The 287,833-nt window shown below is 38.2% G+C and overlaps 11 protein-coding genes and 1 long non-coding RNA gene across 36 annotated transcripts; 6 read left to right on the top strand and 6 right to left on the bottom strand.

Annotated features, from left to right (window-relative positions):
• Positions 1 to 6,575: 6,575 nt before the first annotated feature.
• Positions 6,576 to 11,020, top strand: LOC311073573 (uncharacterized protein). The gene is made up of 6 exons (XM_084099431.1): positions 6,576 to 6,692; positions 6,906 to 6,923; positions 8,312 to 8,462; positions 9,032 to 9,159; positions 9,261 to 9,405; positions 10,045 to 11,020. The coding sequence occupies exons 2-6, from the start codon at positions 6,906 to 6,908 to the stop codon at positions 10,341 to 10,343; spliced, it is 741 nt and encodes a 246-aa protein (XP_083955557.1). The 5' UTR covers positions 6,576 to 6,692; the 3' UTR covers positions 10,344 to 11,020.
• Positions 11,021 to 15,860: 4,840 nt separating this feature from the next.
• LOC311073447 (adenosine receptor A1) lies at positions 15,861 to 20,654 on the top strand (the record flags this gene model as incomplete). Its single annotated transcript, XM_084099223.1, has 2 exons — positions 15,861 to 16,183; positions 19,633 to 20,654. The coding sequence occupies 2 exons, from the start codon at positions 15,861 to 15,863 to the stop codon at positions 20,345 to 20,347; spliced, it is 1,038 nt and encodes a 345-aa protein (XP_083955349.1). The 3' UTR covers positions 20,348 to 20,654.
• A 2,780-nt stretch (positions 20,655 to 23,434) lies between these two features.
• On the bottom strand, positions 23,435 to 34,904 carry LOC311073448. Of its 3 annotated transcripts, none has more exons than XR_014604145.1 (4): positions 33,793 to 34,904; positions 33,226 to 33,697; positions 29,429 to 29,532; positions 23,435 to 24,274 (listed from the first exon to the last, which is right to left on the bottom strand). It is a non-coding gene; the product is annotated as an uncharacterized lncRNA (long non-coding RNA). The 3 variants fall into 3 exon arrangements; XR_014604146.1 differs by having other exon boundaries at positions 23,435 to 24,137; positions 24,212 to 24,274; positions 33,226 to 34,904; XR_014604147.1 differs by having other exon boundaries at positions 33,226 to 34,904.
• Positions 34,905 to 55,875: 20,971 nt separating this feature from the next.
• On the top strand, positions 55,876 to 79,252 carry LOC311073837 (tubby-related protein 1). 6 transcript variants are annotated; one of them, XM_084099853.1, is made up of 14 exons: positions 55,876 to 56,003; positions 56,083 to 56,116; positions 61,144 to 61,270; positions 63,577 to 63,678; positions 65,220 to 65,339; positions 66,594 to 66,704; positions 67,314 to 67,490; positions 67,705 to 67,784; positions 67,858 to 68,028; positions 69,174 to 69,286; positions 69,373 to 69,481; positions 69,572 to 69,670; positions 78,459 to 78,630; positions 78,855 to 79,119. In XM_084099853.1, the coding sequence occupies exons 1-14, from the start codon at positions 55,957 to 55,959 to the stop codon at positions 78,986 to 78,988; spliced, it is 1,596 nt and encodes a 531-aa protein (XP_083955979.1). In that variant the 5' UTR covers positions 55,876 to 55,956; the 3' UTR covers positions 78,989 to 79,119. The 6 variants fall into 6 exon arrangements, with proteins under 6 accessions (XP_083955979.1, XP_083955978.1, XP_083955980.1 ...); XM_084099852.1 differs by having other exon boundaries at positions 55,879 to 56,003; positions 63,574 to 63,678; XM_084099854.1 differs by lacking the exons at positions 55,876 to 56,003; positions 56,083 to 56,116 and adding an exon at positions 57,848 to 57,968 and having other exon boundaries at positions 63,574 to 63,678; positions 78,855 to 79,252.
• Positions 79,253 to 81,536: 2,284 nt separating this feature from the next.
• tead3a (TEA domain family member 3 a) lies at positions 81,537 to 126,900 on the top strand. Of its 9 annotated transcripts, XM_084099877.1 has the most exons (14): positions 81,574 to 81,718; positions 93,919 to 94,169; positions 112,727 to 112,791; positions 113,656 to 113,718; positions 113,836 to 113,898; positions 115,406 to 115,417; positions 116,822 to 116,950; positions 117,057 to 117,100; positions 117,185 to 117,249; positions 117,325 to 117,461; positions 118,592 to 118,765; positions 118,895 to 119,038; positions 119,154 to 119,306; positions 123,994 to 126,900. In XM_084099877.1, the coding sequence occupies exons 2-14, from the start codon at positions 94,031 to 94,033 to the stop codon at positions 124,105 to 124,107; spliced, it is 1,302 nt and encodes a 433-aa protein (XP_083956003.1). In that variant the 5' UTR covers positions 81,574 to 81,718; positions 93,919 to 94,030; the 3' UTR covers positions 124,108 to 126,900. The 9 variants fall into 9 exon arrangements, with proteins under 9 accessions (XP_083956009.1, XP_083956008.1, XP_083956010.1 ...); XM_084099878.1 differs by lacking the exon at positions 115,406 to 115,417 and having other exon boundaries at positions 113,836 to 113,904; XM_084099879.1 differs by lacking the exon at positions 115,406 to 115,417.
• A 1,760-nt stretch (positions 126,901 to 128,660) lies between these two features.
• smpd2a (sphingomyelin phosphodiesterase 2a) lies at positions 128,661 to 144,900 on the top strand. Its single transcript, XM_084099988.1, has 11 exons — positions 128,661 to 128,879; positions 129,138 to 129,217; positions 130,717 to 130,813; positions 130,998 to 131,074; positions 132,909 to 133,002; positions 135,750 to 135,839; positions 135,941 to 136,023; positions 136,098 to 136,230; positions 136,318 to 136,422; positions 139,354 to 139,492; positions 142,177 to 144,900. The coding sequence occupies exons 1-11, from the start codon at positions 128,874 to 128,876 to the stop codon at positions 142,572 to 142,574; spliced, it is 1,302 nt and encodes a 433-aa protein (XP_083956114.1). The 5' UTR covers positions 128,661 to 128,873; the 3' UTR covers positions 142,575 to 144,900.
• Positions 144,901 to 147,669: 2,769 nt separating this feature from the next.
• Positions 147,670 to 183,617, top strand: pkp1a (plakophilin 1a). 2 transcript variants are annotated; one of them, XM_084097953.1, is made up of 14 exons: positions 147,670 to 147,992; positions 150,454 to 150,566; positions 160,683 to 160,975; positions 161,425 to 161,569; positions 163,443 to 163,650; positions 165,455 to 165,623; positions 168,074 to 168,191; positions 169,313 to 169,471; positions 170,161 to 170,328; positions 171,774 to 171,927; positions 177,711 to 177,897; positions 178,095 to 178,179; positions 181,521 to 181,612; positions 181,699 to 183,617. In XM_084097953.1, exons 1-13 carry the CDS (start codon positions 147,815 to 147,817, stop codon positions 181,599 to 181,601), a joined length of 2,058 nt encoding a protein of 685 aa, XP_083954079.1. In that variant the 5' UTR covers positions 147,670 to 147,814; the 3' UTR covers positions 181,602 to 181,612; positions 181,699 to 183,617. The 2 variants fall into 2 exon arrangements, with proteins under 2 accessions (XP_083954079.1, XP_083954080.1); XM_084097954.1 differs by lacking the exons at positions 147,670 to 147,992; positions 150,454 to 150,566 and adding an exon at positions 156,828 to 157,528.
• A 1,299-nt stretch (positions 183,618 to 184,916) lies between these two features.
• Positions 184,917 to 202,248, bottom strand: tnnt2a (troponin T type 2a (cardiac)). 6 transcript variants are annotated; one of them, XM_084097967.1, is made up of 15 exons: positions 202,149 to 202,248; positions 199,736 to 200,293; positions 199,486 to 199,530; positions 198,626 to 198,679; positions 196,367 to 196,420; positions 194,637 to 194,666; positions 194,263 to 194,287; positions 194,105 to 194,168; positions 192,745 to 192,861; positions 192,340 to 192,417; positions 192,143 to 192,250; positions 191,926 to 192,035; positions 190,628 to 190,718; positions 190,380 to 190,420; positions 184,941 to 185,981 (listed from the first exon to the last, which is right to left on the bottom strand). In XM_084097967.1, exons 8-15 carry the CDS (start codon positions 194,159 to 194,161, stop codon positions 185,948 to 185,950), a joined length of 636 nt encoding a protein of 211 aa, XP_083954093.1. In that variant the 5' UTR covers positions 194,162 to 194,168; positions 194,263 to 194,287; positions 194,637 to 194,666; positions 196,367 to 196,420; positions 198,626 to 198,679; positions 199,486 to 199,530; positions 199,736 to 200,293; positions 202,149 to 202,248; the 3' UTR covers positions 184,941 to 185,947. The 6 variants fall into 6 exon arrangements, with proteins under 6 accessions (XP_083954094.1, XP_083954093.1, XP_083954096.1 ...); XM_084097970.1 differs by lacking the exon at positions 202,149 to 202,248 and having other exon boundaries at positions 199,219 to 199,530; positions 199,736 to 199,941; XM_084097969.1 differs by lacking the exon at positions 202,149 to 202,248 and having other exon boundaries at positions 199,486 to 199,551; positions 199,736 to 199,821.
• A 20,584-nt stretch (positions 202,249 to 222,832) lies between these two features.
• lad1 (ladinin) lies at positions 222,833 to 241,684 on the bottom strand. Of its 2 annotated transcripts, none has more exons than XM_084099126.1 (14): positions 241,518 to 241,684; positions 240,309 to 240,434; positions 239,360 to 239,651; positions 232,775 to 232,854; positions 232,425 to 232,593; positions 231,244 to 231,330; positions 230,887 to 230,930; positions 229,390 to 229,432; positions 229,222 to 229,265; positions 229,059 to 229,125; positions 228,442 to 228,570; positions 228,252 to 228,344; positions 223,658 to 223,743; positions 222,833 to 223,574 (listed from the first exon to the last, which is right to left on the bottom strand). In XM_084099126.1, the coding sequence occupies exons 1-13, from the start codon at positions 241,553 to 241,555 to the stop codon at positions 223,675 to 223,677; spliced, it is 1,281 nt and encodes a 426-aa protein (XP_083955252.1). In that variant the 5' UTR covers positions 241,556 to 241,684; the 3' UTR covers positions 222,833 to 223,574; positions 223,658 to 223,674. The 2 variants fall into 2 exon arrangements, with proteins under 2 accessions (XP_083955252.1, XP_083955253.1); XM_084099127.1 differs by having other exon boundaries at positions 240,313 to 240,434; positions 241,518 to 241,565.
• A 1,508-nt stretch (positions 241,685 to 243,192) lies between these two features.
• On the bottom strand, positions 243,193 to 251,333 carry tnni1a (troponin I type 1a (skeletal, slow)). Of its 3 annotated transcripts, none has more exons than XM_084099418.1 (8): positions 251,052 to 251,146; positions 250,153 to 250,181; positions 249,734 to 249,845; positions 249,605 to 249,646; positions 248,286 to 248,417; positions 247,780 to 247,869; positions 245,950 to 246,126; positions 243,199 to 244,785 (listed from the first exon to the last, which is right to left on the bottom strand). In XM_084099418.1, the coding sequence occupies exons 3-8, from the start codon at positions 249,764 to 249,766 to the stop codon at positions 244,681 to 244,683; spliced, it is 579 nt and encodes a 192-aa protein (XP_083955544.1). In that variant the 5' UTR covers positions 249,767 to 249,845; positions 250,153 to 250,181; positions 251,052 to 251,146; the 3' UTR covers positions 243,199 to 244,680. The 3 variants fall into 3 exon arrangements, with proteins under 3 accessions (XP_083955545.1, XP_083955544.1, XP_083955546.1); XM_084099420.1 differs by lacking the exon at positions 249,734 to 249,845 and adding an exon at positions 246,950 to 247,024 and having other exon boundaries at positions 244,348 to 244,785; positions 247,848 to 247,869; positions 250,145 to 250,181; positions 251,052 to 251,097; XM_084099419.1 differs by lacking the exon at positions 249,734 to 249,845 and having other exon boundaries at positions 243,193 to 244,785; positions 250,145 to 250,181; positions 251,052 to 251,333.
• Positions 251,334 to 260,108: 8,775 nt separating this feature from the next.
• phlda3 (pleckstrin homology-like domain, family A, member 3) lies at positions 260,109 to 262,771 on the bottom strand. The gene is made up of 2 exons (XM_084098531.1): positions 262,003 to 262,771; positions 260,109 to 260,859 (listed from the first exon to the last, which is right to left on the bottom strand). The coding sequence occupies exon 1, from the start codon at positions 262,386 to 262,388 to the stop codon at positions 262,005 to 262,007; it is 384 nt and encodes a 127-aa protein (XP_083954657.1). The 5' UTR covers positions 262,389 to 262,771; the 3' UTR covers positions 260,109 to 260,859; positions 262,003 to 262,004.
• Positions 262,772 to 267,697: 4,926 nt separating this feature from the next.
• csrp1a (cysteine and glycine-rich protein 1a) lies at positions 267,698 to 277,927 on the bottom strand. The gene is made up of 6 exons (XM_084099128.1): positions 277,673 to 277,927; positions 272,961 to 273,070; positions 270,640 to 270,808; positions 269,920 to 270,049; positions 269,694 to 269,787; positions 267,698 to 268,392 (listed from the first exon to the last, which is right to left on the bottom strand). The coding sequence occupies exons 2-6, from the start codon at positions 273,067 to 273,069 to the stop codon at positions 268,316 to 268,318; spliced, it is 579 nt and encodes a 192-aa protein (XP_083955254.1). The 5' UTR covers position 273,070; positions 277,673 to 277,927; the 3' UTR covers positions 267,698 to 268,315.
• Positions 277,928 to 287,833: the final 9,906 nt, after the last annotated feature.

A 287,833-nucleotide genomic window follows, 5' to 3' on the forward strand; every position in this document is an offset into this window, starting at 1 on the left:
AGCCTTTTATGTTCAAACCGGAGTCAGAAAGATGGAGAGACTCGAGAAGAAGTGACAACATGTAGACAACATTTCTGAATGGTTAGTTGGTGAATTTATGTAGCTTATGTGTAGTTATCTTCTAGTCATTGATTAGCATATTCTGTCTTGATAAATCTATAAATCGTGTTCTGGGGGCAGGGCTTATGTAAATTTTAGGGTTTGTGATGTCACTTACCCAGGAGGAATGTCCTGTAGTCCCTACCAGCCGTTTGTTGTAGTCCTTAAAAAGCAATTTCTTTAAAAGAAAATATCTCCCTTTGTTTTGAACTTCGAGTGTCGTAACTTTGCAGATGTTGTTTATACAGCAACATTACACACTAACTAAAGTTAGAAAAGTGAAATCATATTCAACCACCCCTTTAATATCTGCTAACACTTTATTGTGATGCTCCTCCAACCAGTGCTGGGTATTAACTGATTACATGTAATCTGGATTACGTAATCAGATTCCACAAATTAAGTTCTTGATATTACATTTTTAAAATATTTATAATCAGACAACAGTTATTGTATAATTGATAACATGTTATTCTCAGAATGGCAGTAAGTTTCTCAAAATGAATTGATTCTACTACTTCCTTTTGACTTTTAAAATTTCCTTACAAAAAAAAAAAAATCCTTTGTCACGGTTTGGGGTTTGAGTCAAGGACTCAAACGCAGAAGAATAAGGCTTTTATTAATCAAACAATAAAACAAAAACTACCCCGAGGGGAAAACTTGACAAGCCATGTGACAAGCCTAGACTTGACATGACAAGCCATGTGCTCACAACAAACATGACCAAAAAGCACAAGCACATGGCCAGTAAAACAATTCACAAGCCATGTGCTCACACAAAAGGAGACATGAGAAGACTCATAAACAATGTGTTCACACAAAACATGACAACATGAAAGCACACAGCTAGTGAAAAACACAAGCTACACAGCACAAGACAAAACATGACATGAAAGTACACGGCCGATGTAAACACGAACTGCGTGCTACACAGGACACAACACGCGCAGATGGAAGAGCGTACGGCTCGAGAGAACTCGAAAAAGCATGCTCACGTGACAAGACAGAGCGCACGAGAACGAGCGAAAGCTCATCCTGTGCACTCACAACAGAATACAAACACGTGGAGCATGGATGTCTGAATCCCGACACAGAACTGAAACCAAACTAGACCGACGTGCCGGGATCCAAACACCATGCCCCACACATGTAACAAGGCACGTAGACAAGTGAGTGCAGACAAAGACAAAACCACAAAACCAAGAAATGAACTAGACCGAAGTGACAGAACCCTGACATCCTTAGCTTTTATCCATTCAGAAGGTCTTCCAGGTTAGTGGAATAATTGCACAGACAGACCAGCACTGTAAAATAATAGATGTTTCAACTTATGTAAGTTTTGTGCTGCTTTAAAATTTGAAGTTTAGTCAACTTGAAATGTGTACTTAGTGACAGCTGGGATATTTGAGTTGACTGAACTTAAAATGTTAAGAAAGCATGAAAACCTTTTTAGTTGAAACAATTTTTCTTTTAGTTTCTTTTACATTGCATGAGATGATCACTGAAAACTGAGAGGCACACAGCATTTGATCACTGCATTTCTCAACATTGCAACAATCAACTCCTGATAAACACATTCATTATTATTTGAATTATCACCAGTGAGTCATTTAACAATCTATAACTGTCTTTGGAAGGCTTTTGTCTTTCAGACACATTAAAATGCACAAATTCACATCATTTCATATTTACATGCAATGCAAACTTTTTGTGCCAGCCCAACTTCTTTGACCTAATATATTTACTTGAATTACCCCCTGAGAATTTAAGATAAGTTAAGTCAATAATAAAATTAAGTGAATAATAATAAAACATTTACAGTCAAAGTATCCTCATTATTGTTATATCACTATAGCAATAATGTGTAAATACACAACAAACCAACTAAGATTTATGATCTATTTATGAACAGATTTTATGATCTAACCCCCCCCCCCCCCCCCCCCCCCCCCAAATGCATAAATAAAACATAAATTGTTCAAGAGACCCTCTATGTGCCACCCTGTTTGTTGTTGACTATTCTCAATATCAAGCCTGTCACATTTTCCCTTAATTATGCATGAGTAAAATTCTGAAAAATGAATAAGATAAGAATCTGCTTTCTCATATTTCTGAAAACTACACCTGCAGCTATCTCTCTTTTTTTGTCTTTTACCATCGCTAATTATCAGCAACAGGTGCAGGTAAACACAACGGCCAGATATTTCTTGAGCCAGGGGTTTTCCAAACGAGTTCGCCTGGTTTACAGCTCTCCCTTGTAGAACTAGTTGTGTCATTGTTGGTATTATTGTTTACGTCTTGTTTTTTTTTTTTTTTTCTCTTGGCTCGTCTCTAAGAGGAAGTGCATTGCATCAGGGGTTAAAAAGGCGCCTTGGTTTTAAAGTCCATTTCAACACATCAACATTCCAAAAATCCAGTTTCACACCTCAGTGGTTGCTATAGACTCAAAACAAAGCAAAAATTTGGCAAACACGTAAAAACAATTACGTGCAAATTATGCAATCCAAACGTTGCTAGTAACCTGAGGCCATACTTCATTTGACAGCTACTGTATCAGAGTCTTCAAGTATTCGCTGCATAGTGAACATTTCTTTGAATAACAAAAATGAAACAACTTTCTGGCTGGCAAAATCTGGAAATTCACACAGTGAATTCTTGTTTAGGGTTCACATTCAGTCAGATTTTATTCTGATCCACTAATTAGAACATTTATTTATTCATTTAGCAGCTTACAAATAAGGAAAAACAAGCAATTAATATTTAAAAAGGCAATAAACACGAAAAGAACCAGGAACCAATAAAATGAGTGATGGGAGAAATAAAGCTTTGAAAACCTTGAATTACTTGAACCAATTGCTTCGCAAAATGAGTCATTGTTTCGAATGCACGCTGGTCGAAACAGTGTGGATATAACAAATACTCAGCCAAAACATGCATAAAAACACCATTACAAACCAATGCAAATGTTTTATTGAAAGTGCATCAATTAAATGCAATTTTACAAATCATCTAATGCCATTACATTGGAAGTGTCTGTATAAAATGGGTTACTTTACTGAATTGTAGGGCTTGTTAGGGTTAGGGTTAGGTAAATCACGTGACCCAGTTTGGATTCGCTAAGGTTTCGAAGCTTCACAAAGTGTGATTCGAATAAAATGTCCACAAACAGATTCAATTGTGGGATTCTCACAGGATGAATGTTGCGAAGGGATTTCAGAAGCCTGTTTACAGAGTAAACTTGCTCGGGACAGTTTGATAACTCAGTGGAGGTTATGCGGTGAGCGGTGAGTTAGTTCATAAAAATTTCCATATTCCAGATGGTGGACTTTATTGACAGAGCCAATGGGCCAGATGTATTTTCCCAGCTGTCACAGAAGCCTGCGATTTCATTACTAATCACTTCTCACGACTAACAGTTCAAGGCCTTGTCATTGTTTTGTCTGTGATTTCATAAAACCCAACAACACGGAAATTCCCCCTCCGTTGCTATTAGCATGCCAGTTTAAGGTTTAAGCGTTGACCTTTCACCTCATGAAAGGTAACAGTCTATGAACAGGTGATTTGTCCAGAAATACTGTACGCCCTCTCACATGATGATCTATTGTTTTATTTGAACAGAAATTAAAATGTTACATGGATATATATATTCTGCTCTATTGATGACTATTCTATTTGCAATAAATCACATATTCATGTAGATCTTAGGTTGTACTTGGAATTTAAAATTGTTGTGGCCTTGAAAATCATTTTCTTTTTGACATTTATTACCTCACTGCTAAAGTAGAGCTTGAACCAACAATTGGCTGTCAAGTTTTACAGGCTCTCTTTATTTATTTTCTAAGACATGCTTTTAAATCACACAGCTTGATAGTGCTGTTTACAAAGGGTTTAGTGCCCAAGTATCATTTTATCGCTGACAAAATCACTTTTGGAAACAGTAAGGAGCCATAGGGATCAGAATATCATATAGAGACTTAAAATATAAAAGACTATAAAATAACAGATTCACAAATGATTCACAAATGATTCATAATGGGAATAAAACTGGATTTACCAGAAAAAAGATTCGTGAACGTAAGCTTGCTGTAAAGTTGTTCCTCATTTCACTTTCCAACCCTTTTCTCTGTTCCTCTGAGGGGTGCATTCCTACTACACTATGTTTTGGATAGGTACTTCCCCATCTCTAAACCAGTGCAGTAACACAGCTTGATGTCACGACACATCTATTACACCACAGGCTATCTGATTGCCTCATGTGTGCAGTATGCAGTTTTTCATGTTCTATCATAGTGACAAAGATCCTAATAAAATATGTAATACTTTGGGCCAAAGAACATTGTCATCCTGTCAAAAGGATGATTTACAAGCATCATTGACTCAACTGTATTGGACAGTGAATACGTCCTATAAGAAATCAGACTCAAAGCCATTTTTATTAAAGGACTGGTTTTATTATAATAATAACATGGAATAATAAAAAAATAAATAATATATATATATTGTTTTGGCAACATAAAAGTGGTCTAAAGTCTTTAGTTTTAGGGGGGGGGGGGGGGGGGGGGGTACTAACATCTTAATTAATCATTTACAATGTACTTATTGTGTACATGTACGTGTTATTACATTGTACTTATATTTACAGAACCTGCATGTTAATCTTTAATTAATTTATGTAAATACTATAACTGCACTGTTAACCTTTCCCTTACACCTCAACCCATCCCTAAACATAGACCACCAAACCTGATTCGGTTTGGTTAAACTTTATTCAGTTACACTTTAGTTTAGGGTCCAATTCTCACTATTAACTAATTGCTTATTAACATGATTATTACTAGGATATTGGCTGTTTATTAGTACTTATAAAGCACATATTAATGCCGTATTCTGCATGATCATATTCTACATCCCTTAATCCACCCAATGCCTAAACTTAACAACTACCTTACTAACTATTAATAAACAGTAATTAGGGGTTTATTGATGGAAACATCATAGTTAAAAGTGAATATGTGTTCCTCAAACTGTGACCCTTTATTTTAAGGTGCCATTGTTACAGTATAATTATACAATTAAGTACTGAGTAATATCAACTAACTATATTGTACTTACTATAGGGTTAGGGTTAGTATTAGGGTTTGGTTTATGGTTAGTTTCTTGTAATTATGCATAATTTACTGTTGTTATACATGCCATGTAACATGTAAAAAAGTGTTACCCTTACCTGTATCCCACCTTAATAGCAGCAAAATTGTTTTACACTACACAACATGTACATAACAATTATGATTATTATTATTATTTATGTAAGGACATAGTAGTAAAGACCCCTTATATATAAAGTGTGACCAATGGTTTTATTGAACAGGAAAGCAGATAGACAGGACATTTTAGGAAGAGAGAGGAGGAGGAATCGGATCAGGATCTGATAGTGGACTCATTGCTGTCAATCTGATATGTACTAGTGGAAATCTATCATTCAATACAATTCAGTTGAAATGACTTCAATTCAAACTCTGTTCTGTCACTGTGCACTACAACAAAAGTGTTAGTCTTGTGGTCCATGAGGACATTACATGAGATAAATGCGAAAACCACAACATAGAAGGGGAAACATTAACAGAAATAAGGAAATATGATGGTTTAAACAATGGAGAATACTATGTTAAATGATATATGAATAAATATGTATGTCTAAAGACTGTATATCTCTTCAGAAATCACTCTAATGTGATGATTTGATGCTCAAGATACATTTATTATTATCATCAATGTTGAAAACAGCTGCTTTAATGCACTTAATGTTTTTTTCAGGATTCTTTGATGAATAGAAAGTTTGAAATAAAAATCTTTTGGAACAATGTTAAAGTTTTTACACTTTAAACGATTAGAAGCCTCCATCTCAGTCTTTTGCTTTGAATGCGAGTTACTGTTCCGTCATTAAATTTTACTGACCACAGAACAGGAAGATGATGATTCACATGCATGTGTTTTTATACAAATAAACATTTAATGAACGTCTGCTTCGGTACATCTCAAGTAGTTCATCCATTTCGGATCACGGGCCGTTAAATAAATGGGTTATGATGGTTATCCTGACCTATCAACACCATAATAATATCAACTGCAAGATTTTAGACAGGGATAAGAGATTTTATCTGGATGCGTGTAATACCCTAATTATATCAATAATCGCTGTGGCGGTTATAAGTAAAATCCTACTTTTTAGGACACAAACTATAACAATGCAGACCAAATACCCAGAAGGCTTTACTACAGACAGAGCATGGGGAGTGGTTGTAAGACGCGTTCATACCGTTAAACCCAGATGAATGTTTGATTAATAGAGATTTGCATTTTGATGATGGAAGGTTGGCTCAACGTTATGAGGATTCCAGTAGGAGGAGGGGAAAGTGAAGAGAGAGAGAGAGAGAGAGAGAGAGGAGGATATAAATGGGTCAGATCAGACGACAGGTGTGTATTACAGGTGATGCACAGCTTCACTTTCAAGCTCTTGTTCAGCAGTCATAGGCTCTTCCACTTTCCTATTGCGACACATTAATAGTCGACTCAGCCACTGGAACTACATTGAGGTAACTGAATATTCACGATGCTTCTGTAGTTATGTGAGAGTATTTATTTTACAGTTGTTGTTTTTTTTTGTCTCAGTTTCTGAAATATGTTTCAGAAAGTGATCAAACTGCATTCTAACAGCATTGCGTTCATTCTGTGCAGTGTCACTATAAGGGGTTTGTACTCGTGCTGTTTGAGTTTTGTATACTTATCTGATTTTTTTTTTCTTTCAGATGTTGGCCCTTGAAACCGTGAGTATTTATTTATTTATTTTTCTGGGGTGGGGGTGTATGACAAATGATTTTCCAGCTCTGCAGGATCTCATAAAAAAAAAAAAAAAAAAAATATAATAATACCTGTATATAAATTAAAGGACATATGCACTATGATATATTAAACACACAGGTGTGCATATATCAGCTCTCTTGAACGGCACTTGAATGCCACTGTTGTATGAATGTATTGGTGCACATTCAATCATTATTCCTGTATAATATCATATCTGATCTACACATATGAATGCAGAAAGTTTGATTTACTTTTAAAGTGTTGCATATGTTGCATGAAAATATGCTGGTGTAAAAATGAAAGTAAAATGACACTTAGTTTTATATTTTGTTGTTTAATGCAATGACATTCAGACATTTAAAGTGTGGCTTAAATGTCAAAATGCTGTAGGCAAAATATATATGCTTTTTAAATAATATGCGTAGTATTACCACTAAATTGTTTACACACACTCACAATGCAAATTATTATCATTTTTACTGAGAAGAGGGAGATTCACTTTGTACTCATGCAAATTGTTGCAACTTCCTCCCAATATTCCTGTTAAACAGTTGTAACTATAAATTAATATAATTGTGCTCAAAAGTTTACACACCCCTTGCAGAATTTGCATTTTCTTTTAAAATAATTTTAACAAAATAAGAGTTAATATAGTTACATAGAGTCCACAAGAAAAAAATATATATAGTTGAATCTATAAAAATGATCCCATTCAAAATTGTACATGTACACTTGATTCTTAATACTGTATTTCATTACCTGGATGATCCACGGCTGTTTTTATGTTTTGTGATGGTTGTTCACGAGTCCCTTGTTTTTTCTGAGCTCTTTTCTTCAGGATAATACTCCAGGTCCTGTACTCTCTTTGCTTTTCTTTGCTTTTTTTGAATATTTAACCTTTTTCACACTGAGGACAATTGAGGGAGTTTTTAAACTTTTTGATTTGGATGATTAGGGTAAACAATTTTTTTGTCTTTTTTTTTTTTTTTTTTGTGTCTGTTTTCTGGGAAGCATATTAGTGTCTTCTGTAGAGCAGTACTAAATGAAAAATAACATGCAATTTTATGAACCCTCGATTTGTTAAAATTATTAAAATTTTTGCAGGTTCTGCAAGGGATATGTAAAATTTTGAGCACGACTTTATATATATATACTGTCATTTTTTAATATAATTTTTAAATGTGTTGTTCTTTGAATCTACGAGAAGGAAAGAAAATTGTCTCTCCTAAACATGAAAGCAACTCGAAAGAATGAAACTGAAATATTTAACTTTATTTTACCCATTATCCCACTGATGCTCATTGTGTAGTGTCTGTACTGCATCTGATTACATGCATTGAATTACCTACAGGTTCAATACTTCCAAGACCTGGGCCCTAGAGAGGCATTGTCAGGGAACCTGGACCTCGACATGATTGAGGAATACCTGCAGGAGCACTCGGTGGAGGTGATGTCCGCGCCATGTGTCCAGAGGAGAAACCAAGAGGAGCACAGTATGGCAGGTGAGTGCTTTACAATCAAAACTAAAACACCATAGGAGTCCACTGAGGGAAGGGCCACTTTTCCTTTTTGAACTGAATGGAAATGCACTTTCAGTTTTGTAAGGTTAGTAATTTCCTCTTTGACAAAGCTTTGTTATTTGTTTCAAGACGTGGATTCCGTACAGTTTAGTTTAGAAACTGTAAAAACAGTGGGAATTTAGCAATAAAAAGTACTTGTGAATTGTGTGATCTTTTTGCCACAAAAAAAAAAAAAAAACCTGTATAAACAGTCACACAGTTTTTAAACTGGTCTACCTTCTCCACTTCCCCCATTGGTCAGTCAGACAGCTCGCCCCGCCCCCAAACTCACACCATTGGTCGAGCTGTTGCTGTGTCTTTTGAAAGTGCTACAGATTAACAGTACTTACACTTTTCATGGGAATCAACCTACAAATGGTATTTGTTGCTGCCAAGTTGGATTGGATAAAGTGCTTTATCATCCAAAATAACCACAACTTCTTCCAGCTTGTATGTGTTGTTGATTGTAGCGAGCAGCATATGTTATAATAATGATTGATGTGTTTCCATAGAGAACAGCTGGTCTGGTCGTTATGCATATGAATGGCATTATAGTGCAGTACCAGGAACAGATGAGACTCATGAACAACAGCCTCAGCAGCAGCAGACGTGGCTCTCTCAGTCAAGTCACAACGACTGGGTAGGTCTCACCAGACATAAACACTAATAATATTACAGTCATATGAAGTTCTGGATGTAGTTTGACCTATGCGTGGATGTTAATAACAGTCTACGTTTTAGGGACACTGCCAGTATGACAGAAACCAGTGCAGTGATTCAGATTCGCTGTCCACCAGTTCTGGATGCCAAGAATTTCCCCCATCTCCGACCTCTGACAGGAAGGGACAGATTGTGTATGACTCTATGGCACTAGCGCCGCTCTCAGGTAAAACACAGCATTAGTTTCGTGCTAATGTTTGTCCTATTTTCATTTTGGTTTTGGGGCAGTCGATTCGTTTTAGTGAGTACGATTAAAATGGACTGGTTAAAAATAATTAAAAGGGAATGTTTCACCAATAAATGATCAGTTCTAATAATTTACTCACCCTCGAGTCCTGTGGAACACAACAGATTGTTTGAAGTCACTGGGATCCACAAACAACTTCAATTAGCATGGGCATAAAATCCCACTTACATTGAGGAGTCATATCTAGAGAACTGAAAATCGTCGAGACAGACTTGGCTGGGCTCTTTTGACTTTATTTAGTGTCAAACGTTGTGTTTATGTTTCCAACATGTCACCCACCTTGTATTTTTTCTTCCAAATAGAGTTACCCTTACAGTCAAGTGATTTACACTGGCTTTGGTTCAATCGATTTGGACATCATGTCCAAATCGATCGAACCAAAGCCAGTGTAAATAATAATAATAATAGGCCTTGATAATAGACTGTGCATTGGTCTTTCAATTACTTGAGTGATTACATAGACACACAAACAGATAGACAGACAGACAGATGAATAGACAGATGCGTAAATGTTACATTCTGCTATTTAACAGTCACTAAACCATTGACATTTCTCAGGTAAAAGGAAAGAGCGCCTGTTCCAGTTCTTATATGAGATGCTACAGACACCAGACATGCGGAGCTGCATTTGGTGGGTTCAGTCTAACAGCGGAACGTTCCAGTTCTCCTCCCAGAACAAGGAAAAGCTGGCAGAGATGTGGGGCAGACGCAAGGGCAACCGGAAAACCATGACGTACCAGAAAATGGCCCGTGCCCTGCGAAACTATTCGCGAACAGGGGAGATCTGCAAAGTGAAGCGTAAACTTACCTATCAGTTCACTGAGAGAACACTGAGAGGCCTTCAGAACAACTCGTAGAGATTCACGGGTAGTTAATGTGCTCCATCCACCAAGACTTTCTCCTAGCTGGGAAAGAGTAAATAAATACTGAGTATTTTACAGAGGATGGGTTTGCCTTTTTAATGTTCATAATGTAATGTGGACTTAAAACACTGATTTTATAATAGTATTTGGCTTAATTGAGGCTCAATTGAACTTGGGAATTTTTATGTACACTAACATTGAATAACATGGAATTCTATGAAGTTGAAGGTGATCTTTGAAATATGTAAATCTGAGGATTGTTAACCATTACACTGCGTTATATGTAGTTATGAATCCGTTTTTTATATATAAAATATTTGCAAATTTTTGTGCTAATTTCAATGAATTTTTAATGCCATTAAATGTTGACACCTGATGTGCCTGAATAAATTAATCTTTACATGCAAAGTTGTATTTTTGACAATGCAGTCATGAAAATGTTTTGTTCATGATCAGTTTTTTTTTTTTCCCCAAGTATTAATATGACTGAACCGACCAGACAACATACAGTGCTGGTCAGAATTATTTGCCCCCTTGGTAAATATGATCAAAGATGGCTGTAAAAAATAAATCTGCATTGTTATTAAAAAATTTTTTTTTTGCAAAAATCTAACCTTTTAATGAATTGAAAGTGGGGGGAAAATCACATTATGAAATAAATGTTTTTCTCCAAACACGTTGGGAACAATTATTTGCCCCCTTTTATTAAATACTTTTTGCAACCTCCTTTTGCCAAGATAACAGCTCTTAGTCTTCTCCTATAATGCCTGATGAGTTTGGAGAACACCTGACAAGAGATCAGAGACCATTCCTCCATACAGGATCTCTCCAGATCCTTCAGATTCCCAGATCCGTGTTGGCGCTTCCTCTCTTCAGTTCAGCCCACTCGTTTTCTATAGGGTTCAGGTCAGGGACTGGGATGGCCATTGCAGATGCTTGGTTTTGTGCTCAGTGACCCATTTTTGTTTTGATTTTGATGTTTGTTTTTGGATCACTGTCCTGTTGGAAGATCCAACCACGGCCCATTATAAGATTTCTAGCAGAGGTTGACAGGTTTAGATTTTTTATCTGTTGGTATTTGATCGAATCCATGATGCCATGTATCTGAACAAGATGTCCAGGACCTCTGGCAGAAAATAAGGCCCACAGCATTAAAGATACAGCAGAGTATTTCATTTTACACACAGGGTACTTTTTATCCCTGTGTGCACCAAACCCATAATAAGTGTTTGCTGCCAAAAAAGCTAATGTTTTTGGTTTCATCTGACCATAGAACCCATCCCGTTTGAAGTTCCACTAGTGTCAGTTACTTTTCAAACGTTCTATGGACAGATGAAACAAAAACAAACAAAAAAACAACAAAACAAACTGGCCACACTGGAATTTTCATATCAGTCTCACCATGAGGAGCTCTCACAAAAGACAGTATCTCTGACACAGCCCTGTGCTCCATCTGATGGCAGTTTACCACATGCCCACCATATACATATTCACGCACATATGGCCACATATGCAAAGCGTATGTGTACTCTGGAAACCGCCACTACAACAGAACTGTTAATGATTGTCGAGTAGAGAAAGATGTTTGTCTCATGCCAGTGGCTTTCTTTTAAAACCACACAAACTGTTACAATTATAGTCTAATTTATTATAAAACTATATATACAATTTTGAATGAAACTTAAGTTGCCAAATTACTGTTTACAGTACTGTTGTGTAAAATCAATGTTAGTTTTGCAATCATGTTGAAGTACTAATTATGACGTTCATTTAGGATCCAAAATGAACATTTTGAAATGAGACTGATGAAGCTGTATTTATTTATTTTTTATTTATTTTTTTCATTCTTGTATATTCCTTGAATGTTAGTGACAAACTGTACAGGTCATAGTGTTAGTTTATAGATGAAATTCTTATATAAAGTTTTGATGAAAAAAATATCCCAGTTAGAAGTTATAAAAATGTGTGTTCTGACAGACATTTTTTTTTTTTTTTTTGGTTTGTATTTGAAATGAGTTGCATAATAATAAAAAAGTGTTGGTTCTCTACAAAGACATCATGATGTACAACCCTGGTGTTCTAACATGCAGAAACATCATACAGAGAAAGTCTGTTTTAATTTCAATATGGAATTTTAAAAAAATAGCACAGTTTCACATACATTTTGCTTAAACATGCTTATACAATCTTCAAAAATGTCCTGAAAATTTATTCAATTTTAGTATTATACAGTCTGACACGTTTTCATCATTTTGCAAAATGTCGAATATATATATATATTTTTTTTTTACTAAACTTGTATTCCTTTTCAGTCTAAAATTCATCATTATGAAATGTTTAAACATTGACTGAATTAGATTTAAAATATTTCGATTTAAAAAAAAGAAGACAATCTTTAACACAAAAACTGTGTAAAAAAATAACTCTTTCTGGTCAGTTTTATTATTATTATTATTATTATTATTAGCCAGTTCTTTGAGGAGAACTGAATCAATTGTCTGGTCATTTTGGCATTTCTCAATTGTTTTTTTCTCAAACTTGATCTTTAAGTATTTTCAGTTCTCCCAGTCATTCATCTCCTAATAAGAGATTTCACTGCTTCATTCACTGACCACAACTGTCTTTGGCTGATGAAGACTCAAATGCAGCACTGCCCCCTGTAGTCCGTAGGAATACAAAACAGTCACTTCTTTTAAATAAACAAGATGCATTAATGAACACTGACCAGCAGATGGAGGGAGTGAAATGTCAGCAAGGTCCCAGTAATAGAGAATAACAGAAGATTGTGTAATCAGAACAACTACACCGACAAAAATGTCCTTTTGATGTCTAATCCCAAATTTCTTCTGACCCAGGAGGACCTTACAGTTAGACTTTTGATATGAGAAATGTATCATCATAACAGTGATCACAACCAGAAACCAGTTGCATCAGCTGTGTGTGTGTGTGTAACAAATTTTATGATTTGCTAAAAATGTAACTCAAGTGTTATATTTTCCTGTTCTTTTTTGTAGGATTTAGATTTCAACTTGGCCTTGTTTGGTCTTTAATGAGATCTCACCTCATGACAATACTGATTTAGATTTCTTACGGGTCAAATGCAAGTTTACTGTCATAGGAAAATGTCTGCACACCACTATAAACAAAAGCACCCTCAGTTGCCACACTGCATTTGACTTTTAACTTGTAGTACGGGCGCAGTACAGTCTCATGCCTGGAGGAAAGAAACTTAAGCATAAGTTCCAGCATAAGTCGAGGGGCACTCATTGATAGACATGATATGATTTGGTACGTATTCCCAGCACAGCACTTTGCTACCACAGACCTAAAAGTGATAAGAGAAAAGAAAAAAATGGACTGTGCTACAAAGCGGATGCTCACTGGAGAAGTATGTGGAGGAGTTCTTGCAGCTGTACCATGAGGCACGGTGGGACGATGAGGCACTCAAGTACCTCTTCTGGAGCAGGTTGGACGGCATATTGGAGCAGGTACTGCTATTGAAGGAGGGCCACGTCCCCTAATCGGCTTCTCCGATTACACCTTATGGGTGTGTGGATCCTCCTTCACCATGGGAGTTGTTGAGGTGGACAACATCAACTCCAACTCCCCCGATCCAGTACCACCTCCAGCAGCCATCCTCCTGCCCGCTCCAGACCAGAAGCCAGAGTCATCATCAGAGTCCGGAGCTTCTCGCAGAGGCTGAACAACTCCCAGAGGCAGAAGAGGAGCTATGGCTCATTGATTTGTGGACCACGGAGCCAGTTCCTAACCACAGTCCCCAACCCCGATATCATTCCTCCTCAGCCTGTCCCATTTGGCTTCTTGCATGGACTGGTCCCATCGGGAATCCTTCCTCCATCACTGGCCCCACCCTCTCCACTGGCTCCATCCACTCCCCTGGATCCGCTTTCTCTGCTGGTGCCATTCAACTCATCAGCTCAGCCCTATCCACTGGCTCCCTCCAGCTCCTTGGCTCCCCCTCGGACATCTCTAACACCATCCTGGCCTTGTGAGGCGGATTCCCTGGCTGCACCTTCTCCGGGCCCATGACTTCACCTCGGTCTGTTAGTCCCTCTGCTCCGCCTTGGCTCCACGCTCACTCTGGTTCACCGTGGTCTGTCATTACTTGGGCTCCCTCTATCCTCTGACTCTGCCTTGGTCCATCGTTGTCCTGGTCCTGCCGTGGACTTCCCGGGCCTCCGGCTGCGCCTCAGCCCTCCATCCCTTTAGCTCCATTGGGCTCCTCCTTCCCTCCGGCTCCTTAATTGGTTGCTTCAGGTGTGTTTGATTAGTGTTGGAGATGAACTGTGCAGGACAGTCGATCGGCAGGAGCAGGATTGGGCATCCCTGCTCTAGATCATCTTCCTCTCAGCTCCACCTGGGTCTCCATCTCTTACGGCTCCGCATCCGTCAGTCAGTCCCCTGGTGCTGCCTGGACCCATCGCCCATGCTCCACACTAGTTGATCCCTCTGTTGTCTCCTCCTTGGTGTCTCCCTCTACCGTCTCCTCCAGGTCCCCATCCGTACCAGCTGCTTGCCCACCTCCTAAACCACCTTCCTCTCTCTGCCATTAGAGATTAAGACACTGTGAGGACACGCCTTCCGAGAGATATGTAATTTAGTAGTAATTTTGTACTTGTGCTTCATTTTCTTGTATTCCCTTCCAGTTTATTCCCTGATTACTCCCTAGTTAGTTGCCTTAGTTACTTATTAGTTTAACCTTTATCACATCTAGTTTCCTTTGTCTGTGTATTTAAAGCCCTGTGTTTCAGTTACTCCTTGTTAGTTTTCGTTTGGTCATGTTATGTGATCTCCTAAGTTCCTGTTATTTAGTCTCCTTGCATCTACTGCATGTTTTGTTTATTAAAATAAATACCGTTTTTGTTTTTCTACCCCTTATCTTCTCCATGCGCTTCTGTTACCACACCACCTTACACTACTGGAAGTAATATCAACTATAACTTTTTTTTTTTTTGTGACTCATTATATTGTTTGACCACAAACAGTTCCTCAGAAATTGCATTAAAAACACACAATATTTCCAAGGTGAGGTCCCCAGATGAATTAAACTTGCATGTGATATGGTCACGTGACAAATGTAGCATACTGCTGTATTAAATGTTTATTGCTGCACAAACAGTATCTCGCCAGTATTGTAGAGGCTAAAGATAACTTTGAAGCTGTGGTTGTTAGTGTGATAGAACTAAAATAAGCAGCACGTTTTCCAACATTTTGATTGTGACTCGGGATTTAACATCATTATTTTTATCCGCCTTCAAATGGAATTAGTTGATGAAATACAGATGTGACAGTGAATAATATTGTCTATTCAGAAGACATATAAGTGAAAATGAGACCCTTAGAGATGCATACTGAAGATCAGGGGTGTGTGTGTGTGAAGGAGAGCAGACCAGATGTTCACAGGCTTCTTCAGATCCATCTTCAGATTTTTCTATCTCGACTGAGACTCTGTTCTGTTTGCTCGTTATCCTTGTATTGGTTGCTCTCCTCATGGCCTGGTTGATCTACACCTCTCTGGAGCTCGCCATCGCTGTGGCTTGCTGCCTGGGGAACGTGCTGGTGGTTTGGGCCGTGTGTTTGACGCGGACTTTCAGTCAACCTACCTTCTGTTTTGTGGTCTCTCTGGCCGTGGCAGATTTCCTGGTAGGGTCGGTGGCAGTGCCACTGGCTGTGCTGGTGGACGGGTGGGTGGAGATCCCATTCCAGGCCTGTCTGGCGGTCAGTTGTGTGGTGTTGGTGCTGACCCAAGCATCTGTGTTGTCTCTTTTGGCTATTGCTGTGGACCGATACCTGCGGGTATCAATACCTCTCAGGTAAGAACTTTTGGCAATCTTATGTTAGCAGTCAGAGCCAGCAAACACGTGATGCATTCACGTCATGTCGAGATGACAACACGTGACGTTCTATTCAAAGTTCACGTCCTCGGACTTTGAATTATGCATTTCTATGGCAAAACTATCATCACCTCAGTTAATCTGCAGTGGTCAGGTGGTACAAGTAGGAGCTCTCAGAAAATTCCCATCTTACAAACTGTAATCACGAGCTCTACGAAGACATGGACGCTTTTTACAAGTTGAAATATCGTAAATACGGGAAATTACAACATGGCGTGAATGCACCTACAGTTCCTAGTCAGTTTGAGATGATCGTACACTGTTTATATTGTATCATATAATGTGTCCAGGGTTTGAAATTAACTTTTTTACCCACCAGCCAATATGGCTGTCGACATGAAACAGAAGACACAATAGTCTAATCTTCCCTATTTTGACACATATCCAAAGAAAAAGGCTTTTCAAATAAGAAAAAATGTATGGTGGGACTTGATTTTGTCCATTGGGAATTGATTGGATGGTTGTGGTTTGCTATTGCTATATCCCACCCTAATGCCAGTAAACATGCCAAAGAAATAGCACTGTATAGCACTGGTTTATTTTGAATAAAAATTATGAGGGCACAGGAATTAAAAAAAGAAAAGAAAAAAAGAATGATGTGCAAGGATAAATAATTTATAATAAATATCAATACCTACTCATTAAAAAAAATTGTCAATTTTGATTTCATGGGGACTTTAAGAACCGGCAATTCTACTAGCCAAACAAACGTATCAGAAATATGCCAGAAGAAGATTAACAAAATCACAACTATTAGATTTTTACTCCCAAAACGTCCAACAATGATAATGAAAACTATGTTCCAAAATATGATCATGATGACAAAATTATACCACAGCAATATCATTTCATGATGATAAAATTGTCATGCCCTTCACGTCAATAAATTGACTAGATGTTTTTCATAAAGCACTGCATTGTCGGCATTTTAGCAGCGTCGCAATATAGACGCTAGAGGGCGCAAAAGTGTTGGATGTGCGACATTTCTCCGAGTCCATTTATGGGACTGGGGTCGCCTATGAAATGAAACTCTGATGGAGATGGAAACTGACAGAACATAATCAGAATCCGCCAAATTGGCTAGTGTGTTCATAACCGTCACGGTTGATTTTCATCCGCATTTGGTGGGTTGGCTCGTGTTTATTTCAAACCCTAAACACGTGTCATACAAAGTGTTACTCATTATTATATATCTGTTTTGATTTGAAACCGCATTTTAACACAATGCCTGCAAGTCATTTAACTGTTAGTTATTCAGCCCAAAATGAAAACTTTAATTTGTACTCACTCAGGACGTCTGGACTGACTGAGACGTCAAATTTCATAAAGTATAAAAAGCACCATAAAAGCATTTGTTCTTTTTTGGGAGAACTGTCCATTTAATAATGCAAAAGCAAAATAATGTTCTTCTTTCACAGATATATACAATACAGTAATACAAACGAAAAGCAATCAACAAACTAACCTGCTAATGTTAGGCTATAGTGTCATATTGTAGCCTTCTGTTTTCTGAGGTTGTTGTTGTTGTTGTTGTTTTAATGTGGAAGGACAGTGGATTGAGAAATATTAAATTCACTGTAAAACATTGAATAATAAGTCAATATAACCTAGAATAGCCTATAACAAGTTATGATATAGCCTGTGGGGCTTCATTGCCTCATTTTCTTTTAATGGAAAATATCAACATCAACATATGAGATAATGACATAAGGGTATAGCCTAAATAAAATAAGAACATTTTCATTTTTGGGTCAATTTAATTAGCAAACGATACAATTGAAATGGCACTTGTTACACTCACTAATAGAAAAACACTGTACAAATACAAAGCTTTTAATTGATCAGTTTTGTATAACGTACAAAGGCCTTGCAGAGTTCATGTCCTGTTTTTATTTGTCTTTGAGGTTCAATAAACAGTGTTCTCACACTTATTATACTGCATTTATCTAAACAATATGGCACTTGTTGACTGTATTCCCAGCTGACACATAACATATGCTTTTCCCACATCCAGAGCTCAATGAGAAACACATAATAATCAACCCAAACATAAAATCAGGTATCAGGCCTGGTGTTAACACAGTGACGAGTCAAATGTCATGATTAAAAATCAATATTGTTAATAGTTTAGTATTTTGGAGTACTAGAAGTACTAGATCAGAATGCTTACCCTTGTGGATAAGAAGTGCTTTATTGTACTGAATGTGAATACTTAAAAATCATAAAAATGTGATTTTATTTTAATATATATTGCATATAATTTAATATTAGTGAAATAAAACGCCTGTACACTATCATGACCATGTTTCTGAACACACTTAAGTACACTTTAAAAAAAGAGCACTTTGTAATAATGTCAAATTAAAGTTTTACTTTAAAGTCATTATGTTATTGTTAATAGTCTATTGTCGTGCTTAATACACTTATTTTGATGAGCTGACTAACATACTAAAGCACATTTAAAGTATTGATTATAATTTTAACTCTAGTGTGTTATTTGATATTACATTTATAGTTCATATATTTTACATGTACTAAATTACAACTTCATCATTATAAATGTGCAGTAACAAATATATTTAAATATATTCTACATGACATAAAAGTTTCAATAGAAATGACATAAATGCTTATCAGTACATTCAGCAGTAACTTTAACCATATATCAAAAACAATAGAAGTGATTATGAAATGACATATAAAGATGTAATTAAGTCCTGATTAAGTGGGTAAAAAAACAAACAAATTGCATTTAATATAATTTTAAACTATAATAGATTTTCATTTCATTGTAAATAACATGCATTTATGTGTCCAAAAACATTTCATGCAGTTCGCACATATATCAAAGTGGACTTCTTTTCCACAGACTAAAAGACTAGAATTACACAAGACGTGTCACTCGTATTGTTTTGAATGGGGAAAGTGCAACGCTCAATATGGTGGAATAAGTCCCGCCTTCTAAATAAGAGCCAATCGCCGATTGGTAAAGTCATCACGTCACTGCAGCCGTTAGAAGCTCCAGAGTCAGTCGGACTTGCACTTCCACTGCGCATTAGCTTGATCCAGCCTGGAAAAAGTCATTTTCTGTCATGATTCGAGCGTTTAGAAACAAAATTTATGAGATAGTTGTTGTCAGATTTCATTGGTGATTTCAAATATGAAATTTAATTGTAAGCTTGGTGAAGAGTTTTGGAGAATTCAATGTTTCCCCATTCAAAGAGATAAGAGCTGCACTCGCATGCCTGAGAAGCGTTTGTATGACTTGACAATGACTTGCCTTAAAGGAACTTTGATTTAGGTTAAGTGTGTGTCCTGCTAAGTTAATTAGCGGCTGACATTTATGAACAAATGCTCTGTGATTGCAGGTACAAAGAGATCGCCACTGAGCAGCGCTCATGGGCTGCTGTAGTCCTGTGTTGGTTGATATCCTGTCTGCTGGGTTTCACCCCTCTCTTTGGTTGGCACAACGGCCATTCCCTGTCCTCCCCTCTCCTTAACTCTTCCCATATCAACTGCACCTTTTTAGCTGTCATCCCGCTTCCCTATATGGTCTACTTCAACTACCTGGGCTGCATCCTACTCCCCTTGGCAGTCATGACTCTTCTTTACTCTCTGGTCTTCTACAGTCTCCGGAAACGCCTCCGGAGGGAAGACGAGACTTCGGCGCCCGTTGAATCTAAACTAAGGGCTTTTCTAATCAAGGAGAAGAGGCTGGCACGTTCTCTGGCTCTGGTTCTCCTGCTGTTTGCAGCATGTTGGATGCCTCTTCATCTCATGAATTGTGTACTGCTTTCAACGGGCCCACAAGGCGTCCCCCAGATCGCTTTCTACACGGGAATACTCCTCTCTCACGCCAACTCAGCGGTGAACCCTGTGGTTTACGCCTTTCGTATCATAAAGATCAGGGAGGCCTACCTGGAGATCTGGAGACGGTATGTTCTCTGCTGGAGAGGACAAAGAGATTTCCCAAGTCCCTCGTGGAGATCCCAGCCTGGAGAACAGAATGCTGGGCATCAAACCACATCGAAACCACTGGTTCATGAATCAGGCAGATACTGTATACCAAATGTCACTGCGTAATACAGTTCTGAATGGATCTTTGAGAGACGGCAGGCCTCCAGACTAACTTATCTTACTAGGAGCACTGTAGCCGCTTACTGTAAAAATATTAAGAGCACAAGCAGAAAATGTATGGGCACACCTTAAATCAGCCTGCATGCAATTATTCACATTTAGAGATTTGAAGTGCTGGGAAAAAGTTGTGTGAAGCACTTGAAAGTCTTTGAAAAGTGCTTGATTTTTACTCTCAAAAGGTTGTGCGAACCCTGATATGAATAATGTAAAAACATTCAACCATTTCCGCCACAATACCATGGTTACAGTTAGCGTTACTACATTAAATCCATGGTGAATGTTGGTGATTTGTGGACTGAAAAGCCTTCTATAACTTATTCATTCATGGCATAATTGGTCCGAGCTGATAAACATTCTGCGCTGTCCAGCTCAAACGAGTTATTTTGTTTCGTTTGCCGTTTCTCAAATGCAACAGAAATGGCAGCTCTTATCAGTTGGGCAACGTGGTCGTGGCACCAGTGTGACCAATATAACAAAATTTAGTCAAACCGGCAGGAAAAATAGTTGCAAAATGCAGTCTGAAGCCCTGGACGGTACAGTATATTGGAGACTGATACTACAATATAATACGTCTTAGTCAGATGATATTTAAATGCTTAGCATATAATGCAATGCAATGCAATCCAATTATGACTGAGAGATGAACAGATATGTTCCTCAAAGCCTGAAAGATCATATTTGATACTCACATTTTAACAACAACAACAACAACAACAAAAAAAGATGTTGAATGGATAATCAAGTAAACCTAAGTTGCTTCAGTCCAGTAAGTGTTCGTCTTTTAAATATTAGTAAGAATATAACAATAAGTTATTCTTACGTTTACTTTATAAAAATCAGTAAAGATTTCAGCAAAAAGACACGTGAACCACAACCTGAAGACATATAAGTATAGGCTATAAATCAGATGATGCAGATTGTGAACTGTTTTTTTTTTTTTCAGGCAAGTTTTGATCAGGTTGATAATTTGTGTATTAAATATGATACAGTAAGCTTTGTGATTAATTTACCCTACCATGTGTGGTGAAATATTATATTAGATAACAATACAATACACATTTCTTCTCTTTTTTTGCAGAATACCGTAAAAATAAAAAAGCTAATTCAAGTTGAAAAAAAAATATTGTTCATAAAATAGTTCACATTGTGTTTTGTAAGTAAAAACTCTCATCCGGTAATTGATGTAAAACAGTAATAGTACATTCCCATACGTCACTGTGTGAAAAATTTAATTAGATTTTTTTTTTAGTTTTTAGTTTAATTTTTTTTTACCATACATTTAACAGGATAGACTCTCAGTTATTGATATGAAGGACAAAAAAGGGAGCTAATAAAACAATTACAATTGAGTTACCTCTCAAAGTGACTATTATAATGTTTTCACATATTTGACTACAAAAGTACAGTTTTGTTTCATTTTAACAAGTTTGTCTCTGAACTGTTTATAAATGTTTATGTTTATACAGTATATACTTGTATACTAATTGTGTGATTAGTGTCATTGAATGCCATTGTAATTTTGTTGATATGGTTCATGTGTTCGGTTAACAGCTGTAACATGCAGGGCCTTTGATATTTGTGCACAGTTACATATGTTGCCAACTTTGTGAGTAAATTGGTATGTTTATGAGGGAAGTCTATCAAATGAAGTATATGACTAACCTTATGGGTAGAGGATGTTGACTTTTAGAGTTTTGCTTTAATTAGCTTTACAGTACTGGTGTGCCGTTGTTGTATACAATTTATTATGTATATACTGTGTTCTAAGAAATATGTTATATATTTAGATATACTGTATTATATAGTTATATAATCAGTGGGATGTCACTAAGTTTGTTTCCAGACTAAACATCAATGTATCCTTTCAGAAGTTAAGGTATGTAACTAGGCTAACCTTTTTGATCAAAATTAACAAAATTTAAATAATGAGTCAATACATCAATCCTTCATCCAAAACGTATTTTTGTCTTACCCAGATTCACTATTAAGTGTTTATAGTCTAGACCTAGGGATGGTTTTGGTGGGAAACATGCCTCACTCACCTGTGCGTGTCTCGTCGTGTCTCGAAAACTTGCTCCTGCTACTTTGATGTGGTTCTGGTGTGGGAGTGACAGAGGTTAGTTGTCACAGCGAGCGAGAAAGCATGACATGGATCAGCTAAATCTCAATCCTCTGGGGAATCACCCGTTTTAAACAAACACCGAACAGAGGAGAGTCTGCTGGCAGAAAGAGAACGCGACACAGCTCGTAATAAAACAAGAATCAACATTGTCGTGGCTTTTCAGAGATAGCGATACCTGAAGATTTGAAATGTAAAAGCGATACAGGGATGGTGTTTTTATTACTCAAAAGTTGAGCAAGGTATTTTATTGAACAGATAAATTGCCATATGTAGCTCTCTAACAGAGTTCATTGTAAAGAATTATCTTTTGTGAAGGCTCATTTCATTATGGTTGTTGTAGCGCTGTGCTGGAATTTATTTTCAAGGAAGTTCCGTGTCTATTAATGGGTAAAGCTACAGTAACATCTTCAGCTAGCCCGCTTGAATTCCTTTCCATCTAAAGTGGTTTTATCTTTTAAGCCGAGTAGTGAATGTTTTATGAGCAGTAAGATAACCGCATTCATCCGAAGTCACGCAGAGCCGAAACACAACCAAAACAATGTTCTTCTGTAAAATGAATGCAGTTTTGTTTTTTCAATCGCTAAAAAGGCCAAAAGTTAGAGTGTACCTTTAAATATAATTTTCACCCATAAAGCCATATTTTATAAATGGTTCAAGAATCATTTGCATTCAGATTAGGAGGATTTCTAAAGCTCTGATCCTTTATGCCAAGGAAGGCTCCTGAAACTACAGTACATGCCTACAAAATACTCTATGGTTATACACTGTGTTTGTTTGATACCTTTTTATAAGGTTTGCACAACAAAGATACAGTATCTGTAAAGTTCTAACTTCTGCTAAACAAGACTGCCTTTACACAAGATGACTGTATACTGCTCAACATTAACTTAAAATGAAAAGAAAGTCAAAAATGTGTTGAGAATAAAACTATTTTATTCATAGAACAAGAACACATAATGCACATTGTGCATTTATATATCTTTCCATTCACAGAACAAGGCCATTTGTATTGTCTGATTGAAACTGGATTTCCTGTTATGATGTGTGAAAATCCTGTTTGATCACAAGCCAACAGAAAAGCTAAATTTTTGATAAAGCCATAAACCTGAGCTCAGTAAATCTCATTTAATCTGATTTTTCTCTTAATATGTAATGCTAGATCAGCAGCATGTTAAGCTTGCATCAGACACAGATGTTGTTGAGGCTTGTTAGGTAAAATGTTAGGCCTGTTACACAATGCACACAGACATGCAGCTTTAAAGTCCCGTTCACACCAATAACGATAATCGTAACGATAACTATATTCTAACTATAAACTTCAGGGAGTTTCAGCTAGTGGGCAGATAGTTGGTACCACAAAGGAAGGCAATAGACTGTATAGTTATCACCTGAACAGGGTTTGATCCCTCCCACCAAACTATACAACCTACTACCTCACCCTGTCCAGACACCAAAGTGCAATACACTTGTCAACATGAAACATCTATCACAAACCATTTAACTTCTGTAATACGATTGAATATCCTCTCCGAATCATTGGACGACTGCAGACTGTAGGAAGTGCGTGAGGTGTTCAAACGAGTCCATGTTGTTTGTGGATGATTTGGCTGTCGCCTTAGGAAAGACAGTAGATTGTATAGTTATCTCAGTGAGAGAGCACCGTGCTCCACAACTATTCAATCTACTACCTCAGCCCCAAGGACAGCAGAACAGACGTCAACCCGTCAGACAGCAGACCACTGGATTCATTCCTGCCGAGAGAGAGAGAGAGAGAGAGAGAGAGAGAGAGGTTAGCACAACTATACAGTCAAACTTTGGTTGTAGCTGGGATCCACATATCAGTTTAAGCAAGTATATTTACCCTTGTAAAAAAAATAATTCTGTTTAATTGTGCTAAATGCGCACTTGTAGTGTACTTCAAATCTTAAGAGTTTCTTTTTAAAAAACAGTACTTGCAGATAATATTACATTAATGAAAAAAGGCCACTTAAGTGCATTTAGAGAGAGTACACTATCATGACTATGCTTTATTCAATATCACATTTAAAGTTAATATAAATAGCGTCATCATTTTAAATGTGTAATTACAATTATATTTAAATACATGACACAAAAGTGTCTGAAAACATTACAAGCAGTACACACTTAAAGATATTATTATATCTGTAATAAGTTCTCTTTTTTTTAATAAGTATGCTGTACTGCTTTTTTACAATGGTTGGAATTCGGCAAGAGCATCTGAACACTTTCTGGTTGTCAAACATAAGTGCATCATGTTCATAGTTAATGTGATTCTCAACACCTGCTGTGTGAACTTAAGGAGAACTGACTTCATACATCCACTACAAATCATCTTGACACCAGCTGGTTAAAAGTCATTGCAAAAAATGTCTGAGGAAAGATTGTGCAGCATTTGTCTGCAGATGCCACTTGGTGTGATATTTTATCATTTAATGCAAGGTGCCAAAAAAAGTTCAATTTGTCGTCAATCTATGTTAAGACTTAAACGGTCTGACTTCAGTCATTCAGACACATAACCCGAATGGTTGTGCCATAGATCACAGAGCTACTTATTTCTATGTAGTTGCCGAAAAAGAACAGTAGTTGAAAGCTCAGCATGTGTGTTCTCCAGACTCGAGTCAGCGGTGCTTATTTGAGTCGGAAAAACGATCAAACATGAAAAAGACCAGGGAACTGCGAGGAGTTGAACCAGGATTCAGGCTAAAAGGGAAGCGCTAATTTTGAAAGCCAAAGCTAAATTACTCACTCATTCTAGCGAGGCTGGCATTGGATCATGAAGAAAAAAAAGGCTTGATCCTTCGCCAGGAATTCGCGCCCGTTTTGCCAAAATCTGAGCTCATTCCAACAAGACAACATTGCGTAAGCTATGCTTTTGAAGTAAACAGACGATGTAAAACATGGCTTCCCCAGCTGTCTCCTGTAGCTTTTAACAAAGCTGATTCTGCTATTCCGCACAGCAAAATAGTGGGAAAACAAAATGGCGGCGTTTCGGCCATTTTAGGGTGCGAGAGCTGTGCATTCCTTGCAACCTCTGTGAGGTGTGCCTGAAAAACCCATTCACACGTTCACTGTTCTCAGAGGCTGTTTGGAAGAGTAAGGGTCTCCCTCTCGATGCACTGGGGGACGTCTGGCATCAGTATAATGATTAGAAAGCCAAGAATCCTCCTCGAATCAATAGTGCTCTTTCATTTCACAACAAAACATCATGTCCATTAGCATGTTAGCATGCGTGACAAACCTAAACATCTTTGAACATCAGCATTCTAACATGTAAGCATACAACTATCAGTTCCTAATTTGTGAATGTTAAAGTTTTGTTGTTAAATGCAACAATTCTTTTTCATTATCCACTCATTCTTGAACTTCCAACCTTGATCAAGCAAATAGGACATGCAAAAACATTTGCAAAATGACAGTATAAGCAGTTAATGTGTGGCGTTAATAGGTGGAGCATGTCTTTTTTGCATAAATAGACATGCTAATCTCTTCCAGTAAACTGACTTTCAGCAATTTGTTAACATACAAAAGTCTTCTTAGCTAATTAGCATACACATGCTCTTTTTTGGCCCATTTGGGGGGACAATGATTGGAAAGTTTTGGCACATGACGCTGTCTGCTGGAAGACAAAGAAGAGGCAGAAGCTGAGAGATGGCATGTCATGACTGTTGTGCCAACTTTCGGTAAAGGTCAGGTCAGTCATAAGCTGTGCAACAACACAAGCTTACCTATCTTTATCCCTTATCAGTGAAGGCGCTTTATTCATTTTTCATAGTTATAATGTTCACAAACACCTTCAGCTTTATCAGTCAATAAAAACACACAATTGTCTTACTATGATATAATCAAAGAATTCTACCGTGTAGTTTTATTGTGCCAGCTATTCTGTAGTAGAGTTGCTTCTTTAGCACATCGTATGATGCCTCACCCGTGAAATATGCTAATATGGTCTGACAGATGTGACATTTGGATTTTTAGATTACACAGGGAACTAGTCTGCTCTTCTGTTCCCCAATGTGTGGTAATCGCCTTGATGGGGACTAACCAGTGCTTTTGGTGCTTTGCCAGATATTTAAGTCCATTTTAGTGGAGCTTTGATTTTTTCATATGTAAATGTCCTCTTTAGTCAATTTTTAAAATATGTAATGCTAATGCTAATGCAAATTAGACACAACTGCCCTGATTTTTGAAACATGGGTATTTAAGAGAGTATTAGAGATTATCTGTTGCTTTCAGCGTAGACAGTGTGGGTGGAACTGAAAAGAGGATCATAAGATACCATAAAATAGATATTGCAGCAATATTTATATAGTAATTTGATGGCTTTATCAGTTGGATATGTCTATCAACGCTTTTATTCAATGACTTCAGGAAAGAGTTTGCATGAATGAGCCCACAAAATCATAATTCTTATGAAAACTGCATGTGATTGTTCTGCATAGCACTTAAGGACAAAGAGAATGTTCAAAAGCTAAATTCTAATGACACAACACGTAAATATGAATATCACCATACTTTTCCAACTATACAGTTTTGTACTCTAAGGGAATGTCCACTAAGTGACTGGAATGTGACTTGAATTGCCTGCTGAAGTTACACTTAAGTAGATGAACACAAATTATTCTCCAAAAGAAGAAATACTGATACTGTACTGAAGCTCAAACTGATCATAGACAAACGCAAACATAAAATAACACATTTGATTTCTTTCAATTGTCATGCTTTTAAAGGGTTAGTTAACCCCCCAAAAATCAATTCGGTCATCATTTAGACCAGTAAGACTTTCATTCATCTTCGGAACACAAATAAAGATTACCAGTTTGATGCTTCAAAAATGCATAAAGAGATCATAAAACTAATCCGTATGAATGCGTGGTTCCGCAAGAACCAATGAGGTTCATTCTCATGTTACGCAGGACGTTTGAACTTCAGCAAGAACCAATGAGGTTCATTCTCATGTTACGCAGCACGTTTGAGCTTCAGCAAGAACCAATGAGGTTCATTCTCGTGTTACGCAGCACGTTTGAGCTTCAGCAAGAACCAATGAGGTTCATTCTCATGTTACGCAGCACGTTTGAGCTTCAGCAAGAACCAATGAGGTTCATTCTCGTGTTACGCAGCACGTTTGAGCTTCAGCAAGAACCAATGAGGTTCATTCTCGTGTTCCGCAGGACGTTTGAGCTTCAGCAAGAACCAATGAGGTTCATGCACGTTTGAGCTTCTGCAAGAACCAATGAGGTTCATTCTCGTGTTACGCAGGACGTTTGAGCTTCAGCAAGAACCAATGAGGTTCATTCTCGTGTTACGCAGGACGTTTGAGCTTCTCCAAGAGGTGGGTTCTCGTGCATCAACCAGGTTCTGTTGAGCTTCTGTTTATGTTCGCTGATCAGTGTTTATATGTGAATAAAAGCCTAAATTAATCTGTTCATCATATAAAGCAATCGAGTGTCTTCAGAAAATTTGGACTAAACCGCTAAATTCATATGGATTAGTTTTACAATCTCTTTATGAACTTTTTGAAGCCTGTAGTGGTAGTTGCAGAAATCTCTTAGATTTTATTAAATATATCTTCATTTGTGTTCTGAAGATGGACGAAAGTCTTACTGGTTTGGAACAACATGAGGACGAGTAATTAATGACAGAATTTTCATTTTTGGATGAACTAACACATTAATTTCAGAGCGAATGGAACATAGTATCCTAATTTTATAAATGATAATGTAATAATTTCCATTAAAAAAAATATAAGGTTAGTCCCACGTCTTCTAAACAGTGTTACTGTAAACTAAAACTTAAACCATTTTAGATATTAGTAAATATAAATACTAGATGAAAACCTAAATGCTTGAAACATTTCCCTGGGCAAAGGAAATGTTGCCTTGGCAACTAACTGATATAAATAAGTTGCAGTTGAAGTACTATTTATAATTAATAATAAAATGAATATATAAAATATACAAATAAAAGCAAATTAAAAACAATAATAAAATACTGTTATATTATATAAATAATATTAAAGTAACACTGTTACTAAAATTACATGACAATAACATAACATAAGAGTTTAACGCTAACAATTTTCCTATAAGTCCCTTACAAAACTAGATTATATAATGGCATTCAAATGAGGTTATTGATTAGTTTTAGAGACAAAGCATTTCTGAATGCTTGACTTTTAAACAGCAAGCCTCTTAAACAGAATGCACAAAGTCATAGTGTTAGGACAAGCAACTTAGCACTAACAAATCTGCATGTAATACTTTGCAGGCATTTGTGTCTTATGTTATTAATTCAACATGTTTATTCATTTTAAATCAGCTTTACTCTGTAGCCTACATATGGGGATCCAGATTAGCAACCAAAGTTAGTAACTGTTGTGGCATTGTGTGACTTCACCGTTTATTATACATTTATGTATTAAGCATCTTTATCTGAATTAAGAGAGTGTACAGTTGCCCTTTACAAATTAAATGATGTTTTTAAAAAACCTAGTGAACTGCCTATAGCAGTCTACATCACAGGCAGCATCATAATTATTATGGACCACATTAGTGAATACTGTGGAACGAAGCAACTCTGTGGATCATACAAATATGGAAGAGTAAGACTCGAATGCATTTGATTTCAGTCGAGTTTGTTGTTAGCATATTGCTAAGCTAATTCCATACTACTCTTATACAGATTAAAAAATAGATAGAACACATTAAAATATTGAGTAAAATACCTTTATAATTAGACTTTTTTACCAGACATTTTGTTATATAATGACATTTATTTCTAATCAACATTTCTCTCGCCATCTTTGATATTTTCACTGAGCTTGCAGTGCACACTGAGATTGGGATACATGCAATGCCTTAAAATTTGGCTAAAGCGAAGTATCTTACCTTTTGGAACCGCCTTCAAGTCGTGACTGCACCTATGATGCCTTAAAACGCTCCCTACATAGCCGGCTCAATAGGTTTTTGATCAGAGCCTGCGTCTCTAATATCTGAAAAACATCACAGAGACATTATTATTGCAGTTGTTAAAATAATCTCTGCCATATCACACTCTGTCATACATGACAAAACCTGTTTCTCAAAGTAATATAACAGCTAATGCCCTCTCTGCGTCACTCGATAAATGGCTGCCATTTTTAATTGCCTGCATTTGTTTACACATCAACTATGCTATACCACCTCTTGGCATAATCATATACCAAGCATTTTTTATAGTCACAAAAGGAACATCTTGCTCCCCTGTTTTGCAACTCAGAAAAGAGGTAAACAAATGAAATCAGATCAACAAAAGGCCTTCTATCTTACCTAGCGATCAAAGGACACAGCCGTTAGCCCTTGTGCCCGTCCAATAGCAGGAGGTAAACAGGCAAATCAATTAGCCTTCTGAACGCCTCCCACTGCGTTATGGTTGCCAAGACCATATGCGGTTAGGATACTTGCTCAAATTGCACACCGAAAATGGCTATCGATAATCTTGCGCTAGATCCAATGAAACTGGCTAAACGTTTTGGCACAAGCTCACTGAGAAATTGGTACATATTCATGTTTTCATTTAAATTTTCTCCCCTCCTCTCTGTCGCCGAGTCCCTGAGTCTGGTGCCAAGAAAGGGGCAGTGCCTGTATGCCAGGCTGAATTTCAATGAACGGAGAAGAGGGTGGTGGGTAGAGCGTTGAAGGGTGGGGGATGTTGGCAGAGGAAGACTAAGAGGCCACAATTACAAGAAAAAAAAATACGGAACTTGAGACAATGCCTTTGTGCAGCATTAATTTAACGTAGGAGGGGAGCTTCCCCGTTGAAAATCCCTTCGGCCTCCACATAACAGAAAATTAGCCTTCGTAAAAAAAAAAAAAGATGTCTCATAAAAGAAAAGAAAGAAAATACAAGATACGCTATGAACAAACAATAGATGTTTTTCATTTTTTACTTTTAATAGCAACCGTCGCTATCTTCTCATCTCTTTTGTTTGTACAGCTAATCAGCATTCTCAGCATTGGTGAGTCCATATCTAGATCATATTATCGTTTAGTACAACTGTTGCACAAGTTATTTAACACAAAATATGCCATATTTTGAGTTTGTATGAATCATTGTACACAATAAATAGCGCAGTATTTCCCTGAACTGCATTTCTTCCTGTTTGCTTAAACCTGTGACGTTTTCCTGTTATTTCTTCCACACTGCTCAAAAGAGTTAAGCCCTTGAAAGCTTTAACTCTTCGAAAATGTCATTAATCATTCAGCTTATGATCCCCTGTCATCAACCTACACCAGAAAGAAACGCCCTTATTTCAAAAATAGCGGTCCCCAAAAAACAGGAAGTTGGGCTTGGCTTGACCTTGGTTGACTCTGTCACGCGGTCTCCGGAGAGCCTGCTGTTACTCATCGAAACTCGACGATAAGGATTCTGCTTTGCCTTGTTTATAGAAAGGACCTTGCAGATTAGACTTAGATCTCTGCCCCCGTCTGGGGCCGTGTAACTAATAGGCTCCGAACATATGCTGCGTGTCTGTGCATTTGGAGGTGAACAGCAGTGTTTTCTCACCTGCAGAGAATTTTCCACCGTGAACACTTTCGTTATAAACACTTCTTCCAAATAAAACTTTAAATATGAAGTCAAAATACTTGGAGATGGCAAAACTGGTGTTGTATTCTGTCTTTTCTAGCATGAAGTTGTAGATATGATTGTGTGTGCAGTGAAATGTAAGCATTTTAGGGTTAAACTCGGTTTGTTTGTTTGCTAATGTGGGGTCGGGGCCCAGGGTGCATCTGATCGTCAGCTACAGTAAATGTAGGAGGGAGCGAGGCTGTATGGGAAAGGGGGGGAAAAAAAGAGCGTGAGGGAGAGAAAATATGAAGCTACATGATAAGTTCATCTGAGGAGAACAGGGGGTGGAGGAAATGCTCTCCTTTCCTCCCTCCCTCCCGCCACTTTTTTCCTGTTGCCATCTCTCTCTGTCTCTGAGCAAAATAAACATGTATACGCAAACTTCTCTGTTTTACTGTACAAAGCAGCAAATTACCTGGCCTCGTTCCTTCCGCTGACGAGTAATAAAGCGCTAAAAAGAACATGATCCAAGAAAAATCCTTGCTCTATAGCCAAAACAACAAACATCAGCATATCATGTGTTATTTCAACCTAACACCGCCATTTTTCACAGCTTTTCCACGTTTGTTTGCATGCCGAAAGCCGATATTCTGCTAAATAAGGATTTGTTTAAAATGTTTGCTGTTATTTTAAAGAGACTGCATTAAAAAGTCGCTCGTAAAATACAGCAGTACACAAACACGTGGCATGTCGACGCCATCTTGAAATCTTTTCTTTGTAATTTTTCTTAAAGATTGTGAATCAGATTTAAATCATATTCGTCGATGCATGTTCAATTTCGGTGGTCGTCTGGTGTAATGTGGTCCTATGTCCTTGCTAGAAAAAAATTACCTTTTTTACTCTAGAGAAAGCAGATATCATCGATTGTCCAGCCTGTTTTAAGGGAATTTAATGTGAATTTCACAAACATAACAACTGCACAAACAATTAAGATAGTTGATCAAATGTATCATATCGATGGATTGTAACCACCCTCTGATGTTACGTTCAATAACTGAAACTTAATCAGTTTACTATAAAAAAATATTAAATTAGTCTTAAACACCCCTGTTTGTTGTTTTCTGTATGTAATATCTGATTAGCATTTAAATCAGTTAGATCAGTTACTTCTGCAAAACACATGTTATTTGGTCATTAACACATACATTTAGTTCCTAAACGGTTACATTTCATTATTGTCTTTCCCAAACTAGCCCCACTCGGTTTATTTTGGCATCCATCTAATTTGCACTGCAAATGCAACAGGAAAAAAGGCAGTTGAATATAAACAGAACAAGCCAACCTTTTAAAAGAATACCATCTGAATATGAAAAGAAGTAATTTGATTATATCAATACCAATGTCAATCAAGTAACCGAATGCTCTTGTACTGTACATGCAAGATAACTTTACTAATGCTTTCTTAAATGCAAATTGTATGCCGCAGCTAAGCCCTCATGGGCACTTTTTTATAGAGAGATATAGAATAAAAATAAAAAGTTGGCAGTAATAAAGTCGACAGAGATAAAAGGTAATTTCGGTACAGAAATGTGAGGGATGTACAATACATATTTGACGTAAGAGGCATTTTATAGGCCATCCACAAATCACTGCCATCATATCCAAAAATATCACTGTGTTATTTTCCTTCCAAAAGCATTAAGGCAGCAGCCAAACACCATTTGGATGTTCAAATCATTAAAATCCTTAAAAAAAACTTAAACCCCAAAATGAACTGCCCAAAACGACCCAAAACTAAGGGAACATTCATGCTATATGAAGGAATGTGAACCAAATTGCAAAATAACTTCTTAACAAAATGCATTCTTTTAAAAAAAAGAAGAAGAATTGAACCAAAAAAAACATTTATCAAAAGGACATCGACAATAATTTGTCCGAAAGTCGTTTAGCGGAGTAGAAATGGCGGAATCCGAGGCATGGACACGTTTACAAGAGGAAGACAACAGTGAACAAGAGAGCCAGAGCAGCTGGGTAAAATAATCGACAATGATGCTTTAAGAGAATTGCTTAAAAAGGGACTAAATAATCAGTGGAATATTACAAAGTATGAAAGCGGGGAAAAGAAAGAACGGAATACCTGCAGACTAGAGGCTTCAACGTCAAAGAACACAAGGCAGGGTCATGGCGGCGAGAAGAGGTAGACTCGTGCACATAGTACGCCTATCTCGGGGAGAGAGACCTACAAACGTGCTGCCACCAAACATGCTCTTCCATGGGGTTGTGGCTGAAGAAAGAGCACGTACAGCGGCCTCCGCTTCACCCGCCTCACCACGAGCTCTTTCTCCCTGCCCACTTTGGCACAGGATGCGAAGTGAAAGACAGAAGCTGAGAGAGGGAGAGAGGAGGTGGAGAAAGAAAGGGACTGAGAAACGAAAAAGAACGCAGAGATCAAGAAGAGAGTATTTGCCATGCAGAAAAAGCAGAGTCGCCATAAAGGCACAGCTTTTGCTAGACTAGCATGCAAAAACATGACAAACTTGTATTTATGGGAATGCAAGAGAGTCAGCTTGTACCCATCTGCCCCAGTCACAGTTATTCCAAGCAGACGTCTGGAAAATAAGCGGTCAGAATTGATTATTTAAAGGAAAAACTTGATCAGCCGAGTGGGTCCCGACAGAAGAGGCGAGAAAGATTCAGAACTTACGGGATTTTTTTTTTTTGTGCCCTTTAGCCAAAGCATGTGACCGACTCCAGCAATTAGTCAACGCTTTCGGTGATTTCTCGAGGAATATAAATAACCCTCCCAAAAGAAGTGCGAGAGGACCAGGAGTTCATTTTGCTCGCCCCTGAGAATGCAATGATTGCCTTTGTCAGCATTTGGCATCTGTCCCAGGTAGTTTGAGCCTTCCAGTTATAGTCCTCGGTAATCATTACACACATCCAGAGGCTGTTCTACCACTGCCTGCGTTTTGGATCTCTTTATCAGGAAAACATGACATGAGTGGTTCGTAGTACTTCCTCAAAGAACCTTGAAAGACACCACAGTTGGCTGATCCCACTTGCCTGCTACATTTGGTTTTATGACTCGCCATGTGTTTGACATCATCGTCCAAGTTGCACTTTGCATGCAGTCATTTAGTCAAGAGTGGCAAAACAGTATTAAAATAAGCACTGGAGAAGTTATCGCAGTTTGCAGTGGAGACATATCACTAAAAGTTTGTCAAGTCCTTACCATGAAAGAGGAAGTTACTACAGCGTGTCAGTCGTTGCAGCGACAGACTTCACATGGTCCTGTGCAAGAAAGTTCTGACGTAAATCAGGCATCCTCTTCATGGTACGCAGATGGCATCTTGTCAGATGTGCACACGTTTGTCCCGTCTGCTCGCAGGCACTGTCCTGGGCAGCACAGTGCGTGACGTCACAGTCCCTTTGTTATTGATGCATTTACATATTTCTCATTTACTGAACTCGCTGAACTCTTCACTTCCTAGCACATCCGTTCCCCGTTCAATACTCCCTACAGAGAGAAAAAAACATCACTTTTAAACCTTTTCGAATGGCACCTTGCCAAAGTAGGGGAGCGTGAAAGCACAGAAGGAAATCCTTGATGCAGTGCCTTAGTTGCAGACGCTACAAAGATTTATTTCGCCCTCCCCCCCCCCCCTCCTACAAATTTGCTCCCCGTGTCTCTTCCTGTCGAATGAGGGGAGGCTGTAAAAAGTTTCAGCTGCGCCGGCAGAGGCTGTCTCATTTGGCAGCGGTTCAAAACAGCATTGCTTGCTTCCAAAAGCCAGTCTGCTTGCCAGCCGGGTGAGTTTGAAAAGGCCACACTACACTCCGCCCATGTTTGGGAGAGCGAGAGAACGAGAGAGAGAGAGAGAGAGAGAGAGAGAGAGAGAGAGAGAGAGAGAGAGAGAGAGAGAGAGAGAGAGAGAGAGAGAGAGAGAGATGGGGCAAAGCTACGGCTCAGCCCTTCCCACCCTGCCTTACTTGGCAGAGCAGCTTTTTTCAGGATAGGGGGAATCTAGGTCAGACCTTGTGTGCCTGTTGTGGAACAGATCAGAGCACCTTTTCATTTGTGTGAGGTGTATTCTTCCCTCGGCACTTCCTGCACATGCCATCTAGCCAACTGAAAGCAGGATCCTAACCGGGTCTGGTTACTCCAGTACAGTAAAGCATACCTTTCAAAAGACCTCGTCCCACCTGAGCCTATAAGCGGTTTCAAAGAAGGATCTGTGATCCTGAATTCTGTGTAATGCATGTGGCCGGAAACACACGGATGGGATGGGCGGTGATGCCTGTATGCTGATTGTTTTTTCTGCAAGTTTGTTTTGGGTCTGTGGACCCGTAGTCATCTCACTTTCCAACCTGAACTGTTGACTTTGGCTTGGTGCGCTCCACAGGTGTTCGCACTGCATAAAAAACACACAGAGAACTGCTCAAAATGACTGATGGCAGGTCTGAGCAGCTGACTGTCACATCTATGGCTGTCTACACCTGCAGAGCTTGTTCAGGGCAAGTTCCCTTCATGCCTACCTAGTTCCTTATTTCCTTATTGTGCATGTTACTATCAGTGGCGCCGGTGCTTTTCAAGAGGGAAGCACGGATATCAGTTCATGATAAAATGTGTTGGTCTATTCAAATATATATATATATATATTTGTATACAGTACTACACAGTAATTAATGACCTGTGTTTTTGCAACATTTATAAATGCCAAATCAAGATTACGGATTCTAAATTACATGTTATGACTTCAACTAACTGCATCATCACACAATCTGTTTATGATGTTTCCAGCACTGTCTGGGCCTTTTCACACCAAGATGAATGTTCAGTGCGAAAATTTGGTGCGATAAACATTTTAATCTGTATGAGCGGCTGTTAATGCATCTGTTCAGACCGAAACATTCACATGGTGTCAATGAAACAGAATTTTTTTTTTTTTTTTTTTTTTACTGAGAGGTGTTTAAATCTCGGTAACACTTTGTTTTGAGGGTCCCTTTTGAACATTCTGTTGACTATAGGAAACTTTGCAACTACATGTCAACTAGCTCTCATTAGAGTATTGTAGACTGTCTGCTTAATATCTGCTCTTTATTGTGTTGGTCCGCCAACAGACATTCTTCTGACTATAAGTAACTTTGCAACTACATGTCAATTTATTATAACCCTAACCCTACCAGTCTACTTATACTCTAATGAGAGTTAGTAGGCATGTAGGTGCAAAGTTACTTATAGTCAATAGAATGTGTTAAAGGGACCATCAAAATAAAGTGAAACCCTAATCTCTTTTCCACAGCTTTGCGAATAAAGTTGGCCAGCCAATGAGATTTATGCTTTTGGTCACATGCCTAGAGTTGCAGCTGTTATATAAAAATGTACAACTTGGTGGCGATCAAGCGGCACTCGTCTCTTTACCGTTGTATTTGATTTTGTTTTTGATAAACACTATAGTGAAGACAAAAATCTGAACTTCTGTTTGTCAACAGCAATATTTATTTACTTTTTCTTTCTTTTTTTTTTTACTTTTAATTTACTTTATTTTCTTAAATTAAATACATTTTTTAATTTATTTCTGCTTTTCTAAAGGCACTACCTACTGTCAGAGATTGAATTTTCATGTTCAGTTTGCCCGTTTTGGGCAAACTGCATGCAAACATCTGCCCAAATTTTCGTGACAAACATTCATGTTGGTATTAACAGACCTTCAGCCATGTGCATTATATATTTAAATTATTTGCGGTCTGATGCAATATTCTGCCCATTTAAGAGCTCAGCCATACAGCAGAGTTGCTGGTCCACCATGCTTTGTCTGAAAGTTATCTTCCAGTAGTAAGTTGTGAAGGTAAACCGGTATCAAGGCACGTCAGAATCCAGTGCCAAAATGATTTGTTCTTTTGGGAACAAATTTTTGCTCTATTGATTTTAAATGTGTGTAATTTTAACATTTGGTAAAATACTTAAATTATGAAGTGTGATATTTATTATATACCATTTATTTGTACATAGACAAACATTTCAATGTCACATTTTTGAGGACATTTTAGGGGAAGTCCGACCATAGGGGTTTTCGTACCGGGTGGTTATAGGAAGTTAGTTCTAGGAACAGGAACATAGGTTCCTCCGGTGCGGAAGCCCCTAGTTCTAGGAACTTATTTCTAGGAACTAGCCACCAGTGTGGTTCCCCGAGAACTAATGGTTCCCTTAGGAACATTTTCCTGGTTGCATTTCCACCGCCAGTAGGGACTCTGAAGTGACGTAAGCCACGCTTGTTGTTGTGGCTTTTATTTTGACGGTGCGGCGGACCTATATTTTGACGGCACTGAGAGCTCAGAGCCTGAGCAAACAGCGCTCGCATTCTCCATGTTCATTAGTTTACGATCTGTAACAGTTCTGTTTAATACATTATTATATAGAACTGTTAGACATAGAGAGACAGTACATGAAAAAGCATTAGCGTGTGCCGTGTGGTTGATGTTCAGTGTCGCTAGCGGAGCAGAAATACATAACTATGTTTGGCTTGGTCCCCTCAAAGTTGCATTGGATTTTTCCTCAGTGTAAAGGTTAAGAGGCCCATCTATCACTATTTTCCATGTTCGTAGAGTTAGTTTCTGGAGTAAATATATAGGCTACAATCTACGTGTATACATAGCTTTTTTTTAAACGGCGGGTGCTGGTGTTTCGCGTGTGTTCGGCCAGTCAGCGTACACTAACGTCACTGGTAGTTCCTATAGTGCTGATTTAGACCCGACTGTGAAGTAGGAGCTAAATTAGTTCCTCCAATAGGAGTTCCTAGAGCTAAAATCGTTCCTTGTTCCTGCGGTGCGAACACACCAAAAAACAAAAGCCCCTCATGACTCTCCAAATGGACCATAGTTCTTCCCTTAGAGACGTCCAGCATGAATTCTTTCATTGCCCACTTCATCAAGGGACCAGCCTTCTCCTGGTCAGGCTTACCTGACATATTTTTGAAATATGAAGCTGCTAAGTAGTCCTAAGTGCCACGCTGAAAGCTCTGCTGGAGTGCTTAAGAGACTGAAGTGGTCCTCACTCTTTTCAGCGAGTGTGGTGGAAGTATATTATCATTGGTGAAGAAAAAACAAACATATGATTTGAAATGTAAATGGTGCCAGCCAGGTGCTATTCTGATAGGGTTGCAGATGGTTGAAAAAAAAAAATTATGCTAATGCTAATAATATACTGCAACTAACCATAATCATGCAAAAATAAAATAGCAAACAGGGTTAAACAAGAGAAAAGGCTTCTTATAGTTATAGTTATTGATGTAAAGTCCAATCAAACTCAATTGTATGTTGACAGATGGACAAGTGTGACATGCCCTCATCCTAAAAATACATGAAGAAAACGATTCAAAGTAAAAAAGAAAAAAAAGAAAATACCACCCAGACTACATAAAATATGGGTACTTTTGTGTGTGTGTGTGTGTGTGTGTGTGTGTGTGTGTGTGTGTGTCGAGGGGATTTTACTATGATTTTGAGGCCTGTTTTGAGACATCTTTCATCGTCAGCCACCCAACTCTAGCATTAAAGGGGTTTGATTTTATTAGCCTGTCAAATTTTCGCAATCCCATTTGTGTGATTAAGAGGCAAGCTACCATTGTCAGCATTCAAACACACATGAAGTCGAGGTAATCTGAATGACTTGAAAACATTGCAGCTAACATGTGCGGACATGTTCAGCCTTCTTCTAGTAGGTGACACTGCCACAAGCCTGGCAGGTTCAGCTCAGGACACTGAGTCTCATTTGGCAGTGTGGTCAAAGTAAAGCATAATAAAATGCCCTGTCCTTCAAGAGCAAGATAAATACATAGCTGAGTATGTGTTTGAGACAGGCTCAATGGTGTCTCTGTACAAACAACAGAGCAGCTGATTGTCCTGGTTATTGCCAGTTATTCATCAACAATGGCCCCGCCTGTAAAACGCCGGTCAAGTCAGGACACATGTCTCTAACCCAGATTCTCAGAGGGAGAGACAGGGCTCCGAGAAATAGCTACATCACAACATGCCAGCCCGAGCCCTGAGGCCTTCATGTTGTTGCAACATTGGAAAGAAAATCATGGAAAGGGTGCAGGTGATGATCTATAAAAGTAAAATATAGTGACATTTAATGTTTTAATATGACATCTTTATATGGTCTACAGTATAGACTGTCTGTGTTTACTGAAATGAGTCAATGTAGTATGTTTGTGCATTCAGTGCAACTCGGGACACTTACAGGCAGAACTTTTCTGAAATGCTACATCCACAGCTCATGCAAATATGGAATATTTTAAAGGATATATATATATATATATATATACAGGCAGAACTTTTCTGAAATGCTACATCCACAGCTCATGCAAATATGGAATATTTTAAAGGAGATATATATATATATATATATATATATATATATATATATATATATATATATATATATATATATATATATATATATATATATATCCTTTAAAATATTCCATATTTGGATGAGCTGTGGATGTAGCATTTCAGAAAAGTTCTGCCTGTAAGTGTAATATAAAATATTATATATTTAATATATATATATATATATATATATATATATATATATATATATATATATATTAAAGGATTTTGTTGGCTACATAAAATAAATCAACATTGTAAATATTTCCATATATTAACATGCTTTTTATTTGTCCAGTAAGTTTTCTTAAGACTATGCCAGTAGATAATTTTATAATAAAAAAGAATTGTGAAGTTTGATTCATTTCTGTGAATCTGCTCTCCATTTCAATGAAAAACAAAATGCTGATTCATTTACATTTAGCAGATGTTTCCATTCAAACTGGTTTCCAGTGCATTTTAGGAATAGGTTATCAGTTTGTGCGTCCCAAAGGTATTGACCGTGGCATTGCTGGTGTCCTGCTTTACTAGTTGAGCTACAGGAACACCAATTCAGTCATTTGTTAGTGTCATTATTAAAAATTTACTTATTAACTTGGTAAATTATACTAAATTTATACTTGATAATTTATACTATTATTTTTTACTAAAACCTTTTTAAACAAGCAAATATTGCTGTTAATCAGCGTTGGGAAAAGTAACTTTTAAAAGTAATAAGTGTTACAATATTGTGTTACTCCCTAAAAAGTAACTAATTGCGTTACTTAGTTACTTTGCGTTTTTCTCACCTGGGCTGGGCTAACTTGTTTGTTTGTTCTTTAAAAAGTCATATTTTGGGCAAATGTCAAGGGCCTTTCACACCAAAAGTGAAATGAAAAAGCCTCAGGATAAGGCCGGTGACACACTGGCTGCGTGGCGTGAGCGTGGCGTTTCTGTTGCGTGTCTGACGCGGCGCTGCTGCTGCTAGGTGACATATGATAAGCCTCATTGGTGATATATTCAACATATGGGGAGAGAGTTGTGGAAGGCCTATACTTCATGTTAAACATAAATATATAGCAGCAAAGACAACGTCGGCAGTGTTGACGGCAATATAGGCTATAGAATATTTCGTTCTGTATTGACTGGTGAAGTATTTGAAAATCGATAATATTTTTTAAAATTGCATTTATATTTGCATTTATGTCAAACCCGACACTTTCAAACATCAAAATGACATTTATTAATATGTATTTGTGTCAAAATGTCATATAAACATCTTTTCCTATTCAATTTTTCTTGGAAACGCTTCCAAGACGCTTCCGTGTCGCGTGACAAATAGGCGTCGGTTCTATTTCTAGCATGCACGCGTTTTCCGCGTTAGAGCTTGCACACTGCCTGCTTGACCCGCCGCGTCTCAGGCGCGGCTTGGGCCGCGCGTGTCACGCAGGCAGTGTGCAAGCTCTAACCTGTTAACATTGGAGCCGAAATAAAAACGGACACGCCACGCAGCTGAGACGCTTACGCCACGCATCCAGTGTCACCGCCCTCATTTACACCGCACACGTCTGCGGCGCATTACGGCTGCGACACGGCTACCGGTGTGATGAACAATCGGGTCCGGCTGAAGAGATGAGTCCGGGCTTAGGACCCAAGCATACTAATTGCTCATTTCTTCAGCCGGACCCGATTGTTCACCACACCGGACTCATTTCTTCAGCCGGACCCGATTGTTCACCACACCGGAGCTGATCGCGCCCATTCTAGTCAATGCTTGTGTTTACACCGGCCGCGACGCAGCGCGTTTCAGAAGCTTCCCAGAAGCGGCTCTCCGCGCCGCTTCGCTAAATATAGGCGCCTAGTCTATTTTTGACGGACGCGCGTCCATGTCGCCCCGGAAATACAAGAGTAAAAAAAAACATTGTCAAATTCAAAATAAACACCCTGTGCAAACTCTCAAACGTATTACACACCAATATCCTTGGTAGAAACCATAGACTGTATGGTAGAAACCCAAAAAATCAAGAAAAACCACGTCGGACAGGCAAATCACGTGATCACGCGCATCCAGTCCCTCTGCTTCTGAAAAGCTCCTGGTGTGAGTTGGCATCATGTGGAGGACGGAATAAAACCTTGTCGCAGACGTAATGCACCGCACACGTGTGCAGTGTAAATGAGGGGTAAGGAAAGGATAAGCCTCAGGAAAGGTAAATTCCCATCTGTACAGTAGAGGGCGCAACTCAAACAAACTGGATCTCAAAAGAACAGTATTCAGAAGAATAAAGTTCTACACTTTTACTTCAGCAATAAAACCAACAAAATTAAACTATGGAAGCTTGTTTCCACCACAGAATAAAACATTTTAAAAGATAATTGCGACTTTTTATATCTCGCAATTCTGACTGAAAAGTGAATCCATGCTCACATTTAACTACAATAACCATTGTGTTTTTAATTGTTAATTGTTCAATAGTTTAAAATGTGTTTTAATTTAATTGTTGTTAAAGGCAGAAAAATATCAAGGTTAATTATTTTATCTATGTTGGCTAGTTCAGCAAGAAGCATTTACTAATGTTCTAAACCCGCAGTATCCTGATATCTCTGTTTACGTTTTACTTTTGAATAAACTAATAAAATTGCTTCCGACCACACCCCTACTCTTAAGTAGCACCATCATGTTCTGTTAACTGACCGACATAATACACTCACCAAAGGAACTGATAAGAGTAGCATGTTGTATAATTTAACTAGGGAATCATTACAAAAATGACTTGCATATGCAATTTATTTTTGCATAGACTTTCGCATTAGAGAAACAGGTGTGTTTATTCAGCTAGGTTCAGAGCAGTACAGTCGCCCCAACTATAAATATCTTTAGTTAAGGTGCTGCACGGTTTCTTCCAAAATTTTGCCATCAATTTCTTTGAAATCAGACATAGTAACTTTCTGCAGATGTGGTCTGATCTGTCTGACCCCAGCGCACCTCAAGGATGTGCTGATCACCTTTCTGATATTATTGATTTTCTCAGAGAAGAAAGAAGCAAACTCACTGCACTTGCTGTCTGAGAGCATTTCACTGGGAATATGGCTTGGGGGGTTTGTCAGTCTCTCTACAGTACCAAAAAGAGACTATTAGAGACAATAAGAGAATAAAGCTTATTGAGAATAAGAGTAAGAGAATAAAGAGAATAAAGCTGTACAGTTTATGTGCATAGGGCACATTGTTTGTTCTTGGAAATAGTAAGTACCCAATGCTTTTATCAAAACTGTCTTGCAGCAGTCTTAATGAGTAACCCCTGCTACATATCTGAACCACAAAGGGCATCACAGATCTATCCACTCATTTATGAGACCTGTATGTAAGATTGTTTCACAGCAACAGCTGTTATTATAATTCTGTTTGGCTCAAAATTTATGAAACACAAGCTGAACAAATGTGTGTGTACAATGCATTTTTAATAAAATCACTCTCATATACATTATTGCATTTAAAGCTAAAATATGTATTTTTTGAAGCAGGTCGCGACTGCTTATGAGAGACAGATATCAGCGCCATACGCGAGTCTTGCAAAGGAATGAGGACATTTAATTCTACCGAACTACCGGCAAGTGCTGAATTACTACTCACACAGGTCAGTTTATGTAACAAATATTATAAACAAACTTGTGAGGTAAAGCAGCGCTGTTTCACTTGGTCTAACGTTACACTATCACACTAAACTGCACTTGAGTGTGTTGAAAGTTATAATGTTATTCTATGTGTTAGTTTGTTGGCTATATGAGACGAGCAGTAAGCTAGATCAACATTAGAATAATATACTGATCATATTCTAACATTTCATCATGTTGAGCTATATAACATTGATTTGTTTTATGTACAGTACATTTTCTCACCTGTCTAATAAAGTACATGCAAGAGCGGCGTCTCTGTCAAGTCCAAGTTTGTCGCGGAGCTCTCGGCAGCTCGAAAACGCGTGACCGTGCCGCTAGACGTAATACAGTTGTCCATGTCTGTCGCCATGGTTACCATGGCAGTACAAGCAGAAACCAGGGATAACGCGGATATTATGTCATTGACAGCAAAGTGACAAGGGACAAGGCACTATTTAAAATTTACTGAATTTACAAATTCTTGGAAACATTTAGGATAATGTAAGTACACAATTGAAAGAAATATATAACACTGTGCAAGTGGTTTTTAGATATTTTGATACAAAATTCTTACATATTGTACCTAATTGGTAATTTAATTAAACATCTGCATTTAATTGATAATTGTATTTTGTACCCATTCATAAAGCCATTCTTACATAAATTATTGTATTCAGCTCATAATCAGAATTAAGACCCAATATATTTTAGTTTCCCTTTCAAGGGGAAACGCTGCATCAATTGCTGACACCATGATGACCCACTGCTGACACCTTTCAAGGGGAACCATGGGGACACGTCCTGCGGAAACCAATGTCTGAAGCACGTATGAAATAACGGAAATCTTGTTGGCTGATGGCAGTCCTATGTCATCACATAAAAGGTTGTCTGCATTACACATCATCAGCTTTGTTGTCTTCAGGAAGCCAGTTTGTTTGTATGTGCATCTGTCGTAGCACGTTCTGCTCTCGAGGGAGCTTGATGCACTCATTGTGATGCATTCACAGTAGGAAGCTCCGCTCTTGCTTGACTCTCGAGGGATGAGAATCAAGCATCTGAAGCATCTGAGCACCTCGCGGTTCGGGTCCCACGGCTGCTGAGGTGGCAAGGTGGGATCGATCATGGGGGTTGTAGGTGAAGCATTTGGAGCAGTCTGACAAGGGTATTTCCTTTCTTTGGGCTTCTCCTGCTACTGTAGCTCCACTGCTCTAATGCTGAGTCAGGAAGCAAGCCTCTTCTGATCTGGTTGAGAGCATGTTATGGGTCTGAGTGGGCAGAGCTTGATACAGGTGTTCATCTTTCTCTTGCTCTTCTCCTGACTCTTGAGTACCATTTTTGCATTAGGAGTTCTTCTGATCCAAATGGAGATCTATTGTGAAAAAAAAAAAAATAGGCTATAATCCGCGCCACAGCCAGGTTTAGTTACCTGCTCGGGCACTAAGCAGGTTTGATTAAACAAACACTTTTTACCTAGGTCATTGGCGTCCCCTCCTGTAAGCCTCCCTAATGTAGACTTGCATGTCCCTGAGGAAGTGACTTTGACAGTGTTGAGTCACTGCAAATTTTGTCTATGTTCACATTGTCAGTACAAATCCGATTATTTGTGTATCCAATTGGAATCTGATCTAAATTACTGACTGTCCACACTGTGTATCAGCAACTGTTCAGATCCGATTTTTATGTCCTGCGGCACTCTTTGTTTTCCGGAATATTTGTATTGGTTTCTCTGACAATGACGTTGCATTGGTAGGCATATGCCAAAAACAAAAACGGCTGGAGTGGTTTGCAATAAAGATGTTGTCTTATTTACAACATGCCAATATGTAGCCACCAGGGGTGAAATGGTTCTTTGTAAAAAAATTAACTGTACCGTTCTCCACCCACGGAAAAGCAGATAAGAGCAGATAGGTCATCTCGCTCACATGCAGAAGGGACCTGCTTAAGATTTACATCCTGCTACTGCGAAGGCTTAGGACTGGGAAAAGCGAACAGTGTATAGTCACGATAAGCATGACCTGCTGTTTTACCCAATGTTCTCTCTCCAAAAAAAAAAAAGGGAGGTAGACGAGCAGATGTGTCTGCTTGTTTGCCCAGAGAAGGGAAGTCATTAGAAGGTGGCGAGTCGCAGAGATTTTTCGACCCACTCTCCAATCAAACCCCCACCCCTTTCAGTGGAGGCACTTCATAGTAGTGTAACATTGGTGTATACTTCCCTGATGTCAAGGAGTGTTGAGCAATCCTTCCGATAGAAAGGTGACTAGTAGTGGTTAGATTATCCGATTCCTTTCTTTTGTATGCCCTCCATCCAGTACTCCCTCCCTGGTGATCTGCGAAGAATGGGTGATTAGCTGAGAAGAAAGCGCGGGCAGGTGAGTTTGAATGTGGTCTATGTCCACTGTCTCACTTGTCACCCTACCAAACTTTTCAAATTGGGGCTTAAAACCCCACTGGGGCCTTAACTTCGGTTAGTTTACTCATTGTTTAGAGCGGGACAGATGAGAGCTGAGGTGTACTAAGCTGCAAGAAGTGGCACGCTCTCTTAAATGTCACCCTCTCCCAATTTATCAGATTGGGTATTAAAGCAAGGCTATGCTCCTTAGGAATATCTGTTAGGTTGAGTGTGACAGATAAAAATCTGTCACCCCAGACTGGGGGTTAATGTAGGTTTGGGCTCCCTGGAAGGTACCCTTATGAGTATAGAGCTCGACAGGTGAAGTTAGATGTGGTCTATGTCCACTCTCACACCTGTCGCAGGGTTATAGGCTCCCCTCTCTAGCTTTGGTTGGTCTACTCATTGTAGATCTGAACAGGTAAGAGCTGAGGTGGACTAAGTCACAAGAAGCGGCCCACTCTTTCATCTGTCGCCCTTCCCAATCTATAAGATTGAGTATTCAGGAAGGCTTATGCTCCTTATGAACCTCTACGTTTAAGCATGACAGATAGAGTCTGTCGCCCACCCCAGTTCATCAGCTGGGGATTAAAGCAAGGTTATGCTCTCTGGTATGTATCCTTAAGAGTAGAACTCGACAGGTGAAATTAAATGATGATGTCCACTCTTTCACCTGTCATCCTGCCCAATTTATCATATTGGGTATTAAAGCAGGCTTATGCTCATTTGTGAATCTGTAAGGTTGAGCCTGATAGATGGAAGCTGTTTCCCTCTCCAATTCATCGACTGGTGTTTAAAGAAGAGTTGTGCTCCCTGGCAGGTATCATTTAAGAGTAGAGCTAGACCAGTGAATTGTATGAGGCTATGTCTGCTCTCTCACCTGTCGTCCTCCCCAATATATCATATTGGGTGTTAAAGCTGGCCTATGCGCCTTTGTGAATATCTGTAAGGTTGAGCTTGACAGATGAAAGCTGTCGCCCTTCCCAGTTCTTTGACTGGGGGTTAAAGTAGGGTTGGGCTCCCTGGCAGGAGAAGATTACGAGTAGAGCTTGACAGTTGAGATCGACTATGGATGGAAACTTCCACTCTCTCACTTGTAGTCCTCGCCAAATTATCATATTGGGTATTGAAGCAGGATCGTGCTCCTTGTGAATGGGTTGATCCCCATTCCCAGGCTACTCGAAGGTTGGAGCGGGTCTTTGACAGGGCAGAATGGTCTGTATCGTTGTTAGCAAACCATTCTCTGTTGCCTCTCCAGCTCATTAGACTGGACAATCATAGAAGCTGAGAAATTTTTCCTCACACACTCCTTTTGGTACTCCGCTCCATTAAGGCTTGTGTTGGGGTCTGGTATGATAACATGTAGAGTTGCTGTAGAGTTGCTGTGAGCAACTCCATACTCCATATTTAGCGACTGACACAGCATCTAGTTCCCCTTTCAGGGAACCAGAGTTACACATAAAACCCGCAACGTATCTCACCCATAAATGTTCTGTAAGTTTTAGCCAAGACAAACAAAAAATATTTGAAGACCCTTGTAGAAAAAAAAAAAGAAGTGTGCTTAATTGAATGTGCACTTGTAGTGTACTTCAAATCTTAAGTATATTTTTTGTTACACTTTAGTTTAGGGTCCAATTCTCACTATGAAGTAGTGCTTATTAGCATGCATATTACAAGGATATTGGCTGTTTATTAGTACTTATAAAGCACATATTAATGCCTTATTCTGCATGACCATATTCTACATCCCTTAATCCTACCCAATACCTAAACTTAACAACTACAAGCAGTAATTAGGAGTTTATTTAGGCAAAAGTAGTAGTTAATAGTTAGTTATAATGAGGATTGAACCCTAAACTAAAGTGTGACCATATTGAAAAAAAAAAAAAAACTGTCCTAGCAGATAATATAATATTAATGAAATTAAAGGCATGTATGCTTTCATGACTGTTTCTTAACAAACTTAAGTACAATTTTAAAAAGTGCACTTTGTATTAATGCCAAATTAAAAGTTCTACTTTAAAGCACATTTTAAATCATTATGTTTTAATAATCTTTTTTTGCTCTAAATAAGTACAATAACGAATAATGGGCTTTATTTAAAAATAAAAATTAAAATAAAAAACACCTGGGGGAAGACTTGCCTGGAAAGACACATAAGGTAACATTCAACAATGATCTGGCACAGGACTGCAAACACAGGGGAATCCGCCGAAATCGCCCCCTATACCATTAAATAGGGCACTACTTGAGGGGACAGCCATTTGTAGTGGAGTCCGAAATCATAGTTGACGTTATTGAGTGGACTCATTCAATCCCACATTGCACCACAAAAACGAGTGTACAGCCGATGTACGCTCAATGGCTGTCCGAATTCGCTCACTCGTTTTCATTCACTCCTTCAAGTGAACTGTATTAGTGGACTAACGTAGGGAAAAGTGAGGGTTTAGGGGGTGATTTCGGATTCAGTCAGGGAGAATAAATAGGGAGCAAACAAGGCAAGTCACGAGAGAGGACAGGTGGGGCAAATGAACCAATAATCAGGTAACAAGATGGGCGGGGTTAGACAATCAACAGGAGAGCACATGGCACAAGGAAACACATGACAAGCCATGTGCTCACACAAAACATGACAAAAACACGAGGACATGGCCAGCGAACACAATCGCAAACCATGTGTTAAAACAAAACAAGACAGGAACACGCAACTAATGAAACTCGAAACCGCGCGCTCACACAAGACAAGACAATACAGGAGCGTCAGGCCTCTGTCACAAAACCAAGAATATTGATTAGACTGAAGTGACAGAACTAGGGTTGTTCCGATTCCGATACTAGCATCGGAAATGTCGCCGATATCAATAAAAATTCTGGCATCGGCGAGTACTTGTACTCATGTACCGATCCGATACCATTTTCTTAAACAATACCTAGTTATGCTTGCTAACTTTGCTTAACGCTGCAAATCGGAATTCTTCTTCGCTGCTCTAAACAGTTGTTGCTTGTGGCAGCACAGGAAGTTGTGCTATGTTGCCACAAGCAACCACTGTTTAGAGCAGTGAAGAAGATATGAAAACGCGCGCGCTAGCAGCTATGTCCGCTGTTTGGCAGTGTTTCAGACTGGACCAACCAGCCAGTAAAACCGCAAAATGTCTCATATGCCATACCGCAATTTCGAGGGGTGGCACAAGTATTAGCAACTTCAAGGATAGTCGGCCATTTCAAACACTCGCCATTGGCCACAACGCACCTGGAGGATATACAGAGAGATTTAAATTTCCCACCAAACAAGATGCAACAAGACGTGGCGACGAGGTGGAATAGTACTTTTTATATGGTAGAGAGTTTACTTGAGCAGAAGCGGCCGATTTCAGCATATGGAGCTGATCACGACCTGCCAGCCACATTGACAGCCAACCAGTGGGCTTTGCTGGAAAAAACTGTCACTGTTTTGGTACCATTTGAGGAAGTGACCAAAACAGATTAGCTCCTCCACCTCGTCTGTAGCGGAAGTCATCCCCTCAGTTACAGTTCTAAAACAGCTACTTGACCCAGGAGGACACCGGTATAAAAACAATGAAAACTACCCTTCTTGAGGCCGTCAATAAATGATTCACAACTATCGAGGAAGAGCCCTTGTATGCAGTTGCAGCTCTCTTGGATCTACGTTTCAAAGACAGGTATGTCTATTAAAATTTTTCTGTCCATATGTCCATATTGATTATTGTCATTGCCATACTGAGTATATTAGTGCACTTCTTATATATTATTTTAAATGGTACTGTATAAATGCTATTTTCAAAAACTTTTTACACTTAATTTAAAAATCACTGATGCATTACGTCTGTGAGACCACACCAAAGGCTACTTTGGGGGAGATTATTTATTTTGTTACATTTATTTATGGTTTTTCATTCTTGTTTCTTTCAGATACTTCTCAAGTGCAGACAACATCAAGCATGCAAAGTGTGCTCTGACAGTAGAGATGGAGAAGATTGAGAAGTCACTGAAAATGACCACCACAACTGTAGCAGGGACAATAGCAGAAAACCCCAAGAAAACTCGACGAATGGAAGTGCAGGTAGGCGGCAGCAGCAGCAGCAGAGAGAGTAGCTTGAAGGGCCTGTTTGAGGAAATCCTGCAGGAGCATGATGAGGAACATGGCGCAGGTACTACAAGCACACGTTCAACTTTAGACATATGTGATGGAGCAAACTATCTCACACTCAGACAGCCAGTACTGGGCAGTTAACCAAGTTAACCAAGCTGCAAAGTTTCTCTGCGCCCCTGGTACCAGTGTGGACAGTGAGAGACTGTTCAGCACAGCATCTAACATTGTGGATGCAAGGAGAAACAGGCTAGGAGGAGAGAGAGCTGAAATGCTCATTTTCCTGAAGAAGAACTTGCCATTGTTATTGAAATTTTGAGCAATACTAAGTTCCCACAGCAGTGTGTAACCTAGTTTAAGTTACTTGAAATATGTATATTTTCATTCTGGGTTTAATACTGCTCTTGTTGAATCTTAAAGGGGTGGTTGATTATGATTTCACTTTTCTAACTTTAGTTAGTGTTTAATGTTGCTGTTTGAGCATAAACAACATCTGCAAAGTTACAACGCTTAAAGTTCAAAGCAAAGGAAGATATTTGCTTTTAAAGAAATATTTTTTTAAGGACTACAACAAACGGCTGGTAGAGACTACACGACATTCCTCCAGGGTTAGTGACATCACCAACCCTAGAATTTACATAAACCCCTCCCCCGGGAACACGATTTATAGATTATCATGACAGAATATGCTAATCAGTGACTAGAAAATAACTACACATAAGCTACATAAATTCATCAACTAACCATTCAGAAATGTTGTCTACATGTTGTCACTTCTTCTTGAGGCTCTCCATCTTTGTCCAACTCCGGTTTGAACATAAAAGGCTAAAAGTTTTTGAAATTTTCAGTGCATGTCTGTGTGAGGTAAAAGGACACGAGCTCTTGAAGCTCCGCCCCCTGTGCCGGGAGCAGCAGCTCATTTGCATTTAAAGGAACAGACACAAAAACGGTGCGTTTTTGCTCATCTTCAAAAAGTGACAATTTTAACATGCTATATAAAAATATCTGTGGGGTATTTTGAGCTAAAATTTCACATACACACTCTGGGGACATCAGAGACTTATTTTACATCTTGTGAAAAGGGCATTATACCACCCCTTTAACTTGTTTAGTTAAGGTTTAGTTGTACTCTATTACTCAGGTCTCTTATTTCACTATATTGTGGCTGCACTTAGTTTAAAGGACTACTTAGATTGAGTATAAGTTACTGTTGCACTTTTTATTATACTTTTGTATTTAAAAACTGAAATGCTGTTTATTTAAAATTGTTTCTGGACTTTAAGTTTTAAAGAGATTATTTCCTTATATTATTCATATATAATGCTTTAGATTCCTAGATGTATTTGTTGCACTGTTTTTTATACAGTTATATTGTAAAACTAAAATACCTTTTTCAGTTTACAGTATTAGATTTGTGGCTGCATTTGAGAAATTAAAGAAAATTAAGAAAAATAAATAATAAGATAATAAGAATACTTTCATGTTCATGTTTTATTAAGAGATAAGTCTGAAGCACACCATAAAATAATTTTATAAATTCATACAGGGCTGCAATATGAATGCAATATGCAGCTGTATAGATACACACCCAGGTATCGGAATCGGTATCGGGAAGGGCAAAAGGGTATCGGAACATCTCTAGACAGAACCCTGACAATTTCATATTACATTTAAAGATACTATATTTTAATTGTACAAAATTTCAACTTCATCATTAAATACACAAATGTGTAATTGCAAATGACATACAAATTTCAACAGAAATGTAATTAAAATATACATTAGTTTACCATAAATACTAGCCATATTTCAAAGACAATAGAAGAAATTATGAAATTACTTATCCTCCTGATACCCAGAAAAAAATAGTAGTGTGAATTTAGGTTTATATATATATATACATATATATATATATATATATAGAGAGAGAGAGAGAGAGAGAGAGAGAGATAGTTATTTATACAACAAAATATGTATTATATATATATATATATATATATATATATATATATATATATATATATATATATATATATATATATATATATATATATATTAGGGCTGTGAAACGATTAATCGCGATTAATCGCATCCAAAATAAAAGTTTGTGTTCACATAATATATGTGTGTGTACTGTGCATAATTATTTTGTATATATAAATACACACACATGCATGTATATATTTGAGAATTTTTTTTAATTTATACATAAAATATTTATATTTATATATAATACAAATTATATATACAGTATATTTAAGCAAATATTTCTTAAATATATACATGCATGTGTGTGTATTTATATATACAAAATAATTATGCACAGTACACACTCATATATTATGTGAACACAAACTTTTATTTTGGATGCGATTAATCACGATTAATCATTTCACAGCCCTAATATTGTCACATTCACCGTCTGTCATCGTCCTGTCTGCACTACAGTTCCCAGAATCCTCCTTGTTTCCACACCTGAACTCACTCCCTTCATTACCCACCTGTTCGTCATCATCATCATCTGCATCACCTGTCTTGTGTTCATCTGTGTGTGTATTTAAGTTCCTGGTTTTCACTCTTCACTGTCGGTCAATGTTTATGTTAATGGTTTTGCTCAATGCTCTGAGCGCACGCTCCCTGTTGTTTGTATTTGCTATATTTGAGAATTAAAACCTTTGTTTCTTCATCTTTGTGTTCGCCTCCTACATCATCCATCCAAAGCCTGACAAATATATATATATATATATATATTAGTATTCATATTTTGTGCTATGTAGAGGCCACTAGGACTCAGTTAAGAAAGATATCTACTTAAGTCCTACTTAAGTATGTCAAAAAGCACTCTTAAGTTCAACTAATTGCATTTAATATAAATTAAAACTATAAAACATTTTCATTTAATTGAAAATGTTACATTCACTGCTTACTTAAGTATATTCTTCATATAGTATTCTATTTCCATAATAAGTACACATTTTTAAAAGTATGCTAAATTGTATTTCTTTTTCAAAAGGGGAAAGTTAGTTAGTTCAGAAGATAGAAACAATAGTAGCACAGTGTGAATGTATTTGTTGATACACAACTCACATGTGTGGATATAGGGAGAGGGCAGGAGCATTTGAGAACGCCCCGAGGGAGAAATGTGCACTTGTTCACACTGCCCTCCATCTGCTCTCTATGAGGACGTCAGCATGACAGAATATGCCATCTTTCAAGCGCGAGGAGCCTGTTGTACTGTAATGACAAATCATCTGACAGCCCTTTATTAGAAAGGAGAACACCTCCCGTGTGCCTTTTGTTCCTTTTCATTATATCGCCTGCTCTCCTCTTTGTTTAACACCCTCCCTCTTTTGTATTTGTGTGTGTGTGCAGAATAAGGCACATACTGCTCTGTTTTTCAGTCCCTAAGGACGTTATCATATTATCTGTTGTTTCTCATTTACTTTTGTTTGATTTTCTTCAATGCAGTGCATTCTGTACCCTGAAAAACTGTCACGGTGTGCATAACCCTGGACATGATGTTATACTTTGAGAAAGATTAGCTCTGTTCCAAAACCTAGTGAGCTACATAACTTAGCTGTTAGCATGTTCCTAAAAGCTAACAATTTAACATAAAACATGTAGGCTATCATGCACAAATATTGAGTCTAAATACTCTGAACAATTTTTAGAGATTAATTCGAGAGCAAATGGAGACTTTTGCTCCAGCTCTCAAATGTTTCTCCTGTGAAAACTACCCCAATAATATCAGATGTTTCTCCTTTACAGTTTCAGAAGAGATCTCAACAATACCTCAGACAGTACTTAGGCTTGAGAAGAAGCAGAAATCACCAATATAAAACCTTACTCATCAAACTCCTACCAAATAACACAAGCTATGCTATCCACACATGTGATAGTCCTATACATTTACTATATGAAATGCACTGATGATGTGTGATGCACTTTGATAGACTTCAAAACAGAAACAACCACTCACTGCCATTATAAAGCTTGGAAGAGCCAAGACATTTTTTAATATAACTACAAACTCTGATTGTGTTCGTCTGAAAGAAGACTGTCATGTACACCTGGGATGACTTGAGGGTGAGTAAATCATGGAGTAGGCCTAAATTTCATTTTTGGGTGAACTATCCCTTTAATGGAGCATTTACTTCTGTCTCATTTAAGTCTCCCAATTAGTTATAAAATAAAACTGGATTTCCCCCTTTTTAGGCTACAGTGATACTAATGTGTATTTGATTCTGTCAAAAGTTAAAAATCTAAATCTAAACAGTATATTTCACGTCCGAAAACACGAAAAGCACACAAGAACTTACCCTCTTCAGTGGCAGATTGTAGCGTGACACTGTCCCTTTAAGGCCCGAGGAGCTTCGCCACAGTGGGTCAATTCACTAGCTTCTCTTGGGCGTGATGCCAGTTGTTGGGGAAGGCTGTCAGAAAGAGCAGGCCAGCCAGCAGATCCATTAGTCTAGACTGCCATAATCAAGCAGGGGAGAAGGATATAGATGACAGAGCTGGACCCCTCGGGTCAGCAGGAGATGTATGTCAGGCCACTGAACTCTAACACTCGTCTCGAGGCTCAATAATTAAAGCTACAGGTTAAAGATACAGTCCCTGTTTTCAACAATTGGCAGCCAGCACACATACGTGTGAGTATAGGGACAGGAAATGGAGAGGTGCAATTAGTCCAGGCTTTAAATGGAGATAATGTTAATACATACTGTACATTCATTCAAAAGTCGTGTTCAATATAAAGTGAGAAAAAAGGGTAAATACACTGTATCATCATTAACATGCATAATATAGAATACATTTCATAACGCATGCATTACACTGTCGAATAATAAAAAAGTGCTTCATGCTGTGCTATAATATTGTGTCATATTTATTAGAACTTGCTTGAATTAACTGGCGTTCTCAGCAGCACAACATATGCTGCAATATTTCTCCCTCGTGTGGCACACATTGGTAACTACACAGAAATAAAATATAGGCCCTAATAAATAGTTAATTGGCTAATTTAAAGATAATATAATAATACCAAAATTATGTTTATAAACCTTATACTGTACACCATGAAAATGTGCATTTGCTCTGGGTGTTATATGCAGGAATTATGATAATGATAAATAATGTTAAGATATATATATATTTTTTTTTATTATTATTATTTGATCAATATAGAAACATGAAATTATGAATAAAGATAAAATACATGATATGAGATCCACCAGATTTGTTTGTTTTTATTATTATTAGATAGACAGACTGTTTAATATGGCTTAAATGTGATTATTTATGATTCTACATGCCTATAAATATTATTATTTCTTTCTTAATATTACAAAGCTATTATGGTGGCCAATGGGACTTTAATTATTTAATTAATTAATAAAAAAAAATTCCCCCAAAAAGTTTTACAATTCCTGAAATGCAGATTGCATTTTTAATTTCATAAACATATATTGTACTTATACTTATTGTAATTATACTCCTAAAACAGTGCTAACAATTAAAATACAAATTATAATTACTATGGTAACACTTTGCAATAAGGTCTTATTTATTAATGTTTGTTAACGTCAGATAATAAAAATACATTTGTTCATTGTTTGTTCATGTTAGTTGTAATGTTAACTAATACAACTTTTGACCGTAAAAAAATATTAATAATTGAAATTAACAATAAATAAGATCATATTGTAGAAGTATTGAAGTATTGTAAACTAATATTAAACAAAGTTGTATAATAAAAATACATCACTGTCATGCTATAACATGGCTTTTATGGAGCACAGCTTAACAGATTTTGCTATAGTCATCTTTATTATTATTAATACAGCATTATTTTAATGATAAGAACATATGTGTGAGCTTTATGTAGCCAATCCCCTAAAGAGACATGTGGTAGCCTTCTTATTCTGAAGGCAATCCTATTAAATCTTTGCAGGTGGATGGGTAAGACCTCCATTGACTGGTTTTGTTATGGGTAGATTGCTGGTTTGTCTCCCGATGACAGATGGCACACATTTAAAGCTAAATGAATGCTGGGAAACTGTGCTCTCATCTTATTGGCATTTTAAGACGACCAGTAAAACCCAACCTCTATGTTTCCAAGTGCAAAAAGACAACAGTGCAACATTTCTACAATGCGTGTCATAACTTATACTGTAGTCCACGGAAATAAAAGAAAGCAAGATTGGATGGAGAAAAAATGCATAGTACATAGAAAAAGTATAATTACTAGCTGAAATGGAATACTGAGATTATTAATGATCCATTGAGCTTTGGATATTTTATTTGAGAGGAATTCAGAGGTTTTGCTAATCTTCAGTGATCTTCACTTGATGCCTCTGCAGAAAGAGATCTTGAAGGAGGTTTGGACGGAGGACAGGTGAGTAGTGCTTTCTGCTTCACTATAGTTGATATCATAAGTGTGTGTGCTTTGCTGATAATGTTGATTTATCTCTTAGTCTCCCTAATGATGACTCCAAAAGGTCAGTACAGGTGAGTTACACATATATGTGTTTATGTAAGTTTGTGCATGTTTCAATCTATGTCTACACATTCACATTCAAGGGCAAGCATACTTTTATGAGGGTCTGAAAGAGTGAGAACGCATTGAAAACCTTGTTTTATTTTTATTTATTTTTTCATTTAAACTTCAAAAGTTTAAGGATTAAAAACAATTGTAAAAGAAAGAAAAGTTCTTAAGAATTCAGTTCTTTTACTGAAGCTCAAGATGCTCTTTGGATCATTCTCAAGTCATGCTGGAGGACACGGTCATCACGTTTTGCACAAACTTATGGAGCTCAACTGCTGCTGTTATTAAAGAAAAGGGTGACAAACCAAATGCTAAGATATTATGAAATTCATGTTAATTTTTTAATTCAACTTTTCGCTAGGATTAATATCTAGTTCAGTCATGAACCTCCAGAGGGTGCTGACTGACAGGCAATCTGCAAGCAATCACATCATTACCACATGGGACAAGCTGATTGGCCTCTGCTGATTCTGCAGCCAATGAGATTTCGTGCTCAGCATTCAAATAGTCTGGTTTATTGTTTGCTTTAAACTAGACCTGCAGCGCTATCAGAGTTCCTCTGAACCCCTCCACCTCCCCAGCTCCACCTGCCCAGAAGTCTAATCCTTGCCAATTTAAGTATTCAAGTGCAAAAACACATAAAAGGGAACTCAATTCATTACTCAGAATCGCGCACTTAGAAATCCGCATTTCAGACAGAGCACGAATACTGAACTGAGCTCTCTTTCACATCTTCTTGCGCTAAAAACAGACATATTCAAACAAAATTATGTCAAAAAGACATCATCTTGGCCAGTGTCCTCATAAACGTAATCATAGTCATGTTTTGTCATAGTTATGTCTAAAGCGAATGCAAACAGCTGTGAAATAAAACATAAATATCAGTATATTGGATAATAATATCTAAAATTAAAACCGAAATAAAAATTTATACAAACTAATTTGACAGGTTAAAAAAAAAAAAAAACAATAATTTAACTAAAATTAAAATGAAAACAGAAAATATAAAAATGAAAAGTAATTCCAAATATTAATAAAAATACAATAGTATCTCAGTGATACGACGACAACACTACTTTTCACTTAGTGTGTGAAAATCAAGCTTTTAATGTTGTTTAAATGTCTATGTGGTGTTTTTAATATGCTTTAAGACAAACCATGTGTAAATTCATAAGTCATCACCATTGCTGAGTATTTTCTCATTAAAACTGCAGTGAATCAAAGACAGTCTCAAAAACACGCTTTGAAATCGCTGGTGTTTCTGACGTCACAAACTACCTTGTAACCAATCAGATCAACGTGTGATCGTCAACGAGTGGATCTCTGAGCTGGTGTGAGTGAGTGGAGGCGGGGCTAATTTGCATAATCATAGAACCACATATACTAAATGAGGCAAGGGTGTGGAGTTACATTCAAGCTATTTTAAGGCATTAAGGAATTTTCTTTCAAGGACAAAATGTTTAAAAATGTCATTTTGGTGATCAAAGATGAGTTTTAAGGGATAAAATGATTGACTACAGGGGGACTTTAAATGGTTCTGCTGATAATCTAGTGTGTAACGAAGAGCTCTAATTCTGTAGTAGTGTTCAGTAGATGGTACGTTCCTCTTGTGTTGTTTTGGTTGCTCCTGAGGCAGATGGGCTTTGCACTGAATCCTATTATCAACTTCTCTGGACTAAACTAGCTTTCATAATCAGCCACACTGATGCCCACAGCACACACTCATATAAACACACATGACAGCTTCTTCTGCTCTCTTGCCTGGACTTTTACTCTTGAACCGATGTCATCTCAATAACCATGTCTGCAGAGAAGGTACATCTTAACTGTGGCGTCTTATAGCCGAAAAGAGCTTCTAGTTTCTAAATGCAGTTAAAGATGTCTTAAATTTTAATGTATTAAGAGTCCGGATGTTTTAAGCAGTAATGGAACCAATACTAAGAAAATGTTGAACTAGAAGCCACTAAACAAGCCTAAATTTGTTAATACAAGTCTGTTTCTTTGATTAGTTAGTGTTTTCTGTCAGCATACATGTGTCAGTGTTCTTTTGCTGGACGTAATATGTACTAGTTTGTGATTTTCATACTTTTCAAGAGCCTTTTTAACTGCAAATTTGTAATCTCAAGATGGCAGTGCCACAATCCACCTCAAAGACTCATTCTGCCTTGATCCTGTTTACAGGTCCAGATTCTCTAAGATTGTCATTCATTAGTCATCCATAATAATCTATAATCAGATATATTTTCTTATAGTAAAAGTCATTTTGTATCTTAATTTGACAATTAATTTGCTGAATCTGTTATTGGATTCTGTTAAAGGTTTTCTTAAGGGCTGTTTTGAGATTTATCTTTTTCTTTTTGAATAAAATAGCACATAAAAATATGTTCTTATTGGCAATACATTTGGGCTCTTGATTACGTAAGCCAAGGGAGCCCTTTGCCTTTAGGTTAGGTATAGTTCATAGTCTGGAAATTGTTTAATATCTTGATTGACCAAAGTGACTCTTTGATCATCTGACTGATTGTGTCTTCTTATTGGCAAGATTTAGAAAGTCTTTAGAAGAGGAAAGCAATGCTAACCACATTGACTTTCATGGTTCTAGATGGTTCCTGGTATCTGTATATTGGTTAAAATGTTAGGTTAAAATTAAAGTAATAGATCAAATTGAATAATCAATTTAATTTATAATTACCTTTTCATGCCAAAATGTTTCTAGAATTTTTTTTGGTCCCACTTTATTTTAAGTGTCTTTCACTGTAATCTACTAACATTTATTACACGGCTCTATGGAATGCTTGATTCTGATTGGTCAATCGTGCCATCCAGCGGTATGTTATTCCCTGAAAACAGAAACACAGGCTCATCCGGGTTACTGAAGTCAGCAGCGCTGTAAGTTTGCTAGGAACGGTTTTTCCTTGTGGCAGTTTTGCGTTTGTTGTTCTAATGAAATAGCAAAACTCAGTCAAATCAATATTTTGTGTACAGTTATTTAATTATGCCATCCAGTATCGTGGCCTCGCTCTCTATAGTTATACGCATCTCCTGCCATTTTGCAACTATTGTTTTGTACACTGTTGGATTATAAGATAACAAACAGGTATGATTTTAAAACATCTCAAATCAATATCTCTTATCACATAATTATTTATGTGTTGCGAAATGGCGTGTAATAAGGGGTATGACTGTTTACCGTATCCCTTAAATGTCCGTCTAGTTTGAACTTGCTTGCTCCTTTCTCAGCGGAAGCTTTACGCTTAAAGACCTAATACAATATTTTGTCTCAGATGAATATTTCATGTCTAATTATTTACTTATGTGGCAGGTAGCTGCGTAATAAGCGGGATAATGTACATCCAGCCGGTTGTTATCTCAGAATAAACCCCTTCAGGCTGATGCAAGACCCCTCTGTCCTGATCACCCTGTCGGGGGTTTATTCTGAGATAACAGACTGGATGTACATTATCCCTTACTTAAATTAATTATTTGATACAATGAACTTTTTGCATGCATGCATGTTTTTACATTGTACTTATATTTTTTAAATACCTGCATGCAATTACAGCTGTAATTAATTTCTGTAATTACATGTTTGATTACACTGTTGACCTTCCCTTACACCTTAACCAACCCTTAAACCAACCCACACCACCAAACCTGTCCCTAACCTAACCCGAATAATAGCCTCACAAGTGTTTTGAAATTCAACATCAACACAATAAGTACATTGGACCTAACAATTATTATTTTGTGACAGCTAATATAAAGTGTGACCCTTTCTCTGGAATATTTTTGGCATTGGAAATAATACAGAACAGGCTGTAGAACAGGTTTTCCATGTTTAATATTTTTAAATGTTTGTTTTTCAAAAACAGGAAATATTTTATACATGTGTTTCCTTTTTCCTGAGTATCCTGTTACATTTTTAAACAGAAAGGGAGGAGAAAAGTAGCGAGAATATGTCAGAGAGGGGTTGACCGAGGTCACTGGTGCGTGATGGCACTGAAACTCGCTGACCCCAAAGAGTTTCCCCCTGAAATGATGGCATCTACTTAAACATTAACCGTAATTAAAAATGATCCAATCAATATTTCTCAGCCAACCAAGCAGATGTGTTTGGATGTTTCTGTTAAACAGAACCTCACTTACATAGAAAACTGAATCTATTGTGGGTAACGGTCTATGGAGGGATTTTCCATAATGTATGAGTAAAATCCCCATGCCGGCAGAAATCAAGGATCCCACTGTCGATGCTCTTTGTTAAAGAGAGGTCTATAAATACTCATATAAGATTGGAACTAATCAGATTATGTGTTCCCCACTCCGTGCAGTACGGAAGCAGGCTGTGACGTCCGGCCCACATTGTGTAAGAATTAGACTTTCTCCTCCTGCAGCATTCTGTACATAAGAGGTCACGTCTTAAACCAATGTGCCACACCAGTTAAACAGATTTACCCTCCTTTGTTTGACCAATGTTTGAATGTACAGAAAATGTTGATTGTTTGTCCTTAAGAAAGGTGTAGACATGATTATCACACTACAAAGATTACGTGTTTAATGTAAGACTCGTGTCTTTGTGTAAGACGGCATGAATTGGAAGTTGGGTCTTTTCTTCTCCTGAGTACAAACACAATGTAGTTTGGGATTTTGTCCATAGGGAATTGATTGGATGGTTGTTGCTTGCAATTGGTGGATCTCAAGTTGGTCATGCCAGTAAACACACCATCAAAGAAGAGAAGAGAGGGACAAGAGGGAGGAGAAGTTATTTTGATTAAAGATTACAAGAGAACATGAATTTAAAAATGTATTATTTCAAGTAATGTCAATTTCTAAAGTATGTGCATCCTTTTGCTTGCTTTCATTGATGTTTGGCAATGGGTAAGTTTAAAACTATGGCTTACGTTTACACAGCTGTGCACAGAAACGTACAAGCATGTAAAAGAAACACTGTAAATGTAAATGTGATTCATTGTCCTTATTAACAGCCACGTAGAAGACAAAAAAGAAGAAGCCGGAGGCAGATTCTGGAAAGGCCAATGGAGCCGAAGATAAACCGAAAAAGAGCAAAGCTAAAAAGACTGAAGAGATGTCAGACGAGGAGGAGAATACTCCTTCAAAGAGTCAGTCTGATACATTACACATCTCACACAGACATACAGTACAAACCCATACTTTTGCAACTGTTTTGACTTCATGTTTTGACTTAACTCAATTTGGACTTGATTTAAATGATTTGGATGCTCCTTAGGAAATAAAATAATCACCAAAAAATGGTTACATTGACATTGCATTGTCACATGTTCAAGCTTCTTTTATGAGAGAAATACTGTACAGGGGCTACCAAAAAAACAACAAACTTAAAATACAAAAATGAATGAATATCATTTCATTAAGATAACAAAAAAGCATTTTTTTTTTAATCAGTACATTCCACAAAAAGACATTTGTCAGTTTTAAAATGACAGACTTTATTATGGACGTTAGTGGAACATTGGAGTGAATGTGATACTCCACACTCTTAGAAAAAAAGGTTCAGTGGGGTTCTATACAGAACCGTAGGGTTTCGATTTTAACAAATGCATTATGCCACAAATGTTCTATATAAGGAGAAATGTTGTAAATTATTATATAATACATTTTAATGTTTAACAGTTATTAACATTTTTTCTAATGATAAAGTATGTTTATGATCTGTTTAATTGATAACATTTTATTAGCAATAAAAATGAATTAAATTAAAATGAATGAATTAAAACTAAATCCATAAAATGATCCCCTGGTGGAATGCCTTAAAAGGTTATATAGACCTTATTCAGAGCAGCGCCATGACGGGTATGAAAGCGAGGCTGTGAGGGATAGACTTACCGTGTTTTCAATGGCATCTGCTGTAAAAAAAAGCTGTATAAAGCTCTAGGTCACTTATCATTTTCCACAGCTCATATTGTCTGTTTTTTTTTTTGTCTACTGAAATTTCTCGGAAAGATATTTTTGCAGTGTTTTATAAGCAGACTAATCCAAAAACACATTAAATAACAGTACAACCCACTGAAGAGATGTATGTCTATCCCTCACAGCCTCGCTTTCGTTTAAAAATCAAAGATGGCGCTGCTGTGAATAAGGGTTATATACGTAAGCACCTGACAGAACCCTTTAAGGCTCTATATACAGTAGAACCTCTTCTACTAAGAGTGACATCTTTGGTTACTCTGCTAGAACACTTGCGTGAACTCTGGGAGAACTGGCATCATACATCTATTAAAAAAAAAAGAGCTTAGGGATATCACATAGTATAATCCACCAGAAGAGAATCAAGATGCGTGACGTGGAATAAATTAATACAAAGAGACTTTACAGAGAACCACTTTAACTTACATTACACACTAACAATGACGTTGACAACACTGAACCCACTAGAATTGAGGGCTTATATATACACAAGGAATGGTAATCAACAGAACAAGGAACAGGTGCGTTACTGAATCAGAAACCATGGCAAAAAAATGAGAACAAGAACTTGTGACTACATTTACATGCACAACTTTTGTTCCAATCGGACTGAATTCGGACTGAAGTGTTTACATGAATTCTAAAGGTTGATGTGTGCGTTTACAGTATATGTCACAAGCTTCAAATAGGAATTGATTTTTTGACATGCACACACAGCACGAATATACAGAGTTTCCTGCTGTTTGCACATCATAATTATTCTCCTACATTGGTTCTTCATTTGTTTTAAACAGCAGACTTAATATTTATCCATTTCTGGTCATAATTTGGAGACAATGAGCATATGAACCATGGTGCAGTGCTGCTTATATTTATCAGTAAAAATGCCCCTCCCCGCGCCCAAAATCATCTGTGGATGAGAATCCGAAACAAGGACTGGTGGGACGTTGTCCTGCTCCACTTCACAGACTCTGAGTGAAATGAGAATTTTAGGATGACGGGACACTTTATATGACACTTTATTCATCAAGAACAGCTCATTCCGTGCGTCATACGTCATTACGCTATTTCTATGTCATTGCACATGCGCAGTCCTTTCAGTTTCGGTTTTCAATCCGATCAAGTGTTTACATGTTCTCTCGATCGGATTAGAAAAGGAATAAACCACCCTTTTCAATTTGATCTAAAATCGTTCGGATCGAGCTCAGTCGGATCGAGTAAGATGTTTACATGAAGGCTTTTCAGTCCTATTGAGCCGTCAATCCGATTACTAACGGATTATTTGGCTGCATGTAAACGTAGGAACAAGGAACAACAAAACTAAACAGGAAAGGATCGTTATAGGGGCCAGTTGATTATTAAATGACGTTCAGATATTTTTAAGTGCTTAGTGTTAGAACACTTTTTTGGGAGCACTGTCATTTTGTACTAGTGGAATGATCTATGGATGCTAAAACAACTTATTTTCACTTCTCAGCAGAGAGCAAATCAGTAAAGAAAAAGAAAACCGAGAAGGACAAAGAAGAAATAACAGAGAAGAACACAAAAAAGAAGACCAAGAGTACTCCTAAGAAGAAGAAAGGTATAAGTGATTTTTAATCCATCAGTTAGTGCAAATTGATAATCATTAAATTCCATCCATCCATCCATCCATCCATCCATCCATCCATCCATCCATCCATCCATCCATCTATCCATTATCTATACCTCTTGTCCTATGTAGGAAACTTGTCATTCTCTCATGGCATCCCATTGAACTGTATGGTAAAAAGTTATGAAATTTGGTACACAGTCTAAACATTAACCACAGCAATTTAGGAGTCTGTAACTCAATCCCTCTAGCGCCACCAACCGTGAGTTGCACTCACGTTTATGCTAATAACTTTTGAACCGTAAGGGCTCAGAAGAAGCAAAATAATTTTTTTCCTCCGATTCCTTGGCTCAAGACGATTTGATTGACATAATTTTCCGTCATGACATTTTAGATTTTTTTTCCCCATGTCTGCCATTTTGGGCATCAGCCATTTATGTCGTAAAATGCTATATTTTACGAGTGCATTGGTGTATCGTTACAAAACTCGGTATGTGTATTTGACAAAAATACTCAAAAAATTATAATTACATTTTAAAAAATGCCAATAGCTTTTGATTAATTTTGCCTATTGTAATAAAACTTAATAGATTCATTGGGTCATGCCGATAACAGAGATACCAATTTTGCCATAGTCCGCCAAAGTTTCTGTTCACCATTTCTTTCAAACTCCTCCTAGACCATTGCTCTGATTTCCACGAAAATTGTATCAGACCATCTTGACAAAAAAAAGTGGAATTCAAGTTTATTTATCAAACCATTCTTGAATAATGCCCGAACAATTCAACGAAGAGCACGCAAATGGACACAAGACTATATGTCTGCAACCCTTTAGCGTATTCTGACCAAACTTGGTGTGTTATGACAACCATGACCTGTGGGGACCTGCACAGTTTTTTGCTTATAACTTCTAAACAGTTTGACCAAAAATCATAAAACCTGTCTCTTTAGATTCGGTGTAGCATTTCTATTGTATTCATTGAGTCATGCTGAGAGAACATGCATACCAATTTTGCCATAGTCAGCCAAACTTCCTGTTCGCCACTTTGATTTTCTTTAAAAAACTACTTTTTCAAACTCCTCGTTTGTCTGATTTTCATCAAATTAGAGTTAGATCATCTTCAGCCCATGTCGGCAAAAAGTTATGGATTTTATGTCTGTTTTCGTATACTGAATCAACTAATGTGATGGCAAAATGCCAAACTGCATCTAAGTCTGTATCTCTGGAAAGATTTGACATGTTGACACCAAACTTTGTGTGTGTAATTGTCAGCGCCACCTATTGATCAAAAGTAATAAGCAACTATGTCACAGTATAAGTAATTTTATGTATGGGCTTTCAACAATTTTGCTTAAAATTGTCTCCAAATGTCTTTATTCATTTTTGCTGTTGATCTGATGCTCCCTGCCTTGATGTTTAGCTCCTCATTCTGCCACTGTGTTGCTTGCCATGATAACCAACCAAACCCTGCTGGCACCATTTATATGATTTGTTCTTCAAAACTGACGTTTCTAACCGTCATTTTGATTAGATTCTGCTGATGAAGATGATGGGGATGATGAAGAGGAGACCTCACAGAAGAAGACAAAGAAGAAAACCACCAAAGAAAGCTCCCCTGCTGGCACCAAAGAAAAGAAATCAAAGGCCAAAGGTCAGTTGAGCGTATTCACACTTGAATGCATGCTAATGAGCGAGGCCAAGGTTCATTTTGAGCTTTGTTCCATTAGTTTCAACAGCCAAGTGGCATTTATGTTATTATAAGAGTCACTTTGAACTTTGCACTTTGTTGGGGGGTTGAGTGTGTTTTCCATAAAGAGAGTATTTTTGGGTCCGTAAAACAGTTTGAGATTTTTAGGTTTATTTCCCCCCTCAGAGCAAAACACTTCAGGTATCGAATCAGAGGAAACTTAGACAATGGCTTCAGTGTGTGTAACTCTTAATGTGGTTATGTACACATGCATGGGGGTTTGCTGCTCAGGAAGAGGATTAGCTAGATCTCGTGAGCTAAGAAGATTAGCCAGAACAATACGGCAGAGCTGTCTAAAAGATCACCACTCCGGTTTGTCTATGAGCTGAAGTGGGGACTTTCAAGTGAATTTAACTCTTGTTTTTTACTTGTGGTTTTAGGGATTCGTTTGCTTGGCCTCATTTTCCCTGTTGTTAAAAGACAGATGGTGAGCTCCTCGGGGGGTGTCTGATCAAGCCACTCGGATAAGTGGAGAAACGACTTAGACAAATAAAAAAAAAGAAAGTCCAGCTGCTAACTAATGCGTTTTACCAGACAATCTGCAGTGACCTAGATGACTGAAAACATACAAAAGATGACCTCCTCTGGGGGTCCTATTAAAAGCTTCAAGTTTAATGTATGGTGCTGTGGAAACCTTGAAGCATGTTTCAAAAGTTCAACAGTGTTTTTTGATGGAAAAAAAAGAGCGGGGACATTAGAACTAATGGCACTCTGATACTGAGCTATCGCTGTTTTAACATTCATACTGAAAAACTCCCCAGCTAACAGGGAATGTTCTCAGAACTTTGGCTAACATCCTGGAGAGGTTCTCTCAAAGTTATGAACAAACGTTCCAGTAACGTTAATAGAATGTTTGTTCAAAGTTATCTGGTCTTTAATAATGTTCTTGAAACGTTAGCACAAAAAATGTATTTATATATCATTGTTCTTCAAAGAACTGTTCTTCAATTAGAAGCTGTGCTGATTATCTGAAGCTGGCACACCTTAATAACCCCAGGGGAATTCTGGGAACTGGTCCTAACTTGTCACTTAAATACCCTGTGAACGAACTCTACATTGGCTCCAATGACTTAACTCTTAGGTTTTGTTGCAGGCGAGCCATCATTGTAGAAAATACTGAGTTATTTAATTTTTTTCCACAATATATTATCTCTGCAGAGAATAAAGGTGAATCAGAGAGCAAAGGAAAGACATCTAAGGCAAAAAAGGGGCCAGCTTCTATGTTTCAGATAAACGGAGATAAACCAGATTTTATCGCAAAAAAGAAAGGTAATTTCACTTTTCTTAAAACACTGTATATTAATCATTTCACAAAGCTTTTCTGGGTCATATCTCACAAAGAATGTCTGGGTCATATTTCACCTTAAAATCAAATAATTTGCAAAAAATATGAAGCATTTTTTATACGACCATTGCGGTTTTTTGTATTGCTACAATATTTTCAGTACAATTACGAATTCTTGTTTCTGTAAAGTAAAACAAAGATGAATTATTTAAATGAATAAAAACGTAATTTAAAACATATTTTTTTACTGTGATTTAATACACACACACACAAACATCTTGTTTGGGGGAAAAACATTATGTATTGAGTAAAAAAATTAATGAAAAATATATATATATTTTTTTATTGTTCTGAAAATTATGTTAAAATTCAAATATATATCTACAAGTGTTGACTTAATTTTTTATGCAATATATAATTTAAATATACATTTTGTGTTGGGGTCAAATATGACTTGGACATTTCTTGGAGTGTATAATTAAATAATTAGTAATACAATAAAAAGAAAATGCATGCATAGTGGGACCATAGTGTTTTGATAGATTATTATTAATAAAAGGTGTAATTGTCAAATTTGCTGACTGGAACTTAAGCATCTGCTCCAGCCATTATGTCCGACAGCGATGAGAGTGAGCCAGAGACTAAACCCAGCAAGAGCAAAAAGAAATCCACTGCCAACACCACCTCCATGTTTCAAGCTGGAGACAAAGACAAAGACAAGAAGAAAGACAAGAGTAATAAGGACAAAGAGAAGAATAACAAGAAAAAGAGTAAGTGAAAGTCTTTTATATAAAATGTTTGTTTGTAAAGATAACCACATGTGCTTCCCCACAAGGTGAACTGTTAAAAATAAATCTTTACTTATCTAAATTAAAATTTTCATACGATCCCTATAATTTCACATTTATTTATTATAAAGATAACAACTTAAAGACAAAATAACGTTCATTCCTTTAAGCTGCTTATAAATGCTTCTCATTTTAGACGCTGCTAAATCTGATGAAAGTGATGATGATACAGAAGTGCCCAAAAAGAAGAAAGGCAAAGGAAAGAAAAGTAAAAAGGTAAGACTCCTGTAAATTGAGGCAATGTCATCCTGAGGCAAAGATCTGAATAGTAAAATCTCTTTTGTGACAGGAGGAGGAGAGGCCTCCATCACCGGAGATTGAGTTCGATGACCTTGAGGAGTTTGTTCTTCAGTCTGCGCCTCAGGGAACCACCATCAAGTGTAAACTGACGCGAGATAAGCGTGGGATGGACAGAGGCTTCTACCCCACCTATTACCTCCATTTAGACAACGAGAAGAAGGTGACTTGCACACTCTTAGCTCAAAATCTTGCAGAACTACTGACAATTCTACAAGGTTTTGTAGTGAATAAGAGGATATTGTATCAATATTTTGAAATGCATGGCTCTACTAAGGATATGTGAACAAATTATAAATTAGGGGTGGGGTTAACAGTTAATCCTGGGTATTCAAAAGCAGACATTTCACACTGTTCATCCCTAAATCCTGGGTTAACATCCTTATTTGCAAATTTGCAGTGTCAGTAGCTTGATAGTATGATTACATAAAGGCTCTAGAATTGCACATACACTACCAGTCAAAAGTTTTGAAAAAACCCCAGCAATATTGTGAAATATTATTACAATTTAAAACAGCTGTTTTCTATGTGAATATATAGTAAAGTGTCATTTATTCCTGTGATCAAAGCTGAATTTTCAGCATCATTACTCCAGTCTTCAGTGTCACATGATCCTTTAGAAATCATTCTAATATGATGATTTGATGCTCAAGAAACATTTCTGATTATTATCAATGTTGAAAACAGTTATTTTAACTTAATATAAAATTAAAAAGAACAGCATTTATCTGAAATAGAATGTTTTTGTAACATTAAATACTACAGTTCAAATCAAAAGTTTAAGGGTCAGTAATAATTTTTATTTTACTTTTTGGGGGATAGAAATAATATAAATCAATACTTTTATCCATCAAGGATTAATTAAATTGATCAAAAGTTACAGTGAAGACATTTATAATGTTACAAATGATTCTATTTCAAATAAATGCGGTTCTTTTGAACTTTCTATTCATCAAAGAATCCTGAGAAAAATGTACACAACTGTTTTCAACATTGATAATAATAATGAATGTTTTTTGAGCATATTAGAGTGATTTCTGAAGGATCATGTGACATTAAGACTGGAGAAATGATGCAGAAAATTCAGCTTCACTGGAATAAATTACATTTTAAAATATATTACAATAGTTATATTAAATTGTCATAATATTTAACAATATTATGTTTTTTTTTTTTTTTAATCAACTAAATGCAGCCTTGGTGAGCAGAAGAGACTTCTTTTAAAAACACCAATGAGGTTCAACAGTGTGAAAAGCTCTATTGATGACTAACTAGGGACCCTCTCTTCCATTTCACTCCGTCCTGCAGGTCTTCCTATTGGCTGGTCGAAAAAGAAAAAAGAGTGCAACGTCAAATTATTTGATATCCATAGATGCCACTGACCTGTCACGGGGAGGAGATAATTTTATCGGAAAGCTGAGGTAACTCATCTGATATAAAATGTACGCAAAATAAGTATGATTGCTGAGCTCACTTTTTTTTGTTTTGTGGTTTCTATTCTTTTTAGGTCCAATCTCATGGGTACCAAGTTCACAGTGTTTGACAACGGTCTCAACCCTGACCGGGCCCTCAGGGACATGTCTAACGCCCGGCAAGAGCTAGCGGCTATCATTTACGTGAGTGCTCACTTCAGTTCCTCCACAGTCGATCTGGAGGTTGGATAATCCTTTAGAAGTTTTAAAGTGGATACTGGTGTTTCTGTCCAGGAGACAAATGTGTTGGGGTTTAAAGGGCCCAGAAAAATGACTGTGATCATCCCAGGCATGGATGACGACAACGAGCGAGTGCCGATATGTCCACGAACAGTGAGTTCAGTTGCTGCTATATCTGACTCTGACATGCTACAACAAAGTCAAGCAAATAAATTCACAAGAAAGGCTCATTCACATTGGAAAAATGTGCTTTATCTCATTTTTTTCATCAAGACTTCCCCTGACTTTTTGAAGTCAGTTACATAAAATGGTAGATTGGTTTAATTAGAATTAGAAAGTAAGATGGATTACCCATTGGTTTACTGCTAATTGGTCAAACTAGGCTTTTATTCACATATAAACATTCATCAACTCACACATCAGTTGTGGCAAACGGAAGCTCAAGCAAGTTCGCTTGATATACAAGAATGTATACCAATGAGTTTCATTCTCGTGTTACGCAAGACGTTTGAGCTTCTGCAAGAACCAATGAAGTTCATTCTCGTGTTACGCAGGACGTTTGAGCTTCAGCAAGAACCAATGAGGTTCACTCTTGTGTTACGCAGCACGTTTGAGCTTCTTCAAGAACCAATGAGGTTCATTCTCGTGTTACGCAGCGCGTTTGAGCTTCTGCAAGAACCAATGAGGTTCATTCTCGTGTTACGCAGCACGTTTGAGCTTCTTCAAGAACCAATGAAGTTCACTCTCGTGTTACGCAGCGCGTTTGAGCTTCACCAAGAACCAATGAGGTTAATTCTCGTGTTACGCAGCGCGTTTGAGCTTCAGCAAGAACCAATGAAGTTCATTCTCGTGTTACGCAGCACGTTTAAGCTTCCTCAAGAACCAATGAAGTTCATTCTCGTGTTACGCAGCACGTTTAAGCTTCTGCAAGAACCAATGAGGTTCATTCTCGTGTTACGCAGCACGTTTGAGCTTCTTCAAGAACCAATGAAGTTCATTCTCGTGTTACGCAGCGCGTTTGAGCTTCAGCAAGAACCAATGAAGTTCATTCTCGTGTTACGCAGCACGTTTAAGCTTCTGCAAGAACCAATGAGGTTCATTCTCGTGTTACACAGCGCGTTTGAGCTTCCTCAAGAACCAATGAAGTTCATTCTCGTGTTACGCAGCACGTTTAAGCTTCCTCAAGAACCAATGAAGTTCATTCTCGTGTTACGCAGCGTGTTTGAGCTTCTGCAAGAACCAATGAGGTTCATTCTTGTGTTACGCAGCACGTTTGAGCTTCTTCAAGAACCAATGAAGTTCACTCTCGTGTTACGCAGCGCGTTTGAGCTTCACCAAGAACCAATGAGGTTCATTCTCGTGTTACGCAGCGCGTTTGAGCTTCAGCAAGAACCAATGAGGTTCATTCTTGTGTTACGCAGCACGTTTAAGCTTCCTCAAGAACCAATGAAGTTCATTCTCGTGTTACGCAGCACGTTTGAGCTTCCGCAAGAACCAATGAGGTTCATTCTCGTGTTACGCAGCACGTTTGAGCTTCTTCAAGAACCAATGAAGTTCATTCTCGTGTTACGCAGCGCGTTTGAGCTTCTGCAAGAACCAATGAGGTTCATTCTCGTGTTATGCAGCACGTTTGAGCTTCCGCAAGAACCAATGAGGTTCATTCTCGTGTTACGCAGCACGTTTGAGCTTCTTCAAGAACCAATGAAGTTCACTCTCGTGTTACGCAGCGCGTTTGAGCTTCACCAAGAACCAATGAGGTTCATTCTCGTGTTACGCAGCGCGTTTGAGCTTCACCAAGAACCAATGAGGTTCATTCTTGTGTTACGCAGCACGTTTAAGCTTCCGCAAGAACCAATGAGGTTCATTCTCGTGTTACGCAGCACGTTTGAGCTTCACCAAGAACCAATGAGGTTCATTCTCGTGTTACGCAGCACGTTTGAGCTTCTTCAAGAACCAATGAAGTTCATTCTCGTGTTACACAGCACGTTTGAGCTTCCTCAAGAACCAATGAAGTTCATTCTCGTGTTACGCAGCACATTTAAGCTTCCGCAAGAACCAATGAGGTTCATTCTCGTGTTACGCAGCACGTTTGAGCTTCACCAAGAACCAATGAGGTTCATTCTCGTGTTACGCAGCACGTTTGAGCTTCTTCAAGAACCAATGAAGTTCATTCTCGTGTTACACAGCACGTTTGAGCTTCCGCAAGAACCAATGAGGTTCATTCTCGTGTTACGCAGCACGTTTGAGCTTCCGCAAAAACCAATGAGTTTCATTCTCGTGTTACGCAGCACGTTTGAGCTTCTTCAAGAACCAATGAGGTTCATTCTCGTGTTATGCAGCACGTTTGAGCTTCCTCAAGAACCAATGAAGTTCATTCTCGTGTTACGCAGCACGTTTGAGCTTCCTCAAGAACCAATGAAGTTCATTATCGTGTTACGCAGCACGTTTGAGCTTCAGCAAGAACCAATGAGGTTTATTCTCGTGTTGCGCAGCACGTTTGAGCTTCCTCAAGAACCAATGAAGTTCATTCTCGTGTTACGCAGCACGTTTGAGCTTCCTCAAGAACCAATGAAGTTCATTCTCGTGTTACGCAGCACGTTTGAGCTTCTTCAAGAACCAATGAAGTTCATTCTTGTGTTACGCAGCACGTTTAAGCTTCCGCAAGAACCAATGAGGTTCATTCTCGTGTTACGCAGCACGTTTGAGCTTCACCAAGAACCAATGAGGTTCATTCTCGTGTTACGCAGCACGTTTGAGCTTCTTCAAGAACCAATGAAGTTCATTCTCGTGTTACACAGCACGTTTGAGCTTCCTCAAGAACCAATGAAGTTCATTCTCGTGTTACGCAGCACATTTAAGCTTCCGCAAGAACCAATGAGGTTCATTCTCGTGTTACGCAGCACGTTTGAGCTTCACCAAGAACCAATGAGGTTCATTCTCGTGTTACGCAGCACGTTTGAGCTTCTTCAAGAACCAATGAAGTTCATTCTCGTGTTACACAGCACGTTTGAGCTTCCGCAAGAACCAATGAGGTTCATTCTCGTGTTACGCAGCACGTTTGAGCTTCCGCAAAAACCAATGAGTTTCATTCTCGTGTTACGCAGCACGTTTGAGCTTCTTCAAGAACCAATGAGGTTCATTCTCGTGTTATGCAGCACGTTTGAGCTTCCTCAAGAACCAATGAAGTTCATTCTCGTGTTACGCAGCACGTTTGAGCTTCCTCAAGAACCAATGAAGTTCATTATCGTGTTACGCAGCACGTTTGAGCTTCAGCAAGAACCAATGAGGTTTATTCTCGTGTTGCGCAGCACGTTTGAGCTTCCTCAAGAACCAATGAAGTTCATTCTCGTGTTACGCAGCACGTTTGAGCTTCCTCAAGAACCAATGATGTTCATTCTCGTGTTACGCAGCACGTTTGAGCTTCTGCAAGAACCAATGAGGTTCATTCTCGTGTTACACAGCGCGTTTGAGCTTCCTCAAGAACCAATGAAGTTCATTCTCGTGTTACGCAGCACGTTTAAGCTTCCTCAAGAACCAATGAAGTTCATTCTCGTGTTACGCAGCGTGTTTGAGCTTCTGCAAGAACCAATGAGGTTCATTCTCGTGTTACGCAGCACGTTTGAGCTTCCTCAAGAACCAATGAAGTTCATTCTCGTGTTACGCAGCACGTTTGAGCTTCTGCAAGAACCAATGAGGTTCATTCTCGTGTTACACAGCGCGTTTGAGCTTCCTCAAGAACCAATGAAGTTCATTCTCGTGTTACGCAGCACGTTTAAGCTTCCTCAAGAACCAATGAAGTTCATTCTCGTGTTACGCAGCGTGTTTGAGCTTCTGCAAGAACCAATGAGGTTCATTCTCGTGTTACGCAGCACGTTTGAGCTTCTTCAAGAACCAATGAAGTTCACTCTCGTGTTACGCAGCGCGTTTGAGCTTCACCAAGAACCAATGAGGTTCATTCTCGTGTTACGCAGCGCGTTTGAGCTTCAGCAAGAACCAATGAGGTTCATTCTTGTGTTACGCAGCACGTTTAAGCTTCCTCAAGAACCATTGAAGTTCATTCTCGTGTTACGCAGCACGTTTGAGCTTCCGCAAGAACCAATGAGGTTCATTCTCGTGTTACGCAGCACGTTTGAGCTTCTTCAAGAACCAATGAAGTTCATTCTCGTGTTACGCAGCGCGTTTGAGCTTCTGCAAGAACCAATGAGGTTCATTCTCGTGTTATGCAGCACGTTTGAGCTTCCGCAAGAACCAATGAGGTTCATTCTCGTGTTACGCAGCACGTTTGAGCTTCTTCAAGAACCAATGAAGTTCACTCTCGTGTTACGCAGCGCGTTTGAGCTTCACCAAGAACCAATGAGGTTCATTCTCGTGTTACGCAGCGCGTTTGAGCTTCACCAAGAACCAATGAGGTTCATTCTTGTGTTACGCAGCACGTTTAAGCTTCCGCAAGAACCAATGAGGTTCATTCTCGTGTTACGCAGCACGTTTGAGCTTCACCAAGAACCAATGAGGTTCATTCTCGTGTTACGCAGCACGTTTGAGCTTCTTCAAGAACCAATGAAGTTCATTCTCGTGTTACACAGCACGTTTGAGCTTCCTCAAGAACCAATGAAGTTCATTCTCGTGTTACGCAGCACATTTAAGCTTCCGCAAGAACCAATGAGGTTCATTCTCGTGTTACGCAGCACGTTTGAGCTTCACCAAGAACCAATGAGGTTCATTCTCGTGTTACGCAGCACGTTTGAGCTTCTTCAAGAACCAATGAAGTTCATTCTCGTGTTACACAGCACGTTTGAGCTTCCGCAAGAACCAATGAGGTTCATTCTCGTGTTACGCAGCACGTTTGAGCTTCCGCAAAAACCAATGAGTTTCATTCTCGTGTTACGCAGCACGTTTGAGCTTCTTCAAGAACCAATGAGGTTCATTCTCGTGTTATGCAGCACGTTTGAGCTTCCTCAAGAACCAATGAAGTTCATTCTCGTGTTACGCAGCACGTTTGAGCTTCCTCAAGAACCAATGAAGTTCATTATCGTGTTACGCAGCACGTTTGAGCTTCAGCAAGAACCAATGAGGTTTATTCTCGTGTTGCGCAGCACGTTTGAGCTTCCTCAAGAACCAATGAAGTTCATTCTCGTGTTACGCAGCACGTTTGAGCTTCCTCAAGAACCAATGAAGTTCATTCTCGTGTTACGCAGCACGTTTGAGCTTCTGCAAGAACCAATGAGGTTCATTCTCGTGTTACGCAGCACGTTTGAGCTTCTTCAAGAACCAATGAGGTTCATTCTCGTGTTATGCAGCACGTTTGAGCTTCCGCAAAAACCAATGAGTTTCATTCTCGTGTTACGCAGCACGTTTGAGCTTCTTCAAGAACCAATGAGGTTCATTCTCGTGTTATGCAGCACGTTTGAGCTTCCTCAAGAACCAATGAAGTTCATTCTCGTGTTACGCAGCACGTTTGAGCTTCAGCAAGAACCAATGAAGTTCATTCTCGTGTTACGCAGCACGTTTGAGCTTCCTCAAGAACCAATGAAGTTCATTCTCGTGTTACGCAGCACGTTTGAGCTTCTGCAAGACCCAATGAGGTTCATTCTCGTGTTACGCAGCACGTTTGAGCTTCAGCAAGAACCAATGAGGTTCATTCTCGTGTTGCGCAGCACGTTTGAGCTTCCTCAAGAACCAATGAAGTTCATTCTCGTGTTACGCAGCACGTTTGAGCTTCTGCAAGAACCAATGAGGTTCATTCTCGTGTTACGCAGCACGTTTGAGCTTCAGCAAGAACCAATGAGGTTCATTCTCGTGTTACTCAGCACGTTTGAGCTTCAGCAAGAATCAATGAGGTTCATTCTCGTGTTACGCAGCACGTTTGAGCTTCAGCAAGAACCAATGAAGTTCATTCTCTCGTTACGCATCACGTTTGAGCTTCTGCAAGAACCAATGAGGTTCATTCTCGTGTTACGCAGCACGTTTGAGCTTCAGCAAGAACCAATGAGGTTCATTCTCGTGTTACGCAGCACGTTTGAGCTTCAGCAAGAACCAATGAGGTTCATTCTCGTGTTATGCAGCACGTTTGAGCTTCCGCAAGAACCAATGAGGTTCATTCTCGTGTTACGCAGCACGTTTGAGCTTCTTCAAGAACCAATGAAGTTCACTCTCGTGTTACGCAGCGCGTTTGAGCTTCACCAAGAACCAATGAGGTTCATTCTCGTGTTACGCAGCGCGTTTGAGCTTCACCAAGAACCAATGAGGTTCATTCTCGTGTTACTCAGCACGTTTGAGCTTCACCAAGAACCAATGAGGTTCATTCTCGTCTTACGCAGCGCGTTTGAGCTTCAGCAAGAACCAATGAGGTTCATTCTTGTGTTACGCAGCACGTTTAAGCTTCCTCAAGAACCAATGAAGTTCATTCTCGTGTTACGCAGCACGTTTGAGCTTCCGCAAGAACCAATGAGGTTCATTCTCGTGTTACGCAGCACGTTTGAGCTTCTTCAAGAACCAATGAAGTTCATTCTCGTGTTACGCAGCGCGTTTGAGCTTCTGCAAGAACCAATGAGGTTCATTCTCGTGTTATGCAGCACGTTTGAGCTTCCGCAAGAACCAATGAGGTTCATTCTCGTGTTACGCAGCACGTTTGAGCTTCTTCAAGAACCAATGAAGTTCACTCTCGTGTTACGCAGCGCGTTTGAGCTTCACCAAGAACCAATGAGGTTCATTCTCGTGTTACGCAGCGCGTTTGAGCTTCACCAAGAACCAATGAGGTTCATTCTTGTGTTACGCAGCACGTTTAAGCTTCCGCAAGAACCAATGAGGTTCATTCTCGTGTTACGCAGCACGTTTGAGCTTCACCAAGAACCAATGAGGTTCATTCTCGTGTTACGCAGCACGTTTGAGCTTCTTCAAGAACCAATGAAGTTCATTCTCGTGTTACACAGCACGTTTGAGCTTCCTCAAGAACCAATGAAGTTCATTCTCGTGTTACGCAGCACATTTAAGCTTCCGCAAGAACCAATGAGGTTCATTCTCGTGTTACGCAGCACGTTTGAGCTTCACCAAGAACCAATGAGGTTCATTCTCGTGTTACGCAGCACGTTTGAGCTTCTTCAAGAACCAATGAAGTTCATTCTCGTGTTACACAGCCCGTTTGAGCTTCCGCAAGAACCAATGAGGTTCATTCTCGTGTTACGCAGCACGTTTGAGCTTCCGCAAAAACCAATGAGTTTCATTCTCGTGTTACGCAGCACGTTTGAGCTTCTTCAAGAACCAATGAGGTTCATTCTCGTGTTATGCAGCACGTTTGAGCTTCCTCAAGAACCAATGAAGTTCATTCTCGTGTTACGCAGCACGTTTGAGCTTCCTCAAGAACCAATGAAGTTCATTATCGTGTTACGCAGCACGTTTGAGCTTCAGCAAGAACCAATGAGGTTTATTCTCGTGTTGCGCAGCACGTTTGAGCTTCCTCAAGAACCAATGAAGTTCATTCTCGTGTTACGCAGCACGTTTGAGCTTCCTCAAGAACCAATGAAGTTCATTCTCGTGTTACGCAGCACGTTTGAGCTTCTGCAAGAACCAATGAGGTTCATTCTCGTGTTACGCAGCACGTTTGAGCTTCTTCAAGAACCAATGAGGTTCATTCTCGTGTTATGCAGCACGTTTGAGCTTCCGCAAAAACCAATGAGTTTCATTCTCGTGTTACGCAGCACGTTTGAGCTTCTTCAAGAACCAATGAGGTTCATTCTCGTGTTATGCAGCACGTTTGAGCTTCCTCAAGAACCAATGAAGTTCATTCTCGTGTTACGCAGCACGTTTGAGCTTCAGCAAGAACCAATGAAGTTCATTCTCGTGTTACGCAGCACGTTTGAGCTTCCTCAAGAACCAATGAAGTTCATTCTCGTGTTACGCAGCACGTTTGAGCTTCTGCAAGAACCAATGAGGTTCATTCTCGTGTTACGCAGCACGTTTGAGCTTCAGCAAGAACCAATGAGGTTCATTCTCGTGTTGCGCAGCACGTTTGAGCTTCCTCAAGAACCAATGAAGTTCATTCTCGTGTTACGCAGCACGTTTGAGCTTCTGCAAGAACCAATGAGGTTCATTCTCGTGTTACGCAGCACGTTTGAGCTTCAGCAAGAACCAATGAGGTTCATTCTCGTGTTACTCAGCACGTTTGAGCTTCAACAAGAATCAATGAGGTTCATTCTCGTGTTACGCAGCACGTTTGAGCTTCAGCAAGAACCAATGAAGTTCATTCTCTCGTTACGCATCACGTTTGAGCTTCTGCAAGAACCAATGAGGTTCATTCTCGTGTTACGCAGCACGTTTGAGCTTCAGCAAGAACCAATGAGGTTCATTCTCGTGTTACTCAGCACGTTTGAGCTTCAGCAAGAACCAATGAGGTTCATTCTCGTGTTACGCAGCACGTTTGAGCTTCAGTAAGAACCAATGAAGTTCATTCTCGCGTTACGCATCACGTTTGAGCTTCTGCAAGAACCAATGAGGTTCATTCTCGTGTTACGCACAGTAAACCAAAGCTAAATTATCTATAATATGAAAGTAGAATTTTCACCTTTGAAGAATTTTTTTAGTCGATGTTTAATTTAATTTAGTTTACTAACCATAAATAAAGACGACTTTAAATGCGTATGCATCATATTTTCTCTTATGTACCAACGACAGAAAAATTTATAAAACCCACAATAATTTCTGCAGTCATTGAAGCTAGCCAGTATATGTTCTGCACATCAACACTCTGGGGTCAAGTGAAAATACTACTTGTTTTTTTGTTTGGGCAGTGTTATTTGCTTTTAGTAAAACTGAACTAAAGAAACCATAATTTTCGATTAGACATATAAAAAAATGCACTTTAAATAAATGACACGGCCTTTTCACTGTTTTCAGTGTACAATGACCAATTCGTTCATGCACAACAATTTTGTTATTTTACCTAAAGGACAACGACAATATACTCATGCGCTACCAGAACAGACAGATGGACAACCTGATTGAACTCCACAACAAAACTCCAGTTTGGAACGACGACACAGCTTCCTATGTCCTCAACTTCTCTGGACGGGTCACACAGGCCTCTGTCAAGAACTTCCAAATCGTCCACATCAAAGACAGTGAGTGAGACTGCTGATATTGCCATTCCTGTCAATGTCCTTTACCTCTACAACTGGGCTTACACAAATGTTACAACTTTTCAATAGGACAAAATGTCACAAATTGAACATTTTTATCATATGTTGTGTTGATAATTCTATATTATGCTGGAATTGTGCTGGTTTTGGAATTGTAACGATGAATGTAAAAACTCTAACCTTACTGCAAATGCTCTCTTTTTCAGATAGCTACATTGTGATGCAGTTTGGAAGGGTGGCAGATGATATGTTCACTCTGGACTATAATTACCCCATGTGTGCAGTTCAAGCCTTTGCTATCGCTCTGTCCAGCTTTGATGGCAAATTGGCCTGCGAATGAACACGAGGCACAGCATTATATGACCAAGAGTCACATCTTTGCAGTCAACACAGAATAACTTCATCATCAGTGTGGAAGATGAAGAAAGATGTGCTATCTGATAACGTGGGACATTTTTATAATTTTCGCTGTGCCTGAATGCGATTGGGATACATTTAGCTCAGATGCAGAACAAGAACTGACACCAATGCTAGGCATTACATATACACATGTGCTGCATAGATGCATGGGACGAATGCAGGCTACATAAAATGACTGAAAGACTATTTGATTATATTGAGATTTATGAATGTGTGGATTTTTTATATCAAAAGTAAATGATGAATGCAACGTACCTTTTTATCTCTAACACCTGAGGTGCAAAACAAATGAAAACATTTATATACAGTTGTGGTCAGAAGTAATGGCACCCCTGGTAAATATGATCAAAAAGGGCTGTAAAAAAGAAATCTGCATTGTTTATCCTTTTGATCTCTCATTCAAAAAATCGCACAAATCTAACCTTTCATTGAAGTAAAAGAATTGAAAGTGGGGGGTACATCACATTATGAAACGCTGGCCATAATTATATTTTTGAATGAAAGATCAAAAGGATAAACAATGCAGATTTATTTTTTACAGCCATTTTGATCATATTTACCAGGGGTGCCATTAATTCTGACATTGCTATATATATATATATATATATATATATATATATATATATATATATATATATATATATAGCAATGTCAGCAATGTATATATATATATTCTTCTATTGAAATGAAGTGAAATTACTATTTTTCAGAGATTTCCAAATAATTCTAAAATAAATACTACACGTTTCATTGTTTTTTTTTGTTTTTGTTTTTTTTGTGTGTGTGTTTTTGTTGAAACAGTGAGGCAAGCTGGAGGGGAAATGTGTAGCTGCAAAGTACAACCAAATTGTCCACACAAACAGGACTTTTGATTTATCACCATGAGTAATTGTGATGAACTGGAGAAGTCGTCCTTGGGGTGGTGCTGTTTCAACAAGACGTTATGGTCTCAATACACCAGACTGCTGTGTGAGTTCACAAGCTTCCAAGGTCTTCTCACCTGTTTAAATATGTTCAGTTTTCAACACACCCTCTACACTATTTAATATTGTGATAAAAAGGGAAAATGTAAATTTTTCCACCCAAATCCCCCCTTTGAGTATTGTGCACTTTAAAGTAGCTGAAATTTTAAAATGTTCATACAACCTGTCAGATATCATTGAAATAGCCTACATGTCCTGAGATATGATACTTATCTATGTGGCAGTCTTACTAGGCTTGTAAACACAGCAACCAAGAAGTGTAACACGTGGCCCGTGTCGACATTAATCAATGACGTGATTCCGGGGCGGGACTAACTGTTTGATCGACCAATAGCAGATGGGGGGAGTGTCTGGGAAACCTCTTTGGAAACAGCTATTGATGCAATTCCTTTTGATGGCTAGTGGTCATAGAAATTGCCCACAACAGCTTAAATTAGTTTATGTTTTAATTTAAGATTTTAGTTATCATTTATTTTTGTCTTGATACAGGTTTTTTTTTTTTTCATGAAAGTGATGGCAAATAAAAAATCAGTAACACTTTACATACAAAGCCTACTGTACAATACCGTTAGGCCTATTCTTTTATATTGAGCTACACAAACTAACAATGAACAGTTGTATTTTATTAACTAATGTTTAGAAAGATATACTGTAACAAATGTATTGCTCATTGCTAGTTTATTAACTGATAAGACCTTATTGTGAGGTGTTACCTAAAATCTAATAAATACGGATTTCATAGCAAAATATAACATTCCTTAAAGCGATAGTTCACCTTATGTTGTTCCAAACCTGAGTATTTTGAAAATGTTGTTAACCAGACAGTTGAAAGTTGCCATTGACTTCCATAGTATTTTGGTCTGGCTACCAGCATTCTTCATAATATCTTCTTTTTGTTCAACATAAGATAGAAACTCATACAGGTTTGTAACAACACAATGGTGAGTAAATGATGACAGCATTTTCATTTCTGGGTGAACTATCCCTTTAAGTCGTTTATGGTCAAAATATTGTATTTATCAAGCTAGTTAGTTAGTCTAAAATAAATAAAAATGTGCTATGCTCGTGATGCGCCTATAATGTCCCACATAATTGGCAAACTAGAATAAAATAGAATTAATTAATATTAAAATTGTTTTTGTTAGCTGAGTCAGTTATAGGAAAGTGCCAGTCATGCCCAAAAAATGCAATCTAAGTAGCATTCTAGGTTTTGAGAGACACACACACTCACTTTTTTTTATTCTATTCTATTTTTTTTTTATTTTTTTTTTATTGGTTTTAAAGAATTGCAACTACAGTCAAGGGGGTACACTGAGTAAACAAACAAACAAACAAACAAAAAAGAGACAAATATATAAGAGAAGCACACACACACACACACAGCCAATGAGCGCGTCTCAAGTGATGTCCACGCGTGAGATTTGCTCGTGAAGTTTGAGTGGGGTGGAGATTTCCCGCCTCCTTCTTCATGACTCCTCCTCCAGCGCTCCGCTCGGGTTCGCCGTGATTTCATACCGAAGTCATACTTCACATTCCAGCTTTACTGTCAAATCAGGAGAAATATTTCTTCAAAAACACCAGCGTGGTTTGCATTTGTAAACGAGCTCATGAGATAGAGCTTGGAATCCATTTTTTTGCGCACAGTAGAGCAGAGGTTTGCGTTTAAGGTAAGTGCAAAACTCTTGTTGCGCTCCTTTGTTTCATGCAGTCACCGCGCTCGCGCTGCAGTTTTTACATCATTCTCATTTTTGGCATTTTTTCGGAGCTGCTTCAGTGATGTTGCATTACACACTTACACACGTGGGTTTACAGATGTAAACGTATTACTGATATTTCAAAACAAACATGCATCTGTAGAATAAGCACTGTATGCGCGTGAGAAAGTTTGTCGCCTACTACTAATTCAGTGGAGCAAATTAGTTTAATCACATATGATTATGGTTTCGTGGTTTGTATCTCTATGCATTTACAATACAATAGAGCACATACAGCTTTTGTTTAGTTTTTTAACTAAACTGTGTCATCTCCTTTTCATTTTAATACATTTTAAGTTGTTTATGTTTTTATGCATATAAAATCATCAAATGTCCAAATTATTTTTTATTTTTTTTGTATTTTCTAGTATTTGTCTACATTATGTAAGTAAGCTGTGTATCCAAAAGCATTTGGTCCTAAAATGCATAATTTAGCTTAGTTATTTACACAGGTATGTTATGTACATCATAGGCCTAATCAGAAAAAAACCCAAAAACATTTAAAAAACACTGTTTATGATATAAGAACAGAAGTTTAAATCATTGTTTTGTAGTTTGTTGTGCTCTACAAAGGTGAATGTGTTTCAAGATTATTATTTTTTGTAAAAAATTAATGTAATATGGCAGCGTCTTTGTGTTTCATGTAGGTTAATGAGCTTTAAGCCTGTAAGAATTACTCATAAAACCCAGCCTATTAATGAAGAAATAAAAATCCTCCTTTCTCTCTCTTGAATTCTGATGCCCTGCATTGTGCGTATAAAATGATCAGTCTCTAGGATTGATTCAGTTACAGCTGTTAGAGGGAGTGTGGTGATCCCATTCATCAGAAATAGTCTAAGTCATTTAAGATCCCTTGCATCTTGGTTCAGTCATCACGCGTGTCAGTTCAACGCGCCCCCTCAGTTTCGCCGTGCAGAGATTCAACAGGTTCTTCAGGTTAAGTAAGGTTACAGTGAGCAATCAAAGGAGAATTTCTTGTAACAAATGTGACCGAATATAACAGTGGTGCCAAGAAAATAAAAATAAAAAATCCAGACATTTCCTTCAAGAGCTCTTGTTGAAGTGTGAACTCTTCTCTCACATTAATGGACTAACACATTAATAAAAAATAAAAAAAGTTGCTGCCTTAAATTAAGTACAATCAACTTGAATATTTAAGTCATTTCAACTTAAATTACATTAAACTGACTTTAAAAATTGAGTTGAATCTTGTATAACTTATAAAAAAAGTTGCCAGTTGCTTAACTTATTTTTTTTGAGTTGATGCAATGTAAAAACATGTTGTTATAACTGTGTAGGTGTTTCCAATTATATTCATCATCATTATTATTACAAGTATTGCTTGATTTTTACACTATTATATTCATCCACATGGGCAATAATATTATAGAAGGTTTTCTGAATATATTTACATTGTATTTTTTTATTTCTCTATGAAAATAACCCAACGAGAAGGGGAATTTTCTTAACACAAGCTGTGAAGCTTCAAGAGGGCCTGCAAAACATGACAAGTGTGTTCGGTGAGCTCACCGCTTTAAATAGCGCAGCAGTGTGTTTGTTGGGCTTCAGACTGATACTCTGTGAGCTTACTAGCTTACTGATCTACACAAGCAGTTCTGTCATCCTTAAGGTCTATAGATTTGAGGGTTGACCCTCTTTTGTGTCTCTCAGCACCTGGGCACGTGGAGGTCAGTGGTGCGCCTGTAAATCCAGACTTCAAAATTGTCACTCTTTGTACAATTTCCTGTTGATCATCTGGTGTTGGTCGATTTAGTCTGAACTTGGACATGTGTGACGAATTCTTTCCTCATGCGGTGTACAACTGCATTGTTTTCTTAGCCATATGGAAGAATTCAAGTTCAGTTTTCTGGTAAAGGTCTGTTTGGAGGGCATTTTTAAGAGGTGCCCTCAACACTGATGCTTTCTTCTAAATCTAGTGAGTTGTCTCGCTAGACAGCGTTTTAAAAGTCTGTGATCATTTACTCACCCTTATGTTGTTCCAAACCTCATCTTCTGCATACAACTGAAGGTATTTTTTATATACTCCCATCATTTTTAATGAATCGAGCAGTTTAAGTCTTCTGTAGAGACTTACAGAAGTAAACAAATGTAGGCTTTTAATCATATAACAGTTGATCAGAGCTCATCAAATAAACACGGAAGCTAATCCGTACTTGCTTGACGCGCGAGAACAAAAATCATTGGTTCTCGAACATCAAACAAGTTTTTTTTATATGTACTATATGCTTATTCGAGTATCGCCTTGTTAGCATAGCAACGCTAGCATCAAACTCTATTGAAATCAGGTGAGTTGAGTCTCCGGAGCAGAGGAATGTTCTTGTGGAGATCGTGTTTAATGTTCCAAATCAGGAATTTATAGGATCTGTGATAATTTTCCTCAATGGTGATTTCACTTAAGTCTGGTTTCATTGGCTTTCGACAACTGTTGCCACGTGAATTGAAATGCTATGGAATGGCTATATGTTACGGGCCACATGTTAGCACTCACAAGCATGTTGGTCTGGATCTAGGGGTGTATGAATGTCTGGAGAGGAAATTGGGTGATGGACAGAGAGCATCTGGGACTCTGAGAGGAAGCCCCGTTGGAGATCATTATAATTCATATGTAAACATGCAATATAACTGATGGTTTAGGACGGCTGCACGTAAGGGTTTACAGCAGAGAAAACTACTAAAAAGCAAGGATTTGTGAAAGTGATGTTCTGTCATGCATCCAAAAGCTGAGTAAATTGTAGCTTTTGATGTCCCGTACTTTAATGCAGGCATTCGTTGACCATTGGGCAATGATAATTCCAGAGAGGCAGGTTCAGTTGCGATTTTAGAAATTTAATTTCTGTAGTCCCTTTGCTCTTTCCACTCCCTCAAAATGGATCATATCTTTCTTTAGTGTGTTTGCACCTTTATTTAAAAAGATACCTGGTGGTGAGCTCCCTGACATATTGACCCTTGGTGCTCATGTGGGAAATGGGAGTTCAAATTCTGCTTGCAACATTCCTATTCATCTCTTCTTTGCCATATAATGTCTTGTCTTCTCTCTACTATCCCTATCAGTAAAGGCGGCAAAAAAATTAAAAACGAAGACCTCAGTTTCTTCCAATTTAGTATGTTTCCTTTGCTCGGCAGAGCGAAAATGTGTCCAACTCGATCTCATAAGAAAATGGAACCCTTATAAGAGGTGGCGATTTTGAATGAATTCATACATGTGAAATCGCAAAAATTCATATGAAATCGTATGAATTCTTACAAAATAGTATGAATTTGTATGGAATTTTGATGTTATTCATACAGAAATGTAAAAAAAAAAAAATTAAAATCCTGTCAGTGGGCCAAAAGCAGATCGTACTAAAACATATTAATGAGGCTGTACGAATTCATTCAAATTGCCCTCAAATTTGCTAAAACATAAAAGTTACGTAATGGCATGAAAGTGTGTTGATATGTCCTATAATGTTTATACAATATCTCAAGTCAAGTAAGTACAGACTTTCATGTTTTCTTGTGATCCCAACATACGTTTTTTTTTTTCTTCACGAGATTACGACTTGCTTTCTTGTGATCACAACATAACAAAATAATTTTCTCATTGATAATGACTCACTTTTAACTTTATGATCAACAAACAAAATAATGAATAATAATAATTATAATAACAAATATTTTTCATGTTGGTTTGTTATGCGCAAAACCTGTGTCATTTCCAAAAGGTTAACATTTAGAGTGAAATAATAGAATGGTTAATGACTTTAAAAATAACAATACAATTGGACCAATCGCTGCTAAGTATGAGTATCATCCGTAAGTATGAAAAATGCAGTAAATTTACATGATGCTCACTGAAGGAGCGGGGGTTTCCTTAGACTCTGAGAAAACTGCAGTAGCTGGTTGTACAGGTTTGGCATGGGTTTGGTCCACGGAAGAAAGAGAGAGGCACTTCAATCTTCCCTCTTTGTAACATGTCTTTATCTCTTTTCTTGTCTGTCCAATGTAGAGTCTTTGACCTAGCATATGTAAAGTGCTTTATAGTGTTCAATGCCAAAGTGCAGTTTCCAGCTTTTTGGACGTGTAGTAGCTGTCCTGCTCACTCTCTTATCCAGGAAGATTTGATCATTTGATATTTGAATGCTGTGGTTATGCAGATTATATACAAATGTGTTCCTGAAAGAGTTTAGGAGACGTTTTGTAATGTATTACTCAAAGCCTCAAAGCATTTTGGTTTAGACATTTTTGAAGATCATACTCTAAAGTAGGCAAAACACTTCTCCTTGTAGGGCAGTGTTAGCAGGATCTTGTCAAGTTGCCTGGTGAAATAAAACACTTAAACCCATGTTGAAACAGCTTTTATATTCATATATTCTCTTAAACCATCAGAGAGTTCAGCATTACTTGGCCATGCCTTAAAATGCCGTCCTTATCTGTAATCTGATCTAGGGCAGCAGCTGCTCGCCTACTTGTTGCCCTGTTGTTCTTTCTGAAAGGGTGTGTGTGCGCATTGGTGAGGAGTGTGCAAGAGGAGAGTTGTTGATGAGCAAAGGCCTTTTCCCTGTTGACAAGCATTGCAGCTGTTTTTCCAAGTCTCCGAAGAGAACAGTCTCCCGTCTGTGCTGCTTAACCCTTGTCAGATAAACCAAGACTGAATTTGTGAACTGCACTCAGGTTATGTTTATACAACAACGATGGACTAAAAACGAAAACGGTTTTCTTTTAAATTTCTCGCGTAAAGGCGGTAAAATTGTCAAAACTATCCCCGTTCACACGGATCCATGAAAACTGTTAAAAACGCTGTATTATTCATGCCAGGCCAGTAGATGGCGATGTCACTTTGTAAAGAAACACTCCACGCCTATAGACTGAACACGTAATACACATCCGCATGAAGTTTTCATAAATTCACGTTTTTGTAGTTTACATGGACATGATAATGGTATTGTTTTCAAAAACTTGCACTTTGAAACCCTTTTTCAAAAGTTTGCGTTTTCAGGCCCCCAAAACTCCATTATCTTGTACATAAATGGCCAAAACGCATAAAAAGTTTTCCATTTTTAGTTAAAAATGGTGCTGTGTAAATGGACCATAAATATTTGTAATTTATTCATCTTGCACCATGATATGCAGTATTAGCTCAGAATATCTTGGTTAAATCTTGCTCTGATTTCTCTCATAAAAACATTTCTGGCTCAACTCAACTCAACTCAATGTATCAATCAATCAGTCAATATATATTACATTACTATATAAAATAATTTATATATATATATATATATATATATAATATTTAAAAACAGTGTAGTTTAAGGGCAGTAAAACAGTTACTATGATGGGTAAACCTTTTACAATATACACTATTGTTCAAAACTTTTGTTTCAGTAAGCTTTTTTTTTTGAAAGAAGTCTCTTAGGCCCTGTGTTTTTAAAACGCTGTGTCTTGCACAAAATCACAGCGGTCAAACACATCCGTTTAGCGTGTTCACATAAAAAAGCAATGGAAAAGTAGCGCAGTGGAAAAAAAAATTCATTGATACAGCTAACAACAGAACATTTAGATTGTTTTATCATTGTTGTGTTTCCACTAGCTGCTCTAGCGAGGAGATAGACATGGCGGACTGTGTGCATCTCACTCAGGGGAGGAGCTAAGCTAACAGGGCAGATTCTGTCTACAGTCATGGGCGGGGCCTGTTACATTGTGATGTCACAACGTGTAGAAAACGCGATTTATGATTTATGGGGAATATATGAAACGAGTGGGTGGATTTTTACCATTGGGTGGTCGTGTACACACTTCAAACACACATTTATGTTCAAATACCATGTGAATAAGATAGGGTAAAGACTAAATCTACTGACAGGAATGTTGTTCCGGGATCAATAAAATATCCAGGAACATGTCTTACCTTGGCAAAATCACGGTGACCAAGGCCCTGTTTACACCAGGTATTAAGATGCGTTTTGGTTGATCAGATCACAAGTGGACGACGCTAAATACAGGTGTAAACGGGTCTAAAACGCTTTGAGCTTGTCCACTTTTGACCACTTTCAGAGGTTGTTGAGAACACAATAGTGTTCAAACACCCACAAAAGACCGTCTACTTTCCGCCTGCTGACCTAGAGCATGAAGCTTTGGTTTGAAGATGAAAAATGTACCAAGCACATGGTAATGTGTTCTCTGACCATTCCTGATTTCGAACACACACTCACAGCATTCGGCTGGTCTTGCGGCTGTCAGAGTAGAAACTAAAGCGGCTGCTCTCTGTGTTGGAGCCATTTGCTTTTCATATTTGGACTCAATTGACTGATTTTCATTAGTTTGCAAACATTTGCAAATGATCAGAGAGAGTAAAGTAGTGTGAGTTTTTGGCGTGCTCTCCGGGGGAGGGCTCTGAGCTCGGAATGTGGCCCAAACCCAGAGTACTCCCCCGTATCTCTGGTCAGGATAGTAACCAGACGAATGTGAGGAGACAGTGTTGGAGGGATGCAGAAAAAACTGTGGAAGAATATAGTTGAGTCGGCTGCGTATTTATAGACCTCCTCTCATGCTCCTCTCGAACATTGTTAATAAAACATCATTAATAATTTGAATATAATCAAGTTTGTTTGAGTACTTGCTCTGTGGCGGGGTGTGCGTGTAATTGCTATGGCTCAACTGTTTTCTATTCACTTTTATTCTGTGAAAATAAACTTCTAAAAAGCTATGCTATATAGACTCACTTGTCAATTGTTCTCCCCTATCTGGACAGCGGCTCATTAAAAATATCCGCAATATTTCGCATGTTTTCCAATGTCTTCTTTCGCGTTCATGTAAATTGACATTCGATTGAAAAATCTATAAAAAAAAACAAAAACTTAGACCCTCCCCTCGAAGAAATCAGGACAGAAGTGGTTAGTGGACAAAAGAGGCGGATTAAAACACCAGGTGTAAACGGGAATGTGTCTCCCTTGTGATCCGATCCACCAAAATGCATCTTAACACCAGGTGTAAACAGGGACCAAGATGTTATCAGTGTTCATTTGGGGTGAAATGGGCTTTCACGACATTCACTCAGCGAACAGTTCACTTCAGATTTGCTCAAACAAATGCACCCTCCCTTGTTTTTATAATAGCGCAATGTGATAGTTAAAGGTTTAGACAAGATGCTTCTTTAATGAACACTGGTTATCCATCAAGAGTGTTGGATGCTTTTGGTTTGTCACTTGATTCTGTAACCCGATGTCTCTTCAGAGGCCAGGCGCTGCTGGTGTTGGCAGGTGACCTTTTCATGATGTCTGCTCACAGATAAGGGAACATGTTTCAAACCAAGGTCAATATTTACTCATCAGCAATACGCACCAAACACAAGCACAACAATTCAAGACTGCAGAAGGACCATCTTACTAATATGTTATTATTATTCCTAAGCTGCTGGATTCCATGTTCGGGTTCTGAATTGTTTCAGGTCTAGTAAACTGAAATCCTTTAGCATATTCATGAGTTTATTTGTGTGTTATTTGGCATTCACTGCTAGTATGTTACCCAGGTCTTGATAGCACAGGCTTGCAGGAGTGCTGTCTGTGTTATGAACCTAGTCCACGTAAAACAGCAGTATTGTCCTTGGGGAGCTCTGTGTGTTTCCTGAGCCTTAGTGGATGCCTAAATTGGTCAGGCAACCCTCACTCCCACTCCCACCCCCTATGATTTTCCTGTTCTTCAGGCCCTTTTTTGGACTGGGGTGCTCGTAAGTGAGAGGGAAGGGGAGAAGAGGACGGGAGGGGAAGGACAGGAGGTGTGAGTGACACAACAGATCTCCAGAGAGAGAGAGAGATGGACAGAGAGTGTGTTAGCGACACTGTAGCTTTCTTAATAAGGGCATGTCTGGAATGTCAGCCCTTCTCTCTCTCTGTAGGTCCACACCAGTGGTCTCCTCTAATACCTCCTTATGATAACCGTTTTGCCTGTGTCTGAAGTCCAGTTGTGGCTTTTCTTGCATATTTGCCATATTATGGTTATTAGAGTCACTAGTTGGGATGTGTCCTAAAAAAAGTTATTTAACTAAAAAATGTGTAAATATTTCAGAGTTCGCACATCTGTGAATGAATGCCGACGTGGAATTGAGCTAGAAAAATGTAACTGGGAAAATTGCGTTTTCACCAGTTAATAACCCAAAATATAGTTAAAAATGGCTTCTTCTTTTTTTTTTCTTTTTTTTTTGACTCTTGAGAATGTTGCAGTATCATTGAATGAGGAGGACAGAGCGCTCACCAAATCCATGACCACAAAAATGCTTTGTGGCCAGTTCTTATTAGTGTACTCTGTTTTTCAGATTTATTTTGCAAATGGCCTCAGTGACTTTGCTGAAGAATGAAGGCCTAAATGGTAATTTCCTTAAGATGAATGCCAGCCTGTTTGGTTTTAGAGAAGTTAGGGGCTGTTATTATAGATCACAAATTCTATATACTGTACACTACAGTTGAGAAGTTTGGGGTCAATAAGATTAAAAATTAATACTTGTATTTAGCAAGGACACATTAAATTTATTAAAAATGACAGTGAAGACATTTATAATGTTACAAAAGATTTCTATTTAAAAAAAGTTTCACAATTCCCACAAAAATATGTAGCAGCACAACTGTTTTCAATGTTGATAATAATAATAATAATAAAGGTTTCTTGAGCATCAAATCATCATATTAGAATGATTTCTGAAGGATCATGTGACACTGAAGACTGGAGTAATAATGCTGAAAATTCAGCTTTGATCACAGGAATAAATTACATTTTAAAATATATTCAAATAGAAAACAGTTACAGTATTTTGAAATGTTAATGTTTCATAATATTAGTTTTTACTTTATTTTTGATCAAATATATGCAGCCTTAGAGACTTCACCAACCCCAAACCTTTGAACGGCAGTACAGTAGAATAATGTTGATTTTGTTTATGTAGTGCATTGAAATGTTCATTTTGGGGTGGCAGTCACAAGATATTCAATATGATTTTGTTAACAGTATACATAAACAATTAAGAAAGTCAAGTCAAGTCACCTTCATTTATATAGTGCTTTTTACAGTCCAGATTGTTTCAAAGCAGCTTTACAGTGATAATAGGAAATTAATTCAACAAAGATTGTTTTGGCTGCACAGCAGATCTAGAAGAAAGTCATTGTCTAGCTTAAGTATGTTTTTAATTGAGTAATTTCCGTTGTAATAATCATTAGTTAGGGGCCACTTACACAACACCATTTCCAACTGAAAACAGACATTTTTAATGCGTTCTGGCTGTTCATTTACACGACAATGGCGTTTTGGTGGCCTGAGAGCGCAAACTATTTAATAGTGTATATATATATATTTTTAAAAGTGCAAGCTTTTGAAAATTAGTCTTGAAAGCAATACCGTTATCATAAACTTCAAAAACGTGAATCTGAAAACGGCGATGGCATGCATTATATAAATATAAATATATCTATTGCAGTGACTTTAATGTGCCTTGAATTTGGCCAAGTTTGGTTCATTTTTGCTAAAAAATTTTGTTTAGAACTGGCTGCTTCAGTTAATTGAATCAGTTATATATAGTTATAGTTATAGATATCAGTCAAAAAAGGACCCTATTGCATTAAGAAGATTTGGGAATTGCCAGCTTCCATTGTCTACTTTTACCCTGATATTAGCCAATATTGCTCAGCCAGTCTTGTTGACACCAAGGCAATTTATTTAGTGCCTTCAGTAGATTCTCTTGATTTTCAATAGGAGTGCTATTAATACTGTACCCTCCAGCTCACGAAAGCTGTAAAGCACGTCCTTGAAAATCTGATATCTCGTCACCTGAACTTCACTTGACATCAGGAGTCTGAAAAATCTGGCGCCTTGCTCGGCAGCTCGTGTGTCCTCTGCTCCGACAGCCATTTTGTCTTTCCTGTCCAATTCTCCTCTTTCCGCCGTCGCATAATGGGATAAACTGATTGACAGGGCATATGCAAATGATTACATGATCCTGAAAGATTCTTTATTTAAAGTAGGGGTGGGAAAAGCTCCAGCTCCAAAGGGAGATTCATGGTCACACCATCTGGACTGATAGTAACTGTCAACCCCTCCTATTGGTCTTGAGCCGTCTCAATTAACCAATCATTGTAAGACAGTCTGGAAGGGGCAGCTGATGCTCCTCTAAAGTCGGCTGGGAGACATTTGACTTTTATTCGCTGAAAACCTTAACAGTGATCTGTTAATTCAAGGACAATTGCGACCGGTTCAATAAGAAGAATGATTCATCAGTTCATTCATACATTCCACAAATTGTTCAGTCCGATTTGTGACTCAGACAAACTGGTTATTTGACTGACTTGTTTCTAGAGTTGACTCAATTGGCGCTTTTCCACTGCATGGTACGGTACGGCTCGGTTCGGTACGGCACGCTTTGGCGCATTTCCACTGCATGGTACGGTACGGTACGGCTCGCTTCGGCTCGCTTTAAATGGTACCACCTCTGTTGAGGTTCCAAGCGTACCGTACCGATACTAAAATGTGACGTGAAAACACTGCAGATCACTGATTGGTCAGACAGAATCATCACTACCAGCGTCATTGTATTTACGGCACGAGACACTAAACCCGCTAGATTTAAATAGCCAGTAGACAACAGCCAACGCTGTAGCGCCTGTTTTAAAAGTATTTGCTTAAAAAAAAAAAAAAAAAAAAAAAGAGTATAAACTTAAAAAAAAGAAATGGCTGAATCGTGGTCAGTGGATGAGGTGCAGACGTTCCTCTTGTTGGTTGCCGAGGAGTGGATGGGGAAACACGGAATGAAAAATTCGCATTTAATATGATGATGTCATGGCAGTAGAGACGGCAACTATAACGATCAGTCCCACCCACTTTGAAGCGGTACTAACTGCAGTGGAAAAGCAACCGAGCTAAAGCGAACCGAACCGTGCCGTACCGAGTCGAGTCGTACCACGCAGTGGAAAAGCGAAGCGAGCCGAACCGTTCCGCGCCGAGTCGAACCGAACCGTACCGAGCCGAACCGAGCCGTACCATGCAGTGGAAAAGCACCAAATGATCTGTTGATCAACAGCTAACAGATTCTCAGTGAATAAAGACATACAGAGCTTTATGTTGCTTTTTTATTTTATTTGTGGAGCTTACATTTGCAATGAAACGGATTATCGAAAAGAAAAAATGCAGTGTGGGAATTGGTTCTGTGCATCAGTTGTTGATTGGATGGAGGAAGATCTGAATGTGAGCTTGCAGCCAATTGTAAAAAAGGAGCGGGATTTAAGTGGACCAAATGATTAGAAAATTCACCGAAAGAGTTTTTTTTATTTAAAAATGATGAGTTCAAAAATGTTTGTTTTTTTGTTTTGTTTTTAATGTATGAATCGTTCACACTGAGATAAATAACATGCATTTAGAAAATAGTGAATTTTCGATCTCCAATTTCATGCCCAATAGGATGGGCGATATGACCAATTTCTTATTTCAAGATAACGCTAAATATCACGATATAGTTATTTTATCTAATTTCTGTTATAAAAAAAAAGAAACAAAGAAGCAAAATACAAACAATAGGACAAATACAAAAATGTGAATGAAACAAATTAAGTTTTTCAGGTAGGTTTATTTAACTTATAGAATTAGTACAGAAATTTACTTAGTTAGAATTAGTACAGAAATTTACTAATCAAATGTAAAAATAAAATATTGCATAGTCCTCACTCTATGAATTAATTATAAATGTATTATTATTAAAGTAAAAAAAAGTAGTTCAGTCAAGAGCAGTAAGTTCTTTTGTTTTTCACATTAATGATCCAGGTTTATTAGGCTACTGTCACTTTAAGACCAAATGCACAGATCCATTATACTGATACACATCCGGTTTACACCCAACTGTTTACATTCATTTAAAACAGAACCGGCTGTGTTTACATGAATACTCCACACGATGGGCATTGTGACATAACTGCGTGTGTATTCAACCATTCAAGCGCAACAAGACGCGAAAGAGAACTGAATTTGCAATCGCATGCTGAGAGAATTTTCATTTTTAAATGGCAGAATTTCACATTTTTAGTACACTATTCCTTTGATATTGTGACCTCCTGTTTTAATGACATCTCTCTCTTTCCTAGTCCTGGGTGTGAGGGCTCACGTAGGGGCCCAGGTGGAGCCGCCACCATTGCAGCCAACGAGTGGAGCGCCAACGAGAGCCCGGAGGAGGGGCAGGAGGATGGAGTGGATGGGATGGACAAGGCCGGAATGGAAGGGGATGCGGAGGGCGTCTGGAGCCCTGACATCGAACAAAGTTTTCAGGAGGCTCTGGCCATTTATCCACCCTGTGGCCGCAGAAAGATCATACTTTCAGATGAAGGAAAAATGTATGGTGAGTCTCGGAGAGCTGAATACCCCCCAGTGAGAGTCGCTTGCTTGCTTTGTGCTCAGAACACCTTGCAAGCAAGGCATTAGAAACTTGAGAGAGTAGGACAGAAAGTTGTCCTCTCAAATGCCTCCCTAAAACGGATCAGCTATTTATTGCAGCAGTGCTGTTGTTGGGAAAATATGTAGTGAAACAAGGTAAGGACAAACAGGGCCAAGTCATGTTGTTGGAGTTTTATTGAAGTGAATCAGAGGGTGAACTTATGACACTCCCCACCTCCAGATTTTCCCGTTCCCACACGGGATCCACTGACAGGAATGCTGTGTCTCCCATTTAAGTCAGCATTCTCAGTAAAGCATGAGTCAGCCTCCTGAGTCAAGTGTGACATTTTTTTCATTACTGGCTGTATGATTCAGACTTGATCCATTTCAGGCTCATCAACTATTCAAAATACTTGATAATTTAAAGGAGTTGATTCATGTTTGTTTGGGTTTTATAGTGTATAAATACCTGCATATCTACAGAGATGTGTCTGGCTTCTACCAAGCACAGCTTTTCTAAAAGCAGGTCAGTTTGTAACTGTTTACAGGCCAACTATAGTTAGAGAAACCAAACATTATCAGTTAAATATTTATTTTCTAGTTAAAAATGATGGATCATAATATGTAGAGTTCTAGGTTCTAAAATGTAGCCTTTAAGCCATTATTTATAGTCAGCGGCTGTTTGCACTAAGTGCAAATAGCATATTTTCTTTCTTAGTGATATATTCTATTTACACTAGGTGTAAATAGTACCATTTTCATAGTGATAAATGCTGTTTCACTATGTAAAATAGCAGTATTTTCTTTGCAATAAGTGTAAATAGTTGTTAATGTTTTTTATACTTATAAATAGTGGCAGATACTATTTGCACCACAGTTGTATTGTACATTAAGCAGTATGCAATAATAACATATTGTGTAAATGATTATATTTATAAAATAAATGCCTTTCCGATCTGATATGTGATGGGAAAAGGGAGTAAAGCAAGTTCAGCAAAAGCGGATTCGAACTCGGGTGAATGCTGAATAAAAGTATTAATATCTTTAAAAAATATCTAATGGACCCCAAACTTTTAAACATTAGTGTATATCATATAAAATCCAATTTTATGCTATAATTTTATTTGACCTCTATTGTATCATTCCAGGATTTGACATTGACATTTTAGCGGTAGCCGTGTGAATGATGAGAGTGTGATTCACTACAGTTTGTTTTCGCAGAGCCCAACTGAAATATGTGTTGCAATCATTGTGAATAGTTTTGGGTCAGAAACCGTTGGATTATTTTTTATAACAATTCACTTTGATTTGTGTTTTCACTATTGGTGTAATGCTGGTAAATTGATATTGTCTATACGAGCAGATACTCTAAAGCTGCGTTCACAAAAACCCAGCAATATTGCATGAGCTAGAAAGGGCATTGTTTATTGTCAGTACAGTGTAGCGAATGATGATTTACAAAAGTATGAAGTCACTTGCAATCCATTCAGCATTTTGTTGCCCAACGCAACAAACTTGTGCAACCAAATTGAACCCATTGCTAAATCAGTGTGGGAAAATATTTTGCACTCATGCGATATTCACGTTTGCCTGCGAAAATGTGTCGAGCAATTACCGCACCTTGAGATAATACTTTTGCCACATTTGTGATTTTACAAATCATTAGCACGAATACTCGGTAATTAGTAAGAACTGGGCCAGGATTAGACTATGTAACATCGATAAACTAAGCTTTATGACTTACCCCTAATCCTTTTGTTAACTGACTGTGGAACGCATGAGGATTTAATATATGATTGCTGGCACAAATGAGCTCAGTTGGCTTTGGGGTGTTTTGACCTTTGCCCCTCTCTGTAGAAAAGGCTTATGGAGACCGGCCCATATTCTTTTCTTTTTTCCCTTGGCTTGAAGGGGACACACATTCCACAACTCCGTGGCCTTGTCCTCGGCTGTAATACTCCACCCACGTCTGTCACACAAGCTCTAATCCCCCCTCGCAACAGATGAGGAAGGTTTGTTTCAACAGCCATGCATTTTGTCCTTTTGTGGTAGCATGGGCTGTCAGGATCCGTTCACTCTGTGTGTCCGCTTATGTTACCCCGCAGAGGCCCTTGGGCCCTCTCTCTTCTCTCCGTATGACATGATCATCCCCTTCCACTCTCTTTACAAACAACCCTTTCTCGGACCAGTTACGTTACTCCTGCCAGGACCCTGATGTCAATCTCCAAAAGCGAACAGCATCTCCTGACATGCCCCCTCTCTCTTCCACCCCCAGTGCACACAAGTTCATTGGCCGCAATGTATACTTTGACTAGACAGCACTAAAATAGTCTGGCTATCTGATGCAGGCAGAAGAGAACTGGCCTAGTGACTTTGTGGATTTGGTTTTTGTGCGCACAGAGTTTGCTATAGACATTTTTCGAAGTTGTCACCAGATGTCTTAACACCGTTTAGTCAAATAAACGTAAACCTCTGGATGAAACGTGAGACGTAAATAAACATAAAATTTGTAAGACATGAAATGTATGTAAACATACGCATCACGGCACTGTGCATGTGTGCAAGGTATTTTTGAATACGATTGAGAAAATAGTTGGATCTAAGCGTTCACATGCTTAAAAGTCAGCATGAAATGGAAGATACGACAGTCTTCCCTATTGTACAAGAAAAATATAGGGCTGGATTTAATTTTGTCCATGTGGAATTGGTTGATTGGTTGTGGTTTGCTATTGGTTGATCTCATGTGAGTGACAGTTTGCCCCGCCCTCACATCATCAGAGAAGAGATGTCCCTGCAAGAGGGAGGGGAAGACTATGAGGGCTCATTAATTGTTTAAAAATAATATTTTATTTGGATTTTAGAAGTAGAGATGAAATAAACCTTGCTTTTTTGTAGTTAAAGGTTTAGTTCACCCCAAAATGAAAATTTCCTAATAATTTACTCACCCCAATGCCATCCAAGATATCCATGTCTTTCTATAGTTCAAATAGTATTGTTTGCTATTATATATATATAGTAATAGTATTCAGTGAATATGAATATGAATAACATTCTGATGAATATGAATAGTAGTTCAAATAGTATTGCCGGCACTGGCGTGACCTTTCAACGTGATGACGTAGTTCCCTGTCCGTTTGTTGATCAGCTCAATCCGAGCTATTGAAGGTAAAAAGTCTATAATTTTTTTTTGAAAATGACCTATCGTTTCGCTAGATAACAACCTCTTCTTCAGCTGTGATCGCGTACAGCCCGTTTAAACACTTCAAAGACTTTTAGAACTGCATTGATTTGGACTTAAAAACGATGGTAACCAATGAAGTCCATTGTTAGAAGAAAAATCCAGAAATGTTTTCCTCAAAAAACATAATTTCTCTCCCACTGTGGAAAGAAAGACATGGATATCTTGGATGGCATTGGGGTGAGTAAATTATTAGGAAATTTTCATTTTGGGGTGAACTAATCCTTTAAGCGAAGATCCTTTAATTCTCATTCTAGCCCATATAGTCAATCAACTTTTGATTGATTGATTGATATAGTGTACATATCCGGGCCTCATCTGGGCCAACTATTGCAAATATGGCTCAGTTCCGGGCCGCATCTGGCCCACACACATCAAGCCGGTTTCAGTGTTAGTTGTTGCTTGCTGTGTGTGGCCCGGATGTTGCCCGTGTGACCTTTGCCGCTGCCAGAACTGAGCCATATTTGCCATAGTTGGCCCAGATGAGGCCCGGATATGTATGCTATTGCCAGCCACACTCAGGTTGAGTCAACGCTGTCATTCCATGCGGTATGTGGGCCAGAATGTGGGAGATGTGGGCCACAAGTGGGCCAGGTGTCATTTGCTATCTAGGAGAGAGCCTTTGATTGGACAAAACTGCAGCATGAGTCATCAATATTTTAGGTCTATTTTTCTTAAAGTGAAAGACTAACAGTTTAAAATTTGTTTTAAATTCAGTATTAGATGTGCTAAAAATGAATTTCGCCATCGTTGATGGATACACTAGCAGATAGGCTCGAAGCTTAAGTTATATTTTCATTTCATCTCATCATTCATGCCTTAAAATGCTATCTGTGTAAGCAGCTCACTATATTTTGGATTATAAATATTTTGCCTCAAGACACTGTATGATGTGGAAACTGAAGGATCGAGTCTTATTTTGTCCTGATCCATAGCATTTAGTGGCCATTAATGTTCCTCAGAGCTTCATTACTCACTGCAAAACTCCTGCTGTCTTCTAGAAAAAAGCAGCTCTTCTAAAAAAGTTCACTTTCATTGCACCATGGGAAAACTGGTTAAACAATCTGATCTTCCCATCCAGGACCTGGCTGCTATAATGAGCTTGATGTGTCATCCTGCACCTGTGATGTCTTGCCAGGTTTCTTTTTTTAAAGTCTCAACCTGCAATCATTTTAGTTTATTGCCAGTGTGTCAAAGCTGTTGGGTTTGAGAAGTAAAATATCAATGCTAACGCCTAGCAAATGATTTCAAGGTCTTTTCTGAATTAGGCTCATTTGTAGCTCTGTTCATCATTATGCGTCCTTTTATGTTAGTAGCTTTTTATTGAACTTGTTGATAGTTACGGTCGTGTTTCCACATGAAGTTTTGAATTAGAACCATCTCAGATAGGGCGCATGACATCATCTCAGTTGCACAAGCTTCCCAGATGTGATGGATCTTCTGAGGAGATTTCACTGAGAACTGCCGCTGAGAGAAATGAGCTAATTTGCAAGGGATATGTGTAAATGTCTGGACCTTGAGGCACCAGTTAGTGAATATTGTGCCATGATGCTCAAGTGCATGATGCTGGTTTGAGTCTGGCTTGTGACATTTACTTTCTCCCTATTTACTTTATACATTTAACTCTTTCCCCGCCATCGATCAAATTTTCCGTAATTTATGACAAAACCCTTTGCCGCCATTGACATGATTTTCCGGCAAACCATGTTTTCACTTTTTAATAGTTATTTGAAACTTAGCAAACTGGCAACTCAAGTAGTAATGAAAAGATTGATCTTAAACTGTCATGGAAACTAGCATCGGCATCTTCTGGAGAGATGCATTATGGGTATTCACCAGCCGTTGAGTGAACATCGGTTGTAGACTTGTTATTGCAGTGCATTGTGGGTTTGAATGAGTGCGATAACGTCCACTATGGTTATGGACATCACTGCAAATGTATACCCCCTCAATTAGTGCCCTGTTGGGTATAGGGGGCGATTTTGGACACAGCCCAGGGCTGCATTTAACTCCACTTTTAGACACACTCACGAACTTCCCTAAGCACTTACCCTTGGTGGAATCCCCGCCGCCAATTTGAAGTGCGCTCAACTTTGCCAAGTGGACATGGGAAGTTTATTTAATCAGTATGATAAAAAGAAAAAGAAAAGGAAAGTACTGAAGAAAACAACGAACGTAATGGGACAGACTACAGCGAACTGGGGAGGAGCAGAGGTTGAGAACTGAAGTGTCAGTAGGAGGAGTTTTGTCAAAAATAAGGGTGTGGACACTGTCCTTCGGTGTTTTAAAGGGTTCGAAGGGTTTCATTTAAGGAAGAGAGACTTAATGCTGCAGGAACTGTGTTATTCAGGTGTTCTCCACTTTAGATAATTGCTAGCCTGAAGTGATATTGTGAGATGGTATCATTCGAAAATGTTTTCGACCTTTTAATCTCTCTCAGTGCAGATGGACCAACTGTCCAGTTGCCTCCTGCTCCAACTTGCATGTTTTGAAAATGTAGGTGTGTGTCCGTATCTGTTTCAGAACAAGTTGAAACATGTTCTACAGGATTTCCAGTGGTTCAGACAGGATCTTCCAGAAATATCTATCTACGTGTGCATGTAAATGCCTATCTACGTCATATTGCTAATCTACGTCATATTTCTAATGACTATTTACTTAACTGCAATATTTTCTTCTGGTACTGAGTGAGCTTATGATTGCATGTCTTTCACTGAATCTCAAGAAATCACCTCAAGAAACTGTTTCTGTATTAGGTAATCCAACTTTTTGTCCTATCCTCTTCCACAACGTACAGTTATACTAAGAGTGTAAATATGTGACATATTTACCGTTCCGAAGGTATGTTGTAAGTAAATCACATATTTTAGTTGACACTTTGCCGTAGGCCATTGTGTACTTAAAGGTGCACCAAGGAACTATTGTCCACTTTCTAAAAAGTATTTTTATCTTTACTTTTAAATATATTGGTAACACTTTACAAGTTTAATTCATTAACATTTGCTAATGCATTGGGTATCATTAACTTAAAATGAACAACTTTTACAGTATTTATTAATCTAATGTTAAAGGATTAGTTCTCCCAAAAATGAAAATTCTGTCATTAATTACTCAACCTCATGTTGTTCCAAATCCGTAATGCCCGGTACGGTTTTGGGTTGTCGTAGCATACGATTTAATAGGTGTCATCATCATACAGTGTACATATATGTCGTAACCAAGTTTATTAGATCAGTGCGTACAGTGTGATTTAGGATTGCTGAAATCGCACAGTCTGTAAGCAGGCATAATACATTCATTCGTCTTTGGAACACAAATGAAGATCTTTTTAATGAAATCTGAGAGTTTTAGGACCCTCCATTGACAGCCTTAGCAACTACCACTTTCAAGCCCAAGAAAGATAGTAAAGACTTCATGAAAGGAATCCATGTGACTCCAGTGGTTGAACCTCAATTTTTTAAGCGGTGCGTGTGCTTTGTTTTCACAAAAAAATTTATAATAAATTTATTGTAAATATATGTCACACCAGAATGTGAAGTTCTTAATTTATACCAGCATTTAGTTTCTCCACTGATAGGAAAAGGACAGCAACCACTTCTTGGATTTATACAGTTTATTTATATATAACAATTTGCTCACAATAATAAAATATGCAACAGAAAAAAAATAAAGAAAAGCAACTCACTGGTCAGTTAATGCTACAGCACAATTCACCACAATTCATCAGGTATTATTCATACCCCAAATCCTATCCTACATCAGTATATAAAATCAACAAAGCATAAAAATACAATGTATTAAAAGGGAAGTTCGACAGTCTTTAGTTAAGTCTCAAACCGCATTCAAGGTCCATTGGCCTTATATGGAAATCCGACAGATAAGCGGACCGCGGAAGGGAGTGCTGATTCAGATGAGGCGGTCTAGTTAGTTCGTCCTTTTACGCAGCCCCGTGATCCAGTATAAACAGCGGCAGCCCTGAGGAGGAGTAAAAGTAGTCTCACGCAAAATACTAGTACAGCTCTCTTCCACACACATAAGTTGATAGGCAGGACAACTTTCCTTTACTTAGCTCAAATCAGGCGTTGAATCCACCGCATGAACCTCTGCGTCCCTCTTCTGATCCGCTGTAGAGGAATACACAAAACCCTCAGATCGTAACACACACAGACATGGATCACACGCACCCAAAACCCCAGTAAGCTGAGCACCTTCCTTCACTTATCTCTAGTTATGCGTTGTAACCAGATCCGTGCCCACTGTTCGTCTGGCTGTGACTTTCTGAAATCAAATCGCAGTGATCGGTGTTCCTGCCCGTAAGTTCAGCTCGCGGTGTGCGTGCGTTCCTCTGCACCCCTTCACTCTGCCCACGCTCGCCTTTGTTTCTCACTTGCCTCCTCTTATACAAACTGCCGCACCTGTCCTTAATTAATCCATTAGTCCAAGCAGCGCTGCCAAATGCCGCCAATGTCAAAGGAAAAGGGTTGGGTCTGTCAATCATAACTGTTCGGGAGTATTTCGACCCACACATAAGCAACCAGTGACACAGCAATAAGTAATCAAAATACACACAAACCAAATAAATTACGTGAGTGAAATAAATTACACACAAAGGGTTCAATACTATAGACCGACAGATGTTCCACATTTGACATTTCCCCCCCTCTTTAATAGAGGTCGTCCCGATCCCTTACTTACTGCGATACCGGGCTGGGGGCATTCCCAAATTGGGGCGCTCGGAGCGACGTACAATAGGCACGCTAGTCTCATCATGCTGGGCTATGGATTCTGCCGGAGGGTCAGGTGGTTGGGCCAAAGCTGGATCTCGCTCTTCAATAGGTGGCTGATGATTATACGTCACCAGGCCAGGAAGCCACCAGGTTGGAGGGGGCATTGATTCCATTGGGCGACATGCTGGAGGTTGTGGTTCCTCTGGTTCCTGACTACGCTGCAACATATCCAAGGGGCATGGTTGGAGGTTATTCCTATGTACTGTGCGGGTGGGTGCTTCCTTACCCTCTGGTCGAAGTACATAGACCGGGTGGTTTTCCCGGAGCTGCTTGACTACCACATACGGCTCTGGTACCCACCTCAGGTTCAACTTCCCTTTTGCCCTCCTGCGGAAGTTGCGAACAAGCACTCGTTCCCCTGGGAGCAGAGATGCCAACTTGGCTCTTCTGTTGTATCTGGCCTGGTCTCGGTCCTGTCGTTGTTGAGTATGCCTGGTTACTGTCTGATAGGCATGGTTCAAAGCTTCCTGGTGCCTCTTCACCCACCCCGATAGGGTATGGGGCTCAGTTTCAGGTTTCAGGCCAGTTGCCCAGTCGACAGGCAATCTGGCATGCCTCCCAAACACAACGTAGTGAGGGGTCATCCCGGTGGTGCTGTGAATGGTGTTGTTATATGCCTGGACAAGAGCGGGAAGCCGGTTTGGCCACTGGGCTTGGCCGGTTTCATCCAGGGAGTTTAACAGGCCCAACAGGGTCTGATTGAACCTTTCACAAGCTCCATTCCCTTGGGGGTGATAGGCTGTGGTGCGGCTCTTCTGGCAACCATAAAGTTGGCAAAGTTCCTTCATCAGTGATGACTCAAATGATGCCCCCCGGTCTGTCAGGATCCGTTCAGGACAGCCAAAGGTCTGGATTAGGTTGTTGTATAAGGCTTGAGCTGTTGTGTTGGCAGACTGGTCTCTCGTAGGCACTGCAAGGGCATACTTTGAGAACAGGTCAGTTACAACTAGGATGTAGGGGTACCTGTCCTCAGGCCGCCCCAGGGAAAGATAGTCTACCCCAACCATCTCAAATGGGTAACTAGTTAGAATGGATACAAGAGGAACCCTTACCTCTGGCCCAGCCTTGGCACAGACACATTGAGGGCAGGTAGTCGTCCACTCCTTTACATCCTCAGTCATCCTTGGCCAGTAACAGCGCTGCCGCAGGATAGTAAGGGTCCTTTCGCTACTTGGATGTCCCATCTCCCCATGGTAAGTCTCCCAGACCTTCCTAGCTTCTTGCTTGGGGACTACCACCTGGAAGATCTCTTCTCCAGACCCTGCTTGCTGGTACAGTCGTCCCAAAATGCCGTCTCGCAACACAATCCGATCCCATTCTCGTCGTAGTTGTTTCGCATGTGAGGACAAAGGGCTACTAACCTCCCGGGGTGGAAGTCCCTGTTCCTTCCTCTGCCGTATCTGCACCAGCTCTGGGTCCTTGGCCTGCAGGTCTGCCCAAGATGGTTCTCCTTCTACTATCACCCTCCTGGCAAGGGATAGCCTTGGATCTTGCGGTTCTGGTAACCTGGAGAGAGCATCTGCATTTTTGTTTTGGGTACCTGGCCTGTACTTGACGACGTACTTGAAGTTTGCCAGCTGGGCCACCCACCGCTGTTCCACAGCACCAAGACGGGCAGTGTTGAGATGAACCAATGGGTTATTATCTGTGAACACAGTAAATTCAGCCCCATACAGATAATCTTTGAATTTCTCAGTTACAGCCCATTTCAGGGCTAACAATTCTAGCTTAAAAGAACTATAGTTCTGGTCATTTCTTTCCGTTGGCTGGAGACTACGGCTAGCATAAGCAATCACTCTCTCTTTTCCCTCTTGTACTTGAGCTAATACTGCCCCCAGACCATCTAAGCTGGCATCAGTGTATAGCCTAAATGGTTGGGAAAAGTCTGCATAAGCCAATATGGGTGTGGTGAGTAAGGCTTCCTTAAGTAAATCAAAGGCCTGCTGACATTCAGGTGCCCATGTAATCGTGGCAGTCTTACTATGTGCTGCAGTGCCACGTGTCAGTGCATTCAATGGAGTGGCTATTGTGGAGAAGGCAGGTATAAACCGTCGATAATACCCTGCAAATCCAAGGAAGGATTTTACCTGTTTCACGGTCTGAGGAATTGGCCAATCCCTTACCACAGCGGTCTTTACTGGATCAGTTGCCACCCCCTGCTCACTGATAACGTGCCCCAGATATGTCACTCTGCGCTGAAACAAATGGCATTTTGCAGGTTGGAGTTTCAGCCCATGGTTGTGGAGGCACTGAAAGACCTCTTCAAGATGATGCAGGTGACTACTAAAATCAGAAGAAAACACCACTACATCATCCAAATATATCAGTAATGAATCATTTACTAAGTTGCCTAAGCAACGTTGCATTAGTCTTTGGAATGTAGCAGGGGCATTACATAATCCAAATGGCATCCGATTGAATTCATACAGCCCGAACGGAGTTGTAAATGCGGTCTTCTCTCTATCCATTGGATGCATTTCCACTTGCCAATATCCACTTGCAAGATCTAATGTAGAATACCACCTGGCAGATTTAAGTCCAGTCAAAGCCTCCTCAATACGGGGCAGCGGATAGGCGTCTTTATGGGTGAGAGCATTAAGTTTTCTGTAATCCACGCAGAATCTCCAATTTCCATCTTTTTTCTTCACAAGCACTATTGGGGCTGCCCAAGGGCTTGCGCTCTCTCTTACCACGCCACTTGTCAGCATATTCTGTAACAAAGATCTCAGTTCTGTATACAAGCTTGGGGGAATGGGACGGTACCGCTCGCGACTGGGGGGTGCTGAGCCCGTGGGTATTTGATGTTTCACCACTCCAGTACAGCCATAGTCTTCATCATGGCTGGCAAATGCTTTTGACCACTTGTGCAACAGGTTTGTCATATCCCTCTGTTGGTCTGGAGTCAGGCCGTCTCCCTGTAAAGACAGTGCTGGATGTGGTTCGGTTGCGTCCGTACCCCCCACCGTCCCAATGTGTCTCACCTCTACCTCCACCACATCTGCGGCCACACTGTTGAGGACAAGCTCTTGTTCCCCTTGGATATCAGTCATAGCCACTTCAGTCACTTGAGCTAATGGCTGTCGCTGGGGGACCTCCACAGGGTATGGGTTAGGGTTGCACAGCCGCAATGGAACTCTTCCATCATGCAGCACTGCCAGTGTGCGGCCCACACACCACTCTGAGTCACTATCAGGGAGGGGTTCTACGATCACATTACATGCCTGCTTGGGGGCACCTTCAGTTACCTGTGTCCACACAAGCATCTCTGTCTGGGGTGGAATGACCACTGGTTGCTGGCGTAGTAATTTGGCCATGCCTTGGTAAGGGGGAAGTGACCCTCTAGCGGAAATGCAATGACACTCTGTAAACGCTCGAACCCAAGCCTGGCCTTGGACCAGCGGTATGGTCGTCTTAAAAGCAGCCAACCCTGGGTGGTTCCCTTGAGTGAGAGCAGACCAGACAGAATTAATAATATTCATACCAAGTATGCCCTTATCTGGTCCCAAGCATTCATCGTTCACAATTATTACCCCCTTTGCAGGCACATAGATACTTCCTACTCTGCAGTCGACCAGAGCATAGCCAATATATGGGATCTTCAAACCATTGGCTGCACGTAGGGTCAACCAGGGGGTCTCCTCAATATTGGTCAAACAGGTACTTCCTAGGTATTTTTTAAACAAACTTTGGCTCAAAAGGGTAACCTGTGACCCCGTATCCAGCACAAATGGCACAGTCATTCCATTCATCTTTATAACAACATCAGGACACTCACCGATCAAAGCGGATTTCTTCTGCGACATGGGCCCCTCATCCTGACCAACAGCCCCCACTACTTGGCCCTCAGCTGTAGGGGGAATTAAAAATCCCGTCGCCTGGATGGTCTATGCGGGCACCAGCGCTGCACATGTCCAGCTTCGCCACAGCCTAAGCAAATGGGCCGGCCCTCTGCGTCCCACTGGTAAGCCGACATGGGCGCTTGTTGTTGTCTCACCTGAGGCACATTTGTTGGGGCTGCAGAACTGTTCGTGGGTCGAGTGCTGGGGGCTGGCGGTGCTTCTCTCGTTGCTAGTTGCGCCCTGACCTCTTCCATTAAACTGGCCGAAAGGGCCCTCATCTGCTCTCGCATCTCCCCCATTAGGTCCTGCTGCAGTTCTTCTCTTAACTGACTTTTCAGTTGTTCTAGGTGGGATCTATCGTTTCTTGGTGGTGGGGCTGTGACCCTCTGGGAGATGGCAACCTCCTCCCCCTCCTGTAACTCCTGTTCCAGAGCCCGCGCTTCTTTGCAGGCTGTACTGAAAGTCAGGCGTTCATCTCGCCGGAGCTGTCGGCTTAACTCCTGTTTGATGGGCCCTGTGCATAGGCCAACCATCAGTTGGTCCAACAGTAGGTCCTCTCCATCCTCAGTACCACCTGCATCTCGCTCCTGCCATCTGGAAAATAATTCTCTCAGCCTTAGTATATAAGCACTCACAGTTTCTTCTGCACGCTGTCTACAATTGAAAAAACTTGCTCTCAACTGTGCCTTAGTGGTTGGTTTAGCATACAGTGTTTGTAACTGTTGCAATACTTTTGCTCCTGTGTTCTTACTTGAAGGTTGCACAAGATGCAGTTCACGCTTGGCATCGCCTTCCAGAGCCCCCAGCAAAAAGTCTGCTTGCTGTTGTTCACTCAGTCCTTGGGCCCTCAGCATGGCCTCCACCTGACTCCTCCATTCTCCAAATTTAGCTCTATTGCCATCAAATTTCGGAATCCATGCAGCCCCCATAAACCATGGCATAACAAACTGAGCCATAATGGCTGGATTATTGCTACCCCCTACTGACAAGTTACCGCTAATGCCTGGAGTGGAGTCCATTACCTATCAGTGGAGCTGGTACCCTGCCTGACTACGCCACTTAATGTCACACCAGAATGTGAAGTTCTTAATTTATACCAGCATTTAGTTTCTCCACTGATAGGAAAAGGACAGCAACCACTTCTTGGATTTATACAGTTTATTTATATATAACAATTTGCTCACAATAATAAAATATGCAACAGAAAAAAAATAAAGAAAAGCAACTCACTGGTCAGTTAATGCTACAGCACAATTCACCACAATTCATCAGGTATTATTCATACCCCAAATCCTATCCTACATCAGTATATAAAATCAACAAAGCATAAAAATACAATGTATTAAAAGGGAAGTTCGACAGTCTTTAGTTAAGTCTCAAACCGCATTCAAGGTCCATTGGCCTTATATGGAAATCCGACAGATAAGCGGACCGCGGAAGGGAGTGCTGATTCAGATGAGGCGGTCTAGTTAGTTCGTCCTTTTACGCAGCCCCGTGATCCAGTATAAACAGCGGCAGCCCTGAGGAGGAGTAAAAGTAGTCTCACGCAAAATACTAGTACAGCTCTCTTCCACACACATAAGTTGATAGGCAGGACAACTTTCCTTTACTTAGCTCAAATCAGGCGTTGAATCCACCGCATGAACCTCTGCGTCCCTCTTCTGATCCGCTGTAGAGGAATACACAAAACCCTCAGATCGTAACACACACAGACATGGATCACACGCACCCAAAACCCCAGTAAGCTGAGCACCTTCCTTCACTTATCTCTAGTTATGCGTTGTAACCAGATCCGTGCCCACTGTTCGTCTGGCTGTGACTTTCTGAAATCAAATCGCAGTGATCGGTGTTCCTGCCCGTAAGTTCAGCTCGCGGTGTGCGTGCGTTCCTCTGCACCCCTTCACTCTGCCCACGCTCGCCTTTGTTTCTCACTTGCCTCCTCTTATACAAACTGCCGCACCTGTCCTTAATTAATCCATTAGTCCAAGCAGCGCTGCCAAATGCCGCCAATGTCAAAGGAAAAGGGTTGGGTCTGTCAATCATAACTGTTCGGGAGTATTTCGACCCACACATAAGCAACCAGTGACACAGCAATAAGTAATCAAAATACACACAAACCAAATAAATTACGTGAGTGAAATAAATTACACACAAAGGGTTCAATACTATAGACCGACAGATGTTCCACATTTGACATATACTTTATACTTTATTTACAAAATATCTCCAATGCGTGTTCACGTAACAATGCCTAGTCTCGCATCCACACAACACGCATGTGTCTTGGTGGTCTCGTGAATGCAAGTTAGAGGTGAATATTTTAAAATGTATTTTTATTTACAAATTTTTTTTTTGCCATTAGGTCACGACTGCCCCCACATATGCATTATAAAAAATTATTAGTAGAATGAACCCTTGCATAAGATGAAGTATCCAGTCATGGCCAAGAAAATATATTTTAGGTTACATGGGGCGACTCACCTCTCATGCTGGCAGCCATGCTAAGATTATACGAGCATTTGAACACTGCTTACTTGATCTCAGTCACTCCTATTATCAGACACTTTCCATTGTGGAATAAATAAGTCATGCCTAGGGTTGCTTTATAATGGCATTGATAACTGAAAATGTATCTTTTTTTAAAAAAAAATCTAAATTTTATTTGCAAATGCTGCATCCGTGACAGTAGGTGTCAGTATAAGAAGCCAGTAGACTGGCAACAGTTCTGTGAGAGTGTAATTTGGATGGCATGGCACCTGTTTTTGATCAGCCATTGGTTTGGTTTGGTTTTTCCTCTGATTGGCAGTTTCCAGTCTTTTACTGCAGGAAAAAAAATAACAGGTGGGTGGTGGGAGAGTTATTAAAACGCAGGTGGTTTTCGTCAATAAACATACACATCTGATGGGATGGAGGGTTAAGCAGGGTGAACTTTGGGAGGAAACTTTCAAGGTGAAAAATGATCTTTGAAAGAGAGGGTAAATAGAAGAGGTAAGCTGCTATTCATCATCCTCACTGACGTTTTTCTACAGGCTTCTTGCCAAATGACCCACAGGACAAGTCCAAAAAGTCTTGCAATTAATTTAGCACTTCTAAATTGTGTCAACAAGACCTTCACCTTCACCTTCAAATGCTTGACAATATGGTACAAAAACATATGCAAACACCTTTCACTCGCCATGGCGATCCATCTCACAAACTTATCCCAGCTGCAGCGCAAGTTGTTCTTTCTGATTTCAGGAAAGGATGATAGGCCAGAGCCATTAAAGGGAGCTTTTTTGGGGGGATAAATGTGTGCGAAGCAGGTTTTATTTCACTCCTGCTTTTCCTGGACGTACTTTAGAGGAATCTGGGAGCAAATCAGCACTTTCCTTTGGCTCAACCTCAGACAGTTCTGCGGGAGTATTTATGCAGACATTGATATGAAGTGGAAGTTTATATATTTTTATACTCAGCACTATTTCAGTGAAACTGTCAGCCTGTAATTTTCCTACCAAAGAGGCAGGTAGTCAATTTTAGCTCTTAATGAGACTGAAAGAGTTGCTCTTTTGTACTTGAAGGCAGTTGTTGTAAATGGTCCTGTGCTGGAGGGTTAGGTGTCCTTGTCTGGAAGCATTGCCTGGTAGATTTCAGTTGGAAGCAAATGGAAGTTAGAAGTTAAGGGGGAAAGGGATAGAGACACAATGAAGGCTGGATTCATACCTGAATGTCACACATGACCATGAAGCGTCAATGTGTCTGAAGTACTGTGAAGTATGTCAAGTTCTAGGCCACCGCTCCAAAAGTAGGAAGCTACTCCTCCCCTACACTGAAAATCTTTGTTTTAAGAAGAACTTAAGAACTTATGGCCACAAAAACCTTAAGACAGCAAGTCTATCAAGTGTGCCATTCAGAACAGGGTCATTGAAGATCTTTGGTAGTAATAGTAAGGTTGCAAGGTTGGGTCCCACAAAGGTACCCATGAGTATTACCATCATGTCCTTAAGAAAAGCACATCATGACGCCTGTAGTAACGAGCCTCTAGTTTCTCCAATGTGATTGTTTCTTGATATTATATCAATTACTGCAACTGGATATTATAACTGCACTGTAAGTCACTTTGGGAAAAGGACTACTTGTAAAGATGAATAAACCTATCAAGTGACCTTCATAGATGACTGTACATGCATTGTGAAGCTAGAGGCTTCTGTGTTTCTGATTTACATCCCAGATTTCTTTCTGCTTCTCCCTCGTCATGCCCTCCTTTCATCTCTATGTAATCGTCTATCTGCTGACTTCTTCCTCACTCCCTTCTACAGACTCCCAGTCATATCTGTCTTTCTTCCTCTCCAAGCCTCCCAGGAAGTGCAGCATTTCGTGTAGGGTCGTAAACACGCTATTTGTGGGCTGGGGGGTAGTTAGGTGCCCTTTGAAAGCTTTTGGATGTGGATCAGGAGTTCAAGGCTGCTGGGTACGAGCCAGAGTCTCTCTATCTATCAGAATCTCCTCTGTGTGTCTGGAACTGAAGATGTTTGCCTTCTCTTTTACACATGTTCTGTCTATCACTGTCTAGATGATTCTCTCTTACTCCGGCTGTCTGACTGGCTAATCCTCTTTGACATTCGCTTGTGTTATCATTTCATCAGTAATGGATAATTAAATTAAACTGGAGAGGCTCTAATTTGTTCTGGTTGGTGTGACAAAACACTGGACATCTCTTGTATCATCTTGGCATCACACTTACTCCAATCAAACTTTTAAAGAACAACTGCACAACCTATATTGGTATTTAAATAGTCGAGGCTGATATGTAGAGAGCTGCTGGTATATGCATGATGTGAGTAATTTCTGCATTAAGGGGGTTTTCACAATGGGGGAAACCCCCTTAATGCAGAAATTACCGAACCCTGGTGCATTTGCGTTACTTACGTCATAACAAACGTGCACGATGCATGATAGGAAAAAGAACTCTGGTCAATATATTGATATTTGTTATTAATTTGGTGCTATTATATGCAGTACAACACTTGTGTCACAGAGTGTGCGTCACATTGTCACATTTTCTGCTGCTTGCAAACAGTTTCTTTAGAGGAGAAAGCTAACTGTGAACCATTCATTTAACGCAGATTGCACTTACTCTGCATGATTACACTGTATGCTCACTCTCACTCACATCCTCGGTAACTCATCACTATTGTCATCCCCTACTTGTGTTTTGGCTACACGTCATCGGCTAAAATGCATGCACATGTTGTTTTACTTCCCGAACAAGTGCATGCCCGAGTCGGAGTTTCTTTCACATTTACGTGAATCTCGCCACAGTTCCAGTGCAACCAAACTCAGATCAGGTAGTCTCGGGTTCGGTAGCCCGGTACGCTCATGTGTCCAAATGACAGCTTTCACATTACCAATTTTTCATGCGAACCGTGCTCTGTTTTGAACTAAACTGCCAGTGTGAAAGCCCCCTAAATTATAGGTCTGTTTATTGAGAGTCCGTTCTAACAACATTGGCTCAACCAATGGCTCACCCCAAGTTTGGGGTGGGACTATCCATTCTATATGACCAATGAAAAGAGGAAATTGTTTGAAACTTCTTTTCAAATCTTTGTGATTGTTGTTAGCGCCACTAGTGGTGGCCAATATTTATCAGTCTATTACCACAAATAATGGATCTTTTTCCTGAATTCTTCTGTCCCATGTAGAGGAACAGGATACTTAATTTATATTTGGGTTGACTTATCACAAATCTCTCTATTTGTTTGCACATTCACAATGTCCAAACATGTTGTTTGCTGGTGACATGCTAGTATATGAGTCCCTGGTGTTATATGGCTTGTGGTTAGGGAGCAGGGTCTCCTGTGTTGGGTCCAGGTGGTCCGGCTGTCAGTGAGTGGGATGCCAGTGGGAGGAGGGTGGGGGTGTCAAGAAAGATTCACAGTTGAAACTTTGCACAGCTGTTCACAAGGTCAACCCTTTATAAACTGTGATGAAATCCTCTTTATCGCTTTACCTCAATTTATCTTCCTTGTTTCCTGTCCCTTTTCTCATATCATTATATTAATGCCATTACACAAACAGATTTATTATTGTACTCATTTAATAAATAGCTCTTTGTATGAAAACATTTGTCCACTCAGAGCAGCTTGATTGGTCAAGGCCCTGACACATGGTGGCCCTATTTTTTTTTTTGCCAAGTCACCACCCATATCACCTGACTCATCTGTCACAAGCCTTGTCTTTCAATGGTCTATTAATAAACTAATGGTCTCATAGCAGGCTTTACACCCTACTGTGATATTGCTGGTGGAGGCATTACTGCATTCCATGTGCTTTTCTGTGTATAGGAATCTTCGTTCCCACCAGCTTTATTTAAAAGTGTTAAATTACATATGTGAAGAGAAAAATATTTTTATAGTTGCTTTTATCCAAAGTGACTTGCATTGCATTAATCTACACGGTACATTTGTCAGTTAATGTTTTCCCTGGGATTCGAACCCTCGATGACCTTGTGGTGGTAGTGCAGTGCTCTTCCAGACACAAGCTATTTCTTAACATGTTTTATGTAATAAAATGCACTTTATTGTGTTCTTAATGTTCATATCTGTTCAGTTACATCATTAATAATATGATTAATTTTACTACATTTTTGCTAATATTGTGTTTCTTATTGATTCTTTTCCAGGTCGTAATGAGTTGATAGCAAGGTACATAAAGCTGCGGACAGGGAAAACCCGCACGCGGAAACAGGTAATGTGATAATGTGTTTCTAGTACCACTTGTTTGAATGGGTACAACAGAGGTCAAGACAAAGGTTATTACCATATTCTGGTTTAATTACCGTACATCATGTTACCTGTAATTGATGCAGTCATTAATTCAGTCTTTTTTTTTGCCTTGTTCATAATACAACTTGATTACAGTAGCTATGCTAGTACTTAAATTTGATATTTTAAAAATAATTTTTTGTAATAATTTTTGTTTAGCTGATTGAAATAACAGTGAACTCTATACTGACACCTATTGGTGTGGATGCTGCAAGTTCTCGTGGCATTTGTGAGATTTTCTTTCCCATCACTGTTCACATTTGTTTGTCACACGATTAATTTATTATTTTTATTATTATGAAATTATATGACTCATGTGAGTTAAATTTAAACATGTTTGGCAAAATTCTATTCAGTTATTTAAGCGTGCAACTGGGAAAAATTACATAGTTCAACTTTAATATCACACTATAGATATAAACTTACTGTAAAAATTGTCAGATCAGTGTGATAAACAGAGTATTTGCCTATATATAAAGCCGGATTCACACTGTACAATTTTATCTGTGACAAATTTTGTGAATCCTTTTATTTTGAATTAAACTGAATGAATTAAACAGCTCATAAACATACTTTATCACTGGAAAAAAAAAACCTGAAACAAATGATTGGGTAATAATTCTACTTTTAACGAGACATTTCAATAAAACCCCATTGAACCTTTATTCTTATTCTAGTATAAGTTTCATTGGCATAGTCTTAGGTTCAGTGGTTTGACAGATTTGTTGTTAAGATATACAGTATATGTTGGATGATATCAAATGTCTGTGGCCCTGTTTTGCCTCAGGTGTCTAGTCACATTCAGGTGTTAGCCAGGAAGAAAATGCGGGAATATCAAACAGGCATTAAGGTATGGCTGTGGCGCCACCTGGTGGCTTCTTTTTTACTCGCTGTCTGTTCAATGTCTCTCTTCTCTTTTCTTTTTCCCCTGCCTTCCTTTCTCCCTCCTCTGACTTCCTTCCTGCAGGTGTCTAGCCATCTGCAGGTTCTCGCGCGGAGAAAATCTCGCGAGATTCAGTCTAAGCTGAAGGTATGCGCTTCACTGCAGTCTGCTCTGCTCTGACCTATGCTGTTAACTGTGTTCAGAGTGCTTTGGCTTTTCCTTATATCACCACCAAACCTTCCAATCTGTAACACGCCCTCAATGTTATAATCATTTATGATGACTTGAGCATGCAGGTAACTTTTGTTGTGTGCATGCATTCATTGAAACAAATACATTGGATGGAATGATGGAATTGAGCAGTATGCTTTCAAAGTAATGACTTCCTCTGGTGGCTGACTGAATATTGCATCACTTTCTAGTTGTGTTGCTAACCTGATTCCACCAAGTGCAACATGTTCCTGGATCAACATTCCAAATCAACCAATCAGATTTGAGGTTTACAGTTTATGTCAAGTTTAGGCTTACAACCAGTGTTCAGTGCTATTCACCATCATTTCACTCTGATTTTAGGGGGTAAGTTATGGGTAGGGTTAGGTTTAGAGGTAGGGATAGGGTTAGGACTAAATTTCCGGACAGGAATGTTGTTCCAGAATCGACAAACTTTGTTGAGCCAGGAACGCGTCTTAACTCTGCAACATCAGGACGTGCTGCTGTGCATGCAATGCCTGATTGAACCAAGAATTTTTTTGCTCCTATACTATAAATTATCTTGACCTTCATAACTCAAACCTCTACTCATCTCTACTTTTCCCCCTGTGATTTAAATGTATACTCCGTTTTAGGGCTTACATTTATTGAAGCATTGCACTATCCAAATTTAAATTTGGTGTAGCACTACTTGTTTTGTTTTGATTAATGGCTTCTGCTTGTATAATTTTCATTATACAAAAGTCAGAATATATAATATATAAAGTCAATTTGCATAAAAATGCAAGTCAACCAAAAAAACAAACAAAATCAGCATAGACCAGCAAACCACCATATGATGGTTGTTGTCTCTTTTAGTTTTGCCTTGTTTTCCCACATCATCACCCGTATGTATGTATGTATTGATTGATTGATTGATTGATTGATTGATTGATTGATTGATTGATTGACCAATGAAATTTCCAGCAGAAATGCTTTATTATTCCCACCATTCATTGATTGATTCATTTATTAATTAATTAATGTATCTATCCTTTTTGTTGACACATTACACACTGCACAACACTTATTGGTGTATTTAACATTGTTCTATAAACATCCTTATTTGATACATGAATACATATAATATAACCAAGCATATTCCAATTTTTCGCATGGTTAATAATTCGGCTTTGTCACAGCCGAGTCCGGTAAGAGGGGAAGTAAACACATGACCTCCTTAAAGATGTGAAATGGAGAACTGTGGCTGTTCTTTCAGGAAGTCATTGGTTCACTTTGTAGTTGAAGAGAGCACTATTCTGCGGGATCTAAACACACAGTGTCAGAAGAGAAAGCACAGGCCTCTCGGCATACCTGCAGTCAGGGTCATTTGATCAGTGTGTCATCTGATCTGTTTGTCTCCGCAGCGCTTTTTTTAACAGTTTCTCTTCCTTTCAATTTTTAGGCCATGAACTTGGTAAGTGAAATGTTTTGTAAGTCTGCTTTGCCTGCAGAGCTTCATGCGCACCGACGCCTGCAGACGCTCAGCTTTCACTGATTTGAGCTTCAGTTTGCGCAGCTCGATGCTTTGGCTGCCAGTGTCGCCCGTCTCACAGGATGAATTTAGCTACCACTATTGCTGTTTTATATTTAATTTTTGGCTTAAATTTTTTTTTCAGACTTTAAAGAAAATTATTTTGAGAGTTTTATTCTGTCATTTCATGTGAGGGTTTATTACACTCATCTTTTTTTGTACCTGTGTGTACAAAACTCAGTCATGGACTTAACTCTTAAAGATATCTAAAAGCAATTGAAGAAATTGTTTACATTTGAACACTTCATCTGGTTTATTTATCACTTTTTTTCCTGGTTTGGACAGACTTCTGTTTTGTCGCCTTCATTCTGTCTAATTCTTTGTCTTCTTTCTCTCGACTGAATGTTGAAGCTGTTCAAGTGTCCTGTTCTGTTATCGTGTGTAATGATGTATCTTGTTTTGGTGGCTGGATTCAAATGCAAACACAATATCATGCATCACATGTGCCCTTATAAGCATGATTTTTGCATGTTTGTCTAAACCATTTAGCATGTAGCTCTCACACTAAAATTCAATACAATTCAAAGGTTTACGGTTGGGAAGGTTTTTTTGTATTTTGATTTTTGAAAGAAGCCTCTTTTGCTCACCAAGGCTGCATTTTTTTTTTTTTTTTTTGTCAAATACAGTTTAATGCAGTATAAATAGTAATATTGTAAAATATTATTACAAAATAGAAGAACTTTTTTCTATTGTAATCTATTTTAAAATGTAAATTATTCCTGTGTATAGGAATTAAACAAATATTTGATTAATAATTATTCCTGTGTATATTATTAAACAAATATTTGATATAGAAATCTTTTGTAACATTATACAAGCCTTTACTGTCACTTTTGATCAACTGAATGCATTCTTGATCAATACAAGTATACATTTTTCTTTAAAAAAAACCTTACTGACCCCAAACTTTTGAACTGTAGCGTACATATCCTTGAAGTCTTTTTCATAAAGATTGCATATTATCATATACTAAAGTAAGCTATTATTAATATTTAGCATTACTAATACACTTCATTATTATTATTACTGTTGTTATTATTATTATTATTATTAATTTCTTTAAATACATTTATTGAATGTTCATTAAGTATATTTGATGTAATGTAATATAATATAATATAATGTAATATTGTGTCTGTGTATGAGAATAATTTATTACTATTAAAAAACATTCCAACAGTAAAATGCATCTTAGAAGTGGTATTATGAAAGTTCTGAAGTTCCTTTCAATCCTGGGTAATTTCTGATAAAAATTTTTTAATGAAGCCCTTGTTGCGTCTTTCTCAGGATCAGGCTTCCAAAGACAAAGCCCTGCAGAACATGGCCGCTCTGTCCTCCGCTCAGATCGTTTCTGCCAGTGTGATGAAGAGTCAGATGCCTCCTCTTCCTCAGCACCCCTACCCTCCTCCAGCCAGGGTTAGTTCAGAGTCCAAGGACCAGTCACCCTCAGTTCTCTAACTTAACACCCTCAGTTCTCTAACTTAACCCTCAAACTTCCATTGTTCTCTGTTTTGTTGTGTAGTTTTGGCCCGGCCCCATCCCAGGACAGCCTGGACCTTCTCAGGAGTGAGTATCTCTACGAAACTGATTCCTGATCTAATCAACAGTGTTGTTGTGAGAGCCTGCTGATCTTTCTCTGTGTTTTTCTAGCATCAAGCCCTTTGCACCGAACCCGTACTCCAGCCTTCAGCCTCCACTGCCTACGCCCATATCAAGTAAGAGCAGTGCTGGGATTATATCTGAACTCAGACTGACCCACCCGGGCCTAAACCAGCATGTTTTCTCCACAGGTTATGAGCAGTTGCCCACCTCCCTCCCCCCGACCAGCACTGCCATGCCTGTGTGGCAGGACCGGACCATCGCCTCCGGTAAACTCCGCATGCTGGAGTACTCGGCCTTCATGGAGGTCCAGAGAGACCCCGACACTGTGAGTGAGCGTTTTGCTGAGAATATTGGAGACACCGGTCAAGATGATGGCGTTCCCCATAGCGTCAATACCAAGATGCAGTGAAACGTCGAAAAGGAACTTAGAAGATACATTCATTAAAATTAAAAACCGTCAAATGTGAAGTGTCAATTAAGGACACTCTAGGAATGTCAGTTTACAGCTTTTCACTGTAAATTATAAGATGATTTGTCCTCTTTACTTCCCAAAATGGTACATTTAACAGTATTTTACTGAATGTAGGGTTAGTTATTACTTTACAAAATGTAAGGTTAGAGATCTATTACAGTTTTTCTCAATATATAGTAAGGGAATTTACTGTTAACCAATTAACAGATCTTTATAGCTGCATTTTACAGTAAAAATTACAATATTTTCAAAAAAAGTCAGTGCTTTTGCAATCTCTCGCAAATGTTTTGCGTTCCCCCGAGAAACTTTGCATTTGCTCGCAAAACGCAAAGTTTCTTGGTGGAATGCAAACGTTTTTGCAAAGGGATGCAAATTTTCTCGGGAGAAAGCAAAACATTTGCGAAAGAACGCAAAAGCGTTGACAGATCATTTTTTCCTTCACCATGTCCTTTTAGGGGCTCCGTAATTTCGTTATGTGATTTTGACATTTTGATTAGTTTTTTTCCTTCTAATTAGCTTTAATTTATTCAGTTATCGCTTTAGTAATTTGACTTATTTTACTCATTTCATTTAGAAGCCAAGACATTTCTAATTTTCATTAAAAAATAAAAAAAATAAAAATTTAGTTAAAAAAAAAAGTTTTTCATCTAAAATGTATATTTTATTTTATTTCAATGATTTTCAATAACACTGTTAGGGGCCGTTCACACAGAAAGCGTTTTTTCATTCCACTGCATTACTTTTCCATTTTTTTTCAATGTAAACACGCTAGATGGCTTTAGTTTAAAGCCACTTTAGTTTAGACCTTGCACTTTTTTTCCTTCCACTGCCCTGCCTCTTTAGTTTTTAACAGCAAAAATGCATTCTGTGTGAACCGGCCCTTACAAGACAAAAACATACGTAATGTGTTTCAGGAATGACGATGTTCCATGCATTTGTTTCAAAGCCCATTAAATGTTACTTCTTCACCTCTTAATCCACAGTACAGCAAGCACCTCTTTGTCCACATCGCCCAGACAAACCCTTCGTACTCAGACCCTCTTCTGGAGGCCGTGGACATCCGTCAGATCTACGACAAGTTTCCAGAGAAGAAGGGAGGGCTGAAGGAGCTGTATGAGAAAGGCCCTCAGAATGCTTTCTTTCTGGTCAAGTTCTGGGTGAGTTACTCTGTTAATGTGTTCTTCAATACTGAAAACCTAGTGTACGTTATTAGTTTGCAAATTGATATGTCATACATTCATTCTTTATATAGCTGAGATAAGTGATTTTTATGCCATCTATTTCAGGCTGATCTGAACAATAATAACGTTCAGGATGGCGCAGGCTCGTTCTATGGGGTCAGCAGTCAGTACAGCAGTGCTGAAAACATGACCATCACTGTGTCCACTAAAGTCTGTTCTTTTGGGAAGCAGGTGGTAGAGAAAGTTGAAGTGAGTTCACCATTTATTCATAATTAGGCAGCTGTGTTTTTGTCATATACTGTAGATGGTAGTGGTTTCAAAGAAATAGTATCAGCATCTATAGTTTGCCTTTTTCGACCCCTAGACAGAGTATGCTCGTGTGGAGGGCGGGAGGTACGTTTACCGGATCCATCGCTCACCCATGTGTGAATACATGATCAACTTCATCCATAAACTCAAGCACCTGCCAGAGAAATATATGATGAACAGTGTCCTGGAGAACTTCACTATACTGCAGGTAAGCGAATGAGAGAACAGGGCATAATTCTGAATTTAAAGGAACACTGTAACTTTTGGCCCTCTAGCAGTTTAAAAATAACTCAATGCATTTTGTGGAAGAACATTGTTTTGGTTGTGCTTTGGCTTTGTGTGACTGTGCGGATTAATATGGTTATCTTACTGCTTATAAAACATTCACTACTAGGCTTAAGAGATAAAACCAGTTTAGATGGAAAGGATCTCAAGCTGACTAGCTGAAGATGTTACTGTAGCTTTACCCATTAATAGACACGGTACTTCCATGAAAATAAATTCCAGCACAGCGCTACAACAACCATAATGAAATGAGCCTTCACAACAGATAATGCATTACAATGAACTCTGTTAGAGAGCTACATATGGCAATTTATCTGTTCAATAAAATACCTTACTCACCTGTTGAAAAATACATTTATTATGATCTCTTTCGCATTCTACTTTTGCAAGCAGAAGTTCCTTTGTTTTTTTTAACTGGGTGATTCCCCGGAGGTTGGAGATTTGGAAGAAGGATTGAGGGTGTATTGAACAAAAAAAGTTACATAGTGCACCTTTAAAATTGGGCCACTTCCAATTCATGAGTGTGATTCTGAATTGAACTGGCCACATTCCACAAAGGACGTTGAATCAGAATAGAAGGATAAAGAATTTACCTAATCACTGCAAACATATAAACATACAAAGGAATTTACTATTTATTTCAACTAATTCCTGTTTATTTCATGATATATGTAGAATGTTTTGTTATTATTTGACACTACTGTCAAAAGTTCCCTTTCGATGGAATCACGCCCCCCTGTGAATTTACACCAATCTATTGGCTGACAGCAGTCCAACGACGTCACATGGAGCGCCTGAGCGTACAAAAGGCTTGTATTACATGCCAACAGCTTCGTTGTCTTCAGGAAGCCGCTTTGTTTGTATGTGCGTGTGAAGATAAAAGCTCTGTTCTTGCTTGATTTTCTCTCGAGGGATAGATTCGAGTGTTTGATTGATGCGCGTTTGGCTTTCGAGGGAGTTGGATGCTCTCATAGCGATGCATTTGCAGTATAAAGCTCTGTTCTTGCTTGATTCTCTCTCAAAGGGAGGAGGCAGTGAGGGAGCTCTTCTCTCGCTTGGCTCTTTTCTTTAGAGATGACAGTCAAGTGTCTGCACCGAATCCACCCATTCTCCACTCAGCAGCGCTGCCAGAGTGTGGTGTTGGGGTCTGCCTTCATGGACCTGCAGGTGTTTTCCAATGAAGGAGTTAACGAGGTAGATAGTGCTTTATTCATCTCTGTCACCCTCTCTAGGTTTCTGGGCTTGGAGATTACAGCAGACACAGATTATGTCTGCTTGCTTCTCTAGGAGGGCCTTGCTTAATGCTAACATCCTGCATTTGCAGGGGCTGAGGTCAGAGCAAGAGCATGGAGTCGCGGTGAGATGATGTGATCTGCTCTTTTATCTGGTCCAGAGCAATGCTGTTGTTCATATGCTCCTCTGGAGCTCAAGTCCAGAGAATGGACTAACGTTAAGTGAGAGTGTAAAGTCACGGTGAGATGAGGCGATTCGCTTTCTTATCTGGTCCAGAATAGTGCTGTTGTTCAGCATGCGCTCTGATGTAAGGTCTACTGTAGGGCCGTTGAAGCTGTTGGTCACAGTGAGATGATGCAACCCGTTCACTTTTAACAGAGGGGTTGTTAGGCAGAATGTGGTGTTTCCTAATGGTTTGCGAGGAGTAATGGAATGACAGAGCACTTTGGCCAGAGGTAGATATGCATTTACACCTCCTTGCTAGAACTGTAGGAATGTGCAACCATCAGCCAATGAGGGCCACTTGGCAGAAAGTAGTTGAGAGAGGTGCTACGGCGCCCCGCTCTCTTAGTAGCCCCTTCCGGTTTACACTGGAGGTAGTAGCTTGATGGGAATACGTTGGCTCATTTCTACTAACAAGTAGAGTGCTTCCCTAGGGGTTCGGTGATAAAAGTCTTTCAGTAATAGTGAACTTCAGAGAAAGAAGTGGTTGTTATCAGCTTGAGCGTCCCTCTTTCTCTGTGGCTCCCTCCAGCTGATGGAGGTAGCAGGTGTTGACTAGCTTCTTTGATAATCGGCGATGGAGAGTATGAGAGTGTAGCGCTGCATAGGCATTCTTCTCTCAGTGCTTCCTCGCCAGATCTCTTGAAAGCACTATTTCTCCTTATTGCTATTTCTCCTTCAGGAGGATTGAGGGTAGAGCAGACTGCTCTCTCCTGAGGCCTCTTCTAGTCTTTAAGGAACGGGATGCTTAATTATATGCTCCCTTCACTTAGGTTGCCTTTTAGATGAGGAGTGCTTGAAAGCTGAGATTGAATATGGAAACTTCACTCTCTCACTTTTTGTCTTCAGCAAATTATCATATTGGGTATTGAAGCAGGATTATGCTCCCTGTAATTGGGTTGATCCCCATCCCCAGGTTACTCGAAGGTTGGAGCAAAGCTTTGCGGAAAAGTTTGTATCACAATTAGCGACGCATTCTCTGTTGCCTCTCTATTTCATTAATCTGGATATTCTTGGAAGCTGATGAATTCTCCCTTAGGCTTGTATTCAGGTCTGGTAGGATTATATGTAGAGTTGCTGTGAGCGACTGATTCACTGATCACCTGGTTCAGCTGCCAGATGTAGGACTATGGAGTTATCTGAGGCTATGTCTATAGTCTGCCCTGTTAGCTCTGCTCTTAGGGGCTCTGGGCTGTCCTGTAGCTGTGGCTCAGACTGGTCTAATGCGGTAGTCCCCGTTTCAGAAACGGTTGAGCATGGACGTTTCAGGGCTTTTTTTCCTAGCGCCTATAACACTGAGTCTTCTAGAGAGCAAGGATGTGGTGTCACAAGATGTGTTCTGATTGGTTGCTTATGCATTTAGGTTACTCTGGGTCAAGGTCCATCAAATCCTTCAGTGCTCAAGTCTGACAAGATTGTGCTTGCCGACATTCAAAGTGTCACCGTGGCGTAATGGGTATAACCATCCCCATAGCATCAACAACTGACGCAGTGTCAAATTCCCTCAAAATGGGAAACGTCTTAAGCCAGGTTCAGATTGTCAGTCCTAATCCGATTTTTGAGCATATCCGATTGGAATTCGATCATTCAACCATTTCTGGAAATCCGTTTCAGTCTGGCCACTCTAATTGGATTTCACATGGTTTCTGTCACTTTCTCACGCCACGTAAAATGTAAACATGTCACCATGCCAGCATGGTGGCTACACATTGCAATGTTGTAAATAAGACAACATCTGTATTGCAGATCCCTCCACATTGCTGTTGTTGTAGTTTTTGGCGTATGCCTACCAACGCAGTGTCATTGCCATAGAAACCAAAAAGAGCGCAACAAGAAAACGAAAGAGCGCAACAGGACACACAATTCATTTCTGAACAGTTGCGATACACAATGTGGACAGTCAGTAATTTAGATTTGAATCAGATTTGGACTGACATTGTGAACATAGCCTCAGGGTTCCGTATGTAACCCCACTTTCCTGAGAAGGGAATGACACGCTGCGTTCTGTTGCCATGCTTCTGGTTTGCCTGTGCGTCTTCCTTCAAACAATTCAAATCTGAGGACTTGTAATGCAGGAATTCTTTTATAAGTTCAGGGGCTCCATGTGACGTCGTCGAACTGCCGGCGGCCAATAGATTTCACATGTGCTTCAGACACCGTCCCCATAGCATTAGCAACTGATGCACAGTCTAGTTCCCTTCTTAGGGATCTTAACCCTAAGACGTTTGTTATCAGTATGATTTTTTTCTTTTTACTTTTATTCAGCAAGGACACATTCAATTTAACCAGCATGACAGTGAAGACTTTTACATTGTTTGAAAATACTTTTGTTTCAAACAGTCTGTTCTATTAAACTTTCTATTCATCAAAGAATCCCGAAAAGAAAAAAAATTCACAGTTGCCACAAATATTTTAAGCAGCACAACTGTTTTCAACATTGATAATAATAAGAAATGGTTATTGAGCATCAAATCATCATATTAGAATGATTTCTGAAGGATCATGTGACACTGAAGACTGGAGTAATGATGCTGAAAATTCAGCTTTGCGTCACAGGAATAAATTAAATTTTACAATATATTCAATTAGAAAACAGTTACTTTAAATTGTAATAATATTTCACAATATTATTGTTTTTACTGTATTTTTGATAATATAAATGTATTTAAAAATCTTACCATCACCAAAATGTTGAATGGTAGTTTATTTGTAAGCTCAGTGCTGTCAAAACACAGCTATCAAAAAAGATTTCAGTTTTTCTACTGAACACAAAAAACAACAAAAAAAAAAAAACGTTACATTATTATCAATATTGAATCAATTAGAATTTTTGTATATAATGATATTTTTTTCTTACTTTCAAAATGAAATAATTTTTTTACAATACACTTGCTACTTCAATTCAAATTTAAATAAGGCACTGAATTTGACTTCAAAAACATTATTAACGGTGAGTTGTATGTGTACAGTATTGATTAAAAATGCAAATCAGAAAAAAAAAAAAACAGAATCCAATGAGGGTCATTTATCATTATGGTTGTAATACAGTAAAAATACAAATGTATTTCCAAGCGTATGTCATGCTTTCATTAAAGTTAGTGTTACTATATAGTCTTCTACTACAGTTCTCCCTAAAGTGTTTTTCTCCTCCCCAGGTTGTCACAAACAGAGACACACAAGAGACTTTGCTTTGCATTGCGTTTGTGTTTGAGGTGTCTACAAGTGACCACGGAGCACAGTATCACGTTTACAGACTCGTCAAGGACTGAATGACCGCTGTGCCCAAACACCTCCAGACGCTGGTCATCGAATACGTACGAACAAAAAGAGGAAAAGAAAATTAGACAAACCTGAAGCTCATAAACACAATCATGGACAAAACACAAACCAGGATCCTCTGCACTAGGTTGTGTTGTATATTTAGTCGTGTTCCTTAAAAGGAAAAGAAAATGTACTTTCAGGGATAATTCTATTTCTTCCTTTTTGCTTACCGTTTTTGTGAGAGGAGAGGTTTTGGAATTCTGTGGTGGGTTAATTCTGATTATGACCCTTGTCATGTTTATGGTACTAGACTCTGACGGCACAAAGGTCTTTTTAAAAGTGATCGTAAGCGAATTGGAAAGGAATGCTGGTTAATACAAGTCTTTCTCTAATCAGGAACTTTGTGATAGCATATGTTTGTTCTGACTGTCCTTTTTTCACAATCTTTGGTTTAGACACAGAAGCATGCTACCTCTGACCTTTGATCGGGGTTCAGATTGTGCTCAGAAGGATGAGAAAGTCTTGAAAATAGGAATTTTTTGTATTGGAAAAGACACTGAATGTTTGTTGTGATGGAAAGCGCAAGTTACATGAATGTTACACACTTTTGCAAGTTTTGCTCTCTATTTGGCTTGATTTTCTGTTTTGGAAAGTGCAAATGTGTGAGTTATTTCTACCTCCTGGTGTTACACGAAGTGCTTTTGGAGCCTTTTTACTGCAGAGTTTTGGTTTAAAAAATGGAAGCTTGTTTCTGCCATGGAATGAAACAAAAAGGTAATTGCAACATTTTATCTCACAATTCTGAGATAAAAAGTCACAATTATGAGATATAAACTCACAATTGAGAGGAAAAAGTCAGAATTCTGAGGTATAACACAATTTCTAGGAAAATTAAGGAATTAAGGAATATATACTCAATTGTGAGAAAAAAGTCAGAATTGTTCTCACAATTGCGAGAAAAAAATGGAAAAGACTGAATTGCGAGATATACTCGAATTTGTGAGAAAAAAGTCTGAATTGTGAAATTGCTGAATTTGCTGAAATTGCTCGCGAGAAAAGTTAGAACTGTGATAAGAAAAAGTCTGAATTATGAGATGTAGACTCGCTTTTACGAGAAAAAGTCAGAATTGTGAGATATAATCTCACATTTGTGAGAAAAAAATGGAAAATTCAGAATTGTGAGATATAAACTCGCATTTGTGAGGAAAAAGTCTGAATTGCGGCATGTAAATTCACAATTGTGAGAAAAAAGTTAGAACTGTGGTAACTCACAATTGCGAGAAAAAGTCAGAATTATGATAACTTACAATTGCTAGAAAAAAGTCTGAATTGTGAGATACAGACTTGCTTTTGCGAGAAAAAGTCAGAATTGCTCAACTCACTTTTGCGAGGAAAAAAAGTAGAAAAGTCTGAATTGTGAGATATAAACACAACCGTGGATTATTTTTATTTTTTTTAACTGTGATTAAAAACTCACAATTGCGAGAAAGTCAGAATTATAAGATATAGCTCACAGTTGCAAAGAAAAAGTCTTGAATTGCGGCATATAAACGTACAATTGCGAGAAAAAATGTTAGGATTGTGAGAAAAGTCACAATTACTTTTTTTCCCTCCTAGTGGAAACAAGCTTCCAAATAAAGCCATTTTGCCATAATGATTATTGTGAAAGACAGCACATATGCATGGTTTTACTCCATTGCCCTCATTCTGAGTGCCTTATCACTTTTGTGTCTACCTTCGCCATACTGGCGAGTAAGCAGGAAAATTCAGTAGATCAGGTTACATAGTCCAAAGCAAAAGAGGGCAGATTCACTATTTTCTAGCAAGACAAAACAAATCTCAGCATGTAACACTTGCTTTTAATTTCTCAGTGTTTTTAATATAAGAACTTTATGCTAATTACATCATCGCCAAAGCAATTACACTTAACTAGGTGCTTGAGTATTTTCCTAACAAAAACATTGTATTTTAATGTAAAATTGTAACACATTTTTGAGTGTGGTAAGGCATGTCATTGGTCAACAGGGGATTTTGAACAGCACAAAGTGAAATTAACATTTAATTCCATATCAAAATGTGCAATAAGATCCGGGCTATTCCGATCCACGTGTTCTCAGGTTCTTTCAGTAATGTAGAAACACTCTAGTTTTGGAATGTTAGCATATACAGTATGAGGATTCAATACTCTTTTTATTGTTTGTGATCCACACGTGGCATCCAGCTTGGTGTTGATTTTTTTTTAATCGATTTTTATTTCGTTTTTTTTTTAAACCCGCAATCACCTTCAGTTGTTAGTACATATGATTTTAAAGACGAGCGCCTTGACACTGTGTCGGACGTAATCAGTGACAATCATCTGATTATTTATGGCATCATATTTTGGTACATTTGTATGCATTATGAAGAGCACATGTTGCATAAAAAGGACTGTTTATTTAGTTGTACATTGAAGACTAATCTGTAATATCTTAACCAAAGAATCGAATGTGAACAGCATCCCCCACAAAACCCAGTCTTGCCTTATTGTGTGCTTCGTGTCTTCTACGACATTTTAAAAGAAAAAATCATGCTTCTGTGTGAGAGTGTGTATTTGTGCACTTGAGTGCATATCTGTGTGTTTGTGTGTGTGAGAGAAAAAAAAAAAAAAGAAATAATTTTGAAATTCTACAATGTATATTTTAAGAATGTTACAGGAAAGGTTTTTATGTCTATTCTTTTTTTCATCTTTATTTTTATTTGTTTTTTGCTTTGTTCCAATATAATTTTTGTTCTGGTTAATATTAAATAAGGGTTGTAACGTCTACAGTGTTTCATGTATTTGCCAATTAAAGTGACATTGGAGCCCTGGAAGCTAAAATCTCATCATTAAATCCAACAACAAACACAATTTACACTATAGTGTAATGATATCATTAGGATAATCAATACTGGGCAACAGATGTGACTATATATAATTACACTACTCTTAATAGGGTCACATTTAACTGTGTGTATACACTGGGGAAAAAACATAACAAATGCTAACATCATTAACTGGTAAAAATTACTCTTAAAGGTAACCATTGATGTTTTTTGAAGTGTAGGCTACTTACTGGGGCATAATATGTATTTTGTGTAAATGATTAATCTCAAATATCCAAAAATAAAAATAAATTATATATATATATAGTTTTTCATTTTATTATTAAATATTAACTAGTCTCTATCTCTAGGTCATGTTTTAAGACCGTTCAAGCTGGCAGTTATTAAGCCTCTCATTAAGAAAACACAACTAAACCCAAATGAATTAGCAAATTACAGACCCATTTCAAATCTTTTTAGGTTTGATAGGTACGGTTGAGATCGTACCTATCAAACCGTTACCATTTTGTCTATTTAAATGGGGAAAAATCTAAGATAATGTCAGTAAATTATGGAGTGCCACAAGGATCTGTGTTATGCCCTCTGCTATTTTCAATACATATGCTGCCATTTGTTAATAAGAAAACATGGAATTAGTATCCACTGCCAATGATACTCAGTTATATATTTCATCCAAACCAGATGAAATCTCTAAATTATCCAAGTTGACAGAGTTTGTTAAAGATATACAATACTGGATGACCTGTCAGTTTCTTCTATTAAGTTCAGATAAGACTGAGATATTACTTATTGGACCAAAAACCTGTACACATAATGTCTTAGAATTTGCATTTAGAAGGATGTCCTGTTACTTGATCCCCTACAGTTAAAGACCTGGGTGTTATATTAGACAGCAGCTTGTCCTAACAAGACTACTGCGTTTTGACAAAGACTTTGAGTTAGATTATGGCAGGCACTTCCAGTTTGGGCAAGTTCCACTCAAAAAGACTGAAACAAATCATTTAAAATCATAAGTTTGTGCTACAAATAGGCCCAATTCTTATCCATCAGTCAGTTTGACTGAATGAGCTGTACATTTTCCTTCATGTTCTCATGTTCAGACTTCAAGAGAATAAGGTAACGCTTGGTAATTTAATGTGACGTGATGACAAGATTTGTTCTCCTCAAATCCTTGCGTCTCTTTCCAGGTTTTGTTTTCACACGGATGCTTTAAAATGTAATTGTCTCCTTTTTACTTCTAATTCTTATTAGCAGTGTTTACTGGAATGTTTCTAAAGCAAGTAAATACAAGATTTATTTTCTGTTAAAATGATGGAAATCAATGAAATATTATCACTCAATGTTCCAGCTAATATGTTACATAATACAGACATATAGGCCTATACAGTGATGCTTAACAAGTCCATGCGGAAATAATCAAGCTTTTGGGGTTATTCATGCTATTGTACTAGTAATTTGTTAATGCTTTTTACACTTTTAAATGCACTTTTAATGTTAGATGGTGAATAATGAGTAGAATAATGTAATTTCATTGTACCAATTTTTGTATTATTGCGTTCATAGAGCGAACCTTTCACTGCTTGTTTACAGTTCAACAAAAGTTACTCCCATAATTCGCGCAAAGCGTCATGTGGCGTAGGAAAAAGGTGAATAGCTGAGAAAATACGGGATTAAATGAGTTAACTACATTACCCACAATGCACGCGTGTATTTACAGTATGTCATGCGCACGGGCTATGTTGTGCTGTGTAATGTTAGGTGATACACTAGATACAGTGGAGGTCATTTGACGGGACGATGATGATTATCGACCACTCAATGCGAGAATACGGTCACGCGCTCGGAAAGGGAGCTCGCGGCGAGCGCGAGGCGACTGTAGTGCGCGCGGAGCATCGATCTGAGTGGCAGTCCCATGCAGGTATTTACATGACTAAAGAGAGAGTAGCTTATAAAGTAAGCTTATCACCTTTTTGGTGAAGCTATTGTAGGTGTATAACCCATTAGATAACATAGATCAATATAAAATACGATTGTAAATACTTTTAATAAATGAATAAACAGTAGGGTTTCAAATGTCACTGAGTTTGGCTGCTTTGTGGATTAGTTTAAGCTCCGCCCCCAGTGTGTGTGCAATACACTGGGCTTTAAAGCGCACTCAAATGACTCTCGCTCCCAGGAGCCGGTGAAGCCTGAGCTGCGCGGAACCATGGCAACAGAGCGGCCCTCCAGACTGCGCGTGTTCTCTCTCAACTGCTGGTGAGCGACACGATGATGCTTCCGCGTCGAAATGACGCGCTTCTATCTATCTATCTATCTATCTATCTATCTATCTATCTATCTATCTATCTATCTATCTATCTATCTATCTATCTATCTATATATTTCTGTTCCTGCGCTGCGGAACAATGTTCACTTCTTTAAATGGGTCAGAAATGTAGCTCGCTGTGTTTATTTATTTATCTAGGCTACTTCAAACTTGCGCTTTGCACTTTGAGGTGTGCAACAAACTCATAAAATAGTATTCGTAAGCAAATACATGCATATTTAAATATTAAATAGACCTATGCATGTATTTGCTTACGAATATTGTATGAGTTTGTTGCACACGTCTAAGAGCAAAGCGCAGGTTTGAAGTAGATACATGTAGTAATTAGTATTATTAGGTAATTGAGTAGTAAGTAGTATTAGGTAATTGAGTATTTTTCTTTCATATCTGAGATTTAACAAAATAAAACTTTTTTTTTTTTTTGTCATAAGCTATATTTCATCAATATGCATTCATGTGTATTTGGTGATGTTGGCCTATAAGTCGATTTATCTATAGGAAAGTTCAACTTTATTCAACTTTATTTCCAGACTCAAGGTCCATTAAAAACATACAACAACCTACACAAAATTACATACAATACAAAACATTTAAAATAGACAATTAAGCCAATACTTTCTCATAGATGCGACATTTGCCTCACACTTTAATAATGTATTAGTAAATGTTAAAATGAACATAAACTAGGACTAATAAATGCTGTATAATTATTTTTCATTGTTAGTTCATGTTAACTAATGTAGTTAAATAATGTTAACAAATGGAACCTTATTGTAAAGTGTTGACATTTTTATCTAGTTATGCTCAGCTTAAAAAAAAAATAGTTTATTGTTATAATCTGCTCTTTTATAAATGATTTATAAAAATCCTTAGAACACGTTGTAAGAGATCAGAAAATATTTGCATTGTACGCACTTATGAAAAACCTTTATGAAATATCTCTATTATTCTACCATGCTAGCTAGAACAAGACATTTACTGATCTACTCATCTTTGAGACATATATGTATATATATATATGTTGTTAGTGTGAAGGGTAAAGAAGCACATGAGCAGTCACATGACATAACGTGTGTGTGTGTGTGTGTGTGTGTGTGTGTGTGTGTGTGTGTGTGTGTGTGTGGGCCTCCCGCTCTGCTGATGCCAGCACCGTCAGCACCATGTTCCAGAACAACAGCCCAATCTTCACCAAATGCGCATTAATGCAGATTGTTACTGTACAGCTGAGACAGAAAATGTGGTTTTCAGTACTTCCCCTGATTTAGATGACGCATCACTTTATTAAAGCGTGCATGAATCTGTGAACTGATGAGGTCAGCTGTGTTTATGTACAGGATAATGACTGCATGTGTGTGCAGTTATGGAGGTTTTGTACTGTATGTGGGTTAGAGGTAGATCGCAAGACTGACTGTGGTTTGATGTTTTTCAGGGGAATCCGATTCCTCAGTCAACACTGCGCGCAGCGGTATGAGATGATCGGGGAATTACTGGACCGAGAGCAGCACGACATCGCCCTGTTACAGGAAGTGGGTATCACTGTACACTTTTAACACACTTATCATCAAGTTTTCATTCAGCCCAGTGCCGTCGTGGCTTTAGCACTTCATTTTACACTAATTTCCCTGATGGTCTAATAACACCAGGTCCTAACATCCCACCAAAACTTCATTTTTTTTTTTACTAATCTAGGTTTCTTTGACATTGTTCTAGGTATGGAGTGAAAAAGATTTCCTTTTCCTGAAGGGAAAGCTGTCCTCCTCTCATCCTTATACTCACTATTTCAAGAGGTCAGTTCACCTCACTATGACATGGAGGGACTTTGAATGTTGCTTTGTACTTCAAAGCGATTGGGATTTTGAAAGAGAGACTTTGAAACCTTCTGATCAGCGATCAAGCGGCTAGACACTCTCGCACATTCCAGAGTAATGCATAGAGAAAAAAAAAGATCCTGGTCAAAAGGCGGGAAATAAAATACCCACATAAAGGGATAATTCACCCCCAAAAAATAATAATTCTGTCATCATTTACTCACCCTCATGTTGTTCCAAGCCTGTATGAGTTTCTTTCCTCTGTGGAAACACAAGCCCATGATAGCATTCTGTCAGGAATAGACCAACATTTAAGTTTTTATTTGCTAAAAACCAAACTAACAAATTTGGTGTGTAACATTTGGTTTCAAGACACACAAGAACCATTCTGCTTTCATTGTATGGAAAAGAGCAGGCTGGACATTCTTCAAAAGTTCTCTAGAAAAAAATAGTGCCACATGGTTTTGGAACAACATGAATAAATAAATATGAATAAGTAAATAAATTATTGTTTTTGGGTGAACTGCCCATTTAAAGGTACAGTAAGTGATTTCTGAGAAACACCGTTGAAAGTGGATCGGACCGAGCAGCACAACACACTTGTAGCCAATCAGCAGTAGGGGGTGTGTTACTCATGATGGAGGAGGAGAGAGAGTGAGCCAATCAGCAGTAGGGGGTGTGTTACTCATGATGGGGAAGGAGAGAGAGTGAGCCAATCAGCAGTAGGGGGTGTGTTACTCATGATGGGGGAGAAGAGAGAGTGAGCCAATCAGCAGTAGGGGGTGTGTTACTCATGATGGGGGAGAAGAGAGAGTGAGCCAATCAGCAGTAGGGGGTGTGTTACTCATGATGGGGGAGGAGAGAGAGTGAGCCAATCAGCAGTAGGGGGCGTGTCCAACCATGATGGGGGAGGAGAGAGAGTGAGCCGATCAGCAGTAGGGTAAGAAACGCTGTAGAAAGCGAGATGGCTGAGAGACATTACAAAAGAGAAAAACTCTTAAAAAAGAGGAATTTCACTGGTTATGATCAGGCAAGAGCTTTATGACATGGGTTTATATTAGAAAAGCTTTCCAGCGATAGAGACCTAAGCGGGAAGGCCTGAAAACGGACAGCGAGGTTGTGTTTTTTCTGCTCCATACGTGAGTAACATTGGTTTTGATATGTTTCACAGCATCAAGATATCCTGTTGTTATAATGTTAGCTATAGTTACAGGACAGTTTTGAGTGTTATTGTTTGTTTGGACCTGGTGTACTGCTGGCAACTTACAATGAACTCTTGCTTGTATATATTCTTGTGTGCTGAATGTAATTTGTTTGCTTCCTTGTCGTTTGTTCGCCAACCTCGCTTTATTTTTCGCGAAGCTTTATTTTGCTTCACTTCAGCTATGATAAAGTGGGTGGAGCAATGAAGGGAGGGCTGTGTTTGTTTGAGTTGATCTCAAATATCAACAGTGTTTCTCAGAAATCTCTTACTGCACCTTTAAGAAGTTTAAAGTCTTATTTTGAGATATCTGATTGAACATTCCTTCATGAACTGAGTATCTTCAGTCGACCTTTATGTCTTATCCTTATCATTATGAGACAAGAAAAAAGCATTGATCTTATGACATGCAATCAATAAATCTGAATTGGCAGAATTTGTAATCATTTAACTTATCTAGGAAGCAGCACTACTGCAGTTCCTACTAATACTCAAAATGAGTGCAGCTGCCTGCTTGCTGGTGTTTACACAGCTGAATGTGTGTTTTCATAGATGAGAGATACCTAAAGGAAACTGTTATTTTGTATCTGACATGCTGTGTTGTGTTTCCAGTGGAGTCATTGGCAGTGGTCTTGCTGTCTTCTCCAAACACAGAATCCAGGACGCTCTGCTCTACCAGTACTCTCTCAATGGCTACCCATATATGGTAAGTTATTTCAGGATACTACTGTAGCTATATATACTGCCATCAGACATTTTTGCGAAATGATGCAAACTATAATTTACTTTTTGTCCTAGGTACTGATTTCTAAAATACTGAAGCTGTGCTAGTTTCATTATCATCTCATTGTGCTTTATAATATTTTTTCAAGTTCTCTCATATAACTCTGCATTCTCTTTCTTCTCACACAAAAAACCCTCAACATTAATAGTTCATGACTATTTATTTGCTTAATTATTGTGTAATGCGTCTCCATGTTGGGGTTCTGATCACCCTGTCGAAAGTGAGCTAAGAAGCTGACTTAACTTTATTGCTTAGGAAAAACTGGGATCACACACTACCAGACTTTCAAGTTGTTAGGAACAAAATAAACTAATTCAGAAAAACGTGCCTCGTTGCTAGGAGAAGACACGTGACAAATGACAACAATATAGCCAAAATCGCATACTATAAGACATTTGGTTTGAAACTTACTTTGCGACCGTTAAAAAAAAAGTATGTTCTGTATAGTATGAATGTGTGTAGTAGGAATGTAGTCGGACTTACTACATCCGCCATGTTGTTACTGTCATGTGACCTTCCAGCGTCAGTTGTGTCGCTTCACTGCCATTCACAAATCCTCTCCCGTGGCCTCATGGGATAGTAAAGTGTCCACCGTATGCACACTTCAGAATCTGTTTTCCGAATTCGGGCGCACACCTACGGCTCATGTGAAGTCCTGTATACGGTGCGCTGCTCATATGAACTCAATCGTACTAAATCGGCGAAGTGAACCGCTATTGATGACATGATTCGATAAATCTGTGTGTTTGTGTGTGTTCTCACTTACTTTCTTGACAAGAGTGACTGACGCACTGCAAGCAGAGAGAATGTATCTTAGAAGTATATTTGGTAACACTTTATTTTATAGTGTTCTTGTAACATGTTACATGCAGTTACTGTATAGCAATTATTATAACTTACATGCAACTAATCCTAAGTACATGCAGTTAATTCTTATTACTCTTAAATGTACAACTTATACAACTTAAATGTATAATTACATGGACTGTAACAACTGAAAATAAAGTGTAACCAATATATATATATATATATATATATATATATATATATATATATATATATATATATATATATATATATATATTGGTTACACTTTATTTTCAGTTGTTACAGTCCATGTAATTATACATTTAAGTTGATGTAATTATACATTTAAGTTGATGTGCATATATATATATTTTTTTTTAAACTGTACTTGCAGAAAATTGTATATGGTAACATTTTATTTTACAGTGTCCTTGTTATATAGGTTACATGTACTTACCATAGCAATAACAGTAAATTATGCATAATTACATGCAACTAACCCTAAACCAAATCCTAATCTACCCTATCGTAAGTACATGTTGTTGATTAATATTACTCGGTACATAAATATGTAATTACACTGTAAAATGACACCTATGCATGAAATTGTGAGTTATTTTGAATTGAAGTTGAAATGTGAGGAATGTGTGCTTAAATTACTATTTAATTATTATTTATTGATCAAATCTAGTAATTTAAAAAATGAAATAAAAATCTCCTAAAAAATTGCATTAAAAAATATAAAAATATGAAATAAAATAAGCTTTCTGGACAAAAAAAGAAAAAAAAGAAGTATAATTTTAGGGCTTCGGGTCATTTTGACCCGCGAGGGAAAGATGTGTTACAAAGTGCGAAGGAAGTGTAACCTTTAATATTAATGAAATAAAAGGCAAGTACACTTTTATGATTGTTTCTTAACACACTTAAGTACACTTTTAAAAATGTAACTTTGTAATAATGTCAAATTAAAAGGTTTGGTAACACTTTATTTTACAGTGTCCTTGTTACACATGGTACATGTATTTACTGTAGTAATAACCATAAATTATGCATAATTTCATGCAACTACTAACCCTAAACCAAACCCTAAAGTTACCCTATAGTAAGTATGTAGTTAATTATTATTACACAGTACTTAAATATATAATTACACTGTAACAAGGACACCTTAAAATAAAGTGTAACCAAAGTTTTACTTTAAAGTACATTTAAAATCATTATGTTTTAATAGTCTTCTGTCGTGCTTTAAATAAGTACACTTATTTGAATGTGTTTACTAACATACTAAAGCAGATATAAAGTACATGATTATAATTTTAACTGTAGTGTGTTATTCATAATTATATTTAAAGTTAATATACTTTAAATGTACTAAATTACATTTACTCATTACAAATGTGTTACAAATTTAAATGCATGACATACAAGTTACAATAGAAATTAAGTTAACCATAATTAGTTTACCATAAATCCTTGTCAGTGCATTCAGCAGTAACTTTAACCATATTTTTCAAAGAAAATAGAAGTTATTATGAAATTACATATAAAGATGTGCTTAAGTGAGTGCAAAAAGCACTCTTAAGTTTAACTAACTGCATTTAATATCATTTTCATGTCATTGAAATTAACACCCAAGTATCCGAAAACAGTACATTCAGTTTGCACTTAAATTCCTTTAAAGTATATTATTTGTGTAATAAGCACTCTTTTTGAAAGTGTCGTTTTTCACAAGGGACATAATGTGACTAGATTTGGTAGATGAATCTGATATGTGTTTTGTTTCTTTATACTGATGGTACAATGATTCATGTAACAACTTTCTAGCTTGAAGAATTACATATATGTGTGTGTGTTCATCTCAGGTGCGTCATGGCGACTGGTTCGGAGGCAAAGCAGTTGGCCTGGTCATTGTTGACGTTTTTGGGTTAAAGGCTCACGTCTATGTTACTCATGTAAGTCAGTCTCTAAAGTCTGATCTGGCTTTGTGTTGTCCATGCTCAGTCGAGTAACTGGAGACGATGCACCTTTAGTAATGACACTGCTTTGCTCTCAGTTGCATGCGGAGTACTCCAGGGCTCACGATGAATACCTGCCCCACAGAATAGTGCAGTCCTGGGAACTACTGCAGTTTGTACGGTAAGAGAAAGTGCGTTTTCTAGAGAAAAGAGGTCATGTTCCTTCAGGAAACTCATATTGTATGGCTTCTTTAGCCACACGTCCTGTGGAGCAGACCTGGTGATCCTGGGAGGGGATCTGAACATGCACCCTCAGGACCTTGGGAACCGTCTCCTTAGATCCCACACTGGCCTCAGAGACTGCTATACTGAGACAGACATGTTTGATGTGAGCGCACTTCCTTTCACATGTGTGTTCAGTTTGTTTGTGTGTCCTGCTTTTCTCTAAAGCATCACTTTCTGTTGCTCTCGGCAGGGGTGTGAAGACGGACACACGCTGATAGCAGACAATCACTTCACAAAGACGCAGGATCTCATTCCTTTTGAGAAGGGCATCAGGATTGACTACATTCTCATCAAGGTAAATTCATCTCAAACGATAATCTTATAATATTATATATTATAAATTAACTTCCCCACCAGCTTACCAGTTACCAGCCACCACCAGAAATTCTGATCATTTTCATAAAAAGGATATATATATATATATATATATATATATATATATATATATATATATATATATACAGTGAGGAAAATAAGTATTTGAACACCCTGCTATTTTGCAAGTTCTCCCACTTGGAAATCATGGAGGGGTCTGAAATTGTCATCGTAGGTGCATGTCCACTGTGAGAGATATAATCTAAAAAAAAAAATCCAGAAATCACAATATATGATTATTTAACTATTTATTTGTATGATACAGCTGCAAATAAGTATTTGAACACCTGTCTATCAGCTAGAATTCTGACCCTCAAATACCTGTTAATCTGCCTTTAAAATGTCCACCTCCACTCCATTTATTATCCTAAATTAGATGCACCTGTTTGAGGTCGTTAGCTGCATAAAGACACCTGTCCACCCCATACAATCAGTAAGAATCCAACTACTAACATGGCCAAGACCAAAGAGCTGTCCAAAGACACTAAAGACAAAATTGTACACCTCCACAAGGCTGGAAAGGGCTACGGGGAAATTGCCAAGCAGCTTGGTGAAAAAAGGTCCACTGTTGGAGCAATCATTAGAAAATGGAAGAAGCTAAACATGACTGTCAATCTCCCTCGGACTGGGGCTCCATGCAAGATCTCACCTCGTGGGGTCTCAATGATCCTAAGAAAGGTGAGAAATCAGCCCAGAACTACACGGGAGGAGCTGGTCAATGACCTGAAAAGAGCTGGGACCACCGTTTCCAAGGTTACTGTTGGTAATACACTAAGACGTCATGGTTTGAAATCATGCATGGCACGGAAGGTTCCCCTGCTTAAACCAGCACATGTCAAGGCCCGTCTTAAGTTTGCCAATGACCATTTGGATGATCCAGAGGAGTCATGGGAGAAAGTCATGTGGTCAGATGAGACCAAAATAGAACTTTTTGGTCATAATTCCACTAAACGTGTTTGGAGGAAGAAGAATGATGAGTACCATCCCAAGAACACCATCCCTACTGTGAAGCATGGGGGTGGTAGCATCATGCTTTGGGGGTGTTTTTCTGCACATGGGACAGGGCGACTGCACTGTATTAAGGAGAGGATGACCGGGGCCATGTATTGCAAGATTTTGGGGAACAACCTCCTTCCCTCAGTTAGAGCATTGAAGATGGGTCGAGGCTGGGTCTTCCAACATGACAATGACCCGAAGCACGCAGCCAGGATAACCAAGGAGTGGCTCTGTAAGAAGCATATCAAGGTTCTGGCGTGGCCTAGCCAGTCTCCAGACCTAAACCCAATAGAGAATCTTTGGAGGGAGCTCAAACTCCGTGTTTCTCAGCGACAGCCCAGAAACCTGACTGATCTAGAGAAGATCTGTGTGGAGGAGTGGGCCAAAATCCCTCCTGCAGTGTGTGCAAACCTGGTGAAAAACTACAGGAAACGTTTGACCTCTGTAATTGCAAACAAAGGCTACTGTACCAAATATTAACATTGATTTTCTCAGGTGTTCAAATACTTATTTGCAGCTGTATCATACAAATAAATAGTTAAAAAATCATACATTGTGATTTCTGGATTTTTTTTTTTCGATTATGTCTCTCACAGTGGACATGCACCTACGATGACAATTTCAGACCCCTCCATGATTTCTAAGTGGGAGAACTTGCAAAATAGCAGGGTGTTCAAATACTTATTTTCCTCACTATATATATATATATATATATATATATATATATATATATATATAGCATTAAGCTTTAATATTTCTTTTTTACCCCAAAAGCAGAGGGTCTGTTCTTTCTTTTGAAATATATGTATATATATATATATATATATATATATATATATATATATATATATATATATATATATATATATATATATATATATATATATATATATATATATATATATATATATATATATATACATATATTTCAAAAGAAAGAACAGACCCTCTGCTTTTGGGGTAAAAAAGAAATATTAAAGCTTAATGCATTCTTTGTTTTTTTTATCAGCACTTGAATATATATATATGAATGACTCACTTCTTTTTTTTTTTCAAATTCAGCAAGGACGCATTAAATTGATAAAATGTGACAGTAAAGACATTTATAATGTTGCAAAAGATTTCTATTTCAAATAAATACTGTTCTTTTAAACTTTTTATTCATGAAAGACACAGAAAATTCCCAGATTTCAGCTTTGATCACAGGAATAAATTACATTTTAAAATATATTCCCATTCAATTCAATTCAGTTCAATTCACCTTTATTTGTATAGCGCTTTTCACAATACACATCGTTTCAAAGCAGCTTTACAGAAAATGAATGAGTCCACATTACAATTAAGAGTGTTCTGTCATCAGTTAACTGTCTAAGTTATGTATTTCAGAAGTGTACATATACAAATCACATTTAGCTAAAAATGTATTAATTTAAACAATGTAATAATTTAAGGCAGAAACAATGAGCTCATTGAAGTAATGAATACTTGTTTGCTAACAAATGATTATGACAGAAAATTGTAGCATACGTGCATGTTGATTCAGAGTTTGTGATAGATACAATAGAAAACAGCTATTTTAATGTGTAATATTAATTCAAAATATTACTGTTTTTACTGTATTTTTGATTAAATTCATTTCAAAAACATAAAACATTTTTTTAACAACCACAAAGTTTTGAAAGTTTAATGTATAATATATATTTTATATATATATATATATAAATCTGTCATTATTTACTCAAACCTTTTTCTTTTTGCTTTACTCTGTGAAACAAAATAGGAGATGTTATATAAAGTATTCATGCTTGCTCTTCCATATAACATTTTTAACATTAGTCTTCTTCTTCTTGTGAAGGGCTCCCATAGAGTGAACATGAAATGTGAGTCCCTGTCCACTACCAAGGGTTCAGTGGCTGATAAACCCTTCCCGTACTCTGACCACGAGGCCCTGACCGCTGACCTGGCCCTGCTGCGGTCACAGGACAGCAGGAACGGTGAGTACAGAACCTCACGAGGGATCGTTTCAGTGGTTTATATGCACACCTCTAACTCTCATGACGAGATGGTGAGATATTGTACAGCTTGAAGTGTAGGAGAACATGCGACTTCTATAGTTTTCTTTCCCCAATTATAATCATAGTGTGTTTAGGGGTGGATGATTACTTTTACGCTGGAGTCATTCAGTAATAACAGTAATATAGTGAAATAGTATTATCATTCAAAATAACTGTTTTCTAAACTAGTGTAAAATGTAATTTATTCCTGTGATCAAAGCTGAATTTTCAGCATGATTACTCCAGTCTTCAGTGTCACATGATCCTTCAGAAATCATTCTGATATTATGATTTGATGCTCAAGAAACTTTTATTATTATTATCAATGTTGTAAACAGTCTTGCTGCTTCATGTTTTTGTGGAAACATATATTTTTGTGGATTCTTTGATGAATAGAAAGTTCAAAAGAACAACATTTGTACATATATTTACTGTCACTTTTGATCAATTTAATGCATCCTTGCCGAATAAAATCATTATTTAAAACAAACAAACAAACAACAACAACAACAAAAACATTTAATGTCCCCAAACTTTTGAACAGTAGTGTAATTTTAGGTTGTACATTGTGTGTCATTTCTTATGATTTTACCATCTCACAAATGAGTATGGCTTCTCACGAGACCCGATTGACATCAGCAATGGCATTTTGGTATTATTTTTCCTTATGTTTAGACGTGAAGTAAATATGCAAGTAGGGACAAAAGCTACATGCCAATATATTTGTCCTTACAGTAGTTACAATATGAATTTCATAACATTTGTGTGATTCTTCAGCACATCGTTCAGTCAAATACCATGTGATGGAAGACCTATATGACATTTTTAAGACAATTTACAATAAAATGACTTTCCTTTAATAGTTTACACTAACTTTTCTTTGTCCAATAACAAACAAGATTTCAGGGAGTCCTACAAAAAAGCTTAACATGTTCCCAAAGCAGCATTCTGGTGGTGCACAGAGACATGCTGGTGACATTTACTCTGTGACAAAATGCCTTTATATAAGGTACTGTAGATGGAGGTATTTTGTGTCAGCTGACAAAAAGGAATGTGGGAAAACTGGAATACAGGACTACCTACAGAATAGTGGATATGTGATTGTTATGAGAGTTATGGTATGTTGGTTTCACATGTTTGAGGAGTGTTTGTGATGTATCACAGCAACCCATCTTTCCAATATACATAGTTGAATTATTGTGCATAATGAGGTTAGTTCACCCAAAAATGAAACTTATCCCATAATTTACTCACCCTCAAGCCATCCTAAGTGTATATGACTTACTTCTTTCAGCCAAACACAAACTGAGTTATATTAAAATAACCGGGCTCTTCCAAGCTTTACAATGAGAGTTTTTGAAGCCCAAAAAAGTGCATCCCTCCATCATAAAAGTAATCCATACGGCTCCAGTGGATTAATAAAGGCCTTCTGAAGCGAAGCCATGCGTTTTTGTAAGAAAAATAGCCATATTTATAACTTTATAAACTATAATCACTGACGAGTCTAGTTCCGGCGTCGGGTCAGAGGTCACTCTCCTGCCGGAACTAGACTCGCACTGAAAACCCCTAAGAGACTTCTTTTAGAACTAAACCAACCCCAAACTTTTGAGGGATAGACTTACTCGGTTTTAAATGTAAAAAGCTGTGGAAAGTTATAAGTGATCAAGGAGCTTTACACAGCTTTTTACATTTAAAACCGAGTAAGTCTATCCCTCACAGGCTCACTTTCATACCTGTCATGGCGCTGCTCTGAATGAGGTCTATTCTACACTTTTATTGAAATTACAATATCATGGTTTCACTGTATGTTGTTTGTTTCAATATGGTTGCCCATCAAAAGCTTGGGGTTGGTTTAGTTTCTAAAAGAAGTCTCTTAGGGGTTTTCAGTGCGAGTCTAGTTCCGGCAGGAGAGTGACCTCTGACCTGACGCCGGAACTAGACTCGTCAGTGATTATAGTTTATAAAGTTATAAATATGGATGTTTTTCTTACAAAAACGCATGGCTTCGCTTCAGAAGGCCTTTATTAATCCACTGGAGCCGTATGGATTACTTTTATGATGGAGGGATGCACTTTTTTGGGCTTCAAAAACTCTCATTGTAAAGCTTGGAAGAGCCCGGATATTTTAATATAACTCAGTTTGTGTTTGGCTGAAAGAAGTAAGTCATATACACTTAGGATGGCTTGAGGGTGAGTAAATTATGGGATAAGTTTCATTTTTGGGTGAACTAACCTCATTATGCACAATAATTCAACTATGTATATTGGAAAGATGGGTTGCTGTGATACATCACAAACACTCCTCAAACATGTGAAACCAACATACAGTACCATAACTCTCATAACAATCACATATCCACTATTCTGTAGGTAGTCCTGTATTCCAGTTTTCCCACATTCCTTTTTGTCAGCTGACGCAATATACCTCCATCTACAGTACCTTATATAAATGCAAATTATATAAATGCAAATTTTGTCACAGAGTATTGTTTGGAGGTTTTTTTTTTTTTTGTCTACTGAAATTTCTCGGAAAGATATTTTTTACAGTGTTTCGTCAGCAGAACAATCCCAAAACACATTAAATAACAGTACAACCCACTTATGTTTTTATTGTGTATCCTCCAGCACTTCCTGTGTCAGAGCGTATGGAGGTGGTCTCAGAGGCGCGTGCGGTGGTGAAGGAAGGCCTGTGTCTAACAGAAGCCCTGCGGGACAAAGCCTCGCGTCTGATGTGCGGTGCTCTCCTGCTCCTGCTGCTGGTCTTCCTGCCCTGCCTGTGCCACTTCTCCTTCACCACCACGGGGTTTGTGGGAGCCGTGTGCATGGGCGCACTCCTCTCTGGAGCTCTGCTATACCTGCTCTTCACCACACACATCAAAGTCCTGAAAGAGACTGAAGACCAGATGCTGCTGACCTCAAACGAGCTCCACACTAAACTCACAGGATGTAGAGCGTCTGGATCTTCATCTTCCGATGGCTCTCCAGAGCTCCAGCCGTCGAGTTCCTTTAAACGGGAGGAATAAGGTTGACCCCTAAGGCCCTGTTTACACCTGGTGTTAAGATGCGTTTTGGTGGATCGGATCACAAGTAGACGAGGGAGACACATTCCCGTTTACACCCGGTGTTTTAATCCGTCTCTTTTGTCCACTTTCAACCACTTCTGTCCTGATTTCTTCGAGGGGAGGGTCTATGGGTGGGGAAATGTATGTTTTTTTTTTCAGATCATTCGATCTAACGCACAAAATAAGCTCGCGCAATTTAAATTTAAATTAAATTAAAAAATGTAATAACAGAGAGACAACGGGAAAACATACGGCGAGCATCAGCTTTAGTTTCTGCTTTGATAGCGGCAAAAGCAGCCGAACGTTGCGTGTTATAAATCAGGAATGGTGAGAGAACATTGTGCTTGGTATGTTTTTCATCTTCAAACCAAACTTGGGTCTTCAGCCGACAAAGTTTAAATCCCGTCTGGCTAGTGTGCTTCCTACCCGATCTCACGGAAATTCGTACGGATTTTATGAGGTGGCTAATTCGTTTGAATTTGTACAAATGACCTACACCTGACCCCGCCCCTAAACCTATCCGTCACTGGGGTTTAGACAAATCGTACGAATTTGTACAACGTATGAATTAGCCACCTTTTACTCACTCGTACGACGTACGAATTAGCCACCTTTTACTCACTCGTACGAATTCGTACGAATTGGTTGTGAGATAACGTTGAGCGCTTCCCATAATGTTTACGCATCAAGTCAGTATGTGGAGAGAAGTCGGTCTTTTGTGGCTGTTTGAACACATTCGACCACATGAGTGTTTACACTACGAAAGCAATCTGGTCCAATGCGTTTTCAACTACCTCTGGAAGTGGTGGAAAGTAGACAAGCTCAAAACGTTTTAGACTCGTTTACACCATTTAGCGTCGTCCACTTATGATCCGATCGACCAAAACGCATCTTAATACCTGGTGCAAACAGGGTCTGAGTGCTGGTCCGGGATCAGGTTACTGTACCTCAGTGTTACATAATAGCTATTAGGATATAACTTGAAGAGCTGACCCGAGATCAGTGCTGTGAGGCTATACCTACCTCAACTCAGTCAATGGCGGCATTAATTGTTACGGAGCTGCTGCTGTTTTGCATTTCGACAACTCAAAATCTGGAAGGCTTGAATGGAAAGCCCTGTTCGTTTTCACGAGGGCGAGTTATTCAGTTCTGTGCTTGTCACTGCTTGTAAAGACACTGCTTACTGATATTTTAATGTAACTCGAAAGAGACGATTTTTTTTAACGGTTTGTTGTTAAAGTATTACTAGCGCCACATTTTAGGCAATTATGGACACTGTTTGAATGTCATTTCATCGTAATAATGAATAAATAAATCACTATTCTAAAGCATTTTCATATTTACTGTAGGGTGTTTTAAATAATTATCTTTCTTTCCACAAGATAGTGCTGTTGCTCTTGTGTGTAGGAACACAAATGGGCCAACTTAAGCAGACAACTTCTTCTTAACCCTAAATTCTAAAACATAAATATTAAGCCATTGTTATGACATTGAATTCGGGTAGCACTTTATTTTACAGTCCTGTTTCACATTAACATACTATGTACTTATTATAGTAATTTCAATAACTGGTTAATAACTAGGGTCCCACTTTATATTAAGTGGCTTTAAGTACTATGTACTTACATTGAAATTAATTATTTGATACAATGTACTTATTGTGTAACTACATGTTTTTACATTGTACTTACATTTTAAAAATTCCTGCATGTAATTACAGCTGTAATTAATTTATGTAATTACATTTGTAATTACACAGTTGACCCTTCCCTTACACCTTAAACCTACCCAATCCACCACACCTGTCCCTAACCTTACCCGTATCACACCTCAATAGCAGCAAAAGTGTTTTACAATACAACATGAACACAATAAGTACATTGTACTTATTTTTTGATGTAAGTACACAGTACTTAACGCCACTTAATATAAAGTGGGACCATAACTAGGTATTAACCCTGAACCTACACCTAAACCTTACCTTAACTCATGTATAGTTACATTATATTACCAGTAATTTCTTAGGTAAATACACTGTAAGTGCACGTACTGTAAAAGGAAGTGACACAGAAATTTGTATAATGAAGTGAATATATCTCTGGTTTGTGGAACTAAAGAGTAAACAATACAATTAAGTTTCTAATTTTGTTTCTGTTTGCTGTGGTTAACAAGCTATTTTTATTTTTAGCTTTCATTTGGTTTCAGTGGAAGTCTAAACTGGTTCCAGTGAAGATACAAACAGCAGCAAATTTTCCTTTCAATAAATTTGAAGGTAGTAAAAAGATAATGTGTTTTTTACTTAATAGTGGGTAGTTGACAAATAACATATTTGGGTTAATATATTTATACAATGTTATTTACATTATATATTTAATTATTAAATTATATAATATTATATATTAAATTATCTATAGACAGACAAAGTACAAATATTCTGCCTCGTTTAATATGAGGTCGTAAATCCACATGCAAGATACACAAAAATATGATATTGTTTTAGCTCTAGCTTATCATACTGCAGGCCATTGATATTTTATTAACTAGCCTATACAGACTTCAAAGGCAACTGGCTTAAGATTGTGGCTTAGCAGGTATTTACCATATTGAATGAGCAGTTTGGGAAACCATTGCCATAATAAGTAAAATTAAAAAACAAATTAACGTCTTAACCCTTTTGTTAACAGCATGAGAAAGTAGCCTAGTATTTTCGGGTGTGGCTGTAAAAGAAGGGATAATTATAATATGGAGTTCCAACACTTAAAGTGTGTGAGTCACAGAAGGTGAATCACTGAAGTGCAGGACAATACCGTGTTGTTCTTCTGAGTGAATGTTTGGACTCTTAGTTGAAATCTGTCACTTATGTGTGACAGATTAAGCACTAAAAGATCTCTCATCATCCACACTGGAGCACGAGAACATTGCACAATCCTATAACCGCATGTGACTTTCTAATAAAAGTTTGCACTTTCTAATTTCCATAGAAATAGCTGAGTAACAATTCTGAGACTCATTTCACACAGAGATTCCGGAAAATACACAGGTAAAGTGACCCGGGATTTGACCTGGGTTCGTTTGATTTTGGTTCATTCACACTGCCAGTGATTTTCCGGAATCAGTGAGTGCGTTCAGACACAACCCGTAAAAATTGGAAAATCCCGTAAAGACACGTGACATCGATGTGACTTGTAATCTCAGCAGCGTCAAATTTGCTTGTGAGCTGCGATTTCTCTCTCGAGAAACCACGCTTGTGCATTTTTTCCCCTCTGATTCGATCATAAACTTGTGCATAATTACGTGCATTTCGTAATGACTAGCTGGCGAACGACATACCGGCATCAATCCCGGGTCGTGTTTGCGTTCACACAGAAGGCGTTCTGGCACGTGAACCGATCATCTCTAGCTAATAGTAAATAATCACGAATGAACAATGTTGAAAGAAGTTGACAGTACAACTTACCGAAATGTATATTCCTCATACATAATATCGATCAATCAGTGTTTTTCAACCGCGGAATGGGGTCAATAAAACAGCTGGAGAACAATTATGTCACATAACATTTACCTCAGGAAAGCCATTTAATGACCATAATATAGGCTATAGGACGTTATTGGCTAGAAAAAAAAAAAAGAGCTATAGAGAGTATTTTGCTAAATATGTGTACTATATTACATATTTATTATATTTTTACTTATATAATTAAATAAAGTTGTTATTATAATAAAAAACGCATTATATTTAATTTGAGTTATTTTTAACCTTAAATAATACTACCAGCTGATAGGGCTCTCTGTATGTTTACAGCATTAGATGAGTTTTTTTTTTTTTTCCTTGAGAAAAATTAACGCCTATCTTGTGTAGGCTACCTAATATTTATCCAAATGAGTCAATATTAAATCAAATCACAAGAATTGAATTGAAATCGTGAAATTTGTTTCAAGCAATTAAAAAAACGTAGCTTACCAGAAATTGTACCATATAAACATTGTAACATGTTGTCACTAAACCTAATAAAATTCAGTTTAGTTAGAGATTTTTTTTTTTGCAAGATTTTTTTTTACATCCCCCCAATGATTCCCCCCTCCCCCCTCCCTCCCCTCCCTCCCTCACTCAGGCAAAACTCAAAAGTTGGCAGCTATGAGACTATCAGATATTGAGGAGGAAACTTCTAGATACTCTAAAACCAGGCATAGCCTATGTAAACTTTTTGAACATGATGTTTAGTGTAGCTACTTTCAGTTATTTATTGGCTTGTGAAATACAGGCATACTATATGTAAATGTTAAGTAAAGCTTCATTGGCACAGAACAGAACTAGAGGTTTTTGGTTTAAAAAAAAAAAAACTTCTCTTGCAAAAGTCTTGCGCTCCCCTAAGAAGATAGATAGAGACAGTCAAACCAAAATGTATTCAGACACCTTCAACATTTCTCACATTATCACAGTTTATTTGCTATAGTTTAAAAAAATATAATAAAATATGACAAGAACAGTTGATATTTCACTGGTTTTGTCCATCCTTCTGTTTGAGTGTCTCACAAATGAATTATGTTGAATATATGTCAGCTGTTAACTTTAAGTACACAATTAGATATATTCCAATTTAGGTCAACCAATTACCAAGCAAAGCTTATTTTTGTTCAGTCTGTGGTGTAAAAAGGTGCATTAGCAATTAAAGAAAAAATGCTTTTAAAGCAAAACATGGTCGGGTCAAAGTGTCTGAATAATTTTTGGTCCCAAATTTTTATAAATTTTACTGGTAGTCACTGTATGAAGAATGTTTGGGTATAATATGTCACAGTTTACTTTATTTCACTATCTTCACATACATAAATGAACTAGTGTCCTGTTCCCACTAGTAAAAAAAATAATATCACAAATCTGGTGTCTGAATAATTTTTGGTTTGAAGATAGATAGATAGATAGATAGATAGATAGATAGATAGATAGATGTGTGATGCGTGTGAACTACAATGGTGCTGTTAACAGGGTTACAGATGATTGACAGGTTTAAAAAGTGAATGTGGGCCTGTGATTGGCCAGCGGCTCGACAGCTCCAGTGGGCGTGGCCCAGGTGTGGTTGTTCCCCACAGAAGTGCTGTGCACGGACTCTCTGTCAGTCTACGCAGCTGTATAGGTGTCCGTGTTGTTGGAAGACCGAAGGTCGGGTTTAACCGAAGGTGCGAGCAGAAGCACTGAAGCAGCGATGGCTGCCGAACCGATTCGCTCGGCTATGGTCCCCTCGTCGACCGAGGACACCTCGCTGGTCCTGCCGTCCGACAAAAAAGAGCGCACGGGACAGCAGCGCGTGCTGGAGCAGGTGAAAACCATCAAGAGAAGCAAGTCGAAGATGGTCAAGAGTTCCTCCCTTCCGTCGCCAACAAGTAAGTGTGCTGTTTATTTGCACAAATGCATAAAGAAAGCCAAAGACAAGATGAAACAAAGCTTACAGCTTTAATAATCTTCACTAGCTAACCTGCATGTTTGTTTGGCAGTATCGTATTACTGTGAAAATTACTGAGAAAAGAAAATAATTTTACTAGAATTTTAAAGAACTGAGAAAAGAAATTACTGTGTTTGACCAATTGATTTGTCCAGTCACAAGTGTTTGACTTGACAAAATGTATAGTCATCTCAACTTTTGGGAGTAGGTAGATAATTTTTTTTTTTAAAAAAGGCCAATGCAAAAAGAAATAAAATATATAAAAAAATTACCAGATGAAAAAAACAAATCATAAGCAAGTTGAAGCAGGTCTTTGAGGCAAAGCTGCATTCATTTGTAATTATTACCACAAACACAATTATTTGACAGGGGTGTCACTTGGGTGTGTCTCAAAATCTTCTGAGATAGAAATCTATACCCATACAGTATTTCTGGGTCTGATGCCCATAGGCACATTTTGCCCAAAATGCTGCAGTATGTCGCACTGTAACATTAATATTAGTTCTTACACAATTAGGAATATTTACTTTGAAATCACATCCAGGTCATCGTGTCTTAACAAATTACTGCAAAAATAACCATTTCATCTATTGTGGGATAGTAGTGTAGTTATTTGTGTTTTAAAATCAAGATTGATTAATGTTTTACTGTATTTGACTGCAAGCATACAGTATAAGCAACATAGGTACGTTAAAAGAATATACTTATATAGTAAGAACTCGATGTAATGTTTTCAGACACTTATTGCGTGTCATTTATAATTCAATTAAAATGTCTTTTAGTTTAGATTTATATCAAATGCATTTAGTCAGAATTGAGTTCAGCTTTATAAGTCATATCATAATTACTTCTAATAGAAATTACTGTAAACTTAGACTTAGACTTTATTGTCATTCAACTGCACATTTCACAATTTGCAGTTGAGCGAAATTTCGTTGCAAGGCTCTGAGCATAAAAAAAGACAGTATAAATATAAGTATGAACAATATAAAAATATATACGCAATATAAAATTAACAATTATGAAACAATTATGACTAGTGCAAATATCTGTAGCAGCAGGATGTATTGCAGTAAAAAAAAACAGATAAATGGACAAATTAAACTAATTAAATTAAACTAAAATGTAACTCCATTTCTACTGAAACTTGTATGTCTTGTATTTAAATAAAATTGTAATTACACAATTAAAGTTGCCGTTTAGTATAGGCACAGCCATAATATTGGGATCCAGCCAGTGTTTAGATGTGACGCACTGTCTAGAGCAGAAGTTTGCTGATTTGCATTATTTTGCTTTTAATATCTCAAGGATTTGTGCTGTTTTAATAAGAGACAGCAATGTGTCTTGTTCAACCCCATTGCAGACTCTTTTATTGTATTTTTGGTAACATTATAATAACTTTCACTAACAAGTCATTAACAAACATTTCTTCATATATATATATATATATATATATATATATATATATAAAATATATGTATATATGTGAATGTAAAGTTGATTTATTTTTATTATTATTTTTTTATATTTTAAAGTATTTAATATTTGAATGAGGTTTGCTGACAAACCATAAAATGAAACTTTTTGCATCAAGATTTTTATGGTAACACTTTACAGTAAGTTCCCATTTGTAAACATTAGTTAACTGCATTAGTTAACATGAACTAACAATTATATACTTATTCATTGTTAATTTCAACATTTACTAATACATCATTAAAATTAAAAGTTGTTAAAATCTGTTAATATTATTTATCAGAACTGAGTTATCATGAACTAAAAAAAAAACTATTTTTTTATAACTAATATTAAAAAATTGTTAGTTAATGCATTAACTAATGTTAACTAATGGGATCTTAATGTAAAATGTTATCAATAATATTTAAGAGAAAAGTGTGCATTTAAAGTGGTCACCATTTCTTTTGCGTTTTCACATATATTTAATTATCCCTTCATGTAACAAAATAATTGTATTAACATGTAGAATCTCAATTAATATGTAGTCATACAACTACATGTACACTGTAAAAAAAGTTGCTGTTTTAAATTGCCTTAAATCAACTTGGATGTTTAAGTCATTTCAACTTAAATTACTGAAAGAAACTGACTTAAAAAAAAAGTTGAAAATTGCTTAACTTATTGTGATGAGTAAAAACATGTTGATCATATAATTTTTTACAGTGTATAGTTATGCAATAATTAGAAAGTTAGTTTAAAATAGTTTTAGATGGAGATTAGCATGTCACACTATTACAGTACAACCGTAAATTTTGTTAATGAAAGTTATAATAAAGGGTTAGTACAAATAATAATGTATCTATTTAGATAAACTATTCTCTCTAATTATAGTATATGTGACACTTTTGAAATGCATTGTTGTATTTTGTCTGCACCTTCTACAGCTCCGGCATCAGCGATGGAGTTCAGTGAGCCGAAATTCCAGTTCTCGCCTGGAAAACTGAACGGCACGTCCTTCCAATTCTCCGAATCCAGCATGATGACAAGCCAGAGAGCGGTAAAGACTTCACACAATAAAACTGCATGATTTACTGTATATATACTGTACAGCTTGACAGCAGTGACTTATGATTGTTGCCTATTTAAAGCTTCATTGACACAGATACGGTTTATAGAGGTTGTGCATATTTTCCTAACTGACAACTCTGCTCCTCCATGTAACCTCAGCAACTTGTCCAATTGACCCTTCGCTAAGCCCCGCCCTCCTTAGTTACTGTTGCTACGCCTGTCGAGCTTTTGCGCCTGGCACGTCTATTACAGTATGTATGCACCGGTTTCAGACATTCCTAAGGAGATAATTAGTCATTTTTGGCGAACAGGTGAAAATCTGAGAGAGCAAGACAAAAGGGACTGCAGTATGCATTCGAGGGATATATCCACAACATAATATGCAAACGATTAGAGAATAATTTCATCAAAATTGAAGCTAAAGCCTATAACGTTAGGTCCCAGCGCAAGCAGCAGCCGCCTCATACGCTGACCATTCAAATGGGAAACACACAAATTGAGGAACAGCTTTGTGCATGCACAGCAGGGTAAGTGAAATGTGAAAATATTCTAATATTTATAAATCAAACAGCTTATCCATAAGTATTGTGGAATAAACACAAGACATTAGCCTGACCACTTTGCAATGCTAACATTCTCCCGCTTATATTTGTAGTGCGCCAGGCTAACGTTACTGCTCACACGTCGTGGGTCACATAGTGACTACTGTTATGAACTGATTAAGTTTGCATACCAACCTTTTCCTTGGAGATCTCCGGCAAGCCCCCTGATGTTCCCTCCTTTTACTAACTATCTTTTACTTTTACTAGAACTAACACCGGGAGAGTCGCGATCGGATTGGGGTAACGGTTTGGCCGTCGATTAACAAAATGCTGAAATATATTTTAAGTAATGTTAAGTTATGTCAGTGAGCCTCCGTCTTGCCTTTAATCACACTGCTTGATCCATGAGCTGGACAATAACTTTATTCTAGAGCTGCTATAAAGCCAAAACACTTTACTTTGAATTTCCTATTATCAATGTAAAGCTGCTTTGGAACAATCTACATTGTTAAAAGCGCTATATAAATGAAGATGACGCCCGGCATTTCTCCCCTTGGGTTTTAGGTTTTGGGAAGGGAACAAAATCCACCACCCTGTCCAAACTTTTAGGATACCGGGTGTCAGATTTGCACAATCCATACGCACAACGCTTCGGCATGTTTCCCTCGCTCGAAAGCTTGCCAGACCTCCCGCGCCTAGTTACGGTTGCTAAGCCACGATTGGCCTGTGGCGGTTTTCGGGCGTGGCTTAGCGAAGGGTCAATTGACTTAGTAGTATGTTACTAAATTAGAATAGAATCCTTTTGTCAGATGGACTTTTTATTTATTTATATATATGATGTATATATATATATATAATACAGTGCTATGCATAAGTTTAGACACCCATGCTAAAGTTGACTAAAAAAAGGAATAAAAAATCATCTTTTGGAAATTGAACTTAATGCCTTAATTAAAAAAATGATTTTATTTCAGTTAGCCTAATAGCTGGTTTGAATTGCATTGAGAGATGATCTTATGGAAAGTACCCCATGCCAATCTCTAGGTATGGTGAAGGCTATGTGATGATGTGGGGCTATTTTAATTCCAAAGGCCAAGGGAACTTTATCAGGATGCATAGTATCCTGGATCCATGAAGTAACTGGCCTTTAAAAATAAAAATCTGCCTGCCTCTATGGGGATTTAACATAGGGGTGTCCAAACTTATGCACCCTTTATTTTAAGGAAGAACATTTATTTATTTACGATACATTATTCATTCACAAAGAAAATTGGTGTCCTTAAAGGTTGGAGTTTTCCTAATTTTTTTAATTAAGGCATTAAGTTCAATTTCCAAAAGATGATTTTTTATTCCTCTTTTTAGTCAACTTTAGCATGGGTGTCTAAACTTATGCATAGCACTGTATATATATATATATATATATATATATATATATATATATATATATATATATATATATATATATATATATATATATGTTGAAGTAGTGTTGTTGGCAGTGTTTGATGCATATAGTGTGAATTAATAAAACAATGTTGTAGATTATTAGGTTAATTTGATTCAGGTTCATTTTGAAAATCATCAATTATTAAATTAGTTAATTTCATCTGTAAAGCAGTTCTGTTCTCATTCAACAGCGTCAGTACAGTCAGATCAATAATATTGTTGAATATTAAATATTAACAGAGCTTTGTGTGCATGACATTTTCAAGCTTTTTGCAGTCGTTGTCACGAAATCAAGTACTGACTGTATACATGTCCCGGTCTTTTTCTCCCCATAATGTTGGGTTTACCAGGACACACACACAAATGCACACACGCAGACACTCACGCACACGCACACACACGCACAGGCACATCCACACACACGCACAGGCACAGGCACATCCACACACACACACACACGCACAGACGCACATACACACACATATATACTGTATACACGCACACACACATACACCATTGTATTCATTCTATTGTGGAAAAACATTAAAAAGTAGATATTATTTGAATTTTAAACATTATTAACTAAATGAATTGTTTCTGGACCAATATATTACAATAATGACAATGTAAAAAAAACATGATTCGTGATGAAGAATTGCATACAAACTAGTAAAACATCCAGATATACTGTATTACAGTAATGAGAATGAGATTTCCTTTGCATTATAGTAATGATCATTTGTTCGATTGGTTGCACGCCATGAAAATATTTTCACTCTGAAAAAAAAAACAACGTATTATTATACTAATAAAACAGACTTTTTCATTTTTATTCATGCATAATTTGCATATATATATTTTTCTTTTCATTTTAGGCTGTAATATGACACAAGCATGATCAACTTGTATCTGTGATATTCACACTTTTAGCACTGTCTGTAATTTTCAGTAGATAATTCACGCAGAGAGTTTGTGGATTAGCACACTCCGAACTCAGCAGTCTCCTGCATTGTTCACTTGAAATAGGTTATTAAAATAATAAGGCCGGTGGAAGAGTTTTGTTCCCCGTTTGTGTATTCTTGATCCAAGAGTGTTTTGTTTATGCTGAAACTTTAGTGCGACGCCTGATAATATGCTCTGTCGCTCTGTGCTTGGCATTAGCCGTAAGGAGGGAGGAGGGAGGGTTACTATGTTTTATTCCACTCCATTGTTCTGCACAAAATGGCAGCTTCAAAAAAAGAGATGATAGTTTGTTTATTATTGCAAGATGCAATCTGAGCCATTTATTATGACTTCTTAGCATTTTGTTGTTTAACTTTGATCACACCGGCTGTTGTTTCTTCCCAGATAAGAGTGGTAGGAATGGTGTCAGATTTTTTCAGGTTATGGGGCTGTTTACATGTTTTGGCTGTTCATTTTCACTGTTCATTTAACATCGTTTTCGGGGCCAGAAACGGGTTTCAAAGTGCACGTTTTTGAAAATGATACCATTATCATCTATGTGTAAACTACAAATAGTTGATCTTGTGAAAAAGGTGACGTCATGCACATGTGTATTGTTCAGTCTATAGGTGTTTCTTTACAAAGAGACATCGCCATCTACTGGCCTGGCATGAATAATACAGCGTTTTCATGGATCCGTGTAAACTGGGATCGGTTTTTAGTACATTCGTGTAAACGTACACTAAGATGCCCACATATTAGGGGTGGGCGGTATGACCAAAATTTCTGTTTCACGGTATGACTAATTTTATTTCACGGTAACGATATATTTCACGATATAGTTATTTATATCTGTAGTTATTCTTGAAAAATCGACAAAAAGGGCTTTGTATAATAAATAAACCCAGATAGGCTACTTTAGAAATGAAAAGTACTTCACTTTGTTTGAATTTTCTTTTTCTTTTATTTGGTAAATTATTTCTTTGGTAAACTATTTTTAATAGCTAAATATAGTAAACAAAACACTCTCATCAACTTTTAGATGAACTGCCCCCAACTGATTGATATTAAATACAACTCATGTGCAATTAAACTTTAAATTAAAGTGTTGCTGAATAATTTTTCAATCTCATGTTATTGCTTTACTTCATCAATCAGTTTAGAATATCTAAATATTTTATATTGAACTATTCTATTCATAATAAATTAGTTACTTCCTTTTAATTTGGTAGGATATTAGTAGATACTAGTTATGTTTAAATGTTTTCCCGGTACATTTTTGCCATGTCTGCTTTTAAAGGGCTTGTTTTGTTCTTTTTGTGATATCTGGCAGCCCGTCACCTAAAGCTTTAATCAAGAGATGTTCAGAAGCGTCAAGTTCATCAAGTTCATAAGTGACTAGGAGAACAGCAGTATGAAAACCGAACAGCAGCTACTGTTAGTGTTGACTAAGTAGTGTAAATTATACACACCTTGTTGTAACTGCGTAATTATTTTACATAGTTCGGTGAACACCGACACACCGCGCTCCCTCTCAGTGCGTGCACGCGCGCGTCTTTTGCATCAGTAAAATGCGATCGGAATTTGAGTGACACGTTGTAATCACGCATTGAGTCGAAGCAAGATTTTATCATCTGTTTCAGTGGCCAATTGTTTGGAGTTAGAAATATATAACTCGCGCTGCATATTTAGTAATTTTGCCTCAGATACAGGATTATACATTTGCTTTAACAAGCAGGTTGTTCATTACCACGGCAACCGCTCGCGTGTCATACTGAATGCTTTCGTGTTTAAAAAGTAACTATACATAAGAGACAGAAAGATGCAGATAACTATACATTATTTAAGGTTATTTCTATTCGTTACGATATTGATATATGAACTGTTGTTGTCAAGTAAGCTTCATGCTTTCCCCGTTGCGATCGTGCACTCCTCTAAACTGTAGTCTACGGGTGCTGCACTGCTTGACTGCTGCACCTTTCCCCCGAAAATAACACGTTAACAACAACCCTTTAGAAAACGTAATTCCTTTGTGGATCCTCTTGATCTGCTTTCTCCATGTTTCTTTGACAAATCTCAGTGTCTCATTCTCTCGCACGCTGCACGTGAGTTAACCACGCCCACTTATTTACATGTCGCGGTATCACGGAATAAAAAAATCTGTACCGCGGTAACGATATATACCATCATACCGCCCAGCCCTACCACATATTGAATAAATTTGTATTGAAATATGAAAGCATAAAAAGGTTTTGTCTTTCAAAGCCATCAAAAGCCATGTTTGCATTACAAATTTGCACACAACTTTTGTGATATTTTCTAAATGTCGATTAAAACTATTGCGAAATGATGGCGTTTCCATTAACCGATATTATGCATATTATCCAACTAAAACATAATTTTTTCCTCTCGCGATAAGTCATCCCATCAATTACGCCAACGGATGTTGGGAGGTTTGCGTACTGTAAACCGCACTAGACATTATTTTTAATGGAAGGAGACGTGGTGATATCCAAGCATTAATGGCAAGGAAAGCCCCTTATACTTGTGAGCGGCACGTATGAGATGTTTCTCCCTCATATCTGCTTCAAGATCTTGATTGTGGCATTTCTTTGTTGTTTAGAATCCAGTATTCCCGTGATCCTTTTGTCTTTTATGAGTTTAATGAAGAACTTGTCTCGTCTTCTGTCCAAACATACCGACTTTTACGTACACCAGGTGACCTGTAAATGCAAAAAAAAATGGCATTGTTTCCATTGCAGTTGTGCGAAATATTCCTTTTTCGTATTGCCTGAAAAAACACCTCAAGCAAGCGTAAAAGCTTTTTTGCGATATATGGGAGTTTTTTTTCTAAATTGACTGGTTTCCATTGGGCGCATTTTCAATTCGCAATTTCAATTTACTCAATTTGAAGGGTAATGGACACGCGGCTACAGCCTCAAAAGTTTGTTGTGAAATGGATTTGTGCATTCACGATAAATGTGTTTAACTTCTTATAAACTTTCATTCATATTAAAAATGTGTACAGTACATGTACAAGAATATTCTTATTTTACAGGTTTTTTTTAACAATCTCTTTGACACATTTCTTATGCACAATACTTAAGCCTGGTTCACACGGGACGATTTTAAAATTGTCGGCCAATTTTCCAAACCTGAGAGACCCCACACACGGTGATAAAAAAAATCACGGGTCTAACAGTTTTGGTCGTACAGTGTGTTGTGCGCAGCCACACGGCAAAATCAACACATCACACACGAACCGATTTGACTCCCGAGCATTCCCAGGTCAGACGGGAAATCTCGCAAAATCCCTCGAGATCAAACGTGACTTCAGAGTAAACAATCATGGCGGACGAAGAGGATGCAGTGGCGATAGTTTGTAGTTTGTTTTTAAACGAAAAAAAAAAACGTCATCAAAAGAAAAGGCGATGGTCAAAGAAGTGGAGACTTTCTGGTGCGCCATGCCGCCGGCTGTTTTGATTTTGTTTCCCGGAGCTTCCTCGCCGCCTCGTCACCTCCCTTTCTGATTGGCTACACGCCACAGTCCACAGGCTACGTGCTCGTTTGTCCCCGGGGGACACCACACACGAGGAGAAATCGGGCCGAAAAAATCCAACATGGATATCCCCGATTTGAGATCGGAGCGGTCCCGACGTCCTTCCGAGCAGACGAGAGCAGTCTTAACACACCACACACGGCAGGAATATCTGATCAGATTATTCTGCGATAATCGGAGCATCCTTAAGATTGTCGGAAGGGGTGAATCGGGGCTAAAATCGGCCGTGTGAGCCAGGCTTTAGGTCACTTTTTTTAAAACTCTTCACACAGTGAGCAGAACAGCAGTCTATGTGAGCTAAACTGAACATGACAACAAGTTGCTACAGCAATACCATATTGAAATATATTCCGAATCTACAAAAGGAAATACTATACGAACTATTAGATGAAGCTGATTCTCTTACTTTCTATTTGTTTTCTACTGTACATTGAATGAAGTAATGACTCGTTCACTTTTATGGTACGTTGCCAAGAATGTACACACTCAGCACTCAACCAAAACTTAAAGTAAAAGGAAACTGAATTCTAAAAATTTCATATTGTCTGCAGGTACAAACATGACAAGTAATGCAGTTTTCATAATGCCATCAACTGTTAGTATGCTATGATTGATTATGTGTTCATGTTGGGTATAGTGCTTCGACAGAATGATTAAAGTCGGGTTTGCTGTTTTGATAGAGTTAGTATATGTAGAAAAAGGTTTTAGCATTTTGAAATGTTTGTGTTTGTATGTATTTAACACAAAAAGTGGTTTTGGCCAGAAAATGAACTATTTGGCTAATTGTGTGATGTAGGTGTGTTGCTACATTAAGAGTTTAGAAAAAAGCACTTTAAGTATTGGTAAACGCTTGTTAGCAATTATAAAAAAATAAACTGCAGAAATGATTTTGTACAGTAATGTTAACATGGATAATGTAACATATACTGCAATGCAGTAGAGAGTGTCATTCTTCATTTGTGAAGACATTTTACTAAAGACCATATTGTGTAATGCTCCTGCTGTTAGTGTGTTTTAGGTTGTTGTTTTATGAGAACAATGTGTGTTTGTTGGTGGACAAAACGTTGCTAGTGTTCAGGAAGAAAGACTTGATTTGAGACATGAATGAAGTGTTTTTTTTTTTGTAGCTTTAGTGCATTTTGGATGCAAAATTAACTGCTGTGCCAAGTTGAAAGTTGGTTAGGAGAACTGTGTGAAGTTTTGAAAAGTATTGAGAAATGTGTCCTAGCAATTGTAAAAAAAAAAAAAAAAATATTATATATATATATATATATATATATATATATATATATATATGCATCATGTAAACATTTTTTCATGATTACTCTTAAGCTAGTTTAGCTCATATTCAGATTTCTAGATATTCAAATAAGATAACTGGCATAAACCTACAGTATATTAATCTGAATTATTTGTCAAAAAGCTAAATTGCACTTTTCTGTGCTAAGTAATGATTTTTTTAACCAGAGTATAGATCTTTATGGAACAGTGATGTTCATGTAAACAAGGTAATTGAGGAGCAATTTTATTGTGCCCTTTATGTTTCATCTAGAGTATGTTTTGTTCTGTCTTGTTTAATTTTGAAATATTGATACTGTAAATCAACAGATTGTAAATTTGAGGGTTAAAGTTAATGATTTAGCTAAGTTTCTCTTTAGCTGAGGGATGTTAGTGTGCAGTTGCCAATGAAACACAATACGCCAGGGATATGAAACGTGTGTATGGTCCAGTAAATCATTGATTTTATATTACCTAAATCAAACAGGAAAACTGCAGTTACCAAAGCGGCTCTTGCCAGTCTCAGCGTTTCAATAACCAAGAGCAGGTCATCTAACAATTCATATTCAATTATAAATCAGGACATCAAAAATTAAATCTTTAAGGCTAAAAAGAATTATAAGAACAAATTGGAGCATGACTTTGCAAATATGAATACCAAGTAAGTCTTTCAGTGAGTCAGGACTCTTACTGGACAAGCCTTTAAACAGACTACTTGTGTATCAGATCCTACCACCTTTGCCATTAATCTTAATACTTTTTATTCCCATTTTGATACCTCTGATTTTACAGCAGAGTGTGACAGCCTTTTGGATTCTTTGCCTTTTCAAGATTTGGATTACAAGTCCCTTCTAACTAGGCAGGATGTCTATTTCCAGCTCTTTAAGTGCAAGCCGAATAAGGCTCTTGGGCCGGATGGAATTTCGGGTTGGGTCCTGAAAAACTGCGTCCTGGAATTAACCCCTATTCTTCAGTCTCTCTTCCTTCGATCTCTCTGTACTTCAACAATACCTGTCAAGTCTGGAAATCATCAATTGTTATTCCTCTCCCCCAAAAAACTCATCAATCAGAGTTAAATCACTACAGGCCTGTATCGTAAACCCCTATCATAATGAAATGTTGAAAATGATTCAAAAACATTATGCTTCCATATGTTACACCATTTTTAGATTGTCTCCAGTTTGCGTAAGCAGAAGAGAGATACAGATGATGCAGTGGCTTGTCTATTGCACTGTTTAGTACATCTGGATATCGCTGAAAAGAATGTCAGAATTCATTTTATTGACTCCGTTTTTAATTCAATTCAGCAGCATCAGGTAATAATAAGGAAACTACAGTGTCTGCAAGTTCCATCATCACCAATACATTGGATTTATAATATTCTTTCTAATAGAGCGCAAGTGGTAAAGGTGGACAATGCATAATCGCCAACCAGTATTCTCAATACTGGCGCCCCCCAGGGGTGCGTACTCAGCCCATTTCTTTATATTCTCTACACAAATGACTGTCAGAGTCCATTTACCACTACTCGTTATTTTTAATATGCAGATGGTACAGACTACAGACATTCTTGCACTGCTTAATAAGGACAATGACTCTTTTTTTTTTGGACTATCAACATTCCATAGCATATTTTTAGTATGTGGTGTGATGATATCTTTCTCCACCTTAATATTTCAAAGACTAAGGAACTGTTAATTTTTTTTTTTTAGCTCCTCCAAAATACAGAACCCTTATTCCAGTATTATCATTAATGAAGAGATGGTTGAAAGGGTGGAGTATCTCTGGATTACATTGGATCAACTTCTAGTAGTTTACAAGTGCTGTCAACAGAGACTGACAGTTAGCCTATTTGTAAACGTAATCTCTTCCTTCTGGCCATAGATTACCCATGTGTAGAAAGGCCAGTTATAGTATGCGTTATGTTCCTGTAGCTATAAGAGCTTTAAACACATTAGAAATCGCCACTGATACATCATCTTATGTCCTTGCTTTTTGTGTGTGTGTGATATGTCTGTGATACATCAATAGCAGCACAAGTGTTTTGCAATAGAACATAATAAGTGCATTGTACTTTTTTTTTATTTAATTTTTTTAATGTAAGTACATAGTAGTTAAAGACACCTAATATAAAGTGTGACCAAAAAAACAAAAAACAAGCTTAACATTTCTAGTTAAAGCATTTGGTTGCAGAAACTAAGGGACGAGTCATAATTATTTTCTGATTGAGCTCAAGTTGTATAAACATAAATATTGATAATAAATCTAATTTAATCGTATTACTGTTTTTTTCTTAATCTATTAGCACTTTATTCATCATTGCTTTTTATTTGCCCAGACTGGTCGCAGCTTGTCTGTGCGCAACACGGTGAAAAGACAGACCCAGAGGGAGTCTCAGAAGAGCTGGAATGTGGAGTCTCAATCCAATGGGATGAAGACCAATGGCAATGACTGTGCCTGGAATAAGACAGGTGGCAGAAATACCCAGAAGTTCCAATCCATGAAGTTCCAATCCATGAAGCTCCAATCCATGAAGCTCCAATCCATGAAGCTGGAGAATAACCAGCAGATCAGCGCCAGCCAATCACAGCTCATTAACTTCAAGCCATCCTCCAGCCAATCACATACAGGGTGAGTGTGCAAGAAATTTATTTCGGCAAAAACATCTGCGTCCCAAGCACTACAGTATGTACTAAAAGTACTATGCAAAAGCACATTAGATGCTTGATAGAAACATTTCATATAAGATATTTTGGTAACTGTTTAATTAAAGCCTTTATGTATGCCTTTAAGGTGAATTATAATGTATTATAACTGTAGTTACAATTATTCATGAGACCATACAATGCATTATAAGGCGCATTATAAGGTAAACTATAGTACTAGGCACTGTAAAGTCTAAAATATTATCTCGCATCCTCTGTCTGCTAGTGTTCGCCTAAAAAATAACTTTTGGCAAATTTTACAATCTTTCTCCTTTTTCTTCTAGAGAGAAAGAGGAAAAAAATGAATGTCCAAAAAAAAAAAAAGGAGCTAACTTTAATTTTGTGTCTCTTACATATTTCAAAACCATGGTTCAGTGCGAATGGTGCCAGTGGAGAACTGCCTGATATCACTCTGGAGGAAGCAGTGAGGTATCTGACACTCTCGGATGAGAGCGAACAGCTGCGTGGAGCTTCATTCATACAACACAAAACCTTCACAGAAGAAAAAGCCAAAGATGAGGTCAGGAAACTGCTGCATGTGCCAAGATTTTAGTCACAATTAAATTTAGTCAGAATTAAATGATTGGTTAATTTGTCAGTTAATGTGTTGATTATTCTGATAAAATGCTAAGATCTATTTAACTGTCTGTCTGTCTGTCTATCTATTTTGATTGGCCACAACATTTTAGGAGCAGGTGAACAGTCAGTTTTTGAATTTCATGTGTTCGAAGCAAGAAAATTGTGCACGCAAAAAGATCTGTGTGACTTTGACAAGGGCCAAATAATAATGGCTAGACAACTGGTTCAAAGCATCTCCAAAACAGCAAGTCTTGTGTGGTGTTCCTGGTTAGCACTGGTTATCAAAAGTGGTGCAAGGAATCACAACCAGTAAACTGGTGTCAGGGTCATGGGTGCCCAAGGCTCATTGATGCATGTGGGGAGTGAAGGCTAGCCCGTCTGGTCTGATCACACACAGCTACTGTAGCTCATATTGATGAAAAATGTAACCCTTATGGACATTTTTATCTTTTTCAGTTTTGTTTTGTTTTTGATCATTTTTCCTGTGTTAATGCCGACTGTATACATTTTGGCGCAGGTGTGTATTTTTATTGGAATGTTACTATTTCACTCCCATTTTCTTTCATGAATCTATTTTACACGAAGTACACAAAATAGTTACTCTCAGGACCTTAGGGACAAAAATGTCCCCATTGAAACTGCAATTTTTAATCCCAGGGCCATTTAACTATAAAATGATGTAGTCATTGTTAAAGTCCCCCTGTGGTAAAAATCAAGCTTTTAATGTAGTTTATATGTCTATGTGGTGTTTTTAATATGCTTTAAGACAAACCATGTGCAAATTCATAAGTCATCACCATTGCTGAGTATTTTCTCCTTCAAACTGCAATGAACCAAAGACAGTCTCAAAAACACGGTTTGAAATCGCTGGTGATTCTGACGTCACAAACTACCTTGTAACCAATCAGATCAACGTGTGATTGTCAACGAGTGGATCTCTGAGCTGGTGTGAGTGAGTGGAGGCGGGGCTCATTTGCATATTCATAGAACCGCATATACTAAATGAGGCTAGGGTGTAGAGTTAAATTCAAGCTATTTTAAAGTAGATGATGACCCCTGTCCACTGCCGAAAGACCCTACAATGGGCAAGTGAGTGTCAAAACTGGACCATGGAGCAATAGAAGAATTCTCTTTTAGATCAGGTGGATGGCCAGGTCCTTTTGCATCGTTTAGTTGGTGGAAAAGATGACAAACAGGATGCACTATGGGAAGAATGCAGGGCGTCTGCAGCAGTGTTGTGCTCTAGGAAATGTTCTGCTGGAAACCCTGGTTCCTGGTTCGTGTGGATGTTACTTTGACACGTACCACCTACCTAAAGGTTGTTTCAGACCAAGTATATCCCTTACGGCAATGGTGTTCCCTTATGAAAATGGCCTCTTTCAGCAGGATAATGCACCTTGCCACACTGCAAAACTTGTTCAGTAATGGTTTGAGGAACATGACAAAGAGTTCAAGGTGTTGCCATGGAATCCAAACTCCCCAGATCTCAATCTGACTGAGCATCTTTAGGATGTGGTGGACCTACAAATCCGATCCACGTTTGTTCCACCTCGCAACTTGCAGGGCTTAAAAGGATCTGCTGCTAATGTATTGGTGCCAAATACCACAGGACACCTTCTTGTAGAGTCCATGCCTCGACATTTCAGAGCTTTTTTGGCAGCAAGAGGGAGATCTACTTGATATTAGGCAGGCGGTTTTAATGCTGTGGCTGATCAGTGTATCCGTTTATCCATCCATCTGTCCATCTTAAATGTACTTATGAATAATGATATTTAAATAATTTACTAATAAGTGTTGTTTGGTTTCACTAAAAGGTTTGGCGGTTGGCAGGGATTCCTGCTCTGATTCAGTTGCTGAAAAGTGACAATTTCCACTTGCAACAGACAGCCGCCTCTGCACTGCGCAACATAGTTTTTAAAGACGAAAAGAACAAGATTGAGGTGGAAAGATGTGAAGGACTAGAAGCCATTCTGACGTTGCTCAGAAACACCAGCGTAGCAGAAACCCAGAAACAACTCACTGGTAAGATGTGCCACTCTCACTCGACTCCTTCCTGTGGTTCAACATTTTAATGTGTCGTGTGTCATTTGTTGTCGTATGTCCTCATCAAGTTTCAAGTTTGTATTTATTTGTATAGCACATTTAAAAACAGCATACAAGGCTGACCAAAGTGCTGAACAATACACAAGATGAAGAACAAGGACAAACCACACGTTCATGACAAAAACTCACAATGAATTAAAAGCTAAAGAAAAAAATAGGTTTTAAGAGAAGATTTAAAAGCAGTTAAAGACTGAGCCTCTCTGATGTAAACCGGAAGGCTGTTCCACAGCCTAGGATCGGCAATAGCAAAGGCTCTGTCTCCTCTATACTTTAACCGTGATCTGGGGACGGACAAAAGACTCTTATCACCAGACCTCAGGTTTCGTGTGGGATTGTGTGGACAGAGTAGCTCGGACAAATAGCTCGGTGCCAGATTATTTACGGATTTAAAAACAAAGAGAAGAATTTTAAACTCAATTCTAAAATGCACAGGTAGCCAGTGCAGCGATTTTAAGATAGGAGAAACATGATCAAATTTACGTTTTCTTTTGAGGAACTTTGCAGCAGCATTTGTTCTAATTGGAGACGAGCAATAGAGTATTTGGAGATGCCATAGTAGAGGGAGTTGCAATAATCCAACCGCGATGTAATGAGCGCATGGATAGCAATCTCTAAGGTTTTCTCAGAAAGAGAGGATTTGATCTTAGAGAGAAGATGTAGCTGGAAAAAACAAGAACTAATCACCGCATTTATTTGTTTTTCAAATTTGAGGTTCTGATCCCAGAAAACACCTAAGTTCTTAATGCATGATGAAGTAGAAGGAGAAAGGTAATCCAGGTCAATGTTACTGCTCTTAAAGTTTTCATGGGGCCAACGACTATAACCTCGGTTTTGGATTCATTCAGAAATAAGAAATTTTGAGAAAACCACAATTTCACTTCATCTAGGCATGCAAAAAGAGATTTCAGAGCAGCATGTTTGTTGCGTTTCAGAGGCAAATAAATTTGGGTATCATCTGCATAGCAGTGAAATGATACACTTTCTGAAATGCTTTCTGAAAATGGAGCCCAGAGGAAGTAAATACAGTGAAAAAGAATGGGTGCGAGAATTGAACCCTGTGGCACTCCACAGGAGAGTAGAGCAGGCGAGGAAGAAAAATTACCCAGTTTAACAGAGATTTAAACCAACTGAGGACAGTTCCCTGGATGCCCACAAAATATTCTAGTCGGGTTAAGAGAGTTTTATGATCAACTGTATCAAAAGCCGAGGTTAGGTCTAACAGTATTAGGATCACAGAGTCACCAGAGTCAGTCGCTAACAGTATATCATCCGAAACCCTTAATAAAGACTGGAAAGTTTCAAGAATTTGATTTGAGCTAAGAAAAGACTGGAGTTGAATGAGAACCATTTTCTCCAATGCTTTTGTAATAAAAGGAAGTGTCGAGATAGGTCAAAAATTATTAAAATCCCTATCATCAAGTGAAGGTTTCTTGAGAAGAGGTGTAACAGTAGCTTGTTTTAGGCTATCAGGAATAGTCCCTGTGCTCAAGCATTTATTCTGAAAAAACACCAAACATGTTCCAACTGAGTCAAAAATTTGTTTCAAAATACGGGCAGAAAGAACACCTCATCACATTGTATGTTAATGGTGTCCTTTATTGTTAACATGAAAGAAAGTGACGCGGTTTGGTTTTGTGTTTTGATATTAATGTGTTTATCAAAAGCTATTTAAAAAGAACATTGTGAAGGATACAGTGTGACCTTTGGTGTCGGATCTGTTCAGGTTTGTTGTGGAATCTGTCCTCGGCTGATGCGCTGAAGCCAGAGCTGATCAGGGACGCCATGCCTCTGCTTACAGAAAGCATTGTGGTGCCATACAACGTTTGGACTGACAGCAACACCAACAAACACATTGACGACGAGGTCTTCTACAACACCACCGGCTGTTTCAGGTGAGAGTTGCACTGTCTGAGTCCTCTAGACTGACTGTTGAGTCCAAGGGCATGTGATATCCGAACAGATGATGAATAGAATATTTTAAGTGCTTTAAAGTGCCTCTTTTAAGCTATTATAAAGGTTGCTATTTTTGTTTTGGTGTCTCCTACAATGTTTACATGCTTTCAAGTTAAAAAATACTTACATTTTCTCATACATTCCGGCATGACCTCTTTTCTCAGTGTCTAAAACGGTTTGATAAAGGATTCAGACTAGGCATGTGCCGGTATCAAATTTTCATGCTGCGATTAATTGATTGAGCTTTTATCACGGTATACGGTATTATCACGATATTTTAATTGCTATAATTATTAAAGGTTAAAAATTAACAAATTAAATGAAATACAATTTAGTTTTCATTATAATAAATTATGACACAAGTAAAAATATAATACAAATGTAATATAGTGCACATATTTAGCAAAATACTCCTCTCTATAGCTATTTTTTCTACTCAACTAACGTGTTGGTCATTAAATGGCTTTCCTGAGGTAAATGTAACGTTCTGTGACATAATTGTTCACCTGCAGTTTTATTGACCTCTTTGGTTGAAAAACACTGATTGATCGATATTATGTATGAGGCATAAATACCTTTCGGTAAGTTGTACTGTATCTTTAAATAAAAAGTAACAGAGGATCGGTTTGCTTGAACTGAGGCGCTACAGCGATCGGTCACGTCACATTTACAAGCGCCAAAACGGTATTTATTGTCTGAATTTCGTAATTTTTTATAAAATTTTTTTTTTTCATATCAAAAGTAACCTGCTCTGTCCAGTCTGTCGGTGTCAGTGTCCTCTTTGCTCCGTGATTTTTCTCTGCGTGAGAAAATGGATGTGTGGGGCGAAAGCGTGTGAAAAGTGTAAATTGCGTGAGTCTCACACTGAATGCGTAGAGTTGACAGCCCTGCTTTTAGAAGGGGGATAAATCGTCGGCAGCGTTCCTCCTTCCGCCATGCTTCTTCTCCATGTGAGGATTATTTACATTAGACTAGAGTGCGCACTGTGCCGCATGCACACAGTGCTTCATGTGGGGATTGTCTACATCAGAGTGCGCACGTGTTTCGCGCAGCATATACGCAGTGTTTGTTTAAGCGGTTGATGGAAAATAAGCTAATGCGCGTTCTATAAATATAAATTCTTATCTATTATTTTTCACGGTATTTTGAAGTGCCCGCGATAACAATATCGTGCATATTCATTACCGCAATTTATCGCATTACCGAATACCGGCACATGTCTAATTCAGACTCTCTAAAACCCCTCCTTTCCACAAGCCTACTCTGCTCTGATTGGTCAAATGGTCCAGTCTGTTGTGATTGGTCTACTCTGCTCTGATTGGTCAAATGACTCAGTCTGTTGTGATTGGTCGACTCTGCTCTGATTGGTCAGATGACTCAGTCTGTTGGGATTGGTCTACTCTGCTCTGATTGGTCAAATGACTCAGTCTGTTGTGATTGGTCTACTCTGCTCTGATTGGTCAGATGTCCCAGTCTGTTGTGATTGGTCTACCGCTTACAGCACGCGTCGGAAACAAAATGCCAATTACCATATCTGAATTTAAGCTCTGGATCTTCCTCAGCACTTGATAAACAGTGATACAAACAGTAACAATTGCATCGGTTTTACCTTTTTCATTCAAGCGCGAGTCCTTTGGAAGTGCATGTAAAGTGGATTTGCTTACGCATTGCAGAAAACAGCGTCTTCTCGACGTGTCGACAACATGAACCAAACTCTTCCAGTCTCAGCTACAGCTACAGTGTTTGAGGGTCAAAGTAGACATTGTTCACGGGCAGCCAATAAATACCATAGACTGCCATTATGCACATTAGTTACAAACATATGTAGATTTGGGCAGGAAGTAAGACTGTAATTACTAATGACTCATTTCAGGCAGTTCAAAATCGACTCTTTCATTTGAGAGACAATCACTCCATTTATCGTGCACTTTGATCTTTGAAACTTCCCAGACCTTTTACATTCACAAACAGCTATATTACACACTACATGAAAGGTAATATCCATAAAACCATAATAGAAGCACTCCTCCAGCACAATCATGGTCTGCTAACTTTAACTCACAATAATTCCTCACATGTGCAGTGGCTTAGAAACACTAAACTGCAGTTGAGTTCATCTGTGTGATGCCTTAAAATGTATCTGTGTTAATCTACAGCAGATTTCTCAGAGCTGTCGTGTTGTGCCATACATGTTTTCATACCAAAGTTGTATTACCTATCTTTCTTCTTATCAGAGGCATATCACGAGATGTTTGTTTACTTGGGTTGGACTGATAACTGTGACATTACAGACTGGCACACATATAACCAAGTGTGTTGTTTGTTTTCTAAGGATAATTTGGAAAAGTAATGTTTGTTTTAATGCTAAGTTTTGGTTGTGCTCTCACAGAAACCTCAGCTGCGCCAGCGATAAGGAGAGGATATCTATGAGGAACTGCACGGGACTTATCGACTCTCTCATGACGTATATTCAGACTCAGATGGATAGAGGAGAGCCAGATGATAAGGTTATCATGCTTTAATTTTTTTCTGCATGATCTGCAAGCTCTTACTCTACATGGAAAAATATGCGGATACCAAAAACAATGTCCCAAAGTTGGAAGCACAAGTTTCTTTAAAATTTATTTAACCTCTAAAATTATGTAATAAATGTACATGTAAAACGATATCGTATGCTGTAGAATTAAGACGGAAATTAAGTGGTGGTTTATTAAAATGGGGTGTCTACAAACATTTGGCCATGTGCTGTGTATATTAATAGCGCTTCAAGTACTTTTTTTTTTTTTTTTTTTTTTTTTTTAAATAGGTTTTACTTTTATTAACCCTGTAAACCCTGACATATAAAATAATATTTAGAAAATGTTGTTTAATGAACCTTTAGGCACAATTTAAAAAAATATTTATAATATTTGATGCATCCAGATTTTATGGTTCATATCGTATGATATAGGAGAATATTGAGCTCATATTCGAGGACAAAAAAATCCACATCAGTTTTATTCAGAGGCCCAAACTGAGCAAAAATATGCAATTTTATGATCAAAGCTCTGTAGTTTTTATTGATGGGCAAAACATTTAATGAAATACAATGCAATGATGATCGAGAGATGAACAAATAAACCTTCCTCAAAAGCCTGATGGATCATATTTGATACATTTTAACACGTTTATTCTAAAAAAAGAAGTAAACTTAAGGTGTTTCAGTTCAGTAATTGTCTTGAAATATTACTAACAATTTAAAAGTTATTCTTATATTTACTTAAAAATCAGAAAAGTTTTCACAGCAAAAAGACATGTGAACCATGATCTGAAGTGGGATGTTTTTACACTAAATGTATGTGTTTTTATACTGAAATACTAAAAGGCCTTTTACTTGCTAAGAAAACTATCAATCAGATGATAGAAGGAATGTAATAAAGTACAATAAAGTTTTGATCATGTTGAAAATCTATAGGCCTTTTTTTTTTTTTGCACATCAAATATGATACAGCAGGCTTTGTAGGGTCAAGCATATTCATAGAATTTTAACTTCAACCAGAATACTCCAGAATATTGCCAAAAATGTAGTGCAACAAGCTAAAATTGACCTTTGTGTCCTTGTTCTCTGTTTATGTCATGCGGGGAGCAGTCAGTGGAAAACTGTGTCTGTATACTCCATAACCTGAGCTACCAGCTGGAGAAAGAGGCTCCTGATCACTTCACAGAGTTATCTAGCCCTGACGTGAGCCCACATGAGAACAAAAACAAAATGAGCATCTTCAGCCCCAAGAGAACCAAGACTCAAAGGGTACAAGCTGTTCCTGATGACACAACTAACATGCAGTATGTTTTAAATGCTGGTCATGGGATGCTGACTGAACTTTAAGGATTAGATCACCCATAAATGAAAACTCATTACATTCCAAACATGTATGACTTTCTGTGTAAAACAAAAGGATAAATATTAGGCTTCTGGAATTTTCAAGATTTGTAAAGTCACAGAAGAAACAGACTAAAATATATGTTTTGGGTGAACTAGTCCTCCAACCAGCAATACTTTCTGCTCATTGCCATGATATACTCAAAAAAATAACTCTTTGGTTAAACATGATTCAATCATGGACAGTGGTTCCACATGATTGAATTAAGTTATTTGGACACAATTGAATCACGTTATTTGGACACGACTGAATCAAGTTATTTGGACACGACTAAATCAAGTTATTTGGAACCGATTGAATTAAGTTATTTGGACGTGTCTAATTTTGATTGAGTTTACTCATCTCGCTTAAGTTCATCCAACATATGAAGTATTTGAGTTGAGATAACATGGTTCCAACGTGTGGAACCACTGTCCATGATTGAATCATGTTCAGCCAAAGAGGTTTTTTTTTGTGTGTGTGTAGAAGTGACCCAAACAACACTAACTAGCCTGAACCAAGTTGTTAAGCTTTTAAAAGGTGTGTTTAATACATTCACACTCCTTTTTGTGATTAGGCGCTCAGCTTCTCAGCCATGGAGGTGGATGAGCCTGAAGGAGTGAATTGGTTGTACCACCAGAAGTCTCTGCAGCTGTACCTGTCTCTGCTGGGCTTCAGTCAGAAAGAAGCCACTCTGGAGGCGTGCTGTGGAGCTCTGCAGAACCTCACAGCTTCAAAGAGCCCTGTATGTGCTGATACACGGAATACAGTTGACATTGAACTTGACACGGTCCCAGCCGAGTAAAATCAGTTGTATTAAAGCTAAGGCCATAAAAAGTCTTAAATATCTGAAATGGTATAAGAAATGTAATTTGAAGAAGTTTGGGGACAAAAAACAGTAACCGCAATATGGCTTAATGTGATTATTAAACTTCAAAAGGCTATGATTTAAAGGTGCTGTATGTAACTTTAATATGTTTGCAGATATTTAGGAAACATGCTAAGTTGACATACTCGTTTCTCTGAAAAACACTTCTACAGCCAGTTATATTATTTTGAAATGTGCGTTCCGTGTCAGAATGTCTGTTTTTGTTTTGGTCTGTGTGACTCCGCCCACTGCCACTTCACCCAATAGTATTTCGACACCCCCGGGATGCCAGTTGGCAGGAAACTCAGCGTATTGCAGCCAGCAAACAAACTGGGTCAGAGATTGCAGATTCCACACAACCTAAAAAGCCTCGGTATCCATCTAAAAATCTCTATGAACGAGAGCATATTAAAATGGCGGCTCATGGTTTCAGAGCAGTTTGCAATCTATAAATACTGCAAATACTTGCCTAGTGATTCCGTATGAACTACTGTTGTTGAATTATGACAATGTTTACTTTGTGTTTTTACCATACCTGCAAACTAGTGACATCCATACCTTTTCTTACTAAATGGTTTGAAGACTGAAATGTGAGGTTTATCATTTTATGAAACTTTTTGTTTTTGTCAACCTGCATTATTTGAGCTGTAAATTTGTTGAAATATTATTTTCAGTCATTTTATGGTTTAACCCTCTGGTGCTCTTCACATGGCTGTCAAAAACCATTTTTTTATTTTAATGAAATGAATGTACTATTTATTTTTTTATTTTTTTAGTTCAATAATGTTTGTTTTTTATTTAATATTTTGTATTTTTAGGGGATTTTATGGTACTAAATTATATTTATGCAGTAGTTATAATCCACATATTCACTCTTTTAATATAGACCTTAAAATGAAATCTCCAACTAAGGGTACGTTTACACGACAACAATATGCTTAAAACTGAGAAGTTTTCCTTTGAGTTTTCCATGCACAGACGACGGCACCATTGTCAAAACGATCCCTATTCACACGGATCCATGAAAATGACTAAAACACTGTGTTCTACCATTAGATGGAGATGAAACACTAGAGACTGAAACACTAGAGCGTAAATTTTCGGTAAAAAAATGACAGAAGAGCATCAGAGGTGCTTATGTTATATGCTACCATAATATGTTACCATAGACATTACCCTACCCTGCCCGTATGGTGTTAATTGTATTTGTGCAGGTCATAAAAAGGGTCTTAAAAAGCCTTAGATTTGATTTTAAAACCCCTCAAATGCTCTGCTTAAGGAAAAGCAGTTAAAATTATATTTTGATTGGATGTCTGCCACAGGTGTCCACTCTGGTGAGTCAAACCATCATAGAGAAGCTGCAAGGCCTGCCTGTCATTTCCCCTCTGCTGAAATCTGCAAACTTGGGCCTACAGAAGGCCGCCATATCCTTAGTGGGCAACATGTCCCGGGTGGCATCTCTACGGGGAACTATGGGTAAGAGTCTTTTTTTCACACTTTCACAACTTACGCACTACTAAATAGTTTTGTGTTGCACCATTACACTTAGTTGAAGCATAACTCTACGTATAAACTAAATATTTTCGGAAGCCTCCGACTAGAAGTAATGGTAGGAAGTAAATAGCAGACTGAATGATCTGCATCAGTAAGCTCTTGTTTTACCTGACAGACTTCAATCCTTTAGACATAAATGATCATTTTGACATTTACACTCGCTTACATTTTACACACTTTCATGACGTAAAACCGCTTTTGACTGCTCCGGAGCAGACTTCTGAAACCTAAAATGACAAATGGAACAACCTACGGTCTTGTAGACTTACTTGACACGCACACGCGTTGGCCATTGTAAGTCCACATGACCGCAAGTGCACATGAAATGTGACATTTGGGACAGGGCCATTTCCGGCATTTCAACACAACTTCTGCTTGCGTATTTAAAGGCTGCTATCGGATCATTAATGGTCAGGGTAAATGTCATATTATGCGACTACGCATTACTTTACGGAGAGTTTACGACCTATACGTTCTGCCTTAAAAAACAAATGCTGCAAGCGAATAAAGTACAGAGTTAGGGTGTGTTCACACTTGTAGTTCAGTTCGCTCAGTTCATTTGGTCCAGACCAAAAAAAAAAAGTGTCCTGGTCCGCTTAGCATTCACATTGGCATTTTAACACGGAACATAAAGATACCAAACCTAAAGGCAGGGCCGTTTCTAGCCTTTTTGGCACCCTAGGCAAGATTCCTATTGAAATCTTGAATTGAATTCCTATTCACCAGAAAACACCAGATCACCATGCTGATCGCATGAGCAAAGTGCGCACTTTTCTTTAAATCACGCAGCACAAACAGAATGCCTATATAGGCTACTTAATTAAAGTCTTGTGCTGTTTTATAAAGGCACAAAGCCATATCACAATTTCAATTTTAGTTCGTTGACAAAATATAACGCTAGAGACCTTATGTTAGGCTATACATTTTACATCTCATGTGTTGGGAAAAGGGAGAAGAGCGAGTTCGACAAAAGGCGGATTCGAACTCGGGTCGAACCAAAGTCCTTTTTTCTCTGGTCGAACGCATCAAAAGCTACTTTCAAGCACCTCACACCTTACGACCTATGCCACTGTAGATATTTAGTGGTGGGCGTCTTTTTGCCAAAAAGACAGGCACTTAGTGCAAATATACATTATAGTATATAGTGCATTATCGGAAATGTCAAAAAATAAGGATTTTTCTTCCACTCGCTTGGGCGAGAAAAAAATATTTTGGTGTGGTGGGGGCTCTCACTGGCGCCCCCCAGCTGTTTGCGCCCTAGGCGACCGCCTAGTTTGCCTATGCCTAGAAACGGCCCTGCCTAAAGGCATAGGGATACGTTCACAACCTGATTGGTTGGCTTTTATTTCACGACGGAACTTGTCGAACATCCGAAACAATGCTGTGTTCTGGAATAAATGCGCTCGTTGTGTGTGTGTAACCTACCTATGATGGTATTTTGACCAGCTGAGAACTCGTGAAAAGCTTATAAATGTGTAAAGGAGTCAAAACCGTGGCAGGAATCCCTCTGTCACACACACAAACACAGATCTGCTGTGAGGAGACGCAGTTCTGATGCCTGTACCGAACTGTGATGAGCAACATCACGACATCACGAGAAAAAACAGGAGCATTATGTCCTTTTTAGGGTTGCGTCTTGTGACATCATGTCCTGTTTTTGGTTGGTCGCACCAGAGTTTGTTTTAATCGAGCCAAACATGCCATCTGTGAACACACCCTTAGTTACAAACCAGCTTGTTGTTACTAAGCTTCTGTTGTGGACTTGACATTCCAATTTAAGTATGAACTTATGATTGGCTGGTGCAACCCCACCCTGAAGCTCGCTTTACGCACTTGCAGGACTCGTACAATTTTTGCTCAGTCTCTCAACAGCAGGTCTGAGTGTGTGAATTGTGACACTAAACTGGCAGCAGCAGAATGTCAACTGATACCCCAGGGGCAGTAAAAGTAACAAAATATCTTACCCAATGCATTTTCTGAAATGACTTAATAAACATAATGACAGTATTTACTAAACTAATTAAGCCATCTGATATGATCACTGCATGTGGTATCTTGTATCTAAAATATATGTTGTGTGATATTGCTTTTATGCAGCATGCATTTATTTATCATACATGAAATATACTATATTAATATCAAATACACTGCCCGGCCAAAAAAAAAAAAAAGTCGTTGTTTGGATTTAAATAGGCAGATACTTAAGGGTCTATGACTGGATCATTATTGCAGTGATTATTATGTTTCTAGCATGTTATATGTTTAGCAACATTTCTTCTAACCCTAACTGATGGAGTGTGTAGCTTTTCATTTCTTAAACAACCATGTAGGAAGACTCATCATGGCCATATTCCGGGATGACAAGGTCAAGATTCTTCAGTCTCAGACTGTGAAAGAATGGTTGAGAGGAGCATGAAGAATCATTTAACACATGAATTGGCACCTTAAATTAATTGAAAGTCTTTGGGATGTGCTGGAGGAGACTTTACAGAGTGCTGGACTCTTGCATTGTCAATACCATCACAACATTTATTTCCATGAAGAGGTGCATGAATTTTTAGACAAGATCTTTGTTTTGACAATGCAAGAGTTCAGCACTCTGTAAAGTCTCCTCCAGCACATATCAAGGCCAGTTAAAACATGTCATGTTAGTGTGATATTGCTTTTTTGCAAAATTGTGATTTACATTCTTTATGCAAGACATTTACAAGTAATTCATACTGAGCCCAGTTACCTAAAACATATGACATGTTAGTGTGATCTTCCTTTTTTAAATACAAGCAATATAGGGGTAATTCATATCAAGGCCAGTTATTTAATATATGTTTTCTTTCTCTAATGGAAAAAAAGCCAAAGCATCAAACTTGCATGTCCCTAAAGGGGTCATAGAATGAGAATTCAAATGTTCCTTGATCTTTTGACAGTTAAGAGTTTGTTATACTATAAAAATACCCTGTAAGTTTCAAAACTCAAAACTTTATTGTTATTCCAAAAACTGCTCTTATTGAAACCAAAGCCAGCAAACGACGTCACACTTCAGCTTTGGCCCCACCTACTGGAGCGTTAGTGAACAGTGACATCAGAACGAGAAATGATCGATACAGGATACCATTACCTTCCAAACGATCCTAATGCTAGGATAGTGTTTTTTTCCCCCAACAATGTGAATGTCTCAGCAGAGCATTATTTGTTTGTATTCTGTGTATTTCACTGTGGATTATTTGGTAAATTTTGGCGGAGGCTTTGCAAACAGACTTTTACGGTATGGATCTGCCAGCAACGCCACAAGCATGCAAGTAGTCATGTTTATTTTAATGTCCGATCTGTGATCAGTGATTTCTGATGTAATTATTCAAGTTCAGACAGATTATTTCTCAAAATATCGTTCAATACTGTTTATGCATCAGTAAATCAAGCCAGTGACTAAACGATCAACTTCATGTTGTTTCTCTCTTAGTAGGATGAAAATAATCTTATTTAAACTGTGATTAAATTATATAAAGAAAGCGATCAAAGAACAATCCCTTTCCAATTGCCCAAGCTGTCAATCAAACAGCGCGAGTTTATCTGGACACTTGCCAAAACTCGTTGAAATCAGCCATCACAAAATCATGATGCTGTTACAATGTACAGTACAACGAAGCTCTTACTGTATTTACATCGTGTTTGCATTGTTATTTGGTGAAAGCCAGAGGTGTAATTTCATACGCGATCAACAGACTGTCCATCATCTGCTCAATGCTCATCACTGCAACCTTTCATGTGATGGGAATAGATCATTATGATCAATACTTTTCACGATTCCTTAATCTCGATAGCTGTTATGGTAAAAACGTAGCAAAAGTTTTAGAGAGAGTTCCACATGTAATACTAGCTATTTCATATGCAAACATGTCAGCCAATCACAGCAGTGGGCATTTACACTGAAGTCTCACAGCCAATCACAGCACTGGGCATTTACACTGAAGTCTCACAGCAGACACGCCCCTTCAAACAGAGCATTCAAAGCAGAGGCTAAAATTAGGCTTGGAAAAATGCCATATATTTATAAATTATGACAATTTTTGATGTTAAAATCATACTAACATTATAAGGGCACCCCAGGAAACATTATAAAATAATAAAATAATCCAATCTATGACCCCTTAAAGGGTGGTAAAACACCTTTTTTCGAAGGCTTGATTGTGTTTGTGGGGAGCACTGTAACATGTGTTCATGCTTCGTTTTTAAAAATTCACATTATTTTTCACATATTTAACCATTATTCTACACTGCTCTGTCCCTCCTTGTAAAAACGGTCGGATGATTTCCGGGTTCTATGAAGCACCCCACCCCACCCCCCACCCCTCAAAAATACGCAATGGGCTCAGATTGGTTAGCTGGCCCAGTGTGTTGTGATTCGCTAACCGGCAAGTGCACGTTGTTCGGAAACGTCACGTCCCTTACCCTTACCGGTAGATTGTGCTTCGGTGTATTATAAACAATGGCATCAATATTGCCATACCAATTTGAGCCCGAATCAGACCCAGAGAATGTTAGTGGAGAGGATCGAGCTTTTTAAGACTGCAGATCTATTGTGATCGCTACTGACTATATGGCACTGTTACTTTTGTATTTTTATAACGATTGTAGACAAATATTTGTCGCCAGAACTATTAACCCAATACGAAAATTAAACATTGGCTTTACAACAGTAGCCAAATCAAACACAAAACCATGTTTAGCATGCCTGTAGATAAACAAGCATGTAGATAAACAATACATAAAAGCTATAATCAAAGAATAATTTACACTGATCACATAAACGACAACAACCACAAACATTCCAAGTTCGCTGCGCTGGTGATATTAAACAAGTTTTTTATGTGTTTGTCGGATAAGTATGAATTAGCATTTAACAAACTGGTTTGTGGAGCCAAACAGCGTTGTCCTTCGTTTACTTCCTCGCTACAACGTACAATTAACAATACGAACTATTACAGGAAAACACAACGCCGAAAAAATCATTCTTACAGGTTGTGGCTCTTAAACAACAGCTTCTGTTTTTAAAGTTGGAACTGCTCCATCACAGAACAAGCCGTTGAGCGAATCCTGCATTGAACTTGCGTAGATTGAGGAAGCTTTCCTCCGGAAAATGTGCAGCACAGATAGCGACATTTGGATTATAATTATGAGGGACTGAGTTAAAAATAAATTGTTACCATTGCTCCCTAACTCCACCGTCCTTAGGAAGACTGAACAAAGTGGACCTGCAATCTGGGTGAAAATAACAGCGTTTCGACGGCACGGCGGCAGCTACACTACTACCACAACAACTCTTCTCCAAAGCAACATAAAATGGCCTCGCCCCCCTTTATTTATTGTGTTCCCAGCGGAGGGGTTTATGTAAATGTTGGGGTTAGTCATGTCACTAACCCTGGAGGAATGTCTTGTAGTCCCTACCAGCCGTTTGCTGTAGTCCTTAGAAATTGATTTCTTTAAAAGCAAATATCTCCCTTTGTATTGAACTTTGAGCGTTGTAACTTTGCAGATGTTGTTTATGCTCAAACAGCAACATTACACACTAACTAAAGTTAGAAAAGTGAAATCACATTCAACCACCCCTTTAAGTAACGTACAGACTGTAGTATTATTTTGCACAGTACACTGTACTGCACTTGCAGCATTAACATTGCTAACGTTCATGTTGTTGTTTTCAACCACAGCCAAGGAAGTTCTTCCCAAAGTCAGCTCTGTGGTCTCGACTGTGACCCTGAAAAAGGTTGAATCGGACAGCTCCATCGCTACAGCGTGCCGCGTGATGCACACACTCATGCTGGCAGAGCCTGACATTGGGAAGAAGATATTGAACACAAAACTCATCGAGTCCCTGAGCATGCTGAGTTCAAATTTGTAAGTGTGTCCAAAGGAAAATGCATGTTTGACAGTGAAGGGATGGCATTAGCAAACATTAGCAAGCTACTGGTTGGAGTTTTAGGAGGACAGAAATGATAAATGACTCTATGACATTCACCCATGGATGACAGGTACTCTATAAGAATTTGATGTGTATTAGCGGATAGCCTTCTGAGTTTCTCTGTTGCCTGCAGAAATTTCGACACAGCCAGAAAAGATGCTGGAGTTCTTCTCTGGATTTTGTGGGCAGAAAGGGACTTCCAGAAAGTGCTGAAAAAGGTAAGACCGTCCCACCTCAAACTGCTCAGAGGAGGTAAATCAATGTATATGCAATATGCTATACATGTTCATTTCTTTATAATAATATAATAAATAAAACGCTTATTTCATTATAATAAAACGCGCATATGCATATATTATACATATATTATTTAATTTAATTATGTTTTATTTATTCTTTGCCTAATTAATCTGACCGTTATTAGTGTTTTTTTTATTATTATTATTTATTGGTATATAATTAAATGATTGGATATTTAATCATGCTCATTTCAACAATCAACAACACAAAAACATATGAATCATAAAGTGTATATACAGTAAATTATATAAATTATACAGTATTAATGCAATATTTCATGTGTTTTATTTGTAAAGCAATTCAAATAAGTTATATTTATGAATATTTTGAATATTTACTATGTAGAAATTACATAGTAATGTTTTGAAGTAATTGCACAGAATTATTAGAATATTTACAGTAGACGTTTTCTTATGAGTGGAGGCAGGTTTAAATTCATTGACACCAATGAAGGGGAAACCCGAAAACATCACTTCCTCTTCCATTGGCCTCTAAATAAATATAGGAGTATGAGGTTTTTATTGTATTTATTCAAAATGTAATTTCTCATGTCTTCTGATTGTGGAGTGAATGGAATGTCAATGTGAGTACAAAAACAGATACTTGGTTAATGAAAATTTCGAATAAAGAGTGATGGAAAAGAAAAGGAAAGCAATATCTGGTTAAAAGAAAGGAGGGTGTGGAAGGGTGTGTACACACATGTGCTTTTTTTTTCTTTTCCTGCTTTGAGGTAAAAAAAAAAATCCCCAGGTTTTGCTCCATATCTCTGTCTGCATGCTGGTTTACACACACACACACACACACACACACACACACACACACACACTTCCAGGCCCTGACTTGTACTCCACCCATCCCTTGAAGAAGTTAATGGGGGTAAGAGAGGAATCCAGGGAGACGAGTTAATTCTCTGCCTGTTGGTTTTGAAAGGCCATAGGTAGGGCAAAATACTATGATTAATTGTGGGAAAATACTTTAGATTAAAAATCTTTATATTAACTGATTTCTATCATTGCAATACAGGTAATGGCAAACCATCTGCACTCTTCGAGTGGCTTTCATTTATGGACATTTATGCATGTACATTAATTTACTAAAAATAAAAACTAACATAATTATCTTAAAACTAAGATAATCTCCAAAATCTTGTTTTATTATATATTTTTTGTCTTGCATTACATAGTGAAATTGTTTTTCGTGAATAAGAATGTGTTTAAAGCATTTTGGGTAATTGGAGGACACAAAGGAGACACTTGATGCATCCTATAAAATGAGCCGAATGAAGGATGCAAAACAAAGGCTGCCTTCTTTATTTTTAAAAATCTATTAAAAATAGATTTTTAATGGTAACTTATAAACTTTCAAAGACAGCCTTACCATTAGCTACAAGGTTGTTAATCGATGTTGTTTGCGTCTGTTGACCGTCAGCCCACATTATTTAAACTTCTTAAAAATAATTGTTTAACAGCTGAATATGTGGTGGAAAACTACATTACCCATGATGCTGTTCAGAAAATTACACCAATTAGAGGGTTTAAACAATATGTGCATATTTTTCAATAAACTTAAAATATTTAAGTTTTATATAATCAATTTTGTAAATGAGTGGCAATTTATGGCAATTTCAAAACACCGCTTCATGAAGCTTGGTTCCGAATCAATGGTTCGGAGCTTGTATCAAACTGCCAGAGTCACGTGATTTTTAGCGCTGGAACCAAATATTCGAATATTCGTTCGGTGGGTTGGTATTCGATTTGAAAATTTGACATTTGAGCATATAAGCCCTGCCCGTGTGAGGCAAACCGCTTCCCGCTCGCGCTGTTCTGTAGTTTAGTAAAAGTTTATTAATTCTGAATGTGTCGCGCCTTGCGTGTCCATCTATATTGCACCAAATGCGACACTGCACTCCCTTGTGAAGTCGATTGGATGAACGGTTCTCGAAATAATCAAAATGCAAACAGACAGACAGACACATAGAGATTCCTGCCTTTATTAGAGATAAGAATATGTTCAGCACGCTCTCTCCGAAGCTTCGAATATTCGATGTTCATTACTCTCTCCGAAGCTTCGAAGCTCAAAAAATGGTATTCGGACCAGCCCTAGTGATTTCGGTAAACGAGTCACCGGTTTTACCTGATATCTGACCAGTTTTATACATTTGTAGACGTTTTAATTAGACATTAGTATAATTAAAATGAATAATGGTAGTTAATAGTCTATTACTGGCCTGTTTAGCTGAGCCATTCAACAAAACAAACCCTGACAATTGATTAAAGAACATATAGACACTTGATAATCTTAGATGATTGCATTTGAAAGATTTTACTTTCAACAAAAAATTTGCAATAGATTTGTTAAAGGTGTTTTTATGCATGTTTGGCCCGGGGTTTTGTTGCATTTCCACTGTTCTGACCACTAGGGGTCACTGTGGAGACGGGTGTCGGATTGTTTCGAAGCCTCGACGCGATACGGCACATTTGCTTCAACTGTTTCAGTGTTCCACGAAGCCTCGATCTGAACACCACTAGAAACAAGGCAGAAAATCAAAACCATAACACATGAAAACCAGGGAGAGCGCACTCATAAATGCAGTGCAATGCAGACTTTGCAAAGAGTGAGTGAAAACACAAGGCTTATATAGGAAGAGCTTAACAGGATAATGATACACAGCTGGAAGTTATCAAACAATAATGAGTCCAGGCAATGGGTTATGGGAATTGGAGTTCATGATGGGAAAGCAAGGGAGTCTGGTGGAGATCATGGCCACTCCAGCTGGTGGATGCAACAACCTCGTAGCTGGTTGAATTGGTTCATTGCGTATAACGCTTTAACAAAGACTTTTCTTTAGATGATCTTTTGAATAATCTCAATTGGAGGGATTTTCTTAGCAAATAGAAATGTGATTGATTGATTGATTGATTGATTGATTGATTGATCAGCATGCCGCTAATGAAATGTTTTTGACCCACAGCACTATTGTAAAGTCTTTATCTTTATGTAGTTGTGGTTGTTGCAAATATCCAACAGCCAGCCCATAGTGACAGGTTGAGTTCCACAATGGCTGACTTCAGCATAACTGCCATGAAGAGCTCAGACAGGCATGTGTGAACACGTGATCATGAAGCAGTGATTCACTGCAGAACCACGACACGCGTTTGCTTCTGAGAGCTTTCACACTGTTAATTGTGATGGACTTGTGTGTCATTTTGAAAGGACGACGACGCTCCATTTATAGTTTTGACCTTTCGTTCTTTTGCAGCAAGGGATGGACAAGGACACGTTTATAAATGACGTCACCGCTACGGCGTACAAGGCGGCAACAGACAAGAAAAGAAAATGAGAGATGTGCAGGTGAGTTTTATTTTATTTTAGAGCTTTGATTCTGACACCTTTTTATACTCTTTCTTTAATTAGATTTTTCAATTTGGGTTTTGCAGTTGAGGTCTCCTGGAAGCCACAGAGAGAGTAGCTGGATTTGAGAGAAGTTTCCAGCCGGAATGTATTGCAAGGCTTTATGGGTATAGATTTAAAGGGAAAGATGCCACGCCATGTCTTTCCAAACCCAAATGATATTCTTCTGTGGAACTAGAGGGCTGTCAAGTGCCAAAATTGCAAAAAGACCCATAAAATGATCATAAAAGTATCTGTATGACTCATGCGCTGTATTCCAGGTGCTTCGTGTGAGGAACACACTGAAAATGAAAGGGATAGTTCACCCAAAAATGAAAATTCTTTCATCATTTACTCAAGCTTATGATGTTCCAAACATTTATGACTCTGTGGAAAACAGAAGATATTTTGAAATATGTTGGAAACCAAACAGTTTTGGTTCCCATTGATTTCCATTGTCATTTTTTTGTTCATAAAATGGAAGTCAATAGGAACCAAAACCACAGAAAAAAAATAGAAAGTGGTGAGTAAATCTCTCATTTTCAGGTCTTTTCAATGAAGCAGTTCACAAAACTGCTCAGATTCATTCATTCGTGAATCTGGAATTTAGCTTGCGAGTTATATGGACTGTTTTTATTTTTGTATGATGTTTTTCTAGAATTTTTGAGCTAGGCATCCCCAAATTGTGTAATTAATCCCATTCCATGATCAAATGAGTGGATGGTGTTTCATCTTGTCGCTCTCTGCACTGCTAGTACAGGCCTGTTTAGTGCCTAATACACAGATGTGCACTTTTACCATGGAAAACAGTTCTTACACTAAGGCTTGACAGACTTACACTACTGGTCCTGCAGAGTAATGATTCTACTCTTCTTCTTATGCTGCTTTCCTTCTCCTCCTGTGTTGTATAAATGCTGGGCATATCGGTAAAGGAAGCAATATTTTAATGCAATATTTTACAACTTTATACAGTACACACTGGTTGAATCTTTTGCATTTTTTTATTTTTTTTGCAATGATGCCTGAATAGTTGTTAGAATCGAAATATGCTTTTATATTGTTAAAACCTTCTGAACCTTCTAAACGTTGTTCTGAGGTAGGGTTAGGGATTATATGGAAGCTTGTTTCCGCCACAGAATAAAAAAATGTAAAAGATAATTGTGAATCTCAATTTTTCAATTTTTTTTCCTCGCAATTGCAAGAAATAGTCAGAATTGTAAGATATATATACTCAAGTTATTTCGAGTCCAATTCTGAGTAAAAAAAAAAAAATCACATATTCTGATTTTAGAACTGAGAATTGCGACTTTGTCACACAGAATTCTGAGATTAAAAGTCGCTAATACCTTTTTTATTTTTTATTTCATGCAGAAACAAGCTTACATAGTATGAAAACTAGCACATAAAAAAACAAAAAACAAAACACTTTCACTTCCCAACGGAACGTGACCAACCTTCAACGTTGAAATATGGTTGAAATGAAGTCAGATGTTGTTTTATTAGAAATAAAAAAATAAAAAAAACTGTTTACACTGTGTCCTAACCTATGGAAGCAGAATAAAACATTTTAAATGATAATTGGGACATTTTATCTCACGATTGCAAGTTTACATCTCGCAATTCTGACTTTATTTAAAACATTTAAATATTTCCAGATATATTTTGATTCCATACCTTTTTAAAGCCAAACTTTCCTTTTTGATTGCTATTTGCTTAATGTGTGTGATAGTGTATTTTGTGAATATTATTTTTATTTGACTTTAGTTTGGCTAGATTGTGATTTTTCTCTGCTTATGGGAAAATGTCTAGATAATTTTATCATGTTGTCAAAAAATAATATTTTTGTAATAAAAAAATATAAAAAATGTGTCTAATCTGTGTAAAATGACATTTGGCATCTGCATGACCAAAAATGTACATTTTAATCTTGCATAAAACCTGTATTTCTGAAATAAAAGTGCAATCCAAAAAGAAACGTTTTATGTTAAGGTATGTTTCCTTTTAAGTATGTATCAAGTATGCCACACATAAATTTGCTGAAATCATGACATTTATAAATTCTCACCACTGCTGGCCTGGAGAAACACACAAGTCTTGCCGTTTCAGAGACACTCTGACCCAGTCGCCTTGCCATAACACTCAGCCCTTGTCAAAGTCGCTCAGATCTTTATTCCTGCCCATTTCTCCTGCATTCAACACGTTTATTACGAGAACTTAACTCAACGATATTTTCTTCACCTGTGACGAGGAAAAAAACCTCTCATCCAGTTTTCACCTCGAATCAGTCATGAGAAATGTCGGTTTACTGTGTATGATTTCAATTCCTTTTTGTGATTTTACAAAAACACAACTGGCATCAACAGCCGTTAAACTTCAAACATATGTCTTTATTATAGAGACCAATTATGGAATGTCATTTCGCCATCAGAAAGCTGACATTTTATTATCACTGTGACTTCTGAAGAAAGCAATTGTATTTATTAGTCATATTTAGTTTGTTTACTCGTCTCCACCCTACACTAGAAACGACGGGCTGTGAGCCAGGAGACGTTTTATAACACGCACAAATATCCCAGAGTAATTATAAAGTTCCTGTTGCAATATTGGAGAGAATGAACGCTGGCTTCAGCAAGGGTCATTTTGGTGCTGCGTTTAGCCTGTTCTGCTCATGGTTGTTTAGTAGAGTCATTGTTTTGTATGTTTATTTGAGTTTTGTTTCTGATGGGCACTTATCAGTGTTAAAGCACTAGCACATGATGATGATGTGAATAGCAGAAAGTGTTCATACTTCATACACTACATGCTCCTGTGCCAAATGGTAATATTTACATATCATTTGGGAGGAGAACCTCTTGACCTCTTTGCCTCTTAAACCACAGAAAGGCCTGAGGGGTCAATCAAAGAAAAGAGCTGGGTGTGAAAATGTTTATTGTGCATATGCATGAATATCTTCCTCTGCCTCCGAGTAATTTACAGTCAAACCAAAAATTATTCAGACACCAGATATCATTTTTGATATGTTTTTAGCGCAATTTTCCACCGGACAAAATTGCGATTGTTAACTCATGATTTCTGTTCTGTCTGTGCGCACCAATCTTGCACTTCTATCTACTCCTCAACCAGACCACCTAGAGACTTCGGGTTTTCGGCATTATGTTAAGGAAGGTCTAATCTCGGGAACGCACAAAAAAAAATCCAGGAAAAGATTTACTATCTCTTAGTGTTGTGATCCCATGAGGTGAGAAAATTGCGCTAAAACACTCAACGAGTTTTTATTACTTGTTTTATTAGTGGGTGCAGCACACTATAAGTGAGGATAGCAAAATAAAGTAAACTGTGACGTATTATACCCAAAAATTCTTCATACAGTGCACTGGACAACCAGTAAAATTTATAAACATTTTGGGCCAAAAATTATTCAGACTCTTAACATTAACCTAATGCCTAATGTTTTTTCTTTAATTGCTAATGCGACCTTTTTACACCACAGACTGAGCAAAATTAAGCATTGCTTGGCAATTGGTTCACTTTAATTAGTATTATCTAATTGTGTACTTAAATTTAACATCTGACAGCTGTTCAACCTAATTCATCTGTGAGACAGTCTAACAGAAGGATGGCCAAAACCAGTGAAATATCAACTCTGAGTTCTTGTCATATTGTATTACCATTTTCTACACTATAGCGAATAAACTGTGATAATGTGAGAAATGTTGAAGGTGTCTGAATACATTTTGTTTTGACTGCAAGTGAATTGAAAACTGTATTTTGTTGTTGCCGTCCGAATATATTTTGAAATGTAATTTTTCAGCATCATTACTCCAGTCTTTCAGAAATAATATGCTTTCTATTATGAATCTATAATATGCTGTTTTGCTGCTCAAGAAACATTTCTTATTCATTTTGAAAACAGTTCTGCTTAATATTTTTTTATGGAAACTGATAATTTTTTTTGTAGGATTATTTGATGAATAGACAGTCCAAAAGAACAGCATTTATTTGAAATAGAAATCTTTTGCAAGATTACAAATGTCTTTATGTTTTTATTTACTTTTGAATAATAGAGTACACAACACAAACATACCATTGGAGCTTCATTTTCTGAGTGTTTTAATTATTATTTATTGTTTCTTCTTCTGTGTGTGCAGTTGTACACAGACAAAATCTACAGTGTTTATTCAGTGGACTAATTAAAAGCAAATGAATCAGTGAAGTAGTATACACAGCTCTCCTGGACGTCCTCTTCATGATTTCTGTGTGTTTGTGAGGAGCCGAGTGTGTCTTTCAGCACAGCGTTCACTTCCTGAGGCCTCTCTTAGTTCTCTTTGTCCTATAGAAGAAAAAATAGCCAAGAAAACAACAGCCTTTAGTTTACATCACAGCCATGAACCATGTTTTGTTAACTGACTTTTTTTTAAGTCAATATTTAAAAGTAAGTAATAGTATGTATATAATTATGTACAGTATGTCGTGAGTCTGAGAGAATCATTGGCTGGCGTCTCTGTATACGCTAGTAGCGTAGTGCTGTTTGGCGCAAAGTGGCGCGGAAATTTATCATGCTTTATCAGCGGAAACAACGGGAGAATTAATACCTGTACTGCTGAAAAACAGAAAAGATCTGAAGCTAGAACGCAGAAAAGCGTGCATAATCATCGGTACGGCATCCAAGAAATATTTGATGATGGAGAAAATCCTGAGTAGATGCTCAAGTTACTTATTTAGACAGGTAAGATCATTAATTATTGTGTTAATTGTCGATATTTATAGTTTATAAAAGTATAGTTTCGGCGGAAGAGTGACCTCTGACCTGACGCATGACGTATTGATGAACAAAACATCGGTCACGAATTAGAAGTCTAAAACGAGAATTTTTACAGAGAAATGTGGGAGGAGCTTGAGTTTGTTGGCCAACTCTGTTTGTTTGAACCGCGAGAGGCGTCGACTCTCACCTGAGCTTACACTACTCCTATGCTCCACTACTCCAATCTTTCATATATTTTAAAAATATATCTAAATTACGACATATGGTTTCAATGAAAAATGTGGAACAAATAGTTAATGCGTTCATGACCTCAAGGCTAGATTATTGTAATGCTTTTATGGGTGGTTGCCCTGCACACATAATAAACAAACTACAGCTGGTCCAAAACGCAGCAGCTCGAGTTCTTACTAGAACCAGGAAGTATGACCATATTAGCCCGGTTCTGTCAACACTGCATTGGCTCCCTATTAAACATCATATACATTTTAAAATATTGCTGATTACTTACAAATTACTAAATGGTTTAGCTCCCCAGTACTTGAGCGAGCTCTTAACGCATTATAGTCCTTCACGTCTATTGCGATCTCAAAACTCTGGCCAGTTGATAATACCTAGAATATCAAAATCGACTGCTGGCGGTAGATCCTTTTCCTATTTAGCACCTAAACTCTGGAACAGTCTTCCTAATATTGTCCGGGAAGCAGACACAATCTGTCAGTTTAAATCTAGACTAAAAACACATCTCTTTAACCTGGCATACACATAGAAAAGTATACATTCATATTATTCAGATCAGTTAAATGATTATTAGGCTGCATAAATTAAGTCAGCCGAAACCGGGAACACTTCGTATAACACCTGATGTACTCGTTACATCATAAGAAGAATGGCATCTACGCTAATGTTAGTCTTTCTGCTTATTACGAGGTCTACTGTAATCAGCTGGATCCAGGCCGTATCCAGACCAGAAGGAGGACATGCGCCTGGACACGACCACAACGCATGATGTAGTCAGCCGGATACGGGCCGTATCCAGACCAGAAGGAGGACCTCACCTAGACACGACCACAACGGATCCCTGAAGTGTCAGCAGAGATTGTGTCAACTAGACTCTCATTGAAGGCTTCATCGATACGATAGCAATCAGCACTGATCCTCAACAAACCTGTCTCCATCCCGGTGTGATGACTCTGATCTTAAACCAGATGGAACTGGATAATATTCTGATTGTTCCACACCAATCTGACTTCTGACCTGTAATGCTTCCTGAATCATAATCATACACTGTTCGTTCATTGGCCAGAGGAGAACTGGCCCCCGACTGAGTCTGGGTTCTCCCAAGGTTTTTTTCTCCATTCTGCCACCTGATGGAGATTTGGTTCCTTGCCACTTTCGCCTTTTTCCACCTTTGTTGCCATTGGCTTGACTTGCTTAGTTGGGGACATTAAATTTAACTCTTAATTTAATATTCAACAATAATATTGATCTGCCTGCATTGACATTATCATACAAGAACTGAACTGAGCTGGATGACATCATGGTTTACTCCAGAGCAGCTATATATATAAATTAACTAAATTAATAACTTTTTTTAAACAAAAATGAAACGTCACTGAACTTACTTAAGCTGGACTGTGATGCTTTTTTGTTCTGGAAACAAACTTTTTAGCATTATTTTCCTGTTATCTCTGTAAAGCTGCTTTGAAACAATCTGTATTGTAAAAAGCGCTATATAAATAAATGTGACTTGACATGCGTCGGGTCAGAGGTCATTCTTCCGCCGGAACTAGACTCGGCAGTTACTGGAAGTTACTATTCATTCCCGTTGTAAAGCTGGGAAGAGCCAGGATATTTTTTAATATAACTGATTGTGTTTGGCTGAAAATAGAAAGTCATTTACACTTGGCTTGAGGGTGAGTAAATCAAGGGATCATTTTCATTTCTGGGTAAACTAACCCTTTAAAGGGATAGTTCACCCAAAAATAAAAATGCTGTATTCATTTACTCTTCCTCAAGTTGTTCCAAACCTGTATGGCTTTCTTTCTTCTGCTGAACACAAAAGAAGATATTTTGAAGAAGGTTGGTAATTAAACAGTTGCTGGTCCCCATTGACTTCCATAGTATTTTTTTTTTTTCTACTATGGAAGTCAATGGGGTCCATCAGTCGTTTGGTTACCGACTTTCTTCAAAATATCTTCTTTTGTGTTCAGCAGAAGAAAGAAAGTCATACAGGTTTGGAACAACTTGAGGAAGAGTAAATGGGTCCGTGAAACAAATTGAGCAAATTGGGTGAACTATCCCTTTAAACTACACAAAGAATGATCTTGTTTAAGATATAAGAGTGCACCAGTGTCTTAAACTACTGTCAATATAGGCAGCTTACTAGGTTTTGGAGCAGAGCTTCTCCCTCTGCTCCCTCTGTGTGTGTGAGAGGTTAGTGCTGGACATGCACAGGTACAGTAAATGCTGAGTTTGCAGTGCAGTAGATTGCAACTCAAAGCCTTCACGCCCTCGAACGCTTTAGTTCGGTCTCCCACGATCATTTTCTGCCTCAGAAGCAGCTCTGCCAGCTGACAGGTATGTCACTCTGTCTGACAATGCATTCACAAACACTCTGTGTCTGTGTCCCATGCCTGAGGCAGGAGTGGATGAGTCAGAGTTTGATTTGCATGAGAAAGTCCTCCAGCAGGGTTAAAAACAAGAAGCTATACCAAACCCTGAGAGAATGGCACAGGTATGTGTTAACCAAAGTAATGCCAGAATCAGTTGGGTGGACAACTATCACTAACTTGCCAACCTTCTGAGTGCCAAGTTTAATAATCTTCATGCAGATTTGATGATGAGTAGATTGACTCTTTGTGCATACAAAAATCTCACTGGATTATTACAGTTAATGGCAAAAGGAATGTTTGGACATTTAAAACAATATTTCCTACTGACACACTACAGCAAAAGATATAAATAACTAGCTTAAAAACTTATTTTGGGGTGAAAATATGAATGTGCCTAGACTTTTGCACAGTACTACTGTATGACAGCTTTCTGTTTAGAAATGTCAACAAGACAAAAATGACAATTATACTCGCGGTTACTCCGGTGACATTATCACAGTGGCTTTCTCCAGTTCTCAGGTTTAGTTTGGGAAGCTTATTTTATGGTTATAAGAAAAAAAAAAAAAAAAAAAAAACCCACTAAAAATAACCATTGAGGCCCCAATATACATCAAGCAAAATCGAAGAATGAACTGGTGTGACACAATTTAGAACAAAACCAGGCCAAAACGAAGTTAGCTTGGAGTTCAATTCGGGACTTCAAAACAGCTTGCCAAAGCGAACTTATCCGGAACGTGGTGATTATGGAATAGGTAGGTTTGGCTCTGAGGCTACGCCTTCTTTCACTTAGAAATATTTTCTAGTTAATTTCTTCTGTTTAGTCCGTCTAGATAAAACACAAACAGAGTGGAGAGCTGCTTTATAGTACAAATTGAAGTGTAATTCTCATTTAAAAGCAACACTGACACTGTTTTTCATGGTCAATACTGTAAAGCTGCTTGGTTTAAAGCAATCTATTCTATAAAGTGCTATATAAATAAACGTGACATGATATGATTGGAGTGCCGAAATGCAGAGCTGGTGCCAGCATCCACATTGCTATGATCTGATGCTGTTTTCTCACTGCTGTCACTTTTGATGTGTGCTTATTTTGTCATTGACAGGAACGTGCGCCCTGCAAAAGTACAATATAATATCACATAAACAGAATTGTCAGAGTCTGAAATCGGACTGGATTCATTCAGACTGATGGAATTATAGTGCATACAAACATACATAATGACTGTAGGTTTAGGGGTGGACCCTCATGCTTCCTTTCATACAAATCGCATCGTATGCATTCATTCAAAATCGCTACCTCGTACAATAGTCGTTTTTTCATGAGATCAGGTTGGACAAACATAGATGAACTCACGTTTTCTGGTGGTCACTGACTCTGTTCCTCAGGACGTTGACCTGTAGAGAGATGCACAATGAAAAACACTAAATATCTCACCGAACAGGATAATGGGATCATGATGACTTTTTATTCTTTGAATAACGTGCACTGATGACTCGTACACATAGAGACTAGAAAAAAGTTTTAAGAAAGTAAATAGGGTTGTTTCTGATTTCATGCTGAGACTGTGGGGTCTAGTAAAACTCCAGGTAATAAAGCCTTACCTCATATTTCTGTCTGGTAAACTGGTACTGTAACTCAAACTTCTCTGCCTCTAGTTGACGCATCCAGCTCCACAGTTCGTTTGCTTTCTCCCTGATGAGAAATAGAGAGAAAGTGTCGTTCTCTTATAGTTAAATCTGCTTGATTGCTATTTGTATAGAATAGTAATCTAAAAGTTAAGGAGTAGTAAAAAAATCTGACTGGATGAGACAGAGTTGTGCTATTGAACTACATTACTAGGTGGGGGAATTTGTTTATTGAGATTATTATTATGGTTGTCACAGTAACAAAATTTCAGTAGTCAGACTTGATACCAATGGCAGTAAAATGTTGTGCTTCTCTGTGCCAATTTCAGTACCAGAGAAAAAAACTGTTGAATTCCGTTGATTATTAGTCATTGCAGTTTCCAATTTAATGGTCCCTTTTGAACATTATGTTGACTATAAGTAACTTAGCAACTACATGTCAACTAACTCTCATTAGAGCATTGTACACTGTGAATATCTGCTAACTCTTTATTGTGATGCTCCTTCAACAGAAATTCCACTGAATATAACTAACTTTGCAACTACATGTCAACTTATTCTAACCCTAAACCTACCAGTCTACTAAAACTCTACTAATACACTGAGAGTTAGTAGACATGTAGGTGCAGCCTTACTTATAGTCAACAGACTGTATTAAAGGAACCATCAAAATAAGGTGAAACCACGGATTCTGACTAACTTACTGACTGGCATCTCTGATAGGCCATTGCGTTCACATGCTCAACAGATATGATTGTGATTGGCTACAACGCCCAACACTTGTAAAACATGCTGTAAATAGAAAACTTTGATGCTCAAGGAGCGCTCAAACAAACATGAAGGAGAGTGTTTGAAAGCATCTATCAGTGTGTACCGAATAAATCCGGTACTGCAGAAATGCTGGTGTCGTCAACTTTTTTTTAGTACCGACTGTATACTATTGGTACGTTTGACGACTCTATTTATTATTAATAATAAATGTGCTTTTTTATCATATTGATGTTGTTTTTCTGCTTTGTGTGCTTAAGTTCACCCCAAAATTTAAATTCTCTCATTATATCATGTCGTTCAGAAACTACATGACTTTCTTTTCTGTCTATTCAATGGAAGTCATTGGGAAGCAAAACAGTAGTGTAAAACAGTGAGTAAAGGATGAGTAAATTATGACAAATTTTCATTTCTGGGTGGAGTATCCCTTTAACTGTGGACAAATTGAAATGCATGACCTGTTATTGTACTACATCTGCTCCTACTTGTAGAATGACTTTTCAAACCTGAGAATGGAGTCGTTGGCATTATCGATGTCCAAAGGTTTGCGCCGATCGCCAAGAATCTTCTTCTTCTTCTCTCTCTCAGTCTGTTTCTTCCCACTCCGTCTCTCTATCTGCAAAACATTTTTTTATACATACTTTTTTTTATACTTCTGTCACTCAACATGTTGGGAGACGAAAAAAGGCCTTTTTCTGAGCGAGATTCTGTCTCAACTCTGACCTTCTGCATGTAACCACCGAAGTGCAGATTGGTGAGCGTCTTCTTCTTCTTGGCATCGTCCTCTGCTCTCTTTTTGGCTTCCTCTTCCTCCTTGCGAGCTCTTTCTTCCTGAACATTTGAAAACAGGAAAGGATTTGCAAAGCTAATGCCAGTTTGCTTGAGTGCTCAACGTCCCAGTGCTTTTGGTTTCTACTGACCTCCACACGCTTCTGTCGTTCCTTCTCGCGTTCGCTGCGGATCCTATGCTGCTCTGCTCGCTCGGAACGCCGTTTCTCCTGCGGGATCAGTCACGTTAACTTTGACAGCTTTATCTGCAGGGAGAGATCACTCAACAAGAACTAATGGTGGCATTTATTCTTCAAAATGACAGAGCGGCTGATTGAATGACAGAGCTGATTGATTCGACACTTGTCTGTTGAGTCACATTCAGGCTTGAACTGATCATCAATGGACCTACTGGAATGTTTTCAGTCACATTTGTCTCAATGGGTGCATTCTTGTAATTTCTCTGTTTTTGTATTTTGTAAGTAATTCATTTGTTAATAGAAGCTTTACATAATAATGAACAGAGGCCATGAAATGGGACAGCATTGTTCACTCACAATCCTGTCTGTTAGGCTGATGAGTTCCTCCTCCTCCTTCTTACGGCTTACAAAGTGAGCTTCAATCAACGTCTGGAGCTCATTCAGGTCCTTCTCCATACGCTTACGATGGATATCCTGTGGGGGGAAAAATTTACCTTTGAGATTGTATCTGTGACAGGTTGCCTGACAATATGTGCAGGTTCAGATTGGCTGGTTTCTACGAATGAATGTTTTTGTTTAGCAAGATATTTTAGTACTTTCTAATATATGTGTGTGTATATATATATTATTATTATTATTTTTATTTATTTATTTTTCTTATTCTAGAGTAGTGTGACATTAATTATATAAAAAAAATCTAATCTAATTCACTTGCAAAGTAATAATAAATATAGCCGTCAGCAGCAATTATCGGGGTTCAAGCAATTTAAGGCCTTAAAGCACATATGCGTAAAAAGATATTAAGTTTTATTTAGCAAGCATGAAACCACTTAAATCATAGAGGTAAAAGACAATTTACAGCCATTACAGGCAATTTACTAAAGAAATATATGGTTTTTTTTAAAGCTTTTTAACAGAACGGTAATTCATTGGCCGATGACGGACATGTATTTTGAGATAAATCAATGTACGCATAGCATGGCAGCTCGAACAAAGACACGGCATGCCAATTTTCAAGTCAATCGGACTAGTGGTGAAGTAGTTATAGCCGTTTTCATGTTTTTTGTCCGCCACGTCCTTTTCAACGCGCCCACAGAATGAGCTCTTAAATAGGTGCGCTGAGTTTGGTGAAAATATCTCATTCCGTTCTTGAGTTACAGCCATTTTAGTAAAAATGTCTCCTCTCACTTCAAACGTTGTGGCCGCCCTTAGGGACCGTGAACCTAAAACCTAGGACAAGTTCGCAAAAGTAGGTTTTTCAAAAAACCAAAAATACCTGAAAAATCCGCCAAATGACAATTTGTCCGCCTTGATTCAAGGATTCCAATGATATAATACACTTGAGCCTATGCCTAATTGTTTAGGAATTATGAGCCATTTTGTACTTTTGACCGCTGTAGCGCCCCAGTCAGACCGATCAGGGCGGGCCTTGGTGACGTTGTAGGCGGTGTGAGTACTATCAGCCATCAAGTCTCATTTCAAGTCTCTAAGACTTACAGTTTGGTCTGCCTGATCACTTTAAGGGGGGAATGCTGATCCTTGAAAAACTTAATTACAATAGGGTTTCAGCACTGCGCGCTTGAACCCCTAATGATAATAAAAAACTTTGGATAGCAGAACTGAAGTGAGGGTATGGTGCTAAAAGACAAGTGGCAATCTTGACCCATCATAACCATAGTAGTTTAGTCTCAGTAAACCTCCCGGGGATTTTACTCACATCAAAATCAACTCTTTCTCCATCTGGAATCTTTGGGGGCACGAGGTTCGGCAACATGAAAGGTCTGAAAAATATAACGATGGGCTTTCAAAATTCTGCATGACATGAAATCGTGTGCTTTTGATCTTGATCTTTAGAAATGTAACAAATCAACTTACTTTAGGAATTTGGGTTTGGACTCTTCTGAAATATGAAACATACAATCAATCAATCAATCAGAAGTCATTCAAAGTGAAATGAGGGATTTTTAAAATACTTTTTACTTCTTTTTACTTACTTTACAGTTTATTTGCACAATAAACGGTTATAGATGCTGACGAATGTCATTAAATCCGCAAACTAGGTTACAACCAAAACAGCTGTCTTTTTTTTTTTTTTTCTCTGTAATGAATGTTATCATAAAAGGATTTGGGATGATCTAATGCTTATTTTGAAGAAGGGTGTGTGTGCCGTAATACAGGTTTCAACACGTCGCAAACAATTACTGGAGAGCGGTAAATCTCAGGTTTCCTGACTTTAATCAATGCAATACCTCCTCCATCTTCTGTCACATCTTCCCCATCTGAAAAAAAGATGGAAAGGTATTCAGCATCACTGACAGTGACATAGAGAACAGAGGGACAGAAGGAGAAACTGATGACAGAAGAATGATGGGGAAATTACCATGCTTCACTTCAACTATATAAATGGAGCAAAATATTTTTAGATTTGTTGTGTGTGTTATGAGTTCAGTTAAATATCATTTGATGGATCAGTTCCAGATACACAGGTATACACATAAGATATTAGTAATTTAAAAGGTTAACAACTATAGAAAAGTGAAAATTATATTCTGAACAATAATGCATTTTTTTTTTTTTATCTGTTGGGGGGAAAGTAGCCTTACAGTTTATCGACTTCTGTGGAGAAAGATATTTTAAATATTTAGAATTTTTATTTTCTCACTTAATTAATTTCCTCAGAAAGTGTTTTCTGAATTAGACAATAGATGAGCCTGTTAAACAATTACTACAAACCTCTGGCCCTGTTTTTTTTTTTTTTTTTTTTTTTTTACTTGGCTGCTATCGGTTTTATTTATTGGTTTATTTGGTTTAGATCAGTGCAAACAATAACCCTTTTACAACAACAGCAACGCTTGGATGAAACTCCAACATGGTTCTGCCCACAGATTTAATATAGATATGACTATCTATCAAAACTCTGTCCAAACTTTCTCTTTCTGCCTATGCAATCTGGAAGGCATTTCTGTGGCTAGGTGATATATTTTGATAAGTCATTTGGCAGATGATACAACTGAATATGAAAACAAAGTGCAAATTCCAATAGATTGATATTGCTTATATTCTTTTTTCATCTGCTTCTGGTTTAACCCTTAGTGTTGCTACATAGAAGATTTGCGGGAATTTGGATTTTATTTGTATTATAAATATGCATTGTTTATAACTCTGCTGCTCTGCTTTTTTTTTGTTTTTTTTTGTTTATGATTATGAGATTTGTTCCTGACTTTAGCCAAGCCAACCTTTACTATGACCATAATGCATAATCATAACTTCTCACCTCAAAACTATTTTATTTGGAATAATAAAAATATTGGGTAGGCTATTTAAACAAAATAATTATTTTGGTGAGAACAATCAAAGATTAAAAAATTCTTAATTCTAAGCGTATTTCTTTTCCAGTTCATCCAAGAGAATATTAGAGCAATTCCTGATGACGTTAAATGTCGTTAATGTTTAGCTTTGAAAGCATGAGATCCCACCCTCCCTTCAGAGCGACTCTAAAGCCACACCTCCTTCAAAACACATGAACACACAGCAGATTCTGCAAAGCATCACACAAGATGGCGTTAAACTACCTCATGTCTCAAAGCACATAATATTAGCAACTTTCAATTGACTTTTTTATGTCAATTATTTCAATTATGTTTGTATTACGTTTTTATTTTGCAATTTCTCTTAAGGACTTAATACAATCTTACCAGAAAAAGCTTATCATATTTTATCATATGTACAGAATTTTGAAACATCTTGTACAGCATGTAAAACATATTTTTGACTGTTTTTATGCAACTCTTGTTTAACTTGTAGGACATGTACAATACAGCTATTGCAATAAATCAGCCTCAGCTGCTGACATGGCATTAAATATTTACTACCTATCTACCTTTTTACATTATAGCAAAGTTTCCAATATTCACAAATTGTCAGATTGTTTGATGGAGGGGCTTGAGGTCAAACTGAGGGGTTCATCAACATGACTCACCTTGTTCCTGGGTCTCTACCTCTCCTCCTGCTTCCGCATCCTCTTCTTGAGCCTCTGAAAATGGAGAAAGTTGCAGGACGGGTCTATTTAGCTCGCATTACTGTCAACTATGATTAATTTGTGTCAAAGTGTCAATCTGCATAAAGATTCTTTTGAGATAAGTCATTTGAGAGTGTAAAAAAAAACAAAAAATCTGTGTGTGTAAGACTCTTTTGTGGAAGATTGAGAGAGTTAGTTCCTGAGGGCATGGGCATGATGGGTAGTGGCAGGCCATTTAGATTAAAGCATACCTCAAATCTCTCAGATGGTTTCACACTCACAGCAATCTCTACCAGCCACGCAACTGTTGTCTATGATATAAATGTGTCGGCATGATTGAAGTCAGACGACACCTAAAAAGTATTGTAGTACAAACGATAATACCATACTTTGATTTATACAACAGTTATCCTCCAACCACATCTTCAACTTTGATTAATGGCATTGCGGTAGATGTGGTAAGCCACAAGTATTTGGGCACCATTTTAGATGATAAACTGAACTTTGACAGACTATATATGTAAAAAAGCTAATCAGAGACTTTTTGGTCCTCAAATTTGGTCCTCAAATCTGACTGACCGAGCCGTTAAAACTCTTCACTGATCGCGGATCTCTGTTTGTATCATTTCACTTGTCTTTTTCCAGACAGACTGTAAGACTCTGAAATTAGCAGTAGTGACTCTTTCTGTAGGTTAGATTGTTCAGTTTTCATTGGTACTTTATGCGAGAGTCATTGGCTGCGTTTACACGGACCCTAATAAACCAATTGTAATCGAACTATAGCACAGTTGGAATTAAAAAGTCATAAGTAACCACGTCAATCGGAATAAAAATGCCATTTCGCATTATAAGGGATGGTTTAAACCTATTCTGAAAAAAATAAATACATTTCTATTAATATTAAAGGGGTACTTCACTGCTGGCAAAAAGGGCTTTCAATAAAACTTGGATGCCTATGTAGTAGAAAGGCATTTTCAAATCAGTGCTATCTGATTAGATTAGATTCTTCCCTTTTGCCAGATAGGTAGGAACATTTCAACACTCATAATGCACTGGGCATGTTGCCATCCAAGGCCACATGGATTTGCTTAACCAGAGTCAAATACCGCCTTGCTTTAGTAGGAAATACTTCTTAGCAATCTTTTAGTTATATCAGTGTTGATTTTTATTGTAAGAGCATAAACATTTATCGGTTTCCAGTGAAGGATCAAGCATGTTGTAGGCAGTGGCCAAGTGCTGCAAAGAATCGTAAATATGGAGAGAACACACTGACGGTCAATCTGAAAAACTCTGTATTTGTAGTCAACATTTCCAACTGGATGACTACGAACACAGTGTTTTAGGCCAAACGGAGGGGAAAAACACTGAAAGAAACTGCCGTTCCATCATTCCATTTTATTTTCGACAGCAATAAACTTCCAGCAGCGGCTATTTACATTAAGTGCAAATAGCAATAGATTCTATTTACACTATGTAAAAATATCAGTGTTTTCTTTACAATTGTGTGTTATAAAGTCAGAATTGCGAGAAATAAACTTGCAATTCCGACTTTGTTTCTTGCAATTGCGAATTTATATCTCGCAATTCTGAGAATTGTGAGATATAAATTCGCAATTGCGAGTTAAAAAGTCCAATTCTAAGGAAAAAAAGATTTTTCTCAGAATTGCGAGTTTATATCTCACAATTCTGACTTTATAACTCGCAATTGCGAGAAAAGATGTAAACTCGCAATTGTGAGAGAAAAAAAGTCGCAATAACGTTTTTTATTTTTAATTCTGTGGCGGAAACAAGCTTCCATACATATGTGATGGGAAAGGGGAGAAGAACGAGTTTAGGAAAAGCACTCGGGTCGATCGCGCCAAACGTATCTACAACGCACCTTACTCCCTACACCACTGTTTCCGGCAGATCACAAGAGGTTTTTTTTGTAATTTTGTCTTGGCCCAACCAGACATTGGTGGGCGAAGTTAGTGAAAGTAGCCTCTGGCAACAAGGCGGCCTATTTGCACAAACAGAAACTACGTAAACTTGCTGGCCTTATAGCTACATTTGTTTGAGGGCAAATCGTAGCCAGCATTATGCAAATATGTTACATGGTGTCATGGCTATAATGCCAGGACTATTAATGAGGTGTTTAAGGCAGGTGTATGGTATTACCATGTTACTATAGTACTTTTTTTAGTGTTAGTGAATGGGCTTTGGCAGATAAGCGTTCACTACCTTCATCATGCTGCGTCTCCTCCTGCACCTCCTCCTGCTCCTCTTCTTGCACCTCTAAGCCATGCAATGCAGGTTATAAGCAAACAAACAAAAAACTATCACTAAGATGGAAGCTAAGAGATCTGTCCACAATTGGCACTGAAAGACAATCATGGATTAGTGATGGTATGCTCCACTTTTTTCACATCATTGTCACTTTAGGGTGTGTTTTGTTGAGAAAAACTTCTCCAACTGACAAGAAAATCTCAGATTTCACAGTCATAAATCTTCATGACGGTTCTCCATATCTTGTCACCACGCTTACATGTCCGATCTTTATGATTTGTTTTTTAAAATGGTAGGGTAACGCATGCAAAACCTGATCAGCTGGTATGATTTAAAGGTTTTACTACCGTCTACCATTTCAAATTCCAGTGTAATAACAATATTTGAACAACTCTGTATTTATTTTGCATAAACCACCATGGTGGTTTGGTGGTTACTTCACTTTTCTAAAACTCCGTAGCTGCAAGGCTGATATTTCTGACCTTTTCGTAAGCAAAAACAGTATGTTTACAGTGTATGAAAGTTATTTTATGAAACACAAGACTTACCCTCCTGCTCCCTAGAGAACAAGACAAAATAGTGCTGTTATTTCCATTGTTCTCATAGCTCAAGTACTTTCCCAACAGCTGCATGAATTCTCAGATTAAGTATACTTATCAGATGAGTCACAAGTAGATGGTGTTAAAATACCCTATTGCATTTGTGACTGTAGTAGACAGTTAATGCACAGTATTCTTATTCGGACACTAATATCACTAAAATAAATATTTGTCACTGATGGATGGATGGATGATAATTGAGTGATAAATTGGTACACTTACTCGTACTCTTCCATTTCTTCGTTGTCAGACATTTTTACTCTGTATTAAAATATATATATACTGCAATTATTAATGTTTTATTATTTCTTAAGGAGTATTAATAACATAAACTCAGAAGTGAACCAAAAAACACACTATTTTTCTAAATCATTAAAAAAATTATTATTCTTATTTTAAACACAAATTTTGTACATCACACTGTTAATTTTTTCTGTACATAATATGCAAGATATAATCCTCTTACCTGATATCCAGCTGAGATGTAGAAAGAATGGTGATCTTAATGTCCGAGAGGCAAGCTCTGGCTCTCCTCTTGATTCTTATATGATTGGAGCCAGGGGTCTTTGTGGGGGTCATACGTCTCGCTCACTGTGTTTATTTTTACCCTCAGAGATAAGTGGAGAACGGTCTTGAAAGCGCTCCCTAAAAGGCCGCTGCCATTGTTATGGTGAAGAGAAGTGAGAGACAGCTAATGTCCATATTGACACAACTCTCTTGAAGTGTCCTGTGATAACATGTGGCACTGCTTAGTCTCTGACCAGTCACACCATTCCATATCTCTACTCATGCCAACAGCCTGAGACTGAGACAGAGCTGTGTTCAGATCCACAGTTTATTTAGTTTTGTGTCCATGATCAAGTAGTTTTATATTCATGTTCAAGCCTCGATGGAAGGTTTAACACAGTTGGAAGTCGAAGTTTGAAGGTTAACAGGCCTTATGTTGTTTGTAGACTTGAGTGTTTTGAAGAGAGATGTATTTATTTTTTGTTTTAAATGATGTAGGCCTTGTCAGGTGTTCTGACTGTTTTCAAGGTGGTTGAGAGAGAGAGAGAGAGAGAGAGAGAGAGAGAGAGAGAGAGAGAGAGATTTCCCCTCTTTTTCTTACATTTCCTCTACTATCAAAAAACTTACTCATGCATAAATTTGGAAACATCCATCAGTTTCAACATCACAAATACATTTTTAATGCCCCATTTACCTCTGAAAACATCCAAGTCATTAACCAACTTGTAATAGCTAAACTCTACATTTATACGGGATTTTATTAACACTGCAACACTGCAACTGATGCAACCACATCAGTTGATCCACCATCATTCAATTTTCTTTTTCGGGACAACCAAATTGCCATTTTGGCTTGCCCAAATAAAAAATAAAATAAAACATGAGCTTCTTTTTTTTTTTTTTTTTTTGCTGAATTTAGGCCCATAAATAAAAAACATAGGCATAAAAACTTCCCCCAGGGTATGACACCACTCTTCTAATTTGTTAAAGGTCCCATTGCATGGATTATTTTATTAATTTAGAATGTTTCCTGGGGTGCCCTTATAATGTTAGTATGTTTTTTAGATCAAAAGTTGTTATAATTTAGAAATAAAAGGCATTTTTCCTAGCCTGATTTTAGCCTCTGATTTGAACGCTCTGTTTGAAGGGGCGTGTCTGCTGTGAGACTTCAGTGTAAACGCCCACTGCTGTGATTGGCTGACATGCTTGCATATGAAATATTTAGCATTACATGTGGAACTCTCTCGAAAACTTTTACTATTACAGCTATTATACGTTTTTACTATTACAGCTATCGAGATTAACGAATCGCGAGAAGTTTTTTAAGTATTTAGATCTATTCCCATCACATAAAAGGTTGCAGTGATGAGCATTGAGCAGATGACAGCCTGTTGATCGCGTGAATGAAGATCTTATCATTGCAACGCAGTTTCTGCACTCTCACTAATGATTTCACCAATGCAAACATGAGGTAAGCACAGAAAGAGCTTCGTTGTGCAGCGTAACAGCGTCATTAATTTCATAACGAGTTTTGGGAAGTGTCCTGATAAACTCGCGCTGTGTGATTGACAGCTTGGGCGATTGGAAAGGGATTGTTCTTTGATCGCTTTCTGTATATATATTAATCACAGTTTAAGTAAGATTATTTTCATCCTACTAAGAGAAACGACGTGAAGTTGATCGTTTAGTCACTGGCTTGATTTACTGCTGCATAAACAGTATTGAACGACTTTGAGAGAAAGATTATCTGTCTGAACTTGAACAATTACACATCAGAAATTCACATAACCCACTGGTTCTTCAGAGGCTCGGATGAAGGAACTAAAAAAATACTTTTGTGTTCATTTGTACATCCAAACACTGAGCAACTGCCATGCTTCGCTCGTTTGCAAGCCATGATGTCTCTCGAGAAAAAAAACAATATCGCGCTTGCGCAGCTCATTTTCTCATGGGCGGGCCAAATTCTTTTTGCGGGCAAAGAAGAGAAAGGGGAGGTGACGACATAAGGGGAAGATTTCTAGATTCGCCCGTCTGAGCTTTCATTTTCTCAAAAATACCCAGTGCTTGGTTTACACCCATCAAAACGACTAGCCACTGGGGGACCATAGGCAGGCTAGGGAAACTCATATTAAGGTTAAAAAACCTCATAAAGTGAAATTTTCATGCAATGGGACCTTTAAATAATGGCTTTAAGTCAAGTCAAGTATATTTGTATAGCGCTTTTCACAATACATATTGTATCAAAGCAGCTTCACAGTATTAAATTAAAATAATACAACAAGGTTTGTTTCTAGTGGAATTAGTCTAAAACAGTTAAAAAACAAATGAAAAACTGTTTCCTGCATCCCACAGAACGGACAGCCCTCCCCTACCTGTGGGTCAAGGTGTGCTCTGTGTCTGTTTGTGGCTATTATCCCATGCACAATCCTCCACTGAAGGTCTCCGGACCTTTTCTCTATAGGAGTCTTGTACAGGGACCTCCAGAAGCCTTTGGGGGAAGCGCCTGGCCCAAAAAAACACCTGCCACTTGGACTTTCTCACACTCTCAAGCGAGTGCAGATGTGACACTTTCACACACAGTCAGGGCCGCGGGAAGTGGGGGTGCTGGGGGTGCTGCAGACAGATTAAGTTGACGACTCGCGAACTTCGCAGCGCCATCAGAGAGAAATGCACATTTCATACGAATTACATAAGCAGCGCAGTCTGTTTTCTTTCGTTTTGAATTGTTCTGCTTAAAAGTAGACATTTCAAGCTATCTATATTTCTCAGGTCTGTGAGGCAATAGGCAACCTTATAGGCCTACGCTGAGTTTCGGTTCATTTATGAGACGAGCTCCAGGTTCGCCAGCGCCTCCGTATCCTGATTATTTATTTTCTAATAGCCTATATTTAGGCTACTTCTTATATATTAAATCCAGACAATTTGTTGATGAAACATCGATTAAAATTAAGATACAATTAATACAAAACGAAATTAAATTTAAAGACAGGCTTTGTGCTTTCAGTTTGTGGTCTCTGTGAAAGTTTTAAAACATTCTTTTGTGCTGCTTTAGAGCGCTCACGTCCGTAGCGAAAACTGTAACTTTTTTTTTTTTTTGTGAAATAAATTTCTAAAAAAAAATGCGACTTAGTCCAGTGCGACTTAGGCTATATATGTTTTTTTCTTCCTCGTGGCACATTTTTTTTGACTGATATGCCACTCCGGAGCGAGTAGGCCTATAAAATAGGCTACGGTAGGTTATTTATTCTTTTTGTGCAAATGTCCCATAAAGTCCCATTCTTTAAGGATTAATTTATGTCCATTGCATTACGAATAAAAGCAGAATCAATAAAGTCAAAAATGTGACGTGCAGTCAGGTGGTTTGAGTGTGTGCGCGTTTTTTGACGAGTTTTATAGTCTTGATTGATACTGTTTCTTATTCAAAAGTGGTGAAAAAAATCAGCACCCCCAACCTAAAACCTCTTCCCGCGGCCCTGCACACAGTACATAAAAAGCTTTTTCCCCAGTGTTACTAAAAAGTTCCAACTGGGGGGTCTTAAAAGAAAGCAGGCCTCCCTCAGTCTCTTGCCATATTACAGTGTCTGCTGAAAAGGCCAGTTCTGGGAAAGTAGAGGTTTCCTCCTCCCCACCAGATGACTCTAAAACCAGTCTATAGTCCTGGGGCAAAAACTCATGTATTTGAGTCAGCAATCTCTCCACCACTCGAAATGATCTAATATCCAGTTTTTGAGCCAAATTTTCAGCAGATATCCACCCATCCTCAGAGATCAAAAGTCCAACTTTTGTAATTTTTGCAGTCCATAAAGCTCTTCTGAGGGAGACTGAATTAAAAATGTCCAAAGCCGGTGCCAGGTTTAAGAGCAGAGGTTCTTCCCTCATCCACAGGTCCAGTGCACCATTTGGCTCCCGAGATATTTTTAGAAGTGTCCATGCTCTCAGTACTGACTGGTAGAAAGGTGTCAGTCCTGTTAAGTCCAGCTTGTCGATGTCCATGAGAAAAAGTTGTCGGTCTAGCCCCATGTTACCTGCTCTCCTCAGAAGGGCACAGGTCACCTCAGCCCAGCTCATGTGCTCCCCGCAGAGTAGTCTCCGAGCCGCCTGGAGCCTGAAGGCTCTGATTCTGGAACTGATGTCGACCAGCCCCTGTCCTCCTTCCTGAATAGGCAGAAACAGTACTGGTGCCCTCAGCCAGTGCTGTCCCGACCAGAAAAAGTCCACCAGGTTTTTCTGGATTTATAATAATAATAATAATTCATTTTATTTAAAGGCGCCTTTCTGAACACCCAAGGACACCTTACAGCAAACAACCAGTGAAATAATAACAATATAAAAATAAAATTATAAAATTGACAGCATAATTACATCCATCACACAAAGAAAAGAAAACTGCAATTCACACATAAGCCTGAGTAAAAAGATAAGTTTTAGACGGGATTTAAAAATTTGAATTCCGTATGTTGGGGGGAAGCGAATTCCACAGCCGAGGTGCCACAAAACTAAAAGTTCTCGCTCCCATTGTAGTTAAGCGAATACGTGGCGACACAAGAGAAATGGAGTGAGACGATCTCAGAGAACGAGAAGGAGTATAAATGTTTAACAGATCAGTGAGATACGGAGGAGCCAAATTATGTAAAGCCTTAAATGTGAGAAGCAGAATTTTAAAATCAATACGGTACTTAACTGGAAGCCAATGTAATTTTTGAAGAATTGGAGTGATGTGCTCTCGTAAAGAAGTCCTAGACAGGACACGTGCCGCTGAGTTTTGAACCAGTTGAAATTTACGATGAAGTTTTGTAGGAAGACCAGAGAGAAGAGCATTACAGTAATCAATTCGTGAAGTGACCAACACATGAATTAGAATTGCTGTGCTGCTCTTAGTGAGAGAAGGACGAAGTCGGCTAATATTACGCAAATGAAAATATGCGGCGCGTGTAATGTTATTTACATGTGCTTCGAAGGATAGTGTGCTGTCCAGGATGACACCCAGACTCCTGACCTGTTGAGAAGGATAAATTTCAGTATTGTCAATAACTAAAGAAGGACTATCAGATTTAGCCAAAGTTGATTTAGTACCTACTAATAAAACTTCGGTTTTGTCACTATTTAGTTTGAGGAAATTACCTGAAAGCCAAGCTTTAATTTCAGATAAACATTCATTCAAAACAGGTCGAGGAGAAGAACTAGAAGGTTTAGAAGATAAATACAGCTGGGTATCATCAGCATAGCTATGGAAATTAATACCGTATTTCCTAAAAATGAAACCAAGAGGAAGTAAGTAGATCATAAATAAAAGAGGCCCTAAAACAGATCCCTGAGGAACTCCAAAGTTAACTCTATATGACCTTGATTTATAATTTTTTATTTGGACATATTGATTACGACCGGTGAGGTATGATCTAAACCAGGACAAGGGGGTACCCGTGACTCCTATAGATACTAGCCTGTCCAAAAGTATCTTGTGCGAGATAGTGTCAAATGCCGCGCTAAGATCAAGTAGGACTAGTATAGTCAGAAGACCAGAATCAGCTGCTATTAATAAGTCATTAGTTATTTTAACCAAGGCCGTCTCTGTACTATGATGAGAACGAAATCCTGATTGGAAACGTTCATATAATGCATTCTTGGACAGGTGTTCATGAATTTGAGCTTTGACACATTTTTCCAATATTTTAGTAATAAATGGCAGGTTAGAAATCGGTCTATAGTTTTCAAAATATAATGGATCAGCCCCTATTTTTTTAAGAATCGGAGTAATGACAGCGGTTTTCATGAAGGACGGTACATGCCCGGTATCAAGCGAAGAATGAATAATTTTAGTGAATAATGAGGACAGTGACGATACACAGGCTTTAACCAAGCAAGTAGGCATTGGGTCGAGCTGACAAGTGGAAGATTTAGATCTTTGAATATAATCCCGTATCTCTGCTGTAGGTGGTAGGGTAAAAGAATTAAAAGTAGAATGTACAGTCATTTGTGGGACTAAGAGACTCAGAGGATTTAGAGCTAAATTACTGATAGCCAACTGCTGATGGATCTTATTAATTTTTGACTCAAAGAAAGTCATAAAATTATTACATTGTTCTGTAGAACACAGGCTTAAAGGCATGGCATCTGCTGGACAGGAAACCTTCTTTACTAAAGAAAAAAGAGATCTAGAGTTTCCTTCGCTGGCTCCATTTATATTAGTATAATAATCTGATTTTGCTTTAAGCAGAGCTTCCTTATAATGGTACATATGATCACTCAACATATCTTTGTGTACCATTAAACCAGATTTAGCATATAAACGTTCAAGCCTCCGTCCCTTAGTTTTGAGTAGACGCAGATCAGGGGTAAACCATGGAGCAGAAACATTAAAAGAAACAGTCCGAGTTTTAACAGGAGCAAAAACATCCAAGATCTCAGTTAGTCCACTGTTGTAAAGGGAAATCAGAGCATCAGGAGTGGAGAAGTTCACTTTGTTTGAGAAGCTGGCCAGTTCATCAGCAAGATTAGAGACATCAATGTTCTTAATGTTCCGAAAAGTGATACTATGGCCCGTCTTTAACTTAAAAACTGTCAACTGAGCACAGAAAGAGACTAGAAAATGATCTGATAGAGACAGGTCAGAAACAATACAATTATATGGTGCTAAACCAGAGCAGCAGATAAGGTCAAGAATATGACCTTTGGAGTGAGTAGGAGAATTCACAAACTGCTGCAAGCCAAAACTGTCCAAACAAGATAAAAAATCACATGTACTTGCATTTCTCAAATTGTCCATATGAATGTTAAAATCACCCAACATAATTACATTGGAAGACATGGCACACAGATCAGTTAAAAGGTCAGAAAGTTCAGATAAAAAACTTGAGTTATTTTTAGGGGGGCGATAAACAGTAATGAGAATAGTCGGTATTGCCCCGTTTATCTTTATGGCAATGCATTCAAAGGAGGAATATGTGGGCACAGTCAATTGTGATACTTTCCATTTCTCCTTATAGAGAATCGCAATACCCCCACCGCGGCCGATAGTGCGGGATTTACAAATAAAAGTATATCCTGGAGGAACAGACTCATTCAAATGAAAGTAGTCACCGTGTTTCTGCCAGGTTTCAGTTAAACAGAAAAAATCCAACTTACGGTCAGACAACACGTCATGTAGTAGATTTCCCTTACTAGATCTTCTGGAGGCTCTAGAATCATCACCCTGTGCCATAACGATAAAGCCACCAGATTATTGCAGACCAGGACCCTCCCACTATAGGACAGCCGAGGCAGCAACCATTTCCAGTGAGATAACCGAGCACACACTTTCTCCACTAGGCCCTCCCAGTTTTTTCTTTTATATTCGTCTACTCCTAAAAACACCCCAAGATATTTAAAACCTGTTCTCCCCCACTGTAATCCACTAGGAAGTGATGGACTATTCAGACCAAGACCACACCAAAGAGCCTCACTTTTACCCCGAAGATGCCTTCCCGTATGTCACGGTTCATGGGTTCACTGACTCACCCTCGCTATGTTGTGTGTATGTTTGTGTGTGGCTCATTATCGTTCTTATGAGCGGATCAGCGGCAGCTGTGTTTTCATGATTGGCGTCCTATTTATTGTCTGTGATTTCGTCCTGTCTTTGTCAGATCATTTTGTGAGCTCACCTGGATTTATCTCCGTGTTTGCGGTTCCTGTGACCTTGTTCCCGGTTCTCGCCTTCGCCTTCTGTGTTTCCTGAGGATCTTCTGAGTCGCCTGGATTCTGCCCACATTGCGTCCCTGCGTTACCGAGCACTTCCATCTCTGCCCACGACGACTGACCAGCATCTCTATCTACTTTTCTGCTTTGTTAATAAACATTCTGTTTATCACTCGCAACTGGATCTTTTGCCTTCATTACAGAGCCTGACACCGTAACATTCTAGAGCTCCTTTTAAAGATTGAACCTCACTCTGACCACTAATTAACACTGTAATATCATCTGCATATGCAGAGAGTTTAGTAGGTTCTTTAAAAACCAGTGTACTAACATTTAAACCCGTGAGGTTTCTTCTTAATCTACATAACAGAGGCTCAATAGCTATGCTGTATAGCTGACCCGAGAGAGGACACCCTTGCTGAATACCTCTGTGGATCTTCACAGGAGTACTGAGGCCACCAACCATTTTAACCATACACGTAGCCTCAGTATATAGCAGTTCAATCTTAGAGATAAAAACATCCCCAAATCCAAAAGCCTTCAATGTATTAAAAGATAAGTATGGTCAACTCTGTCAAAAGCCTTTTCCTGATCTAATGACAGAAACCCAATATATTATTTTGAAAAGCAAAATCAAGCATGTCCCGTACCAAATGTAAATTATATGTGATGGATCGATCTTTTATACAGTAAGACTGGTATTTGTGTATGATTTCATACAATACAGTATTTAGCCTGTTGACCAGACACTTAGAAAAGACTTTGTATTCTGAGCATAAAATTGCTACAGACCTCCAGAGAGAGAGAGAGAGAGAGAGAGAGAGAGGACCAGAAGACATGTGTTCAGTTCTGGCATCATCTTCATCAGTCTGATCCAGAGTCAGTCCAATATAAAGCCCTCCTCGCCAATGAAACCTCAGCAGAACCTCATCCTCTAAACACACTCACTCTTCAACTCGTCCATCAGAATATACTCCCCATTGACTACAGCTACAACCCCAAAACTATTTTTAAAGAAATCCACAAAAATCTAAAAGACACCCATGATGAATCACTAAAAGCACATTTTGACCTCCAAAATAAACTCCAATGTTACTCGACCCTCAATAGAACCACTAAATTGGCCAGTTATCTATTTATTAAACATTTTAAAGAAAGACAAATCCTCTCCAAATACAGATTAAGTGACCATGATCTAGAGATAGAGAGAGGAAGACGTAGACAAACATGGACAGAGAGAGAGAGAGCAGAGGATCTGTAGACATTGTGATCTACAGCACATAGAGGATGAGGAACACTTTCTGCTCATCTGTTCCAAATATACCAATATAAGAGAAACATTTCTGCCCAGATTTGAAATCTTGATTCCATCGTTCTTTGAACTGAGCGATACTGAAAAAATGTCCTTCTTACTCGGAGAAGATGATAGTACAGCTGCACTAGCGGCTAAAGCTATTCACAACGCCAGAGACAGCTAATTCTCTAGAGAGACCCACTGTATTTATTCATTTATTAGGATAGATTGTGTTTATCTATTTATATTTACTATGCTACATATGACGATCTATACATATATGTGTTTGTTTGTTTTATTATTTATATATAATATGTTGATGCTTTGGCAACATTGTGTTACACAGTCATGCTAATAAAGCTAATTTGAAATTGGAAAAAAAAATGAAATTGAGAGAGAGAGAGAGAGAGAGAGAGAGAGAGAATTTTTTTTAAATTTTAAATACACCTTTTTTTAAAACAATAAGGTGTTCACAATAATATTACAAACTCACAAAACAAGAACAAATATAATATATACTATTCATGTTAAAATGAGAAACAATTTAAAAAGCAAGCATTAAATCATCATCATCATCATCTACTGTGCAAAGGACCTCATTTATCCCCCAAATGTACATGAAAGATTCTACACAATTTACCATTTTATAATAAGCATGCTCTATTCTAGGCCGAGCCACCACCAAGCCTTTGAAAATCATCAACACATCCAGAGAACCCTGTCCTAACAACTTATTCTTTCTGGATTTCCATATAGCAAGTTTTGCTGTACCAGACAAAAAATTTAGTAAAATCAACTGACTTTTCTTTTTTTCTGTATACCTTGGACCATATATAAACATTTCATAAGAGAAAGCTTCACCAATTTCAATTAACCATTGAGATAAAAATGAAAACAAATCGTTTAGCCGAGCACACTGTACAAATAGATGAAAAACCGTTTCAACCTCTTTACAGAAGGGACAGCCCACCCCTACCGAAGGATCAATGTGCACCACGTATCTGTTTGTGGCTATCGCCCCATGAACAATCCTCCACTGAAGGTCTCCCGTTCTTTTGTCAATGGGGCATTTGTATAAGGACCACCAGCAGCCTCTAGGGGAGGAAAGAATTCCAAAAAAAAATCAGTCCATTTATTTGAAGCAAGTCCATGCAAGCGACCAGCATTGGATGCCTTCACACAGGAGATATAGAGGGATTTTTTCCCCACTTCCTCAAAAAACTCCAAGCTGAGGGGTTTCAAAAGACAAAAGACAATTCTCATCATCTTGCCATTCTCCCACGGCAATAGTCACATTCAGAGAAGGGAAAACATAAGGAACCCCCTTTCTCCATTGATAAGTTGCTATAGTCATTTGTAAAAATCTTATGGTCCGCATGCAAAGACTTTAAAATTCCAGTTGAAGCTTGTTTCAGCAGCCTCAGAGATCTCACTCCAGTCCTTTCACTCAATTCCTCTAAGCTCTTGGTCAAAATATGTCCCAGCTTTGTGCATCCCGCAGCAGTGAAACATGCACGCAAACTGGGTCCAGACACAAGTCTTGACGGTAAAAAGTCATTAAGAAAAAGTGGCTCTTCAAAAAGCCATAATCCAGCATGTGTGTTCGGTGTACATGAAATGGTAAACACCTTCCATGCCTCCAGAACTGACTTATAGAAAACAGTCAAATTCACACGGTCCTCATTCTGTAGCTCCATTAAGAACAGATGTTTGTCCAATCCCATACCTCTGACCCTCCTGAGAAGAGCAGAAGCCGTCTTTAGCCATGAAGCATCCGTGTGATACAACAGTCTCTGAGCTGCTTGCAACCGGAAAGCCATGATTCTGGATCTGATATCAATCAATCCTTGACCTCCCTCTTGAACCAGAAGGTATAAAGCAGCAGCACGAATCCAGTGTTGTCCAGACCAGGCTGTAGCACAGTTATTTTATGCCACAGGGTAGAAGCAACCAAATTATTGGTCACTAAAATCCTCCCCCTATAGGACAACTGCGGTAGCAACCATTTCCATTTAGACAACTTGCTGCACACTTTCTACACTAGCCCCTCCCAATTTTTCTTTTGATAATCATTTGACCCCAACAAAAACTCCCAATAATTTAAGTCCCTCTCTGCCCCACTTTAGGTCTTCGGGTAACTTTGGGAGACTCTCAAACTCCCCTTTTTTTTCTTTTTTTTCTTTTTTTCTTTGTTTAACCAGGAAGGTCCCATTGAGATACAATATCTCTTCTACCAGGGAGTCCTGGTCAAGATAGTCAGCACAAAACAAAAATACAAAGTAGTACATAACACAACAGAATAAACATACAAAGAATTTCCATATCTGAAAGACAACACAACCCACAATCAATTACTAAAACATTTACACCGTTCTATAAAAACAGACTTTAAAGTGTTTTTAAAAGAAGTGAGAGATGGTACATATTTCATGTGTAATATACCTTGAAGCTCATTCCATGCATAAGGAGCATAATTAGAGAAGGCTGATCTACCTAGTTCTGTATGGAAAATTGAGTTCTTGAGTAAAAGTTTAACTGTTGATCTAGTATTATAGATACTAGTACAGTATGTCAATAGATTAGATATATACTGTGGTAATTTACCCAGTAAAGCTTTTAAAATAAAGATCAACATATGATGTTTCCTCTTCAAGCACAGTGAAGTCCAATTTGTCAACTCATATAAATTACAGTGATGTGTATGCACACTTGAATCAGTCACAAATCGTAAAGCAGCATGATAAACAACATCCAATTTTTTCAAAGTATTTAGAGGCGCATGCATATATATTATATCACCATAGTCCAATACTGGCAAAAAGGTACTTTGCATTAATCGTTTTCGAGCAACAAAGGAAAAGCATTTTTTCAAACGAAAATAAAAACCCAATCTTGGTCTCAATTTCTTTAAAAGTATATCAATATGAGAACTAAAAGTAAATTTATCATCCAGCCAAATTCCAAGATATTTATAGGATGCGACTCTCTCAATCAGGGTACCATCAAAAGTTTTAATCATAAAATCATTTAGTGATAATCTGGAGCGTGTGAAGATCATGTATTTAGTTTTAAATTTTTAATTTTAGATTATCAAGTGAAGTCTGAAATAAATTAAAAGCATTCTGTAAGGAATCCATTGCCACTTTTATGGATGAAGCCATTGTATAAATGATAGTATCATCTGCATAAAAGTGTACTTTTACGGTCTCTAATCCTACACCAAGTTCATTTATGTAAATAGAAAATAAAATTGGTCCCAAAATTGATCCTTGAGGGACACCTGTCTTCACTATTAATGGGTTAGATAATTATCTACAGACACACATTGAGTTCTTCCAGTCAAATAATTTGAAAACCACTTTAAAACTGTACTACTAAAACCTACACATTTAAGCCTTTGCAAGAGAAGATCATGATCCACAGAATCAAATGCTTTGGATAAATCAATAAAAAGTGCAACACATGATTTTTTTTTATCCAATCCAGTAATAATGTCATTTGTGACTGACATTGCAGCAGTAATAGTACTATGTCCTTGTCTAAAACCTGACTGAGTTTGACTTAAAATATTATTAGTCGATAAATAGTGCTTTAACTGTTCATTTACCAGGGATTCAAACACTTTGGCTGTAACAGACAGTCTGGAAATAGGGCGATAATTATCCAACAAAGTGCAATCTCCACCTTTCAGTAATGGACGAATTTCTGCTGACTTCCATGAACTTGGTATCAGACCACTACTTAGACTTAAATTAAAAATAGAAGCAATCGGTCTCGCTATCAAGTCCGCAGATAATTTTAGAAAATAAGGCTCTATTTGATCAGGGCCAGCAGATTTTTTACAACCGAGAGTTAACAGAGCTTTACAAACCTGGGATGGAGAAATAGGAAGAAAATTAAAATGGTTTCTTTTACTACTTAGAGGGATAGCCATATTATCTTTATCGTCTACAGGAATACTTGAATAAGTTGTTGAACTTGAGCCTACATTATTAAAGTGAAAATTAAAAGCTTCTGCTATATCACGTTTATCCTTAATTTCTTCATCTTTGACCTTTAGTAAATCAGGAACTGCTGGAGGGGGAATAGACCCCGTTGATGATTTGACCAGCTTCCAAAATTTAGTAAGATCATTAAAATTTTTATTTATCATGTTAAGGTAATACTCACTTTTTGCATTTTGTATAATTTTTGTACAAATATTCCTTAATGCCCTATATTGTTCCCAGTCACTAACATTATTAGGTTTTTTTGCCTTAGCCCAGGCAATGTTTCTTGCTCTAATGGAGGAGGATATTGATTTATTAAACCATGGATTATCTTTACCGCGGACTCTCAATCTTCTTACAGGTGCATGCTTATTAATCAAGGTTAACAAGTTTGTTTGAAAGTACTTCCATGCTGTCAGGGTTACCGGGTTGATGAAGAAGATGAATGAATGAATGAATGAATTAATGAATTAATGAATGATGAAGCTGAACTCGAATTACAAATAACAGTTTGTATTTAAATTTGTAAACAAATAACGGTTTTATTTAAATGGTAAAACAAACTGAACAGAGTGCTAGTGCACAAACAATAACCGACAATGATGAGTGAAGACCAGGAACTTAAATACACAGAGATAATGACAGCACAACAGGTGACGGTGATGATGATAATGATGGTGATGAGGAGCAGGTGAAGGTGATGAAGACAGGATTCTGGGAAGTGTAGTGAAGACAGGACGATGACAGACGGTGAATGTGACAGTACGCCCCCCTTCAAAAGGCACGACCTCGCGCCGTAAAAAAATCAACAGGGGTGGGGGGGTGGGCGCCCTGAAGGCTGACCAGTGTGTGGCTTATGTGAGGCAGGAAGCCTCCAGGGCGGAGCTGGCGGCCATGATGGCGGAGATGACCCTTCGGGTGGCCAGGGTGGAGCAGGCCATTCAGGTGGCCATGGCGGAGAGGACCCTTCGGGTGGCCAGGGTGGAGCAGGCCGTTCAGTTGGCCATGGCGGAGAGGAACCTTCGGGTGGCCAGGGTGGAGCAGGCCGTTCAGGTGGCCATGGCAGAGAGGACCCTTCGGGTGGCCAGGGTGGAGCAGGCCGTTCAGGTGGCCAGGGCGGAGCAGATCTGACCACCATGGCAGGGTATGTATAGCCCCCTCCCAAAATTTTCTTGGGGGGAGCTAAGGGCACCGGATCAGGCTGTGCAGGCGACCAGGGCAGAGCAGGCAGTGCAGGCGACCAGGGCAGAGCAGGCAGTGCAGGCGACCAGGGCGGAGACGACCCCTCAGACGGCCCGGGAGGAAAAGGCTGTGCAGACGGCCAGGGAGGAGACGACTCGGCAGGACTGACGTGAGGAGGCTCTGGCTCGGCAGGACTGACGTGAGGCGGCTCTGGCTCGGCAGGACTGACGTGAGGCGGCTCTGGCTCGGCAGGACTGACGTGAGGCGGCTCTGGCTCGGCAGGACTGACGTGAGGCGGCTCTGGCTCGGCAGGACTGACGTGAGGCGGCTCTGGCTCGGCAGGACTGACGTGAGGCGGCTCTGGGCTGGATGGGACCAGCAGAGTAGGCTGTTCAGGGCTCGACAGGACCAGTGGTGATGAGGGCTCTGTGCTGGGCAGCGATGAGGGCTCTGTGCTGGGCAGCGATGAGGGCTCTGTGCTGGGCAGCGATGAGGGCTCTGTGCTGGGCAGCGATGAGGGCTCTGTGCTGGGCAGCGATGAGGGCTCTGTGCTGGGCAGCGATGAGGGCTCTGTGCTGGGCAGCGATGAGGGCTCTGTGCTGGGCAGCGATGAGGGCTCTGTGCTGGGCAGCGATGAGGGCTCTGTGCTGGGCAGCGATGAGGGCTCTGTGCTGGGCAGCGATGAGGGCTCTGTGCTGGGCAGCGATGAGGGCTCTGTGCTGGGCAGCGATGAGGGCTCTGTGCTGGGCAGCGATGAGGGCTCTGTGCTGGGCAGCGATGAGGGCTCTGTGCTGGGCAGCGATGAGGGCTCTGTGCTGGGCAGCGATGAGGGCTCTGTGCTGGGCAGCGATGAGGGCTCTGTGCTGGGCAGCGATGAGGGCTCTGTGCTGGGCAGCGATGAGGGCTCTGTGCTGGGCAGGACCAGCGGTGAGGGCTCTGTGCTGGGCAGGACCAGCGGTGAGGGCTCTGTGCTGGGCAGGACCAGCGGTGAGGGCTCTGTGCTGGGCAGCGGTGAGGGCTCTGTGCTGGGCAGGACCAGCGGTGAGGGCTCTGTGCTGGGCAGCGATGAGGGCTCTGTGCTGGGCAGCGGTGAGGGCTCTGTGCTGGGCAGCGATGAGGGCTCTGTGCTGGGCAGCGATGAGGGCTCTGTGCTGGGCAGGACCAGCGGTGAGGGCTCTGTGCTGGGCAGGACCAGCGGTGAGGGCTCTGTGCTGGGCAGCGGTGAGGGCTCTGTGCTGGGCAGGACCAGCGGTGAGGGCTCTGTGCTGGGCAGCGATGAGGGCTCTGTGCTGGGCAGCGGTGAGGGCTCTGTGCTGGGCAGCGGTGAGGGCTCTGTGCTGGGCAGCGGTGAGGGCTCTGTGCTGGGCAGGACCAGCGGTGAAGGCTCTGTGCTGGGCAGCGGTGAGGGCTCTGTGCTGGGCAGCGGTGAGGGCTCTGTGCTGGTCAGCGGCGAGGAGGGCTCTGAGCTGGACGGAACCAGCGGCGAAGAGGGCTCTGAGCTGGACGGAACCAGCGGCGAAGAGGGCTCTGAGCTGGACGGAACCAGCGGCGAAGAGGGCGTTGAGCTGGACGGAACCAGCGGCGAAGAGGGCGTTGAGCTGGACGGAACCAGCGGCGAAGAGGGCTCTGAACTGGACGGAACCAGCGGCGAAGAGGGCTCTGAGCTGGACGGAACCAGCGGCGAAGAGGGCGTTGAGCTGGACGGAACCAGCGGCGAAGAGGGCTCTGAACTGGACGGAACCAGCGGCGAAGAGGGCTCTGAGCTGGACGGAACCAGCGGTGAAGAGGGCGTTGAGCTGGACAGGACCAGCGACGAAGGGGGCTTAGAGCTGGGTGGAACCAACGGCGAAGAGGGCTCTGGGCTGGACGGAACCAGCGGTGAAGAGGGCGTTGAGCTCGACGGAACCAGCGGCGAAGAGGGCTTTGTGCACTCTGGCTCTGGCGGGCAGGCAGAATGAGCGGGTTCGGTAGTACTGTTGGGACGTGGGGCACCCCTGCGAGCTCCTCGGACAGACATCAAAGAAGGATCAAACAAGATCTCAGATCGACACTATTGGAGATCAGCTTACGCACTCTGGGCCAGGGGATTCCAAGAACAGGACCAGGATGAATACGGTGCTCAGCGGGGAGTGATTCTGTGGGTTTGACTGGTCTAACATAGTGAACGGGCTCTGCTTCACCCACAGTGAAGGGAGATCCGCAGAATAATAAAACAAAATCAATATACTGGGCCAGAGTACATTTGGGGTCGACATCGGGTAAATACAAACTCACTTCCTGGTCCAGACCCATCCAGAAACAGTCCTTAACTTTTGCATTGTCCAGGGGAGCCAGGTGGCAATAAGTCAAAAACTCACTCACATAGTCCTCTATGGAGCGGCCATTCTGGAAGATGGAGCAGAGTGTGTATATAGGATCCATGGTGGTCCTTAAATCCATCCAACTGGATCTTGCTGTAGTTTTAGGGTCGGTTATTCTGTCAGGGTTACCGGGTTGGTTGATGGATGGATGGATGGATGGATGAATGGATGGATGAATGGATGAATGAATGAATGAATGAATGAATGAATGAATGAATGAATGAATGAATGAATGAATGAATTCGAATTACAAATAACAGCGGTTTTATTTAAATGGTAAAACAAACTGAACAGAGTGCTAGTGCACAAACAATAACCGACAATGATGAGTGAAGACCAGGAACTTAAATACACAGAGATAATGACAGGACAACAGGTGACGGTGATGATGATAATGATGGTGATGAGGAGCAGGTGAAGGTGATGAAGACAGGATTCTGGGAAGTGTAGTGAAGACAGGACGATGACAGACGGTGAATGTGACACATGCCAGATCAACATCTGCCATTTCACAGACATGGAACACATCACTATTGTACAAATCGTGTAAAAAAAGCTTGCTCGCTAAAATGTTTATAGTTTCTTCTAAAAATGAACTTGGGTTTATATTTAGGAAGTTTACAATTTCTAACACAGGCTACTGTACAATGGTCACTAACATCATTACTAAATATTCCAACTGAAGAATACTTTTGTGGAGAATTTGTAAGAATAACATCAAGCAGAGTAGACTTTTCCATGTTTTAAATTCAACCGAGTTGGATAGTTGATTAATTGCGAAATATTTAGGCCATCACAGAAGTCCTTAAAAGCGTTTGAAGTTTTCGATAACCAGTCCCAGTTTAAGTCTCCCAGTAATATAAAGTCATTGTCTGAAGACATTTTCAGATAGTCCGACAGCAGTATTAAAGCTTCGTGAGATGCCGATGGTGGACGATAGCATCCCATTACTGTAAAATCCACACCGTTAGGAAGATGTAACTTAATTACAGACAATTCAAAACACTTTGGTTTACTGATCGAATCAATCCAAGTGCAGTTCAATGCCGTTTTGACATAGATCGCAACTCCCCCTCCTTTACTGGTGGGATCTGTCCTATAAATGTTGTATCCGTCAATGTTAATCATATTATTTGTAATCGATGACTTCAGCCACGTTTCTGACAAAACCATAACGTCGCAATGAGTCGAATTTGCCCAGACACGAACTGCATCAATTTTATTAATTAAACTGTGCACATTTAAATGAATGAAACTTAGTCCACTGCTGTTTTTTAAATCTTCTGGGGTTTCAAGCTGTGCCAGATCAGGGCCTGGATTGGGGTGAATGTTACCTGATAGAAGAAGCAGTAGAATCAACAAGGGTTTCTTAACTGGAGCAAATCTCCGTCCTTGTCTGCAAGCAGCCAAAGAAACAAACTGCCGTGCATTCATTGTTCCTCTACACCACTGCACGTGCTGCAACCGCCGATTGTCAGATTGACACAATTCTGCAGGACGCGCTGCTGTATTCCAGTGGTTTGATCCAAATGGAGCCACATCCGAATGGAAAAAATCCACCGTACATGGCGCAGTGATCCACATCAAAGCACCCAGTCCGTCGCTATCCTCCGATTTGTCTGCCATCTGTGATGATAACATGATGCTACCCCATAGGTAGAACAGCCTGATAGGCCACATAGTTGTGTAGTTATGAGACTGTTGTTATAGTTTTTTTTTCTTTTTTTTTCCTTCCAAATAGCCCCAGTTTCACCATAAAATCATAAAACAGCCATCTCAAAACAAACTAAACAAGGTAATCACAACACACAGAGACGAAAACAACGTGAAACACATGTGCCGCCATCCTTTACCAGCCCAAAAAGCTTCACTTTTTGCCCAGTTCACTTTAGCTGATGAAGCTTTCTCATAAAGACTGAGTACCTCATATAGACAGTTAATATCTTCAGCATTGTTTACAAAAACTGTAATATCATCAGCATAGGCAGAGAGATACATTCTTGAGTCTAAAGAAAGACCAGGCGCATTAAAACCTGACAGTCTTTCTCAAAGTCTAAAAAGCAGCGGCTCAATTGCTAAACTGTATAGTTGACCAGACAATGGACAGCCTTGCCTAATACCCCTTAAAATAGGAATTGGCCAACTCAAAGTGCCCCCTATCTTCACCATACATGATGCACCATTATATAACAACTGTATCAAATTTAAAAATGTTTCGCCAAAACCAAAAACCTTCAATACATTAAAAAGATATTTGTGATCCACACGATCAAAAGCCTTTTCTTGATCCAAAGCAATTAACCCAACATTCACATTGAAATCATTACAAATATCCACAATGTCTCGCACTAAAAACAAATTATCCATAATGGACCGTTTTGGAATGCAATATGACTGATCCTTGTTTACAACCAAACCCAAAAAATGTTTTAATCTACAGTATTTGCCAGACATTTTGAGAATATTTTATATTCTGTTGTAAGAAGGGCAACAGGACGCCAGTTCTTTAAAAGGGCTAAATCACCCTTTTTGGGTAACAGTGATAAGACCGCATATTGACAGGAAGCTGGTAAAACACCTTCTCTTATGGATTCACATAAAACATCAAAATAATCGTGTCCAATGCAGTTCCAAAAACTTTTATAAAAGTCTGCTGGCAGTCCATCTATTCCAGGGGATCGTCCTGAATTAATTTGTCCCACAGCAGCCGTAACTTCCTCAAATGTTATACCAGCATCCAAGACAGTTTTAGAACCAGTCCAGCTGAGGAAGACCCTGAAGAAGCTGTGTCATACAGTCACTATTTTCACAGTTCTCTGCAGCATAAAGGCTTGAATAGAAATCCACAGCATGGGTTCTCATTTCTACAGTCTTAGACGTTATCCTCCCATCAGGGAGTTTAAAACATGGCATTTGTTTTTGTTAAGCCACCTTATATTCCAGATTAAAGAAGAAAGAAGTTGGGGCATCCATTTCTGCTAATGACATGAAACGGGACCTTATCAAAGCTCCTTTAACTTTCTCATTTAAGACTAGACCAAGCTCTCTCTTTTTTGTTTGCAAATCATTGTACAATATAGAATTGTGTGCATCAACCAACTGCAATTCCATTAAATTAATTTGCTTTTCAATCACATTCTTTATTCTACTACTACAGTTAGCTGTATACTGCTGACAGAATTTTTTTTATTTGAGCCTTACCTACATCCCACCACTGTTTCAAGTTTTCAAACAAACTCTTTTCCTTTTTCCAATCATCCCAAAAGAAAACCAAATTTTCACAAAGCGCAGCATCCCGCAGCAATTTTACATTAAAATGCCAGTAAACAGATTTTCTAGGTGTATTTGACATGTTCATTGTCATAATAATTAAATGATGATCAGAAAAACCCACAGGACAAATGCAACACTCAATTACTGTACTGTTAAAAGATTTTGACACATAGAATCTATCTAGTCGGGCAGGACTAACTCGATTATTAAAAGCCTTAATCCATGTATACTGTAATTCTCCACATATCCAAGAGCTGGAAATCTTTAATGAGTTTTGACAATGCACTTGAGTACTGTATATGAGGTTCCTCAGTATTACGATCTATAGTAAAATTAATAGCGCAATTCCAATCTCCACCAATAACAACACATCCTTCACTAAGACACTTTTTAAGACTCTCACTAAGTATATCTAAAAAATGTAGGCACTCCTGTCCCACAGTTGGTGCATAAATATTTATCAGAAAAACAAGCATCTCTTGAACTTGAGCTTTAACCACCAACAATCGACCCTTCACTGGTTCCTCTATACTTATAATATCCGCCCTTATTTTTGAAGAAAAAAAGATGCCCACACCTCTACTTAAATTTGTACCATGACTGAGTATTTTATGCCATTTCCACCACAAATTCCACTCAACTTCATTCATCAAGTCACTATGAGTTTCTTGGAGAAAGACGATATCAAGCTTTTTTTGCTCAATTACTTCATAGACTGTAGCACGCTTTACACCATTAATATTTAAAGAGCCTATCCTCAAAGCCTCCATATACAAAATTAAGATGGGAAATAAAGAACAAAGCATGATAGAAAAGCAAAGAAAAGACACTGTTGTACCACAATTGTAAACGTTCAATCCTCAATCGCGCCTTATAATTCAGCCTCAATTATCACGACGCAAGAACAATTACAGTGCTTTACAACTATAGAACAAAAAGAGTTAAATAAAGTTATAATTTCATCTAAAACAACAACATGTTTATTAGATCCTATACCAACTAAACTAATGAAGGAAGTGTTACCTATAGTGGAAGAGCCTCTCCTCAATATTATTAACTCATCTTTATCTTTAGGTCATGTTCCAAGAACATTTAAACTGGCAGTTATAAAACCTCTCATTAAGAAACCACAATTAGACCCACATAATCTAGCAAATTATAGACCCATTTCAAATCTTCCTTTTATGTCTAAAATACTAGAAAAAGTGGTGTCCGCTCAACTGGGCTCTTTCTTGCAAGAAAATGACATCTATGAAAAGTTTCAGTCTGGATTCAGGCCGCATCATAGCACTGAAACTGCGCTCGTTAAAATTACAAATGACTTACTTTTAGCATCTGACCAAGGCTGTATCTCAATACTAGTTTTACTTGATCTTAGTGCTGCGTTCGATACTATAGATCACACAATACTCTTAGATCGACTACAAAATTATACTGGTGTTCAAGGACAAGCATTAAGTTGGTTTAGATCATACTGTACTTATCTGACCGCTACCATTTTGTCTATTTAAATGGAGAAAAATCGATCATAACTCCAGTAAACTATGGAGTGCCGCAGGGATCTGTGTTAGGCCTTCTGTTATTCTCAATATATATGCTGCCACTTGGAAATATTATAAGGAAACATGGAATTAGTTTCCATTGTTATGCTGATGACACTCAAATTTCATTTCATCACGGCCAGATGAAAACGCTAAATTATCCAATTTGACAGAGTGTGTTAAAGATATAAAAGATTGGATGACACACAAAGAGCATATTTCCAAATTAACAAAAAAGCTGAATCAGAAACTCTATGTTTATAATAAGATAAGGTCGTATCTCTCTTCCTCAATCTCTGAAACTTACCTACATGCTATTGTGTTCTCAACAATGTCTTATTGTTTGCCAATATGGTCTCTCACTACAAAAGAAATCACCGAACCGATAGCACGACTATACTACAGAGCACTCAAGATTCATAGTAACCTCCCAAGATGGTCTCATCATTGCAATGCCCTAACACATACAAAAGCTTTGACTTTCCAGAACTATGTAAATTGTCATGCCATTACATTTTATTCTCAGATTCTAAACAGCACTTCACCAGCACTCACAGAGCTTCTTCCGACACACAAGATGAGACCACAACGTCTCACTAGGTCAGTCTCTCAGGAACTTATCCCAGTTCCGTCTTACAAAAATAATTTTGGTAAGAGATCCTTTTTCTATACTTACACCAAAATTTGGAATGACATTCCCTATCACATTCGAACATTATCTTCTATCATACTTTTTAAAAAAACATATAAACTATTTCTCCGGGATAGTCATACTTGCACACACTAATTTGTTTATAGATTTGTCTTCATGCATTTTATTGTTATATTGGTCGGTACTCTGTTCAGTCTATGTCTATGTCTTGTAAAAATGTACTGAGCTTGTTCATTGTTTTATGTTGCTGCAGAACAGGAACCTGCTGTAAACCAGTTGCTTAAACTGAGCCAGGCCCGTTTGACGGTGACTTAACTGTTACTTTTAACTTTTCCTGTATAATAAATGAAATGAATGAATGAATGAATCTTACAGTTAAATCCAACCTCTAGTTCATAAACGCCAGAGGAGAACTGGCCCCCGACTGAGCCTGGGTTCTCCCAAGTTTTTTTTTTTCTCCATTATGTCACCTGATGGAGTTTTTCGGTTCCTTGCCACTGTTGCCTTTGGCTTGCTCAGTTGGGGATATTTAATTTAATTAATCAATCAACAATACTATTGATCAGCATTACCAAACGTGGACATTTTCCACTAGAAACAAACATTGATGTATTATTTTAATTTAATACTGTGAAGCTGCTTTGATACAATCTGTATTGTGAAAAGCGCTATATAAATAAACTTGACTTGACTTGACTGTGTAATACATGGTTTACAATTTTTTTGATTTATTCTTTCTCTTAGTCATTGCTTTACTTTTTCTGATAGTGGTAAGAAGCTTTTTCAAACGAAAACGCTTCTTCTCACAAAGTTCATCAACTCCAACAGTCTTCTGATAAAAAAATAACAGAGTGAACAAACTTATCTACATCAGAGAAGAAATCATTTATGTTCTGTCCTGTTTTAGGACCTTTATGTTCATTTATGTTAAGAGAATTGGACCCTAAACTTAAGTGTAACCATTAATAATAAAATACATTTAAAATTTACACAAAATCAAATTCTCTCTGGCCTGCATCATTTAATCATTATTAAGCATCGAATTGCAAATATTTCTATAGCATGTCATTACTGAAAACATGAGATGACATAACCACTGGTATAAAAATTTTATTCATCTACAAGATAACCCTTCCGGGCAGAAAAGATAATTACATGACAGGTCTTTCAGTTTTTCCCAAAGTAAAAAGAAAAGGAAATGTAGGCTTGGTTGAGTTGGAATGGATTGAAGTCAGTTAGCAAAGGGCTTGACAGGCATGTCTCCACTCAGTCATTAAATTACATTTCCATATTGTGACTTTAATCTGCGGCAAGTTGAAACAACAGCAGCGAGAGCATAAATCAGCTTTATTAAACATGAATCATTAAGCTCATATTAGAAAGTTCATTGAAACAGACAGTTATGACAGTTGTGATATGACAGTTGTACCTTGGACAGTTATGAGTTATGGCTGAGATCAGGGGTCAGAGATTATGCCTCTTTCTCCTAATAACTTACTTATCGACAGCGCATATATCAAGTTAGAGGGAGTGGAGTGTCTGGCACCAACACAAAAAAATAGAGCTTGTGATGTTCAATTTCTGTCTATAAAGACCCTGTAATACAGTAGTTGCACAATCCATCAGTACACACATTCTCAATGATACAACCAGTTATGTAAGCCTTGAATTTACCCAAATAATGTAAATCAGTAAAAAGTGCTGAGGAATTAACCAATGTAAAGAAGCAGAAGGACAGGAGTTTATAGACAATCCTTGGTACTGACTGTCTGAAAGAGTCGATCGTGCTTCCTTCAAAATCTGCGGAGACACATCATCAGATGAATCTCATGAAACCTGAAATGCAGAAAAAATTACTAGCAATGTTCACATTTATACTTCTATATGTTTGTTTAGAGACAAACAATCGCCTCACTCGCCTTAAGCCATGAGAATGTCACTTGTGGTCCTGTTCTTCTCTTTCAAACAGACTTTTCTTAATGGAGATGTTCACATGTCTCAGATCCTGAGCAAGAACAAAAGTGACAAAAATATCAGGATATATTATTAGTGTCACGGGTGGTTGCTGGCAGACGGATGAGGAAGACGTATACGATTCAATTCAAAAGGTTTATTCTCTAAAGATCCAACAGAAAGGCAAACAGATAACAACACACTTAACATAGACAATACCGGACACTGGGCTGAAACAGAACTGAACATATATACAGGTGTTAATGATGGTGACTGATGAGTGCAGTTGAATGTAATTAGTGTCCGTGACAACAGATGAGTGACGAAGACAGGTGATGACAAAACATAATGAGTCCAAACTAACGGGAATGTGACAATTATTGAGTTATGAGAGAAACCAGTCCATATTTTAAGCTTATAACTCATTCAGTCAAGTCAAGTTTGGCCAGAGTTTTCAGCATTACAAAGTTGAAACATCAATGTGGCAGAACAAGCCATCAACGGCATAGACTTAGTCTGCAATCTGATTCGGTGAGTTGCCTCAAAATAAAAAGAAATATGAAAATATATTTTGCATGAGAAATTAAACCTGTTTTAGGGCCATTACGTTTTTTGTTGTTGTTGTTGTTTTTTGCATTGCAATGTTATTTTCATGACTATTGAGCAAACAGATTTGTAAATAATTGCAATAATTCTTAATGTTCCTAAAAATAGGCTTCTTTTTGTTTATTGTTCTTTTCTTTGTGAAAAATCTAGTTGACTGCAACAAAGACAGCGAAGAAAACTGTTTTATAACTGTTCAAATACTGTTTTAATTAACGCATGTTCTCCACCTGAACTTGCACTGTTTACAGTAGATCTTTAGGCGTGATGAAAAAGGTTGTTTGAGGACATGTTTGGCCTTGTGTCGTTATGATGTATAATTATTTCCTAGGTGCAAATCATTCCACATTCATAAGATACATGACACATATTTGTGTGATGACTAACAAGGTCAACTAAGTGTATGAAATTGCTCAGTGAAAGTGTAATACTGCCACCAAGCCGAAGACCAGAGAAGAACAGTGTTCAGTGATCTAGTGTAGAAGAGGAACCTTCCAGGAAATCATACATCAAGAAAAGGTTCACAAAAAAAAAAAAAAAAAAAGTATATATATATATATATATATATATATATATATATATATATATAGTGCCCTCCACAATTATTAGCACCCCTGTTTAAGATGTGGTCGTGGACTTCTAAAAATTCTCCTTTTTTTTTAAACAACATAGAACCCAAATGCAAAAAAAGAGAAAAATCCAACCTTTCATTTAAGTACATTACTTTGGTGGTAAAAAAAAAAAAAATCACACATTTAGAAAAAAAAAAAAAAACTTTAAATCATGTGTCCCACAATTATTGGCACCCCTAACAATTCCGCTGAAAAATTTAATTGATTTTTTTTTTAAATATATTTTTCTGTAGTTGCTAAAGTTGGTCAGGGTATCTAGGAACTTTTAATTAGTAATTCATGACTTCCTGTTTCCCTGGGGTATAAATATGATGTGACACAGAGGCCTAATTCTCTTACCCATTTGTCAACATGGCAAAGACAAGAGAACACACCATTCAAGTAAGGCAGATGTGTGTCGACCTTCATAAGTCAGGCAATGGCTACAAGAAAATAGCCACTCGCCTTAACTTGCCCGTATCTACAGTCAGAGGAATCATTAAGAAGTTTAAAACACAAACAAGGCTGGAAGAGGTCCCAAGTTTATCTTGCCACAACGCACAGTGAGGAGGATGGTAAGAGAAGTAAAAAAAAGTCCTAAGCTCACTGTCACAGAATTGCATCAAAGAGTGGCATCTTGGGGTCACAAAGTCTCCAAAACAACCATCAGACGCTCTCTACATGCCAACAAGCTGTTTGGGAGGCATGCAAGAAAAAAGCCTTTTCTCACTAACACTCACAAACGTAAACGTCTGGAGTTTGCTAAGCGGCACTGGGACTTCAACTGGGACCGTGTGCTTTGGTCAGATGAGACTAAGATTGAGCTTTTTGGCAACAAACACTCTAAGTGGGTCTGGCGTAAAACAAAAGATGAGTATGCCGAAATGCCCACCGTGAAGTATGGTGGAGGATCTGTGATGCTGTGGGCCTGTTTCTCTTCCAAAGGCCCTGGGAACCTTGTTAGGGTGTGTGGCATTATGAACGCTTTGAACTACCAGGACATTTTAAATAAAAACCTGATGGCCTCTGCCAGAAAGCTGAAGATGGGTCGTCACTGGGTCTTTCAGCAGGATAATGATCCAAAACATGTGGCAAAATCTACACAAAAATGGTTCAGCAGTCACAAACTCAAGGTCCTCCCATGGCCATCTCAGTCCCCAGACCTCAACCCAATCGAAAACCTGTGGGGCGAGCATAAGAGGACCCAGGACACTGGATGATCTAGAAAGATTGTGCAAAGAAGAATGGTCAAAGATCCCTCTCTCGGTGTTCTCCAATCTTGTGAAATGTTATAGGAGGAGATTAAGTGCTGTCTTGTTGGCAAAAGTTGTAAGTTGTATTAACATCAATTTTTTTTTTCTAAATGTGTGATTTTTTATTTTTTTATTTTTTTTATTTTTTTTTTTACCACCAAAGTAATGTACTTAAATAAAAGGTTGGATTTTTCTCTTTTTTTTTGCGTTTGGGTTCTATGTTGTTTAAAAAAAAAAGGAGAATTTTTAGAAGTCCTCGACCACATCTTAAACAGGGGTGCTAATAATTGTGGAGGGCACTGTGTGTGTGTGTGTGTGTGTGTGTGTATGTATGTATGTGTGTGTGTGTGTGTGTGTGTGTCTGTGTGTGTGTGTGTGTGTGTCTGTGTGTGTGTGTGTGTGTGTGTGTGTGTGTGTCTGTGTGTGTGTGTGTCTGTGTGTGTGTGTGTGTGTGTGTGTGTGTGTGTATGTGTGTATGTATGTATGTAATTTTTTTTATTTTTTTTATGATCACTCTTTTGCCTTCAGAACTGCCTGAATTCTTCAAGATGCTGGAAACATTCCTCAGAGATTTTGGTCCATGTTGTCATGAAAGCATCAGGCAGTTTCTGCAGATTTGTCGGCTGCTCATCCATGATGTGAATCTCCTGTTCCAGCACATCCCAAAGCTGCTCTATTGGATTGAGATCTGGTGACTGTGGAGGCCGTTTGAGTTTAGTAAACTCACTATCATGTTCAAGAAACCAGTTTGAGATGATCTGAGCTTTGAAAAAAGTTGTATTCTAGCTTCATGCATTCTTTTTTATCAACACTTGAATGTGGGTAAGTTTCATTAAATAAAGCAACATTTGAACAAAAAGCTGAGGAATTCATGTTTTTGTCAAAGTCTTTGTCAAAACATAGATGGATTAGATCGAGTGCATCAACACCCCAAAGCTTCACAGTCCTAGAGCTCGTCCTGGGTCGACATTTCATTCAGTAGTTTTGATTTATATGTTTAATGTTGATGATCGTGTTATTTTATATATGCATCTGCTCTCATATGCTATTGTTTGTTTCTGCATCTTCTTCGCATGTGTTTTGATCAGGAGATTCTGTACTCTTTCAGAAGATGTGTAATAGCGCCCCCTACCGGATAACAGTGAAAAAATTCCCATCAATGGCGGTGAAAACGATGTTCAGTTGGTACTGAGTGAGCCAAGAAAATATCCAACACACCATTACACCAGCAGCAGAAGCCTGAACCGCTGATACAAGGCAGGATGAATCCATGCTTTCATGCCAAACTCACAGCAGAACTCGAGACTCATCAGACCAGGAAACATTTTTTCCAATCTTCTATTGGTGAGCCTGTGTGAATTGTAGCCTCAGTTTGCTGTTCTCATCTGACGGGAGTGTCACCGGTGTGTGTTCTGCTGCTGTAGCTCTTCTGCTTCAAGCTTTGACGTGTTCAGAGATGCTCTTCTGCAGACCTTGGTTGTAACAAGTTTTTGAGTTACTGTTGTCTTTCCATCAGCTGAACCAGTCTGGTCATTCTCCTCTGATATCTGGCATCAACAAGGCATTTTCACCCACAGAACTGCCGCTCACTGGACATTTTCTCATTTCAGACCATTCTCTTTAAACCCTAGAGATGGTTGTGTGTGAAAATCCCAGTAGATCAACAGTTTCTGAAATACTCAGACCAGCCCGTCTGGCACCAACAACCAGGCCACATTCAAAGTCACTTAAATCACCTTTCTTCCTCATTCTGATGCTCAGTTTGAGCTTCAGCAGACTGTCTACATGTCTACATGCCTAAATGCAGTTCAGCTGCTGTTATGTGATTGGCTGATTAGACATATTTGCATTAACTAGCAGTTGAACAGGTATGACTGTATATAAAACAGCACAGCTTTTTTCAACATTGATAATAATAAAACATTTTTTGACCATCAGATCAGCATATTAGAATGATTTTTGAAGGATAATGTGACTGAAGACTGGAGTAATGATGCTGAAAATTCAACTTTGATCACAGGAATAAATTACATTTTAAAATATATTCAAAAATGAATATTGTATTTGATAATGCTCCATAATGCAGCACTTACCGAAGGACTATGAGATGATGACACAGTAAATGATTGCTTCTGAACCCAGCGATTAATTCGATCAGAGATTCCTGAAGAAAAATTGCGAAATTCCTGAAACAAAGTAAATGATATTAACAAATGACTGAACGATCAGTTAAGATGAGCTTAAATGTGTTAGTTTTTTTTCTGACAGTGAAATGGTCATCACCTGTTTGGAGAGCACATGGCTTTTATCTGATCCCTCCTGTTCTTTCTCAAACAGCTCCCTCTTCCTTGACACCTCGTCCACTAATCCCACAGTCTTAGGAACTGTTGGAGATTTGGAGATTTCCCATTTCTGAAAGTCGGAAAGAGCAACAAAATCAAAATCCATTCCTTAAGCGTGATTTCTTTGTCTTCATTCATCGATATCTGGCACTGTTCACAAAAAAAGGCCTGAAACTCTTTCAACAACTGGTCAATGAAATGAGGTGCTTAGCATTTTATTATAAATTTGATTTTAACGTTTTATTTGCTCATTTTCTCCATTTATTTATTAATTGCAACCATATTAGCAACATTTGAGACATGAATAGATACTGTTTAAAAACCGTTTTTTTTTTTTTTATATAAATATTCAAATTAAATAGACAAAATCTATCAAATAAAAAACAAATTTAAGACATTTGATGCATTTAAAATAGCAACTTTTCATGCTAAGTTCATTTTCAGTTAAGATAGGTTTATCAAAAATATTCTCGCAAAAAAAAAAAAAAAAATTGTACAAAGTGTGGAAAAGTGGCAACTGTTTTGTAATTTCAGATGAAGCTGTGATGAGATTCAGACCTGTGAGGCTTGAGCCAGTCGTTCCATTTTCTCCTGAATGGTGCGAGATGATAATCTTTGTCGGGAGCTTTTGAAACAGCACAGACAGCATTTCATTCATCACACCCTTATTTTACTGCAGCTACAACACAGACTATACATGCAGTAATACAGACACACTCACTTCCTCTGAAATGGGGTCTGCTGTCCCTCCTCTTGGTTGGCGCTCTGTGGGCCAGAAACATCCAGAATAAGCTTGAGTTCATCGATATGGGATTGAGTCTGGACTGAAGATGTGTTTGTGTGACTATATACTGTAGCTTTACAGTAAATATGTCTTTGATAGCTTTACCTTATTGGACTCAATGGTCTTTGCTGCTATCCGCACACTGGCACTGTGGGTTAGATTGAAGGGAAAAAGAAAAGAAGGGAAGTCAGTACAGATTTGTAGAAGCTTAATTCAAATACTTATGAACTAATGTTAACATATATGATTTATTTTAAAAAGCTACCGTATTCAGAAAGTAATATTTTCTGAAGGTCATTACTAGTACATAAAATGCAGAATTAAGATGTATTGTAACTGTTTTAGTGGGCACAACTATCTATTTTTTTTTTTTAAATAAGCAGATAAAGCACTCTAAAGTTCAGATAATTGCATTTAATCATTGTTTTTAATGCATGAATTCAATCACATTTAATCACAGTCTGTACATGTATAGAATGAGTTAGCATGTTCTTCAAATACAAACAGTAACCTGTGAAGTGGAACGTGATATAATTACATGCCAACATCTGTACATTTATATATTTTTTTGGTCAAAATAAATCTTCATACCGTTAAATTACTTTGCGTATCAACAATAGGAACATGCATGTGTCACTCAAACACCATAAAAGACTATGTTTCCAAACTTTTGACATGCACTGTACATTAATATATTTCCCTTTTGCAATTAAGTGTCAGAAAACATTAGATTCAGTTCACACTCAAGAATATTCTTTGTTCATGGTACAAATTTGTATTCTAGTTAGTTGCTTAAATTTAGCTATACCCTTGTGAAAAAGAAGTAAATTTTACCAAACTTTTAAAAAGAGTACTTGTTATGGAAATAGTATACTTAAAAAATAATATATTAATTAAACGCAAATTAAATGTAATGTTTTTGGACACTTAATTGTATGGATAACACTTTACAACACGGTTCATTAGTTAGCATTAGTTAAATGCCTACAGCAGTTATTAATATTAATTTCAACATTTACCAATACGTTATTAAAATCAAAGGTTGTATTTGTTAACATTAATTAATGCACTGTGAACCAACATGAACATTCAATGAACAGCTGGATTTTTATTAACTGACATTAACAAAGAAACTTATGTCATGTATTGAAAAACATTTAACACAATTGTAATGCTGAAGTTGCAGTTTAGTACATTTAAAATATATTAACTTTAAATGTAATATCAAATAACAGACTACAGACTATTATAATCAAGTACTTTACATGTGCTTTAGTAATCAAAATAAGTGCACTTCTTTAAAGCACGACAAAATAATATTAAAACAATGATTTACTGTAAATGTACTAAAAAGTAAAACTTTTAATTTGACATTATTACAAAGTGCACTTTTCAAACGTGTACTTAAGTGACTTAACAGTCAAGTGGCCTTTTATTTCATTAATATTACAATATATTATCTGCAAGTACAGTTTATTTTTTCAAATATACTGTAAAAATTTGAGATACACTACAAGTGCAAGGGAAATGCATAAAACAAAATTAAGTTAAAGCCAAATGCACATTTGAATCAATCTCAGTGTGTGTTGATCAGTACAGTACCTTCTCTGTAACGGCATGTTGTCTTCCTCCTTCTTCTTCATCATCTGAAACAGATTATGACAGTGAGGCACAAAGCAGTACTGTCTTATCTGCTCTTTGTTCAGTTAGTCAAATATTTAACAAATGAGTCCTCCCTCACAGCACATGGCATAAATAATGAAAAGCAGGTGTATGAATGTCCTCGCTGTATTTATGAAGTACATGACGTAGCACTTAAAGTTTATTATTGACACAAGAAAATTTGACAGGCTTGCTATCCTATCCATATGCAATGCAAATGTTGGCACTGTGTGAAATATATTTACTCTCATGCTTAATTATCTCGGATGTATTTATATAGTAAAATGAGGGCTTTACCCTGAAGGACATCGTTCTGGAGCTCTGCCGTGTGAACGCAGGTTTCGCAGCTGGCTCGAAATTGCTCGGTGACCCATTTTCATGTCTCTGTGCATACATGCAAACAAAATGAGCTAGTAAGAGAATGCATAATGTTTTACACAAATATCATCAACAAATAAATGATAAATAATCTCTAGAATTGGCCTAAATTATTCTGCAGTTAATTCAGCTGAATGTGGTTGTAAATAATAAATGGAAGAGAAATGACAACTCAGTGCCCTTATTGTGTTCTTATTACAGAAATAATACACTTTAAAAAGAATATACTTTTGAATGTGATGTTTACAGACACTTAATTACATGTTATAACAATTCAATAAAAAATAATTATATTAAAATGTATATTAAATGCAATTAGAGCACTTTTTCAACCCACTTATGTACTGTACACCTTTATATGTAATTTAATAATTACTTCTATTGTATACTATTGTTCTTCTAAAATATACACTAATGCTATATTTAAATGTATTTGTAATTACACATTTGTAATAAAGTTGCAATTTAGTACATTTAAAATATATTTAATTTAAATGTAATATAATTCAATTATAAATTAATAATTAATTAGTCAACACATCAAAATAATTACATTTTTAAAGCATGACAAAAATATTAAAACTATGATTTAAAAATGTGCTTTAAAGTAAAACTTTTAATTTGACATTATTACAAAGTGTCATGACAGTAAATTCTCTTTAAATGCATTTAAATTGCCTTTTATGTCATTAATATTATGTTATCTGCAAGTGCAGTTTTTAAAAGTATATAAATTTAAGATAAATGTATAGATTTATAGACATAGTGCACTTCTTTTTCACAAGGATGAGTGTTTCCTCGTTGATCCCCTTGCTCATTTATCATATCTGTGAAAATCTGCTGCTTCTGTTGGCCACAGGTGCATTACAGCCATTACAGTAAATGTCATAGCGTCAGTGTTCCTCAAGAGGGAGCCCTGATATCATTCTACTTCAGATGTACCATGGTAATACTATGCTATTCTTTGAAGTTCCATATAAATGGCATTGGTATCATGGTATGACTATCATTGTACCATGGTATCATCACAGTATGTTTTGCAGGGAAACGACACTAAACAAAACAGCTGTGCCGTCTGTGGGAGTCTGTGTCTGTCTCACCGCTGTGTCTCCGCTGGATGCGGGGCTCACAGAGCCTGAGTGGGCGGGGCTTACTGGTGGCTCCGCCCCTGGAGACTGAGGGGGCGGAGACCTGGGGCTCAGAGGAGAAACCAGTCTGCTGGTTGCTGAGGGTGATGTGGGACTCTTATCAAAGGAGACGGAGAGAGAGCTGATCAAAGAGAACAGAATCATCAATTTGAGCAGGGCTTTCATGATGGCAATCAGCAGAACTACAAACATTAATGTCATCAGTGACAGAAATGATAAAAGAGCTGGGTTTACATGACAGTGAGTCCAACCAACATCTCACTCTAATTCAAAAATGTATAACATAAAAGAAATGTAAGTACCTCACAAACTTTCGGGATGCTTTTGAGGGAGCTTGGGAGTTTTTTGATGCTGCATCTTGGTTCGTGTCTCCATTTTCTTGCTGCAAAAAGACAAAAATGCCATTGAGTATTTAACCGAAAATGATGCGATGGCAGAATTGTGTTAATATTGTGTCGCCACACCACGCTAGATAGTGTGCAGGATTACTTTGTGTTGGGAATGTGTCAAGATGAAGAAGAATTTGTTATTGAGTGATGTTGTTAGGCACACAAACGTTTATTTGCAATTATTGTGCAGCATCACATCATTTATCTCATTATGTGAGTTTATAACTTATGTGTGATCTTAAACACATATCTTATAACTTGGCTTTTATACAGGGTGCCCGCGCGGTAGTAAAAAGTAGTAAAAGGTAGTAAAAAGAATCGACCAAAATTAAGGCCCTTGAAAGGTAGTAAAAGGTAACAAACGCAATTTGACCTGGTAGTAAATTTTTCATCACCACCTCAATATACAGTGAGGAAAATAAGTATTTGAACACCCTGCTATTTTGCAAGTTCTCCCACTTAGAAATCATGGAGGGGTCTGAAATTGTCATCGTAGGTGCATGTCCACTGTGAGAGACATAATCTAAAAAAAAAAATCCAGAAATCACAATGTATGATTTTTTAACTATTTATTTGTATGATACAGCTGCAAATAAGTATTTGAACACCTGAGAAAATCAATGTTAATATTTGGTACAGTAGCCTTTGTTTGCAATTACAGAGGTCAAACGTTTCCTGTAGTTTTTCACCAGGTTTGCACACACTGCAGGAGGGATTTTGGCCCACTCCTCCACACAGATCTTCTCTAGATCAGTCAGGTTTCTGGGCTGTCGCTGAGAAACACGGAGTTTGAGCTCCCTCCAAAGATTCTCTATTGGGTTTAGGTCTGGAGACTGGCTAGGCCACACCAGAACCTTGATATGCTTCTTACAGAGCCACTCCTTGGTTATCCTGGCTGTGTGCTTCGGGTCATTGTCATGTTGGAAGACCCAGCCTCGACCCATCTTCAATGCTCTAACTGAGGGAAGGAGGTTGTTCCCCAAAATTTGCCGTGCACTCGTCGTGTGAGGTTGCTAAACTGTATCATATGTTAAAAATATTAAAACACATTTTGAATTGTGGCACTGGCAGTATGTTGTTAAGTTTAAACTGAGTTTACATTTGTTTGGACTTCTCGAGAGGCTGCGCGAGCCTCAACAGTGCTGATTGAACACAGATGAGGATATTTCTTCAGAATAAATTATATTTACAGCACACACACACACCAAAAAAATTCCGGACAAGCAACTTTTTTACTCGGACAAGTGAATGACAGATTTACTTGTCCAAAGGACAAGCACATGAAAAGGCTTAATGTCGAGCCCTGAGTGAGTCGGAGTTGATAGCAATGACAAAGTGGCAAGGTTATTATTCACCTTATTAGGGCTAAGGGCTATGGTTAGGATAACTCAAGGGCTAGGGTTAAGATAAGGACAACTGAAACTCAACTCGACACTACAAAAAAAACATAATTGACAATGACGATACTTAATGATCACAATTAAACATTAGTGTACCTAATATGTATGATGGGTGTGACAGTGTCACACTTATACCTTATAGTAAGTAGTAAGTAGTGCTTTGCATACCCCCCAGTAAATTGACAACCAATTACTGAGAACATCTCTTAGTTTCACATTCAAGCACATTTGTATTGAGATCACTGAAATCTTTACAACTATTGGTTAAAATTGCTATTTTTTGGTAGATGCTGTTAACATTGCTTTATACTAACATAAGAAGATAAATCAAGCTAGAATTCATAATTCACAGTGAAAGACTGCGGTTTCATTAAAATTAACGTCTTTTAATTAAAACTTCTGTAGCACTTTACTTACATGTACCAAGAAAGTACTGTTAATATAAGGTAACTACATGGGTTAAGGTTATGTTTAGGGTAGTTTCAGAGTTAGTAACTAGTTATTACCCAGTTTTTGTATTTACTACAATACGTATATAGTATGAACATGTGAAACAGGACTGTAAACTATAGTGCTACCGAAACTTCAATAGTCCTTGAGCATTACATGTTGTTGGCTGAGAACTCATCTTTGTTTTTAAATCTCTCACAGCACACTTCAGAAGTGGGTCAAATGACTTAATGTTCTCTCATGTCTTGGTCCTGTAGGTGTGTGTAAGGGAAACTGGGCCTCCCACAGCTCTTTCTGTTAATCCTGTAGATGATTAAGTACACACTCCACAGGTGGTATAACAGGAGACAGCTTCAAAGCAAGCAGATGACCTCTGACCCCTAGCCACATGATGAAACCTGTCAGATGTACACTGTGTGGAAGTGACAACTTACAGACTCTGAGTGGATAGCGGAGACAGGGATTTTATTATTAATCCATTGCGAAACAAGTTCATTTGAACTTTTCTTTTCTGAACTTTTGAACATAATGAGACGTTGATGACTCGTTGACTTCCATCAGCTTGATACAACATGACTATTTCATTGCCACTGGCCTACTATATATAGAACCTAATGGGTAGTGCTACAATGTCATTTGCAACATTAATATTCCCCTGCTGTGAGAACTGATGCATAACCCTATCAAAAAACAAGATCCCAGTTCAGGTTGCAAGCCTTTGCAAAGAATATGCTATGCCAAAACATTCTAAACTTTTAGTTGGTTTATTTAAATAAAAAGTTAAAGTTATTCATAATTGCTGCCTGCTAATGGCAAAGTATTTGTTTTACCAACAAACACCAAACCGTACGAAGCCCAGTGGTAATAGTGATAGATTTAAAATGCTCAATGTCACTGGTCATTGAGTCCATCTACTAAATTCAGAACTTTTGGCTGAATTTTGACAGAATATATCCTTACATCAGACTCTGATGTAAGGATATATTCTGTCAAAATTCAGCCAAAAATTCTGTCATCATTTACTCATCCCCATGTTGTTCCAAACCTGTTTTTGGTTAATCTTCAAAATACATATCCAGATATTTGCTTTTATTTTTTTGTCCATCCATTGAAAATCCAGGTAACCAGGAGTTCATAATGTCTCGGTTACGTATGTAACCCTAGTTCCCTGAAGAGTGACCGAGACGCTGCGTCAAAACACTGTGGGAACGCCTCTGCGTGATTGCGTCATGAAGCACATATGAAACCAGTCCAATGGCGTGACGGAACGTCATGTGACGTCATCGACCAGGAAACCATAAAGCACACCTGAACCAAACAGCGTCAGCTTGATAAGCATCAGCAAGTCGATCACGGGCATGCCGGGAGTATGGCAGGGTGACGCAGCATCTCGTTCCCTCTTCAGGGAACTAGGGTTACATACGTAAGAGCGAGTGTCCGTCTGTGTGAAATCAATGTGCACATCTAGGCGAAAGCACCTGCGCCCCTGGATTGGTGCAGCCATACTCCTAGAGGAGTGAGCCCGTACAGCCAAAGGTAAAGGCTGACTGGCCAACTCATAAGCAAGTGAGATGCCCTCGGCCACCCACTTGCTCATCCTCTGCTTAGATGCTGGGCACCCCTTTGTGGGTACCCCAAAGCAAACAAACAGTGTTCAGACTTTCTCCACAGTTCTGTGGACGTAAGCATCTTCTAGTACAACAGCCAAGTCCCATGTCGGCACCCTCGTGCGGACTGCTGGCCTCAGCCTCAAAGTGCCACAAAGGAAACAAGTTATTAGTGGGTGTCTCCCCAAAGATACTCCACTCAAAGGGACGTGGTAAGCAGCTAGTGCCGCCACGTACACCTTCAGTGTGAAGGGGGTTAACCCTGCGGAGAGATGCTCTTGCAGGAACTCCAGCACTGCACCCACTGGGCAGTTAACCGGGTCCAGCTGGTGCTCTCCACACCAGGAAGTGAAAGGTGTCCACTTCAAGGCATACAGTTTCCTTGTGGACGGAGCTCTGGAGTGGAGAATGGTCTCAACAACCTCAGTTGAGAGACCAGAACTTATGAGCTGGGCCCCCTCAGAGGCCAAGCCCACAGTTTCCACAGTTCTGGGCGGGGGTGAAGGATCGACCCACTCGCCTAAGAGAGTAAGTCCCTCCTGATCAGAATCTCCAGAGGAGAGCCGTCGAGGAGAGACACTAGGTCCACAAACATATTCGGGGTGGCCAGAACGGGGCTACTAGCAGTAGACTGACCCCATCCTGGCGAACCCTTCCCAGAACTCCTGGGAGCAGAACATTCGGGGGAAATCAGGTCTCAGGTCCACAAAAAACTGCTCTTTGTCTCAGCCTAGATCACAGTTAATGGCAAGAGGTGATCGTGCATTTGCAATAGTGGGGCCTAGGCTATGGAACAGTCTCCCCTTATCAGTGAAAACGTCAAATTCTGTTAATGAGTTTAAATCAAAATTGAAATCTTATTTTTTTTACTTTGGCTTTTTAAACTTTGTATGTTAACTTTGCTGATTTTATTTTGTATTGTTTCCTTTTATTTTTTGTTTGTTTCCTTTCATTGTTTTATCTTATTTGTACAGCACTATGGTTCAACTGCTGTTGTGTTTATCTGTGCTTAATAAATACAAATACAAATGCGTACAGATGTGACCTCGGCCATGTGTGCACCATGGCGTCCAACCCCAGAGGGGCTGGATGGCTGAGTGAGAACCACAGTGGACAATGTGTGGTCTCTTGGGATGTGAACAGGTCGGCCTCGGCTCGACCCGAAGTTCTCCAAAAGGAGCTCCACCACCTTGGGGTGGAGTCTCCACTCCCCGGGCCTCGGCCCCTGCCTCGACAGGATGTCTGCCCCCTGATTTATGTACCCTGGGATATATATCGCTCTCAATGAAAGTAGCTTCCCCTGGGTCAACAGGAGGATCTGGTGAGCCAGCTTGTATAAGGGGCGCAATCGCAGACCCCCCTGATGGTTTATATAGGAGACCACTGATGTGTTGTCTGACCGAACAAGCACATGATGGCCCCTCAGGTCTGGGAGGAAGTGTTTCAGAGCCTGGAACACCGCCAACATTTCTAGACAGTTGATATACCATGAGAGATGATGGTCCTGCCACAGACCTTGGGCTGAAACTGTCAGCCCACATTGATGTGCATGCACCGCCCCCAAACAAACACTTTAACGTAATGTAATGTAGTGAGGGCAGGGAGGGACACACGATTCAAAAGGCTGTTTGCTTCACATGAAGTGGCGAGTCTGTTTCGATAACTACAACATTCAGCTCCTCAGAACTGGATAATTGCAGTACTGGTGCCTCATTCGGGGTGGAAGTAAACGCAAAGCGTGCTTCCGACCCCAAGATGAGACACTGGACCTGGGCAGGTGAAAGCAGAGAAAGGGCAAAGCCCGTCTCTAACACCTCTGCCAGATCCATTTGTAAAGCCCATGACTTGAGCCGCCGCTCTGCCTCGGCAGAAGCGGGACGCGAGGAACGCGAGCCGAGTCACCCTCCTCAAAGAGCGATCGGCGGGAGCACAGCGTTCTCAACTGTCTCACAACAATGCTCATATTCAGCCCGTGCTGCGATCCCAAACGAACAACACACGTGTATCCCAAACGAACAACACGTGTGTATCCCCGCCCGTGATGTAGATTGGGTAGGGATGAACACACTATTGAAATGTTGTTCGCTCGCCATTATAAAGTTTTTTCAAAATATATATTTATGGGTGAAATCTCCTGCCTAGCAAATTCTAAGACAGACTAAAACATCAGGGACATAGATTCACTTAGAGCGCTTGCTGAAGACACAGAAGCTGACGCTATTGTATGTTCAGATATTCATACAACAAAATATTCTGGGGGCCATGAAGGTTTTGTGAAAATGATCGAAAATGCTGGTGCTAGCTGGCAACTAAAAAAAAAAAAAAACGCTGGAGGGACTCCACAACAACTATTTTTTTGGTTTCTGTGAAGGAGCAAGGTTCTCACAATCATGGGAAAAATGGATATATAAGGTAGCCTAATTTTAAAGTGTGATTGTACTTCAGAAGAGTGAATTCCAAACCTGGAAATGTCATACCAATTTATAAAATCCTAGAACTTTTTTTTAAAATTATGTTCTGAAATATTTTATCAGGTAGAAATTGTAAAATATATTTTTATGAATTCAAAATAGTATCCAAACATCACTTCAGCAGGTGCTCGATCAAATGAAAACTGTAAAAATAGTATATTAGACTATAATACGTTGAAATGTATACGAATATCAACAACTTTTTCACGTTGATATAAAGGTTGTTGATGTTTGTTGTTTTCTTTGCCTGACGAAGACCGGATGTGGTTGAAACAATGTGATTTGTTAAACTTCTTTGGAGGCAGAAATAGCAGTGTGCCTGTTCTTTTACATTTCAAAAAAAATATTCGTAAATCTATAAACAGTAAATCATGATCAACTGGAAAAGTCATGTAAATTCATTGGTTTAAAAGACTGGGAACCTTGAAGAACATCCAACTCTTAAAACATCTGGAATTCTGAAGTTTAATTCACAGAAATTAGGAGTGCCTGGCTTTCGAATTTTGTTGTGGACAATTGGGGACCTTAGAATCAAAAAGGTTGAGAATCACTTCTCTAGTGTTTTCCTACCTTCTCCTGTGTCTCTGTGTCTCTGGAGTTGGTGGGAGGTTCTGGTGACATGAAGGTCTCCACGAGATGCTGGATGTTCTTCTGGAGTTCCTCGTCCTCCGTTTCCCCCAGCAGCTCCACATGGGGCTCCGCGTCCAGGCTGCCCCCCTCCTCTTCCTCCTTATTCTTCCTCAGCGTTTCAACGTGCCTCATCCTCCGGCGTTCATCACGGACTCGCAACATCTCCACAAAGTCCATCTGCAGCTGGACCACACCGCCACCGGAGTCGCCATCATCAGCAGGCCCGCTAACACTGGAAACATTACGTAAGTGTGTGTTTATATAATGTAATTTTGTCTTTTTCACATTTATTTCCATGCATTCGTACTGGGTTTAAGATTAAGAGGTTAAGGCATTCAATACAATTAAGCGCACTTCTTTTTCACAAGGGTATGCAGACTTGTCTAAACACAGCATTATTAAATTTACATGATCTTTTTTTCCATACAAGTACTTTGATAGATTCATCACTCTTTTAAGCCACTGGGAGAGATTCTGTTACATGAGAATATACTTGTAGACTTGTTTCTCAGACAAGACTTACTTTGGGCAAACTGCTTTTCTACATAAACATGGACAGTGTTCATGTATGGTATTATGAGACCAAATTACAACATTACATGTAGATCATAATCATGTTCACATTTATGATACCATAAACCTTTATCTATAGTTTTCTGAAGCGCTCATCCCTGTGTTCTGTAAGGTCAATTGCTTCATGCAAATATTTAACATAAAATTTGCATTTAGTTTGATATACTGTATATCAGAGTCTTATCAGTTTAAAGCTGATTACAGTTCTTAGGCAAGTTGAAGTGGACACACAGTAGAACGCATAAATGCACTGTAAATGAAAGTTGCCTAAAGTTGTGTTTTCGGTGTAATTTCTGTCCTTTTATTGTTCTCGCACCTACTGGTTTGTGGTTCAGTCTCTTCAGTGGGACTTTCATCCGTGTCTGTTGTAGACTCCCTGGTCTTCCTCCTCTTCTCTCTCTCCACCTCTTCGTCATCCTCCACAGTCCACTGTCGAGCCAGCCTGAAGATCAAACACAGCACACATTTAACATGCATTAATATTAAGCATAGAATTATTATATTCTAGCACTAACCAATCAGATTTTCCCTACATATCTAAACATACATGATTTTTCATTCCACTTTTCTGTGACTATTGATGCTGATGACAGACAGACAGACAGACAGATGATCGATAGATAGATAGACAGACAGATTATAGATAGATAGATAGATAGATAGATAGATAGACAGATGATAGATGGATAGACAGACAGATAATAGATAGATAGACAGACTGATTGATTGATTGATTGATTGATTGATTGATAGATTTTTATTTAAAAAAAAAAAAAATTTTCATCTGACTTATTTAAAACTCTATTCAGGCAAACTGAATGAATTGGAAATGACGTTCTGAGCTACTGACGACTGAAATCCATCCGGCAGTCTTTTTGAAAATATGAGAAGATGCATTACGATCAAAGGTCATGATGATATATCCCAGAGGTGGACTATTGTATTTCAGTTTGAAAACAGTGTTTCATTGTGCAATAACAGGTTTTTCAAGCTCTGATTTGGTTCCAAGATACTCACTACCTTTAGTCTGGATATGAATGCATTAGCTGTCAAAATAAACACAACCTGCATCATCACAAACAGTCCATGTCCAGTCCAGACTAATTACTTTCAGTTTTTATTTTAGTCATAAAATTGTCATCCAACATGCACATGACTTGCTACATATATCAAGATGACTGTAAATGTATATTACATTGGAAGTGCTGCCGTGGGTGCTACAGTAGCCAACTATATTTCTGGGAAAGGAAACTCGGTGTTTATTCTTTTACAAGTTACTATACTTACGTTTCGGTGGGGTTTTCATTATTATTTTTTTCTTAAAAATGAAAAACAAAAAAACAAACAAAAAAAAACATAGTAAATAAAATTACAGTGATAGTTATGATAGTTGTAAGTTAAACATCCATGGACACCTGCTTCTGCAACCTGTACAGACACATTTTTTTTTTTTTTTTTGGAAACCGCAAAACCACTAACTGGATAAAACTAAATTAACGCTTAATATATATTTAAATCTACTTACGTTGACAAAGCAGACCAGTTTTTCCTGCTAATGGACATTATTTTTGTTTGTCGGTAGGAGAGAGGTGTATGAAGTCCTGCGCTCTTCTGTCTGACTGTGTGTGTGTCACCTTTACCCCGCACCTTCACGAGAGCCGCGTCACATGACCGCCTTCATCACCTCCCGCCGAGCCTTCACATCATGCATGTTCACTTCACTGTTAATACATTATTATTGAATCACTTCCGTATTTTTATCAGCTCGGGTATCATGTTTATGTCAGTGAGCGGCTGTATGGGTGTGTGGACGACGCAGGAACACCTACACGATAATCACGACGCAAGAAAGCTCCCTAAATCATTAATCTCTGGCCAGCAAGCGTAAAAAAAAAAAAAAAAAGCTATGTAGTTACTTAAGAAATAAACCTCAAAATATTGTTTTAGTGAAATGTCAAAAAGCTCAAATAAATTGACAAAAATATATCAGAAAAAAATATTATAATATATTATAAAATCATGAAAATCATTAAATCATTTTTTGGAATATTGCAGTATTCATCATAAATCATTTTTCCGTGCACAAGATCATCATTATGAAATTGCATTTAAAATAATAATTATTGTTAATTATAATTGTAATAATAGCCTAATAAAATAATATAATAAAAAAATATTATTATTATTAATAATAATAATCATAATAATGAGGGCGGGGCAACCTGTCACTCACATGGGATCCAGCAATAGCAAACCACAACCATCCAATCAATTCCCCATGGACAAAATCAAGCTCCGCCCTGACTTTAAAAAAGTCTGTCATTGTAAGTGAGTGACTCAACGAAACAAGAATATTCCTGTTATTATAATCATAAATGACATCAAACGTCTACTTTTTGCATTGTAATGGGAACACTTTATTTTATGCTGTGTTGACTCAGTATTGAAGCAATCTAGTTTCGCTGCATTGCATCTGGTAGCAGTGAAGATGTGGTGACATGTTTTCAAAAGGATATAAGCCTACATTTTGAAACATCTTACATGATTCAATGCACTGAGGAATACAGCATTTTAAGTGAAGTCAAGCGTTTAAGACATTTTATGTCAGTTATTCACAGCGGAATTTACTCTGCAGTTCAGAAAGCATTGATACTCCAGGGCTGGAGGGGTTTGCTTTATTCCCTGTGCCACACCTACAAGAGACAAGTAGATCTGCTGTACTTTGACCAGGGCAATATGAAAGCCATAGTAGACTATCCAGTATAAAAAGGGTTTGGTCATAAAGGAAATAAAAGGCGACTTCGCTGGAATGACAAATCTGGTGACATGTTTCCGCTATATTGTTTCACTAACAATTGCCTCTATATTCACTCATGCAAGCAGAGAGAAGAAAAAAAACATTCCACTTAAGGAACGTCACAATGTACTTCAACAGTTAAAAGTTAAATAACTACATCAAGCACAAGTGGCCTGAACACTCCACCTAATGCTAACACAGGGAAGAGACAGCGATATCCACTATGCAAATAAGGGTTGGAGTCCACTGTCTTCAGATGACAGTCTCCACAGTTAACGCTTTACTTCCTACACAAACTCCTTATCTCATCAGCTCTGCATGGTCCCTGCGCATTCAATGGCAATTTAAACATTTGCATTAAATTAGACTAAACAAAGAAACACAGCACATCTGATTAATTTTTCAGGCATTTTATTGGCATAGCATGCAAAAAGAAGTTATCGCACTTATGTTATGCACTTTCTTGCAAGTTAATTTACAACACTGTAAAAAAAAGTTGCTGCCTTAAATTTTCAAGTACAGTCAACTTGGATATTTAAGTCGTTTCAACTTTAATGACATTAAACTGACTTAAAAAAAATAGTTGAACCGTGAAGGCCCCCTGAAATCAAAATGGAAGTTTTTTAGTATCATATATGATATAAGTGTCACAGAGCAATATGGGTTGGAGATGTGTGTTCAGTTGCTCAAACGTTCAAGTTTTATTCCGTTTTCCAACTGTACGTTGGTTAAGAATGAAATGGCTATTCACACCTCTACTATTGAATCCAACGTATCATCTTGGATTCGCTTGCTATTTGAAAAGGGGGAGGAGCCATTCAATATGTCCCGCCTTAGCTTCCTGTTTCAGTGGAAATTATGTCAACGCATCATACAAAGCTGTGAATTCCAAGGCACTTCAGTGGGCCTTTAATCTTATTTTGATGAGATAAAGCAATACAAAAACATATGTGACCTTGGATCACAAAACCATGCAGTCAAAAGTCGCACGGGTACATTGTACAATACATGGGTCAAAATTATCGATTTTTCTTTTATGCCAAAAATCATTAGGATATTAAGTAAAGATCATGTTCCATGAAGATATTTAGTAAATGTCCTACCGTAAATATATAAAACATTTATTTTTGTGAGTGAATGCAGCACAATCGCGAACATAAAAGGACAAATTTAAAGGCGTTTTTCTCAATGTTTCGATTTTTTTGCACCCTCAGATTCCAGATTTTCAAATTGTTGTATCTCGGCCAAATATCGTCCTATCCTAACAAACCATACATCAATGGAAAGCTTATTTATTCAGCTTTATAAATCTCAATTTCACAAAATGGACCATTGTGACTGGTTTTGTGGTGCAGTGTCACATATGTTGTTAGAACTTATTAATCAGATAAACTTTAATTTATTTTTATTTCATAAGTTCAATTTCACCATTGCAAGTCAGGGTTAGAGTTTTTGTAAACAGTAAATTTGTAGCCAGATTATTAGAAAAACATGTCAAACAGAGTCTGGAAAAGTTTTGGTAAGACTACACATGTATAATGAGTCTTGGACATCGACAAATGTTTCACTTTGTTTATTCTCGTAATACATTGGTACACCTTACACTGACTCTTTCTCATAACTGAATATTGACATAATAAAAGATAAACTAAGCAAGTAATTATTTACTTATTGGCCACATGAAAGTTGCACAATCATTTGCACCAATGCAGAGCAGTTGCAATGAAGTGCAATTGTCATTTTAATTGTCAGTTTAATGACACCTAAAATGAAACCAGACTATTAAAGTATATCTAGTACATAAATGCTATGTTTAGTATGCAACTCTAAACCTAACCTTTTATTGGCAAACAAAAGTTGCATGATCTTTCATGTCAACTTCACTAAGGTTTCACTGGGTGGGGCCTTTTGCTGCATCAAACATTTTCTTTCTTCCCTCCATACCAGACATGGCCTCGACGTTCTTCCTCCAGTCACTGTCCTCAACTGGCCTCTTCTGCAGAAAGATACAGCAGTGTTTATATTACAAAGTGATGATTAAACAAGTTTGTGTGGTCAACAAACTATTGATGTTCTATTGAATGCCAATATAATGAATTTGGTTCAGCCACTTTGGGTGATTTCACTTGAATGAAAAAAGGAAAATAGGAATTTCAAAGGAAAAATAGGTTACGTTCAAAGACTTGAGGTTAAGCTGGTTATCAAAGCCACTAGCCCCTGCTGGTAGATGTTGTAACTACACTATCTAGTTCTACGTTCTAGTTCTAGATCTCCATTGACAGGCATTCAAAAGTAGCCATATTGAAAATTCGTCATTAGTAACTTCATGTGATAAAACCAAGCTTCAAGGATCTCACAGTAAGGATTGTTAAAATTGTAATTTAGCCGGCCCACATCTGGTACACTTGGATTCTACGTGTACCAGATGGACTGTCCATCACTAGCTAATCGACAGCATGATCCAAAGACATTAAATTGAAAATAACCCACAACGTCCCTTTAATCTGCTGGTTTATCTACTCTTAAGGGCTTGGTCTCTTCGGTATCAGTATGTTGTGTTTCATCTATCTGAAACACAATACAGTATTTTATTTGCAATGAATTCAGCTACGCATCTACACAAAAAGCTTTTCTTCTAGCGTACCATTCTTCTGTTGTCCACTCTCGTGTCTGTCATCCAACACCTAATCTCTATTATAGTCAAGACAAACACTGAAAATAATTAACATTGTCACTGTTTGGTATCCAAAAACGTTGCCTTTTACCCCTCTGACTCACATCCCATGAGCCTCTGCCTTTCCAACAGCTGCTGAGGTGATGTCATCCTTCTTGTCTGAGCTCTGTTAAGCTCTGAATAGTCAGGGTGCATTGTCTCTTTTCATATCTGCATGTGGACCATTGCCTATTGCTTGATCCACAAGTTTAGGGAGTAAGGTGAGAAGGTTAGTAATGTTTTTAAGCCTTTCACTGGTGTAACCTTGAGGGATTAACAGTTTACTGTCATTATCTTACATGGAACATTCCAAGATTTTCCTACTTGTCTAGTTTTGTTTTATATGGTTTCATCTGCAGGCATTTGCACCTATGTACCCATTTGACTATGTAAGCATTGCTTGAATTGGTCATGTAACTTCGTTTATGTGTTCAGATGACATTGTACCTTCTCAGTATCCTCTTTTTTCACAGATTTGAGGTTGGCTCGTAGGTCCATTGAGACCTTGTGCTTTGAGCCTAGGAGAGATCGGAGGATGGCATCTGCAGAAACCCTCACCCTCCTCAGGGTGGGCCGCTTGAACTTCCCCCTCAGGTCCAGAACCTTTATGTTCAGGTCTTTGATCTAGAGGACGGACGGTCATTTGATTAGCCTACTTATGAGATATCTAGCATAGAGATCAACTAAGGCCTTGTTCCAAAAGCTAGTGAGCTCCCTGCATAGATAGCATTCTCCTGGTGTCAGGGTTCTGTCACTTGTCTAGTTCATTTCTTGGTTTTGTGACAGAGCTCTGACCCTCCTATTTTGTCTCATCTTTGTTTGCACTCACTTGTCTATGTGCCTTGTTTCATGTGCGGGGCGTGGTGTTTGGATCCCGGCACTCCGGTCTAGTTTGGCTTCGGTTCTGTGTCGGGATTCGGACACTCATGCTCCGCGTGTTTGTATTCTTTTGTGAGCGCACAGGCATAATATACTTTTGAATAATCATTACTATAACTAGGCCTTTTTTAGGTCAGTGTCAGAGGTAGTACTGCGCCCCTGTGTCCAAATATACCTACTTCCCTACTATATATAGTAGTATGTCCGAATTTATAAAACAGAAGGCAAAAAGTACCCAGATGACCTACTTCTTTCAGAGATTCCCCAGACAGCAACATAGTGTCGGCCCAGATCCGGGCCACATCTGGTACATGTTGATTCAACACGTACCAGATGTGGCCGGATCTGGGCCGACACTATGTTGCTGTCTGGGTCTGAAGTGAGCATCTGATATTGACACTTTACTATCCCATGAGGCCGCGGGAGAGGATTTGTGAATGGCAGTGAAGTGACGCAATATGGCAAACGTTGTATGTCTGGATTACATTCGTACTACACACAGTCATACTACATAGAACACACTTTTTGACAGTCACAAAGTAAATTCGTAATCAAATGTAGTACCTACTCAGACAGTATATGCAATTTTGGATGCAGTGCATGTAGGCTATTCGTTGTGGATAAGTCATCCCATAATGCACTGCTATGAAGAACAAATCCATTTAAGTTAGCAAACGAAGCAAAAGAAATGTCAATTATGAACAAAATTCTACAAAAGTACTGTTTTAACCAGCATTTGTGTCTACTTTGAGTTTTTAAGCTGATTATAGTGCCTTGTTATTAGCTTGACGACATGCTAATTTCAAACATGCATCAATTTGGAGTTGATTCTCATGAGTAACTCTGTATGACACACATTTGCAGTATATTTACGGAATTAGGTTCCATTTCAGTTAGTGTGCTCCCTTTAGGCCCGTTCACACTAAGGACGTTAATTATAAAGATAACAATAAAGATTTAGTTCTAAAAATCTTTCTAATATTAAAGAATAGCGCCACACCGCAGCTATAACGATAACCACATAGATAAACAATATAGTTGGAATCACTTTCAGAACGATTTTTTTCCAACAGATGAAAGATAAAAACATTGACAGCCAATCAGAATCCCTCCTGCTTTAACAAGCTCGAGCATTTAAAGTGGCAGATGACAGAATGCCAGTGCACGCTTAGAATAAAATAATGTTACCATTCAATGGATTGGACGCTAATATCGTTATTGCTATCTTTATAATTATAGTTTTTGGTGTGAACCGGTCTTTGCCAATGTAAAATCACAATCCCAAATGCTCAGAGCTGCATACTAATATTAGAAACCTCCAAATAGACCGCATGAAGAAAGCACATTATGACATTGTCCAACTGGTTATTAAACTATGGATTATGAGGGTTGTCATACCTCACGCTTATTCAGTAAGACTTTGGCCTCAATATCATAGCGCTCCTCATCCACCACATCAATCTTACCATGAAGCTCTTGACAGAGTTCCTAAAAGAGACAGAAATGTTAATTGAGTTTCAGGAATCCTATTTGAAGTGAATGCGTATAATATTACACAGACTAACAAAATAAAGCTTATCCAAAAAGGATTTTATTATGAGAAACGAAATATAATATGGCAAATTCATACTTATCGTTTTACTCAGACATCTAATAATAATGATAGTGTTTGGCTTGGATGGCTGTTTACATTGCAATTAGTCAAATTAAGATAGACAGGCATTGGGCTGGACATTTGCATTAGCCTTACGTAAGCTAACATGCAAATATAGCAGGGTGGGGTGGCGTGAGCAGCAGTGATTGTACCATTCGATTTTAAGTCGTGAGGATTTTTGTATGGCACCAAATGAGCTAAACTGGAAGTTTGGAGGTGGACTTCATGTAGAATTATGCCATGAGGTTACCTGAAGCTCAGCGAACGACATGCCCTGCATCTGCAGAGGAGAAGCTTTCTCCGTCAGATACCTCTGCTTCTCTTCCTCTTTATCCAGCGCCTCCTGTTCCAGCTCCTCCTTGGCTTTGGCCACCATCAAACTCTGAACACACACAAGTAAATGTTAATGCACCTGTCACAATACCCACTCTTGCAAGTCTACTTTCACAACGTATTTCCTGTATTTGGCCCAAGTGTTTAAGTGGACGTGAAGACCGTAAGTGTGTGTAGAACTTTTAATTACCTGATGGGACACACTTATAGTGTTGTAAAAGTGCAAGTATAGTTTTAAAGAGCTTTATTAAAACATTTTGATTTTTGATACTTTGAAGTTTATTTGCATAAAATAAACATCTAAATGTCTGCTCAGTAGTCCTTTTGTAACAGATGACACAATTTAGTTATCGTGGTGCTTCTAATAAAGTGATTAAAAGCAAGTGTTTTGCAAAACAGCATTCACATACTCATCTCTGCACCAATAAAAGGTGGAACACTTTACATTTTTACTACCAAGTTATATGGGATATCTAATTAGTTTAACTTACACAGAAAAGTTTTCCTTGACATTGCACGATTTCGGGGCATATGAGATCATGAACATGATTAATGATGAGATCCCAGACAGCAGTGTCGGTCCAGATCCGGTACTCATTGAATCCACACGTACCAGATGTGGGCCGAATCTGGGCCGACACCATGTTGCTGTCTGGGATATACTTAGCCTCAACTACCGATCCAAAGTGTAATTAGATATGGTGTGTATTTAGTGTGCTTTAAGGGCACTGAGTTTTGGCAAACATTATCTTGGTTCAGACATATGCCTGCCACCTAGTGGTGTGTTATTGACTTTGCACTGTCTAATCAAGGCACTATAAAAAAAAGTTGCTGCCCTAAAGTTTTAAGTACAATCAACTTAGATGTTTAAGTCATTTCAACTTAAATTAAATTATATTGACTTTAAAAATGGTTGATTCTTGTATAACTTATAAAAAAAGTTGAAAATTGCTCAACTTATTTTGATGAGCAATATAAAAACATAAGTTGTCATTACTTATTGATCATATCATCATTACAGTCCCAGCCAGAAAAGCTGCTTCAGTGGACGGCAGAAGCTTTAAAATGGGGTGTGACCAAAAAGTTTGAGAACCTAAAATTTACATTTAAGAACTGCCTAAGTCTAAACTCATTCCGCACTGTTTGTGCTATGGATGTTGAATTTATGTTTATGGATGTTTCGAATGTACTGTATGTGTGTTACAAACTTGTGTGTTATGTGTGTTACAAACCAACCTTTAGCATAACCTTTCTTGAGGCTGAGATCTTGGACTTTCTCTGGGGCACAGATATGAAAGTTATAACACAGTACAGGTATTACAGATAGTTTTAGTAATTAATTAGAGAAAATAATGCATAACTTACCTCTTGCCTGAAAATACAGCATAAAATGTACATTGGTAGGGTGAAATTTTATTAGACCACTGTAGAGATTATTGTTGGTATAAAGGCCCGTTCACACCAAGAGTGGTAACTACTGTAACGATAACAGTAAATATATAGATCTAAAAATCGTTCTAATATAAAAGAATAGCAGAGTCCATACCACAACTATAACAATAAAGGCACAGAGAACATACATAGTTGTAATCACTCTCAGAACAAATTTTTCCCAGCTCATGTAGGCTACGATAAAAACAATGATAGCCATTCAGAATCTATTCTGCTGAAAAGAGCTGGAGCAAGAAACTCGAATAAACAGAACATTATCATTGCTGGTGTGGATGCTAGTTACCATTATAGTTATCGTTCTTGGTGTGAACACATTAGAGATACACACTCACCCTTGTTCAGGCATCTTGGCATCTGAGCTCTAAAAGAAAGCAAAACCAATGTTAGATGAATTTGATACATTGAATTTAATCCAGTACTCCCACTGAATTCCCACTGAATGAATTCAGGAATACATCATGGCCACATCATGTCCTCCTCTGACCTACTCGCATTATTCTGTATGTCTCTGCCAGTGACTTAAACACCCCCAAACAAAGCCATGAGTGACCCTGCTACTTTCTTAGCTGGACTAACACAAAGACAAAAATTTGGACCTGTCCTTTCCTAAATGGTTAAAGCATTTGGCTAGGGGTGATTGTTTTCTTTTGGAAAAAAATAAATCCATGAGGTTGCAAGTAATGTGAGTCTATAAAGATAAGCAGGGAGGTCAAATAAAGCAAAGAATTATATTATATTATATTATATTATATTATATTATATTATATTATATTATATTATATTATATTATATTATATTATATTATATTATATTATATTATATTATATTATATTTAATATACATGGATATTAAAGCTATTAAATGTATGTATATATATATATCATAAAATATAATTTTGTAACTTTAATATCTGTTCTCTTATTGTACAGTTATTATGATGCATTAGATTAGAGTGTCAAATTATGTTTATAGGCTAATTCTTAAAATTGCGAGAAGGTCAGGATGAGAAACATTGATAAAATGTATATATATATATATATAAAATACATTTATTATTAATACAACTATTAACAAGACAATACAATTGTATACAAGTTAAATATAGAAATGTATTCAACAAACAACAAGAGATTTAAAATTAATGGATAACTAAAGAAGTTTACATTTAGTCTATTAGTAAATATGCAAAATGATTATCAGATTCCCCATCATCAGAAGCATCTGATCTTACCTACAGTGCGGGTTTGTATGGTGTCGTCCTCAGACTGATTATTGATAACAGAATAGAGATGTGCTCCTTTATTTAACCCTCGGAGTCTCTCTATCTCTAATCTGTCAGTGGAGGATATTATTAGAGCACAAATCTCTCTCTCTCTCTCTCTCTCTCTCTCTCTCTCTCTCTCTCTCTCTCTCTCTCTCTCTCTCTCTCTCTCTCTCTCTCTCTCTCTCTCTCTCTCTCTCTCTCTCTCTCTCTCCCTCTCTCTCTCTCTCTCTCTCTCTCTCTCTCTCTCTCTGTCTGTCTCTGTCTCTGTCTCTCTCTCTCTTGGCTCCATCGCTCTTTGCTATCTGTCTGTGCCAGTGGAGCATCACTAGTCTGGTTTATCTGCTCAGTGCTGATTGTTCTGCTGTGCTGTGAAATGTCTATATACTGTGGCTCCAGAAAGTATTTGGACACTTAAGCCAGTCTTAAAATCGGAATGTCATTGAACAATATCAAACCAAGTGGCAACATGCAGACAACTGGAGCTAGAGCTTTTCTCAAGGTATGCGGTCATATTAAATGGCTCATCAAAGTTTTGTGGGTGAAATTGAGCAATTAATTGAGGTGTTTGTAGTGAAGTGAGGATCTTTCAGCCAGAACTCACTTTCTGACACCGCTTGAGGGTTTAGACTTGGTTTTAGTGTGTGTGTGTGTGTGTGTGTGTGTGTGCGTGCGTGCATGTGTGTGTGTGTGTGTGTTAAATCCAGCACCTGTCGAGCAGCAGGACAACATTCCTCTCCTCTTCTCATGATCTCCTGCAGCGCTGAAGCATCTCACTCAATCCCTCATCCACTCACGCTGACCTGAAACACTAATGATCAATGATGCTCACATTTCATCTATGCAATGATTGTGATTGTGATTGGCAATATGCATTATTTAACAGTATCACCCCCGTTGATTTTGTATAACACCCCAGTTTTTGTATAACAAGTTTTCTGAAATGTTATGTTTAATTATGCAAATGAGGCATTATCTAATTGAATATGTGCTCACTTGCATACAATTTCAAAATTTAACTCTGAACATTGGATGAAACCAGGTTTAAAATTCATGTTTCAGTTTGTAGTAGAGTTAAAGGTTTTTACAGAGGGGCTTTTGGACGAATACTGTCAACACTTGTTAGAGTGGCCTTACGAGACCTGCATGACCTGGAATTAACTAACCATCATGTTGCCATCACACAGGGTCACTGTTATGAAAATATATTTAGACTAAAGCCTGACATCATACATCAGCCACACTCAGAGAATCAGCCCTTCATTCACTCACTCCTCCTGTGTGACAAACAACCCGAGACCCGCTGAAAAACAAGACCGCTTTATTTAATGCGCACTTGTAGAGTATCTCAAATCCCAAAAGTATATATATATATATATTTTTTTTTTAAACTGTAATATTGATAAAAATATAAAACAAAAAATATATTATATTAATGAAATAAAAGGCCACTTTAGTTTTCATATTGTGGTAGTCTCCAAAATAGTTTTGCTTGAGGATGAGCAATCACTTTCATCATGGATAACCAGGAATGTTACATCAACAGAACTGATAAAACTGTTAATTATATTATATTATATTATATTATATTATATTATATTATATTATATTATATTATATTATATTATATTATATTATATTATATTATATTATATTGTTTGCAGCGCTGCAGACATTCTTCACAATAAACATCATTCTTCCTCGTGATGTTTGAGTCAGTCTGCCCTCTGCTGGAGATCTAGTCAATTTTATCATGTAACTCAGGGGTTCCCAAACTATATTTTTCAAAAAATGTTTTTAGTATTTTTTATTTTTTTTAAGTGTCAAATTCTCACTATGAACAAGTTGCTTATTAACATGCATATTACAAGAATATTGGCAGGTTATTAGTACATACGAAGCATATATCAATGCCTTATTCTGCATGATCATGTTCTACATCCCTTAATCCACCCAATGCCTAAACTTAACAACTACCTTATTAAGTATTAATAAGCAGTAATTAGGAGTTTATTGAGGGCAAATGCATAGTTAATAGTTAGTTAATAATGAGAATTGGACCCTATACATAAGTGTGATTAATGATTGATTAATAATAATGATTTCTAACATTATATATTAAACATTATATTGATATAAACATTATATTACAATATACTAACTTTGGGTGCTGACAAAATTGTGCCAATGCACTAATTTGATCTAACTTTCCCTATATAACATCATACATTTGAATGAGTTCACAGTCTTAGAGAGAGACCAAAAATATAGGCACCTGAAATGCACGTTTTCAGGCATTGTGACGCAGCATCTCGTTTCCTCATACGCAACCTTAAAACATTCCCCAGACAGCAACATAGTGTCGGCCCAGATCCGGGCCACATCTGGTACATGTGGATTCAATGAATACCAGATGTGGGCCGGATCTGGGCCGACACTATGTTGCTGTCTGGGATCCCTTGACTGGACGCTATATGAGTTTTAATAGACTAATATTTGATGGCTGTGAAAACTCAAGTGAAGCTTTGGTTTCCTGGAGGAATCACACTTTATTGACCCAGAGCTTCAGGGAAGATCTGTTTTCTGTTTATTAAACACAGGTTAAAGAGGCGTGTTGAATCCATCAGGCTCTCACCCGGCTGCTATTTTAACACAGTTTACACACACTGTCTCTCTGCTCCTCACATGCCTCTGTCAGTGACGCACAGAAGCTTCTGGAATGTGAGAGACTGGAAGACTGCAGTCAAGGGGAAACAAATATCATATCAACTTTACTTTTCTTCTCATTTGTGTTTGCTTTACGCTTAAAGAGATGAAAGAGCATTTCATCTGTGAAACACAAGAGAAGATATTCTGAAAAATGTTGCCAATTAAACACATTGAAAAAAATGGTGTAGAAACTATTTTTCCTCAGAAATTGCTAGTAGCCTAAATTTCACAAATAATCACAAAGAAACGACGAGCAACACATTGAATTAAACGTGAAAACTTTGAAGTGGAAAGACTGAAAGAGTATTTGTAGAGTAAAATGTCAGCCTGTTCCAATAATCGTTTAATAATCGAATCATTTTTTACAACTGAAAAATCAGGCTGTACAGTGCAGTTTTGGTTACCATTGACTTTTATTGTAGAAAAAAAAAAAAAAAAAACTCAATATATACATTTTTATGCTTCACAGAAAAGAAAGAAAGGTTTGAAAGGACAATAAGGTTATATATATATATATATATATATATATATATATATATATATATATATATATATATATATATATATATAATAGTTATTCTTGTCTTTATTAGAACCAGTGTTATATTAGTTTTTATTTTAGTTTTATTAATATTTTGAATTAGCTTTATACATGCACATTGTCAGGATACAGGCACGGAGACAGAGGTAAGTGAATCCAAACACAGTTTTATTCAAATAGACAAGAGTGCAAGGTGAGTATTCAGAGTTCAGGTGCAGATTCGGTGAAGATCACTCAGTGCGGGGCAGACAACAGGTGAGCATGTTATCTTCAGGTTAGTTGATGTCAAGCAGTTACAGTTCATTAATACTTGTCTTTTCCCTTTCAGATGCAGTCGCTAGCAAACAAGCTCGGAGTGAACACAGGAAGCTCAGGAGGATACAGGATCACTGGTAACATGGTTTCTGGAGACAGCGGAACAATGATACAGAGGTTAGTGTTTCACAGGTGAGTATACGTTACTTTGCAGAATCGTGAACCATCAGAGACTTCAAGAGACAATGGCTAATGGTCTGTTCCTGTTGGAGGCTTGACAATGAACTGGGGCTATGGTGAGCGTTTTATAGTGCTTGATGACGAGGTTGCTGATGGTGAACAGGTGCAGGTGATTAGTAATCTGGAGAGTGAATGCAGGTGTGCCAAAGAGGATCCTGGGTAATGTAGTGCAGAGACAGACGGTGAACGTGACACATGTATATATATATATATATATATATATATATATATATATATATATATATATATAATTTATTTTATTTAGTTAATTTGAGCTCTTCTGTAAATGTATTATGTGCTTTTGTCTTTTATTAGTTTTTTAATATTGCTTTTTACTTTTAAATTATTTTTATTTTTATTTATTTTTATTTTTTCAGTTAATAATTATATGCTTCATTTTTTTTTTCACTTTATTGCCGAGGCAACATTTCTAATTCTTTTTTAGTTTACGTTTTTCAACTAATATTGTATTTTATTGTTAGCTTTATTTCAGTTTGCAGAAATGTTTTTAATAGTTTTAGTTAATGATAATATTAGAACATGATAATTTTGTTTTTGTATTTTAATTTCTGACTCAGGGTACGTTTACACAGCAATAATGTAGTAAAACGGAAAAGTTTTTCCTTTGTGTTTTTCGTGCAGGGGCGTAGTTTGTGGGGGGGTTGGGGGGGAGATAACCTCCCCAATATTTATACCATGATCACATGAAAAGGAGGCATCAGGAGGCATACCCAAACTTCAACCCCCCCAATGTTCAAACCAAATCTACGCCCTTGTTTTGGTGTACAGATGACAACATAAAACAATCCCCGTTCACGGATCAGCGAAGACTAAAAACGCTGTATTATTCATGCCAGGCCAGTAGATGGTGATGTCACTTTGTAAAGAAACACTACGCACCTATAGACTGAACAATACCAGAGCCCGTCTACGGAGAGCCTGCGCACTCCCTATTAAGTCCTATTGTACCGAATTTTAGTTGTAGTTCCACCAGAGTTCCACTGGGGGCGATCGCCCATGAGTGCAAAATGAATGGGAGTCTATGGGGCTAGACGGCTAAATTTGTCTCTTTCAGACGATTGCCGTTGAGAAATCTCAGATTTGATTGTAGGTTTTGCAAGTTCAACATGGGTTATAGGTCGAAAGTTGAATGAACGAGTACTTATGTCCTTTCGATTTCTTACAGGTTGAGTTGTTGTTGCCCATAACACGCTAGCATTCTGCTAATGAACGCTGATTACGACCAGAGATACCGCTTGATGGCATCGTGGCATCCGAAGCGGGATCAGAAACAAACAAAACAAAAACTCTTCTAGCACGTGTGTTTACCTGTGTCAGCTGTGTTGTCGATGCCTCGAGAGAAAAGAAAGTGCAGAGCGCGAAAGCACCAAAGTGACTGAAGGACTGCCGTAAAGCAGTATCTCTGGTCGTACGATGTGTATGACGTCATTGACACTTTAAAAGACTTTTTAAAGCAAATAAGTGACTCTAAATCTAACACCCAGCAATGTGTAATTTCTTTGCATCTCCTTTCGAATACAATATTCAAATTACTAGACAAAAAATTATATCCTGAGAAAAGTGGATTTTGAGGGGTATAGCGCCATAGACCTCCATTCATTCTGCACTCGCCTGCGAGCGCCCCCGCATGGACAGAGATGTGTTACTGCAGCCAGTCCAGAAACCGGAAGTAACCAGAGAGTGCCAATTCTCTCCCTATTAGACATTCTCTGACAATACACATGTGCATGAAGTCACCATTTTCACAAATTGACGTTTTTGTAGTTTACATGGAGACGATAACGTGCACTTTGAAACCCGTCTTCAAAACTTTACGTTTTCAGGCGCCCAAAAAGCTGTTGACATATAAATGAACGGACAAAACGCATAAAACGTTTTCCGTTTTTAGTTGAAAACAGTGTAGTGTAAATGCCCACAGTTACTTCTCTGTAGACGCATGTCCTTCATGCAGTGTTTATGCAGAGCTCAGCTGCTGAACACACTTCACATGCACATGTGATGCTCTATTACTGCAGGGCACTTCCCTCATGATCCTGTGTGTGTTTATGGGTGTGAAGCCGTTTCCACACAGACTGACTGCCATAACACAAACCGCAGAGACACACCTTGGGAAAAGATGCCACAACATGTCCGGATGCAGGCTTAAGCATTATGTAACTGTGAGAGACTTGAGTGTCTGTAAGTGTTTGTGACATTGAAGGATTCATCTGAGACAAACTTACCTACTGCCGTACAATTGCTTTGAACTCCATTGTGAGATCAAATATTTAGAGTGAATCAATAACTACACAGATCCTCATTTATGGCTCTTATCTACTTGCCACAGAGCAAATTAAAGCGTAGTAACTTCCACAGAACTATTAGTAGCTCATATACACACACTTTTTTTCTGAAACTGCTGTCCACAACGCAGGAAAGCCACTGCATGTGTCGAGGTCGAGCGGACTGTGAGCAGGCTCTTGTTCAGGTTTTGCTGCCAGACTGCTGAGTCATCTCAAGACTGTGGCTTTTTTTAACAGAGCCTCCTCAGTAGCTCCGGCTCTGGGGTTTTCCACACACACAATCTGCCTATTATTGCAACACCACAGGCACAGCCCAGGGCACTGAACGGCCTGGAGACCAGAAAATACAATATGGCAGGAGCCGTGCTGCGACCCACAGGGTGACTACAGTGTTTAATGCTGCCTACACACTCAGTAGGGAACATCAGTAGAAGTTCACTTCACTTGAGAACATATGCTGATTTGTGTCATGACACACAGAGAAATGCATGTAATACATATAAATTAGTGTTTAATTGTGATTATTTAAAATTTAGTGTTTAATTGTGATTATTTAGTATATTTACTATTTTAATATTTTAGTCCATATTACCGTAATAACTTGTTTTAAATAATATATTGAATGTTTTTGCTTGGACTAGGGGTTGAGTGGCATTGTTTTTGGTTATTGAGTGTGTATGTGGGTAAGGGAATTGGAGGTGTTTCTGAACTTGTTATGTTAAGTAGGTCGTTGTATGGTATTTTGTAATTAATAGATATTGAGATTATTGATTGATTTTATTGTCTGTATTGATTTTTGTTATGCATGTTGTCTCGATTTCTATTGCTGCTGTAACACCTTAATTTCCCCTCGGGGATTAATAAAGGAAGTCTAAGTTAATAGCATCTAACATAAAAGTTTGTAAATACATGTATGTGTGTATGTATGCATATAAATATGCAATTATGTATGTATATTAGTGATGTCAAAATGATTAAATGCGACTAATCACATCTAACATAAAAGTTTGTAAATATGTGCGTGTGTGTATATGTATATATATATATACAGTGCAATGCATAAGTGAATACACCCATGCTAAAGTTGACTAAAAAGAGGAATAAAAAATCATATTTTGGAAATTGAACTTAATGCCTTAATTTAAAAAATTAGGAAAAATCCAACCTTTAAGGACACCAATTTTCTTTGTGAATGAATAATGTATCGTAAACAAATAAATGTTCTTCCTTAAAATACATGGTGCATAAGTGAGTACACCCCTATGTTAAATTCCCATAGAGGCAGGCAGATTTTTATTTTTAAGTATTTTTTTTTATTTTTTTTTAGGATACTATGCATCCTGATAAAGTTCCCTTGGCCTTTGGAATTAAAATAGCCCCACATCATCACATAGCCTTCACCATACCTAGAGATTGGCATGATTTTATTTCAGTTAGCCTAAAAGCTAGTTTGATTTGCATTGAGAGATGATCTTATGGAAAGTACCCCATGCCAATCTCTAGGTATGGTGAAGGCTATGTGATGATGTGGGGCTATTTTAATTCCAAAGGCCAAGGGAACTTTATCAGGATGCATAGTATCCTAAAAATTTTTTTTTTTAAATACTTAAAAATAAAAATCTGCCTGCCTCTATGGGAATTTAACATAGGGGTGTACTCACTTATGCACCATGTATTTTAAGGAAGAACATTTATTTATTTACGATACATTATTCATTCACAAAGAAAATTGGTGTCCTTAAAGGTTGGATTTTTCCTAATTTTTTAAATTAAGGCATTAAGTTCAATTTCCAAAATATGATTTTTTATTCCTCTTTTTAGTCAACTTTAGCATGGGTGTATTCACTTATGCATTGCACTGTATATATATATATATATATATATATATATATATATATATATATATATATATATATATGCATACATTTACAAACTTTATGTTAGATGCGATTAATCGCAATTAATCGATTTGACAGCACTTTATTGACAGCATTTTTTTCAGGATTCTTTGATAAATTGAAATGTCAAAACAACAGCATTTATTAATGCATTTTCGCTGAATATAAGTATTAGTTCTGGCAGTGTATATGAAATGTGTGTAAAAATAAATTATATAATTAAAATATAAATAATATATAGAATTGTAAGTTTATAAATATACATATACAGTACATAAAATACGCAAATGAATATATACATATTTAAACATTTATTGTAATATAATTTGTCATACTCAAAACCCCTAAATTAGTTCATAGTATCAGCTGCATGTCTAATATGAAGATTTGAACAAATAATATATACAAATAATATGAACAGTCGCAAAAATTGCGTAGAAACAACAAAAATATAAACATGTTCGGCCCTCCACTTTAGTCAAACCTTGTGTCGTATTCCTTTTTCGTTTACAGTACTTTCGAATGAACCTATACACTAATATTATATGGTTGTTGTTTGTATTTAGCACTGTTTTCCCCCTGCACGCCGTTATTGGGTTGCGACCCCCTATGAACCATATGTGAAGATTTCTGTCCGACACGAACTGACCTCTCTATGCGAGACCATCAGATTCTTAGTGAACAGATCTTTCACAGTCTGTCATTTAATTTCGCCATTTATCAAGCTACGATAACAAACTGGTTGTGGCACGTTTGAGATTAATCCTATACTTCCCTTCACACCTGGTTTTGCTAATGCAGGAGTGCAGCACTTAACTTCCACAGTTCCTGCGCAACAGCAAAACACATTCATCCTGACGAAAAAGCCCTGTTTGACAACTTCTTAGACGGCCTCTCAGTGAAACTGACAGGAAAGCAGGCAAGGCGGGACAATATTAGTCAGTGAGGCCATTGTCGGGGCATGTGCCGCACAGGCACTTGATGTTGAACAGACTGAGACTCGCCTTCAATACTGTTTCCAATTTGCTATAAGCTGTTGACTTGGGCCTCAACAAACCAATTAAAATAATTCAGATTACAATGCCACAAAATCATCCTTTTTTTTTATTTGGACAATGTGTACCTAATGACATAATGAGCTTTGTGAAACAAAAATTAAACACTTCCTGTGTAATCATTTGTAACCATCAAACGTTTGGGTATGTAGGCAGAATATGGAGAAAACTGTAGCAATAACAGCATTGCCCAATGGAAAACAAAATAAAAACACATCCATCAAGTTTTCCATGCACTCGGGATGCATTCCAAGGGAAAGCAGTCTGCTGTGCTTTTCCGTGCGATTGAAGAACCTTTACAAGGGAATGAATCCAAATTCCTTGTTCAAATACTTATGAAATGTTAAAGAGTGCAGTTGTGAGTCATACTTCATCTATGGCTAATGTCTCCTGAAGCAGCATCATGCTTTCAGTTATAATACTGAGTGTGAGTCCTCCATTTCACGCGAGGTAAGAACGTCCCTTGAAAGTGTAAAGTCGACACCGAAATCCACTCTGGCATTGTGAGGAGTGAAGCATTGAATTATGGTGAAGAGCAATCCATTGGGTCTCTCTTTTCCTGTTGACTTGTGCAGTAAAAGTGCATTAAATCTTTTCCACTGCAGAAATCCATCCAATGTGCCGAAAGGTGTCACTGTGAAAAAAGGTGGAAGTACAAAAGAAAAGATATACGAGTTTTCAAGTTCAGAATAAGCCGTTTCCTTAACAATGGGCCTTCATTTTCTTGTCCACAGTCTCTCTCTCTCTTTCTCTTCTGGATCCAGTGCTGTGTTTGGGCTGAGAATACAATAGTAACACTGCATTAGTGAGTTGTGGAAAGAATTACAGATGGATTCAGTAAATTGACTTTTTCATTCATATCTTTTTTTTCTTGCACAAATGTTGTACATGGCATAAAATCAAATTCTCACAAGCCCCATTTAGTGGATTTCTAATGCTTGAGTGCAATTAAATTACACACTGTACAAAAAGTTGCTACCTAAAATATTTAAGTACAATCAGCTTGGATGTTTAAGTCATTTCAACTTAAATTACATTAAACTGACTTTAAAAAATGAGTTGAATCTTGCATAACTTGGAAAAAAAGTTGAAAATGGCTTAAATTATTTTGATGAGTTAGAGCAATGTAAAAACATGTCATAATTGATCATATAATTTTTAACAACAATATTCATATTGTAATATCTGGTGTGATTTCCCTGTTTAGCTTTATTCAGCTGTTTTTGCTTTATGAATGGGAGCTGGTCAAGCAGGAATGCCTTTATAATGAAAAACAGTGTACAAAATTCCTAGTGGATTTTTTTTTTAAATATATATTAAAATGTGGAACCAAATGTAAAGGATTCTAATGGGATCAAATAAGAATTTTAAAACATCCTATTGAATAATGTAAAAATCCCAAAAGGATGTTATAACTATTTAAATAGTGTGCTTCTGAAACTCTTTAATGAACTGATTAATGACTTGCTAGTGACAATCATTTGGGATCTATTGAAGTTAAAGTTAAAATTGTCTTTTTGATGTTCCACATGAGCTTTATTCCAACTGGAGATAATTGTATTGGGAACTATGCGTTCTAAAAGATACAGCTTTTGTTTTGTGATTGACTTCTAAGCAAATTCCCAATAGAAATGGTTCGAAATTCCATAATGGAATTGGGAATCCCTCCGGTCCTCAGGCAGCTATTTCATGCTGCAAAGCCTCTCAGATCTGTGAAAGAATAATTAAAGCCGTGATTTTCCAAAAGACGTGAACAAAAACGTGTGTCTGTTTCATAGAGCTCAATCCAGTAAATGAAAAGCAGATGCTATTCTGGATAATTGATTCCCGAGAGAACACGCGAATGGTTCTCCATGCTAGGACACACAACCAACCCTTCCAAAATAAATGCTGATCAACATCAAAACCAGTTGTCTTTACCCTCAAAGCTCGACGTCTCCCTCCCCGCAGCTGCCCAGATGTGACAAATGTCTGTTCCTGCCGGTCTGAACGGCGACGCGGTTTTTGAAGCGCACCAGCGCGAGCGCGATCTCCGCGTTCCACGCCGTTCCCTCCTGCTGGCACCTGAAGTCAATCTCCTTCCCGCCGTTCATCACGATGGTGAAGTACACCAGACCCCGTTTATACTCCACACAGTCCAGCGTGGTCATCAGCTCGAAGCGCATCTCTTTGCTGCTCTCGCCTTTACTGTCGTACAGACGGAGTCCTTCCTCTGACAGAACGCAACGCTTCTTCTTCCACAGCTGCAGAAGTCCATTACTCCTCTTCTCCAGATAACCATCCTTCATGACTTTACACTGGTTCATTCTGAATCAAGGTTGGCGTGAAACCAAAATTAAACGTTAATCAGAATCGGCGAAGCGTTCACTGATGTTTTCGCGTAGCGTTAACGAGCGAACATTGCACGCAAACGCGCAAAACCGCTGTGCGCCCACTAAATACAGTATAAGACGCCTTCATTTAATCGTTTAGCTCAACTTTACACGTTTCTGCTGAAATCCCACTAAAGAGCCCGTTCTTGAATATAACGCATCGTCGCTGCATTGCTGCCAGACAGCTCTGTGGCTAGATCAATTTCCGACTTTTATATATTGTTAAAATCTGCTTGGAAGTCCCGCAATCTGGGCATGTTGGTACTTGTTCCTCTGAAAGCGACTCTTCTCGTGTTTCTGAAGGACTCTTCCCCCCCACCCCGTCGTGACGTCACGGGGATTAGTCCTACTTTAACTGCACTCTGGAATGCTTCTGCTGCCTGATAAACATTAATAGCTTACGTCCATTCATGTCCTGACATCTGGCTCAGTCAAAAAACATTTCAAAGGGATTTCTATTGGAAATTCAGTCATAAGTTAGAACCAAAGGATCCTAATGGTAATTGTCTTATATCATCCCAATACAACACAAAATAAAAACTGATATATTTTAGAATAACTTTTGTAGGGTTTCTTATGAAAATTACACAATATCCAATACACTGTGAAAACAAATTATATGATCAATAAGTTATGACTACGTATGTTTTTACATTTAACTCATCAAAATAAGTTATGCAATTTTCAACTTTTTGTTAGGCCTATACAAGATTAAACAAATTTTTTTAAGTTTAAGTTTAATGTAATTTAAGTTCAAATGACTTAAACATCCAAGTTCATTGTACTGTAAAAATTTAAGGCATCTAAAAAAAAGTAACTAATACCAGGTAAAGGGCAAATCTTCACTCTTGTTCAAACGTCAAACTTATTCCATTTAATAACTGAGGCTAAATCTCCCATTAGCTTTCAGTACACTTGCAATTTTTTACACACCAAATCTATGAATGGACACAACCCTACCTTTAAGGTCTGTTGAGATTTTTTTTTTTTTTTTTTTTTGTGTGTGTGTGTGTGTGTGGGGGGGGGGGGGGGGGGGGGGGTGCTCTGTTACATGTGAGACCTAACTTTAACAACATGCCCTCCCAAATAATTTACATACTTTGCCTATAAGTACCTACTACAGCAAAGTCAAAAAGTTATGACAAATATGTGTTTTTACTTTACTTTAAAGCAATTTTCAACTTTTTTTTTAAGTTATTCAAGATTCAACACATTTTTCAGTTTAATGTAATTTAAGTTCAAATGACTTAAACATCCAAGTTGATTATACTTAAAAAATGTAAGGCAGCAACTTATTATTTAGTATTAGTATTTTGCTGTCATAGTTAAAACAATCAAAAGCAATTAATGGCATGTCAATTTATTCATTGTTTGGTGTTTTGTTTTGATTGGTTGATCAAATAAATCCATTATCAATTTAAGGGGACCCAAAAAAAACGAATCAACACATAAAGGGACAGATTCATCTTTATTTTGTGTCTCAGATTCTTCAGAACAGCTGGAAGGGTAACTCATCTGATATTGTTGTCTTTACTGATACAACTCAAATGGAATGATGAACATCTTTGAAAGTCACTGTTGGTCGTGAGAAATAGGCGCTTTTCTCATAGTTAAGATATTGCAGGACATCATTTTGCATTCTGTCCACTAGAGGACAATCTTTACTTCTTCATAACATTTGAAACCAAACTGGAAGGGATCATGCCAGGGGCGTAGTTTGTGGGGGGGTTAGGGGGGAGATAACCCCCCCAATATTTAAATCTATGCATTACAACCCCCCCAATATTTATACCATGATCACATGAAAAATATGCAGAATAAATTTTCAACCCCCCCAATGTTCAAACCAAATCTACGCCCTTGGATCATGCCATGTTGTTTTAAAAGAGTCATGACACACATTAAACATTTAGGTTGTCTTCTTTTGAAATCAGTGTCATCGCTCTAAAATAATCACCTAATACAAAGATGTACTTTGTCTAAATAATTAAAGATTTATGTTGAACATTCATACATTCACTGCTCATTTTTAGAACGAATGCCAGCTACAGCAAGATTTTAATGTTATGAATGAAACCTGCATTAATGGTTTGTAAATATTTGCCTGTCTTTGTCTTTCACAGATGGAATGTGTGTAGGTGGTGCATGTTAATGCTAGGTTTGGCAGGGGCCCTTTTCCTTCCCTCAGTTCAACAGCCATTACACGCTGACAGCCTGAACACGAACAACGTTACTCCCACACAACACTTTGAGTTTTTATTTGTAATGTTTGACAGCTTGAGCATATCCCAATCATTAATTTCACTTTGCTTTATCAGGTGAAAAGTTGAACCAAGCAGGAGTACACTCTTAGAAAAAAAAAAAAAAAAAAGGTTCAATTGGGTTCAATTTTAAAGAACCCTTTATGCCAAAAAGGTTCTATGTAAGGACAAAAGTCTTAAATGATCACAAACTACTTTTTTTATGTTTGTTTATTTTTTAATTGATAAAGTATATTTATGACCTGTTTAATAACTAAAATTGAATCCATATACAAATTAATAAAAAAAATACATAATTTAAACTATATCCATAAAATGATCTTATGATGGGAACCAGGTATATAAAGCACCTGACAGAAACCTTTAGGATTCTGTATAGAACATTTTCTTCTAAGTGTGAACTGTAGTGGGACGAAGCTTTCTCAGAAGCTCATTTCAACAATTTGCATTGTTTATTGTAACAACCTCTACTTTTTAAATGATAAAGAAATGTGTTTTTGTCTTACCTTGATTCACTATAGTAAGCCCGTTTTAATAATAATAATAATAATAATTCCTTACATTTATATAGCGCTTTTCTCTTCACTCAAAGCGCTTTTACATAGAAGGGGGAATCTCCTCAACCACCACCAATGTGCAGCATCCACCTGGATGATGCGACGGCAGCCATATTGCGCCAGTACGCCCACCACACACCAGCTTACCAGTTACCAGTTTAAGTGTTTATATTATAGACCTGTTGGGATGGTGTTCATGGGAAATTGCGTACGTCACTCGCTAGTGCTTGTCTCATCATATCTGTAAATAGAGAAAAGTTGCGCCGGCTACTTTGATGCGTTTCTGGTGTGGGAGTGGAGTGGTAAGTAGTCACTGAGAGCGAGAAACCTTAACATGGATCACATGATTTATATCACATGATTTGGATAACATGATTTAACATGGCTAAATCACCCAACTTAAACAAGCGCCGAATAGAGGAGAGTCTGCTGAGAAAAAGAGAACGCGACAGAGATCGTAATAAAGCATGAATCAACATTGCCGTGGCTTTTCAGAGATGATAAGAACTGAGGGATTTGAAATGTTGTAAAAGCAATGGGGAAGATGATGGTGTTTTTATTACTCAACAGGTGAGTAAGGTATTTTATTGAACAGATAAATTACCATGTAGCTCTCTAACAGTTCATTGTAAAGCATTATCTGTTGTGAAGGCTCATTTCATTATGGTTGTTGTAGCGCTGTGCTGTAATTATACCGTGTCTATTAATAAGTAAAGCTACAGTAACATCTTAGTCAGCTAGTCACCTTTCCATCTAAACTTGTTTTATCTTTTAAGCCAAGTAGTGAATGTTTTATGAGCAGTATAACCACATTCATCCACACAGTCACACAGAGCCAAAGCACAACCAAAACAATGTTCATCCACAAAATGCATTTAGTTTTGTTTTTTTAACTGCATGGCCAACAGTTAGTGTACCTTTAAATTTCTGTTCTAAAACTGTAAAAATGTTTCAGGCATATGGATGACATTTTAATACCTGAATATTTTGCACTTCATTTATATATATACTGATCCTGAACTTTATAATAATAATATAATGAATAATAATAATGTAGCAAATTATGTTCACATGATGTTCATTAAAATTGGCCTTTTCATGAACAACGGCTATATAACAATATATGCAGCTGTGTAACCTACACAAATCGCCATCAGGTTAACACAGTATGACACAAAAATAATGCAATAAACATGTACGAAATATCATTAAATGTAACATAAAACTCCCTTTTGTGGGACAAAAATTAAAATAATGGCAAACATAACTATTTAAATGGTATGTGTCATGGAGGGATGTCTGAGATTATAAATTGCATTGTATCTGGCATTCAGATATGGCGGAAGTCAGGGTGACTTTAAACAGATCCTATAACCAATGAAATGTTTATGACTATTTAAAGGATTATCAGGGACTTTCCAAAATGAAGCGACCTGACTGTAAGTGTCAGCTTGTACCTCTTTCAGTCACAGTGAAACTCAGTACGAGAATGACTCATAGTACATTTCTGACATTGTAAAATGATTAGGTTAGGTAACCTAACCCTATTAAATGTAATTGAAATTATGTAAAGTGGTTGCGATATACACACCTTACAAATGATCATTCGCATGCAACAAATGCAGAGAACCTTGATACATGTCGAATCAGCAGACAACAAGAGTTTTGGAAGAATAAATCATTTGACCAATTGAATGTTTGGTGAATGTTTAGTGAAAATCAAAAGATGAGGACTCGTAAATGGTATGTATATTAAAGGGATTGGTCACTCTTCCGCCGAACTAGACTCACGTACGCCCGTTACCGGAAGCTGTGATTGTAATTTATAAAGTTATAAATATGGATATTTTTCTTACAAAAACGCATTGCTTCACTTCAGAAAGGCCTTTATTAACCCACTGGAGCTGTATGGATTACTTTTATGATGGAGGGATGCACTTTTTTAGGCTTAAAAACTCTACTCACTCCCATTATAAAGCATTATAAATATATTAGGATATTTGTTTTATATAACTCGGATTGTGTTTGGCTGAAAAAAGAGAGTAATATACACCTTGGATGGATTGATGGTGAGTAAATTATGGGGTAATTGTCATTTTACTGACCCCGAATGTTTGAATGGTAGTGTACTGTACATCATCCAGTGTAAACAAAATAAATTATTAAAAAACAATGTTTTTGTTTGTTTTTTCCTGATGAGTGATACCATAAATAGTAACTAAATCATTTGCATTTTTCTCCATGTACAAAAAAGTACGGAAGCATGTAGGTGTGATATCAATTTGTAAGAAATACCCTCTGCTAGAAATACACACCAAAACTAGCACTGCTTACTTGCAAGGCACGCTCATTTTTATAACATTTTAAACATTTACATTCACCAACTATTCAGTTTAATGGACACAAATAAAAAAAGACACAACAATTGTGCATATTTATATACTTTTACTTCTATTTCCGTGCAGAATGCATATGTGGGATATTTTCCACTGACAATGAAATAAATTTAGTGCATCTTTAGCCAGGAAGTGCTTGTGAATCATTCATGCTTTGAGTAGAGCTGAAGGGAACATTCTTTACAGTGATAAAAGAAGCATGTGGTCAACTATAAACTGGATATGCAGATCCATTAGAGAACAGACAATACATATAAGCAGAGTAATACTGACGTAACAGCACAGCTCAGGTTCCACTAAAACTCAAGTGATCATCTTAGGTGAGCGGATTAAGAGTTAATCCCATGTTCTGTTTACATACTTGACATTCTTCCAAGCATTTGGCATTGTTCAAGAGTTAAGAAGAGATGTTTATGGGTTTAAGACAATGACATGATGTCTTGTGGAATGTGCTGAAATGTGGAATGTGTCGTCTTGTTTAAGAATTAGACAGAAGCATCTGAACAATGGTTTCCTTCTCGACTGACGCCAGTTTCCTTTTTGAAGATACTAACATGCATTCACATGTAAATGAGCAGGAGGTGTTCAGCTGCATCTACAGATGCTCACAATGTGGAATGTATAGGAAAGGTTGTGGGTTAGGGAATCTATTGGGTGTGTGACAGCGCCCCAGCACCTTGACCATATCCAAAGCCTTTTGGTCCAAAGCTTTTGGCATAGCAACCTGTGTTGGGCACAAGACGAGGAAGTTAATATGACACCAGTACAATGGTAAAGATGGTGGTTCTCACCACCATGATTCTAGGTGCTATTAGGGCAGAGTATTGACACAGATTTCACAAATCAATTAAAATTCACACTGTAAAAAAAGTTGCCGCCATACATTTTTAAGTATAATCAATTAAATTAAACTGGCTTAAAAAAATTGTTGATAAGTTAAAGTAATGTAAAAACATACCTAACCCTAACCCTAATGTTGTCATGACTTGCTGATCATATAATTTTTTTTACAGTAAGCTCTTGATCTGATATGATTATTATGATTAGGATATATGTATCAGATACAGTGTCAATATTTCTTAAGGAAAACAATCTTTCAACTAATGCTGTAAACTATAAGGAAACCCTTTCAGATTGTACATTAATAATACAACAACACTAAATTACAAATTGAGTTGTATAAAAACATTTAAATTGCACATAAGGCAGTTTTTTATGTCAACTTTTGATAAATTATTTCTACTCATGAGATTTATTCAAACAGGAGACATCACTCGCAGATTAAAAATATATTGAAAATGTAATCTACTGCATTTATTTATAAATTCTCCTCTCTAGAGTTAGTTTTTCTTGCTAACTATCAAATGTATGGACAATAACTGGCTTTCCTGAGGGAAATGTAACTACTCAACAATGCTATGATGTTTTTTGGATGACTATAAATCTGCGTTTGAAACACTGAGCAATTACATGAGACATTATATATTTCAGTAAGTTCTACTGTATCGTTCAACATACCTTCTGATGTTTATTCATGTTTGTTTTGTGCTATAACTAGTGGTAAAGAGGAAGAGACGATTCGTTTCGCTGTGGCAACAGTGACATTAAAGCACGCCAAAACGGCATTTTTTGTTTGAATGATGTGATAAAACTCAAAGAATTTGAAAGCTGAGACTTTGTTTCATATCAAAAGTAACAAAGCACGAAGCTTAATGCGATTTTTGGAAGGTAGGCGCTACAGTACATATAATTTTTAATCAAGTTTTGTTCATGCATCACCTGAAAACATTATAGACTGAAAGATTGATCTGAGGATTTCAGAATCAATATCGGTTCTTTAAAATGAAGATTCATTCAAATGTATTACACAATATTGTCAACCCAGCCCTTCTCGCGATGCCATTGCTAACATTTTCTGAACGTTTTTTAGTGCATTATGCCTTTGCTAGTGTGCTCTGTGTGGTTTCTAGGTGGTTGCTTGGCAAGAACCACTAAAAAGAGACAGGATAACATTGGATACTTTGCCTTTGCAGAAGATTTCTCCATCCTTGTCAGCTAAAGTTGTGGATTCCAGCCCCTTTCCACATTTCGCACACCGGAAACAACCCCTGTGCCATGCCTGCAGAGGAAGGAAGACAACAGTCGCTCAATGAAGACCACGTCCAAAGCTTACAGAACCATAAATGGTGGCTTATTTAATGTTGGTGCGCCACCACTGCATTTCCTCCTGCAGTTTCTGCTTTCGTCTTACATTTCCTGCCCCTATGACTTTTTCAGCCGCGTAGACGGCCTTGCTACACCGTGGACAAACATCGGAGCTGCCAAACTTTTGAGCAAACTTGGATGTGTTGGGGTTATTGGTGGGCCGGTGCTCTTGAGGCCTGCATTCAAGAGACACAGAACACAAGAATCAGAGGATGAACAGTCACCAGATTGGCCACAGTTTGCTAGATTGCCAACACATCATGGAATGGTTCCCCACAAAATTTTAATTCCGTGATCACTATAACATTCCAAATCTGTCTGACATTCATTGTCTTGTGGAACGCAAAATAAGCTGTTTTGAAGAATGTTCATGCTGCTCTTTTCCATTCAATGAAAGTGGATGGGGACCAAGCTCCAAAAAGGGCAAAAAAGCCATAAAGATATTATAATATAATAAGTTGTCTTTACAACTTGTGTGCTATATTCCAAATCATTGAAAGAGCAGCTTGGATGCTATAAATGGAATGCATTTATAGCAGAACATCCAAGCAGAGCATTCAAGACATATAAAGTAGTTGGTTGCTTTGCCTTATATATCACTCAGACCCTTTCCGTATACTGTATAGTGAGCGGTTCTTGGCCAGAATAAGCTAGAGTGTACACTCTGATAGTCAACACTCTGTGTACACTCTGATCTTGCAAGACTAGAATAAAATATGGAGTGATATTTAAGAATCAAAATGCAAATCAGGTGCATTTTTCTTACTCCTCGGCTTTAATGCCCAGCGACTCTCCTTTGTCCATGCTCAGAGTTCCTGCACCAGCGCCGTAGCCGTAGCCTTTGGGCCCGTATTTCTTGCCGTAACAGGCCTTGCAGTAGATCTCATTCTCATGGACGGCCACTGTAGTGCTGTCTAGATTTTTCCTGCACACCACTGAAATGAGAAGTATGAGTGAATTTGACAAAGATAAAAGTGTTCTGCAGTGACCTTTAGCTTCAAGATTTCAACGACAGTAACCTGTTGCTTTAGGCAATATAGTAGATCAAGTGTGTTGAGTGGGAGGATATCAATATATGATTGTTAGAAAGATATATATTATTTAGATGAGAAACTATGAATATGTTGTGTTTTATATTAGAAAATAATTGTACAATTGCTTTCTTCTGATATATTGACAGAGTAGATCAATAAAGACTATAATACTGTGCTAGTTTTGTGAATTTTGCAATCCTTCAGCTTTGTCTCTAAAACCTTGGCAGGGTCCTGTGTTTGAGTTTTTTATTAAAGGGGCTTTGATTTTCGTCCTCCCCTGCCGACAGTCTGTCTGGAATGCAGATTCCTTTGAGGGCCCAATGCAGGGTAATATTATGCATCATAAAGTGGCTTATAAAGACAAAACAGAAGAGGGCGCCAGAAAACAGCCTTTACTTCACATAGTAGTCTGAAACTGTTGAACAAATACTGCTCTTACCACCTGATTCACATACTATCCAGAATTAGAAGTAGTTTCACCCAAATCATAGTAGATGTCATTTGTTTTAAATGTAATACAAAAGTAAGTAATAATGAATTGTAAGGTAATGCATTTAGCTAGATGTTAAAGGGTTGGTTCACCCAAAAATGAAAATTCTATCATTAATTACTCACCCTCATGTCTTTCCAACCCCGTAAGACCTTCGTTCATCTTCAGAACGAATCTTTTTGATGAAATCTGAGAGCTTTCTGTCTCTTCACTGACAGCCTATGCAACTACCACTTTCAAGATCTTCATTTATGTTGAAAGAAAGTCTTACGGGTTTGGAACGACATGTAATTAATGACAAAATTTTCATTTTTGGGTGAACTAACCCTTCTTTATTCTCCCTTGCAACAAGACAGTCTGTGATAAAGGCAATGTTATGAGATGGATATGTTCCTATATTGGTGTAGGCCTACTGCTTTTTCACACACACAAAAGTACTTCTCCTTCAACAAAAAGCAAACATTTTATTGTGTAATACATAAACTATGAAACAACCAGTGTGTCAGTTTGCTCTTTCAGTACAGCTTTCAAAGTAGGGGTGCGCCAAAATATCGATATGGCGATATCTCGCGATATTTTCTCCCGCGATCGATTCTCGATGCGCTCTTGCCAAGTAGGCCTATCGATATTAAAAGCCGTTAGGGCGGGCGTACATGACGGTGCGAGTTCGGACACTCGGGAGGTCGTGAGATCAGTTTAACTGATAATCGCGTCAAAGCAGCTGGTGCAAGGCACAACTGTCCTGCATGAATTTTATCCCGAGCCGGCAGCAATCACGTGGGCTTTCGCGCTAAACCGTCATGTTGCGAATGGGAGAGAGAGAGAGAAAAGTGTGTGTGTGTGTGCGACAGTGACAGTGTATGCGCACGCTGTATGGTTGCTGCCACTGAGGTATAGCCCCATCGACGTGGTTGTGTATGATTTGGCAATAGGGGACAGCTGGTGAAAAAACATGTTTAAAAATTATCGGGAGGTCGGGAGGTGCTTGTAACGTGCTCGGCTCGGCTTGTAATTCCTCTCACACGCTACGAGCCGCGACCATGCCAGCATCACCGACTCGATTTCTCCCGAGTGAAAAAAATCATCTGCAGCAAAACAAAAATAGTGTCTGTGACTGTTTTGTTGCAACTGATAAGACACAAGTTGTTTTTGTTATTGTGTTTCATCCAAAAACGAAATGGAGATTCATTTTCCTAATTAAAAAAAAAAAATCTTTTTATTTCTTAAAACATGATATATTGTGAGTTATTACTGATAATATATCGATTATCACAGTATCACCATATCGTGATATTATCGGTATCGTGAACAATGTATCGCGTATCGTATCGTATTGTGAAGTACCCAGTGATTCCCAGCCCTATTTCAAAGCATTCAGGCATAGATTTTTCATTTTAGCACAATGCGTTGTGCCTGCTATTGTACAAAAGATGATAATTATTTATTAACAGACAAATTATGTATTAATAATGCCTTCGGTAAACATTGTTAAACATGCTGATCTACTGATACTGTGTGGACTCAAGTCATGGCACTGGGCACAGGAAAAAGAACAGGACTTACTGCACAGGAAGCAGGATCTGTGGAAGCTCCGTCCATCACACTGCACTTCCTCTGCGAAGTACACTGTTTTCTGGCAGCAGCCACATTTGTTTCCACCCCCAAGAGGCATCCTGAAACACACACACAGCAGAGTAGCTCACAACATGTGTCCTGAAATCACCTACTTTTGGGGACCTCCCAATGGTTCCCTCAATAAAAACAACACACAGTGGGGTTTTAATTCAAATCCAGAAAATGCATTGTAATATATAAACACTTTTTGTTATATTGGTTGAAAGTCTTCACATCCTGATAACAATCAATAACAGTAGGGGCCAAAATATTGAAACATGTACATATATCATCTATGGAAGTCTCAGGATAAAAAAAAAAAAAAAAAGTTCTTCCAATCATTGCATTCGATGTCCTATCCTGCCTGCATTTCTATACCTCCACGCATCTGCTCGCACGGACGTCATCAGCGCATTCCGTAGCATGCAAACAAACAGCAGTCCCTTTTACAGCTCCTCCTGAACCAAAACAACAAGCTTATGCTGCGTTCACGCCATGTCATAACCACATTTAAGAAATGGCAACCCATGATGCTCTGAAGGTCAGTGCTCTTTAAGTTGTTTATGTTCATTATTATTGTAATATTACGTGCTTTGAGACATGAGGTAGTTTAACGCCGTCTCTCATGAGGCTTTACAGAATCTGCTGTGTGTTCATGTGTTTTGAAGGAGGCGTGGCTTTAGAGTCGCTCTGAAGGGAGGGTGGGATCTCATGCTTTCAAAGCTAAAAACAACTGAGGTCAATGAGAAGTGCTAAGGTTCTGTACACAACATATGTATGTAATTATAGTTGGAATTTAGCATTGAAAAAAAGATCACTTTGCATAAAAGTGATGTCAGACCACAAGAGAAATATTATGCCAAATAAGGCATTGAGATTAGTAAGGTATGTAGGTCTGAAATCTGAAACAGGGTGGCTTTGATATAAAAGCATATTTGGACTTTCAAAAGCACATACTTGTTGTGACTCCAGAGTACAGCTTGAACTTCACGAGAGAACGCGAAAGCATGATTCACAAATTTCCTCCATCTTATATTTATTTCCTTCACCATGCCCCTGTAGGGGCTTCATAAAACACAACTAACTTTTTATGTTCAAGGGTATGAAATGAATAAACAGCTTGAGGGTCTTTCCAAATACCCATACTTGTGGTCTTTGCACTTGACCACTTGTCTACTTACATGACGTATTTCCTGTATTTGGCCCAAGTGTTAAAGTAGGTGTGAAGACCTCAAGTGTGTGTAGAATTTTTGATTACCTGATGGGACACTAAAGATGGGAGCTTTATTTTGATTTTCAATACTTTGCATTTTAAAATAAACTTCTAAATGTCTGGTCAGTAGTCCCTAAAAGAAATAAAAATGCTAATGTTGTACAAAATACACACAGCCTACTCATCTTTGCACCAATCAAATGACATTTGTTTTATTACCAAAATACATGCAATATCTAATTGATTTAATTTACAGTGGAATGTTTTTATCGTGATTTTGGGGCATGCGATTTCCCGAATCTAATGTATGATGGGATACGCTTAGCTTTGAATATTGCTCCGATGCGTTATTCAAGATAGTGTGCATTAAGGCCACTGCACTTTGGTATTTTTTTAGACATGGGACAGTCTTGCGCACTTACTTCCTGTTTGCTTTTATTCTGACTGACTCTGAAATGTCAGTGCCACTCTGAATGGATTCGTATATAACCGCAAGTTTTGCGTCAGATTAGTGACGACTAATATTTGGCATCAATTCAAGTGTACTTGGTTTGCAAAGACAAGAAGTGAATTTCCGTTGACCAATCTAAATTTGGGTGTGTCTGACCTCTGTTTTAATTTAATGTTACTTTAGATAAGTGAACGTGCGGCATGGCCAATCCAAAGCTATTATGAGAGAAGTAATGTTGGTCAGCTTATATCTGTAATAGTGGCCATACCTCTACTGAAGTAAGCGTTAAGTTAAATTCAAGTGTATGCAATTCCATGGGGGCTATACCAAAGTATCTTTGATTGTGTAAACTTGAATGTGACCAGTCTCAGGTATATAGCAATTACCTCCGTTTGATGATCAAAACTGATGGGCTTGTGAACGTGAGACCCGCGTTAAACAGAAGACGCGAGGAAAGCAAAAACTCACTTAATTTTGATTAATTCCCCCGGAAAACAAGACATAATATCTTATCTAATTTTACTTATCTAGTAAATGCATCCTGATTTAAATTTTTTTTGATATTTGGACTGGAAACCAGACAAAAATACTAAGTAAGAAAATGTTTTTTTTGCAGTATATTGATTTAAGTGTAAATATGCAGCAGTCATAACTTTTATTCAGAGCCTGCGTTGAGACAGTGACACAAAACAAAACAAGTGTCATGTTGCCAACAATATGCCTTTACATTGACAGTGAATCATGTGCCTTTGATCTTCTGTAATTGCTGGGAAATGTCTCATTGATTTTGTCCATAAAAGGGCTTGTTGGTTGTAATCGAGACATTCCTGCATAGTTCTGATGTTTCCAGTCTAAACACTAACTCCGGCCCCTGACTGCAAACATGTTGGGTTGTCATGGATGTGAGGAAATGACACACAGCCACACATGCAGATAACGTTCTCTAGTATAGTAATACAGAGACTGAATGCTCTCTTATGGCCATTTTCTTCCTATTGCAAAGGTCATATAAAGTTTGATAAAATGGCCAGACTATAAACAAAGCCAGACTCAAGGACATTTGACAGTATTATGATAACACTGTGAAATTGTTTTAGGCAGGTCTAGTTGAATCGGATTTAATCTACTTCACACTTCCTGTGATATCAGAATTCTCAGAGTTTTCTGGATGCCTACAATTTAATCCACACTGTGCTGTATTAGTTTCATTTACAAATGGGGAATATGTCATATGTCTATGTCCAAGCTCGCCCACAAAAGCCATGAACCCAGATAAGGTCTAAACTCCAACCAACCAAAGAAACAGCAACATTTTACAAAAACACATAACTTTTGTAAGAATAGGGCCATAGGTGGTAGGTGAACTAACTCCAGGATAAAGATAGGAGATGCGCTTCCCCTTTCGAAACATATTTAAATTTCCTTAAAATAGTTTCAGTTACGCGTCACCGCAAAACGTACACATCCCAGCATAAACGCTTCTGATAAATGATTTGTTATCACAGCATCTATGTTCACAAAGCACTTAATTTTAACAGAAAAGCAAGCATACTGTGTGTGGGATTTGGCATGGCAGAAAGCATACAAAGAAAGCTTCCTTTATAATCACTGAAAAGCGGCCACTCATCTTAGATAATTGCGATCTCACAAAGTTCTATTACAATAAATGAAGCGGACTGCACAATGAATCTCTTAATTACATATCATGCAACATGCAGAACTCAGAATCCACCAGAAAACACCAACGTTTTTGTTCATTGCTAACTTAAACACCTCTGATTGGCCATTGCATGCAAGTAATCAACAGATATGTTTGTGATTGGCTATATTGCTCAACGCTTTAAAATGTGTTGTAATTAGAAACGTTTGGCGTTCTCCAGAGTACAAACACAGATACCCACTGGATCGTTTGCCAAATATGTTTTGCCAATGTGCTATTATTACAGAGGCAACTGACCCTAGACCAGGAGTTCTAAAATCTAAATTGAGTTACATGTGAAATGGTGTTGTTTCCCCATGCCCTAACCCTCACAATGTGTTCCAGTTATTTTGACCCAGAGAATATTTTCTTTTTTCCGAAAATGGTAGTTAATGTTATCACATTGGAATAAAACTTACTTACTTTCTCACACAGTGTATAACAAGTATGCTCCAAAATGACAGGCCTAAAACAGATTGCTTATAAATCTTTCATTATGCTATCTATGTTATTGTATTGGATTCAGACTTTTTATCATCTTTTTTTTTTTTTTTTTTTTTTTAAATTAGCACAGGTTTTGTTTTTCTTTTTTGTAACAGATTGATTGTAGGCCTCACTGTTCTGAGCTTATGCAATTAATTTTTTTTTTATTATAAGCTTGAGTGAACTTTTTAAAATGGCATAAGCTCACATCAATGAGGCCTACGGTCAATCAGTTACCAAAAGAAATACATAACCTGTGCTAACTGAAAGAAGCAAGTTGACAAAAATATTGAATCCCACATTTTGTGATAATATGGCATAATGTGAGATTTACCATCAGTTTAAAAGACCAAGAACACCAAATTAGGTAAAGGATTTTCAACATAGCACAACGGTTTTAAATGAAAGCTCAGTTAAAAGTCTAGGTCTTTTTTTTTTTAAGAATCTTGGTCAAATTGTTCCTTCTCAGACTGACTGAATGATTTTTAGCGTACAGTTATTCTAGAAAACAAGACAAGACAAGTCACATTCCTGATTTCAGATTAGAAAAGTTAGTAGTAGTTTGTAACTGTGAAAGAGAAGAATTAGACTTATATAAGTGAAGGTTCACAAAAGTTACATCTTCTCTGCCAGGAATTTTGTCAGCTCAACAAAACCGAACAGTTCAGATGAGGTAGAAAGAATTTAAAGAATTACTGGAAACCAAAACCTCAAAAAGCCTCATGAGCTGCACACAAGTTTGCAGAGCCATTGCACAAGAGAAGCGGAAAAAGCATGTAGGGGACAAAAAAAATACACTGTGAAGAGCTTCTTACCTGAAGTGATCGTTGGTTGGTAGGTATGTGGATATGGACAGAAAATCTACAGCCAAAGTCCAACAGACTGTGGGAATGAGAACAGCTTCTTCTGTCCTAACACATGCAGTGGTGGAGGGTCTGTATCAAACTTTAGTGCAGGAGCTCAGGGTGTGGCAAACAGTGAGGGAAGTGAGTCTAAACTATGAGCTGTGGTGAGATGTTAAAGGAACAGCACTACCTCACGACCCTGCTGTGTGTTTGCTCTCTGACGCCCCCTCTGTGTCTGACAGACATTATTTATCCTAAAAAGACCTGTTACACACTGCCGCTCTGAGACAGGAGAAAAAATGTCAATAAAATGTATTATTTATTTTTTATAGGTTTATTGTGGTTGCTCTTTCATATCTCAGACTTGAGGTGGAAATATTAAAGGGGACCTACATTTTTACAAGATGTAATATAAATCTCAGCTCTCCCCAGAATGTGTCTGTGAAGTTTCAGCTCAAAATACCCCATAGATTTATCATACCATTTTGTAAATGCCCATTTTTGAGTTAAAGCAAAACATGTTGTTTTCGTGCATGTATCTTTAAAAGCAAATGAGCTGCTGATACCCGTCGCCCTATCCAGAGTAGTGATGTGCTTTTACAGCTCGTGCTTCGGATACTCTGTCAAGAATTAACAAAACATCTCACGTCTCATGTGAGACTGCAGTTCTTCGTTGTTGAAAGTTATTATTTGCATATGTTTTAAAGCCAGGTCAGGGAAACTTTTGTTCCCTTTCAAAAGCTACTTTCAATGCTGCACTTGATTTCGGATGATGATCCACACGATTTTTATATTCAGTGTCTGGGGGAAAAGCACGCTGTGGCAGCCCTCGATGACGCAGAATATGAGCCATGCGAGTCATTTCCCATCAAAGTTCCAGACTCACCTTTGATAAGGAAGAGCAAGCCTGCCCGTCCTCGATGATGAAATCATGGGGCTTGCGTGTCGATCTAGCTGAAGAGCTGGAGATGGGTCCTCCCCTTTCTCTTGCTCTCTCACCAGATCACGAGGTCCTCGAGCCCGCTTCTGGAGCGCGCCTTGGCTCTTCTTCAGACCGGGCTGAGGACACGAGTTCTCTTGTGAAAATGGATGTCGAGTGCGCTGCCTATGAGAGCTCTTCTCATGACGACAGCTCGTACGATGAGCTACTCGAGGTAGTCACTCGCGCTGTGGACAGTCTTCAGTTAGACTGGCCACAGGAACAAGAGACCCCCAGACGATCGAAGTTAGACAGTAAATTTCTGTCGGGTGGCCAAAGGGATGCACCAGAGAGATGGTCCCTCCCCTTCTTTCAAGATCTCCATGACGAACTATGGAGTGAAGTCATGGAACAAACCGTATTCCTCTCGTGTCTTCGACGTCAGTATATTGAACTATCGTTGGTGCGAAGGCACAGGGTTATACGATGATGCCCCTGGTTGAAGTGATGCTCACGGGCTATCTCTCCCCTGGCAGCGCATCATCCCTGAAAAAGACTGCACTTCCCTCCAGACCATGCAGAATTACATCTTCAATGGTGGGGAAGGCTCTTCAGGCGGCGGGTCAGGCTGGTGTTACCCTGCACACCATGGCGGTGTTGCAGGCATACCAGGCGGACCTGCTTAAAAAATTGAGCATGTGTGTGGGAAACATCAGTGAGGAAGAGTTTGCAGAGCTGCGCCGAGCCACAGACTTGTCTCTGTGTGTGACCAAGCAAACGCCCGCGACATCGGCCATTCCATGGGTGCTATGGTCGCTACAGAGAGACATCTGTGGCTCAATCTGACCGACATCAAGGAGAAGGATATCTCCCGTATCCCGTATCTCTTTCCTGCCTATTGGGAGACTCAGTTAACACCGTCGTCAGTAGGTTCCAGGAGGCTAAGAGATACGAGGAGGCGTTTGTTCTGTTCCACCCCTGCCGTGCTGAAGGGTCGGTGCTGTCGGCCACCCAGCCCCAATCAGGTCCATCTCAAAAGAGGGAAGCTCAGACACAGAGCGCGCTCCCCTCACAAAGATTGGGGACCTGTGCGCCACACTCAGCCACCAAAGAAAAAGACCTGAGATATTTGATCTCTTCAAAAAAGAAGAAATCCTGAGGCTTTTGCACCCTGTCCTGAGGGGGTGTGCCCCCCCTTTGTCCAGCAAAGTTTGCAATTCTTGTGTCAGCAAGTGCACCTGTTCTGGTTTCACGATAGTGGAGACCACACCGTTGAAAGGTGGAGGAAAGCGAATTGTTAAATATTCAGTTGCTTCCTGCTGTTTCCCTGGACACGAAACATTTAACATTCCCCCATCAAGCAGACATTGTGTCACTAGATGTTGCTTCACAAAACATTGCGATGTTGCGTCAAAACTAGTGCGCCTTTCAGAGAAGTTGGCAGTGTGGAAGCTACTGCCAAATTTATTTCCTTGGGTTTTGAGAACCGTAGAGAAAGGCTACAGAATACAGTTTGCACGCTTTCCTCTGCATTTCAGTGGTGTGGTCTCCACTATCGTGAAACCTGTTGTAAAGTTTTCTTTCATCGAAGCAGAGACCAGGAGACAGTTGGGATCGCGTTCAACGGAAGTTATTCTTTATTGAGAACTCCGCTGTACGTTGCTGTAGTACTTCCAACATGATCTAACTCTAATACAGTATGCATTGTAGTTATATACATTCCAAGGCGGAGGGATTACATAGAGGTGGAGATTCTGAACAAAGCATGCAAATTAAGTATACAGGTTAAGGTAACACCCTAGACTGAGGGTCTGGCCCATCCTAATTCAATCAGCATAAGGCTCCAAGAGCCATTTGGGTCCGAAAGCCATTTGCAGAACAAAAGGTGAGATTCTCAGTGAATCATTTGTGTGCTAATCCCATCAGTCTGACAATAAGGAGAGAACAGAAATTGCAACTTTGCTGAGATCTTAACCTTAAAAGATTCTTTACCATGATGTTATGTACAGAAGCATATTTGAAATACTGCACATGAACTGCAAGATTTGCTGGACAAAGGGGCCATAGAACATGTTTCCTTCCCAGACAGACAGTCAGGTTATTGCAGCCGCTATTTTCTGGCTCCCAAAAAATATGGGGGTTGCATCCAATTCTAGACCTTCGCTATTTTCTTCCATTCGGCCTAGCCTTGTTACCCTGCACATACACTAAATGCATGGATGCAGCTCTGGATCCTTTATGACTCCAGAACATGGACGACTGGCTGATACTGGCCAAATCTCAAGAGCTTGCGCTACGACATCGAGATATCGTCCTAGCTCATCTTCAAACTCTGGGGTTGAGACTCAATGCCATGAAAAGCGTTCTCTCTCCATCCCAGAAAACAATGTATTTAGGGGTTGAATGGGACTCGGTCACCATGCGGGCACGGTTGTCTCCTGCACGTGTTGAGTCCATCTTAAACACCCTGAGCAATGTCAGGCTAGGTCAGGAGATTACACTTTTTCAAAGAATTCTCTGTCTTATGGCAGCTGCGTCCACGGTTGTACCTTTGGTCCTTCTGCATATAAGACCATTTCAGTTGTGGCTCCGAGCCAGGGGATTTCATCAAGAGCCAATCCCCAGAGGTGAATAAGGGTTACGCGCTGCGGGCTTCATAACCTTTCTAGGTGGCTCAGACCCTGGTTCCTCACCTTGGGTCCCACTCTAGGTGCATGTTGTCGTCGCAGGATGCTAACGACAGACGCTTCCCTGAAGGGCTGGGGTGTGGTCTTAGATGGCCGTCCAGCCAAGGGGTCTGGAAACCGTCATTTCGATTGGCACATCGATTACCTCAAATTGATGGCTGTATTTCTGGCCCTTAAATAATACTTCCTCCGGCAGTTAAGAGTCTACCATGTCCTGGAGCAGGTGGACAACACAGCGATAGTCGCTTATATAAATTGCCAGGGCATACTGCTTTCACACCGTTTGAACAAACTAGCGTACCAGGTTCTGCTTTGGGCTCAGGACAAGTTCCTGTCCCTTAGGGCGATTTACATTCCTGGAAGCATGAATGTGGGAGCAGATCTATTCTCCAGACGAGAGGTCACACACAGAGTTTGGACGCTCCATCCCGATGGGGTCAGTCAGATCTGGGAAAGATTTTACGAAAACAGAGGTGGACATCTTCGCTTCACAGGAAATTATTTTTCTTTACTTTTTAAAATAATTTTATTCTGCAAGGATGCATTAAGTTGATCAGAAGTGACAGTAAAGACATTTTACTGGTACAGAAGATTTTGATTTCATATAAATGCTCTTCTTTTGAACTTTCTATTCATCAAAGAATCCAGATTTTTTTTAATATTTTTTTTTTTTTATGGTTTCCACAAAAATATAAAGCAGCACAACTGTTTTCAGCAATAATAATAATTAGAATATTCATATAGGCCTATATTTTGGAATGGAGAACTTGTGCTTGTGCTGTCAACATTTCTGCTGAATGACCTTGCTGACAATGTGCAGTCCATTATTTTATGGTCCATTTACATCGACAGATGGAGTCCAGCTGCTGAAGACAAACAAAGCTGCTTTGACCTTCAGATTTTGATGCTTGGGTGGGTCTGGAAATGCCAAGAGCATGTGGGCAATGTACTACTGCTCCTCTTCACAGTGATTAAATATCCCATCAGGCACTGCTCACACACACCCGGCTGTCAGAGTATCTCTTTCAGTATCAGGATAATTACAATGTTAGAGAGATCTACTGAGTGGGACTCTGGTGCTGCTTTTAAAGGAGCTATTTGCTCCAGTCAAAGCGAAGTACGTTTACAGATACTAACTTCAAAAGAACTTCGTAACAGTCATTTATTAAAAACTTATTCTGTAGCTTGCAGCAGACACCTATGACTGTCATTATGACTAATAACGAATAACTTCCACCATGCATGACACCTCCCCAACTTAAAACATCAGGACATTGCAAATAATTTATAAATAGGGTACAGGTATTTTGAACATGTTGATGGTGACGTACTGTTAGGTGTTCAAATCAGAGTTAGTACCCACAAATCAGTAACACATTGGTTAATATATTGTTCATGTACTTGATTTTCCCTAATATATGCAAACGTCCAAAATTCCCTCCAGCTGTGAAGGGCAAAACATACAATGGCTGGCTGATATGTGTTCATGTCATATCTACTGTGGGTCAGATGTGACTGCTTAATTCCACATCTGTCCCAGAAGTGCATGCTGTCTGGGTGGGTCCTATTTCATAATTGTGCCCTCCGCTTAGTGTGTATTTGTAGAGAGATTCTTGGATCTGTAGGAAATGGATTTATGTTTTTCTAGGGAGGTCATTTTTGGAGACTGAATAAAAGCCATATTAGATAACATGTATTGCATATTTTATATTAGTTATGCGTTAAACATCCTAGGTGAAAAGAGGATGTTGTGATTCCATTCAGTCATGTTTATCTAGGACTCACTGGCTCCATCTTGTGGCATCAAATGAGTTTGAGAAACGGGACACAGAAGCTGTCACTCTGTTTATCTTTATTGCCTCTGTATAAGATGTATAAATTAATTTTATCAATCTTTTTACAATTTGTGATTTTAACAGTTGTCAAATCATAAGATGAGTCACTGGCCCAATAAATGCTCTCTCGTCATAAAATCAATACAAATTGTATGCATTGTACGATTTAGGAAGTGTATTTACAGGTATTTGGGTTACAGTGCAATTTATACTTTGCTATTTACATTTTTTACAATGTATATTTTGCTATATTAGGAGCCAATGGATCCTGCCACATTCAACATTTTGTAATTTGCTGGTCTTTGGTGTAGAGATATAGGGCCACAATGTACCACATTCTCACTGCCCTTGTTAACAAGAAGTGTGCTTATTGTATTGAATATGCACTTGTAGTGTACTTAAAATCTTAAAAGTATATGAAAATATAATATTAATGAAATAAAACATTTTCATGACTGTGTTTTAACACTTTTAAAGTGTGCACTTTGTAATAATGTCAAATTAAAAGTTTTACTTTACATTTTAAATCATGTTTTAATAATTCTTTGTCGTGCTTTAAAGAAGTACACTTATTTTGATGTGTTGAGTAATATACTAAAGCATATGTAAAGTACTTAATTAAAATTTTAACTATAGTGTGTTATTCAGTGTTACATTTAAAGTTAATGGTGACTGGAAGATCTGAGGTGCATCCACGTAGCATTGTGAAGTAAACAAAAGAGGAGATTTGGGAACCACCTGGCCCTGGAAGAGGAGGCTGGAGAGGCAGGCTAAGCGGGTCCATAGGAGACGCTGGAGTCTTGGAGCTGGGCAGGACCAGCAGAGGCAGGAGATTCAGGGAATTATCCTCATCCTTATAACAATATGCAGAGGCCAGCTGCAGCTGACTCTCAGTGGTGAGAGTGTAAGCAGGGCTTTCCTCTATGCCCTTGTACAATGCGAGCAGCACCACAGCTTGGGCTCCCGGGCGATGGTTGGCTCAGTCCTCTGATCTGGCTCTTTCATTGAGGCAGGCTCGCGCTCTCCATCTGCAGTGGGCTCTGGTTTTGCTCCGAGCAGAGTGTGAGGGTGGCTGTCTGGGCTTCGGATCTGGAGTGGGGCTTGTGACGTCCTCCTCGGCCAGGCAGATGGTGAATGCAGACTTGCAGTACCAGCACCCATACGCCAATCAACAGTAGGGGGCGTGTCCACCTATGATGGGGGAGGAGAGAGAGTGAGCAAGAGGGAGGTTTGAAGAAACACTGCAGGAAGAGAGATGGCTGAGAGACATTACAAAAGGAAAAAGGTCAGAGAAATACCTGTATCACTGGAAAAAGAAGGGTTATGTTCAGGCAAGAACTTTACGTCCCATATTAATATTAGAAAAGCTTTCCAGTGCTGGAGAGACCTAAGTGGGAAGGCCTGAAAATGGACGCTGAGGTTGAGTTGTTTCTGCTCCATACATGAGTAACATTGGTTTTGAGTGTGTGCTGCTGGCAACTAACAATGAATTCTTGCTTTTATATCCTCATGTAATGTATGTTCATTTTTTTGTTCTTCTTTGTCGTTCATTCATCATCTTCGCTTTATTTTTCGCAAAGCTTTATTTTGCTTCACTTCGGCTATGATAAAGAGACATCCACTCTTGCATTGCGTGTCCCTCCAATGAAGGGAGGGGTGTGTTTGTTTGGATTAAAATTATCAACAGTGAATTATCAACTGAATTATCAACAGTGTTCAACAATGATTCTCAGAAATCACTTACTGCACCTTTAATGGCACAAACATTTGAAGGAAACTCTATCGCCCCCTTGAGGTGTTTTACTGCCACAGCAGGTTTGGACAACAGGGGCATTGTGTTTGCAATGTGTGGGCCAAGTATTTATAACTGAATATAGCTGAGTGTATTGAGTGCATTAACAACCCTAAAATACTCTACAAAGTGCTAGCCTAGCCATATACATTTGTTATATGTAAGCATAAAGATTTTTTAATTAGTGAAAGTGTGTTCTTGAGTTTGGTGGAGAGATTTATTAGTGTGCGAGTTTATGCCAAGTGCGCAGGACGACATGATGTGTGTTACCGCAGCTGTGACCTGCTTTCTCCTGAACCTGTCCTGCTCATCCACCATTGCAAACAGACCATAATTGTACTAATCCTGAGCATTAAAATTATTGTTCATTCCCGCTGCTGATTATGTGGCATATGGTTCAAGCAATGTGAAAAAAAAAGTCTGAAATCATTCAATTTATTTGAATTACACTTTCAAAATATGAGTCAGTGTTTGTGTGAAATCCCCTTATGACAAAAATCCCATTTAATTTCCTTCAGTCAATCCTCGCCTTAATTGCATGTCATTTGCATAATGCTTCCAAAACAATCGAAAGCACTCAACAAAGATCCGTATAATCATCTCACACCAACTTTGCTTTGTACTGCCTCCTTAATCTGTCTGTCTCTCTCATGTTATCTCCTCATTTGTGTCCGCTCAGAAAAGGCCCCCTGCACACAGATGGCCGTGTTCGCTTCATCATTAGCGGTCTGTAAAACGAAGTGGGGGCCCCCATACAAAGGCCCGGGGTGACACTGGCACAGGCGCACCATTGTGGCGGCGTCTGCCGGGCTTCCCCTAATAGCGCTGGCACAAAGCGTGCCTGGGGGCCACAAGTAGTTTGGCTTCTGGCGACTTTACCCCCAACACACACATGCACACATGCCCCACCCATTGCACTGCGCACTCTCATATGGGAATGTGTGCAATCTGTGCGCTCTATAGGCCTTGTGTAAGAGCCTTATGGTGCTACGCAACAGATATTTCAGCGTGTTCATTTGTGTTGGTGTGAGTGCGTACTTCATTTGAAGAGCTTCTGCTTCCACACGCACTCCAGAGACGAGTGGAAACACGCTCAGGTCGAACAGCTCTGCAGTCTTCATGCTGTGAGTAGCTCCTTATTGATTATTTCTCAAATCTGCATAGACAGTCGGATGAGTTTGTGGTTTGATGCTATATCATGCTCTGAATATACCGGTAGCATTTAGTTTTTTTTTTATGTATCATGTATTTCCTTACAGCCGTTTCAGCTTGATCTGAAATCAGTCAGCTTAACTGTACTGTATTTCCTTCATAGTGCCTTCTCTTTTTATCCTTTCGATATTTGTGATGGTTGAATGTGTGCTGTGCATTATTAACATGATTGGACATGATACACTCAAAAAAAAAAAAAAAAAAAAAAAAGAAAGAAAAAGGAATCACGGTACCATGTTGTTTGAGGTTCACTACCATTCAAAAAACAAAAACAAAACCTGTAAAAACAGGTAATATTGTGAAATATTACAATTTCAAATAACTGTTTTATTTGAATATGTTTTAAAATGTAATTTATTCCTGTGATCAAAGCTGAAATTTCAGCATCATTATTCCAGTCTTCAGTGTCACATGATCCTTCAGAAATCATTCTAATAAGCTGATTTGATGTTAAAGAAACACTTATTATTATCAATTTTGAAAACATTTATATTTTTGTGGAAAGAGATCATTTTTTTCAGGATTATTTGATACAAAGAAATATCATATATATATATATATATATATATATATATATATATATATATATATATATATATTATTTACATATTTACATCACTCATTACTCTAAGTTATTTAAATCTCACTTAGCCCAAACTTTTGAATGGTATAGTGTAGATATCACACAACAAGTCTTTATGAGTCATTAGAGATTTGTTCAAAAACTGATTAGTGCAGGAACGAAACAAGCAACACAAGTCTTTAGGTGTGTTTGACTTTAAGCAGCGCTGTGCAGACCGATCAGTGTATGACGTCAAAGTCCCGCAAGAGTGATTAGAGAGCAGGCAGCTCCATATGATTTTCAAATAATTTAGGAGTCAGCTCAGCTAGTAATATAACAACTGCACATTGTCACTTGGACATTGTGCATGACAATACTTTAAAGGTGCAGTAGCCTATGTAACATTAACAGCTAGCGTTGAAATGTGCACTGCAGTTCAAAGCATAAATATTGGAGAAAGTCGTATCCCCCGCTCCTCTTCAGAATCTACACACACGAGTTGCCAGATTGAGGACACCAGTAGAATAACTGGCTGTATCATTGTTTTTCAGAGAAACAAGTATGTGAACTTAGCATGTTTCCCAAATCTCTTCAAACATATTATGGTATTTTTATGCTTTAGTCTAGTCAAAAAAAATAATAATTACATACAGCACCTTTAAAGCTGAAAATACTTTAAATGTCTGGAAGAAACCGATCCTAGAGTGCTGAAATGGACAATATACAGTAGTATCAGAGATTAGTTTCAGTCGATTGCAATGTGAGAGGACGCTTTTCCCACAAGGAGAAATGTTTCTCAGGACTGAACTTTCAGCACACTCCTCTCTGTTTAAAGGTGCACAACTGCTGTTGAACGTATTTCTGCCTTTTTAAACGTGTTGCTGATTTTCATCTGTTGTCTTGTGTTCTCCTGCTGCGCGTGTTCATTGTATGAAATTAATTATGGATTCATCACTGATGCCCACATGACGCCTCCCATGCCAGGAGGTGCCAGATTTGCAAGAGCTTCATGCCATGCAGTGAATTAAACACTGCCATTGCTTTTGATCAACTGTGTGTCACTATAATGGATTTCCTCTTTTGAAAAGGAAGCAGATTATGTTTAGCTAATGTCATATCTATAA

Source organism: Abramis brama (genome assembly GCF_963993115.1).
Source record: "Abramis brama genome assembly, chromosome: 22".
NCBI lineage: Eukaryota > Metazoa > Chordata > Actinopteri > Cypriniformes > Leuciscidae > Abramis > Abramis brama.

Coding starts and splice junctions, on each gene's coding strand:
- LOC311073573 (XM_084099431.1), top strand. Junction 9,160..9,260: donor AGTCAAGTCACAACGACTGG/GTAGGTCTCACC, acceptor TCTACGTTTTAG/GGACACTGCCAGTATGACAG. Junction 9,406..10,044: donor GGCACTAGCGCCGCTCTCAG/GTAAAACACAGC, acceptor GACATTTCTCAG/GTAAAAGGAAAGAGCGCCTG.
- LOC311073837 (XM_084099852.1), top strand. CDS start 55,957: ATGCCTCTGCAGAAAGAGATCTTGAAGGAGGTTTGGACGGAGGACAG. Junction 56,004..56,082: donor GAGGTTTGGACGGAGGACAG/GTGAGTAGTGCT, acceptor TTTATCTCTTAG/TCTCCCTAATGATGACTCCA. Junction 61,271..63,573: donor GGAGAATACTCCTTCAAAGA/GTCAGTCTGATA, acceptor TTCACTTCTCAG/CAGAGAGCAAATCAGTAAAG.
- tead3a (XM_084099885.1), top strand. CDS start 94,031: ATGGACAAGGCCGGAATGGAAGGGGATGCGGAGGGCGTCTGGAGCCCT. Junction 116,951..117,056: donor CCTACCCTCCTCCAGCCAGG/GTTAGTTCAGAG, acceptor TTTGTTGTGTAG/TTTTGGCCCGGCCCCATCCC. Junction 117,462..118,591: donor TCCAGAGAGACCCCGACACT/GTGAGTGAGCGT, acceptor CTTAATCCACAG/TACAGCAAGCACCTCTTTGT.
- smpd2a (XM_084099988.1), top strand. Junction 135,840..135,940: donor CTCACGTCTATGTTACTCAT/GTAAGTCAGTCT, acceptor CTTTGCTCTCAG/TTGCATGCGGAGTACTCCAG. Junction 136,231..136,317: donor CTGAGACAGACATGTTTGAT/GTGAGCGCACTT, acceptor TGCTCTCGGCAG/GGGTGTGAAGACGGACACAC.
- pkp1a (XM_084097953.1), top strand. CDS start 147,815: ATGGCTGCCGAACCGATTCGCTCGGCTATGGTCCCCTCGTCGACCGAG. Junction 147,993..150,453: donor CTCCCTTCCGTCGCCAACAA/GTAAGTGTGCTG, acceptor CACCTTCTACAG/CTCCGGCATCAGCGATGGAG. Junction 169,472..170,160: donor AGAGAACCAAGACTCAAAGG/GTACAAGCTGTT, acceptor TTTTGTGATTAG/GCGCTCAGCTTCTCAGCCAT.
- tnnt2a (XM_084097968.1), bottom strand. CDS start 194,161: ATGTTGCCGAACCTCGTGCCCCCAAAGATTCCAGATGGAGAAAGAGTT. Junction 192,418..192,744: donor TCAGCCTAACAGACAGGATT/GTGAGTGAACAA, acceptor CTGATCCCGCAG/GAGAAACGGCGTTCCGAGCG. Junction 192,251..192,339: donor AACGACAGAAGCGTGTGGAG/GTCAGTAGAAAC, acceptor TCAAATGTTCAG/GAAGAAAGAGCTCGCAAGGA.
- lad1 (XM_084099126.1), bottom strand. CDS start 241,555: ATGTCCATTAGCAGGAAAAACTGGTCTGCTTTGTCAAC. Junction 240,435..241,517: donor AACTGGTCTGCTTTGTCAAC/GTAAGTAGATTT, acceptor TTTGATCTTCAG/GCTGGCTCGACAGTGGACTG. Junction 230,931..231,243: donor CCAGAACGATGTCCTTCAGG/GTAAAGCCCTCA, acceptor AATCTGTTTCAG/ATGATGAAGAAGAAGGAGGA.
- tnni1a (XM_084099418.1), bottom strand. CDS start 249,766: ATGTACATTTTATGCTGTATTTTCAGGCAAGAG. Junction 248,418..249,604: donor CAAGAAAGGTTATGCTAAAG/GTTGGTTTGTAA, acceptor GTGTGTGTTCAG/AGTTTGATGGTGGCCAAAGC. Junction 247,870..248,285: donor TGTCGTTCGCTGAGCTTCAG/GTAACCTCATGG, acceptor TGTCTCTTTTAG/GAACTCTGTCAAGAGCTTCA.
- phlda3 (XM_084098531.1), bottom strand. CDS start 262,388: ATGAACCAGTGTAAAGTCATGAAGGATGGTTATCTGGAGAAGAGGAGT.
- csrp1a (XM_084099128.1), bottom strand. CDS start 273,069: ATGCCTCTTGGGGGTGGAAACAAATGTGGCTGCTGCCAGAAAACAGTG. Junction 270,050..270,639: donor CTGGGCATTAAAGCCGAGGA/GTAAGAAAAATG, acceptor TCTTGAATGCAG/GCCTCAAGAGCACCGGCCCA. Junction 268,393..269,693: donor TGGAGAAATCTTCTGCAAAG/GCAAAGTATCCA, acceptor TGCCCAACACAG/GTTGCTATGCCAAAAGCTTT.